Raw genomic sequence first — 264,338 nt, 5'->3', positions numbered from 1 at the left:
GAGACAGAGAGACAGACAGGAAAGAAAGAGGGATTGAGGGAGGGAGGGAAAAAGGGAAGCAGAGAGAAAGAGATACAGAGATAGAGACAGAGACAGAGACAGAGAGAGAAACTAAATACATACACTTAAGACTTTGGCACAGGAACCGTCTATCCATGTGGCCTCTCTGTGGAGATGACTGAGCATGTTTCCTTCTCTCCCTTCCTCTGTCTTCTGGCTCCTCGCAGACACTTCCCTGGGGAGAACCAGGAACCTGCTTGCTCCCCATCATGACTAGAGCACTCTGTGACTCAGAAAGCTAGACATCAGATGCCTTTTAATGCTTTTAAATCACCGATTAATTAATTACATCGCAAGCTTTATAAGACGACAAATCAATGCCACTGTTAGTGGAATACATAAAGTGTCTTTTTCAGAATAAAAGGCATGGTTCTGTCTTGACAGTTTTAAAATGAAATTTGGAGTCTCTAAACTTTTTCATCATTTAAAAAAAATTTTGGCGTCCCCACCCTAAGGGGATAATTTTTTTTTAATGAATAGATTGGGAGTAGGGTGAAGCTTCCAGGCTGTTGCTGGAAGCCCTGCTGACCACACCTACTTCCTCTTAGTTTTACCCCTTGAAACCTGTGTGACCAACAGTCCTGTAAGGCAGCCATCTTTAGTATAACCTCCACTCCTGAGGCCAGTGACAGGAACATTTCAGTAGCGGGAGGGAGAGAAGACCCGGAAGAGACCCTTGGACACTCTGGGGCTAAATACTTCTGTGGACACATCTCCCAGACAAATTAACCACAGGAAGTGATACACAAATCTTTCTCCTTCAGACACTGACCTACAACAGATGCCTTCGTAGATGATTAGATGTTTCAGGAAGGCACATCTCAGGCGATAGCATGCATGCTTTTGTGGATGCCAACTTTCCAGAAAAAAAAACACACCAGCTAGCCAGATCCAGGTAAAAGACAAGAAAATGCTAACAGGTGTCTAATAGGGGGCATAGAGAGAGAGCCTTCAGGTGGGCACAGGGGATAGCCTAAAGAGCACGGGGATGGCCTTCCAGGAACAGAGGGGCAGGAGCACGGGAATGGCCTTCCAGGAGCATGGGGATGGCCTTCCAGGAGCACAGGGATGGCATTCCAGGATCATGGGGATGGCCTTCCAGGAGCAGAGGGGCAGGAGCACGGGGATGGCTTTCCAGGAGCATGGGGATGGCCTTCCAGGAGCACAGGGCATAGCCTTCCAGAAGCACAGGGGATGGCCTTCCAGGAGCACAGGAGATGGCCTTCCAGGAGCACAGGGGATGGCCTTCCAGGAGCACAGGGGATGGCCTTCCAGGAGCACAGGGGATGGCCTTCCAGGAGCACAGGGGATGGCCTTCCAGGAGCACAGGGGATGGCCTTCCAGGAGCACAGGGGATGGCCTTCCAGAGCACAGGGGATGGCCTTCCAGGAGCACAGGGGATGGCCTTCCAGAAGCACAGGGGATGGCCTTCCAGGAGCACAGGGGATGGCCTTCCAGGAGCACAGGGGATGACCTTCCAGGAGCACAGGGGATAGTCTTCCAGGAGCATGGGGCATGGCCTTCCTGAATCGAACATTTAAGAGAGAGGAACATGAGCTGGCGGTGCAGCCAGGTGCTCTCAGCCTGCTGTACGGTAGTGTCCTGAGTCACAGGAAGCAGATCAGGGACCTTCTCCATGTGAGCTCACATTCTGGAGCTACAGAGGCTGGGTGGCAGCCAGCTGACAGCATCAAGCTCATCTAAGAAAATGGGCCGAACAGCCATGCCATGCTGCCTAGTGAGCATGAAGAGTGAGGTGTCCAGTCTCTGGGTACAGCCATCATTCACCTCCAGTGTCACTGTTGCTCTCCAGGAGGAGACAGAGCTGGAGATATTAATCTTCTGGCTCTTTCCGGGTTTCTATTTTATCTCTCTTCCTTTATTTCTGGTACTGAAGATTGAAGCCAGGACCTCCCACAAAACACAGTGCTATCTGAAAAACAAACACATCCATGGCCAACAGTAGGACAGTCCTCTACTACTTGCTCAAGACTGCTGCAGATGTGCCTTTGGTCTGGCCATCATTTTCGCAATAAATTCCATGGCCATCCTTCCCAGGAGACCCATGGCCTTCTGGTCTACCGTGTGGCTGTATGTAAATGACTCTGTTACACTGAAACATTTGACCCAATCATTTGCATATGCAAATAAAACAGCAGACTGTTCACAGCTCTCTGAAATGACACTGAAGAAGCTGAGTTACTAAAAGACGCGCACACACACACGCGTGAAAAAACCACCCGCTTCCGGATGGAGGATTACCTCTTGAGAGGTACTAGACTGCATCCAACTGCATAGTCAGAGACCTTTGTGAAGATGATGCTCCCATCTGAGTGGCCCTTCAGAGGAGGTCAAGAGCAGACGCCCAGAAGCTGAGAAAGAATGCTAGCGTATACCAGTTAACAAGCTAGAGGGAACATATTCCAGACTGTACCAGTGATATTCCCAAAATACAACAGGAAGAGCCAACTTCCTGGCTGTAAGAACACACTGATTTGTGGTCTCCTGTAGGCAGTCTTAAACTCCGTCTTACCTGATGGTTGAAGGGTCTGGGGTAGGATTGAGAAGCCTGCATTTGTGACCTGTGCTCTATCCGCTGGTTCTGATATAGATAGTAGGTAGATAATCCGCATTCTGAGAGGGTTAACATCAGATATTGGGAAGACCCTGTGCTGTAGGTAGGGGTGGGCACGTCAGTCCGTGTGCGCATGCGCACAAGAACACACCAGGGAAACAGTTGCTTCTGTCAATCATCCTAGGAAAGGCAGGAAAGGAGATGAGAGGAGAGGATATTGGAAACTAGGTGGGGGGAAGGGAAGGAAATGCGGCCACATATCTTGGCACTGTGTCCAGGTTAAATTGACTCCTAAAGTTAACCCCCACAACGTGGCCACTAATGACCAGTTTCAGTCATGTTGTTTAGATGTTTGTTCAACGGGCTGCTAACTTTGACAACTCCTCTAGAACACAAGGACAGAAAAATGAGATAGTTCCACTGCTGAGTTTATTATGCTGAGATGTAAGGGAGACCACCAAGCCCCATAGTTCTCAGAATGTGATGCCACAAGTGTCCACAATGTTGTGCCTGGTACTGTGGGGATGGAGTGGGGGAAGGGAAGGCTCAAAGAGGCCGTATGACAGGTGAGCAGAGTCCTAAAGGTTAACAAGTTCTGCCAGCCCAAAAGCACAGGGTAAGAATTTGAAGAAGAGGGAGGGAAGGAGGCAGAGAAGAGGGAAGGGCTGCACCTTATTTTGAGGAACCATGAGTAATGTAGGGTATCCTGAGAGTATGTGTGGCAGTTTGAGTGACAATGACCCCATAGGTTCATAGGTCTGAATGCTTAGTCCCCAGTTGGTGGGACTATTTGGAAAGAATTAGGAGGTGTGGCCTGGTTGGAGGGTATGTACCATTGGGGTGCCCCCTCTCTGCCCACCCCCACCCCGCACCTCTTTTTTCCCTCTACCTTGTGCTTGTGGAACAGATGTGAGCTCTCAGCTACTGCTCCAGCTCCATGTCTGTCTGCCTCCATACTCCCCACCATGACAGTCATGGACTCTAACCCTCCCAACGAGCCCTCAAATTAATTTTTTTTTCCTTTTAGAAGTTGCTTTGGCTGTGCTGTTCTGTCACGAAAATAGGAAAGTAACTAAGATAGAATGTAAATACAATTAAAGATAGGTAGGCCAGTGGCAGGACTTGGGGCCCAGTCTGCAGTACAATGGTTAGAGCTGTTCAGGGGTCTGACACAAAGCCCACAGGGAGAGAAGAAAAGTGCAGAATTTGGAACTGGTTCTCTCTCTTTAATAATAATTTATTTTTATTTTATGGGCATTAATGTTTTTGCTTGCATGTATGTCAGTGTTAAAGTTTGAAGTTACAGACGTATGTGAGCTTCCAAGTGGATGCTGGGGATTGAACCCTGGTCCTCTTGAAGAGCATTCAGTGCTCTTAACCACTGAGCCATCTCTCCAGCCCCGTTGGGACTGGTTCTCAACTCAGCTGCTCTCATTCTTCACATGGTCACATTGGCATTAAGGGCTCAACAAGCTGTTCATTCACAATCTGGGTGCCATACTAGTCTCCATTGGGACTTCAAATGAGGGAGTTGTAAATCTAACATGTCCTGGGGGAAGGTTTCAGCCCCACCTCTTCCTGTAAGAATCACAGCTCTGCAGCCTCCTTTCATTGCAATACAGGTATCTACTGCTTCTTACCCAAAGCAGAAGACTTACAAATGAAAAATGTGCATTTTAATACAACAGATCCTGGAGAAAGGAGAGCAGTTTTCAAGTATGCCAACCGGATTCTGGGGGAGGGGGTTTTTTCCTGGTTTGTGGGCTTGTGTAAAAGATTAGCAGTAAAACCCACACATTGGGGCTAGAGAGATGGCTCAGTGGTTAGGAGCACTGACTGCTCTTCCAGAGGTCCTGAGTTCAATTCCCAGCAACCACATGGTGGCTTAGAACCTTCTGTAATGTGAGCTGATCATACTGAATTCATAATAAATAAATCTTTGGCAGGACAAGCCCACACCTCCAAGCCAGATTGTCTCTAGACAGGAGTGCTAAGGATTTTAGACACCATGGTCTCCATGTACGGGAGACCTTACTTCCTGCCTGTTTCACCCACAACAGCTTCCACGGGCTTTGACATTTGAGGCCACTGCTGCTACCCTGCTCCCTCTACACACCAAGAGTAGATACAGACCTTGTGGAAGACCAGACCTGTCCACATCTCAGCTCACGCATACTGCTGCTGTTAGCAAGAGCTGGCTGGAGGCCCAGGGAGAACTGGTGGTGTTCAGTAAGTACCAGCCTCAAGAATCTCTCCAGCCTAGCCATGAACCTGGATCCAAGCCCAGGAAAGCAGCTACTCTCACCCTGCAGGAATATTGCAAGCTCTTCCAAGCTCTTTGGAACCTGGCCACCAGCATGCCAGGTGCTCATGGGATGTCCCCTACGTGTGAATCAGAGGGAAACTGGTCATCGTTTAGGGCTTCTGGCTTGAGGGAATATTGCAACATAGTTCTCTCCTTCTTCATCCTGCCAAGTGCTTCAGGCAGATTCATCACAGAAAACCAACAATCCCTAAGTAGAGCTATGAATCTAACGTGATGCCAATAACAATGCCAGCTGGGCTGTTTGAAAACAGAATAAACTAATTACAATGTCTATATTGACATATTATCAAGCAGTGGTGACCCCCAATGTGGAGTAGAACTGGAATTTGACCCTCTGGGGAATGTAGCATATGGTAAAAGTCTTTCAGACCACTTGAGAGAAGGGGTTTGTTCTAAACACGTTAAGAAAATTGGATGGCAGTCCTGAAGACAGACTCAAACCTAGTCTTCTCTGGAATAAATCCTAGCGACTTAAATGTAATAAATAAAACCACAAATCTGCAATTTTGTAAACTTGAAATGAGAGCTTTCCTTTTTAAAAGAATTTATATTTGCTTGTTTTCTGTGGGGGAGGGGATGTGCATGCCACAACACACATGTGGAGGTCAGAGGACAACCTCCTTGGTTCTTTCCTTCCAAGTTCTGGGCATTGAAGTCAGGTCATTGCAAGCTCCTTTACCCACTGACCCACCTCAATGCCTCCTGAAAAAAGGCCATTTAAATCCAGGTGTTGGTGACACATGCCTTTAATTCCACAACTCAAGAGGCAGAGGCAGTGGATCTCTGATTTCAAGGCCAGGCTGGTCTACAGAACAATTTCCAGGACAGCTAGAGCTACACAGAAAAACCCTGTCTTGGAAAGAAAGAAAGAAAGAAAGAAAGAAAGAAAGAAAGAAAGAAAGAAAGAAAGAAAGAAAGAAAAAGAAGAAGAAGGAAGAAGCCCTTTTAAAGTCTGACTCAAACCCCCCCAAGCATAAAAGAATAAATTAATATCTTCAATTCCATAAGAAATAAAATTTCCCAATCTTTTTACAAAATAGTAAATCACATCAGAAGTTTAAAATATATGTGGAACAGGGCCTTTCCAACTCATATTTTTAATCAATACAGACTGCCACAAATCAATAAAAAAAAAAAATCCTAGCAGCTCACGCAGAAGAAAAACAAAAGAAATGGAGAGAACATCCACAGAAAAGGATGCCTGATGGTCCTTCAACACAGGAAAAGATGTTTTAAGCTTACTCAAAGTAAGATCATTGCAAATTAAACAGATGCTAAGTCAGAGGCGGCACAGTCTTTGAGGAGGATGTGGAAGAGCACTTATTCCCGGCCAGCAGCAGCCTGAGTTAGTAAAATGTTCGTGTGACAAGGGCATTATTTGTCAGACAATTAGAGCACATGGCCTTTAGTTCAGTATTAGTCCCCTTAGGAATTTAACCTAATGGCATCTACATGCAAATGTACACAGGAATGAAGACACTGGTCAAAGATCGTTTGTGGTGCTTTGGAGAGGCTCAGTGGTTAAGAGCACTTAGTTGTTCCTGCAGAGGATTGGGGTCGGGGTCCCAGCACCACCTGCTGACTCACAGCCATCCATAACTCAGCTCCGGCAGATCCAATGGCCTCTTCTGACCTCTGAGAGCACCAGGCATGCACACAGCACACATACACACATGCAGGCAAACACACACGTAAAATAAAAGTGTATCACTTTTAACAGACCAGGAGTCATACAAGTGTATTTGTATGAAAAAAGTCAAGCCAGATGAATATGTAGGGACAGGGAAGGTGGCAGCTAAAATTAAAGGACTTATTTTTTATATAATGAAAATATCCTATAATTGATTGTGGTGAAACTGTTCAACGAACATGAAAAATCAATAGAATTGTGCAAATGGGCAAATTCCATGGTCTGTGAAGTGTGTGTGTGTGTGTGTGTGTGTGTGTGTGTGTGTGTATAATCTTTTGTTTGTTTGTTTGTTTGATTTTTTTCAAGGCAGGGTTTCTCTGTGTAGCCCTGGTTGTCCTGAACTCACTTTGTAGACCAGGCTGACCTCAAACTCAGAGATCCACTTGCTTCTGCCTTCCAAGTGCTAGGATTCAAGCTGTGTGCTACTACTTTCTGGCTAATCATATATAATCCTAACAAAGCTGTTAGCAAAACAAAACAAAACAAAAAAAAAAACCCCAAGAAACAAAAAGCAATCAGTTATACATCCACCCCCCCCCCCCCCGCTTTGAACAACTTAAAAATGAAATTGTTTCTTATATTTGCCAGTGTCACAAATATGTCACTAATGTCCTGGTACGTGTGGTAGGTGTGAAAGGATGAATGCAGAGGTGTAGGGCATTGGTTGTGTGCTGTATATACACACATTCCCACAGGTAAAAGCACACTTGAAAGAGTAGTCTTTCCTGGAGAACTCAAGAGCAAGGTGAAGAGGTAGGACAAAACAGACGGCCCCTTTTACTTTGTGGAAGTCTACACTGACTGCCTCGATGCTATGCTACACTGGGAGCACATGCAGTTCAGGTTGTATATAATAATAATCATTATAATAATAATAATAATAATAATAACAAGAATAACACTAATAAGGTAGAAAGGCAAAAAAAAAAAAAAAAAAAACTCCTTTGGAGCTGGAGAAATGGTTCCACAGGTCAGAAGGCATACCACTGTGGAGGACCTAAGGTGGGTGGGTCCCCAGCACTCAGGTCAGGTAGCCCATACAACGACCTGTAACTCCAGAGGGAGCCAACATCTCTGTCCTCCATGGGCATACCCCCTCTCACCACCATGTATTATTTTAAAAATAACTAACAAAAGTTAAGCTCCCTTACCTGTGCTTAGTGAGTAGTGAGCCCCAGCTATGTGCACCTAGTGCACCAGTGTCCTGAATGCAGCCAAGGTCACTGAATCCTCACACAGATCACAGTCCTGGCCAAGGTGAGGGGCTCAACCAAGCTGGCTCCCTCAGGTAAGAAGCGGCCAAGCCTTGGGCAGAACCAAGTTCCGGTTGTTCCCGTTCCCTCCTCCCCTATTGCTTTGTTCCCGTTCCCTGCTCCCCTATTGCTGGAACTGAACCCAAGCTGTTCCTGTAACTCACCCCCCAACTGACCCCTTAGTGACAAAGAATGACAAGCACAGCCCAGCTCCAGCACTGATGTGAGATACATCAGTCCTGCGCAACGAATGTCAAATGTCACCAGAGCTCAGGCAAAAAGACTGAAGCGCTGCAAAGGGGCCTCAGAGCAGTAGATGAGGCTCCAAGACCTGACTGATCCTAGTCCCTAAATGTCCGTCACTTAACTCTTCCCTGGTGAGTTGGCAGCATTGGAAAAAGGCATTTAACACCTCAAGTCCTAGCAGAGAAATATCCGAACTGCGTTTTACTTGATACACTTCTACAGAGCCCCCTGTGAGGAACCTCTATTTCCCCTTTCTCTCACATTGCTTCCAAAATGTCTGATTATATCTTCCTTATTAGGAAAAAAAAAACCCTGGTCTTATTGCATTGTGTGTGCACGCATGTGTGTGCATGCATGTGTATGGTGCATGTGTGTGCCTGTGTAGGTGAAGGTGCATGTGGAGATCAGAGCTTGACACTGGTTGTTTTCTTCTATTGCTCATCATTTTACTGGTTTCTGAGACAGTGTTTCTTACTGAACTTGGAACTTGCCAGTCAGCTAGACTAGCTGACCCACAAAGCCCCAAGGATCTTCCACTCTCTGCCTCCCCGCTGCTGCCATTACAGGTGCCCGCACTCTGCCACAGTTGCTTTTAACATGGATGCTGTGGGCCGGAACCCAGGTCCTGACACAAGGCAAGCACTTCACTAACTGAGCTATCTCCCCAACCCCCTTATTGTATTTGTGTCTTAAGGTGTCTTCTCAATATGTCACAAACATTAGTGCTTTGTAAGAGCATCTTACTGTTAGTGTTTTGCAGTTACAAGTGTGTCTCTGAGCTCATCTCTAGACCAGCTCCCAAATCACAGCTAGTCTCACGTCACACTCATCTCCTCCCCTGCAACTCTGAGGTCTCACCCACAGCTCCACTCTAGCACCCCAATGTCTTCCTCAAACCCCATTTTCCTTGCTATGACCAGATTCCAAATCCCAGTGGCTGAGCCAAGTGGCTTAAATCAACCGCAACTGATACATGGAAAGAGAAGTATGTCAGTTTATGTAACCGAGAAAGTCAGCTTCAGTCATGGCTGGCCATGGATGCTCCATTGGTGACATCAGGCCTCTCTCTGCACTGTTTGGTCATGCTTTCTCAGGCAGGTTTACCCAAAATAATGACAAGATGGCCACCAGCAGCTCCAGGCTGGCTGGAATTCCCCAGCTAGGAAGCCCCTAGTGAAAAGAAAAATTTTCCTTCCCAATTATTTCCAGAAAAAGTTCTATAACCTAACTTTGATTTGCCCTGATTGGGTCATATACTCATTTCAGATTGAGCTTGTGACCTGGGTTGGCCATGCCTGGGTCACACACATACTTCTAGGGTAGAGGGGTGGAGAATTCAATTCTATTAGAACAGACTTAGTGGGGGAAAAGAGATGAGTTTCCAAAAGAAAAGCAGTGACTGCTTCCCAGGTAGAGTAACCAAAGCGCGATTGCTCCGTACATCCTGGACATCTCCAGCTGGCTATGCCAGACTCAGAGAGCCACACCTGCTCCTCATCACTACCCCCAACTACATCCATCCTCAGGAGGACTAGAGTCACAATCAGCAGCTTGCTTTGGAAAGCAGGGAGTGTCACAATCACTCCCTTGCCATCTTAACATTTTCCTGAAATATCACCAATTCGCCTTTCCCCTAGTGTGTGACTCATCCCCCATCACCATAACAAACAGCTAGGACCATCAGTTTAGAAAGAGAACACGCTTGCTTTGGCTCACAGCTCTGGAGTTTCCAGGCCCCCAATCAATCTGCTCCATTGTTTTCAGTTCTGTAGTGAGGCAACACCCCACAACAGGCATGGGCAGCAGAGCCAATTACTCACACTGTGTCTGGGGATACAAAGGAAAGGCCCTGTGAGGGTCTGCTTCCTCCGTGACAGGAAGAACAGCTCTTGGGCTCTACCTTCCAACAGTGCCTTTCTGGGTACCACTCCTTTAACACATGGGTTTTGCAGAGACAGCTAAGATCCAGGCTGTGGTGCCTGACAACGCGATCACATCTGCTTTGGGTGGTGACGACATCCCCCTCTTGAACTGTTTCACTGAATTCCTGTCTCGTCAATCAGTCCCCAGGATCACACACCTACAAACCACATTCTGTACGTCTACCAAGAGTCTCTCTCCACCCCTGATCACCCATTCCCTTCCTGCCCTAATGTTATTTGGGGGAACCTGCCATTATCATGGGTCTTGAGTGACATAAACAAATAGCCCATGCTTGGTCAATTTCTTCCCCGCACCTTGACTCTAGATGCTGGAGTCTAGAGCAATGGTTCTCAATCTTCCTAATGCTGTGACCCTTTAATACAGTTCCTCATGCTGTGGTGACCCCCAACCATAAAATTATTCTCATTGTTACTTCATTATAACTGTAATTTCTCTACTGTTGAATTGCCATGTAAATATCTGATATGCAGGACATCTGATATGCAACCCCTGTGAAAGGGTCATCTGACCCCCAAATGAGTCGCAATCCACCTCTTGACAACTGCTGGCTGTTCTAGAGCTTGTGACAAGGATAGTGAAAGAAAGAAAGAAAGATGTGGGCTCCTCCTATGGTCTCCTCCTATGGCCTGCCTGCTCCACAGCCTCTGAGAAAATATCTGACACACTTTAGCTGTCTGTGTCTGTCTCCTGAGAAGGTCAAGGGCACGGAACAGCAGCAGCCATGTTATCTTTTCTTTGTGCCTCTTACCCAAGTGTAAAACAGGTAGGTGTCACCTCATCAACTCTCCACTGTTGCATGGAGAACACCTGAAGGCATGATGGTCCATCTCTAATGTCAGCTTCACTAGATTTAGAATCTCCTAGGAGACACATCAGTGGGCATCACTAGGAGGGAGGCTCCAGGGGGAAGTAAGTGAAGAGGGCAGATCAACCCTGAAAGTAGGTGGCACCATCACAGACAGTAAAAAGTGAGTGAGCACCAGCATTCATCTGCCTTGGCTTTCTGACTATAGACACAATGTAACTGACTCCATTGCCTGGTCCCTGGACCTCTGCTGCCCCATTCACTGTAGCCCTCAGCCAAAATAAGCTTCCCTTAAGTTGCTTATTGTCCGATATTTGGTTACAGTAACAAAAAATAGAAACTAATGGTCGCAATGACAAGCGACTAAGAAAAAAAAAAACAACCATCTGTTGAAACCTGCTAAAACTGAACAGGCACCATTCATCCCCCAAGGGGGCAGTGTGGCATTCTTGCATCAGAAAGCATGTTGGGGACTCTGGAGAAGTGCATAATATAAATTGTTCTTGACAGTTAGTAGGCATCTCCTTTGTGGGAACAGTTGGCTCCTTGGGGAAACTTTTCCCTTGGGTCCTAGTGTCTGGCAGAGCTCCAACTACGGGACAGGGAGGTTTGACTCTCAAGATGCAGCACTGGTAGACAGTGGCTTTTCCCTTTGACCTTGTCATAGCAACAGTCTTACCGTTTTAAGAATCCACTTTTTGGTCTATGGGACTCCATGCCATGCTGCTAATGCTGCTACTGACTCATGCCAGGCCAATCAGAGTAGGACATCTCCCAGGACACAGATTCTCTTAGGCCAGCTTGAATTAATTAGAGCCTGTCACTTGGAACCAATATGATTTTCCCTAGAACCACTGCCAAACATAACACAGCAGGTACTCAGCAAGCCACTGAGCAGCTAGGGGGCCAGTGCATCTCTCACACAGGAGCCAGGAAGCTTCCTACAGCTCCTAGCATTCTCCACTCAGGTGTGAATCACCCACACACTCCTGGAGGAACCGGCTGTTGATGCTCCCCTACCTGTGACATCTTCCAATCAGCCCACCCACCCAAAGACCCCAAGAACTAAGCAGAATTTCTGATTCCCTGGAGAAAAAAAGACGGGGCTTCTCTGCTATATCCACAGCAAGTGTTTTAAAGATTTATTTATTTTAACTTTCTGTGTTTCAGTGTTTTACCTGTGCACGCGCATGCACGCGCGCGCGCGCGCGTGTGTGTGTGTGTGTGTGTGTGTGTGTGTGTGTGTGTGTGTGTGTGTACCATGTGCATGCAGTGCCCACAGATGCCAGAAGAGGGCATCAGATCCTCTGGAACTGCAGTTACAGACAGTCTTTAGCTGCCACGTGGGTGCTAGGAACAGAACCCAGGTCCTCTGCAAGAAGAGCAAGTGTTCTGAACTGCTGAGCCATCTCTCCAGCCTTTCAAGCCATACTATATGGATACTGTTGGTTAATAGATAACAATTATGTGTCTATCTGGGGTAGAGTAAAATGTTGCACTACATTTACTTATTGACTGCATTTACTTACTGATCAACTCAGGACATGGATTAGTCTTTTCCTTGTGAGGACAACATTCAGAATCCAATCTTCTGCTTATGCTAAATTATGGTACAAATGGTATTTCAGAGAATGACACTTCTCACACCCTCACAGCCTTCTAGAGGGAGGGCCAAGACTCAAACTCAGGTCTGTGTAACCTAGAGGGAGCTAGGAAGATAGCTTGGCTGAGCAGGGTGCTGATGAGTGAGGGAGAACACAAGCAGGGTGCTGAAAGCACTTGGACTCTACACATGCTGTGGAGGTGTTGGGGTTTATTAAGGCAATGGAGCAAACGAGTACTGAGGAGCTTTCCCAAGAGAAACAATTTGTGGCTGTGACATGTTTGGGGGAGTAGTTTCCTTTCCCAGTACCTGGTTCAGTTTGTCACGGTGATTGTTGACCGTCCATGAGTTCTGGCCCCACCCTTCAAGGATGACCACCATCTTGTTCAAACACATTTGTCAACAGGCTACATGATAGTCCCAAAATCCCTTCTTAGTGCAAGACAGTGTCCACATGTGTGTCTGGGTAACATTTCAGTGGTTGCTCATGTATGTATGTATGTATGTATGTATGTATGTATGTATGTATGTATGTTGTATGATGAGGTGAACCAGAAAAAAGAGAAGTTCACAACCTTTATTGCTGATCACCTGATCTGCAGGGCTCAGGAAATGGAGGCGAAGCATAGTCTGCCTAGATGCCTGCAACAGCAGATTCTTTGAGCCTCTGGACCTAAAAGCAGTCTTAGACAAAGAACTCAAGACAACCGAAGCCCTTCAAGGCACCTGGCCTAGGCTTTGCACCTCTCCTGTGCCACCATAGAATAGAGTCCATAACCTCTATTGCACTGAGTCCCCTATTCTTAGGCCATGTTCCAAAATCCTCAGAGGACGTCTGAAAGCAGAAACAGTGCTGAACCCCATCTACACTTGGTTTGGTGGTCAGCTGCTATCAGAAAAATATTAAATGGGCAATTCCAGAAATATATAATCTACTTGTAGCGTAATTCCCGGTAACGTGGTGAAGTCTCCCACTTTGTGCTCCATCACGGTGGCTATGGCTCATACCTTGGTCTAGCAAGTGTGCATCATGTACACACTGCCTCCCAGTCTCTTGTAAGCCATCCTTGAGATCAGGCTGCCTGAGCAGTCAGTGTCTGCATCCTAACTCTTATTGCTCTTAATCATGGCTCCAAGGTTCAAGGCTGGTGAAGACTGAAAAATCAGATCTTCCAAAGAGAAATACAAAGGCTTCCTTTAAACAGCAAGACAAAAGTCCTCAATAAGAAGAAGAACCACAGCAATCCTATGTCGGGCTTGCTATGGCCTATGGGCGGCTATTGTTGCTAATTTATTACTAATTTACTAATACTAGTACTAGTAATTACTCATTGCTAATTTACTACTGTAAATGTACACAGTTATGTGTGGATAGGGAAAAACACAGTATACTTAGGGCTTGGTGCCATCCAAGTTTCCAGGCATCTACTGGAGGTTTTCAAATGCATCCCACAGGAAAAAGAGGGTGTGTTGTAGAGTTTTATGTCAACTTAACACAAGCTAAAGTCATCTGAAAGGAGGGAGCCTCAATTGAGAAGATACTTCCATAAGATAAGGCTGTGGGCAAGCCTGTAGGGCATTTTTCTTAAATAGTGATTAATGGGGTTGGACCCAGCCCATTGTGAGTGGGATGCTGGTGAGCTGGCATCTTGGGTTAGATAAGAAAGCAAGCTGAACAAGCCATGAGGAGGAAACCAGTAAGCAGCACTCCTCTGTGGCCTCTGCATCAGCCCCTGCCTCCAGGTTCCTGCCCTGTGTGAATTCCTGCCCCTCACTGCTTTTGATTATTAACTGCTAAATGAACTGTGAATAAAAAAACACCCCTTCCCCCAGTAGGCTTTTATATTGGTGTTTCATTACAGCAATATTAATCCTAACTAAAACAGGGGCTACCACATAATAATTAGTCCTACAGAGATCATACAACCATTAAAGTGGAAACCAAAGGACTAGGCAGGAGAGAGAGAGAGAGAGAGAGAGAGAGAGAGAGAGAGAGAGAGAGAGAGAGAGAGAGAGAGAGAGAGAAGAGAGAATGAACTAAAACACCCACCTAAAACAAGGCACAACATTCCAAAATACAAGGAAAATGAAAATGCAGGGGGAAAGTTAAAAATAAAACAATTTAAAGATGAACTCATTTCAGGTAAAATTAAGTTTATAAGACAATATGCCTTAGTTTGCTTCTCTGTTGAGTGATAAAACACCATGATTAAAATCAGTGGGGAGGGGATTTAGTTCAGTTTACAGTGTAGTTCATCATGAAGGGAATGAATTCGAGGCAGGAACCTGAAGGCGGAGACTGCAGCAGTGGCCATGGAGGACTGCTGCTTACTGGTTTGCTCTCTATGGCTTGCTCAATTTGCTTTCTTATAGAACCCAGGATCCTCTGCCCAGAATGTGATCTGGACTCTTCCACATCAATCATTAATCAAGGAAATGTCCCACAGACGTGCCCACAGGTCATTCTGATGGAAGCATTTTCTCAGCTGAGGTCCCTTCTTCCCAGATGACCCTCAGTTTGTGTTACGTTGACAAAAACTAAGCAGCACAGGTAACTGACAGTTGCTTAAATCAAGCTCGGTAAGACAGATACAGAAATGACTGTCACAAGAAGGATGTCTGTTATCCTGTCAGATCTTTATAAGCAGGAGGCAGGCCAGACCAGACCTTCTGACATTGGGAAGCACTGTGCATAGGGTCTGAGGGCATGCAGTGAGCAGAGGCCTGTGGGGTTTCAACAAGAAGGCTTAGGCAGGCTCTGGTGCATAGTTGCAGTGGGCACGAGATACTTATGGGCACAGAGGTTGTTCTCATTGTCTGGTGCTTGGCAGAGGGGCCTTAGAGGAGGTGGCTGGGGGCATATGTGACTGGTTTACATGCAGAAAGCCAGCCCTCTGGTTGTATTTATTTAACTAAAGATTGGATAAATACAGTAGAAAGATGACTTTTCAGGTCCCAAAATTTACAAAAAAACCTCTTAAAACTCAATATAAAAATAACAGAATTTCAACTTTATTTGTTATACTTTATATTCTTAAAATAAATGTAAACATGTGTATACATGGGCAACACTCAAGTAGAATGTGTGTGTGTGTGTGTGTGTGTGTGATATAGAAGAAGGGGGTCATGAATTTGAGGGTAGGACAGAGGAAAAGTTGGAGGGCTTGGTTTGGTTTTGTTCTATTTTGTTTTGTTTTTGGTTATTCGAGACAAGGTTTCTCTATGTAGCCTTGGCTGTCCTAACTCCCTTTGTAGACCAGGATGTCCTGGAACTCACAGACATCACCTGCCTCTGCCTCCCTGAGTGCTGGCATTAAAGGTGTGCGCCATCACACCTGGCCCTAGTTAGAGGGTTTTAAAGGATGTAAATACAGTGTTTTCTTGTATGAAACTCTCAAAGCATTAAAAATGGGAAAAAATAAAACAAGAAATGAAGGATTTGAACAAGAGAAGTGGTCCATGGGTTTACTGGTGTCTGTTCCTGTGGCGTCCTTTCTGTATATTCAAAATATTTTTTTCCTAAAAGTTAGAATGAGTCCTAAGTGGTGCAGCAGAATCAAATGAGTACCTGTTTAACTGCTGTCTTTCCCTTGACCATCACTATAGAGAGAAAACATCCACTCTCCCCTTCCCGTCATGGGTTGAGTCCTGAGACCCAACAGGCATGGATGATGAAAGAAGGATGCCCTGTGAACCTGGCCCCACCCATCAGAGAGCTTTGCCTTCCTACTGCAAGGAGTCCCTTCCTTGCCAGAGTTCAGAAGCACTGATGCCTCCCCGTGGGTGGCAGATGCAGTCCTGAAGCTGGCTTCACTCTGGGGAACCCAGACACGCTTGGTGTGCTTTACTCCCATGTAGTGCATGGCAGCAGGAAACCACAGGCTGCTGCACGAGGCTCACAGGGCATGGAGGACAGCCTAGGCTATCATTTCTACAGCAGAAGTCCTATTACCACAGCCTCCAGTACTGATCACATCTCGTCTCAATACAAGAAAACCCTGTTCTGTAGTCAGCTAGAAGCTCCTATCCTATACTTTCAGGACATTTAAATACCAAAGATGTAACATTTACAAGACAACTAAGGAGCAGACTAGTGTATTGGCTCATTTGATGTCAACTTGATACAAGCTAGACTCATTTAGGAGGAAGGACTCTCAACTGAGAAAATGCCTCCATAAGACCGGCTCGTAGTTAAACCTGCAGTGTATTTTCTTAATTAGTGATGGATGTGGGAAGGCCCAACGCGCAGTAGGAGGGGTCATTCCTAGGCTGCTGGTCCTGGGTGCTGTAAGAAAGCAGGCTGAACAAGCCATGGAGAGCAAACAATGCTCCTCATGGCGTCTACATCAGTTCCTGCCTCCAGGTCGCTGCCTTGCGTTCCTGCCCTGATGTCCATCAGTGAGGGACTTTGACTTGAGAACTGTAAGATGAAATAATGCTCCCAAGTTGCTTTTGGTCATGGTGGTATTTTGTTTGGTTGGGTTTTGGTTTTGGTTGGTTTGTTTGTTTCGAGACAGGGTTTCTCTGTATAGCCATGCCTGTCCTGGAACTCACTCCGTAGACCAGCCTGGCCCCAAACTCAGAGATCTGCCTGCCTCTGCCACCCAAGTACTGGGATTAAAGGTGTGTGCTACCATGCCCGGCCTGATCATGGTGTTTTACTACAGTAATAAAGTCCCTAAGACAACCAGTAGCCCCAATTTAAAGCAAAACAAAAACCAAAAACATTTCCATACAATCAGTGTTCAGCACAGCCCTTAGCTTCACTGTTTCAGTGACCTTATCCTCTGGAGATGAAGTACCTCTTAAAGGAAAGGGCATTTTTCTGAGTGGGGGGCAGGTGATCTGAAAAGGTGGCATAAGGGATGATTCCATTGATAAGACAAAAAGACAAGCCCGTGTGGCTGGAAATGGATTAGCGGTTGCTGGGGTCACAGGTGGTGGGTAGTGAGTAGGCTTAATGGTGTTGAGTGCAGGGAGATCTTTGGGGTGATGTACAGTTCTGCCTTTTTTGTGTGGCAGTAGTGTCACACAAGTCAAGGTATGTGGGAGTGGAGTGTTAAAGTCATCTGTTGTTGTTGTTGTTGTGGTTGGCTATTAGCTACCATGTGCTGGGAATTGAAGCTGGGTCCTCTGGAAGAACAGCCAGTGCTCTTAACTGTTGAGCTATAGCTCTAGCCCTAGACCCTGTTTTTTAATCCTATCTGCCAATTTCTGTCCTTGGGTTGGGAAATTGAGACCATTAATAATCATTACTGAAAGGTGTTTTTTTTTTTCCCTCCCAACCCCAAGCTTCTGGAATAATGACTCATGAGACTCAAAATATGTTTACAAATACCTAGTTCATTTAGCTAGGCTCTTCTCTGACTAGCTCATAACTTAAAATAACCCATTTATTCTAGTGTGCATTCTGCCACATAGCTGGTGACCTCTGCTTCCTGGGGGGATCTCTTATGCCTGCTCTATCCCAGGATCCTTTCTGCCTGTTGGATATTCCATCATCTATTTCCTGCCTCACCTGTAGGCCATTAGCTTTTTACTAACAGGTGATGCTTCCATGCAGACACAAGAGATTCCTTCTACAGAAAGGTTTGGTTGACTTCTGTCCTTTTGATGATTTTGTAGTTTTTTTCCTAATTGTTCATTTGCTTAGTTACTGTCCTAGCATGTAAGCAAAATGAAGAATACCTGCTTCACTGTATCAGGTTGAGGGAGAGAACAGGGAGAGAAAGTAGTTAACCAAACATAACCAGCAGCAGATTGTTTGGGCACAGGGGCAGGCAGGGAGGGGGGAGACTGTTAGGCAGCAGAGAGAAAGAGCAAAGGAAAGAGAGAGAGAAAGAGAGAGAGAGAGAGAGAGAGGGGAAAGGAGAGCAAGGGGTGGGGGATGGGGATGGGAGACACACAAAGAGAGTAAAAAAGCAGAAGGCCAAAAGGAACAGAGGGAACCAATGAAGCGAAAGAGATCACATGGCCAAAAGGGCAGAGTTACATAGGAACAAGGAGCTGGGGAAGGGAAGGAAAGCTGAAGAGGTTTAGGGAAAGGGGTGGGGGCGGGGCTTAAGAAGAGCTGAGAGGAGCCACAGGTGCTGAATGAGTCTAGAGGCCAGCATACACTTTAATATGCTAATAGGTACCTCAGCCATTTGTTCTGAGTTTCATTTGGACCTGACAGCATGGTTTGGTTTTTTTCTGTAACATATATATATGTAATGTGTGTTATATATAATATACATATATATTATATATGCTACAGAGAAGAATATATGTTTAATATATGTATATTACAAATATGTTATATTTTATTTATATAAATTATTTATATTATATATTATTATACTTATATATAATATATTATCAATATTTATATTCCTATTTATATAAATCATATATGTATTATTTATATTATATATTTAATATATAAATATATTTATGATTCTAATTTTAAACCAGGCATGGTGGTGCATGCTTTTAATCCTAAAACTTGGGAGGCAGAGGCAAGATCTGTGAGTTTGAGGCTGGTCTGGTCTACAGAGAAAATTCCAGGACAGCCAAGGCTACACAGAAAAGCTCTGTCTCAAAAAAAAGAAATTATTTTGTGACTTGTTAAACGTACTATATACATATGCATATATATGTCATATATATACACATATACATATATGTATCTGTAGAACTGTCACTGGAATGGCACTGAACTTAAAAGCCAATTTACATAAGTTATTTAATTGTAATACTACTTATGTTTTTATTTTACATTTTTAAAATGACAGATATAGTAACATCATTTCCTATTCCACCTCTTCTTTCTCCAATCCCTCTCATATAAAGGGAGAAATGAAAAAGGGGGTGGATTTAATTAGAGAGGGAAGTCAATATGGAAGGAGACTGATGGAATAAATAATTCTAAGGATGATTTGAAAAACTCCATAAGGAGCTGGGCATGGTGGCACATGCCTTTAATCCCAGCACAGGCAGAAGCTGGCAGATCAAGGCCAGCCTGGTTTACAAAGAGAATCCAGAACAGCCAGGGCTACACATAGAAACCCTGTCTTAAAAAAAAAAAAAAAAGGAAAAAGAAAAACTCCATAAGGAAGCATATTATTTTATATTTATCCAAAGCTACATATAATGCATGTGTTTCTGTATACATACATATATAGTTTAAATGAAGTTATGCCATTGGGGGTAATAATATTCCCTCTAGATCCATTTAGTATCTAATAAGCCCAGTACGAAGCATGAGACACTTTCTTTTGAGTTTTGGCCAAAGGTGTCCAAGAGAGTCCCAGAACACTAGAGGCCTCTCAGAAGCTGAAGGTAAGTCCCCAATGCTGAAGAACCTCGAATTCAGGCACAAGATTTGGAGAAAACCAGGTGGATCTGCCCCAAAAGCGTCTTCTCAGAGGACTAGCTTCCAAGATACCAGACGATGCTATGCCAGCTTCCACCAGAGTAGGACAAAGCTGGCTTGCAAAGTTGGCACTGGGATTGAATAAAGAAAGAATCAATATGGACGAATGAGAGGTAGCTTGTTGGGCTTATAGGACATGCATGCATTCTGGCCTGATTCCAGTCTTGACTCTCTCGGCACTCCGTCTTCAGCTCTTAGATGCTTGCTACCCCCTTGCTGGGCTGGCCCTTTGCCAGGTCTGGTCACATATGCTCATCTCACCAGAGGGCCATCTTCTACAGGCCAGGTGCTGACGCTGCTCATTCTGCTAGGTGGTCCTTCAGTGATGAGCTTGCCAATGTAGCTCCTGCCTCTCTATTCAAACCTGAGTCACATATTTGGCTCCATCAATGGGCATGGCTTCATAGGTCCTGTCACGGATGCTGGCCGCACCTCTAGTTGGTCCTTCATGAGTGTGGCTGTAAGGGCTGGCTCCAATCCTGAGTGGTTTGTTGGGAGTTAAGTGATGTCCTGAGTCAGTGATTACTGTTGATGTGGACACCCCTATGCTTAAACACTCCTTTGCCTCCGCCCCATGGGAGTGGCAAAGCCTTCTCCCTGAGATGAGGTTCACATAGCAATGGCAAAGCCTTCCGTCCTGGGCCAAGTGTGAATACCAATAGCTGTGTGTGGAAAATGTCCACCATAGCTTTCTCTCCCTGGCATCTTTACATCCTAAAGACTGCTCTCGGGTAGAGGCTGCCCCATGGAGATTAGCTAAGCCTGCTTCCTTGACTTAGCCGTATACCACAAGCCCTGTGACTTTGATTTAACTGTGTGGACTAACTCCCTCCTTCCTGCTCAACTGTACATAATAGATATGCTGAGCCTCCAGGGTGCTGGCGCAGCCCCATCACAGACCCACGCCCGCCTTATTCTAGCTTTTCTCTGCGTGCTTGCCATTTCTTCATTCTCTCACTGTCCCAATCAAATCAGTCCCCAGAGCTGTGCAACGATGTGGCAGTGGTTCTTTGTGGAGCTGGGTCACAGATGCTGGTGTCAACACCAGAGGTCAGGATTTGTGTCATGAAGCGATGTGGGCTTTAGTCAAAGGCCCTTTCTGCATCTATTGAGATGCTTATGTGATTTCCTGTCCTTGAGATCTGTCTTAGTCAAGGCTCTCAAGAGGAACGGAACTGACAGAATGAACATGAAGGTATGAATGTGTATATATATGACTTACACACACACACACACACACACACACACACACACACACAATTTATTAGAGTGGCTTACAGTCTGTGGTCTGGCTACTCCAACAGTGTCTGTCTCCTGACAGAAAGGCCAAGTATCTGGTGGTTGGAGATCCTGGGGCCAGATGTCTCATCTGGTCTTTGGTCTATGTTAAAATCCTGAAGAGGTAGGCTCTACCACAGCAAAGGCACACCTCAGCAACAGGACAGATGAACTTGCAGTGAGAGGGAGGACAAGCAGGCAAAAAGAAAACCGCTTCCATCTTTTGTTTCCTTCTATGTGGGCTGCCCCATAGAAGGCATGGCCCAGATTGAGGGTGGGTCTCGCGGCCACAGGCACGCCCAGATGCTTGGGTTTTAGTTGACTCCAGATGTGGCCAAGCTTTCACCACGAGACCATTTACGTGATAAATTATATTTACCTACTAAGCTATGTTGAACATCCTTTATGTCTGGGATGAAAACATCATGATGAATGACCTTTGTGATGTGTTCTTGAATTTGGTTTGCAAATATTTGGTTGAGAATTTTTCTATCTATGTCCATTTGGGGAGATCAGCCTATAATTCTTGTTTGCCTGGGTAGTGGGGCAATAAGGGTTTCATAAGGAGGACTTGGAAGTGGTCACTTTCAACGTACAGAATAACCCAAGAAGTACTGTGATCTTTAAAAATCTCGTAGAATTTTGCACTCAGCTCCCAGATGACCTATGTGGAGGAGAGGAGGAAGCTCTGAGTCTATGTATATTGTTGACATGGCATGGCCATATCAAAGACCCCAATGATTCTGACCATGGGAATGGCAAAGCCTTCCCCAGGTGAGGCTCAGAGGCATAGCAAAGCCTTCCTCTGGTCCAAGTACAAATGTTGACATTGTGTATAGAAACTGTCAACCACAGCTTCCTCCTCCAGGATGATTGCAACCTGAAACTGCTCCTCTACCTCTTCCTTCAGCTGCTTACCATAACCCCGCCTCCTCTTTTAGCTGTTCACTGTAACCCCACCTCCCCTTCAGCTGCTTACCATAACCCCACCTCCCCTTCAGCTGTTTACCATAACCCCACCTCCCCTTCAGCTGTTTACCATAACCCCACCTCCTTCATTCAGATGTATAAAATAAATGCTGTGTTTCTGGATTGCTCCTGCAGTTGGTGCCCTCTGTAAGAGTGAGCACAAACTGGACACAGTGATGCACACCTGTAATCCCAGCACTCAGGGAGCCAGAGCCAAGAGGATCTCTGTGAGTTCGAGGCCAGCTGGTCTACAAAGTGAGTTCAGGACAGCCAAGGCTACACAGAGAAACCCTGTCCCCCCCAAACAAACAACAACAAAAGTAACTCAAAAAAAAAAAAGAAAAAAAAGGAAAAAGAAAAAGAGTGAGCACAGCACACAAATCCATCCCAGCTTTCCTGTGTCCTAGCTAGGATAAATCACTGAACCAGTGTAGAGTGTGGCAGAACTAGACATTTTATTTGGCAATAATTTTTCCTTTTACCCGATTGCTTGTTATAGATATTTTAACAATGTGCTTCATATTGCTTTAGTAGATCACAGCCATCTAGAAATTCATGTTTCTCTTGGTTTTCTAGTTTAGTTGGTGGAACCTAAAACTTTAAGGTATGCCTTCACAAGTCTCTGTGTTCCCTTAATGTCTCGCTTTTCACCTCTGATTGTATTAATTTGGGTCTTGTTTATCTTGTTTATCTAAGAACCAATTGCTTGCTTTGTTGGTTCACTGTATCTTTTCATTCCTATTGCATTAATTTATGACCTGGTCTTCATTTTATCCACCTCAATTACTCTGGAAACAGTTCTTGCTTTTCCAGGGCCTTAAGGTGTATCATGAGGCTTTGTTGTTTTAGTTTTTCAAGACAGAGTTTCTCCTTGTAGCCCAGGTTGTCCTGGACTCACTTTGTAGAGCAGGCTGGCCTCAAATTCAAAAGATGACCTGCCCCGCTGCCTCCCAAATGCCGGAATCAAAAGTGTACGCTCCTAACACCTGTGTTTTGGTTTCTGTTATGTACTTAAGAGTTATAACCTTCCCCTGGCATTGCTTCACTGCAACCCACAGATTTTATACACTGTTCCTTTCCGTTCAGCTCGAGGGCTTTCATTTCCCTTTTTCAATGATTTATGCATCGTGTAATAGTATATTGTTAAATCTCCACGAGTCTGTAATTTTCTGTAGTTTCTCTGGCTGTTGTTTTATAACTTTACCCCACTATGCCCAAACAGACTGCAGGGCATCAATTTTCCTACATTTGTTGAGATTTGCTTTGTGTCCGAATATGTAATCTATTTTTAGATGGTTCCATATGCTGGTGAGAAGGTACATTCTTTGGTGACTGGGTAGAATACTCCGTAGATGTCTGTTAAGTCCATTTGATCTGTATGATCGCAATATTTCTATATTCATTTTCTGTCCATCTATCTAGTAAATGAGGTATTGTATTATTGTTAGGATTAATTTGTGACTTTAAATCTCACAGCACTTGTTTTTTTAAGGGGTGGGGTGGGGTTTCAAGACAGGGTTTCTCTGTGTAATAGCTCTGGCTCGGCTGGACTCACTTTGTAGACCAAGCTGGCCTCAAACTCACAAAGATCCACATGCCTCTGCCTCCCTAGTGCTAGGATTAAAGGTGTGCACCACCGCCCCCAGCTACAGCACTTGTTTTATGAAACTAGATGAGCCTGTGTTTGGAGAGTATATATTTAGAATTCTAATTTCCTCTGGATGGATTGTTTCTTTGATCAGTATGAAGTGTCTCTATCTCTTCCGACAAGTCTATTTTGTAAGAAATTGGAACAGCAATGCTGCCTCTTCCTGGTTCCATGTGCATGGACTATCTCTCTCCATCATTTTATACTATGATAGTGCTGGTCTTTGATAGTAAGACGTATTTGTTGGAAGCACAAATTTTTTCAAAGTCCAGGAGAAAATAGAGAGAACCACATGTATATCTCCCAAACAGGACCCCAGGTCTGAGGAACTGGCATGAGGTTGCAACCTTGCACCTGGAGGCCCTGCTCTGGGAAGGGGATGCACGTGTCACAGCTCCCCCAGCATCTTAGAGGTGCAAAGTCAGCAAGGGAGAAGGATGGAGAAGCCAAAGAGAAGTAGAAAACCTCTGCCTGTGGCTCAAATGAAAATCTGTTCTGGGCACCGACTCTTTCTCCTTTCCTTGCCCCTCCTCCAGCCATCTCTTCCCCAGCTTTAGTGTGAACGGAGAACCACACATCTTTCTCAAGTGTGTCTTTATTCCTCTGCTCTTTGGTTTCCTACTTTGGTTCACACATGTGTGCTGCATCTCACTGCATCTTGCAGTGTCGGTGAGCCTTGTCCACTGTTACTGCTGAAAGCTCTACTTCCAAGAACACAAAAGAGATCATCTCTTTGAATCTACAGATGAAGACAAGGGGGGTAAATGGCAACTAAGTCTGTCAGGATGGGAGCAATAGTACACAGCTCCAGTGGCTGTCTAGGGACAAGACCAATACAGCTAGAGAACTCCCCCCCCCCAACCCCCCAAAAAGATCCAGAAAGGTCAGCAGGGCTGGTGTGACAGGGTACATCTACATCCCTCTATCTAAGGAGTGCTAAGTCTTGGTCCTGACCAATTCTGAAATAACAGAGACCAAAGCTGGCAATGTTACTCTTTGGTCCCAGTTGCTACATGAATGGAGTTTATCTGGGCCCCCCAGAGTTTTCAGAAACCTCCTTCTGCAAGACTCCTTCTGCAAGACCTGAGCACGTTTGGCCTCATTTTAAAATGTCTTGCCCTCGAAGGCCTTCAGATTGAAGGCAGTATCCAGAAACTTCCTCAGTGACACCAAGTGAGTGTTCTTGTTTCCAGTGGCTGGTGCAGCTGCTGGGTCCCGGCCAACATACCTAGAAGAGGAAAGTCAGCTAAGGGAAGGGCTGGGTCTAGCTGCACACTCATTCTAGAACTGTAGGGTCACACATGAGAAAGACTGCCTGCCTGGGCAGTCCTCTCAGTGCACTGTGGCCTTACAAGCTCAGCGACCCAGCCACAGGACAGGGAGAAGTTGCAGCCTCCATGACCATGAAGACAACAATCATGCCAAACCCCAGAGACTTTGGGAGCAAACACACTTTTTGTTTTCCACATTTCTCACCCCTGACCCTATCTTCACAAGAGACAAAGACGCCCACACTGAGCACTAGCGGTTGCCACCTGCTAGACACTTCAGGAGGCTGGCCTGCACACACAGCTAATCTTATCTTTTGGGGGGAGAGGACAGAGAGGAGGCAGTACCAAGGCTAGGGCTAAGATTAAAGGGAGGAGATTTGAGTCACACAAGAGGGTCTAAAGTTTGATCCTAGACGCAGAATACTTAGGCTTACGATCCTTGAAGGCTACCCTAGTACCACCACCCGACCCCACCACCATCGATGCTGATACGCTAACCTGTAGACAGAGAGCTCAGAGCCTGTAGGGATTTATATACTTGCCAGAGAAGGGCAGAGGCTAGTTCTGAGTGGCACCGCCAATGAGGCAGGAAAAGCCAATACGGGACTGCCAGGCTCAAGAACAAAAGGCAGGCTAGCAGAGGTGGGAGGCAGATAGTGAACTGTCTAGCCCAGTACCATATGGGCCGGGAGCGGCCAAGGAGAGTCATGAAGCGCGGACTGATGTAGTCGTAATAGCCCATGTTCTTATGTTCTTCCTGGCACCACACCAGCTCAGCACCCGAGTACTTCTCTGCCTCCCGCATGATCAGGTCAAAAGGGAATGGAGAGATCTGGGGCAGTGGAGACACAAAGGCACAGTAAAGGAAGGACAACACATGCAGCGTCTGCACTGTGCCTCACCAGTCACACCCACACACTGCCTAGAGCCTGGAGCTGGTGAGTTGACCTCATCACCACCAGCGTGCAAAGATTCAGCCAACCTGCTCCAGGCGTGTGATGGCCACTTGCTGCTCCAGGCCCTGGCTGCTGCGCTCCTTCACCAGGTCGTAGTACACCTTTCCTGTGCAGAAGATGAGCCGCTGTACCTTCTCAGGAGACCCTGCCGCAGGGCCATCTTCTGGAATTATCCGCTGGAAGCTAGTTCCTAAGAGATGGACCAGGTACCTCAGGGGCAGCAGCATCCAGAAGGGCAATGAGACACTGAGCACCCCAACCAACCCTGGACTCTTCCTGGCTACTGGGTTGATTCAAGTTAGGCTGTTCACATTAGACAGCTTTTGGACTAAAGGACGAAGGACACCCCAAGTTCTCACAGGGAGAGAGCAGAGACGGGTCTACAGACAAGAGCAGAGCCCTGGGAGCCAAAACATTCAAGGTGTTGGATACAGGAATGGAAAAGGCCCCTGAAGGTCAGAGAAGATAACACGGTGGACCCATGATAGCACCATCCTGCTGTAGATCTACACCCCCCCACCCCCCCACCCCCGTTACACATGGCACCCAGCTCCCATGTGCCAAGGTGAGAAGAAGCCATTGGAGGCCACTGTACATTCCTCTTCCCTCCTCTCTGTAGCAGGGCCTCTATCCCCCAGCGTTGTCCACATGCTGCGAAATTCCCCAGGGCACTACTGTGATGTCCTGCCAGGTGTGGGGACAACACTGCTGCCAGGTGTGGGGACAGCACTGCCAGTCCACCGTGAGGTCCAGCAGCACTGGTGGAGCTCTGATGGCCCACTACAGCTGCCTTCCCACAGTGGACAGATGAAAACAAAACAAAAACAACTATCCATGCTGCTGAGGCCCTGACTGGCTAAACCCTGTCTCTACCACTACTCAGGACTCTGCCAAGCCAGAGCCACTCTGTTGGCCACAGGGCTTCCTTCTTGTGCTTCCCTGACTCCCTAGCAGGGCATACCTCAAGCCTTCATGTACGTTACCTGCCCCCGATTCTCAGGTCAATGAAGCTGAGTGCTTTGGGAGAGGGCAACCCGGTTCCCAGAAATGTCTATTTGGTTCCTGACTGAGATAGACACTAGATAGATAGATAGATGGATGGATGGATGGATGGATGGACGGACGGACGGACGGACGGACGGACGGACGGACGGACGATGGGTGGATGGATGGATAGAGATGGTAGATAGATGATAGATGATAAACAGACGGTGACTAACACTCAGTACTTAGCAAACCAGATACTGCTCTACCAGTGTCTGGCCTCTTGGCAGTCCTTATTGATGGTTAAGAGAGCCCGTCAACTCCCTGGACCCTGGAGCTTATTCCTAGCAATCTGATCTAGCCAAGGTGCCAATCTCCCAATGCTGTGACAGGTGAGAACCAGGACAGGAGCCGATGAGGGGCCAGTGAACACAGAGTTGGGAAGACAACAGAGCTCCAGAGGCAAAAAACCACACATCAGTCACTAGGCCTCACAGGTCACCACCCCAGTGAAAGAGACCCAAGAGGCTCAGATCAGGCACATACCAGACACCATCTGGTCAAAGCTGGACTTGGCATCAGGGTGCCTCAGCAGGGACTTGGGTGTGAAGACAATGAGCTGGAAGGTAAAAAAAAAAAAAAAAAAAAAAAAAAAGCCAGTTGCCAGTAGCCCCTACCTATCTACAGCTCCCCACACCCAACCCTTGCACTGCCATGGTGCTAACAGGCCCGGGGCAGCTCACGGGCTTGCGGAAGGGTAGCAGGATCTGTCGGCGCAGCACGTGGAAGTAGCTGGCTGGTGTTGAGCAGTTCACCACAATCCAATTGCAGTCGTAGAGCTGACTCACCTCGAAGTCCTCAGTGAACACCTGCAGTGCACACTGGTGGCTAGGAGGGGCGCTCTACACCAGGGCTCTACTCCCCTCCTGGGGAGAGCAGGCAGCACTCACTGGGTAGGCATCTGAGTCCTCATTGCTCATCTGCAGGAACCTCTCTGGCCTTGCTGAGGAGTGCTCCGGACCCTGAAAGTACATATGTGACCTAGACTCAGCCTACACAGACCTCAGGCCTGGGGTGCCTAGATGGATGGCTTCAAGGGGCAGACTAACCCTGCCTGTGCTTGTTCCCACCTTGCCACAAGTCTGCCTTACCATGCCCTCCATGCCATGGGGCAGCAGGAGGACGATGCCGTTGTGCCGCACCCACTTGGCCTGGCCAGTGCTGATGAACTGGTCGATGATGCACTGGGCCGTGTTGTGGAAGTCACCAAACTGAGCTTCCCAGAGGACCAGGGCGTTGGGGCTGGCCATGGCGTAGCCCAGCTCAAAGCCTAGGCAAAGGATACCAAGACAGAGCTCAGTGCAAAGTCACCAAGTGGCTGAACCCAGCCTTTTCTCACTATATGCTGCCAGTCCCAGCCCGTCCTTCCCAATGGGCCAGAAAGAGTCAGGGTCTCACTGTGCCACAGAGGCCTGGATGTGACTACCTGGGTGTGGAACCATGCTTTTTGTATACTATATGTTGCCGTGTTAGACCATATGTATCCCAGGAACCAAGGCCACAGACAACCTGGGAACACGACACAGACCATCAACCAAAAAGACCCCTGAAAATATGTGCAAAGCTCCTGAGAAAGGGCAGACACATGTGGGGCTGAGCCCCAGGAAGAAGTGAAGGGGAAGTATGCTGACTTCAGGCAAGCTAAGGGGAAGCATGTCCCTGTGGAGTCACAGCCGGACCTCAGCACACAGTACCTGGGGGTACAGGATAGAGAAGATGGGCTTAAGGCCACCTAAACCCAGGGCCAAGCTTTAGTGGCAGCTGGTCAGTAGCTGTGTACTGCTATGGACTCCGCTGGGATTTTTGTCTGGACTGCCTGTGGCTGGTATTCAGGGAAAGAGTTTAGGTAGGTGTCTTGTAGAAAACAAAGCAAATGTCCATTCACTGAGATGCCTGTCGGACCATGTGGGACATGACCTCATCTCCCAAATGTCTCTAGAAAGAAACGGTCCCACGGCAGTTCCTCAGGACCATCCTAGCACCTCTGTCCTTCCCAATTTCTGAGATCGCCTGCCCTTCCAGACCCCGGGGAATCCCAGTGAACATCCCGCCCACCTAGAACGCCATACTCCGAGAGGGAGCTGTTGCACACAGTGTAGGGGGCTTGGTCAGGCCACAGGTGATTCATCGGGACACATGTCCTCCGGTCAACCTCTTGGTCATGAAGAACATGGTGCCGGTGGCTGGGGAGAGAGATCAGGAGAGGGACAAGAGCGGGCAGGCTGACATCTACTCCAGACCTGAGTGGCAGCAAGTAGGCGGGTCTCATTATTATCCCAAAAACTTGTAAGGTCTAATGGAATGGTCACACCAAGAAGGTTGCCTGCCAGCCACCCATACAATACACTGAAGGTGCCAGACCTAGGTCTGCAAGTTAGATCATCTCAGCTTCATGGAGGGAACCAGTGAGACCTGCCTTGCAGCATCCCAGAAGCAGAGTAGCGCCTGAGACCCCAGTGGGCCACATCCTCAAGGGGCCATCTCCTACCTATCCTGCCATCTCTTCATCCACCACACCTGCCCCGCCCATGCTCAGAGGGAGCTGGGAAGCACTGTGAAGCACCCACGATGGAATAGTAAGGGGGCTACCTGGCGGAGGACCAAGCCTAGCAAAGAGTGGCATGTAGCCCAAGGCGCAGGTGATGGCTGCTTGGCTCCCAAGCTGAAATTAGGCGGGCCAATGAACATGACACTGAGTCAAGACCCAAGATTTCGGGCCCCAACCTAGAAGAAATATGAGTCCTCACTCGGATCCCAAAGCTCAAGAACCAAGGTGGAAAGCGTGGTCTGGCGCAGGCCACCAAATTAGAAATAAGGGCTCCCGAGGGCCATAGATGACCACTAGCTTGCTACTGGCAGGGGGAGGGGGGCGACGGTCAGGAAAGGGTCTCAGCAGCTGTCTGAAAACTTGGCCCTGCCTGGCTGTGGATTTAGCCAGACAAGTGTCCTCCCAAGGAGTTTCCTTAATAAGGGGAGGCAGGTCTACCTCAAATCTCTAATGCTAACCCTGCGAAGCCTGTGTTTTGCTGAGTTATGAGACGCATGGGTTCAGTGAAGACAAGGCCCAGCCTGCCACAGCCTCACCTGAATGTCCCCCTCTCCACATCTTGGCCGCTGAGGCGCACATGGATGCCCTCCTTCAGCAGCGAACCGAAGGCCATGTACTCTGCCAACGCCCAGTCCACTGTGCGTTTCCTGGTCATGTCTGCGCGGCCACGCAGGATGCGAGAGAGGCCTGTGGGAAGGGGACCCGAGGAACAGGGTTCAGCCACAGGGGCGGACGGCTGAGGGCAAATGCTCAGTGACTAAGGTGTAAGTGGTCCCCTGCAGACATTCCTCCCCTACCCTGCAGCCAGACCAGGGCTCGTCTAGGCTGCTTCTCCAAAGGAGGAAGCAGAAATGTCCTGGGTCAGGATGCCCTGTGACAATCTCATGCAGGACGGTCCCTGCTCTCCAGAAGAGGAGACTAAACTAATAAATATCGCACAGCCAGGAAGACCCCTGCAGTACACACAAACTGCAACATGAAGCCTGGATGCCATCGGTGGGTGCCTCATGCACACTGTGAGAGAACTGTGTCCTCAGAGCTACCTAGGGACACAGACTCTAGCCAGGAGGCCCTAAGCCTCACAGACAGAAACTACCGTGGCCACGGCTAAGTGACCACCTACTAGCCCGGCTCAAAAGCCAGAAACTCATGGGGCTACCCTCTGGCCTAAGCCTCAGCTAGCGGCACACCCATGTCTCCTTGCTAGCAGAATTCCTGCAACTTTCCAGGTTCTCTCCTATCCCTCCAGAGCTCCCTACTTCCCTGTTTTCCTACATGGCCCAGGGGCACCCTAGGGACTGTCTTTGGCAGATTCAAGCTACTAATCTAAGACCTTGCCTTGGCACCCAGCTGGACTATGATGTCCACAAATGCCTAACTGCCCACATCCACTGGTAGAGGAGCTAGAAACATAGGAAGGGGCCCACATGAAGCTTTGAGAGCCAAACCAGGACACCAAGAGGCTAAGCAGGGAGATGCCACAAGCTTTGTCTCCCTTGGTATCCCAAACAAGCCTCTCTGCAGGACACAGTGTTGGCTCCGAAAGTGGCCATACTGGAGCTTGGACAGCAGCCTCACCTGTGTGGATCTTAAAGTCCTCCAGGGGCACAGAGCTGGCCACGTTGCCAATGTGGGTTAGCATGTCCTCGGGGATGCCCGTGGTAGGGCAGGTCATGCTCTTGGGTTCCCCATCCATATTGAAGAAGCCTGAGGGAAAAGACTCCATTCATTCCCTGGTGGTGATGGGACTCTGACACCCTGGTCAGTTTTCTGTCCCGGGATAGAAGGGTTGCAATTCCTTATGCCCAGAGGCATCAGTATATGCCCTTGGGGCCTGCCACAGTAGTAGCACCTACCCCTACCCCGACACTCCCCTCGACCCTAGCATCATAGCTTGGCCCCACCAGAGGGGCCCTCTTAGTATACTCCCCCAGTACCTCCCACCCTTGTCCCTGGCAAGGCACAGGTGGCCCACACTGGCTCTAATGCCACTTCCTCCACATTAGTCTGCCTCCTCCTGCAGGCAACAGCTCCTAGCTCTGCAGTGGCTGCTCTCCGGAGCCATTGCAGTCCTGCTCCTCCACCAATGCTCACAGGAGGCTTGAGGGGATCCCTGAGGCGCATGTGCCGCACTCACCAGGCCAGGGGGAGTCCAGCCAGTGCTTTATATGCAGGATCTTTTTATCCTTGGACCTGCCATATGCCTCCTCACAGATCCGGTCATACTTGGCAATTTCTTCCTGGTATTGAGAGGAAGGTATGCACAGACAGTGATAGATTGGGCATCCGGGAGGGGTCAGTCAGCCCAGACTCAAAAACCCTGTTCCCCATCACCACGTTCTGGAACTCTCTGCTTCTTGGTTCGTAAGTCAGATGCATGGTCAGATGCCCAGACCTCAGACTGCAGAGTGGCCCTGGGCCCAGGTACTGCAAAGCCTGGGTGAGCCTGGAGTGGGCTCCGGAAGGGATCCAAGGAGACAGAGCAGTGACTTGGGCCTTGTTTTCAGAGGCAGAGGGACTAACATGTCCAGAGACAATTCCGGGCACGATGCCAAACAAGGACACCTCTTCGAGGAACCACACAGGGAATCCCCTTTCCTGTCTGAAACCCGGCTTGTCCCAAATCACAGCGCACACTCAGCTATGACCACTGTGCCCTGTTAAAACCAGGGACTTTTGGAGACAACGAACATGAGCCACCTCCTTTAACTCTTCGATGTCTGGCACTGGGCCGATGACATCTGCAGCCCTCCCACGGTCCCATCCTGTCCATCCGAGGTTCGTCCCCCCACGCCCACAAGTCCCGCCTGCCCACCTCAAACTCCTGGAGGGTGACGGCGCCCTCGGCGATGAGCTTGTCTGCGTACTTCTTCAGCACAGGCACCTGTCTGTGGATCTGCTTGTACATAAGTGGCTGCGTGAACATGGGCTCATCCATCTCATTGTGGCCGCGCCGGCGGTAACAGACCTGGACGGGGCGGCCAGGGGTTCAAGTCCGTCCCACACACAGGCTGTGTGCTAGGCACACACGCAGGCGAGGCCCCAATCTGAGGAGTCCCGGAAGGACTCGCTCTCACCTGTCGCTGAATGAACGCTCCATGCCCAGGCCACTGTACAGGAGGGTTGCGTCTTGGTGACACTAACCCTCTACCTAAACGCACTTGTAGCCCTCAGTGCTTAAGATGGGACTGCACTCTAACAGGCTGGCATGCCAGCATTGCTCCAGCCCCAGTACCCTCAAATAGTCCAAGCTTGACCCGCAAAGCACAGACAGCCCCCATCCCTGCTCTAGCCCAAATCGCCTGGTTTGTTTGAACCACCAAGAATCAGCTACTAAGCCTGTTCTGGCACCAGCATCCGCAAACACACCTGACTTTCTTGACAAGGCAGGAATGGGCTATTCACCCCATCTTTGGCTCTAGCGCCCCCTACTATGCCCAGCATAGCAGGAATGAGTCTACCCCCACCCTTGCCTTGGTCTCAGTCCATACCCCAGACCCACCAGGTCTACCACAACATCTTTGTTGAAGGTGTTCCTCCACTCGGCTGCCACACTGCACACATACATCACAGCCTCTGGGTCATCTGCGTTCACATGGAAGATGGGTGCATTGACCACCCGTGCCACGTCAGTTGGGTAAGGTGAGGAGCGAGCCATTCGGGGATCTGTGGTAAAGCCAATCTGCAAGGGCAGGAGAAGCCAGATTTGTGTTTTTGTTTGTTTGTTTTTTGTTTTTGTTTTTGTTTTGTTTTTTGTACTCTACTCTGTGTCCCTCTGTGTATTTCTTTTGGGGACAGGGTTTCATTAGGCCTGGGCTCCAGCAATCCTACTATCTTAGCCTCTAGGGTGGCTGGAACTAGTGGCATGAGCCCACAGTTTGCTTACTTTGGGCTAGAATAAATAAGGTCAAGGAGCTGGGGGGTGGGTCTACCAGGGTACCTAGGACACACAGGGGACACTAAGGGATACTAGTGAGTGGGTCCTTGACCAGATATGAGGGGCGACAGTGACAGCGGCAACTACAAGGAAGCTGCACTGCTTTTCTACTAGACACTTTGCTACATGGGTACATAGGCCTTGGGGGGGGGGGCGGGGCGGGGCGAGGAGGGGATCTGATCCACCCGAGTGACTGCGGAGCTCTGGGCAAGATGTTTTGGTTCCCAGCCTCAGTGTCTTCATCTATAAGGAAGTCTTATTAAAGTCCTGCCTCTGAGAAAAACTCAAGAAAGATTAAACGGCCACCGCAAATGAGGCAGCAAACACAGGGTTTCTAACTGGTATTAACCTTAGCTGCTTGGAAGGAAAGGAATGTGACTGCCAGCTGAGACCAATGTGCTCAGGGGAGCTCGAGGTCACCTACAGCTACATGGCCAGGCCCTGGTCCGTGTCCCTCCCATCCTTGCCACATCCTCTCTGCTGCTACACATGGGTGTCTCCAGGTGCCTGTGAGAGGATGTCTCAGGACCCCACCCCTGCCAAGATGCAAAACCTTGCAGTATTTGCATAGAATCTCTATCTGTCACTATACCATTAATCATATGCCTAATATAATGTCACTATACTATAAACTTTAAAGAACAAGAAAAACAAAAGCCTGTTCATGCATTCATGTTTTGTACAGGATTCGTGTCTCTTTTTTGTTTGTTTTGTTTTGTTTTGTTTTTCAAAACAGGGTCTCTCCGTGTAGCCCTTGCTGTCCTGGACTTGCTTTGTAGACCAGGCTGGCCTCAAACTCACAGCAATCCACCTGCCTCTACCTCCCAAGTGCTAGGATCAAAGGCATGCACCACCATCGCCCAGCTCAGGATTAGTGTCTTTTTTTTTTTTTTTCCTGAGCACTTTTGTATGTTTGATTTTGGAGTTCAAACCCAAGGCCTGCATATGCTAGGCAAGGATTCCCTTGGATTTTCCGAGATGGGCCTCACTATACATACATGCATACATATATACACATACATATCTTAAACTGTCCATGAACTTTCTATGAAGCCTGGTGCTGGGATGCCACAGGCAGGTAGCACTACACCTGGTCTGAATATTTTGGGTCCACAGTCAATTGAGCCTATGGATGTGTAACCTCTAAGTACAGTGGTTCTAACACTGTCTATAAACGTATATAGATGGGTATGCAATACATATGTATACATTACATACCTACCACCTTCTCAGACCAGGACACAGGACTGGGCAGCGGGCTCCCTGTCTGAGGTTGCATGCTGGGATCAGGTCCTCTACCCACAGTCACGTATGTTGCGGGACAGTGGGGTGAACACCAGGGCTAGCTTGCTTTTCCCACAAACCCACAGCCCAGACTTCTAGGAATGGGCACGCAACCCGGTATGGAGCCCATATCCTTACCTGGTTGTTGACCACAACATGCACTGTGCCGTTGGTGGTATAGGAAGGCAGGTCACTCAGATGGAAGGTCTCATAGACGACACCCTGGCCAGCGAAGGCGGCATCCCCGTGGACCAGGATGGACATGACCTGAATGGCAGGGGGTAAGGCAGCAGGATCCTGTACCCCAGCCTATGAAGCCCACCCTACTTCCTCTGCTACCAAGATCCAGGACCCATGTCCTCAGTGTCTAGAATCTCAGAGCCCTACTCTCAAAGGATGGCCTTCAGGTGCCACCCTAGGGACCCTGACAAGCTCACCTTCCTACCCTGGGCATCCCCGCGGTAGAACTGCTCTGCCTTCGTCTTCCCCTGTACTACAGGGTCCACAGCCTCCAGATGGGAAGGGTTGGCTACCAGCGACAGTGTGATGTTCCTGTTGGTGACTCGGTTGATCCTCTCATGGTACATGCCCAGATGGTATTTGACATCACCAGAGCCCTGAGGGTAAAGGTAGGATGTGATGAACCTACCACTTCCGGCGGGGAACGAAGGGCACCTTATGATCACACCGAACCAACTTGCCAGGTTTCTTGGAACACACCAGAGCTCAGCAGCTCCCTTACCCCTCACACCAATGAAATCAAGTGCAGAGAAGTGTCGGAGGGCATCTTAGGAGCGAGGAGAAAGCTTACTTTCTAAACAATATATAAAGTCACTATGTAGTAAGACAGTTAAGCCAAGACAAATCTTCCACTAGCAAAGGGAAGAAAATCCAGACAAAGCAAGGAGAAAAAGCAAGCTAATATATCAAATGCAGGGAAAGAGCTGGCTGTTCTCAATACACAAAGCGGCTTTGGAAATTAGTAAAGCCAAGTGAGAGAAAAATGAACAAAAGACATAAAGGGGACTTTACAGAACACGAACCACTGAGATTCAAATACTCAGTTGATTCATATAAAAAAATGTATTAAAAACAAATCATTTTGCAGCTATCCTATTGGCAAAGGAAAAACAGAGATGGGAACGGCTGTGGGAGGCGCGTGCTGCGGGTGGGCCCAGGGGAGGCTCCGTGGTGTCCGCTTCTTGCCCAGGCTCACACACTTCTCAGATGCCATCTAGCAGCTAGTCATGTGCTCACATGTGCTCATTACAACAAGCAGAGCCCTGACCCAGAACACTGCAGAACACTGGGAGAAGCCAACACACCAAGCTTCCTCCGTGCTGGCACAGAGCAACAACAACTTGGGTGAGTGAAGCAGCCAGGTACCCACAGTGCCCCAAGCTGTTCTCATGGCTCCCAGACAGATGCATGTGCCTACGGGGAACACACCTCACCACAAACGCAGGCGAGCGCACACGAACACACCACAGGAATGATGTATCATGGGGAAAATGTTTTCACTGAATCAAATTTTCTTTAAATAATGTTCAATTTCTTTTTCAATGTATATTTTTTCCTTTCAACAATATTTACATTTTAGTTATTTAAAAAAAGATAAATTTTTAAAAGTGCTCCTTAGCCAAAATAATAATAATAATAATAATAATAATAATAATAATAATAATAATAATAATAATAATAATAATAATTCTGTTTTCTTCCTCCAAATCCTCTAATTCCTCACAGCATTCTGGAGCAGGTGCCTTTGTGACTAATCTACTGAGGAGCAAATAGAGGCTTACAGGTGTGAAGGTGGCCAAGCGGCATGAACAAGATGCAGGAAGTTCCTGGGCTAGAAGGCAGCCATGTGGGCCCTGGGCCTACTCCAGCACCATGTGTCAGGTACTCTTGGACCAACCAAGCACCTGCGTAGGCGCTAAGGCTTTAGAGAGACAAAGTTCCTCCCTCGCTCTTGAAAGGAAAAGAGATGTGCATGTATACATGGATGAATACATGGGGTTACACAGACACGACACACACACACACAGGGGTAGGGGGTGTGGAAAAAGGCCAAAGAGGAGGCAAAGCAAAGGGACACAGAAGAAGGAAGGACATTCAGATAGAGCCTTGGACAAGAAGAAATAATGCAGTCGGGCTGAGGACTTGGCATGGCCAAGAGCCCCAGTGACATCCAAACCACAGAGTAGGACCAAGAAAGCATGCCCTTGGCTAGTGGGCCAAGGGCACAGGAAGCCATCAGCACACCCATGCCTCTCTGGCTGATAAAAGGACTGTGCACAAAGGCTCAGCAACCAAATCTCAGGGGAGAAACTGCTGGGAAGGCCCTGCAGGGCTCTGCACCACAGTTCCTCTAGCTGGGAATAGTAAGGTTGGCCTGGATTCTCCAACGCAGCACCGGCTCTCCAAAGCCTGAGGGACCTTCTGCAAACATCCCAGCCCCTTGAGTCTTGACTCTTTCCACATCTGTCAGCCCGATAGCTCCAGTCCCAAACTCCCCCAGGCCACCCCATACACACCAGCCCCCTTGGGGTATGCCAGAACCAGCGTGTGGCACCCACCTCATCTGCAGCTTCCAGCTTGGGGTCAAACTGACAGAAGATCTGCTCCAGGTCCTTGCGGATCACGTTGGCCAGCACATTCAGCCTGCCCCTAAGACCAAAATGTCCTGGGCTGTCACCTGTCACCATGGTCACCTTCCTACAATGGCCAAATCCAGCCATTCGCCCTACCTGCCATGGGACCTATCAGAACCCTTCCTTCTGGAACCCAAGTAAGGCCCAACCTTCCCATCCTGCCTCAATACACCAGGGGCATGAGTGGTTCTGGTCGGCCAGCTTCCTTCAGGCAGACTCCCGGCACATCAGTGACTTAGAAAGCCTTCTGGGGAGGGGCAGGAAGCCACCAAGCCACCTATAGCACATCCTCACTCATTCTCCCACAAAAACCTAACCCAAGCTATTACTTTGGCACCTCTTCACATTGAACTTAGTATGCTAAGGTTCCAGGGCTGCTCGCATGCTCCTCTAAGCTCAGCCAGCAGCAGCTTTGAGCAGGATGGGGCAGCGGGGACTCAGATCAGGCACCCCTGCACCAGATTCTTCAGCGCAGCCTCAACTTCCCACTCGTGGTAGTTAGTGCAGGGCGGGCGCCAGCCTGGTAGGAACACACAAGTGACTCAAAAATTACCCTCAGAGCCCATTGACTTCAGGGCAACGGTGGCACCAAGCCTGACTCCCAGCTCCACCCAGGAAGGAAGAGCCTCCTCCTGGTCAGTTCCCTCACTGATCCCCAATATCCCCGCCCTCTCCAACCCACCCAACCCCCACAACACATATACAGTTCAGGTACAAAGAACATTGCTCAGGTGCTCTGGGTAAAACCCTCCACAGCCCCCATGTTAGTTAGCATTCACACCGTGGAGCACTGAGCAGAGAGCCCTCCAAGCAAATGCTCACCTAACAGCTATCTGAGCCACCTCTGTCTTCCAGGTGCTACCTTCTCCTGCTCTCCTAACAGCCTGAGGCATGGAGTCATGTGTCCCATGCCACCGTGGCTACTGAGACAGCTCCACCAGACACCTGGGCACTTCCAGGCCCATCAAAGGACCACATCAGACAAACCTCAGACTCCTGACAGGCCTGCCGAGGCAGAAACCATCTACACCGTGCATCTACAGTCCCTTAGGCAATGCAGCCCTGCGCTAGCCCAACCACAAGCACCTGTCTAGATCACGGCAGAGCTCTGCCCCACAGACTGCTGCTGGCCAAGGAAACTTCAAAGTCTTCATCAAGGGAAACACAGAGTCACCCGTCTCCTCAGACCCATGTCCAAGCGATGCCGACTCAGGGCCATCTACTCTCACACCCCTAAGCACAAGCCCTTGACATGTTTTTATCCACAGGGTCGCCCAGTACAATGTGTCCCACCAGCCTGAGGCCCCGCCTCTCCTGGGAAAAGCAGCAAGAGGACCAGAGAGAGTCTGACTGGGCCCTGGCTGCACGTGGCTTTGGCCAACCACCTGGCTCTCGTTGTAAAGAACAGGCCAGACCTGGGGCCCTTGAGAACCTACCAAGTTGCCTGCTTTTTTGCCTCAAGTCCCACCAATGCCCCTCAGCCCGACTTCCCCCTCCTCTCCTCCTTCCAAGCAAGCACGGATGGAGCGGAGCCCAGCACCCCACCTGTGCGGCATCCCCAGAATCACATTTTCGATGCCCATCTCGCTAGATTTGTCAATAATGGTCTTGAGTGCAGGGATCATGACCTCACAGCCTTCCAGGCCAAACCGCTTCTCCGAAGACCACTTCCTGGCCAGGAAGTCTTCAAACCTGCTGAGGCAAAAGGGAAGTGGAAGGAAGAGGTAGAAGGGGATGACGCCAGGGTTCTGGGAGTGGGGGTGTTTGCAGCACCGGAAGCTGAATGCCCAGGACACAGAAAGGACCAACTCACCTCTCTCCTGTATAGCCCAGGACACACACAGAGAGCTTGGAGGGCTCTCTGCTCAGAGGGGCCCTTCTGGGCCAGTTTAGGCCTCCACGGTGTGAATGCTAACTAGCCTGGGGGCTGTGGAGGGTTTTACCCAGAGCACCTGAGCAATGTTCTTTGTACCTGACCTGTATATGTGTTGTGGGGGGTGGGTATGTTGGGGAGGATGGGGATATCGGGGATCAGTGAGGGAACTGACGAGGAGGAGGCTCTTCCTTCCTGGGGGGAGCTGGGAGTCAGCTCCTGCAAGCCCAGATAGCGCTACTGTGATAACTGTCTAAGTTGAGCTTAGAAAGTCACTCAGCACCCAGTAGCCGAGCCAGGTGCACTTCCAGGCCAGGCCCCTATGGCCCTGGAAGGTGCCTTCTTCCGAGGCACCAGTAGGTAGCACTTCAGTGCCCATTGCCTGGGGTGCCATCACACTCACCCATGCCAGGGACAGTACTCTGTCATGTCATCCCCACGGCCACACCCTGTTACTTCTGCCCATGCTCAGTATGACCTCCGCTGCAATGCTTCTCGGCAGTCCCATCCATGCCCACCTATGTGGCTCTGATGGTCAAATTAACTGAGCATATGGTCCTGATGTTTTGCCTAAGGGCTTCTGCAGGCCTCCAGCAGAAGGAGCAAGCCAGCCTGCCTTCCCTTGCTGGGCCCTGCTAGTCTCCCAGCCAGGGGTACCAAGCATGGCCCTTCATCCATGCAGGAAGTCCATCAAATTGTGCTGACCTCATGGAGCGCACCAGCCTGGCCAGCAGGGTCCGCTTCTCCTCGCTGGAAAACTGCATCACACCAGGGGTTTCAAATTTCTGTCGGATCCACTGGCATTGCTCCACGTCATTAATAAACATGAACTCCAGGCCGATGTGCTGGCAGTAGGTGCTCTGAGAGGAACAGGTGGAAAGTCTATGAGCCGGCCAGAGGGCTGACAGTCCTAGAGTCTGAGACAAAAAAGGAAGCACCCTCCCTCCCTCCCTCTCTCCTTCCCTCCCCAAACGCTCAAGAGCTGCAGAGCTAAGGCAGACAGGACTTCCTGGGCTTACCTCCAGGCGACGAATGATCTCTCGAAGAGAGAGTGTGTTCTCCGAGCCCCCAATGAAAGTCGTGGTGGGCAGCTGAAACTCCTTATCCAGATCAGCCTCCTGCAGGTCATAGAAGGCTGGAAAGGAGCCCAAGGCAGCAGGGGGAGCAAGAATGAGGTTAGGCTGGGGTGTGGACAGCATCCCGGCAATGCCCGCTGTAAACCCCCCCCCCCCCACAGACCTAGCTGGAAGTCCCGAGCATTCATCAGTGGAGAGAGGAGTGGAGGATCCGCTCCCACCTGCTGCCATGAGAGTGGTTTGGACAAGTGGTGAACCCCAGTGCAGGGAGGAACACATCCCTCTTGGGGACGCTGTGTAGTAGTAACTGGACCCAGGCAGGAAAGAGTCACGTAGACCCAGAGATATGCTGGGCTCAGGCTAGGTTCCAGACCCCACAAGCTCCTCACTGGGCCACAGGCACCAGCTAGCATGACAGGGGAGGATCTCAACTCTTGGGGACGCTGTGTAGTAGTAACTGGACCCAGGCAGGAAAGAGTCACGTAGACCCAGAGATATGCTGGGCTCAGGCTAGGTTCCAGACCCCACAAGCTCCTCACTGGGCCACAGGCACCAGCTAGCATGACAGGGGAGGATCTCAACTCTTACCCAATTTGTCAATGGTTGTGATCAAGTCTGAGGGCACAAAGGAGTCCAGGTCTGCATCCAGGATGCCCAGGGGGTCCAGCTGGGCTACATGGTGGCCTCGGATCTAGGAAAAGGGAAAATAACAAGGCTGGACAGATCTTTATTCCAAGTGAGGCTCAGAGCCCCATCCTGCTCCCAGCTTCTGAGTTTCAAGCTGTCACACATCCTACTGTGTTGTCACCTGTGAATCTCCTGGTGGCAGATGGTGGAAGCTCTAGTTCAAAGGTACAACACAAGGCTGCCAAGAATAAGCAAAGACAGATACATGAGGTTACGCACTACACACCACCGGTAAGTGTGAATTTCCAGAAACTTCCAAAGTGTCCGGCATAACCAGGAAAATACACGTAAGAGTGAGGAAAATTCCTCTTTGCTATTGTGAAACCACTTCCACAGTCTCCCATGCATGCCCTTGCGCATGTGCATACACAATACATTTTTTAATTTAAAAGATTGAGTGGAGGGTTTAAAAATTAATACATATAGGCATTAGAAAAACCATAAACTAAAGAGAGATCATGAAGTAAGAAAAATTACTGTACACAGAGATAGGGCAATATAGGAACTGTAAAAATTGGGTTGAAAGGGTAAGATTTCAAAGAATCAGGCTTTTAAAATATCTTATTTTGGAGATTTGACTTTGGAACCTTATAAACATTTTAATTATAAGGTAGATTAAGATTTAACACTAATAGTAAGCTCTACCAAATAGCAATATGTCCACAGCAGCACGGCCATGCCGAGAAGAATGATTCCACTTGGCCAATGGAATATTCTCTAAAGACAACAGAACTATGGGGGGAGGGGAGACTCCTAAGCTCTCCTCCTGCCAATCAGGAACAACAGTGGAGAATTGTTATTCCAAGCCTGGTGTGTGTAGGCTAAGGAAACATCACATAAGCCATGGCACTGGCACCGCTGAGAACGTCTACTGCTGGCATCTTTGAAAGGAGACGGTGCTATAAGACGGATGAGGTCAAACCCTTAGTCCTGCATCTGAAGTATAAAGCATCAGAATAAATCCATAATGCATGTTATCCTTCTAAAAAACACACACTTCCCAGCACTGATCGCTGCAATTGACGAGACCGAGAGACAGCAGTCTCAGAACTCCTGGGAAGCCTAAGATGGTTCTGGAAGGGGGGAAATATGCAAGGCTATTCTACTTATTTTTCTGTTGTTATAATAAAACACTGGACCAAAACCACTTTGGTGAGGAAAAGGCCTGTTTGGCTTATAGGTCCTTCATGAAAGGAGGTGAAGACAGGAATTCAAGGCAGGACCCTGGAGGCAGGACCCAAAGCAGAGACCAAGGAGGGGCTCACGGGATAGGAGGAGCGCTGCTCACTGGCCAACTCAGCTTCTTTGCTTAACAGACCCACTGCTCGCTGTAGGCTGGGCCCTCTTACATCAATTAGCAATTAAGACATGGCCACAGGCCATCCTGAGCAAGGCAATTCCTCAACGAGGTTCTCTCTTCCCAGGTGTCTCCAGTGACAAGTGAAGCTAACTATGACAAAGATTGACTTAGAGCATATTGGACCAGAGAGGAGAGGGCTGCTAAGCACTGCCAGGTCTGGGAATAAGGACACGGTGTAAGGGGTGTGTGTGCGTGTGCGTGCGCGTGTGTATGTGTGTACATAATTTACCACAGACTGGAATTCATCTAATATGCTTAAGTATGTTTAGTCATATGAAGCTATAAAGAGAAGAAAGTTGGGTATGGTGATACAGGCCTCTAATGCTAGTAATCGGAAGGCTAAGGCAGGAGGACCATGAACTCAAAGCCAGCCCAGTCAGTATAGACTATTAATGGAGCGGGGGGGGGGGGGGGGGGGGGGGGGAGGAGGAAGAAGGGGAGGAGGAGGAGAAAAGCGACAACCTTCACTGGTTACTTATGAAGGATACACAAAACACATGATGTTTTTTGAAGATCAGTCAATAAAAGGAAAAACAAAATGCCTCCCCTGGCCATGCCTTTGCCGTACACTGTGCACCTCAGTGGACAAAGGGAGCCATCCTATGACAAGCACCTCAGGGAAAAGGGAAATATTTAGCATGCTTGGCTGCTCACTGCATCCCATGCCCACCAAGAGGCTGACTGGGGGAAATCAAGTCTACACGGGGTAAAGCCTCCAGAGATCAGAATTCATGTGCATGGACAATGGGATGGAAGCAGAGAAACTCTGACTCAGAAAACCTCTACAGGGAAACCACCAAGGTTCATTTCACAAAGGTAGCAAGAAATACACAAAACAGAGACGGAGCTGCAGCGTGCAGGAGACACGTCAGCCACTGAAGCAGGCAGCTTTACTGTGATCTTGCTTCAAACAGGCCATGCCGGAATCCACAGGACCCTGAGCTTGGTACTGGCTAATTAAAAACAAAAAACAACAACAAAGAACAAGCCAGTTATGGTGGCACATGGCTGCAAACTCAGCACTTAGAAGATGGAAGCCAAAGGATGAGGAGTTCAAGGTCATCCTAAACTACATAGCTTGTTTGAAAGGAGACCTCTGGGCTACATGACAATATGGACTGAAAAGATGGCTCAGTGGGTGAGACATGAGGACTGAGTTCAAATCCCCAGCACCACATGAACAAACAACTAGGCACGATTTTGTGCACTTGTAACCTCCATTAACGCTAACAAAATCAGCCAGGCATGGTGGTGTACACTTTTAATCCCAGCACTCTGGAGGCAGAGGCAGGAGGATCTCTGTGAGGCCAGCCTGGTCTACAAAGTGAGTCCAGGACAGCCAAGGCTACACAGAGAAACCCTGACTTGAAAAAAGAAAAATAGCTAAGCCAGATGGATCCAGAGAGCTTACTGGCTAACCATCCTTGCCACAACAGTGAACCTCTGACTCAATGAGACACCGTCTCAGGACAGTGAGGCAGAGATGAAGAGAACAGCCTGCTCTGACCTCTATACACACACACACACACACACACACACACACCTGCACACTCATATGCACGTACCACACACAAGCACTATGCTGGGATAAGGCCAGAAAAAGGCCCCCAAGCGGCATCCTGGATGTGAATCTCAGTGCTATATAGTTACAGTTCAACTTTCCTTGTTCTTGTCAAGGTCAATAATGAGGTTTCTCTGTGTCTTTCACCCAGTCAAGAAAACACAATGAACATTTCACACTCTTCTTGATTTGGGGATATTTCCAGACATAGTGAGATCTGTTGGAGATAGGACCCAAGTCTAAACGTGAAATTCACTTACATTTCACCAGCTCCTTGTAGTCAGAGCTGAAATGTGCTTTTGTACAAATGTTTTTAGGATGCCTGTGCCCAGACTACAACCAATCACACAAGGGGAGGTGTGGAAGTTTCCCCTTGTGGTGTGACATTGATCCTCAAAAAGTCTTAGATTTTGGAGTTCTTAGGGGTTTGTTTTGTTTTTTAGATGCTCAACTGGCTAGGCCTCAGGCCAGTGAGAGCCCCCTGGCACCCTTGAGCACCAGGTGGCCAGGGAACTCTCTTTCACTCCACACTCCCACACAGAGGGTGCCGGGTGGAAGACAGCTAGCTCATTGTTTCCGTTTGCTAATGCCCTGGTGTTCCCTCCCAGTCCCATGTAGCAGCTTGCTGCTCCCTCCCTCTCTTCAAGGGCCCAGGACCCCTAGAATTACCGCCACTTCCCACAGAGATCCTCAATGGTTGCACCTGTAACCGACCCAATTGATCCTGTTCAGCTGAGAGCATGGACCGTCACCAAAACACACTGCCAAAGACTGGGCCCAGCCTAGGGACCCCATGTGAGAGAGCCCAAGCCTCCAGAACAAGCAGCTGGTGGGGGAGCCGCGCTTGGTAAATTATAAATTCATGCCATCTTCACTAATGGAGCTACTGCTATTATAAACCGTCCCGTTTCTTGGAATGCCCAGGCTAGAGACTGGTTATCAAGTGTCAGAGTGCTCCGTAGTCACTTACTGCTAAATGGGATTGCTCACCTATTAAGTGTTCCTCTGAGTACTTAGGGCATCGTGTGCAAGATGAACAACAGCACGGAGAAAAAGACAAGCCAGAAAAACAACACACTCAAAAGCTCTAAGTGGTATATGACAAAGACTGGTTCTCAGTGGAAGTGACAACAGAGCTCAGACTCCCTGCACCCTCCCCACATCCTCTTCACCCCTGCCTTGGTCACTCTCACCTGGTAGGCACGGATCAAAGACTGTACTGCCAGGTGGTCCTCTACCAGCTTGCTGGTCTTGGTGCAACTTGAGACTGATGGCCTGCTCTCTTGGATGACAGCAGGGGGCTGTGGCTGAGCAGGACCCAGAGAGGCCTCCTTACTTGCTTTCTGGAAGAAGCTGTCCCAGGACTGGGTAGGGGAGAAAGAACCCAACACATTCAGTGTTCTTGGGAACCATGGTGCTCAGGGACTTTCTCTACTAGCCCAGACCCCTTACACATTGGCCAGCTCTCCTCAGGATGTGGGTTCAGTTATGACAGGGACATCTGCCCTAGGGGAAAAAATCTCTTCTTGCACACTGGGTTGTAGAGGTCTCAGTAAAGAACAGAACGGCAGGCACAGATCACAAGATCTATGTATAGATTTGTGTGTGTGTGTTTGTGTATGTGTGTGTGTGTGTGTGTGTGTGTGTGTGTGTGTGAGACAACAATCCCACTACTGGTAATTTATCCACAAATGTCCTTATACAACTGTGTCCAGATGTTTCCTTTAGGGTTGTTTATAAAAACAGTGATGTCCAAACATCCTAAATGACTACCATCAGGCAACTGGCTAAATAAATAAATGTAGACCCTGGAAAGCTGTGCAGTCTTCTGTGAAAAAATACATTTGTTGGGGGTGGATGTAGGATGCTACCAACACATGCTGCAAGGAGGACAGGGCTGGAGAGATGTGTGGGCCTGCTGCTTCACAGAGAAGCAAGACCAGGCATGTATACACACAGATATATCTGTTTGTTCTAGGAGAGCAGAGAAACAGTGCTGTCCTGAGGTGGAGCTGCTGGCCAGGTTCCTGGGAGAAGCCTGTCCCCATGTGTGAGGGCCCAGGACCTCATGGCCTGGGTCCTATTCTCAGCACCACAGTCAGGGAAAAATACTGCTTCCTTCTGCTCACTCCCATGTGGGACTGCTAGGAACATTAGCTGCCAGGACTCAAGGAAAGCAATTTGACAAAACATCAAAAGTGCGCACACATCTACTCTTAGAAAAACCTTCCTACAGTCAGCTGTGCCCATGCACAAGTAGATTCTGCAGCAGCGCTCACAGCAATCAAGACAGGAGTAGACCAGAAGTCCACTACTAGGAACAAGATGACATCCATGTGACAAACTACACAAAAACAAATACTCAGTGGAGCTCTCCATGTATGAACATGGAAAGAGTTAAAAGCCAACAATAACAACACGGGATTGTTACCTGTCAGCCTGATAGAAAAGAGGGGAAATTCTGTTGTTTATAAAAGTTTACAGAAACAAAAATCTCAGAATGAGGAAAAAAACTAAACTTAAATCCTGTGGTGGGCTGAGAGGGATCTCTTGACTTTTCATACTTCTTGAGTCTGGACCATGTGACCATTTACTTCTCTTCCATTTCACTTTTAGTTACCAAGAGGTTAAATTAGTTTATCAGATGACACATCTATAGCCATCCATTTTCTTAATTTCATCCCGGGAGCCATCTGGAAAGAGTGTGGCAGCATAACTAGGCAGGGCATCTTCATGGCCCAACCAGCACTTCATCAGCAAGAAAGCAAGAAAGCAAGAAGCCTCTTCCTTTCTCTCCCCGAGAGACACAGGAACTGAGATCATGGCCGCTCCTGGACAATCCGTCATCCCGCCCTCCAACCCCGCCACTTCCCCTCCCACGGAACGCAAAACACAGGTGCTAACCTTGTGAACACTCTGTGGGTTTTCCAACCAGGCAAAGTACATCTCCTCCACATAACTGGGGCTGACTCCACTTCTGCTCCTTGGGATGGTAGTCGGTGGCCCAGAGGACCTCCTGCGCCCACTGAACACTGGGAGATCCCGTGTGGCCAGGAGCTTTGTGGCCTGTGGCCCCAACCTGCATGGCAGCAGCCTCAGCTGACTCATTCTGAGCCTGTGATGAAGAAGCATAAATCACAGTCGGGAGGAAGCTCAGACGCATACGTGTGAGTTCACTCCGAGCATCTATGCTCCTTCTGAAAGGTGGCCCCAGACTAAGCCAAGGTTGTCGGTGGCTGAGAGCACCTCCTGCGCCCACAGAACACTGGGAAATCCCAGGTGGGTAGGAGTTTTGTGGCCTGTGGCCCCAACCTGAATGGCAGCATGGTCCTAGCATCCATGCTAGACATCTATCAGCTAGAGAGATACTAGACAAGTGACAAACTCCCATTTCTTCCAGCTTCATTTCATAGACCTTCTCCAACGGACTCTGAAACACAGTGCTCTTGGGCCCTCCCCTCCAGCCCAGGCTCCCTGTCTGCTGGCCCCAGGACCCTGCTACCTCCACACACAACCCTGCTTCAGAGGGCACCTGGCTCAGGCCCTGGAGCCCACGCAGATCACAGGACATGTGTGGGCAGTAACCCCCCCCCCCAAAAAGGATGGTCACATAGCCTACCACCTGGGAAATAGGACAGGGGTCCTCCAAGCACTGGGTTGGCTGTGAGCAGTCAGAAAAAGGCAGGGAGAGGGCCCTGGGAGCAAAGGCTCAGAAAGAAGAGAGGAGACAAGACACACCCTCTCTGGAGTCTCTACTCAGCGGTCAGAAGTGACCAGTGACTCCCTTGTGAGTGCAACACCAGGTCAGGGTAGACTTCCTCCTGGTCAAAGCCAAAACGTCAGGAACCCAGGCCTCAACAACAGCCCCACTTCACAGAAGTGAGGTCTGAGGGTCCCTCTGATGGAGGCGGAATGAAAGACCACCCAATGGCAGATCCTTACTGCAGCTGCCTTCTCTGGCTCCCAAATGCTGCCTGGGACTCACACTCTGGACGAAGGCCACCTGAGGCAGCTGTCAGCCCAGGGTACTGAGAGGCCGGAGGCCACTCGGGTCACGGAAACACAAGACTGGGCTCCCTTCACTTGTCAAACTACCTGCCCTTTCCCGAGAAAGAGGCCTGAAATGATGGGCAGGCTTTCGATGGACACATCCTCAGCCACTTCTCCCCAGAGGACCAGGAGTTTCAAAGGTCTCCTTGCTCAGACCTGATGAGACCCCTGCTGCCCCTGGGTCCTGCCACCACATGTAAAGTGGGACCTCTGTTGTCCTGCCTCCCCCCATGGCTTTGACCAGGAGGTCCTCTCCTGCCCTGCCCAGCCACGGCCTGGACACGGAGTAGATCCTTCCTACTGAATACTGGCTAATGCTTTTCTGCCTAGGGAGCCCAAGCTTCAAAGCAGAGTGCACCCATCAGAATCCAGACGCCCACAGCCCCTTATACAGCTCATTAGCCCAGAACATGTATATTCTAGCGTATAACTGGCTCTTGGTCCTGCTTAGGAACTGGCCCTGAGTCATTGCCAACTGCACCCCTCCATTCTACCCCTACCACCAGCTAAACCAAGTCAGGACACCAGTGGCTGGAGTTCCTCCAAAGGCCACGTATGGCTCTCCTGGGCTGCCTCCCTGCATCCTTGCAGACTCACTTGAGGTGGAGGGACAGGTGAGGTATACAGTCAAGGAAGGGTGGCCTCCTGAGGTGACCTGCAGTGAGTCTGAATAGAGGAAAATTAATAGCTAGGAAATATACCCTACTGCAAGGGGAAAGGGTAGCAGAACTCTCATCCTCAGGTGCTCCAGGATCCCCTCCCACACATTTCAACCCCTGAGCTAGTGTAGCCAGACCCCACAGTGAGCCACCTGAGGCTGGACCTCCTCGGGTAGCAGCTTTCCAAAAGCTAAACGTGGGCTCTAGGGTCAGAGAGCTGGGGTCATGGTGCTCAACGTCCTCAAAGGGGCACAGAGGCGAAAGCTAGGCTGGAGAGTAACCAGAGGTCTGCTCCAGTGCCTGTGTCTTTATCACGACCACGTCAAGATGTTGGCCCACTACCTCCTGGGGGCAATGACCCAACTGCTCTTTCTCCCAGCTTTACCCCGACAGGGGGATGGGACAATTTGGGCCAGATAGGGACAATGCCTGGCTGTACCCAGCCTGGCCCAGGGTAGGAACACTGTGTTTTACAAACACAGAACAATCTGGGCAGCCACACATTGCTATGGCCTTGACCCAAGCCAGCAGGGGATGCCAGCCATTCCCACCCCCATGCCAGCTGGGCTTGAGGACCCCAGAGCTTTGCTGATCACTAAATCCACAGCCAGGGCCCTAGTTAGCACTGCTACATACTGCCCAAACAGGGCAAGGTAGCAGCAAGGACCCCCAAAACGTGCCTTGTGTACGTTTCTAGTGGGCAGATCTTGGGGACATCCTCTCTGGAACAATGTGTCATCCAGTAGTCCCAACCCAAGCCCAGAACCAGGGCAGGCAATCTGCCACTAACCCTCCCATAGTGGGGCTCAGGGGAGGGCTTGGCATCTTGGATGCCTTGGGAAAATCAGTTTTGGAGGTCAAGGGCAAGGAAGCCCCCTCCCAAGACTTCAAGCAGCGGCAGCCGCAGAGCTGTATATCTATTCTGTTTTGCACTGCAAATTGGACTCTGCCTGACTGGAGAATACACGACTCCAAAGAGCTAGGCAGGAGGGTGGGGTGCGGGTGGGGGTACAGCTTATATTCTTGGCAGGGAGGAAGGAAAGGACAGACTAAAGGCCAGGATTGGGAAAACTACAAGGATGAGTGAGGCCTGGTTATACAGTGGATGTGTGGAAAAGATCGACACACTGGTTTTAGGCTTGGATCCTCTGAGGCTAGGGGTTTCAGAGCTGGGTCTCTGCAGAGCAAGGCCCTTGAGGTCAGTCAGGTAAGGCCTCTTACGGCCTCAGGGTTACTCATCAATGGAAGTGGGGAAAGCACCTTCTGTGAAGGCTGAGACCCCAGACTACTTGAGCAAGGAATCTGGCCAGCCCCGGGTTTGTTCGAGTGGGAGCAGAAACCACAGCTAAAATCATGTATAGGGCCTGTCCTAGGACTTCGAAGCCGCTTGCGTGTCTGGCCAGGTGCAAGCTGGAATCTCTTCTCAACCTCAGTGCTGTACTGGGCAGCCCCCTCTCCCTGGAAGAGTACTAGGTAGGCTCCTCCCCAGGTCACTGACGGTGGAGGTGGGGGGGGGGGGTTGGGGGGGTCTGCTGCCTTCCGGGTAGAAGCCTCACTGTTGGCAAGTCACTCCTTCCCACGCAATCTGCACTCGCCTACTGAAACGAGCAAAGGGCTAAGGGTTCTAAGAAACGCCTGGGTGAAACCAAGGTCACGTTCCCCCTCACTCCCCATCCCCACTCCACCCCCTCCCCAAGGGCCCCGGCTGCGGGCAGCGGGCAGCGTTGCCCCGGGACCTAGGACAGAGGAGCAAAGGACCCGGCTCGCAGGAACGGGGGTCGCGCCGCCGCGCTCACCGGCTGGCGGAGATTCCGGGCCACGCGGTCCGGGAGGGGCTGAAGGTCCGACGGCTGCGCGGAGGGGCGCGAGCAGCGTACAGTACCAATTACCTGGGTCACGTGATTCGGCCGCTGTGAGCGCGCACCCCCGGGACTCCGCGCGTCGTGACGTCTCAGACGCCCCGCCCTGTCTGCGGCCCGCGCTGTCCGAGGTGCTGACCTCCCAGGTCCAAGACCACATGAGACACGTCCCCCACACCCCCAAAGAGCCAGGCTCCTCCGCATAACAAACAGGAGCCCACGCCTGCATGCCTGAGTGACTGGGAACACTGCTGGGCCCATGAACCCCAGTGTACTGGACTTGAAACTAAGGAGAATGTACCAGAATAAAGCAGATGTGTATGTGTGTTTGTGGGGGAAGATAGATTCCTCTCTAAAGCCTATGAAAAGTTCTGCTGTCTTCAGGCTGTTTTGAAAAGAGGACGAGGTAACTTGTGAAAGCGGTTACCATACTACCCACTCACTTCCCAAGGGACTGTGGCCTGGCCTTCCCTCCACTCAGAGCGCCATTGCCACAAACAATGGTACAATGAACATATAGACAGATCAAGTGGAAATTTTCACTGTAATATATATATATATATATTCCAGGTGGGTGGCTCACCTGGTTAGTAGTGCAAGTATGTGCTTTCTCAAGCCAACAAAATGGCATCACCTTTGATAGGATTTTTTTTACTCCCGCTGACCACACTAGAGGGTTCTTAAGTCCTTGTATCTTGGTGTTAGGGTCGTAATTTTGCCAGATTAGCAAATGTGATGTTTAATTATTGTTTTAATCTGCACTTTTATTAGTAGTAGTTTGTAGCTCATGTTGTTTGACTGGAGTTTTTCTGTTGTATTTCTGCCTGTTGTTGTTGTTGTTTTGTATTGGGTTTGTCTCATTTGTAAGCAAGGAGTCCTAATACAGAATATACAGTATATACTCTAATATAGTACACCTGTGACTGAAAGTGCCTGTCCTTTACAGGTTGCTGTAACACCCCTAACTGGCTTCTGTGTTTGCATCCCTGATCCTAATTCATCGTAGCATCCAGAGATTTCCTTGTAGCACACAACTTCATGTCAATGACTCTATGCACTCATCTTCCTACTCAGCTGTTTGAGAGTCGCTGATCCTAAGCAAACTATGGATAGTTGACCCTGTGTTTTGGGGTGTTCAATCTGAAGGCTGCTATAGCAAATCCATAACCAAATGAGATTTCTATGTTTTTCTCTTGCTGACCTGTTCTTGGCGATAGGGGTCTTGGCCAACATCATTTGTCAGGAGCAGGAAGGGGCTCATCTATTTTTCTTCCTTATAAGGTAATAAACATCTGTAATTACAGCATTGTGGAGACTTAGGAAAGATAATTAAGAGGTCAAGGCCAGCCTGAAATACATACTGAGAACCTGTCTCAAAACAACACCCAGTTTCTGCCCAGGAGGCTCTGGGCAGTTATGAATGTTCAAGTTTGTATCTTTGAAATCTTTCTCTGGAAACTTGGGGAAGGTGGAGGGTAAAATGTAAAAATGAGCATTGCCTCCATGGGAGGCAATCACACACTGCTAGGGACGAAGCAGGGACATTTGGGAGCCACTCTGGGAGATTGGTGACTGGCAGGGTGGGTGGCAGATTGTGAATAACATGGATTTCCAGCTTTATTGACTGGAGCTCATTGAGCAGGGAAGACAGGTTGGCACAGGTTGAGAGATACATCAGTGAAGTTTACAAGTGAGAGCCCATAATGACTGATGACCTGAGGTGCAAAGCTAACCAGCAGCAGCAGACAAGAACAACACTCTAGCAAGTCCAAAGGCTTCAGAGCTCCTTGTTTGCTCATAGGCCTCTGCAAAGTTATAAGTGGGACAAAGAGAGAGATCCACGTGCTGGAGGGAAGGTGAGTCACTCACAGAACAGGATGGAGAAGGGCTACCAGAGACGGGAACTACTCCCGGGGAAGCCTGCTGGTAGACCAGCCTTCCAGCCTAATTGTTGCTCTGCTAATTACAGCACTTGAAGCAATTATTTGGAAGCAATCAAGGCTCCCATGAAGGTGGCTGCCATTCTTAGGAGCCTGAGAGGACTTGAGGCAGGGGCTAGAGCCCTGCAAAACTCGTGGCAGCAGATACCTGTCTTTTCCTCCTCAGGTGTGGGGTACAGACACCCACATTTCCTTATTCTGGTGGTGTGGACTAGTTAATTCAGAACAATGAAGCACAAGACGTGAAAGCTTTCCTTTCCTGGTCCTGATCTCCGTCTCCCCTCCAGAGATACCACTGGCTGGTTTGGTGGACATCTTCACTAAATGTTTCATATATTTGCATACATGTGCATATAGACATATACATATAAACAATTATGAAACCATGCAACTATCACACTAGAACATAGCTCAGCAAAAAAAATCTTAGTTTCTTTTGCTGTGACAAAACACCAAGACCAAAAATCAAGTTGAAGAGGAAAGGGCTTATTTGGCTTATACACCTCCACATTCCTGTTGTTGCTGAAGGAAGTCAGGACAGGAACTCAAACAAGGTAGGAACCCGGAGGCAGGAACTGATGCAGAGGCCATGGAGGGGTGCTGCTTACTGGCTTCCTCACCATGAATTACTTTGCCTGTTTTCTTATAGAACTCAGGATCACCAGTCTAGGGGTGTTACCACCCACAATGGACTGGACCCTTCTCCATTGATCACTAACTGAAAAAAATGTCTTGCCGCCTGATCTCATGGAGGCATTTCCTCAACGGAAGCACCTGTCTCTCTGATGGCTCTAGCTTGTGTGAAGTTGACACACAAAACCAGCCAGTACCTGTCCCCTTTGTCCTTTGGGGGAGATTCTTTATTTTAATACAGGTAGGACCACCCTTTATTTTTAGTGGGTATCAGACACTTTGTATGATAAATGCATTTCACTTCTCATTGACTGAACATTTCCTTTTGCTATTTATTTTTACACTTATGGCAGGAGAAAAGATAGCAGAAGGCCCCTGTATGTTCATATGCAATTTTGGTAAGACTGACTGCTGGATGGGCACAGGATGTGCATTTTGCGATTTAATCTGTTCAGTCTTTAGTAAGATTGGTACTTCTCTGTAGTGATCCTGAATTCTCACTTCCTCACATCCTTGCCTAAACTGCTTATAAGTAATCTACTGATTTGTTTAGCTGGTTCGTTTCTTTTTTAGACAAGTTGTTCCTCTGTGGCCCAAGCTGGCTTGGAACTAACTATTCTCAAACTTGTCCAGGTTATTCTCAAACTTGCAGCTATCCTCCTGACTCAATCTCCCAAACGCCTACTTAAAAAAAAAAAAAAAAAAAAAAAAAAAAAAAAAAAAAAAACCAATATGAGGGTTAAGAAAAAAAGGACACATTTTACTTTGGTTTACATAAAATGATGAAGTTAAGAATCTTTTTACGTGTGTTGTTTTGATCTGGTTCTGTTTTTTTTTTTTTTTTTTTTTCTGGAGTTTTGTTTTGTTTTGTTTGGGTCTGAAGGTTTCTCTGTGCAACCCCAGCCATCCTGGGACTCACTCTGTAGGCCAGGTTAGCCAGTTCTAACTCACAGCGATCCACCTGCCTCTGCTTCCTCAGTGCTGGGATTAAAGGCGTGCACCACCACTGCCTGCGGTTTGGATTTTTTTTAATTGCCTACTGATCTTCTGCCATTGCTCTAGCAGACTTTTCTATTCCGTGCTTCTTATGCTTCAGTATGAGCTGCACATGTTCTGGATAACAACACCTTGCATTGCTGCATCCATTATTCGCAGATGTCACTCATCTCTAACTTGGTTTGTGGATGTTCTGACCAAGTAGTAATTTATGCTTGTGTCCTAGTTTTCTTTCTGTTGCTATAATAAAACACTGACCAAAAGCAACTTGGGGTAGGAAAGGTTTATTTGGCTTTACACTTCCACATCATTTACACTTCTGAGTCACAGTTTATCACTGAGTGGAGAAACCAAAGCAGAAACTTGAAGACAGAAACTGGACCGGAGACGGTGGAGGAGTGCTTCTTACTGCCTTACTCTCCGCGTTTGCTCAGCTACCTTTCTTATACAACCCAGGCCCACCTGCCCAGGGGTGACAGTGCCCCAATGGGCTAGTCCTACATCAACTAGCATCCAAGAAAATGCCCCACAGATATGCCCACAGGCCTATGTGATGAAGGCAATTTCTCGATGGAGGGTCCCACTTCACAGATGACTCTAGTTTGTATTAAGTTGGCAATCACAACTCCTTAAGGGTTACACTGGGTCCTTGCCTCCAATTCTATAAGATGAAATCCTAAGCCCAGATAACTCGGAATGTCCCTACCTTTAGAGATCAGTATTAAAAGAGCAAACGAGTTAAAATGAAGACATTGGGGTGACCTTAATCAAATAGAATTTGTATCCTTTTTAAAAAAGATTTATTCATTTATTATTATGTATACAGTATTCTGTCTGCATGTACACATGCACACCAGAAGAGGGCATTAGACTACGTTATAGATGGTTGTGAATGTGATGTGGTTGCTGGGAATTGAACCCAGGACCTTTGGAAGAACAGGCAGTGTTCCTAACCACTGAGCAATCTCTCTAGCCCAGGACTAGTAGCCTTATAGGTAAAGGAAATTTGGGCACAGACACAGAGAGGGGAGACCATGTGAGAGGCAGGAAACAGATAACACCTGCCAGCCAAGAAGAGAGGCTGTGGAAGAACACCCTCATCGCCCTAGGATGGTGAGGGAAAGAGTGTGTGCTGCTGCTCATACAACTTGCCCGAGGCTATCATCTCCCCTCCTCCCTGCTTCCCTGTTCTTCCTAGTTCCTGTGTCTGCTACAGGCTGGGGCATTTCCAAAAAGCGCAGGGCAGGCCCATCCCACCCTCTTAGAAGGCTTATGTGCACTTTCTCTTCAGTTCTTCCACCAGCTCATTATCATTTTGAAGAGGAACTTCATGGGACATATCCCTTGGGCTAGCGTGCAGATATAAGTGAGTATATACCATTTGTCTCTTTTTGCTTCTGGGTTAACTCACTCATTATGATCATTTATAGTTCAATCCATTTGTCCACGAATTTTGGAAATTCCTTGTTTTTAATAGCTAAGTAGTATTCCATAGTGTAAATGTACCACAGTTTCTTTATCCATTCTTCTACTGAGGGACACTTAGGCTGTTTCCATGTTCTAGCTATTATGAATAAGGCTGCTATGAACATGGTTGAGCAAATGTTCTTGTTGTGTGCTGGAACATCTTCTGGGTATATTCCAAGGAGTGGAACAGCTGGGTCTTGAGGAAGCCCTATTTCCAATTTTATGAGATAGCACCAGATAGATTTCCAAAGTGCTTGTACAAGTTTGCATTCCCACCAGCAGTTAAGGAGTGTTCCTCTTTCTCCACATCCTCGCCAGCATGTGGTGTAACATGAATTTTCAAAGGGGCAGGTCACCACTCAGAAGCAAGTACTATCTGCTCCTTTCTTGGATTGATTTCTATCTCCATTTCTGTTTTTCTAAACTCAAGAACGATTCCATTAGAATTTAGAAAAGCAAACAAACAAAACACCTGTGGCTCTCAGCAGCTTCCCCAGGGAGGAGACTAGAATATAGAAGTGGGCATGGGAGTGGAGCGAAGTCTGGCGTGGAGGTCAGACACAAGGTCTACAAGCAGACAAATGGCAGGGAGGGGGCTTTGGAGATTAAAGATCTGGCCAGCAACTGAAAGAAAGAGAAAAAAGAAAATGAAAAGAAAAAGGAAGGGAGGGAGAGAGAGAGAGAGAGAGAGAGAGAGAGAGAGAGAGAGAGGGAGAAGAAAGGAAAGTTGTGCCTTCCTGAGTCAGGACTGGGAATCTTGATCTCATGGCAGTTGTGCTCTCAGGGCCAGTGCTGGGGGAGGATTCTGGAAAGGAAAAGTACAGCTTCTCACTAAAGACAAAAATATCCCACCTACGTCTTTATCATGGCTTAATGTGAGCTCACTTTCCTAGGGGTGGCCCCTTTGTCAGGTGATTGTCCTAGCCTAACTAGGTCTCCACTCAGGCCAGAGAGTCTATTCTATCACCAGATAGAGTTTTCCCACAAAAGCCATTTATTGCTTCTCTAGCATTCCCTCATCGGAAGAGTAACCTTTAAGTCTTTCAGGGTCCAGATCATGGATCAGAGCCCCAAACACTTCTGGCATCTCTGGCTTAAGTATCATTTACATAAAGAACAGAAATGCTGCCAGGCACAGTGGTGCATGCCAGTAATCCCAGCACTCAGGGAGGCAGAGTAACACTAACAAAACAGATTTACCATCTTATAGGGAAAAAGTTAAATCCAAATTACACACATAACATAATGTAATAAAATTATGTCATATATATACATATATATGTACACACACACACACACACACACACACACACACACACACACACACACATCTGTGAAGCTTAATACATTCCCAAGCAAACCTTTTAAAAAACAAAAGATAGACAAAAGTCTCCTTATATTCAGTACAGTCCAGAAAATGATTTACCATAGACATGCCTTTGGCTTTGAAAGAATGAGTTTATTAAGTATATAGAAAACAAGTAACAGGTAGCTAGTAAAACTTCTTTGAATCGATGCATAACAGTCAGCAGAAATCAATTAAGAAAGCCCTTTCAGGAAGATCTCTGAGAGTTCAAGGCCAGCCTGGTCTATAAAAGTAGTCCTGGGCAGCCAAGGCTACACAGAAGCCCTGTCTTGAAAAACTGGGGGGGGGGGGGTGGGGGGGGGGGGGGGGAGAAAAAGCACACCCTGCTAAACTGGCAGCTGGAGTTACAGGCAAGTGACCATTGCCCACTGACTGCCCTGTGTAGTGGGAATGAGGGCAAAGTAGTGGCAAGAAGTAAAGAATAGTCTCTTTCACCTGAGTGTGAAAAGGGAGGGAGCACTTGATTTTGAAGCCTCTCCTCAGCTATCTTTACTTTAGTATTTATTTATTTTTAGTTTTTCAAGACAGTTTCTCTGTGTAGCCTTGCTGTCCTGGACTCACTTTGTAGACCAGGTTGGCCTCGAACTCACTGAGATCCACTTGCTTCTGCCTCCCGAGTGCTAGGATTAAAGGCTTTCACCACCGCACCCGGTTTATCTTTAATTTTATAGGGTCGTGGCAGCTAGCACCCAGAATCAAGAAAGATCAGATTGACGGAAGTGTTTGTCATTCCCCACAACTAACTTGAGCTCCTCCCTGGCTGGACTTGGGAGTGACCAAGTACTTAAAAGCTTGCATGTGCCTGCAAGTGGAGGCAAGTAACCTGCAAACTGTGGTCAGGGCCCTCGTTCCTACAGTGCGATCAAGTTGTAAGATGGTATAAAACTACGGTTGATATTTTCCTGCAGAGTCCATTGTTTTTAATCCTCCAGCCTAAATTTAGGCCAGTGTGTGTGTGTGTGTGTGTGTGTGTGTGTGTGTGTGTGTGTGTGTACGTACATGCTATCCATCCTGATGAGGATGTCATAATGTTTTATTGTGGCTCTAATTTGACTTTCCTGAATGGCTAATGAGTATCTTTTTATATGCTGGGTTGTCATCTGTGTGACCTCTTCAAAGGAATGCCTCTTTGTATCTTCTAGCCCTTTTCTAATCAAATTGCTGTTGTTCCTTGTTTTTCTTCCTGTTGGATTTGAGAGGCTTATGGGTAGCCCAGATACTGGTCCCTGTCAGACACACTTTTTCTCTTTGTCTATGGGTCGTTTATTCATCATCCTCTTAAAGCGTCTACTGGGCCAACATGGTTAATGCTAATGTGTCTGGCTTCTCATTTATTTCATGGTTGGCATTTCTGATGCCTGAGTAAAGTTTCTTTGTTCATTTGGGGGATTATCAGTGCAACTTATGTGCCTGGGGAAAATAAAAATATTCCAAAGAGACTTGTGTCTCTCACTCAAGTATATGGCCTACTGAAACAAGGTACACCTGCCCCCTCTCTCCCCAGTAATTAGGAACTGGGATTTCCCCTAGGAACTTCTTGCAGGGGTTCCAGGCTTCTGAGAAGACAATGATGAGTGGGACCACACATGACTCGACTGCCTAATTATGCATCTATATGCCTTCTATTTAGACATAATCCTCACACGATGACCCAAAAGATGAACTAGAGTGTCAGCCTGCATGCATGTCACTGCATCTCTTTTGACCTCTTACCACCAATATAAAGATGTTTTACTAGCTACCTGCTATTTGGTTTCTATATACTTAATAAACTCACTCACTTAAAGTGTATTTAAAGAACTGGACTGTATTGAACATCAGGAAACTTCTGGCTATCTTTTGTTTTGTATGAGGTTTTCTTGGGAACTTATTAACCTCACACTTGGGTCCCTCAGTCACATTGCCAACTCAGGGTTAGGGTTGTTCTGTCAGGGAAGACTGCAGATCCCCTCTCAGTCCTCTTCATATGCAGGGCAGCAGGCCTTAAGCCTCACTCCTAGAGCTGCTACTGTCAGGTCTAGATACAGTTTATCTTGTTTCCAGACTTGAAAAGCAGTCTCACCTGTGATTCACGGTAAATAGGAGAAAGGCCTAAGTATACAGAAGCTTAAGGTCTAAGGACCTAAGAAAGTATCTAACTCTGACAAAACATCCCACTATACGATCCACTACCATGGGCCCCCAAGCTCAAGATTCTAAGTTTCTTTTGACTTCTCTTTCAAGCATAGACTTAAAATGTTTCTCGTTGGGCTTGACTTAGATACATCCAGTCTTCGGAAGCCCCTTTCTCATGATGTGTGCTCATGCTGAAAACTAAGGGCAAGTGAGCTTTTGCCCTACTACTCTAAGGAGTTTGCTGTCCTCCCTGAGGACACCCATGTCACAGCTTCACAGATGTCAAAAGGATTCCTAAGGCTTCTGCCTCTCCTAAGCTCACCATAAAGAGTATTCATGCTTTTAACCCAAGGTTTTTTTCCCCCCAGCTTCTGCTATGCTATAACACAAAAATGTATGTCTACTACCTTTTTATACAATGTGTATTTCTTTTTTTGGTGTTTTTTTTGGGGGGGGCGGTTGTTTTGTTTTTGTTTGGTTGGTTGGTTTTTCAAGACAGGGTTTCTCTGTGTAGCCTTGGCTGTCCTGGACTCCCTTTGTAGACCAGGCTGGCCTCAAACTCACAGTGCTCTGCTTGCCTCTGCTTCCCTAAGTATTGGAATTACAGGTACACATGACCACGCCAGGCTTACAATGTATATTTTACTGCAGATTGCTAATATGTCTAAAGTTTATCTCCTTTGTAAACTTAAAGAAAGATTCTTGTAAGCTTCAGGAGATCCAGTTGAAGCCACAGTTCACAGCCCAGATAAGAACCATTGTCTGTCAACAGCCTAAGTTTCTATTGCCTATTCAGAGGATGGGATTCATCCCCTTCCCCTGGTTTTGGACCCCTGCATGACAGTCCTTGTCCATGTGCAGCTAATCCTCCACACACGGAGCAGGCAACAGTCATGCCCAGGGGTGGTAGACCGTTGTGTGATAGTGGGTGCTGAAAGGGCAGCCCTCCCACCTGCACTCCCAGAGTTAGAAAACTTTCCAGAGTGAAGGCCTACCTACAGTGTGAGTAAATGAACTGGACTTTGTAGAGGTATCTTAATTCAGAACATGGCTGTTCCGGCAAGAGATCACATCCGAAGACCGTCTAGATCTATGTGACCCAGCTGGCAAGAGCTCTCATCCAAAATCTTCTAGGTGGATGTGATCTGGCTGGGATACAAACATGCCTTTAGTCAAGGAGACAGAGTGGAGCAGATCTGAGTTCAAGGCCAGCCTGGCATAAAGCAAGTATCAGATAAAGAAAAGTTTAGGTCTAGGTGTGGTGATACACACCTTTAATCCCAAAGGAAGGTAAAGTTAGTTTGTAGAAGGAAGTATCCATGTTTGAAAGTGATGTCTAATTGAGTGCCAGAAAAGGTGATGAATCAGAGATTTGACAAAATAGGATACGCTCAACTCTCATGAGAAAAGAGAGGAAAGGGAAGCTGCTTAAGAAGCAGTTTTAGAGAGAGAGGAGGCAGTTTCCAGGACAATAAGAGAGATGGGTTGCAGAGAGAAAACTCAGGTGAAGATGGAACAGGCCAGAAAATGAGAAGAGGCCAGAAGATTAGAGCAGGTTGCTGAGGTAGTTGAGGCCAAGCAGAGAAATTTAGAAGAGAGAAGCCAGATTAAATTAGTCAGCTGGGAGAGGAGTTTGAGCCAGAACAGCTGAGTTGAGCCAGCCAACCCAGAGCTCAGAAAGAACAAATAAAGGTGAGTTTATTCAGCAGTAAGTCTCAGAGGCTGAAACATTCTAGGCCTAGGTTAGATTGTACAGAGACTAGAAGCTTCCGGACTAGGCTTAGGTTAGCAGAAGGAGGTGGGAAGTCTCCGAGACAACAACTGAGCCAAGAGAATAAACGTTTCTTTTACCTGACTTACCCAGGACTCGGGGTTCTGGAAAAATGGAGAGAAGCCAGGAGTCCCATACTGCACAATGTGGCTGGGTATTCAGCCTAGCATCCTCACCCCTTTATTTGATCTCCTGGGGGTGCAAATAAACCAGGCTGGGGCTTCCTGGACCAGAGGGAGTGTTGCTCACAAAGGTTTGCAGGCAACAAGAGTCTGACTGACATATTTTAGAGTTGTCTGCCTGGGCATCAGATGCTCCATAGGAGGGCTATAGTTAACCAGGCCTACCCAGGGGCCTTTGGCGTGCCCAGAGCCCCGCAGAGACCCTTTAGGCTTCAAGTGAAGGACTAGTCAGTCTATTATGGAAAAATCATTCTGCAAGTTGCCCAGAGACCAGTAGGAGGCCTGATGAAAGCCAGGAAGGGGCTTCCCTAATGAAGGACTCAAAAGGGCCCTACCAGTAGGGTAGGGGAGGAGGAACGGAAAAGGTGTTACAACGCTGGGGATGGTGAGACTGGGAGCATGTAGGTAGTGAGTATTGAAAGGGTAAGAGTCAGCATGTCTTCCTGGGGCCTAGAGTTGCATCCAACCGTGCCATCCCCTGTGTGGGTGCAGGGTTGAGCTCTATCTTGTATTTGAGAACTATTTGCTCAGGACCCTTGCAGTGCAATTCAAGGGCTTAGCCAGGAGCCTTTGCTCTGGGGACAGGTTCAGCATGTAGCTCACTCACTTCTAGCTAATTCCAGAAGAGCCTTAGGCCCCAGGACAGACACTAGAGAAGAGAACTTAAGAAATGCTGAGGTGACTGGCAGAGCAGGCAGAAGCAGGAACTGTTTAATAAACTGGTTCTAGTGTCAAGATCTTTTCTTCCTCCTCTTCTTCTTCTTTCGTGTGTGTGTGTGTGTGTGTGTGTGTGTGTGTGTGTGTGTGTGTGTGGTTTTTCAAGACAGGGTTTCTCTGTGTAGTAAGCCTGGATGTCCTGGAATTCTCTTTCTCTTTGTTAAACCAGGCTGGCCTCGAACTCACAGTGATCTGCCTGTCTCTGCCTCCCAATTGCTGGGATTAAAGGTGTGAGCCACCACGCATGGCTGAAATGTTCTTTTTCATTGCAACATCAAGACTTGCTTGTTATAGACAAAGAAAAATAGAAAAAAAAAAGATTTATATTCAAACTCAATCAGTTGAGTTTATAATGTAACATTTTCTATTCTCCTTGTTATGGTTTTCCAATGTTTGACAAAGCTGTTTTGTTTTTCTCACAATTTCAGTCTCTCTTTATTTAAAATGACCAGAAGACAAGGCAGGTATGGTGCCATACACCTGTAATCCCAACACTCAGGAGGCAGAGGCAAGTGGATGTCTGTGAGTTCGAGGCCAGCCTGGTCTACAAAGCAAGTCCAGGACAACCAGGGCTATACAGAGACACCCTGTCTTGAAAAATCAAACCAAACCAAAAATAAATAAATAAATAAATAAATAAATAAATAAATAAATAAAATGACCAGAAGGCATTCCCATCATGTAATGGATACCTGGGTCAGCTAAACATCAACATTGTACATGTCACACAAGACCTGACCTGCCAGGTTTGAGATATAGGTCCTGAGCTCCAAATTCCTTCCAATCTACAGACTATAAATGCAAGTGTCGTCTGACTCACTTGCTGCATCAGAGGTTAGTGCTGGCTGCCTCACACGTAATAGCCTTATTCTTTCCTGCAAACTCTTTAGGCAGTTGTAAGCAGAGTAACTTAGAAACCCCAGCAGTATAATTAACTTCCAGTGGAAGCAAGGAGGAAGTGTGGGCTGCTAGTTAATAAGACTGGGCGAGGCTCCCGTATTCTATGAAGTGTGTGGGCTAGCGATGAGAGCTTTAGGGAATAATCAATGCCACTGTTGCTTGTGCTTTGATTGATTTCATAAACAAGGACTGAGCTACTGGAACATCAGACAGAGACACCACCTTGCTACTTAAACTAAAAGATTGCAATGTATTCTCTCTGTTCCAGGAGAGGTAAGGATGTATCTGTTGTCACCCACATCATGATGACTGTAAGATAGAAGGTGTTTGTGGACCCCTCAGGAAACAGTTCTCCTGGTTCTACCCCAGGGATTTAGGAGCAGATTGCTCAGCATCCAGAAGCCTGGTACCCCAGCATCACTTGGGATCCTGCCAGTAACACAGGATCTCAGTCTAGACTTACCTAAGTAGAATCCACATTTCTCTAGCATTCCCATTAATATACACATTTTAGTAGATGCCAGAGGCACTGCTCTCAATTATCCAAGGATCCTGAATTCCTGTACAAAAAAATTAAGCCTGGCAGCAGAAAGGAGGCTTCAAGGGAATCAGCTTGGTGGCTTAACAGTCAGTGGGCTTATTTTGAAATTCAGGAATTCCAGATGAGGGACATCTTCCCTTCTGACCCTCCTGGCAGGGCATTACTTCTCTCCCACTTACTCTGATGCAACATTTTCCATTATGGCTATTTATGGGCAATCACAGGACTATGGGCTGCGAAGGTCTTGCCTATGTGTGATTCTCAGAAAAGCCATTTCTTCTTTCAAGTGTTTATTAAAAACGATTATACATTTTAATTTAAAACGAAGCTCTATACATAGCTACGCGCATGTGTACGAGCCATCCTGAGAGCCATGGAGTTTTGGAGTCCTGAAGCCTTTACAAATTACACGGCAACTCACCTAGAGATTAAATGTGAGTAAGCGCATCTGCTCACTTGGCATCCACAGTGGGGAGAGGACAGTAAAACCAGGAACAAGAGTTTCACACTCAGAGAAGAGTAGTGGCAAAAACACAATGCTGCGATTTAAAAAAATAAATGCAACTGAGAAAGGATGAGAAGGAAATCTCTAGAATTCTACCAATTCCAGGTTCTTCAGATAGGTACAACTGGCTGGCAGCAATCTCAAGATCACCCGTCATCAGGTCCACCTGGGCCCACTGGTCAACGGCACAGTGGCTGGTGCTAATGACTGTTTCAGTGACATGAGTGTAGGGACTCTTAAGCATCTAACTCCCTGTCACCTGCAGCCGGAGGAGTTCCGACTGCTCAGTGATTCTCAGAAGTCTCTGGACGCAGGTCTCCACAACACAATCTAGTGTGCGCTATCCTCAGGGCTGGAAAACCACATTTCCTGAAGGTGAGAAGCCTGCCCCTGTACCGAGGACTGACTACTTACTCGCTCTGTTGTGGCCATTGAGGACAAACCCTTGGTAGTGGCCGTTTTCGTCCACAAACTCCCTTTACCCTTAAAAAAAAAAAAAGTGTTGCCCATTTTGCTTTCATGTTTGTAGTTGGCATATATTCACTGTACTAGTGGTGGGTTTCCTAAAGACCCTTGCATTCAAGCTTGCATGCATTCTGATTGTATGCACCCTATGTCACCCCTCCCTTCTCCTCCTCCACCCCGAGTCTCCCTTCTACTTTTGTGTATTTCATAGATTTGGGATCTCTACATTTAAAGGCACAGTTTAAAAGATTTTTAATCTATAGCTAGCCATTCTTTCTTTTTGGCTTTTTGACATCTTTCCATGGTCATAGTATGGACAAGACCTTGACTCAGAGAAAGGGGCCGGGCTGGGCTCCGAGATGGGCAAGCCATGTTTGAGGACACTGCCAAAGAGCGAAACTCCTGTGGGGGTGGGCTGACTGGTGTGGTCCTATTTTCTAAAAGTAGCTTCCAGCATGGTTGCCGAAGGAAGTAGGACCTAGAAAGAAGAAAAAAGAAGAAAGGCTAGTACACTTGTCTAGAGTAGGGTGATGGGCAACCAGAGGGCATCTGGGCTTTGGGTCCTTGGCCAGCTGGGTGACCTGGAAGCTTCTTCCACTACAGGCACAACTCCTGTCTTTTGATTTATAGATTTCTGCCACCCCACGTTACCGATTATGGCCTGAATATGCTTTATCCTGTCTGACTCACGTTGGACACTGGTCACCACTGTGGGCATGCTAGGGGCGGGGCTTTAAAACAGAGATGAGTAATTAATGGGTAATGCAATGTTTCTTTGTGTAACAGCCCTGGCTGTGCTGGAGCTCAGTTTCCGGCTGGAGTGGGTTTATCCACACCAGAACAGGTTCCTGTAAGCAAGGCTGCCTCCTGTGTGTTACCCTTTGACCTGTGCCAATTTGCCCTTCTGCTTTCCACCATGACTTGGAGGGGTGTGGGCTCTCCCCAGAAGCTGCTGTCATGCCCCCTGGACTTCCCCGGCTTCAGAATTTTGAGTCAAAATAAATTTTTTCCATTTACAAGTTACCTAGTCTTAGGGATTCTGTTACAGCAACAGAAAACAGACCAATGGGGTGACAGAGATTTTAGTTATTTTAAAAGAACTTAACTGGGCAGTGGCGGTACACACCTTTAATCCCAGCACTCAGGAGGCAAAGGAGGGTAGATCTCTGTGAGTTGAAGGCTAGCTTGATCTACAGAGAGTTCCAGGACAGCCAGGGAGGGTTACACAGAGAAATCCTGTCTTGGGGAAAAAATAAGTATATGAAGGAAGGAAGGAGGGAGGGAGGGAGGGAAGGAGGGAGGGAGGGAGAGAGAGAGAGAGAGGGAGAGAGAGAGAGAGAGAGAGAGAGAGAGAGAGAGAGAGAGAGAGAGAGAGAGAGAGAGAACTGACATATAGCTAGTATTGAGGGTGCTAAGGAGTCAAATTAACATAACCTAACAGGGACCCCAGGGACCCCCTTAGGACATTCACATTACAGGAACACCTGTCACAACTAGTAGGTATGAGAAAACTCAAAATGGTCACCATGATACAGAGGCCTCAGGAAATCTATCCCAAAGAACCAAGTTTTAGAGACACGTACTGCAGCTCCAACCTGGAAATAACCTAAAAGTCTAGTGGCAGGACATTAAGAGTACCTTATTATCTCACCAATGAGGAATCTATTCACAGATCCAGGAGCACTAGAACTCCACTCTTCAAAATCAGAGTTGCTTGGAAATGTTAACTGATGTGAGAAAGCACTTGTGGCGGGGTGTGGTGGTGCACATCTCAGCATTCAGGGAGGCAGAGGCAGGCAGATCTCTGAGTTCAAAGCCAAGGGTGGTCTACGAAGTGACTCCAGCACAGCCAGGGCTGTTATACAAAGAAATTTTGCTTTGAACCCCCCACCCACCCACCAAAGAAGACAGTGCTTTTAACAGAATGTAATTATTGTCAGTGACCGCTAAGCACACACAGCACATGCCAGGCACTCTAGGAAGTACCCTGTAACATATTTGATTCTCTTGGAAACTTGCAATGGTTTGGCTGGCCAATGTGTTTAAAGGCCTGATCCAACTCTTGGCATATGGGGAGGTGGACTCTTGAGGAAGTGCAGTCGTCTGGAAGGAAGTGAGGTCATTTGAGGGCATGCCTTTGAAGGGAATAGTGAAGGCTTGGCCTGCCTCTCTTCCTTCTCCCTCTCTCCATCAGGTGAGTTTTTTCTCTGTGTGTTCCCACTGTGGTGTTCCGCTTTACCACAGGCCCTACCACAAGGAAGCCAAACAACCATTAGCTGAAGACGACATACCTATGAGCTCAAACAGACTTTCCTCTAAACTGATTATCCCAAGTATTTTGCTGCAATAATGGAAAGATGACAGAACCACAGGTCTGAGAGAAGTATCATTATTGCTATTATCCTCTTTAAATGAAATCAGGACACTCAGATGTCAAGTAAGAATGCCTAAGCCAGGCGTGGTGGTGCACACCTTTAATCCCACCACTCAGGACGCAGAGACAGGAGATCTCTGAGTTTGAGGCCAGCCTGTTCTACAAAGTGAGTCCAGGACAGCCAAGGCTACACAGAGAAACCCTGTCTCAAAAAACAAACAAACAAACAAACACAATGAAACATTTTCATATATACATAGAAAGTTTCACATATGCATAGAAAAACACAATTTAAGAAATCTTATTGAGTTATAATTTATATTCAACTAAGTACATAAGTCCTACAAAGGCAGGTTAAAGTTCTTCATGGCATACACCCATGTAACCAACACCAGACCAGCATGTAAATAGTTCTCAGCACCCTGGAGAGCTTGCATGGGCATGTGCTGCCTCCCCATCAACGCTCCTCAGAGGCAACCACCATCACCAAACTGCAGAAATGGAACAACACAGGAGAGCTCCGCCCACGGACACCCAACCCCTCAGGTGCTCAAGTCCCTTATATACAAGGGACATTATTTACATATAGCTCTGGGAATGTAGCTCAGTGGTCAAGCACTTGCCTAGCATGCACAAGCTCCAGTATGTGGAGCCCCTCAGCCCCATGGACATATTGTTTATACATAGCCTTCTACACACTTTGAAGTCGTTTCCAGACTACTTATGATGTTTAATGTAAATGTTACACGAATAGCTATTATATTATACCTAGGGAATAATGACAAAAAAATCTGTATTATTAACACAACACAATATCTTCTTTCTTTAAAAGAAGATTTATTAGCTGGGTGGTGCTGGCACATGCCTTTAGTCCCAGTAGTCAGGAGGCAAAGGCAGGTGGATCTCTGTGAGTTTGAGGCTAGGCTGGTCTACAAAGTGAGCTCAGGACAGCCAGGGCTACACAGAGAAACCCTATTTTTAAAAAAAGATTTATTTTTTATTTATTTTATGTGTATGAGTATATATATATATATATATATGTGTGTGTGTGTGTGTAATATACGTGTAATGCCCATGAAGGCCAGACAGAGTGTTGGATCTCCTGGAAATAAGAGTAAGAGATGACTGTGAGCCACCATGTGGATACCTCACTATGGAGAGGAAGAAAGCTGTGTAATTGTTCCATAAGCCACTGTTTTCAATCACTAAGATCTGATCACTTCTGCTATGAGCGGGTGGCAGATGTGCCATATGGGTGCTGGAAATCAGACTCAGGTCCTCTGCAAGAACTTATAAGCATAAATCCATCTCTCCAGGCTCCATCATCATTTCTTTAATGATTACTTTCTAACTGACTTTCGTTGAAACCAGCAATGTGGAGCCCATGGGCAAAGACACTCTCTTGTGTTTGGCTCCTCGCAGGCAGTGGTATGTCTGTAAACATGCACTGTTACTCATCGGCAGCAGCTGCTCACTGTATGTAGTAATGCCTTATAGGAGTGTACAACGTTGTGGCTGCCATTTCTAGTCTAGTCGGAATTCTGGCTCTTTTATATTATAAATAATGGGCCTAGAACATTATAGTGCATATGTCTTACACTGCGGTGAGTCATATCTATTAAATACATGCCCACGAGATAGGTCTTAGAGCATGGTACATACTGCCAAAAAGCTTTCTGAAAGTGGTTGTACTAATTTGCAATTTTTATTCTGCTTTGTTTCTTTGTATAAATTTCCTGTTCATTTCTTTAAGTGTGTGTGGTGTGTGGTGGTGGTGGTGGTGGTGGTGGTGGGGGTGGGGGTGTGTGTAAATGCTTATGCACAAAGGAGTGAAAAGCAGAACAAAATGTTAGCCTTGCCACGGCACTAGCCATGCGTTATCTAGAAAAGGTCCCTGGATTTGCTCATTTGTCTCACAAAGGAAGGATGGAGGAGGCTGGTGGCCACATGTCACTCTACTACATAAAGCTGTCCCCTTTGTAGTGAGACTATACTGAGTTTGTCACCTTTAAACCACTGGAATCCCACAACCAATCAGTGCCACACTCTTTATTACAGAAAAGGAACCAGGATACAAGAGATGGCTGAGGACTTAACTCTAAACCTCAGATTTGTCACCTAACCACTCTTCCTGTGTGCAAATCCTCGAGTAAGCCCCATTGGAAATACCTGCTGTGCCTGTGGAGAGGGATAAAGGTGAGTGACAGTCCCACCAGCCACTGTTTTCAGTCGCTAAGGTCTGATCGCTTCTGCTATGAGTGGGTGGCAGATGCACATTGGCTTTTGCGCTGATGACTTGTGCTTTGCTTCGCCATTTCTGAGACTAGGATAGTGTCACTGACACTGAACACCAGCAACAATTTATGAGATGTATGAGTCATCCTGGAAGAGACACAGGGGAAGAGCAAGGTCCAATAAAGTCACCCCTGGGTCACAGTCCAATAGCATTCAAAGGGATGAGCTAAGCCTGCAGTGACTGCAAAGCAGTCTGGATGCAAATGTGTACGCCACTAAAATATCAAAGCTCTCTTTGTCCTGGCTGGCTGATTCTGACTTGACTGAGACTGTGTGCCACACACTCTGCTAAGGACATTGTGCCTGCTATTAAGAGTCTCGTGGTCTGCATAATAGAGACAGGTAGGTAAATGGGAAAGGAAGACTCAAGTTGATGTCAGGTCTGATGGCAAGTGCAGGGTGCAGGGCCTGAGCAGCGCGAATTTCACCATCTGTAATTAAAACCCACAGAATATCAGTCAAGAGAAACAAGAAGAGCAATTGGACTTCAGAGAAATTGATAATGATGCACTTGGAACAATAAAATGACCCAAGGGCTTCAGGCTGGAGTTGTTTTGGGTGTCTGTTGTTTGTTTGTTTTGCTTTTGTTTTTTTTTTTTTTTTTTTTTTTTTTTTTTTTTTTTTGAGGCTAGGTTTCTCTGTGTAGCCCTGGCTGTCCTGGACTCACTTTTTAGATCAGGCTAGTCTCAAACTCACAGAGATCCACCTGTCTTCACTTCCCAGAGTGCTGGGATTACAGGCTTGTGCCACAGAGCCCAGCTTTAGGCTGGAGTTATAAATCAGTGGTAGATCAGCTATCTAGCATATGCAAGGACCTGCGCCCCATCCCCTGCAGTAGAAAAAAAGAAATAAAGTTAGTTTTCACAAGCCAAAGACATCAGAAGCTTACTGGGACTAGTCCTTAAACTGTAAATTGAGAAGCCTTTCCACAAGCAAGAACCGGTTTCCCATCCTAGCTTACTTGCTATCTCTCCTTGTGTGGTCCCAGCAGGCCAGGTGGCTTCTTTGAGATCTATTTCCCTATCTAAAGATAGAGGCGGAGCTTGTGGAACGATGCTTGCTGTTCTTGGAGACAGGACTAGAGTTAGATTCCCAGCACCCACAGCAGATGGCTGACAACTGCCTGTAACCCCAGCTCCAGGGCATCTGACTCCCTCTTCGGGCCTCCATGAGCACACACACACACACACTTGTACATGCATACACACATGCACACAATTTTTTAAAAATCCTTAAAAACAAAAATATGTTAGGATTTCTGCAAGCTTTTTAGAAACATCTCAAGTGGGTTTGAGTTAAATCCTGTCAAATGCTCACACAGGTCATCTCTGCTGCATGAGGTTTATCAACTTCTTTGTTATTTTGTTGTTTTGTTTTAGTTTGTTTTGAGACAGGGTTTCTCTGTGTAGCCCTGGCTGTGCTGGTCTCCCTCTGTGGACCAGCTGGCCTCGAACTCAGAGATCCACCTGCCTCTGCCTCCTGAGTGCTGGGATCCCAAGCATGTGCCATCGCCCTAGGCTGCTTTATCGCCTTCTAATGTTCAGTCCGCTCTCTGTATCCCAGGTTCTGCATCTGCAGATTTACTGTCGATCAAAAGCATTCAGAAAACTGGTATTGTTGGTTCTGTGATCAGTGCTGGGAATCAGAGATTAAAATTGGTCACTGTTCCTGTAGAAGCACAGAGGCAAGAAGAGAAGCCCCCATCACCTCGCCACCCTATATACAGCAGCAGCAGAAGCACACAGTGCGGGAGATTTTTAGCAATGCAGCTGTAGAACACAGAGAGCAGAGCTGACTTTTGAAGCCATCTATCTGCTATATTAAGAAACTTAAGTTTTCTTTCCTTCCCTGAGCACAGGGTGGGCAGTGCGTGACAGACGAAGGCAAACACATACATACACAAATTCCCACAGAAGGCAAGGAAAATGACAAAGGTCCAAATATTATGACAAAATGTGGTAGTAATTTTTCTTGGAGGCAAAGCAGCAACTTCTTGCAGACTGTGAAAGGCAAAGCAGACAGAGAAGGCCTGCCTTCAGCTCTGATGTGAGACTTGAGGTCTGCTCTGGCCTCTGTCAGGCAGATGGCCTGACCCTGGATCTTGTCTGGGTGTCAGTTCCCTCCCTGTGCAGGCCCAGGCTTTCCTTTGTTCCCTCGCTGGGCAAACCCTCTCACTGTTGAGCTAGAGGAAGCCAGGGGCTTTTAAAGAAGGGCAGAGGACATTAGTCATGGTCTGCTATTACAGCATTATTGATTTCCTAAAGGTGGGTGTATGTGGTGGAATGGTACAGCCATCCAGTCCAGCATGAGGAAGCCAGAGACTCATACCCTGAGATTTAATGTCTAGTATCTTAATGTGCCTGTCCACAGCACAGCCTGCTCAGGCTGAGGAAAGCCCGGACAAGTCCTCAAGACTTATTGCCTTCATCTGCTCTTGGCTGCTTGCATTTAGTTGATGTTTTAAGCCATCCATTTACGGGCAGACTAATACCTCTGAGCTGTGAGCATTGTGATGGTGAAGACTTCCCAGTCACCTTTCCCACACCTCAGCCCGTGATAATCCCCAAACCCTAGAATTCAGACTTCTCCTACCTTCACATGAAACCACCTTGTTTAAAAAAAAAAAATCTGCTCTTCAAAACTGTTCATGTCAGTGATCTGCGGATGCTACATAGCAGGAAAAATGCAGGTTTCTCAGTAACACTTCAGCCATTGGGAGTGTTAACTAGGAGCAGTGTATATATGGACTGGTATGAGGTGAAAGGACATTGCAGTGTACACAAGAGGGCAAAAAGAGAAAAGGGGAAGAAAAACTGGTGAGAAAACAGGGGCCTTTAATGTTGGCCCCTCCGGGCCCTCTTCAATGTTAGTACCTGCTAGATGCTGCCCCCTCTCCCCCCCCCCCCCCCCCCCCCCCCCTGCCCCAGGCTCTCATTATGTCAGTACAGGTAGATGCAGGCCCTTTAAGGTCCTCTTTGTCCGGGGCACAGGGCAGGCTTGCATGGTGCTCGCTTTCTTCTTGATATGAGGGCTGAGCGATGCTATCTCATCTTATGGAAGGGATGTATGGGTCGGCAGGGCGCTAGAGGGCTGTGCAGCTGTGTATGGCTGTGAACCAAACGGCAAGAACAACGCTCCTTCAGTATACATTTAAAACAATCAACTAAGAGAAATAGAGGTCAGAGTGACATCTAAAACCTCCAGAGTCCCAGGAAGAGAACATTCTGGTGCAGATAAGTTAGTAAAGCATCGGGGGCAGAAAACCTAAGGCATACCAAACAGAACGCACTAGAAGGAAGCCAAAGAAACTGCTGGGAGCAAAAGCAGGCCTTAGCAGCAGAGAGGCCGGCTTCTCAAGAACAGGAAAGACCATTGCTGCTATAGCCAGAAGTTTGACGTCTGAAGTATTTACTCTTGTAAAAACTTAATTTTCTGGGCCCAGATGATACATTGTTTCCCCACTCACCCTACCCCCTGCCCCGTTTCCTTTCTATTATTAACTCCTTGTTTTAGTGTGGCACATTTGTAACTGATGAGCCAGCCTTGATATATTATTATTTGACAAGTTCGTATGTCATGTATCTGTTATATAAACTTACATAGAATCATAGTCTCATCAATTGAAAAGCCCCATAGTGCAGATTTTTAAAACTTTACCCTTGCCTCTCTTTACCCTAACCCTCTAATGTATATCTATAATCTATTATAAGTCATCTATCAGCTTTTTCATCTCTATATTTTGCCATTTCCAGAAGCCACATAATTTTTGGATTGTACAGTATGAGCCTTCTCAGACCTATTTCTTTCACTTAGCGATATGCATTTTAGATTCTTTCATGGCTTTTAGTGAGATGATAACTTTTTAAATGGCTGGAGTAACCCTCCCATCTGTGGCTATATTACAATTCATTTGTCATTCACCTGGCAAATGATGACACTTACTGTATTTCCAGTACAAAAAGGATAGCATCATGCCTAGTGAATGGGGTGGTGAGATGGGATGTTTGTTGCCTCTGTTTAGTCTATAGGTCAAAATGGGGAAAATAGTATAACAATGTTGAGCCATCCTATTCCTGAGAATAGGATAACTCAATACTGCTCCCTCCCCCACACAACAGGGTTTCTCTGTATAGCCTGTCCTGGAACTTACTTTGTAGACCAGGCTATCCTCAAACTCAGAGATTTAGCTGCTTTTGCCTCCTAAGTGCTGTGATTAAAGGCACTTGTATAATGTTATACTCAGCATTAGCTCTCATTTATTATTTGCATTTTTGAGACAGGTCTCTCTGTGTAGCCTTGGTTGTTCTAGACTTGCTTTGTAGACTAGGCTGGCCTTGAACTCACAGCGATCCGCTCGCCTCTGCTTCCCAAGTGCTGGGATTAAAGGTGTGTGCCACGATGCCTGGCTTTCATATCACTTCAACTGTGTGTGGTTTCTCATGCCAGTCTTAATATTTTGTTAGACTTACATCTGATTCATTTTGTGAGGCGGGAACACAATGTTCTAATTTAAAATTCTACTTGTTCAGTGTTGATATGGAGGAGAATATGATTTGGGAGTGGGTCACTAGCCTTGCATTCTGCAACCTTAGGTAACGGCTCAGTAGTTACAGGTTTTGTAAATAAATGTATTTCTATAGGATTTATTTATTTATGGGTGCACATGCCATAGCATGCCTGTAGAATTCAGAGGACAACTGTAGGACTTGGTTTTCTTTCTCCATCATGTGGGTTCTGGGGATTAAACTCAGGTTATGGGACAAGTGCTTTTAACCCACTGAGCCATCTTCCCAGCCCATAAACATGTTATTTTTTTTAAATTTTAGATTCATTTATATGTATGAATGTTTTGCTTGAACGTGGACCACGTGTGTGCCTGGTGCTGAAGAATTCAGAATAGGGCATCATCTGCACGAGCAGCATGTGCTTTTAACTGCTGAGCCATCTCTCCAATCCCCTAAATATGCTACTTTAGTAGAGCTGCTGCTTCTTCTTCTTCTTCTTCTTCTTCTTCTTCTTCTTCTTCTTCTTCTTCTTCTTCTTCTTCTTCTTCTTCTTCTTCGTTTTTGTTTTTTCGAGACAGGGTCTCTCTGTGTAGCCTTGGCTGCCCTGGACTTGCTTTGTAGACCAGACTGGCCTTGAACTCACAGCAATCCGTCTGCCTCTGCTTCCGGAGTGCTGGGATTAAAGGCGTGCGCCACCATGCCTGGCTATTTTCTCTATTCTTATGCAGAAGCTACCAGTGTTGAAATGGACATACATGTTTTATCACAGTAGAAAGTCTTTTAGTCTCTCCTACCAAATATGATGTAACTTTTTGTAAATGCCACCAAGGTAGGAAGTTCCCTGTGCAGTCCTAGATTCCCGAAGGTTTTGAATTGTGAATAGAAGCTGAACCTTACCGCACGCCTATTGATGTGACTATGTTCCTTTCCTTCTTCCTGGCAGTGCTGAGGACTAAACCAGGGCCTTGAAATATGAGAGGTGAGTCTTTCCCATGAGGCTATACTCCAACCCCTGCCTTATTTAGCCTGTTAATATGATGGCTTGATTATGAGTTATACTGTTGGATCCAAGTAGCTAATACCCTGTTCAAGATTCTTACATCTAAGGCAGGAGATACCGGTCTGTAGTTTGTTTGCTTTAAAGGCTTTGCCTGGTTTTGTTGTTGAGGGTAATGTTTACCTTATAGCATGAGTTAGGTAGCTGCACCCCCTTTCCTTCTGCCCCCTGAAACAGGCTGTATATAAATTGCTGTAAGTCCTTCTGGTCAATTTCTAGGATTCAATAGGAACCATATGGGGTGGGAACTTTCTGTTTGGAAGGTCGTTATCTACTGATTTCTTTATTAAAGGTAGGCCTATTTAGATTCTTCCTATAATTTGTGGCAGATGTTTTAAAAAAATAATTGGTCTATTTCTTTTAGTATACAAATTTTGTGAGCACTACATTCATGATGTTTAATTATTATCTGTTATGTCCTAGGATATGCAGTGATACCCTTTTCATTCCTATTAGGAACATACAAATTTATTATTTTTTTCTTAGCTGGAATAAAGGCTTACTTGTTCTATTGTACATTTTGAACACTGACTTTTGTTTATTTTCTGACGTGACCATTTTTTTTTTCCTGCCTTCTTATAGGTTAATGCAGCACTTCTCAGAGTTTGTTGTCATAGACACATAGCACTTGCAGGTGTATCTTTCCTAGTGGCTGCTCTATGTATGTCACCATATGCTACCCACAGCTTGCCACAGTGTACCAGTGCTGCATTTTACCAGTCTGTGTGATGTGGGAACTTTACATCTCTTCACGCTTTCTACCCCCTGAATATTTATATCTGAGTCACTGCTTCATTTCCTCTACATACAATAACTGCCCCGCCTTTTGGTTTTTAGAGACAGGATTTCTCTGTTTAGCCCTGGCTGTCATGGAACTTGCTCTGTAGACTAGGCTGGCCTTGAACTTGTAGAGATCCATCTGCCTCTGCCTACCAAGAGCTGAGATTAAAGGTATGCACCACCACTGCCGGCCTCAATAAAACCACTTTTAACTTCAATAAACACTTGGAAATCTTGAGGTTTGTGATACTTACCCATATTTCAACTTTCTATCCTTCCTTTCTGATGTTTCAATCTTTTTGTTTTGTTTTGTTTTTTGAGACAGGGTTTCTCTGCGTAGCCTTGGCTGTCCTGGACTCACTTTGTAGACCAGGCTGGCCTCAAACTCATAGCAATCTGCCTGCCTCTGCCTCCCAGAGTGCTGGGATTAAAAGTGTGTGCCACCTCACCCGGCCTTATTTAACAATTTCATTTCTTTTGAGAACTTCAGCCAGGCTATTAAGTTGCTGGCAGCAAATTCTCTTGGCTTTCTTACATCTGAGACTGTTATAATGCCCTCTATCTCTGCACTATGTTTTTCCTGGATTCCTTTGGCAACTGTGCAGGACATAGCACTCCCTTCCAACCTTCATGAATCCTGATAGCAAATCCAGTCATTTGAACTGTTTGTCTTAGAACACATCCTTGCTCTTAACTTTCAAGACTTTTCCCTGAGTTCTCAGAAGTTTGGCTATATTAGTTATATATTCCAGGTTATTTTGTTTGAGTGTTTCATAAGCTTATGTCATTCATCAATTTGGGAAACTTGTAGAAATTATTTATCTAAATACTTTTTTTCTTTTGCTGTTGTTTCGGTATTCAAGACAGGGTTTCTTTGTGTAGCCTTGGGTATCCTGGAATTCTCTTTGTAGGCCAGGCTGGCCTTGAACTCAGAGATCAGCCTGCCTCTGCCTCCTGAGTACTGGGATTAAAAGCATGTGCCACCACTGCCCAGCTCTCGAACAGCTTTGGCTGTCCTGGACTTGCTTTGTAGACCAGGCTGGCCTCAAACTCACAGTGATCCGCCTGCCTCTGCCTCCCAAGTACTTTTAAAACTGCATCTTCTTTCTTACTCAGCATTCAGCATTTCCATGTTGTTGGCTTTTTCAGTGAGAACGTAAGATTTATAAAGCAACAAGAAAATCTACAGGAACCCTTGTGTTGTTGAGTCCCAGGGTCCCTAGCAGTCTGTCCTTCTTCCACCTTTCAGTCTTCCAATATATACATTCATTCCACGGGTTTTTAATGTACTCAACAGGAATATTGAAAAGTATGTGTACTACTCTTTTGAATCAGAAGTTCTCCTGTATTATTTTGATGTGTATATGTGTGTGTGCTATTGTGGGCATACATTTTTAAGATATACTGATTACAGATGAAGCATCTTAGATGAATTTCATAACTATAGGTAATGGGTAGGAATATAGCGAAGCTAAATTGAAGTGTAATTAATTGTTGAAAATGGGGTGGACATACTCAAGTTCATCTTTCTAGCTCTTTGTGTATGTGGAAAATTCTTTAAACAGACAAAATTTCACCGCTACCTATTCTAAGTAATACAACAGGTCTTTATGAGACCAGTGAGCATCTGTATTCCTGTACAGCATAACCTTGATAACATTTGTTAGTTATTATTATAGTACCAGAGCTTACATAGTTGCCACTAAGATACCACAGTTCCTCAAGTTTAAGATTCCTTGGATTATTAAATGTGCTTTAATGTTACGCACCATTAGGAAAAAGTACTGTAAACTATTAGAAGTTTTCTGGTGTTACAGATGCTAGAATGTGGGAAAGGCTCACTGGTTCCCATGGAACAAATTCTGAAGAACAAAAGGCCAAGGTTATGGTGCTGTCTTCACACACACCCAGGCCCACACCAGAGTATACTTCTCAAGTTACCGACTCTAGGAAACAGGCTCGATGAGCACACTGAAAATTTACACCCCAGTTTATGGTGTCTCTACAAATCTTAACAGAAAATAATCCGCTTCCCAGGGCTACCTTTTCTTTTCTTTTGGTTTTTCAAGACAGGGTTTCTGTGTAACCTTGGCTGTCCTCGAACTCAGAGATCCACCTGCCTCTGCCTCCCAAATGCTGGGATTAAAGGCGTGTGCCACCACACCAGCTTCAGGTCTACATTTTCTTTCTTTCTCCTTTCTCTCTCTCTCTCTCTTTCTCTCTGTTTTTTTAGACAGGGTTTCTCTGTGTAGCCTTAACTATCCTGGACTCACTTTGTAGACCAGGCTGGCCTTGAACTCACAGTGATCCAGATGCCTCTGCCTCCCAAGTGCTAGGATTAAAGGTGTGCGCCACCACCGGCTGGCCCAGGTCTACCTTTTCATCAAGTATTCCCTCATATTTCCTTCCCTCCATTCCCTGACATACACAATTTAAATACTGTGCCAATAAATGAAATTCATCTGTTAATTTTCACCATTTATTTATTTATTTATTTATTTATTTATTTATTCATTTTAGTTTTTCGAGAAAGGGTTTCTCTATGTAGCCTTGGCTGTCCTGGACTTTCTTTGTAGACCAGACTGGCCTCGAATTCAGTGATCCACCTGCCTCTGCCTCCCGAGTGCTGGGATTAAAGGTGTGTGCCACCACACCCAGCTCACCTTTTATTTATTAAATTTGTACTGTTTAGACGAAGGTGGTATAAGTTTAGCTAAAGCAAAAGAAACTTATCTTTCTCCTGGCTGCATGGACTCACGCTAGGGAAACGAACATTTCCAATAGGAAACCACACTTAAATTAGTTTTCGAATTACCATACAAAGTTTTAGGCTTTATTATGGTGTTTTTAAAAACAAAACTTGATGAGCACCAAAGAACTTCCTTATGGAAATGGCTTCAAAGGTGGCAAACAAGCCACTGGACAAAATGTCCTCATTTCTACCACAGACAGAATTCTGCCTAAAAAAGGGCAAGCCTGGATGCAGGCAGAGTTGACAGCCAAACTCTGGCAAGACAGGGTAAGCAAGTCCTCAATAGTTCCTGCCTCACAAATATGTCTGTCATGTATTTTGGGCCAGAAGGCTGAAGAAGATGCTCCAATGTTACAGTTTTGGGTGACTATTCAGGTAGAAAAGTGTCTCTGTCATCTTATTTGGAGAGCTACTAACCCGCATTCCTGGCATACTCAGGTAATCAAGTTTATTTCTTCTCAAGTTTCTGATGAAGTTGAAGACCAGGTAGCTTAGTTTTACAATGAAGCTTAATTGTTTAGGGGTTAAGATGTTTTTAGGTCTAGATAGATGTTTTAAGTTGATAATGACAGTATGTGATGGAGACTGATTTACATTCAGAATTTTAGATGCACCAAGATAGGAAGGATGTTTTCTTCAAGGCTGTCAAATACAAATAGCCCAAACACTAAGAATGTAACATTAATATAATTCCTGATTGTGTCATGGTTCTTCTTGCTATGGGTAGTTTATTGTATATACGTGTAGTAACATAAATGTATATGTAAAAAAAAAATGTTTAATTACTAAAAAAACCACCTTGGTTTTGTTCCCTTTCCTCCCCTATTCTTGTACATTTTCCTGACTTCCACTCCCAGTAGACAACTTGCCACCTTCATGTCATAAGTGCTCCGTTGTCCTCAATACCTTTCTTAGCTGCTTCCTTGGAGTTCAAGGCCCACCGACACCAGAGTGTGAGCACTGTTAATGAATTTATATAGTATGTGTGAGGCCACCTGCTATACAACTCTTCCAATTAGTGTTGTCTATAAAATTCAGCTCTCGTAAATGGACAGAACGTGGACTCCTATTTAGTTTTCAGACCGATAGATAGCAAAGAGATTCAACTGGTTTCTCTGGGTTAAGCTGGCCCAAGGCAGGTCATTCCACCTCAGCATGCCTCAGTTACAGACGAGTACAGGGACAAGCCACTCATCTCTGCTTTGCCTGAGCAGAGTGCAATGGCTGACCTCGAGAAAGTTCTTAGAACCTATGAATTTGCGAATGACCCAGATCATAGCCCTCAGAATGGTCACCCTATCTACTTTGTCCCTGACTCAAGTTCTCTTGTAGGTATGAAAATTAAGAGAAGGGATTAAATGCCACGCAATGTGACTTCAAAAGCCTAGCATGGAAGAAAAACAAATGCACCCAGAAGGCTGGCCATGTTTGAAAGCTCCTTGAGCTGGTGGCTACCTATGTTCCTAACACACATAGAATGACAAATCTACAAGCAAGATGCTCACCAAACTCTGAACACACACACACACACACACACACACACACACACACACACACACACACAGTCTTACATGAAACATGCACATAAAATCTCAAACAAACAGTAAATTAATTATATGATGGGAAAAGAGGGCTGTGATTTAGAATTTCTTACTCTGTCCCTATAAAACTCCTAAGACCTCTCCTAATCCCGAAATTTAGAATCTTCATAGCACATTAATCACATGTAAAATGAACAAGCAGAAAAAGAAAACCAGTTATTGGATAAAAATACGCAGTTCTTCTGACCAGTTTCAGAAACCTGCCACTGAGGGCTCCATAGATTCCCGCGGTACCTAGGGAACCGGGATGGGGCACCCTGCATCTGGGAGTGGACAGTGGCGGGCAATGGCACTGAGCAGCTGGGTCTGTTGAGTCTCATGCTGGGATCCCTCTTCCCTCCAAGAAGCATGGAAGGACTGTGAGCTCCTGTTGCAGCAATGACTGGCCTGGGACTGTCTCTCCCTTCCTGCAAGTACAGAAGCAGGTGGTGTCTACAGACTTTTGAGCTTTCTCTTTAAACTGGATACCCATCAGAGAAAAGCCACAGGGGTTAAGTTACAGATACTGCAGGAGGGCGGAGGAGGCAGCAGAGCATCTACACGGCACCTCACTTCAAGTTAAGGTTTTAAGATGCTCTCAGCTCTGCCGCAGGCCAGCCTTTAAGGTGTGTTCTACAGTGGGCCTAGACATTTGGCTTCCCGAACAATACCTATTAGAAAGACGTATCTGGTACTGTAAACACAGGGTTTATTTACAACTCATTTTCAAGCTTACCTTTGAACGTAGGTGTCACTGCAGGCAGCAAGAACAGAGAAAATCCTCTGAGCCTAGCCCCGTGTAAAGATCCAGCCATGGCAATGCAGAACTACTCAGCTTCAGAGTCCTTTATGAGAGAACTCCAAATGTGAGCTGCTCCCAAATCAAAACTTTAGGGGCACAAACATGATGGTATAAGTGAAAAAATCCTACATCTGAAGTCACGTAATATGCCCCCATCAAAACAAAGCCATGCTGAAACTACTTCATAAAAAGAGCCATGGGCATGTGGGCGGGGATAGAATGAAACACAAATGAGCTTTGCTGTTTGACCTGGATTGCATCAATAGAGCTCAGGGTTGCAGGATATTTGATCCCATTGTGAACTCTTGAGGTTCTGAACTGTAAAAACTTGTTTCTGATTGTGGTACAGATCAGTCTTTGGTCCTAGAACTTTCTGTTTACTATAGACAAAGACTTGTGGTGTGGCTCAGCTTTACCACACACCTTTAATCCAGGAGCTAAAGTTAACCCTAGGTCAAGAGGTGGAGCAAGTAACAAGCTGACAGGAAATGAACATAGGAAAAAACCATAGAGAGTGAGAGGAAGTCTGGAGGATGGATAGAGAGATACAAAGGAAGCAGTTATGGAAGGACACTGAATTAAAGGAAATTTAAGACAGCATGGAGAAAGAAAAAGGGCTTTTCCCTTCTGGGATGTGCGCTGAGTAGGAAGGTCAGCTGGGTGCTTTCTCTGCCTCTCTGTGCTAGCACATTTTTACCCCAGCATCTGGCTCCTGAGTCTTCATTGGTAAAATCAAACTACTGGGACTTTCTTCCATAATAACAATAGCTCAGGGCACACAGTTCAGTGCTAGAACACACATAATGCCCCGAGTTCCATGCTCAGTAGGGGTGATGGAGTAGGTCCTCGCTGTAAGAAAGGAGTGGAGGAAAAATGCAAGAATAGACTTAGTTCAACCTCAAAATGACAAGAGCAAACCGTTATTGGTTTGAGAGGCTGACGCTTCCAAATCTTGCGATCTGGTATTGGAGGCTGCAGGAGAACAAGTTGCATGGAGGGTGAGAACAGTCTCTGCAGTGCTGAGGGAGGGGCAGGGTGTGGCTTTCTTAGACCCAGAAACTGTTTTATGAAACCTGCAGGATGGGAAAAAGTCAGACTGCCTGTTCTTGCCACCTCTGGGCTCCAGAGCATGAGGTAAGGTTGGCTAGTTTCTGGAATTCTATGGGTGTCAGATTTCTTGGAAGCATTGGGTCTGTTTTGGGGCTCTGGTTTGTGTGTGTGTGTGTGTGTGTGTGTGTGTGTGTGTGTGTGTGTGTGTGTGTGTAGTCCTTTACCCTTTCATAATGAGCTCCTAGAGGTAGAGGTGGTATCATACATGCTAGCCTCTGGCATCCACTAGCTCACTAGAATGGGCTATTCTGTGGAGAGCAACTAGCAGACAGGACAGTAGATACTCAACTGCTGGTTTCGTTTTATTTTTTGAGACAGGGTTTCTCTGTGTAGCCTCGGCTATCTTAGACTCACTTTGTAGATCAGGCTGGCCTCTGCCTCCTGAGTGCTGGGATTACAGACGTGCACCACTGCGCCCAGCTATCCACTGCGCCCAGCTATCCACTGCTAGTTTTATGCTTATTTCCCAGGAGGCGCCACTCGTTATTTACTAGCTCAGTGAGATAAGAGAGTCAGAGACAAGTTTAAAACAGAATTAATTAGAATACAGCTAGTATTTAAACTCAATTTCTCTGATTCAATGCCTTATCTGTTACTGTACATTTCTCCTGTAAGCGGGTGAGCTAGATAGAAATGAAAATGACCCTTATTAAAAACAAGATTTGGGCTGGAGAGATGGCTCAGCCGTAAAAGGCTAGGCTCACAACCAAAAATAAAAACTCAAGATTCTTAAATTTGGTAAATTAAAGGAGCAAGATGCAAACATGAAATAAAAAAAATGCTACATGAAAGACAATACATGGTGCTGATCAACAGAACGGATGTGAATGCTAACCCCCCACCCCAACTGCTTCATGGAGAGGCTCTTCAAGGACAGAGTAATAGTGCTCTCTGCGCGAGCCTCCCTCCTCAGGCTGCTCAGCGTCATTAGCTTGTGCTCATCAGGACACACTGACAGACACTCCTCAGGCTTCATTCTCAGCAGCCAGGAGACGGCCACGTCACGAACCCTGCACAGCACCAAGGGCTGGGTCCACTGCGCTCTGGAATGTCAGGCTAGGGAGTCTTTTAGCCTGATCTACAGTGTCTGTCAGAATCGTTGCTTCATCATTTGCCTAAGGGAGAGAGAGGTGTGAGAATGGAAAAGGAAGGAAATAAAACATATCCACAAATCCCTCAGCAAAGCATGGAACAACAGTTGGCAGAGAAAGAGATTTTAGTATCAGTAGGGATAAGGCCAGATCCCTCTAGATTTGGGATCTGATCAAAAAAGTCTTAGTGGTTGCAGTAAGACCTTCATCAATGACAAGTAGTGGCCTTCATGTCAAAGCCCATTATCCTCCTGATGTCTACACAAAAGGGCCCCTGCTTTGCTGCCAGTGATGGTCAAGGAGCTTAGACTGTCTAACAAATGCCTCTTGGTAACTGAATGGCTTTTACTGGTGTTTTCTGACATCTAGACTGCAAACCAGAACTTTAACACCTTAGACTATTTTGCAGATCTGAGAAAGTGTTTTGGTGACTAGATCCTAATCACTTAATTTAAGATTGGCCTTGGTTTCCAGATTAACCTCACAAAGACATCGATTACCATTTATCTTGTTGGTAGCTTTAAAAATACAAATGTGAGCCAGGTGTGGTGCGCACGCCTTTAATAACAGAGCTCAGAAGGCAGAGGAAGGGGATCATTGTGAGTTCAAGGCCAGCCTGGTCTACAAAGTGAGTCCAGGGCAGTCATGGCTGTTATACATAGAAACCCTGTCCCGAAAAAACAAAACCAACCAACCAACCAACCAACCAACCAAACAAACAACAAACCAACTGTGAATGACAGATTTTAAACAGAGCTCTGATAAAGTCCAAACCTAATTGTTCCCCCACTTCAGTTGGATTTTATGTGCTCCTGCAGACACAATTAAAGAGCACATGTTTATATGTACAAATAAAATATAATATGGGAAATTTCTGACAAATGATTTATTAATGAAAATTTATTAACTCTAAGATTTGCTGCCAGAGAAACTTCACTGTGTAAAATCAGCATGAAGTTTCCAGTCCCCAACCTTTGGTTACATGAATATGCCTTAAGCACCGCAGAATAAACATCAATCCTAACTGCAAAAGGAAAACAAGTCTCAATAAACAAACAAAAATCCCCAACTCCCTTGAACCTGGTTTCTTTATACCATATGCGGAAACTCCTTCTAGTCTACATTTTCTTTCCTCTTGGCCAGCTTCTAAAATGTGCCAATAGAAATGGAGCTGTGGAAAAGGATGAAAAAAAAAAAACAAAAAACAAAACAAAAGAGTAACCAGAAACCAGCCTGTCTTAAATAGAAAATAGTTTTAGCCTAAGGTACTGGCATTAAGTAACAGAAGAAAGAAAGAAAGAAAGAAAGAAAGAAAAAAAAAAAAAAAAAAAAAAAAAAAAAAAAAAAAAAAAAAAAAAAAAAGTAAGTAACAGAAGAAAAACTTCAACTCTTAACTATTAAAATTCAAAATGTAGACAACACAAGCCTAACAAGGGTTGGGAGTGACAGGATCACAGGGACACCTGTAGCAAACTCCACTTGAGAGTTCTGGCTTTTAATTTCCTCCAGGCGCAATGACATCTGCTAGCCACCAAGGCAGCCTGGGATAATACACAGACAGGAAGAAGGCGACCTAAAAGCTGAGTGCAACTTTCATGGGGCTTCCCAAGAAATCTGACTGGCAAAATAAAGAAGAGAAAAATCAAAGAATAAACACTGAAGGAGAAGAAAAGTGGAAGAAAACATGCCACGTCAATCAGGACGAAGGGAGCTCAGATGTACAAATGACAGCTGCATATATAGAAGAGACTGCATCTCGATTACAAATGTGGATTATATACACATTTATATCAGATTAAGTCAGTCCATACATCACGCCCACATTCAGACAGGACGTCTCTCAGAGGGGAGAGGAAGTCCTAGTCACTTGGCTCCTCAGGTCCCTGTCTTTGGTCCTGGCGGGTCAGTAGTCTCTGCACTCGACTCAACAGCATGGTATATGAATGGATAAAGCTTGATGTCTGGTCCAGGAGTGGAACAGTTTCTGCATTCTTCGTTGTAGTATCGTAGCAACAACTTAAACACTTTTCCTAGAGAGTGAAAGGCCAAAGCAATTTGCACATTAAGTTATGTTGAGGGGGAAAAAAATCCCAACAAACCAAACTGTTATTTTAACTTATTTTATATAGTGTAAGCTCAGGTTTGGCTTCTGAATATATAGTATGACTTTCTAATGCCTAGAAGGCTTTCCTGACATAAACTCTAACATTCAAAAGATACTTTAATGTAGGCTATGACTGCGGTGGGCTGTCCATGTTTTCTCTATTGAGTTCACTGCAGCCCAGCTATACACCGAGCTTCCCAGGGGAGCAGCACACATGATGAGCACACTGCATTCTCATAAATTTAACACATCGAGTACTTGAGGACTGACTATAGCTTCCACTCCCCGCTCTCTATGCCTTCCTTCCTCTCACATGTATTTTAAATATACACTCTGTATGCCCCACACCCCCTTTAGATTTTCATAAAGAAAAGTAAAAACGGACATTAATTCTAGCTTTCTACCTTTCCTCCCTATCCCTCACCCCCTTTTTGAGACTGGGTTCACTATTATGCCAGGCTGGCCTGAAACTAATGACCCTCCCAACTGGCTGGGATTATAGGTACACACCACCATGCCTGGCCAGAGACCTCACTCTGGGATGACAAGGTTACGTCAATATCATGACTGAAATTCTGCCAGAAAACAAAGAGCAACCTCTGCAGAACTTGCCTGCTGAAGAGCGCTGTCACTCTCCTAGCCCAGCTAAGCCCTTCTTACAATGATCCGTCCAGACTTAGCAAGTGCTCCCTCTCTCTGGACGGTACACAAGTGTCAAGACTATCTCCTACTCACCAACATTGAGTTTCCTCTCAGTAAGGAAAGTGTGCATGCTGTAAATGTCTCTCATCAACTCAGAGTCCCCAAAGGTGAAATAAACCACATCACGTTCAGCTGCGGCAGCTGCCAGTATCTGTATTAAGGCTGCAACAAAGAGAGCAGGCTGTTATGTCAGGGCACTCCCTGTCAACACACCCTTAGCGCCTTCACCCAGCTACAGAAGCTGACATGCTACAGCTTTCTGCTAGATCAAGGATTGGCAAACTCAATGCGTATGTTACTAGGTATGGTGAACATAAGATGACAGAAATTGTCCAACTTGTGGCTCATGCTTTGGAGAGTAACATTCAACTGCAGCTACAAAGAAAGGAAAGTTCACTTGAAGCAGCCAAACCAAGGGATGGAGGTAGTATATATAATTATTTTTATTAATCTTGAACTATTTTTCTGTTTGCTCAATTAAATAATTTTGTCTCATTACACACTCACTGGTCTTTTGTATCTCAGCCCTATCTGGAGATTCTGAGGCTGTCTATCACTGATTTCAACCAGCATTCCCCCACAGAAGCTACTACTAAGCACACCTGCAGGCCTCCAGCACTCACACCTCTCTGTCCCTGCCATGTGGAGTCAGGGTTACTGAGGATGAGTAAGCCCTTGGTATTCTGGAACCACTGTCTCCAACCAGAGCCACAGAGCTCTGAACCTGAAGTGTTTCTAGAAAGTAAGTTTCTTTTCAATTCTTATCTCAACAGATAGATTTATTTTGAATATGAACGAAACTGAAGTTGGAAACAACAAATGTCCTTATGGTTTACCTTGTAAAAGAGAAGGCGGGAAAATAATAAAACATTGTGAAGGATATTCTTCTATAGTTATGATTTTTAAGAGTATACTGGTATTTTACACTCCAAACCAACAATTTTAACATTACTGAGAGTAGAGAGGGATCTCTAGGGGAAGTTCTGCTTTGCAGTGTCTTCTCACAGATCCATTAGGAGCTAACAAAGGGTGGGAGAGACCTCAGTAACTATCCACTGGAACCACTGTGCAACACCTGACCTGGGTAGTCATAATGGAGGCCATCATGGTGTCCAAAGCCACCAAGAGCCTCCAGGCAGTCCCACTGCTGCAGTCATCTGAGAAGGTGTAACCCCAATCCCAGACTCGAGAAACACCGTATACTTCAAGCATGTTGTAAAACACTTTCGGAAATATTCCAGCCTAAAATAGGTTAAAACACATAACTAAATGCTGCATCCGGTCCTGGACTCTAGCTGGAGAGAAAAGGCTAGCTTTATTATCTATTAGGTCATCTGGCATAGTGAGGGTACAGAAGAAAGGAAAGAGAAATACAATCATGTATGTTCAGGCTTGCCTTGAACTCACAACCCTTCTGCCTCAGTGACGTGCTTGAATGCTGGGATTAGAAGAGTACAGTATCATGCCTACCTGTTATTAGTTTTGACGATGCATGTGAGGTTCTAGAATACTGTAAGTGCTTCCCTGCTGTTTAAACCGTGTTTACTGATATCAACAACTGGGGAGATACCATGACTAGGCCTCATTAATCTTAGAATGTTGAAAGTAATTAATTTGAAAACAAAGGTAAGTTTTAATTAAAATTGTTCAACCAACTTATGCATACATTAAGGCTTCAGAACACCAGTTTTAAAAGGTTTCTAATTAACCTTAAAGTGCATATAAAAAATGGAAACTAATGAACTGTCATCTTCCTCTACCAAAACTTAGGATATTTTACCTTTTAGAGAGAATGAGAAGCTCTGATTATCCTACTGCACAGGCATGTGCGGACCAGTAAGGATACAGAGACGGGGATCCACGTCAGTCCCTGGGCTCTGCTAGCTGTACTCAGCCACTTGCTTAGCTCTCTTGGTCTCAATTTTTTTCTCAGTTACAAAATAGAATTGAACCAGATGATCCTTTGAAACTCTGTTGTTAGGATTCCCTAATTACTGTTAAAATTTTTCTACCTCTATCAGATGCTAAGACTGTACCTACACAAATGAAATTTCCAGGAAAATAAATTAATCTTGACATTAAATACATTGTTAAGTCATTGGCAAAGTTTTTTTTTTTTTTATGTGCATTGGTGTTGTGTCTGCATGTGTATCTGTGTGAGGGTGTTGGATCCCCTGAAACTAAAGTTAACAGACAGCTGTGAACTGCTATGTGGGCGCTGGGACTTAAACCCAGGTCCCTTCAGTGCTCCTAACCATAAGTTACGTCTCCCGTATTTTAAATGGCACTATCTGCAGGATCCACTGTCTACAGCATCTCCACGGTCTTTGAAAACTATAGAATCAAACCTCATGTTTTAAGTGAACTCTCTTGCATCAGAAGTTAGACCAGAATAAATTTAATGGGATGTGTGGACAGATGCCAAATCTAATATAAAAGCACACAGTTCTAGCTCGAGCATGCATAGGTGCCAAAGTAATCACTTAAATTAACCTGTAGGGAGCTTGGTTTTAATTTTCTTTTTGGCAACCATGTTACACTATGAGGAAAACACAAACAAATATGAATAACCTGAAAACACAATTTACTATGTCCTGTTACAGAAAATGAACCAAGCAAATATGGTTAAGATGGCACTGGGTGTGGTGGCACATGCCATTAATCCCAGCACTAGGGAGGGAGAACTAGTTTGGTCTACATATTGAGTTCCTAGAGAGCCAGTGCTACACAGAGACCCTGTCTCACTAAAAGAGCTGTCAGAGAATGAAATATCATGCCACCAGTGGTGTCTGAGGCCATCCACATGTAATATTAGCAGTGCCTGCTAACACGGACCTTGAACTCTAAGGATAAGCTCATTTAATTTTACAGAACCAGGATAAGGTCATTAGCATTACTGCTATTTTGAGATGGGCTAGGTAACTATCCAAGGACACCTCATAAGAGCACAGTGGAGCTGAGAGTTGATGCAAAGCCCTACACTCTTGGCCGTTCCACTGCTTCAAAGCTGCAGGTAAAATAATTCTGCATGAGGCCAAGGAGACTTTATCAAATGCCAGACACAGGGTTTCCATACACTGTTTATTCACATCACTGGAGTGTATTCTGGCAAGAAGGTTCAAATAGGATAGATGTGAAATAGTGAACTCAACCTTCTAAGTGCTCACTGACCCTTGGTTGCTCTGACAGTCTCCAGTTCTGCTTATAAACCCCAAGGTATACAATGGTGTTTACACCGAAAAGCACTCTTCTAGGCCAACTCTTACATTAGCGAGCATTCCTGTCTCCTGGCTTCTACTCTTAAGTCTTGAGTGGCCCCACCTGTACTACGGGCATCACTAAGTTCCACCTTTATAGTCTTGTCATTTACTTTAAATAGTCTTTCTTCAAGCCCAGAACTCTACCAGCAATGCTGCATCTCTTTCCTCACTGTTGTGATGACACACCTAACAAAAGCAACGTAAGGACAGAAAGGTTCCTTTGGCTCGCAGTTTGAGAGTGCAGTGGTCCATCACCGTTGGGAAGGTGTGGCAGCTAAAGCATGGAGCAGCTGCTCGCTCTGGATCCTCAGGCAGGAAGCAGAAAGAGGTGAATGCTGGTGCTCAGCTGCTTTCCCTTTTTTTCAGCCTAGCATGTAGCCCACTGAACAGTACTGCCACATTTAGGGTGAGTCCTCCCATCTTAACTAACCTAACTAGAAACCCCATCACAGACATGCCCGGATCCCATCAAGCTGACCATCTCCAGGCACTACCGTACGTGTCAGCTTTCATGTCTACACCCAGACCCAGTGCAGATTAAATGAATCAGAAGGATGAGTGTTTTGTTGACAGAATCTTTCAGGCATGGAGTAAGTTCTACACTCTTCAGAAGGTACCTTTTCAAGACCAAAATATCTGCAATAATTAAGTCACACAGAGAAGCTTACGCAGAAATAATCTTTATTCTCTGATTCTAATGCAGTAATCCTAGAAAACAAGGAACTTGCCTTTACTTAGAAACAGCTCAGGGAGCCCAGGACTTGTGAACATATCACACTCTGCATTCTCTCCCAGCCTCCCCTGAGTAAGACTATCCCAACATTCTTGCAGTGGACTCTTTGTGGCCCTCATGCTCAGATGATAATGTATGTTCAGGGATGCCCGGGGTATTTGTTATCAGAAGCCTACCTCATAGTCTGTTCTGGTGGGCTGCTAAAAACAGCAACAACAAAACAAGCAAAAAAGAGTTCTTTGTGGTAGCACACACCTCTGATCCCAGCAGAGGCAGGGGGGGTCTCTGAGTTCCGGGCTAGCTGTTCTACATAGGGAGTTCCAGGTCAGCTAGGGCTATATAGTGAGACTCTACCTCAAAACAAAATAGCAATAACAGCAGCAGCAATAACAACAACAACAACAAAACCATAAAAAAGGTTTATAAAGCAAATACATAAAGCTGCTTCCACACAAAGAGAAAAGACAAAATAATCTACAAAATTATAAAGTGTGACTAGATATACTGAGGAGAGAAAACACATGAACTGTTTTATCGTTGAAAAGGCATTGGTGAAAGACAGGGACACCATACAAGCGAGGACAAATAAATCACCTAAGCCCTTAACAAGAGTCTAAAAACGCTAAGTGGGAACTCTAGCTGTGAGCCTTTCTGCTCATGACAGCAAGGTCCTGGCAGCTGTAGCTTACAGCTATTGCCCAGTATAACGTGAGTACTGTATCACAAATCACCTGTTTGGGAAAAGATAAAATTCAAGACTTGAAGCAAGTTTTCTACCAAATGCTTAAAGAAACACCATGAGAATTCAGATTCAAAGGCACTTTCCCATGTCTTCCAGAAAAACAGGGCCCAGCCAGGTAGGAGGGCATAAGCCTCACGGGGTCCAGCACAAAGCCCCCTCTGTCCTTCTAGTTCTAAGGCCACCGGTTGCCTGAGCAGTAGTTGGAATAAATGACAGTGGATGAATTAAGAGATAAAAATATTCTCTTTATATTTTTTTCACAATAGTTCAGGTGTGGCGGCACATGCCTAAAAGACCAGCACTTGGGAAGTGAGGCAAGATCATGAGTTCAACACCGGCCTGGGCTACATAGTGAGTTCAAGTCCTGCCACTAGGATATGTAGGGAAACCCTGTCTCAAAACAAACAAAAAAACTAAAACTCTCAACTGATTAAACAAAAATTGATTAGATTATACTAATGTACAACTAGAGAAGCTAACATTAAATCATTTTAAACTGTGAAACTTGTGTACCATTAGACAACACACACCCCAAAACACTCTATTCTATTTTTAATTAAGAATATACAGGGTTAAGGATTTGTAAATGCCTGTGTTCTCTATGAAATGTTTGAGAAGTTTCTGTTGTTGTTGCTGTTACAAAAATAATACATAAAATAAAAAGAAAGTGTTTTGTCTCTATGACCCACTTAGAGGAAATTTTGGTTACTTTTTGAACTTATACAGATAAACATAAAAAACTGTTTTACATGTTTAATTTAATATTGAAAATGATTCACATGGTATGTTAGTTCATTTTCCCTGAAAGCAGGAATATTTCAAAGACATCTTTCCATTTCAACAGATTTCTATAACAGTTTAATGTATAATACTTTATTTCATAAATGCCCTACATCTTCTGTATTAAAAATCAAGCAGTGGTATAGTACTTGCCTAACACTCAAAAGGCCCTAGGTATGATGCTCACCACAGTAAGAAAACAACACTAAACAAAATCATGGCGTGGGTAACCAACACCTCACTGAAGGACACGACTAGTAATTGACTGACTATTCAGACATCATGGTGTGGGTAACCAACACCTCACTGAAGGACACGACTAGTAATTGACTGACTATTCAGACAAGTGCATGGGGGGGGGAGTTGGAGTAACTGAGGAAATGATTCACACAGGACGAGCTTTTGAACACTATCCTGATGGTGCAAGCAAGGCTGCAGTGGGAAAGGAGTTTTAAGGCACAAAGAAAAGGAAACAAATGAACACATTTATAAAGCTTTCCCATTGTCCAGCACAAAAGACCACAGTCTGTGGCAGACCAGCTTTCTGGATTGATGACATGAATCTAGTCATTTGTTTTACTTAAGAGAAAAAAAGAAGTATCTATCATAAGGTCAATAAGTCTAGAGTGAAAAACAGGTTTCCTCAAACAAATTCAAGACAATAAAGAATTTCATAAAATAAATCTCACAAATTCTTTTATTGACTTTCAAACGTAAAAAAAAAAAAAAGTACCAGGCAATTTTTGGTTTTGGACTTAAAGGAAATACAGTGGTCTTTAAAATGAGAGGACAAGAAAGGTTATTCTAAAGATGTCACAAAAATATGGATGCATAAAAATGTAACTCAATATGGCATTTAACATAAAAAACCTGAAATAAATGAAAAAAAAAAAAAAAAACAAAAAACAAAAAGAAAACACCCCCCGCCCCCTGCCAAACAAAACAAAAACAAAACAAAAAAACAAACAAACAAACAAACAAAAAACACCCCACCAAACCTGGGAAAAATACCTGTCACACAGGCAGGCTAATGAACACTAGTATTTTTAATGTACCAGTGTTGGGGGTTGGTCTGGTGCTCTGTGTACTCAAATGCTGTCATCATACCAGGAACTACCACTGACCGGAGAAAGAACAACTATCTCAAGAAGGGGAGGAGGCATGAAAAAGAAATTCACAAACAAAAATGTGCAAAGACATGAAAACTGAATGTCAGAATGGCTGGAGGCTGATACATTCACCGTCCTGAGCTCAGCCTACAGACCTCCAGCAAACAATCTACATCAAGCTCCAAAATATAAAGGACACATATTCTAGGAGTTAATCTTACTTAACGACATTTATACTAAGAAGGTAATTGTATGCAACTTAAGGCAAAATAACAAGCAAACCGAATGTACTGAGCAGAGAATCTCTGAACTGTGATGTGTAGACACACAGAGCAGAACAGTATGCAGTAGCCACTAAAACAACTGGCAATAAGCTTATGGTTTTGGTTTTAAAAGGGGCTGTGGGATGGAATTATGGTATGAATGCACTTATGTCAAATGGCTCTACAGAATTTTTTCACAAAGCTATTCAAATGGACGGCCACGAAAATGTTGACAGTGAATATAGGTGATGTTTATATACATGATGGTATTTTCCTGGGTTTCAGAATAGTGACTGTGGCACTTAATACAAACAACAAGCTTTTCACTGTTGGGGTACTGTGACTGACTCACCTGTTGGATTCTAATAAGCTGGGTATGTGTGCTGTTCCTGCACTTCCTGTTCCCTGCTAACTCCCAGGTAGTTCTTAGTGCCATGTTCCGGAGGGACCACTGAGACACCGAGAACTGCTTTGGTCTTATTCTTCATTGTACTAATGAGGTGATTCAGATAACCTCAACTGTCTTGATTAGTTTGATGGGAACTTGACATAAGTCCAAGTCAAGAGAAGAGGGAACCCCTTCTTTGAGAAAATGCCCCCACCAAATGGGTCCTATGGGCACGTCTGTAGGCTTTTTGTTGTTGTCTTAGATTTATTTATTTGTTTACTTATTTATTTATTTAGTATATAGTGCTCTGCCTGCATGTACACCTGCAGGCCAGAAGAGGGCATCAGATCTCATTATAGATGGTGGTGAGCTACCACCTGGGAATTGAACTTAGGACCTTTGGAAGAGCAGACAGTGCTCTTAACCTCTGAGCCATCTCTCCAGTCCCGTTGTTGTTTTTTAAATGACTGGTGTGGAAGGACCCAGTTCACTGTGGGCAGTACCACTGATGGACACCTGGGTGCTATAAGCAATTAGGCTGAGCAAACTATCAACAGCAAGTCAGGAAGTGGCACTCCTCCAGGTTCTTGCCTTGGGTTTCGACCCTGACTTCCTTCACCAATGGATTGTAATGTGGATGTATAAGTTGAAATAAACCTTTTCCTCCCCAAGTTACTTTTAGTCACAGTGTTTTGTCACAGCAATAGAAACCCTAACTAAGACAACAACCTCTAGGCAGACTGAGTTCAGTCATACAGGGAATGATTGAATCAGTGTGCCAATGTCATGAAAACCCAATCTGAGCACCAAAATAAGCAGAATTTTCTGGTTGAACATACAGACATGTAAGGACAGAGGTGACCTGACATTATTGGGAGAGGTTGTCAAAGGTCCCAGTTGTCTTCCAGACTTTACCCTAAGTGTAGCCTGTGTGCTCAAAGTATGGAACTTAAGAATTCTGGGAGTTATTTTAGTGAATTTTCAAGCTTGAAGGAACCATGAGGCAAAATGCAGGTGGCCTGGGGACCCCTGAGCCTTGTGGCTAATAGCCTGAAGCAAAGGCAGTCATGTCGGGGACTGTCCCCTAACCTGTACTCATTCCAGGAGGTTAAGCGTCAAAACTGTACCATGATACTTCTAGTTTGTGTCAGAGCAGTTGGGCTGAAATGGAGCAGTGGTTAGTCATCCTTAGTTAAGGATAGTGCTATTTTCTACATTTGCTGCTTTCAAAGCAAGCAGATGCTATAATGGTAAAGGACCGGTAGCTTTGCCAATAGGCTTGGTCCTGTTTCACCCTTCTTGAGTATCCAATTGCCTCCTGGTCTGTCACCCCGCAGCTTCCCCAGGCCATGCTCCACAGCACTGTATTTATCAGAGCATCAGCCACCGTATGCTCATTTGCCTACTACACTTTTCTTTCATATGCCGGGCTGCGACTGTCAAGCGAGGGACCACATCTTAGTTACCTTGTATTCTCAGTGCCCATAGCATGGCAGATGGTCCATCTGTTTAGTGAGTGAGTGAAGAGTTCAGTGAATAGCACTGCCCATAAACCACACTGCAGTGAGCAATGTGCTGGAGTGGGCACTTTGCTGTGAAACATCAGAGTTGGTTTTACAGTTTTCTTTGCCCCTGACCTTTCTATACTTGGCTAAATACCGTGGGAACTAGTTAATCAAAGAGAGAACCAACATCTGCATAGAAATAGTAACTGAAGCCAAGGATTCCTGCAAACCTAGCAAGGAGAAAAAAAAAAAAAGTCAGCGTAAAGTCCTTTTTTATCCTTAGATTCTTATAGTCTCTTATGACAGAACACTAGAAATTGGGCTGTAAGGACTAACTCTTCAAACTCTCCCACCCCCGCCAGCAGGCTACTGCCTTTCCCTACAGTGACTAACTTACCTTTTAATCTAGCATCACCCCCAAAGGCACCACAGCCCCAGTTCCCTGTGGCCACTGCTGACAGGTTCTCGGAAGGAACTCCAGGACGGAAAAAGCCACAGTAAGCCTGCAGGATAAGAGAAAGCACAGCACAGCAGTGAGACACTAACAGCACCACTGGCTGATGGTCTGAGAACAGCATCCATTGTCAAGTTTCTGTCCTCATTCTTATTTTTCTTAGAGCCAAGACAGAAGAGAAAACAGAGAAAAGGAGTCAGATATGGGAGAGAGTTAAAAATGAAAAACTCTAGTATTTGGATGTAACTGCTTTGGTGTTGGGCAAATCAAATCCCTCAAACCAATATAAATAACTGTTTCTCTATCCAGGTGAAATGGGACCACTAGGTAGATTTTAGGAACACTGTGACAAAGTACCAGAAATTAAAACTATCATCGGTATACTTCTGATCAGGGTCTCCTGCTTTCGTGGAGTCAGTTTTGCAGTCCCCTCCCCCTGGCCTCACTACACTCAGCTACATGAGACCCTGGGGTTAGTCTAAGAGCCACAGCTTTAAGAGGGACTTTTCTATTCTGTAACAAAGTCTTAGTACAGACTGCCACTGAAGCCACACCCAACCCCCAGCCCTCCTGCTATCTGGCTCCTGAGTACAGAGAACAAAATGGCCTTAAAGACCTCTCAGGCCTAGTCTCCAATTTCACAGCTCTGTTCTAAGCCAGAATATTTAAACATTTGCTAGTAACCCCAGAAAAGTACCATATATCCTAAGAATATGCTGATTTTTATTTCTTTGCTATCAGCCCAGTCAGTCTTCCTGCCTTTTAAGGGTTCTTAGCTTTGTGAAACCATCAGATGAGTTACACAGGCTTAATGTAACAGCAAAGTAAATCTCTTTTATGTTGTCTCAGGCATCAAAAAAGACAAAAATAAAGTCTACAAGGCGGGGCATGGTGGTGCACAGCTATAATCCCTGCACTTGGGAAGACAGAGGCAGGTGAATCTCTCTGAGTTTGAGGCTAGCCTGGTGTACAAAGCAAGTCCAAGAACACCAAGGCTACACAGAGAAACCCTAAATACAATACTATGCCAAACTAAAATGATGATCTGTGACAAATGTCCCTAGGAAAGAAGCAAAGACAAAGGAAGATGCTTCTGTCAAGCCCCACATGCAGAAATAGAGTAAGCTGGTTCTCTCAAGTCTCCATAAATGTATAAAAATATATTTTATACACTCTCTGGATGGACTAATGAAGCTATTTCTTCTACCCACTCCTAGGCTGTAAATCCTGATAGATATTAATTATAAATTGTTGCTAAACCATTATTCAATACCAAGGTACAAAGCTTATACAAGAACTGACAAATTACCTGCATAATCAGATGCACTGAGCTTGTGAAAATCCCTTTCAGGTCAACAATATGAGGGAGCTCCATTTATTTTTTGGCAGGTTCTTGAAAGTTGAAGGTTCTGACAGTCATTATAAGAACACGAAGGAGAGCAACCCTCTGTCAGAATAAACACAGCTCTTCCACTCTGTTTCCTGTCACTTTTTCCTAACATGCCTAAACAAAGAGGAGTTCTCGGCCTCCCAAGTTTATGATTTTGCCTTAGTTCTCAGAATGGCCCCAGTCTCCTCTCCACTGCTGTAGTCATCTTAGTGGGAGAGCCAACACTCTAAAGACAGACACCTGTGTTTCTCCTTTTGGTCGTTAGAATACTGGAACAAGGGACCCCAAAGACTTAAAACTTCCCCAAGAATCTCACGCTGGAGGAAGAGAAAGGCTGAAGCTCTGCTACCCCTTAAGATGAACTTGCCTGCCAAAGGAGACTCACACAGTTCTGACAGCCTGCTGGACAGCTCTGCAGGACTGCTGTGGCAGGACGATAATAGGTCAACGATGGGTGGGTGAGACTGGGACCCTTACTTATAGCACACCACCCCCATGTTAAGACCCGCATTTGTTCCCTTTCCCAACATGGCCGTATTGAACACATCTCTCTTTTTCTGTGTTTGTCCATGACCTGTCTCTTTAGAGTACTGAAGATGGATGGTTGAATCTAGCAGGTCTGGACTAGCAGACAGTCCAGATCTTAGAAGCTCTAACATTGTCTCCAAATAACCAGGAGTTAAGTCACTGCAATGAGCAAAAAGAGCTTAGCTTAGTGATCAGGCTTAATAATGGAGAGTTTAAAACACTTAAATTATTAGAAGTAACATTTAGCATAAAAGTTCAGATTTTCTTCAAAAGTGATCTTGAAAAAAAAAAAAAAGCCACAACAAAAAGTCTGAAACAGAAACTATGTGTTTACTGGTTTATCAAATATTATTAGATAAAACTTCTAAAGATGAAATGATTTAGAATAGAATTACATAGTTAGTATATACAAAGGACTGGTTAGAATGATTAAATATAAAATGCTTTCATTCTGGTAAAGCCAAACATTTATAAGTTGAGAAGTACAGCAGATTCCTTTAGGGGAGTGTTCCTGGGTACCCCTATGGATGCCCATTTATAAGTTGAGAAGTACAGCAGATTCCTTTAGGGCAGTGTTCCTGGGTACCACTGTGGATGCCCAAATCTACCGGCGTTCATATCACCTCCACAGACAGCATACAGACAGACAGCATATGGCTTACACAGCCCTGCTGTATGCTTTAGAGTTTAAGTCATGTTCAGCTTTGTAAATAGTTGCTACATGTATTAATTATCAAGTAATAGGGAAAAAATCTATACATGTTCAGAATGGATGAAGTAAAACGTGTTTTCAAGGTGCATTTCATTGAATCTATGGATGCAAAACCTAAAAGATAAAGAGGGCCAACTGAAGAAAGATGCCTGAACCCCCTAGAGAGCCTGTCCAGGGACAGCGGTTCCTTAGGAGGTTAGCAGATCCTGCACTTGCTCAGTCTTTCTTCCTTCACAGTAGGAACTGAGCAATCTCAGCTGTCCTGTCAAGTCCTTACTGCGGTTAGTTCTAGAGTGGGATATCGCTCAATACTTTTCTTTCCCTCCAACTGAAGCTAGAGGGTTTGAGGAGACCGGCAGGGAAAAGGAAAACCAACTTGACATCTGGCCAGGCACTGACTGTTTGGCTCCAGAAATGCTACAACATAGCAATTTATTCACCCTAATAAGTCAAAAAGAAGAAAACACTCACACCCCCAGGAGAATAAGTAAACCAATGAACACTATATGCCAGAATGAGACCCGAAGAAAGGGAAGAAAAACAGAGGGGAAGAGAAAGGTAACCTTGGATTCCTGAAAGCCGCAAAGAGGAGTGTTAAAAACAAACAAACAAACAAAAAACCAGCACCTAGAATAAAAAAACTATAGACCAGCCAGAAAATAGTAAAGACAGGGATGTAAGCAAGAAACAAAGAAAGTGAAGAAGAAATGAACAAAAGCAATTTCTAGAAGACAGTTGGCCATGGAGTGAACTGGCAGAAACATGTACATGCAGACACGTAAGTACTTTGACCGCCAGGTCACTGGTAACCCACTCAAGAAGATACATTTCAGCGATGTCTCACTATCATGTAAACATATACTTTGCCCCAGATGAATAATTATTGTTCCTGGAGAACTGCTTATCATATGAGTCAACCTATCATACTTGCTTAAACTAATACCCAGCTGATACAGAGCTTTCGGTATTTTGTGATTTCTTAAAAAGACATTTGTTTTTTCTTTTTGGAAAAGAGAATAACGTTTTACTACTAAAGAGCCTTAAAATGACCCGATGCTCAGTCATAATACATTCTATAAATTCCTAACTATCCAGGTGTCTTATGCCTCACAGAGAAGACTGTGGAACCAGTAAACATTCATAACCAGGGCAGTCATTAAGTGAGGGCTTATCAACACAAGAGAGTCCAACATAGTCTGATGAAACAGATGATAAAATGTGAGATTATAGGTTATTTTTAGGTACATTTACATGACTACATTTTATGTGGAAAGACCTACAAAAACAACCATTTGAAAGGGGGTCTTTGAAGTATGTATTAGCACACAGTTTATCCTATTTCTTATTTGTTGTGTCTATGCGTGCATGCCAAAAAGCATCAAGTTACGCTGCAGAGGCCAGAGGACAACTGGAGAACATTCAGCTCTCTTGTTCAACTACGTGGACTCTAGGGATTCAGCCAGGCCCCTGGGGCTGTGGCAAGTGTCTCTCCCTCTTGAGCCACCTCAGCAGTCCAATTTGTAGAAGAATGCAAAATGAAAAAAGTCAGTTGAATTCAGCTTTCTTATTTTATTTATTTATTTATTTATTTATTTATTTATTTATTTATTTATTTATTATTTTGGTTTTTCAAGACAAGAGTATCTCTGGGTAACCTTGGCTGTCCTGGACTTGAACTCATGAAGATCTACCTGCCTCTGCCTCCCCAAGTGCTGGGGTTAAAGGCATGTGCCACCACGCCCAGCCCAGTTTTCTTATTTGTGAAATTAAAAACAAAAACAAAAACAAGCAAACAAACAAAAAACCCAGATCAGATATCTTCATGGCTTTCTGGTTCTATGTATTGAGAAAGTTTAAGGAAAACTTCTTAGAAATGAGACATTTTGAACTAATATTCCAGCAAAGGAATGTGACACATACTTTAAGATTATAAATGATCAGATATATTGAACTTCTTAAAATTAACAGCAGAAGGCACTAATTGGTTTTGCTATTAAGCTTTGATTTAGTAATAACCCTACTCCAAATTTGGATCCCAACAAAACTCAATAGAAAAGCTAACAGCTGCGATCAACTTTGCTCCTTTCTATGCCAAAAGGCTCCAAGAAATGTGTTCATAGTGTGACCTCACCTAGACAATCCTAAGAGGACACACAGAATTTCACTGGCATCTCACTCTTTCTTTGCAGAGGTACCTGCCACATTTACAAGCTGGAGTCACAAATCTTTCCAACACCAGTGTCTAAAATGTCAGCCAGCTGATCTCTCCCAGAATTAAAAATAGCTTTCCAGCATCCACTGGATCAAGTGAGTCTGATTCCTGCTCTTGACAGATCAGCTCTACTTCCGGGTCCTGATGTAGGTCTAAGGATAGGTGGAGCCTACATAGCATGACCTCTTCTAGAGGATTTCTACTTCAGCTCTCATCTTCTTGGCAATGCCTAGCGGCAAAGAGGACACTGGAGCTAAGATGCACACATTGCGTTATGGTTTTAGGCTTTGTTATTTCATTTAGAAAAAAATCTATCACTCTCCTACTTATCTTCCATATGATATGTAAAAAAATTTATGCACATTATCACTAAAATGATCTAACATGTTTTGTTTTAAACATGTTTATAAAACATAATGAAATATAATACATTATTTCCTCCAACTGGTACTTCCCTTTTATGTGACTACTGGTGTTTGTCCTAAAATTTATAAATCTGTTTAATAGATAAGTGCAATTAATAAGGAACAGAAGTTAATTTAGGAAGCCCCAAGTTATCTGAACTAGTGTTTTGTTTTTATTGAGAGAGAGTGTGTGTGTGTGTGTGTGTGTGTGTGTGTGTGTGAGAGAGAGAGAGAGAGAGAGAGAGAGAGAGAGAGAGAGAGAGAGAGAGAGAGAGTGAGTCTGTATGGAGGTCTGAGGTGCTGCTAGGGGAATTACTCTATTGTTCCACTTTGGTTTTTGAGACAAGGGTGTCTCACTGGCCGTAGAACTTGCTGCTTCAGCTGCAGTGGTTGGCCAGTCAGCTCCAGGAACTCACTTTCCCTGCCTCCCCATTGCTAAAGTTACAGGCTTGCTATCAAGCCTGATGACTGGAGCTCAACCCCTGGGATCTATATGGTGGGAGAAGAGAATTGACCTTTTTTTTTTTTTTTTTTTCTTATTTTGCTTTTCTGAGAACTGACTTGTAAACTCTCCTATGACCTCTGCAAGTATACTGTAGCATACATGTCCTAATATATATATATAGAAAATGAATACAAATGTTAAAAAAACTCAATTAAGATGGCGATGACATTTGACAAAATTATTTGCTGCTTTTTTTCTCTTTTTCAGCAAGAGTTAGAAAACAATTCTTTGCTGAAATAATACATTTTGTGAGTATAGCAGTGAATGAAAGAACATGCATCTAACTCAGGAATGGTGGCAGAAGCCTGTAATTCCAGCAGTCAGAAAGCAAAGGCAGAAGAGTTATGAGTTCAAGGCCAGCCTGAGCTGTATAATAAAACCCTGTCTCAAATGAGGAGGGGAAACACACAGTGATCAGTTGGCTTCCCATAGGACAGGCCCTAAACCAGGTGCCTTCTCAATTTTAGTTTACATGCCCATCAGCTGTATTAAATCTGCAGTGTATTATTTGTCTCATGAGAATTTGATATATATGTTGGAGACAACCTTAAATTTCCTTTAAAAATAAATCAGACAGAAAGGAACACTGGGAAGACTTGCCAAGCACACTGACACAGTCAGAGTTTCTGAGAACAACAAAGAGGTGACTGTGGTGTACACTTGCTAGACATCAAGGCAGGGAAGATCCTGAGTCACTGCGACCAAATGAGGCAAACAGTCTACAAGGTCAGACCGAGTAACTAAGTGTTATGTGGGGAAAAAAATCTACATTTTAAAAAATGTGATCTGAGGGCCTGAGGTCCAGGTCAGTAATAGGATACTTGTCTAGCACAGGCAAAGCTCTGTGCTCTCCCTAGCACCAAGAGACAAAAAAAAAAAAAAAAAAAAAAAAGAGTCGGAGAGAGGAAAAAAAGAAGAGAGAAGAAACAAAAACAAGCAGAAATCAGAAGAAACTAGATTTAAGCCCTGACAGAATGAGTTACCCAGTGTCCAAAGACTTAGTCCATCTCTAAGTAGAGGTAAGGACAGCATCTCTCGTCTTTTGGAGTGGTTAAGACTAAAGCAGGCCATACAGCAGTAAATGGAAGGCCAGTGGAGCCAGGGAGTTCAAGGCAGCCTGTGTGGCATAGTAATAGATGTCTCATGAAGAAGAAAATCTCTGACACTGCATTTAAAGCCTATGTGGAGTGCCTAGTACATGATATGTAATTATTTTATTACTTTTCCTACTGTTAGCTATATTAATCGAAAAACAATTCTACTTGCAATTGACTAAAAAGAACCTTTTATAAGTCAAATGTAAGCCTTAACTGCATATTGACATAAATATTGGCAAGTGGAAAACAAATACAAAAAGGAAATAACACATTTTGTGAATATAGCAGTAAGTGAAAGAATATGAATCTAACTCAGGAATGGTGGTACAAGCCTGCAATTCCAGCAGTCAGAAGGCCAACGGCAGAAGAGTTATGAGTTCAAGGCCAGCCTGAGCTATATAATAAAACCCTGTCTGGGTCACTGTATTAGAAGGTACCATATGTTTTATCTGTTGTCTTCTTTGCTCTGATGCTGGACTAACTTAGATTTATTTAGTATTGAAAAGTATCTAGGAAGTAGTTTATTTGTAATGGTCTGATACAATGTACTTAAATCATTTCTAAAATATTTAATTTATGTTAATTAATTAAAATTAATATGTTACTTTAATCATTAACCAAGTCATCTGGAAAATTCTTTTGATGATACTTCCATAAGGCAGGTAGTGTACCCGCCATGACTGACCTGAGTGAAATAAATGCTCCCCTCTTGCCAGGTTATTTCAAGACTCACTGCTGGGAATATGTATCACCAGCCTATTCATCTATACTAATATATACATATTTACATATATGCATATGTGTACACATATATAGACCAGATATATTTAACATTCTGGGGACAAAAAAACTAAAGGTTAGTGATGTACATTTATGTACAGAGCATCAATCAACCATAAGGAATTTTAGAGACTTGTTTATACCCAAGGATTGCATGAAAATATCATAATTATGGATCAATTTCTTTTTTTAAAAATGACATTTATTTCGCTCTCCCCCCACTTTTGTGTGTGTGTGTGTGTGTGTGTGTGTGTGTGTGTGCGCGCGCGCGCACTCACATGAGTACAATGCTGTGTATGCAGAGGGTGGAGGAGTAGTTTTTCTCTTCCCACCATGTAGGTCCTAGGCCCTGGAGATCAAATTTAGGTGGTCAGGAGGCTTGGTGGTGAGCGCTTTACTCACTGAGCCACCTTGCTGGCCCCAATAACTTCTTTTAAAAGTGAATGTTGCAGCTCCCTGCAGGAAGGTGCATATAAGAACATAAGCTGTTGGGCGGTGTTAGTGTGCACCTTTAATCCCAGCACTTGGAAGGCAGAGGCAGCTGGATCTCTGTGAGTTCAAGGGCAGCCTGGTCTACAAAACGAGTCCAGGCCAGCCAAGGTTATACAGAGAGATCCTGTCTTGAAACAAACAAACAAAGAATATATGCTTCAGCCATAAGATGTAAGTCTTTCCATTTATGCTAATATGTTATACAACTATGACAAAGCACATTTATTTTTATCTTTCTTTCACATATTATTTTAAAACACCTGCTTAAACAAATATCTTTCAGTTTCAAAAACCATGTAACAAGGCCCAATAGACATACTTACTCAAGGAACACCCGACCAGAGTTTGAAGATAAATCTTACTCATCTTAATAATTCTATCATAAAACATCTTGGACTTGAATGCAGCTACTTCAAGTTGAAATTTTAGAGCAGTGAAAACAAGTTATATTTATCAGATTTTTGGGGGTGGGAGGGGGTGGGGGAGTATTGGGGATGTAACCGAGGGCCTCATGTACGCTAGGCAAGAACACTTACATCACCAGCCCAGAGCATTTAAATTGTCCACGCTACTTATAAGGTAAACTCATCAGTGTGAGGAGTGAGTGATGGAGAGGGCTAACACACAGTGGGACAGGCTTTGCAGACAGCTGTGCTGAGGAACTGCTGTAAACAAATCTCAAAAAGGACATCTGTTACACAGGTCCAACTTTGGTGACAGCAGATTATTGAAACACCTGATGAGAATCATTTAAGAACACTAAGCATTCAAAGAACCTAATAAATTATATATTAGAGACAAGTTTCTCAGTGAATTAGTTGCTCAGATGGTCCAGGGAATAATGACATCATTATGTTTAAATACCTACTAAACTCTAAGGGCTGGAAAAGCCTCTGCGGTTTGCTTGTCTCTATTTGGGCTGCTGTCACTGTGAGAGGTTTCTGTGCAGGTACCTGCAGACGTAGCCAGGCAAAACCACAAAACTTGTTACCTTAATAAATAATATCCGAGCCAAATCCTACACTGGCAGGAATTAAACAACAGTTTGCAGAACTGAGTTAATTTTCCTGGCTATGAGAGCGATTTGGAGAACTAAAGATCACCTTAGCTGCTGTGCTAAGGCTTCAAATACACAGAATAGAATCAGCACTCCACTTCATGAAGGAGTATATTCATTATAGCCCATAATAGTGAGGATTGGATAAACAAGAGGTGTATCACTTTTTATTTCTGAGAGAGCAAAAGAAAGAAAACAATGAAGTACAACTATACATCATCAACTATCAGAGTTTTCATCATAAATACGCCAGATTACTAAATCAATAAATAGCATGTTTCCTGTTAAATATTGGTACATAATTTCTGGGTTTTAGAAAATATTTTCAAACCTGATATCTGGACACCTTATAGAGAAGATGTCATGTGATAGATCTACCCCACTCCAATGTCCACAGCTCATTCTTTTCTATATAGTTTTATGAAGCCGCTAAAATACCTGACGAGATAAATGCATGTGTGGATTTAACATTAAGCAATAGTCTATCTGGCAACAGTGGCCAGTAATCAAACAATTACAAAATGGAAAGTACATCTTGTACAAGCTGACAGAACCATTAAATCAGGGGAGCTCTGAGCAGATGTACTGACACTGTAAGAATTACCAGAAAGCATTAATTTCAGCATTAATAAAATGGCAGTAAGTAGATGACAGCTGCCAGATGAACCCAGAAATAAGGTTACTGGCCTTGTTAAGTTCACGCCTCACTTTCTCAGGCACAAACTGATCGAGGTAGCGTCTGAAGTGAAGTGCATCAACGGCAACAATCTCCGTGCAGCGTCGCTGCCAGTCATCTCTGTGATGGGACAAAAGGGAAGAAAGATGTGGAACAGGTAGCAGCCTTAAAATAAGACCCTTGCGGGAGACAGGCTGTTGACACTTGGTAGTGTTAATATATTAAAAACAAACAAACCAGAACCACAGGGCTAGCAAAGCAGGAGGGCAGGAAACCCTTATAGTTTTAGATTCAGAGGTGTGCATATTGCAGGCTGCTGAGCAGTAGAATGAGAAATCAAGAGACAGTGTGGGATGATATATGGTATACAAGTACATCACGCACAGAGAGCCTCAGAGGTTGACGCATTTGAGGGTAAGCGAAAGTAATACTGGTCTTTGTTTTTCTCTAATACCACAGACATGGTATTTACTCTGTCTTTGTTTCAGAGATCTGTTTTAAATCATTGGTATATAACTCTACCCCATATTGTACAGGAAATAATCCTGAGGATCAAGTGTTACAAAAATATGTAACATTTAGTTCAACCTTCTACTTACTGTGCAACTGTTAGCTACAAAAACTGTCTTTAAAATGACCCAGACAAGAGAGCAGACAAGACATATTGCCTACAGAAATATGAGGTACTATCCAAGGTGATGAGCTTGGAAACTCTTAAAATTCCACACAGATCATTTGTTAATAAGCTTGCATGTATTGGTGCCAAGCAAACTTTTACACTAAAGATAAGAACCCTCCGTGCTAGTCTAGAGAATTATGGGGAATAAGCATCCACATAGATAATGGTTTCATTCCAGGCTCACAGCTAGTGTCAGTTGTCAACTTGACCCACTGCGCAGAGGGAACTTCCCCAATAGACTGGCCGGTGGGCATGTCTGTGGGACATTTCCTTAATTGCCTGGCCCACCATGGGCAATGCCATCCCTGAGCAGGTAGTCCTGAATTATATAAGGGAGGTAGTTGAGCAAGCCAGAAAACAAAAGTGCTCTATGGTCTTTAGCTACTGTTGCTTCCCATGAAGATGGACTGTAAACTGTAAGCCAAATAAATAAATAATTCCTTCCCAAGCTTGTTTGCTCACGGTTTTTTAACCACACCAACAGAATCCAAACACGAATAATGTATTTTATAAAATAAAAAGAAATCATAACCTGGACTTGACATTACAAATAGTAAGACTGTAATATAGGTACATTTGACTCCTTTTGCCAGAATGCTTTTTTCATTAAAACATGAAACACAAAGTGATTTCCCTCCCCATCTGGCAAAATAAGGTTTGTCTATCATTTAGTGAGTAAGCACGGATGCTAACACATGAAGTCTATTTCAAGAAGAAAGGGGACAGAAGCAACAATATTCACTTCAGGCTTTGCTGTCAACTTTTATGTGGCACTACGCAAATTGTCCCAACATACATTCCCCCATGTATCTGATAACATGGAAAAGTTAAGAATAGCTAAACAAGCTGGTCAAAGACTCTAAACTCTAATTAGAACTCAGTCTAAGTTTGGGCTTGGAAGTTACTCTCTATAGGTTAGAGATAAAGAGCTGCAGAATTATGCCCTGATGGTTTTTGCCTCAAACTTTGAATTTTTATTCTTCTATTTGGTGTGTGGGACATGACAATACTGTTTTATCTTGCAAAAATCTGAGATACTGGATTTTAAAATAATTTAAATAGAGTTACCACATAATGGGGGAGGCAATGCCTCAACTAGAGACATCTTATGTCACCAAGTAAAACCTCCAGTGTAAGGAATGGGTTAGAGCTTGGGAAGCTGTTGGCCAAAAGGGTCCCATGGATCCCCCCAAACATACAGGCTATTCCTGAGGGTTAGGTTCATCTCCACAACCTGATGGTAAGACCCTAGTGCTGAAGACAACACTTACTTATGTCATCGAACATGGAGAAATGGAGCTGGTGCCCAACTAGAAGCTTCCCCTTACTGACTAGTGGTCATGGTGCTGGAAGGTACTCTGCACACTACCGGAGGAGAAAAGTCATCATCAATATCACCCAGCTGCAAACCCTGTGACCTGTAACAGCAACTTGCCTGCAAGATATATTGGTATAACAGTGGCACAAATGTTATGGGAGCAACCAAGCACTTTCTGACTGGCTTTAGGCCTACTCCATGAGATGGTGTCTATACTGACATTGGTAAGGTGGCCAAGAACCTGAGACTAGATAGGTCACAGGCCCAGGATAAAACCATCTATTACTATTCTGCTAAAGGAACGTAGCAATAAAATGGCTCCTAATGGCATATTATTATACACATAGACCAGTGCATTGTTTAACCCTTATCAGAGAAGCTGCTTCTTGCAGCGGTTGGTAATTAACACAGGAATCCCTAACTGGTCAATGTGCAGTGAGTAAGAAACTTTGGAACACTCAGTTTCAAATGGGATATCTTTATTAAATCTCTGTCAAATCTCATGGATCTATATGGAAGAGGAGAAGAAAAATTCTGAGAGCCAGAGGTGATGAATAATTCCAAGGAAACAGTGTTTTCCAGACACAAAAGGATGGATATACATAGGAACTCACAGACAGTGTGACAACACGCACAAGACTTGCCCAAGGTCAAACCAGACAAAGACCCAGCAGTGAGGAGGGAAGGTGGACACAAAGCTCCAGCCCTAGACAAGATGTTCTCTGCACCTGATGTCTACTGGGAAAGGGTAAATCATTTTTTTCCAATGGAGCATTGCCAGGTATGTCAGCCATACTCCAAGACAAGCGCCATGGTCCTATGCCCAGTAATAGCTGACAAACAGAAAATGGACTTCACTAGTTTTTTCTTGTTTTTGTGGTTTTTTTGTTGTGGGGAGGGTGCTGAACATGAAGTTGGATGGGTATGGAGGTAGGGAGGATCTAGGATATTGGGAAAGGGAAAAGAATATGATCAAAATATATTGTATGAAAATAGTATTCTAAATGAAAAATAATACATTTCTGGAAGGGGCAGAGTGCAGAGTCAAGCACATACTCCTTTAGTTTCAGGCACACAATACTAAAATCAGAAACACTCACTTTTCACTGCTGTCTTCATGGCTCCGGGCCCAACGGTAAGTTTCAGCATAGCCGGTATATTCACTGTACTGTTCAGTACCTGAAACAAAAAGCCTATTATTAACATCACTTACTTCAGACTCAATGGTGAGAGCATTCTAACTAAGATGACCAATAAGGTGAGAGTATCATTCTTTTTCTTTTCTTTTCTTTTCGGTCTCTCTACATAGCCTTGGCTGTCCTGGAACTCACTGCATAAACCAGGCTGGAGACTATTATTCTTATTACTTCTATTCAGCACTGTACCTGAAGGATAGGTAGGTCCACCCACTCACCACCCCCAATCCCTGCTGCCACTGGCCCAACAACCCAAGAAAAGAAATAAAACACAAAGAATGGAAAAAGATAAGAAGGGCTGGGGAAGTAGCTCCATGGCAGAGCATGAACAGGGCCCTGAGCTTGACCCCAACACAAAATAACATAAAAACAAAATAAAATGTAAAACGTCTTGCAGATGCCATCATTGTGTATACTACAAATCCCAAAGAATTGCTAAGAGTGGAGCGAGGGCAAGAAAAAAAATCATAAATAATAAAGTCAAAGATGTCTCTGTAAATTTGCAGCAGACAAGAAAACAAAATACCAAGCATCCATTAAACACAGTAACAAAAACATAAATTACCATAAAACTTAGCAACAGATGTGTAAGACTCAAAGATGACAAAAATACCCAAGCAGAGAAATAGAGCATTCCTTTGAAGTAGAGAACTCAGTGTTATTACAGGGTTAATTCTTGATCTATATACCCATCTCAATGCCAACAACAATGCCAACTCCACAGTCCCCACCCTCCACCCCCATTCCTGACCCAGAGTAGTGTTGTACTGCTCAGAATGACTTAACTCATGGGGCTACAGGTACAGCAGCGTGTGTTTAAAAAATAGTAATTAAACTGGGGATGTTTGTGTTGTGACTTCACTGCCAGCAAAGAGGGAAGGAGAACAAAACGAAACAAAACAAAACAAAACCTGGGGCGCTCAACTATTGTACTTCAACAGTCCCTGGACCTAGACCTAAAAAAGGATGTGGGAAGGACCTACGAAACAAAATAGAGGCCAGGACCTATGAAACAAAATAGAGGCCACCGGCTGGCTAACTGTTCATAAAGGGGACTACAGTAAGACATACAGGAGAGGATAGTTTCCCCCAAATATTGGAACAGTAAGATAATTCATATAAAAATACAGATTTCAAAAGCTACCTCATGAATAAACATTTTGACAGAATACACATAAACATAAAGTTATAAAATCCCCAGAGAGAACAGGGGAGTACAATCCCAATTTCAGCACTGGGAAGGTGGGGGCTAGAGCATCAGGAGGACAAACTGGGCAATGAGAGATCCTATCTCAAAAAACAAAAGCAAACCTACACAGGAGAACAGCTTCATTCTGCTTAGCCAGAGATTTCTTGAACTGGACAGAAAGAAAGAAAAGAAAGGCTGTGACCACAAAACTTATAAATGAAAGAAAACTAGATCAAAATTCAAGTTGCTGTCGATAAAACACCTTTAGGGAAAGCAGACAGTGACGAGTATTTGACGAAGGATTTGTACTCAGAGCATCTGAAGAAGCCTCATGCACTAACAGTAAGACCCAAGCAGGGCTACGGAAGCAGCGTTTGGGGTGGAGCCCTTTCCAGCATGTGTAAGCCCAGTGCTTAGACCCCAGCTCAGCAAAACAAATACAAAATGAGGAGAAACACAACTCAACTTACAAAAGTGGACAGAAATCATGAACATACACTCATATAGGAAGTACACAGTTGGCTAACAGCCTTATAAAATAATGCTTAAAATTATTAATCATTAGCAATCACATTAAAACTACAGTGAGTTGCTATAAAATTCTCAATGTACAGCTAAAATAAAAACGGCCACAATAAGGGCTAGTTGTGGTGCACACACTGTTCCTCTCTGTGCTCGAGGCTGAGGGTGGGTGGATCTTTGTGAGTTTCAGGCCAGCCAGGGTTACAGGGTAATACCCTGTTTCAATCAACACAAAAAATGAGCAAATAACAAAAAAGTCATACTAAAAGCTGACAAGGAAACAGAACAAGTAGAAATATCATATAGTGCTGGTAAAACAACATGGCATAATAATTTTGAAAAATAGTATGACAAATTTTTTCCAAGTCACAAGAAAAGAATGAGTGTTTTTATTTTCAGATAATGTATCTGGGAGTAAAGGACAAGTTTTATATCAAGTTTTATATAAAGAAGAACATGAGCTAACTGAAAGTGCCACTTTCAATTGTGTGATGGAAATATAAAAAAGATTTGTAAACTCAAGATTTCAATGTAATGAAATTCCTCTGATGAGTAGATGTGAGCACCCTTACCATTACCATGGCAGACACTGTATCTACCATGATGACTTCTAAAATCATTTAATAAGCATTGTAGTTATTGTTCTGAATTAGCTATATGTATGGAGGCCAGTCTAAATTTCGTAATGGCTCTATGGGTTTGAAACATACTGAAAGGCATTTGGTAGCTTTCTTTCTACCAACACACCTATAATTTATAGCATTTCATTTGAAATATGGTTGAAACATCTAGGAAAGAAATCCTCAATATATCCTTGAGATATTTCAGTGTAGTATAATACTAAACTACTAGGGAAGATTTTTATTTATATATGCATATATTTTTAAAATAATTTTTCTTTTACCGATTTCTGTTCTCTCCTAGTCCCCTCCCTACCTCACTGTAGCTCTTCTTATACCTGAATCCCAACCCCCTCTCCCATCCAGTTCCTTCCCAGTTTGACAATTTCTTATAAAATTAAATATGAACAGTTTGATCTGGAAAGTAATTTGTAGGTGTTTACCAATAGAAAACAAAAATGTGTACAATAAAAAACTGTACAGAAAGGAGATAGTTCTTCAGTGGTTCAGAGCACTGGCTGTTCTTCCAGGGAACTCAAATTTAATTCCTAACACCTACATCTCAAAACCAGCTGTAACTCCAGCTCCAGCGATCCAATGCCCTCTCCTGGCCTCTTCCGGCATCAGGAATACAAGTGATGCACAGATAGAGATGCCAGCAAAACACTCAAATATGTGAAATAAAAATAAGATTAGGAAAAAATTGCAGCTGGGTGGTGGTGGTGTACACCTTTAATCCCAGCACTCAAGGAGGCAGAGGCAGCCAGATCTCTGTGAGTTCAAAGCCAGCCTGGTCTACAAAGTGAATACAGGATAGCTGGAGCTACACAGAGAAATCCTGTCTTGGGGTGGGGGGTGGGGGGTGGAGGGGGGAAGGCAGAAGAAAGAAAGAAAAGAAAAATTGCTCAGAAAAATATTTGTAGCAGGTTTACTCACAATAGCTGCATATCAGTCAAGGCCAGCCACAGAAACAGAAGCAATGAGATTCATTTGAAGAGATTTACTGCAAGGACTTGGCTCACACAACTGTGGGAACTAAATAAGCAGGGTTAACAAGCAGGCTGGGACTCTGAGACATGGGCAGCAGCTGCTGTCCACAAGAGGATTTCTTCTGGGAAGTCTATCTTTTAACTGACTGAACTAGACCCTCACAGATTAAGGCAAATAATCTCCCTTAAGTGGTAACTACTGTGGACTTTTAATCACATTTACAAATTATCTTTACAACAACACATGAATTCAGTGTTTGACTGAATACACAGAGGCTGTAGCTGAGCTAACACAAACCCATAATAACCTTACAAACAAGTCTGGCACAGTGTCTTATACAGAGGTTGGGAGATCACCTCAAGATTGAGGATACCTAGACCACAGAATGAGACTCTTCCTGAAAACAAACAGAGAAAGAAAGGGGGGTGGTCCCAAAGTAAATTAAGAGGGAGAAACAAACCCAGTGGGGCTTACACAGAGCAGTGGATCTTACTAGGTAAAAAGTACAGAGGCAGGGAGCTCACCCAGAGGGAGGGATGCACAGAGCCACTACACACCTCAACACAAGACAAGCCTAGGTAGGTGGACTCACTAAGCTTTAGAAATATAGATGAAATATTTAGGAGTAAAACGGTGCATAGTGATTGGATGTCTCCAACATACTCTTAAATATTTGAGGAAAAGAAAATTGACAAGAACAGAGGTAAGCTGGTACAGTCTAACGAAGTGTATGGAAAGCTGGGTGTGGCAACATGAATTCAGGAAGCTGAGGCAGGAAGATCCTGAATTCAAGGAAAGCCTGAGTTCCAAATAAGATCCCCCAAAATGAAATTTCAATATATTTTTCTTGTGACTACTGAATAAGTTTGAAGTTTCTTCTAAATATATCATATACTTGTAAGGAAGAGATTTATATTTATGTAACATTACGAAAAGACTGGTACATGACATAATTTCTCATAATAAAGGTTAAACACCACAGTTTCTAACTTACTGTTTAGCATACCACCTCTTAAAATAATTTTAAAGTATTTAATACCATTAATTTACATATATATATTATGCTACAAACCAAGAAAACAACTCTAATGTCTTTGCTATTTGTTGTTCAGGATCTTTCTGGATCTATAAGTAGAACTGAATGCCCCTGTGTATACAACAGCCACAGTGCCACCTCTGTAATCCCAGCACTCAGGAGGCAGAGGCAGGTGGATCACTGTGAGTTTAAGACCAGCCTGGTCTACAAAGCAATTCCAGGACAGCCAGGGCTACACAGAGAAACCCTGTGTCAAAATTAAAATAACCACATCACAGAGCGTACGTGTAACAAGTGAGCAGCACATGAGCTGACGTTACACGAGTAAGGTCAGGTATACCCTATGGGACTACACACTGGGCTCTCAAGCAGCTCACTTTCACAGCCAGCAGCAGTGCAGGAGGCAGAGGCAGAGGCAGAGGCACTGCTGGGACGCCGAGTGCAGCCTGCACAACCCCACGAGACAACACCTGAGAAAAGAGAACCACATCCTCAAAGACACACAGTGTGGGGAGAGAGCACCACACTGACACTAGGAAACATGGGACTCTGGGGTGAAGCGACACTGGTCATGTGACCTTGGTCAACCATACCATCTGAAGCTCACTCTTCCACCTCACCAGATCGCTTAGAAAACTAAGTAAGACAAATTAAAACCCCTTCAAAACAATGTCAATGAGCTTAACTGTGCAAAGAGTAAACAAAAGTGACTCTCCTATGCAGCACTCTTTCTTTTAAACTCTACTTTATTTGGGGTGCTTAGGCTTCAACCTCCCAAACCTATGTAGAGAGAAGGTTAGTGGGGAGAGGGAACCCGATTACTTCTCCCGGCAGTTTAAAGTCACTTGGGTTCTATACTCTGTCAACAGCAGACACAGCCACCTCCGAGCCGCTGAGAACCTGAAGGTTCTCTGAGTCTGTCATTCTCTGGTCTCCTCAAACTGCTACACATCACCCTTAGCGCTGCTGCTCGCTCCTTGCTCTCACTCACCTCCTCAGAGTCCTAGACCACGCCCCTCAGTACAGTAGGAGGAAGGCCTCACCAGTTGGCAAAAGCCACACCCCTCACAAGACAAAAAACAGGTGCGGACAAGCTAAAACTCAAACTAAAATCCCAGACGTGGGGTTAGAACAAAAACATATTTACACAAGACAGCTGAGTTTACAAAGAACCCAAAACTTCCCTTACACTCTTCTCTGGGTGTTTGCCTTCTTCTAGTGTATTGGCCTAACGGCATCTAAGGGCCAACCAGGAGCACTCATTTATGCTGTCTATTTTCTGCCTACTAGTAGACAAGTTTCACTTTTCCTGTTCATAACAACAAAAGCTGCCTACTTTGATCTTGTAATTATGCAAACACCTGGTTTGTCTTTTAAAAGCGAAATAGTTGAAAAACTATAAAATAGCAATTGTTATGTTTCTACCTCCAGTGAGGACAATGCCAGCCTTCTTTTCAAGGAGCAATAAGTGTAGATATAATTCCTTTGCATGGGTGGGAAGGTGGGGGTGAGAGATTAATGCATCCTTCTGCTCTGAGCAAATTGAACCTTGGGTTTTATAAGTAGACAAGTTTTATATTTAATATCACTCTTGAAAAACGAATGCTTTTAATGTATTTCAAATTCAAATTTATTAATAAGCCATGATGGATGTATAAAAGCAAAGTAGGAAGAGCCATGAAGACAGAAGCTTCTGAATTAGTGAGGCTGTCTGCCTCATGACAGACTACTGTTGAGATCTGCTTCGGCCTTTTGCCTAGACTGTAGCCACAGTTATTTTGCTCCCAGTCTCCATCTTGATTATATGGTAAAATTAACGTCAAATTCTCAGGCTATGCGCGCTTGCTCAATACTGCTGACAATGAATAATCTAAAGGGTCAAGAATAATGTCTTCCTGTGACACAATGATGTTACTACTCACGCTTTGTTTTATCTATGCACTTGGTTACACCCTGGATGCATATGAAAGACCTTAACTACCACCTCACTTTAAAAATGGCGCACGCCTTTAATCCCAGCACTCAGGAGGCGGAGGCAGAGGCAGGCAGATCGCTGTGAGTTTGAGGCCAGCCTAGTCTACAAAGTGAGTCCAGGAGTCCAGGATGGCCAAGGCTACACAGAGAAACCCTGTCTCGAAAAATCAAAAAAAAAAAAAAAAAGTTAACTAGCCAGGCATGGTGACACATGCCTTTAATCCCAGCACTCAGGAGGCAGAGGCAGAGGCAGGCAGATCTCTTTGAGTTTGAAGCCAGCCTGGTCTACAAAGCAAGTCTAGGACAGCCAGGACTACAAGAGAAACCCTGTCTTGAAAAACCGGGAAAAAAAAAAGTTAACAGATAATACTTTGTTGGCCAAAATGTAACACCGCTCACTCCTTGCCCTCTACTCTTATAAAAAGCTTGCTGGAAAGACAAACCGAGTCACAGTTTGGCTCCCGAGCCCTTTCTGTGGCCCTTGGGGGTCTGCGTGGAATTGGTGCTCAATAAATCATCAATATCAAACTGAGATTGGTGTTTGAGTGGTTTGTGGCTATTCTTAGACGACAACACTATTAGGCCAAATTGACCTTAACTTAAGGGAAAATCTTATCAAAAGTTCATTATGAGGTTTTTTTTTTTTGGATTTTTTGGTTGGTTTTTGTTTTGTTTTGTTTGCTTTTTTGAAGCAGGGTTTCTCTGTGTAGCCTTGGCTGTCCTAGACTTGCTTTGTAGACCAGGCTGGCCTCTAACTTGCAGAGATCCACCTGCCTCTGCCTCCTGAGTGCTGGGATTAAAGGTGTGTACCCCGCCACCCGGCCGTGAGTTTTAAATTTAGTTTCTCTTACTATAATAAAAGCTTATGGTGAACTGGGGAAAATATTAGGAAATTAACGAATTCTACTTGTCAGTGGGTTGTGCCCTGGGGCAGGCAGTTTATATGAATGCCATCTACTCTATGGAGTAGAGTTATTATTTTGTAAAGATATGCAGCATAGAAACATTTGATCTCAGCTGGAATCACATCTTTAATCCCAGCACTCAGGGAGGCAGAGGCAGGTGGGTCTCTGTGAGTTTGAGGCCAGCCTGGTCTACAGAGTAAGTCCAGGACAGCTGACACTACACAGAGAAACCCTGTCTCGAAACACAAAGCAAAATCAAAACATTTGATCTCTAAACACTCTGGAAAACTCCAATTGAACTCAGATCTCTCCCAAAAGTCTAGAGTCAGGGAGCAAAGGGCTGTTTCTATAATGATGATGCCCCTCACAAAGATGGCACAGAATCATAAGCAATGGTTTACTTCTGGTTAGTCCAGACAGTCTGATGCTCTGACACACTGCTGGGCAGCTGTTATGTAAACTAACTATTCTGCTCATGAAGTTTCATCTCTAGTAAGTGCAGGCATTTGCTTTATGTGCTCACCAGACAGAAGCAAGAGGAGAACCCTGCAGAGCCTCCTAAGAACTGATACTGAAGCTACATTCCAGATGTTTCATTCTTTCACTCCATTCATACTTCAACTCATAGCTACTATAGGGTGAATCACAGCAAATAGAAATAACACGGTCTGAACAGAAGTATTTGTCTGTTTGCATGACCTGTTTCATAATCATTTAAAAGTCTGATAGCAACCAGATGTCCCACAATGATGACAAATTTAATATAATTCCAATTTTTCCAAACTCTTCTACAGATTCAGGCAGCACAGTCACAGCCATTAGGTCACTGAGCTTGGCTGCATCATTGAAGGAATGGGATTGATCAGGCAGATAAATTGCAGTGCATGGTTAAGAGTCTCCTAAGAAGGGAGATGGCAGAAATCCAGATACCAAATAGATGATGAAATGGTCATTTCCATTAAGGGAACATCACATCACAGATATTAATTAGGAAGCACTGTAATAAAGTTAAGTGCATGTGGGGAAAATGCTGAGTTAAAAGTCACCCAAATGTCCTTAGCTTAAGGTAATCACAGATCTGAAAGACAGCCACAAACCTACAATTCATTCGTTTTACAATAGCTGTGGGCAAGTCAGAGATCACTGATAATCCCGAGTGGTCCTTTCTTAGGCTGGAGACAAGATACCTTAAGTAGGAGAGGGATGGAGGTAAGAGGGAGAGAGACAGAGAGGGACACATTGGTGTTTTCCTTCTACTATCCCAGGGAAAGAGACATCCCTTACTTACTGTAGCATTAACAGCCAATAAGATTCTTTTCCTACCATAAGAGAATTAAAGCAAATGAAACAAACTAGCTTTGAATTTAAGTGCCCAGCACTTTACCAAAGTTTATTAACCCATTTTTTTAAGGATGTAAATTCTTCTTGAAAATAATGGAATATTTTGTTGTTAGTCTTTAATTCAAATCCTCTAAAAATTAAAAAAATTATCATCACATACATGGGTGATAGGAATAGCAAGTGCCGACTTCCACAGCTCATGAAAAGAACACAGGCAAATGCTCAGTGTTCAGCTGCCAACAGCGGGCATTCAGCTGCCCTTCCCTCACTTTCCTTCTCCTCCCCCCAGTAACTTCCCAATCTATCTTATGTACCTACATGGTAATAAACAACTATAGACAGAAACAATAAGGTGCTGAGACCATGTTGTGAATATAGGGGTGTATCTTTCCAATTCAATACAATTTGGAAACAACGTTAGAATTCCAGAAGAAATTCTTCATGTTATTAACTTGAAGTAACAAACTAAGGTTCTAAGAAGAAATTCCTTTGCTGAGGTTCTAATCTTATTTTTCCACATAAGCAAAATACATTTTGTTGTTTGCCTTACCTCACCAAACCATCAGATCACATGGGTACAAATGTCTAACTGATATGAGGTCATTCTCGAAGCAGCATGATAACTTTACTTTCAGTTTTTATTTTATTAATTATTACCTCCTCCTCCAGGTCCCATCCCCGCTCCCTGTTTCCCCATCTCTCCTCCCCTACTCCTCAGAGAAGGGGAGACCCCGCCCACTCACCCCAGCATATCCAGTTGCATCAGGACTGAGTGCATCCTCTTCCCCTATGGCCTGGCAAGGCAGCCCCACCAGAGGAAAGTGATTAAAAGGCAGGCAACAGAGTCCATGTTAGAGTCATCCCCCAGTCGCCTTACTAGAGGACTCATAAGAAGACCAAGCTGCCTATCAGTTACAGAAGACAGCCAGCCCCTGAGACTATTAATGATACTCTGCCATGCTTGCAGACTGCAGCCTAGCGCAGCTGTCCTCTGAGTGGTTCCACCTAGCAGTTGATGGAAACAGATGCAGAGACCCACAGCAAAACATGGGGTGGAGCGCAGGGAGTCTTGTGGAAGAATAGGAGAAGGATAGAAACACTTAGCAAGGACCGGAGCCTCACAAGAAGACCGAAAGAGCCAACTAACCAGGGGGGCTTGTGGAGACTGAAGCAAGAGAACTTTAAAGCCAAAGCTATTGAGGAAATCAGCAGCCCAGAAGTTGCCAGAGAAGATGGAAGAATGTTGAAGTTTCTTCAAAGTCCCATTTTCTGAGAACGGTCATTAGACCTTTTTCCTGAGGAGATCTCATGCAGAAGGCTGTTTTGACTTCACAAACCTGGAGCTTGCCCAGTGTGAAAAGCTCAGTCTTCAAGAGCTAGATGAAGACAGCACAGGTCCCTACTTACCAAGGACACTACAGAGGGCAAAAAATAGACTAACCAAAACGTCCAAGGAAAGCTGATAGCAACGTGTCAACAAGGAGCTTAGGGAAGCTCTAGCACATTCCTGGGAAAGCAGAAGTCCATGTGATACAAATGCCCAGGAAAACCTGAGAAAGCCTTTAGCTTTCCCCACTGCCCAATCTTGAAGCTTTCTGGAAGCAAAACACTTAGGCTGCGCAGTGTCGTCAGCACCCTGGTGGAAGGCTGATGGTGTCAGCAGGCACACATAGAGCACTGCAACAAAGCAAAACCTTACTGATTCCAGTCACTTAGGAAACCTGCACAACCATTCCTTACCCACTAATAAACCCAACAGAAACCTCAGTGATGACACTCACACAGAGTATAGACACCACAGAATTTGTGTAGAGAAGAAATGAAGTCAACAATACAAGCTAGTAACAGTAATTCTGATAGGGGAATCTAATCTATACTATTTAAAATGTTCAGAGCTCATCATCAACTACAACACAGACACATATAAAGAATAAGATAGGATGCCCCACTTCAAGGAATAAAGTAGTCAATAGTAAATCAGTCAGTTATTTTAAATCTGTTGGAAGAACTGAAAACAAAACAAAGCCTATGTCTTAGCCCTAAAGGAAAGTGTTAGACTGATAATCCTCACCTGGCTATCTTAGGGCCACGAGATGGGTCAATGGGTAAGGGCACCTGCCATCAGCCTGACAACTTGAGTTTGATCTCCACAACCCACAGAGTGGAAGAGGAAAAGTGACTCCTGGAAGATGTCCTCTGATGTCCAACTACCGTGGCATGTACACATGCATGCATGCAGGCATGCACAAACACAACACATAAGTAAAACTATAATGAAAATAAAACAATGAAACCTTCTTTAATATACAGACAAATTATGGGTCAGATTCTAGAATTTTAAAGTACAATAAGGAAATGAAAAATCCACTGGAAGAAATTAAGAGTAGATTACAGCAGGTAAATGAATCAGTGAACCGACGAAAAATTAATTGAGTCTGAGGAAAAGAAATAACGAAAAAAATGAACCAAGATCCAGAGATTAGCACAACATCAAATGTACCAACATGTACACTACTTGGAAAAGAAAGAAAGGGGGCAGAAAGAATATTTTCAGACATAAGGGCCCAAGAGCTGGGGTTCGGCTCAGATGACAAAGAACTTGCTAGAAAGAAATTGAGTCTGATCCCCAGCACCCAAGTAGAAATGGAGGTATGGTGGCACATGCCTGCAATCCCAGAGCTGAGAAGGCACAGCCAAGTGGGTCTCGGAGGCTTACAGGCAGGCAGTACAGCCTAATGAGAGATCCCAGTGTTGGAAAGACATAAACACTGTTCCTGACGACAGTATCCGAAGTTGTCCTCCAGCCTCCACAGGCATATGAGCACACATGCAATTGTACCCTCTTACAGCTATACGTGCACATACACAAACACACACATACAAACATTAAATCAAAGATGCAGTGGCCACAAACTTAATAAACTTGATGACAAAAATAAATCTAAGCATTCCAGAAGCTCCAATGAATTTCAAGTAAAGTAAAATCAAAGAGATCCATACCCAGAGAAATTGTCAAAAGACAAAGACTGAGCAAAACAAAGTGAAAAATTAGATACTCTCCTAAAGGTTGCCTGCAAATTATCAGAGGTCAAGAGTGTGACACTTGACTTTATCATGCACCTCTTTGCATGGAATTTAGTTTTATACACATCTGATATAAGTCATAGGAGACTTTTTTTATAATAATAATCCAAATTCTCACATTCCAGGAACTTCAGTTTCCTATACTAATCTCAAAGCAACCACAAAAAACACAATTCAGTTCTCTAGGCTTAAAAAAGGTTATCTGTAACTGATGGAATGTTTTGGCTTCCTGTAGGCATGTTCTTCTAGTTACTCACATGAAAGGTGTCACTTAGATACGCCAATAAAAAAGTGGCGGGGGGAGGGAAATAAAAAGTATTACTACTCAAGATATTTTAAAGAAAATAAGATAACAACAATAAAAAAAGAATCCAAGCATAAATAATAAATTTAAACTATCGGGAATAGGGCCAGCAAGACGGCTCAATGAATAAAGAGAAGTGTTTGTCATCAAGTCTGATAACCTGAATTCAATCCCTGGAGCCCATATGGTAGGAGGAGAGAACCAACACTCCCAAGTTGTCCTCTGATCTCCTCATGATCTGTGGCATACAAGCCAATGCCCTCCCCAATAAAAATAAATGCAATAAAAATAAAATACTGGGTCTAACGGTCACAGAAGAGAAACGCCTTGAATGGGCAGCTTTTAATCTTTGAGGCAGGGATTCAAGATGAGGATCCTATGCAGACACAGACAGACAGATAGACAGACAGACAGACAGACACACACACACACACAGACACACACACACACTAACCTGTGATAATAAGACATTCATTGTGATCCAGCACCTCAGTAAAGAGCCGTGAAACGATCAACTCAGGATTGATTAAAAAGCGGATTTCTTCCTGGACAAGTCCTGCACCAGTCACACCACCTCCGACAAAACGGTTTGCAAAATCCACCTATTGGAAAAAAAATGCAGTGTCTCAATAGTGTCTAAATCACCTACAGCCATGACAGAGAAACACATACACTACAGGACCAAGTCTTTCTCTTTCCTGTGAAAAGCAGTGTCCAGATCTTCCTAAGCAGTGACTACAGTTAGGACAGCTAACACCTCTGCATATTTCTGTAGGTCCCAAAACTTCCTAAGGAACCTGGAAAATGGAACTTTTAGATAAAACAAAAACCTTGTCTGTGACCCTGGGGTCATAAATCAAAATTAGTCTTGCTCTGAGGCTTCAACACCATTTGCCTACATCTACTATTCAACCCCCTTTTGTCTATTTCAAGTGACTTTCAACAATTAAATCTTTATATTTAGCGCTTATTTTTCCTCAAAAACAGATTTTTATTTTTTATTTTTTCAAAAAAAGGTTTTTTGAGATAGGGTTTTCTTCGTGTAGCCCTGACTGTCCTAGCTGGCCTCTGACTCAGAGATCCACCTGCTTCTGCCTCCTAAGTGATGGGATTAAAAGTGTGTGCCACCATGGTCCAGCAAGAGATAAAATTATTGTTCCAAATTAAATCCCATGCCAAGTTACATGAATACTACCAACTATTTTTTAAAAATATATTCAATGAAGGGGGAAGTAAAATCAAGCAAAATCAAGCATAAGAACAAAGATTTAACTGCATTAATATTTGTAATTCAATCTGTATGTCTACGTTGGCATGTTTGTTCCTCTTTCACGATGTAGGCAAGTGATTCCCTACAGAAGATTCATGATCCTCAAAGGAGTGCAAATCAACCTGCCACATTACTTCAGCTCTAGAGTGGTTATTTAGATCATTAACTAGATTGTTTGGATTATTCTAAAGAGTTAGATCACACAACACAAATGTAGACAACTTAAATATATATAATCAGACACATAAGTAAAACAATTTATCATGGGCTGGAAAGATGGCTCAGTGGTTAAGAGTGGTTAAGTGACTGTTCTTCCAGCGGTCCTGAGTTCAATTTCCAGCAACCATATGGTGGCTCATGCCCATCTATAATGGGATCTGATGTCTTCTTTAGTCATGCAGGCATACATGCAAATAGAGCACTCATATACATAAATTATATAAGTTAATAAACCTTTAAAAAAAACAGTTTATCATGAATTGTAAGAAAAATTTCAACTATTTTATGAGGCCTCAAAACTGTTCATATTTTTCTAAAGCAACAGAATGAAAATACCAAGCCAGTTTTATATAAGAGTAAAGCAGGAATGCAAATCTTACATTCAGTAAAAAATATGAAAAGTCAAAAATTAATAAAGGGATATATATATATATATATATGATCTTAGGAAATCCTGACAAATTATTAAAATGAATATATAGAAAACCACATATTTGGCTTTGTGCTCTAGAGTACTAAAATTGATAATAAAATTCCAGAATAGTTATTTATCTTATATAGAAAGAAAAAGATTTTGGTGACACTAGCTAGTATTGACTAATTACATATATACATGAGTTTTCTGGAACTAGGTGATGTGTCTTAACAAACTTTTACTAAGCATTATGCTGGGGACCTATGGGATACATAAGAAGTTATGTAGGTGCTAGGACTGGAGTTGTAGCTCCCAGTGAAACAGGACTTGTCTGGCATGTGCAAGGATCTGGGTTTGATGCCCATTGCCACAAAAATCTATCTGAAAGTATGTGGTCCCTGGCCTCCAAGGATTTGCCATCTGGATGTGGTTTAAGCACAGAGATTATGTATCATTGCTAATGAAGCTCTGAGTATGTGCGCTGTGCCTTCTCAATGGTGGAATGAAGTTCCATGTGAGCACAAGGAGGACAGTGCAGCTCTACGGAAGGAAGCAGCACTCAGCCCCGAGTCGGCCTGCAGACAGAGGGGAGAGGGGCACAGTGTGAGCAGCTGCTGGGGAGCACTGCACACAGCTCTCCCGTCATCCCTGCGATGTGGAGGACACCACACAAGGGGTTACAGATGATGATACGGCGGTCTGGGGTATACAGAAGTTTTTACTCAAATTTTGAGATTTTGGGAAGGATTTGTTTAGCAACTTAGATCAGTGTTTTATTTAGATAACTCAAGGCACAGTTTTAGTTTCAAAAATAAACTGAAAGGATGTAAACTTAATAGCAAAGAGCTTAACCAGATAATTACTGAGTAACTGCTAGGGCATCAAATAGGGCCATGGTAGAGTACAGCAAAGAAACAAAACCTAGCAATTTCAGATGAATTGGACAGCATTTGAGAAATGAAAAACTAATCAACTACATGTCTGTCATTGTAGGGTATCCGTGAATATAAACGGAATATAAACGGAATTTGAGATCAACATAACTTGATTTTTACTGGAATCAGGTACATAACGGAATAAAGATATGATCTATTAAACTTATGCATTGCTTGGTAATAATTATGGAAACATACCATGTGCTATTATTGTTCACTCTTTTGACAAAAAGACCAAAGACAGTCATTACTTGAAAGGTGGACACAGAAATACTGTTAAAGCAGGAGCTTAAAAAAGAAAAGAAAACAAAACAAAAACTCCTAAAGTATCTAGCACTTACAAACGTTCCTAATAAGCGTCTCTCTGTAACAGGTGAGAAACCTGCTCCAGCACACGAACACAAAAGCACATGAGTGTTTCTTAATGTTCAGCCAGTCATTTCCTAAGTCTCTTACTTTAAAGGTACTTGTTCAGATTACTCAGTTTCTGCATTGTGCCTTGATGAAAAGAGAGAAATGATAACACTCCTACAGAGGTTTTGTTGTTGCCATTCTACATAATGTAATTTATATGCTGCATAACAAGCTTTTGGAGCACTGCAATACAATATCCCCTGGTCTCCTGGGGAGCTGTAGCTGGGGTAGAAAGAGCAATTAATAGTGCTAGGAGCCTTTCTAGTACTCTTTTCACCTTCCAGGGCTCCACATTTCATCTTTAATATTTTGCAGGCAAGTGGGGAGAATCTCAACCCTGATTGTTGGTAAATGATTCCTTGTTGAATTGTTCTATAATGAGAGGTCAGCCTTCCTGTGGTGATAACTAGCATTGCCATTGCTTAGGCTTTAGGTACATTATGCCTCTTCCATTTTATCCAAGACTTAATGTAGGAAAGCACCGCATAAAGGAAACACAGCAGAAAGTGATACTCATTTGGAACAATTTTTAAGGACACTGAAAAATTATTTAGAAGAAAAATTTTATGATTAAAATGTTTCAACTACATAGAATGGGGGTGGGTGGGGGTGGGTGTGCATGTGCACGCACATGTGGTATTTGCTTGAGACAGGGTCCTGCTATAGCTTAGGCAGATCTTGAACACGCTATGTTTTGAACTTGCAGCAATCCTCCTAAATACTGGCATTATAGGCATTAGTCACCACATGAATATGAAAAAGTGATGTAAAACAAAACTTAAATGGATAATGTAGAGCATGCCTATAATCCTGGAACTCAGAAGGCAAAGGCAGGAGGCTCACAGGGTTAAGAGCACCTTGGATTACAGAGCAAGTCCAATATTAGTCTGAGCAACACAGTAAGAGCCTGTCATACAAAACTCAAAATAAACAGAAAACAGAGTGTGCTTCTTTTCAGATGTTACGTATAAATATGCCTACATGAAGGATTGTTCTAGAAAGAATATGATTCTTTAGCTATTTTGGAACATATGTCCTTGACTCCATTAAACTTCTGTCTTGGACTCTCAAGTGTTAGGATTACAGGACTAGCTTCTTAGTCACTTCTGTCAGGGTTTGGAAAAAAGTGATGATAGTAACAACTTCCCAGCAAAGGTTAAGGAGCAGATGGGACTGCCTGGTTTTCAACAGGGCAAAGACAGTACAAATAGCTACATCGTGTGCTTTGAAAAAACTCTATATGGGAAAGAAATCTGTTTTATCAATCAGTTTTAGATGTCTGCCTCCCACACCCATATAAGGCTTTTGGTGGCATAAAAATACCTCTAACTAGTCATGATTTAGGACAAACACAAGCCCTTAAACAAAAAGAACAAAATTGCCTGCTGACAGGTTGTCAAGACTATACCCTGGGAACGTCATCTTTTGTCACTCCACAATCAATGTCCGAACCAAGAGGACTGATGTTGTCCAGATCTTGGAATTTCCTGTCAAAAGCTTTTATATGAGGCACATGAGCACACATGGGCAAATAGCAGCTGTCAAAGTGATCTGTTTTTTTCCATACCTTTTGCATTAAATCAATTTGAGACAAACAGGTTTTCAAATTTCCTTTACTGGCAAGAATGTGGCCAGAGGAGTCTTTTTTTGTTTTGTTTTTGTTTTTCAAGACAGGGTTTCTCTGTGTAGCCTTGGCTGTCCTAGACTCGCTTTGTAGACCAGGCTGGCCTCAAACTCACAGCGATCCACCTGCCTCTGCCTCCTGAGTGCTGGGATTAAAGGCGTGCGCCACCACACCTGGCGCAAGTAGTCTTAAATGCACACGTTATTCTGATGTTCACCTACCTGTAGCATGCCTCGGCCATTGCCTTCTATGGTACCCTCGTAAGTGACATGTAATCGCGTCAGGGGCTTCTCACATCTACAATGTAGAAGGTATTTTCTTAGAAAAGTAATTCACAACATATAACTCTGAAAATATAAGTGACTATGAACAAACAAAGGAAACAACCCAGAATCTAAAGCCAGAAATAAATGTTAACACTCCTGGTATTGATACTTCATTTTTTCTCACTAAAATATGCATATTTGCATTAAAATGGGACAGAATATTATTTCCCCTACAGGATATTAAGAGTTAAAAATTTGGGGCTGGAGAGATGGCTCAGTGGTTAAGAGCGCCGCCTGCTCTTCCAAAGGTCCTGAGTTTAATTCCCAGCAACCACATGGTGTGGCTCACAACCATCTATAATGTGATCTGATGCCCTCTTCTGGCCTGCAGGTGTACATGCAGGAAGAGTACTGTATACATAATAATAAATAAATCTTTTTTTTAAAAGTTTAAAATTTTCTCAATATACAAAAATGAAAGTATATGAAAATTCATTATTATGCTAGGGTTTGCAATCTACTACAGAAAATTTGACAATTACCTGCATGGTTCTTAGATGGGCCCTATTTTCACTAGGTTGATAACTAGTGCATAGAGAGGGGTGCCAGTGGAATTCTGAGCTATAGAATCTTTATATTAACACTCTTAACAGATAAACCTAGCATATGTAAGTAAGAACTCAGAAAGCACAATTATTTCCTGTTTCTTTCATAAGCTATAGTTACCGAGATATTGGCCTGTATTATATCAAGTTGATAATTTCATTGCATTAACAACATTTTAAGATGTTATTTTTTTCTTAGTAGATTCCAATTGTTCTTCCAACTGCTTATTGAATAAAAAAAAAAAAAACTTAAGCTATATTACATAACAGAGATGAGACCCAAGCTAACTTAAACAGTACTCTTATGTCCTTGGAGTAGGTAATGAATAAGCACGCGCACACACACACAGAATAACACACACCCGCACCCACAATTTAGAAATACTATTTATTGCTGAGATTTACTAATGTCCTAATTTTGAGCCCACAGATATTTGTGGCCAAACTCTAGACTAGATGACAGGTAAGTTTAACATAAGATTATTTCATACAACTTCTATTCTAAAAGCTTTATTTGGATTAACTCATTTAATTATCAGAATAACCTAAGTTTATAGACAGAAAAGAAAAATACAAAAAGCATTTAACTGATTTACTCAAGCTAGTAAGTAAAAAGCAATACAGATTTGAACCCAAGTAGCCTCTCATTAATTAAAACTCTTAGCAGTATATCATGCTTTTAGAAAGGATTATGTAATCTTCTGTAGAAAGTAGTAAATTTGGTTTTATAATAACACTTTATTGTATTTTTGTTTATTTATTTTGTGTGCCACAATAGTTGTGCACAGATCAGAGGACAACTTGTGGGCGTAGGTTCTGGGAATGGAACTCAATTGGATTTTTTTTTTTAAACTTCTCTTTCATGGTCCTAGTTTCCTAGTCATTTTATTCAAAGGGAAGCCTACCTATGAGGACACAATTGAAAAGACAAAGAGGCATGATCCAGAAACCTGTGAGCTGTCTCTCAGGAGTACTATGACTGGCAATGACAATGACGTGTACCAGTTCTCACTGTAATTAGGGAATGGCTACTCAGTTTGATAATTCCTTCCTAGTAGCTCTCCACTTTTGGTCTCTGCAAATACTCTGCACCTTGCTCCAAGAATCAAAGACATAGACTATGGTCCTCTGTGATTAACTAAGCCTGGGTAAAGTACCTGCTAATAATCAATGGGCTAACTGGAGCACGGCAGGATCAGATCAGGGAGGCACCCATCAATCCTATACTCTCAGCAGTACCACAGTTCTTATCTCTCCTTCATATGCATGCCCTCTGTAAATGCATGCCCTTTCCTGGTTCCATGCAGTCTGGGAGACTGATTTTAATCACACACCCCCAACTCATTCATGAAGCAGCTAAAACAAGACATCAATAAAGGAAAATTATGCTTAAAAGGTACCAAGTTAGGATCTGCCTCTCAGAGTTAAGGGGAGAACTGTTCTCATAGGGGCAAGTACTGTATTCCTTTCACAAAGCAGCCATGCCAGCGTCTACCACACGATGGTGTTGGGTGCCCTTTACACTGGTGCCAAGTTAGTGAGTACTGTGAAGTGCCTAGATAGACTGCTGCATGAGTAAAACACACTGTGTTCCTCGACTCCTGTATCTCAGAATAGTAGAAGAGAAAAGAAAAGCAATGCTCTCTACTTAGTAGGGACAGGGAGGTGTGCAGTTCTAGGCACCACATTTTAAGAGAATCAATGAATTCAAGGTATGTCAAAGGCAAGTTTATGATCCGAAACAAGTTAGTATAGACTTGTATTAATGTTAGAAGTAGAGGTCAAGAAAGCACCTTTTTTAAAAATGTACATTAGTATGAAGGTATCAGATTCCTTGGAACTGGAGTTAAAGACAGTTGTTAGCTGCCATGTGGGTGCTGGGACTTGAACCCGGGTCCTTCGGAAGAGCACAGAGTGCTCTTAACCACTGAGCCATCTCTCCAGGCCCAAAAGCACTTTTAAGGTATGAGAAAAGGTCAAGTGTTGAAGAACTTTACAAATCAGACTCATTCATTGTAGTGTCAAAAACAAAAAGAAAAACAAACAAACAAAACAACAACAAAAAAGAAGAGTGGGGGGCTGGAGAGATGGCTCAGCAGTTAAGAGCACTTGTCTGCTCATCCAAAGATCCTGAGTTCAATTCCCAGCAACAACATGGTGGTTCACAACCATCTATAATGAGATCTGGTGCCCGCTCCTGGCGTGCAGGTGTACATGCAGGTAGAACACTGTATACATAATAAATAAATAATTTTTTTAATTAAAAAAATCATTTCTATCATGCATTCAGCCTTCTGAAGTTTTCACCTCACTAATAAACATCTCTGGTGACCAAAGTATTACCTAAACAGACAGGTCCTTTCAAATTAACTACCATAAGAGATATTCTCCCTCATCACTAATTCTGAACAAAACTACAAACTATGAAAATAATTAAAAATGACAGGCATTTCTCCTTGCCTTTTGTTTTGGTTTTTTCAAGACAGGGTTTCTCTGTGTAGCCCTGGCTGTCCTGGATCTGCTTTGTAGACCAGGTTGGCCTCTAACACACAGAGATCAGCCTTTGCTTCCTGGGTGCTGGGATTACAGGTGTGTACCGACCACTAGACAAAGAGACATTCCTTAACATGAAATACATGCCTAAAATGTACATTTTATCATATCTTTCTCTGTCTTTAAAAAGCTGGCGCATTTTCTTTAGCCACTGGAGGTTTGCTCTAGATTAGAAGTGTCTTAATTGAGACTGCCTGTTATTCTGCTCAGAATTTCGAGATAAAACATATGAAATAAACTGCTGTGAGGAATCCATAAAAATCTCTCAATTGCCCACATAGATCAAATAGATCTTATAATTCTAAGGTTGATGATTATTTTTATTATTACCTTTCCCATTCTGGAAAATCCTCAAGACTCTGTCGTGTAAATGTCACCAGTCCAGTGGGTTCTACAGAAGTAACAAAAGAAAAAACACATACATACACACAAAGTATTAAATTTTAATTTACATATACTCAGCAAAAGAGTATGCTTAGCAACCCCTATAAACTAAGTAGAAGCAGGCGCAGCGGCGTGTGTCATGACCACAGCACTGGTGTAGAGGGTGGAAGCAGGAGGATCCAGAGTGCGTACTCGTTTTCAGATGATCCTCATGCTGTGACCTACTGAAGCTGCAGATGCTGAGTCCTTGGATACACAGGGTCCACTGTGCATCAAAATAACGATGAAAAACATTTAAGATTCAGAAACTAATTCCTGGTCATGTCCTTTAGACCACATTACTGGCTTAGATGCTAGGCAATAGCACTGCTCAGACAGATAGGTACTTTACCAGAAGGAGGAACTACTGTGTTCTAAGAATTTAGGGAAAAGATAATCTGTTTTTAAGAAAACAATAGACTTAAAAAAGAATCAAAATTACATATTAATAATATAGTCAATAATTTTGGAGAAAAAAAATTGGCTAGATTTACTAGTTTTGTTTTGTTTTCTAGTCATAAGCAAAAAATAAGTCAACTGGCCAGAAGTAATTTGTCTGCCTCAGACCCAAGAAGAACAAACTGAAAGGCTGATGCCAGGTTTGCTTTCTTCTGGGGAAAAAGGCTCTTAAGCGTAAGAAAGAGATGTCAGAAGCTATTAGCGGTTTTGGTGTTGAGTCCAGTGAAAGCTCAGCAGTAATTTCGTTCCTGTGGAATCTCTTTCATTCCTGTGGACAATTCTGTATTGTTTTGTACTTGCAGAACAACAGGAATATTACAGGGGGCAGTGATATTAGAACCAGGATTTTTTGTTAACACAGATCTTAAAATAGCCTTTAGATTATGTAAGATACATGCATAGCATACTTAAAACTCAGAAGAAACCAAGTAATGCACACACTGGAAAAGGAATGTACGTACATATGAAACCAGCGTCTAACTTATCATTCAACTACTTAGCAGAGAAATGAGATCATCAAACACAGTTCACACGTAAGAGAGACTAAGAGAAGCTGATAAATAAACACTGCAGGAAAAGCAAGGGAAGGAGAGACTACTTAACCAATAAGAGTCTTCTTCTTCTTCTTCTTTTTTTTTGAGACAGGGTTTCTCTGTGCAATAGTGTTGCCTGTCCTGGACTCACTCAGTAAACCTGGCTAGCCACAAACTCACAGAGATCTGCCTGCCTCTACCTCCCGAGTGCTGGGACTAAAGGCATGTGCCACCATGCCTAGTTAAGAATCTTTATTTCTAAACTATATAAAATAATTTAATTCAGAAGACTATTACATCGTATAGTCCTGAAGTCTTCATCACGAATATTAAGTGCATCATGTTTAACAAAACTGTGAAGTAGGTCCTGCAAGAATCATGTCTTATCCATTCTAAAACTATGTGTTGTTTTTTCTTTCATATATTAAGTTTCTGAAAGTAGCATACTATTTTACAGTGGAACTGCCGAGGCCTGGGTCTGGAATAAAGTAAAATTTCCCCCCAAAAGATTGGCATGTGCTTTTATATTCCACTTTAACTGGATTAAATCCTGTTGCAGGCCTTTCCAGCCCACATGGCACTTGTAATTTATGGTTCAAATTCTCAGAGATTCTCCCCTCCTCCATCCAGAGCCACGGTTGAGATGTGTAAGTCTCTACTGTGTCCTTTCTGCACAGCCAGGCTGGTTTCTCATTCATCCTTGACTAAGAGCACAGATGTGCCAGCTCTGTGTGTCAGCTCACCTATGACAGTCCCCCATTTCTGAGTGTCTTCTCCTTCTTAGAGATATACAATGTGATGAGACTTCCTCCATCGATGGTGTTGGAGCTTAATGCATCACGGTACTTTAAACCGACTTCAGAAGTCTCTGTGCAGTAGACTCCAGACTCTACTACAAGCCTTTCATTCCCCTACAGCCACTGGAGTCACATCAAGACCTAGAGTAATGCAACTGTATTTCTGCAAAGAAGTAAATTACTATGCACAGAGGGGAAGGGGCAGAAAGGAAGCAAATTTATTGATATAAATTTATAATTATTTATATATAATTTATTTCTTCAATCCAAATTCCAAGGCTTATGAGAGTTTATATATTTCTAGTTAAACAAACAAAAACTTTTAGATTTTTCCTAAAATTAAATGAAGTCTTAAAACTTGGTAAAGTAAATTAGCTTTTAGAAAAGTAATATATGGTTAGATCCTCAAAATAGGAAAGGCAGCTTTCAATTACTTATTTATATCTAAAACATGTTAGTAAAAATAACTAGTAGCATGACACTGCTTTGAATTACATAATTGTAAATCTTGCACTTAAAGGTGGTGATAGGAGGCCTCTGAATTCAAGGCCAGCCTGAAATACACAGAGAGACTTCTGAGTCTGTGTATGTACACATGTGTGTATGTACGTATGTGCGTGCGTGCGTGTAAGCCAAAGAACTTTAGGGTATTCCTCAGGCAATTCATTCACTCGTTATATTTGTTTCAGACAGGGTCTCTCAATGGACTAGTAGGCTAGACTGGCCGGCCAGAGAACATAGGGACTACCCTGTCTCTGTCATTCCAAAGCACGATTACAAGTGCCCACCAATACTCTGGCTTTTTTTTCCCACATAGGCACTAGGGAACCAAGCTAAGATCCTTTACCAGCACTTTACAAAACCCCAGCTCAAAGGTCACATTTTTAACAAATCATCACAAATTCTAATTTATTTGTTTGGTGTTTTTGTTTGTTTGTTTGTTTTTTCTTTGTTTTGGAGACAGGGTTTCTCTGTGTAGCCTTTGCTGTCCTGGACTCACTTTGTAGACCAGGCTGGCCTCAAGCTCACAGAGATCCACCTGCCTCTGCCTCCCAGAGTGCTGTGATTATAGGTGTGTGCCACCATGCCTGGCTTAATTGTGTTTTTTATAAGCCTGAACAATTCTGCATCCTTTCTTAAGATATCTTTCAGTACAGAGTGCAAAACTAAGTAAGCTATAAATACTATTAACAAAGCATATGGTTTCTCCTTAAATATCAAAATCTTCTCCACCAGACTTCTTTCTAAAAATCTAACCAATATTTACCAACACCATATTTAAAGGGGGGAAATGACCTTAGAATGATTTCAAGATGTGACTTAAGACAGTCCTACAAGCTGGAGGGCTAGAAAGGAAGAAAGCTCACTTCACCTGACCAGAACAGACCTGACTTACTCAACAAATCTGGTTTTCTTGTACCTTGTAAGAAAGTCTACCTACTGGTAATAGTTAACATAGTAAGCATGTATCTTCTTGCTTAATATCTGCAATTACCCTATGACGTAATTATAATTCTATCTCACAGATGAGAACCTGCTACTGGGAAAGTCAAACAGTAAGGTGCCAAGAAGAAGACAGACATGTGTACACTAAGTGTAACTCGGTCTCATAAACATGCCAGGAAGGGCTTAGGGGACATCCTGGAGAAGGAATCTCAGTTGGGTCATTGTCCGGATCAAACTGGTCTGTGGCCATGTCTGTGATGACTGACTGGGAGGGCCTGGCCTATATACGAAGCTGAGCCAGTAAACAGCGATCCACGTGGCTCCTGTTTCAGTTCCTGCCTGAGTTCCCTTAGTGATGACCTGTGACCTGCAATGTAAGCTAAAGTAACCCTCCTCCCCAGGCTGCTTCTTGTAATGGTATTTATCATAGTTCTAGAAGTCAAACTAGGACAGCAGGGCCGGAAAGAGAGGAAAAATGAAGGACCTGATCCATGAAGATTAAGCTGGCTAACACTTCTTTAGATAAAAAACATCTGAAAGACTTCCTTTGAAAGTCATTTCGAGTCCCTACAACCCTTGGGTATGTATCTCAAAGTACCCAGGTCTAATTTCAGATATTACAGTATACAATTATGTCTATACATAAACAGTATAAAATCAAGGACATTGCTTTAAATCATCAATGTCTAAATATGCTTCAGCAAGCCACTGTACTTCAAAATACAAAATATTTCTCAGGTTGTTTGATTTGACTTCTCACCATGAGCAAGAAAAAGTATAGTAATGAATAAAAGAAATTTACTTTTCTCTGTGACTCTTCGAAAGTAGCAGAAGAGTGTTTTCAGTTTCTCTGGTTTCCGTGATGAGCGTCCTTCAAACAACCTGAAAGAGGCCACAAGTAAAAGGGTTAAAACACCTTTGTGACTCCTAAACACCAAATCTCTATTTTCAATTTTTTGTTTATTTGTTTGCTTCTTTGGTTTTTTTATTGTGGTGGTGGTTGTTGTTGTTTGTTTGCTTTTTCAAGACAAGGGTTCTCTGTGTAGCCTTGGCTGTCCTGAACTCACTTTGTAGACCAGGCTGGCCTCAAACTCAAAAGATCCTCCTGCCTCTGCCTCCTGAGTGCTGGGATCACAGGCATGCGCCACTATGCCTGGCTCCAAATCTCTATTTTCAATCAAAAACTGAAAACAAATTCCTCTAGAAGGCAGTCCTGGAGCTTAGGAGAGCCAGAAAAAGGATGCGGATTTGAAAGGCACCTAGAAAGAATTCAACCTGGCTGCATACAAGCTCCTTCACAGCAGCTGAGCCAGCACCTATTCCTCCAGGAACAAGGCACTGTCTTAACCTCAGTGTCAATTAGGGCCAGGCAGCGATTATCTTCATGGCAAGTACAATTTACAGTATACAATATTATTAAGTAGTTATATAACTAAACAAATGGCATCTCAGAAAAATCCTCATCCTCAGTATTTGCAATTAAGTGGGGGAACTATGAGAGTCAAGACACAGCTAGGACAAGACTGGGAACTGAATGGGCAATCTCAGGTAATTAAGCAGATTCTGTTCTGGACTGGATGTGTCTGTCTTCCTAATACTCCCATGTTGAATACAAAACCCCCAACAAGGTTCTAGTTGGCGATAACACCTGTGAGGCAGTGGAAAGGCTGAGGAGATATGCCAAGAGTCCAAATCCTCAAGGAGAGACAGCGGGTGAGAGAGGGAGAAGGCACGGTCTACAAGACATGAAGACCCCCCACCTCAGACTCAATCAGCAGCATCTTGATCTGGGACGTCTAGCCCCGAAAGTGTCAAAAAATAAACTCTGTTGTTTGAGCCAAGAGCTTGCGATACTTTATTATAGCATTCTGAGGTAATGCAGATCCTTTGCTTGGTAGCAAAACCCAAGCCTTCTCTGTGCTGCCCAAGACCCAGCAACCCCGATTTGTACTGTTTAATTCTGTTTCCTTTGTAATGGCACGGCATTGTTATTGTTAACATGTAATTCAATTTATCCGGAGGAAAGAAACAGAGGGCTTTAGAAGCATATGACCTGACTAAGTAGTTCATTATAAGACTTCACACAAAAGCACACTTTTAGACATAAGACCTAGCTTTCCAAAGGCATTTAAAAAGCATGTGAAGATTCAGTGGCTGTAAATAATGAAAAGTCTCTGCCCCTAGTCATATATTCTGCCATTAAATCTAGAAAGCCTTCAAGTAAAAGTCATCTTTAGTAAGTGGTAAAATGGGCACCATTTTTCATGATTAGAAGAACAATCTTATGTAAGAATATAGAAAGGAGCAAGGCAATTCACAGAAAATCCAACAACAACAACCAAAAAAACAGGAAAGGAAATACAGCAAAGGATTCTGTATAGAAGGACCTGAATTCAGAGTCACCTTCTGGAGAATCAATGTGCTGAATAAAAGGATTGCCAATGCTGTACAGCATTTTAACCTAACATATGCTCTGCTTTAAAAAAGTTTAATAGTACCTATATGATAACTTACTCATTTCAGATTTGTTATTCTAAAATACTTAATACAAACATGCTTACATCTAGCTGGCAGCTAGAAGAGATGTAAAAGTGAAGGTTTTACCTTGATCTCGTCTGTAGTATGCCAACTAGAATACAGTCTGTTTAAATAAACACGACAGTGACGTCACATGGCAGTTTAGTTAAACATCCTACATAAATAAATATGATCTACTAAATGAACACCTTGGCCTCTATACAAAATCCCTTTCTAAAATTAGTGTGTAATAGAAGAAAGGAGTATGAATATCTTTTTTTAATGGACGAATAGATGTACTATACAATTCAACTAAGGGGAGACATTCTTTAATATGACTATTACAGAAAGAGGAGAAAATGACTATTGCCCTTAATGACTAACTTCCCCCAAAAAGAAAAATGTCCCATATATGGCTAGTTACTTGTAAAATCACATAAAAGTTCTCATATTTCATAACCATAATCGCAAATTATTAACCTTAGGAGCTCCATGGGATCACAGACTTATTATCCTAGGAATATGGACTTTTTTCTAGAACATTATATGGCTACTATTATTACAGAAATGAATGTAATATTTTATTTTACAAACTTAAGTCTTAAAGGTAGATTGCATGAAGCTCTCGCGTTCAACCTCAGCCAGTGAGCTCAAGGCTAGCTTGAGCTACACGACACTGTCTCAAAAGAACCAGCCACCAGTCAACCACTAAAGCAAGATATTCCCAAAGTCTAAATGCTAGCGGTATAAATCAAGCAGTACCTGAATGGGTTGCTTTTATTCACTTTTCCAAGCCCAATTCAAATTACTATGTAATCAAATAAGCATTCTCAGATTATTTTCTTTATGTAAATGTTAGTTTACTTTTTAAAAAATTATTTTTATGTGTGCACACATGTGTACAACTGCACAAATGTCATGGTGCGTGTGGAGAGGTCAGAGGACAACTTTTACTTTTGGAAGCCAGTTCTTCCCTTCCACTATCGGATGAGGAGATCTAATTCAGACATCAAGATTGTGTGACAAACACCCTTCTTGCTGAGCCATCCCACCAGCTTTTTCTCACTGCCGTCATGGTCCTCCTCCTTCATATATAGCCCTGGCTGTCCTGGACTTGCTATGTAGACCAGGCTGGCCTCAAAATCAGAGGTCCACCTGCCTCTGCCTCAGAATGCTGAGATTAAAAATTAAAAGTGTGCACCGTAATGTCCTGCACTTCTCTTTTTCTCACAGAGCCAAGAAGGATCTCTCTCTCCCTCCCTCCACCCTCCCCCACCCGTGTGTGTGTGTGTGTGTGTGTGTGTGTGTGTGTGTGTGTGTAAAAGTGCAGTCAATCAGGAGAAATAGGTTTAAAATCTTTGTGACAAATCTCCAGTTTGGTTTCATTATGCATAACCACCCAAATAAAAGAATTATTCTATTTTTTGTATCATTGAAAAACAGCAGAATTCATAGGAAATGGACATGAAAATGTTACCATGAAAATGATATTCAATCTGAGGACAGAACCTTGGGGGCAAGAAAGAAAAAAGGCAAAGGGGCTGAGAATGGCGCAGAGACGGAAGAGTGAGGCTGACAGACATGGGCCTGGGACCTAAGAGGATATGAGAAAGACACAGAACAGACAGACAGACGTTCAAGGAGAGAGAAAGATGTGGTGACTAACAGTTACCAAATGTCATCCAATTTTAAACTTCCCATATTCATTCAGCAATATGTATACAAATTTGTACATAAGCCAGGCCATAATAATCCTTGCCCATGTTGGGAAGACATTTATATATTTTACTGCATGATAATTACAGACTATTTTTTAAAAAGCCAACAGGAAAAAACCTAGTCAGGCAACAAACTTTGTTCTAAACAAAGCATTTTGTATTGTCAAGGGGAAAAGTCAGTAAAGGGTCAGATAGTTATTAATGTGTTTTTCCTTCCATACTTTTAGAGAAACATGGTTAAATAAAATAACCTTGCCATGCATGAATGGAAACACTGAAAAACATTACTGGAATTAAATTTTGTGCACACACCCTTAAATTAAGAATCAATCCCACTGGTATATAGTAAATCAAGTCCAAAGCACTATAACCTCCAGCTTAAAACAGAAGCAAATGATAGTATGGGATCTAGCCAGAAAGTTGTTCCTAGCTCCTTTGTGAGGCACTCTGCCATATGGCCCCAGCAGCATTCTCAATTCAGGGAAGTGGCAGATGTAAAAGCCTCCTGGGCTGCCCACTGCTGAGACCCACAATTTATCTCTGACCATCTAGTTTCCATGTGATTTCAGAAGCATCAATGCTAATCACATTGGAAGCCTTTATATAAATGTTCAGGCTGAGAAAGGCAAGCAGGGGAAAAGGTCAGAGGTATTTAACATAACTAAGCAGGCCTGGAAGAGCACAGCAATAAATAAAAGAAGGGAGGCTGATTCAATTTAGTGACGTCAGCCACCCACCACATACTTTTACCATTTTTCTTATTCAATCAAGTAGTAGCCATATCTCACTTGAGACTGAATAACACACAAACTCTTCTGACTTGCCAGAAGTTATAATGTAAATACAAACTAAGAAGGGAAAGAGGGAGGGAAGGAGGGAAAATACTACATATTTGGTTTAACAAATGGCTTATCAAGAGAACTTTGTTTTGTCTTCCATTTCTTGAGCATTCTCAGAACACTCTGCTTTTGCAAGGTAGTCAGACAGGAAAAGCACCAAGCTTGAGCAGAAGACAGTGTTCAAGTCTCATTTCTCTAGGTAAGCCACGCCCTCTCCAAAACCTCATCCATATACAAACTCTCCTGCCTAGAAACTCCCACAGAGAGGACAGTGAGCCATAACAGACACGTGAGTGGTTCTGAGCGGCCGTCATTTTTGTTGTTAGTTATGGTCATTATAAGACACACCGCTTCCCAAGAGAAGGCAGGTATACACTGTGAAGAATCCTAACCTGGGCAGGATCAGAGATAGCTGAAAACTTGGATCTGTGAACTGAATCTTGAAAAAGGAATAAAAGCCACATGGAGAGAAGGGAAGTCCAGTAAGTTACAAGCTTTAAAAGCAAGACAATTCCTACTAAGAATAAGAACAAAGAATCCAGCCGGTCCCGTCTCTGTAACCTGGGTGCACTTAACACACAGTGAGGAACACAGTGGCTGCTCACACCAGCCACTGTCTACTTGGCTACACATAGCACCCTCATAAGCTCAGCTACTGTTATAACTTGGAATCACTCCTCATGACAAGACATTTATACAGCCAAAGAGCATGCGGATACAGCATGGATACCCTAATGTCTGCCAACAATGGGATTTTAAGAAAATTCTCTTACACTGATAACATTGTTTTTGATTGCTAATGCTCCTCTTTAGCGTTGCTAGTACAGAGTGATTGTACAAGAGAAACTTTCATTCATGTTTTAATGTTTGAGAGCCCTTAATATAACTTGAGAATTAAGGTAGCCTGAATATATTCTTTTTATTGATTCTTTGTGAGTTTCACATCATGCATGCCAGTCCCACTCATCTCCTGTCCCCTCATATTCACCTTTTACCCTTAAAGCCTCCCTCCCAGAATAAAACACCACACACAAACAACAACGAAAACAAAGCATACAAAACATCTCATCGTGGAGGTAGTATGTCACAGTGTGTCCCACAGTATACCCCTCTGTCCACACATCTTCACTTGCACATGTTCACTGTAATGAGTCGTTGGTCTGGCTTGAAATCTCTGACTTCTGTGACACCATCAATATTGGGTCCTCCTCCTGGTTATGCTGTTGTTGCCCTGTGTCATGGAGATCCTACAGCTTTGGGACAGCATAACTGGCCCCTTCACATGTCCCAGTTGTTTGTAGATGATATAGGCTTTGGGGTGGGCCAACTCAGGCCATGCTAGCTGTCCCTTATCAGCACCACCAGGGCAGAGCATTGCTCTGGCTAGGCTACCCAATGCTGCCATTAGCCAGATGAATGGTGGGGCCAGCCCTCCCATGCTCTCACTCTCAGGGCTGGCTCAGCTGCACTCCCTCTATCAGGGCCAGCCTTACTCTGATGCCCAGCCCAGGTGCAGGGCCAGGACACTTGTTCTCATGACCCCAGGGTCAGCTCTTTGACTGCCTCAGGTGGCAAGGGGTGAAGGGGTGGAGGGCATCATTCCCCATCCCCCAGCCTAGACACCTCATACCAGATGTGTGTTGGAACCAACTCTCCCACATTCTTGCCCTTGGGGCTGGCTCACCAACTCCCCATTGGCCAGAGCCACCACAACTGTGCTGCCTAGGTGAGGTGCAGCTGGTTAAGGGGCAGGGTCAGCTCTTCTGACTGCCACAGGTAGTGAGGGGTAAGGGGGGAAGGCATCACCATCACATCTCCAACCCACCCATGCCACCTCAGAGCAGACAAGTAGCAGGGCCAGCTCTTACACTCAGGGCTGGCCCTGTCTTTCCCTTACCCTATCCTGTTGTGCTCTGCTGCGTGGATTTGCTTGGATTGGATTTTTGAGTCCTAGGCATAAGACAGCTCTGGCCACTAAGCGAGGCATCAAGCTAGATGAACAAAGGACAGTCAACTGCTGATATAAAACACCAACAACAACAAGGTGTCTCTTGCCCATTGCTGAGTGATGGGGAGTACTCTTGTATTTAAATAATTTAGTATCTGCCATTAATGGACTTGGATGGTGGTGATACATGCCTTTAATCCCAGCACTCAGGAGGCAGAGGCAGATGGATCTCTGAGTTCAAGGCCAGCCTGGTCTATAGATTGAGGTCCAGGACAGCCAGGACCATACAGAGAAATCTTGTCTCAAAAAAGCTAAACAAACAAACTAACTAAATATCCTATAAATGTACTGAAATGTCTTTTTTTTTTTTCTGAAATGTCTTAATTTAAGTTTTTAAATTAAACAATTTTATTAGCTACTAATCAGCTGAACTCTAGAATTCTTCTCATCTCGAGAGAGAGAAGCATTTTATAATTGTAAAAGATTTATTACAAGGTCTTTGGAATTAACATGATGGCACTAGAGAGAATGATGACTATACTTCTCCACTGTCAGACAGAGCTATCAGAAACGCTGCCTGCATGCAATGAGCACATCCACCACCCAGAGCCTAGTCTCTGAATAAAAGGAATCAAGGACCCTTAGATAATAGTTGGTTCCAGGCCTGGGGAAAGGATAATATAAGCCTAGAATATTTTATGATTCTAAGTGGAAGAAAATGGGAAAAAATAAAAAGATGGAACCTTCTCAAAAGTGTACAAAAGCCCATATTTTTAATAACCCTAATGATCCAAAAAATACAAATAACAAAATGATTAGTCTGTTATACTATTTTTTAAAAATAGGAGTTAAGGAATAGATCTTCCTTACAATGAATTTCAGTTAAGAAACATAGAAAATAAAATAGAAAAATTACAATAGACACTCCTTATGGAGATGGCTTCAAATGTGGCAAACAAGCCACCGAGCAAAATATCCTCATTTCTACCACAGACAGAATTCTGCCTTAAAAAAAGGGCAAGCTTGGATGCAGGCAGAGTCAATAGTCAAACTCTGCCAAAACAGGGTAATCAAGTCCTTAATAGTTCCTGTCTCACAAGTATGTCTGTCAGATATATTGGGCCAGAAGGCTGAAGATGATGCTTCAACGTTATATAGAGTTTTGGGTGACTGCTCTGTCATCTTCTCATTTGGGAAGTTGCTAACCTGTACCTCCTATACATTCAGGTAATTAATTTTATTCCTTCTCAAGTCTCTGATGAGGTTGAAGACCAGATAGTTTAGTTTTACAATCAAGATTAGTTGTTTAGGTCTACAAAGAAAGTCCAGACAGCCAAGGCTACACAGAGAAACCCTGTCTCCAAACCCACCCCCCAAAATAGAAACTACATTACTACAAAAAGGTAAATTAAGTGGTCCACTGTAGCAATCTACTCTGAAGATAGACTGTGTGAGCTATGGTTTTTGTGCTCACTACGGCCATCCTAACTGTACACTGCTTGTAGTAGCACACCCTCAGAACCAAACCACAGGTGACTGAAGATGGTACAGCCGAGCATCACACTCAACCAAGTGTGAAAGAGAAGCATGTAAGGGTTTTCTGAAGGCTGGCCCTTCACTAGGAAAAATTTAATATTCTATTCAAAGTCCGTAAAGACATGCTCAGATAAAGCAAGAAAACGAAGCAAGAGCATTAATTAGGAGTGGGAATAAAAGGGAAAGCATGGGCGTTATCTGCTAAAGTGCCTATAATGCTTTCTTCTGGGCAGATGTTAGATAAGATTTGGAAAGTAGCTAAAGTCTAAAATATTATTGGTGGTTTCACAATGTATTAATCTGACAAATAATTTGAATACTCCCTTGTCTTCCTTACAAATTATACTGATGAATCAATAGTATCTATTAAAAAATACTAAATCACTTCCTGTTTTTTTCTTTGAAATTGTTTAACTGTGTTGCCCTGGCTAGCCTGAAACTTGGCTATGTATATCAGGTTGGCCTTGAACTGACAAGAGATCCACCTGTCTTTGATGCCTCCAAAGTGCTGGGACTAAAGGCATGTGCTACCAATGACTTTAAAAGTGCCCAGTGACTTTATATTTTTATGTAAGATCTTTACAGAAATGAGAGCTTTTGTTCCCATTTTAAAAACTGTTTGAGCATAGGATTATAATACACAATAAATGTCCCTAAAAATAATCAAACCAAGCAAAGGATGGAATTCAAGCATTCAGAAGAGGGCAGTGTAAGAGCACAAAGAGAGCACAGGCTCTGGAGTAACCAAGACGAAGCCTGGTTGTGATTTATTGGTTCCAGGATTCCAATCATGCTCTTGGCCTCTGTGAACTTGAATTATGATGCCTAAAAACTGGTCAAAACATCATCTGAAGAAAGACATCACCCAATGATAAATCACTCAAAAACATTCATTTCATCCACCCTTCACGAAATTCTCTCTGAAAACATACCGATTAAAGTTAATGTCTGGGTAACTAGAATACTCCGATTTCATCTTGGCATTCCGTCGGGGAAATGTGCAGAAGAAAGCATTAGCTAAGAGACTGGCAATCTGTTCCTGCGACACTGTGATAGAATGATTCATCTTCTGTTTCAGAAGTGGTATTGGCTGATGGAAGAAGACGAAAATACAGATGAGAAAAGCAATAATTAGTTTAGCAATTTTGAAGACAGAGGTATCAAATTGCATTTTCAAAATTAAGGCAGGAATAATTTCAAGCTACTCTTGAGTCCCTAAATCAGCAAATCTGTTAAAGTCAAGGGCTGATTATCAGATGATTGAAAAAAGTACTCAATTGACAAGTTACAGATTTCTAATCAATAACAACACAGAAGAGAACATAAAGCATCAGTTACCAGTGAAAACTGAGACCGCCTTGGCAAATACACATTAACACATTACTCTTGTAATGAAAACGAAAACAAGATAGAATAAAAATCCAACACTGAGTTTAACTATTATTGTATATGTTACATTCTTACATTAAAAATAAGGGATAAAGTACTTTTTTTAGTCCTAGATAAAATAATTAATATGATTGAATAAATAAGTCATGTCCCTCCTACTCTAAATCAAACTGCCTATTATTAACTTCTTTATGAGAACTAAATCTAATTTTACTAAAGCACTTAACAGAACATGTGAAATCTGCCACACAGAACTATATGTAACTTATAAAATAAAGGCATTTTCTATGTAATAGAACACCAAAGAAGATGCAGGACATTTTCCTTCAGTCTTTTGAATCTAAAATGTCTTCTTGTGGCAGCTCAAACATCATGACTTGTAAGTACAATGCATACGACCTGAGCATTGTGCTCACTGTGTTTTGTTCTAATTTAAATGCTTAAACTGTGGTTTTAAAGACATGCTGGTAGAATAAAAGGCCATTATCTACCAGTTTTCCATGAGTTGTTAAATTTAGAATAGTCCCCTTTTCCTTCTCCCTCTCAGCAGTACTCACAGAACCAAGAGTACTGGTGTCCACACAAATCTCAAGCCAGCTGCCTCAAGTGAGCCATCATGATCACACCTCAGGCACCACCCAAAATACAGTTAAGATAGCAGAAAACACATGCTGCTCAAGAATAACAGTTGATGGCAAGAAGGAAAAGTTAAATTTACAATGTATTTCTCCTAAAAAAAAAAATTCAAAGGTAAGCAAACAAGGGAAAGATAAAGAAATTCTTCCAAGGCAGAGGAATCAGAAAGCTCACACTGATCTGTTTTCTCTCCAAAATATTTACCAAATTAGCCATAAAAATGATTTCAAAAATTAGTAAATATTTTTGGTTTAATTGATTTGATACACAAATATTTCATATGCTATGTCAAATAGAATATTTTTTTAAAGAAATGACTTTTGTTCTTTTGGTGAGAAGAATGCATAAAAGCTCACACTTACTGAAACAAGAGAGCAGAATCTTACTGGCAAGTCCCTAGCTAGAAAAACTATAAACCAAGATATTTCAAAAGCTTCAAATTTTAATTTATTTGATTTTCTTTTAAGGGCCTAAGAATTATTTTATAGATTTGGCCTGCATATGTTAATGTGGCAAATCATTAAATACAAGCATATGCAATTTAACTTGTCAAAAACATATTTCTACCTCAAGCTGAAATGTTAATTTTTCATAATAGAGAATGACTTTTCCGTAAAGAACAGAGCACAGAATTAAGACTTTCTCCCCATCAGTGTAGTAATGAAAGAACAAGGTATTCTAAGACAGGGTAAACACCTAAACAGACATAATTTGATGTGACTCTACTTAGCAACTTATTATAGCTTATTAATTTAAATTAAAGCGTAAATTTTTCATGAAATAAGATATGGAAACCTCTCCTAAGTGCAAAAAAGTGCACCATCTGTGTCTAAAGAGTAGGCATGGTCTTTATGAGCCAAACATTGGATTAAAAGAACATTTAACTAAATAAGCTTCACTTAAAACCCAGAGACACAAAGAGGATCTCCCTTCCAGGAGAATATAACCTAGTGGGAGAAAAGAGGCCAAGTCGTGAGTCAAAGCAATGAGGGAGATATGAGTTGAATGCTACAAGATGATTCCATTTTACTGGGAAAAGCAAGGAAGGCTTTGCAGCAGAAGTGGCAAGAGACAGTTGGGAAATAGGAAGAGCTTCACGAGACAAGGAGAGTAAAGGAAAAGAACGGAGAAGGAACATTAGCAAGCAGCTTTCAAGACAAATAACAAGAACTGTTTTAAAATACACTTCTCTAACAACAGTAAACGTAATCTCAGACACACTATGTTGCTGAGGTGATACTACAGTTAGGGAGCCTTACAAACATCACAGTGAAATGCTAATAAGCATGGCATAATGAAGGACAGTCATTGGGTTTTGTTTTTTGTTTTTTTAAGATTTTTTATTTATTATTATGTACACAGTGCTCTGCCTACATGCCAGAAGAGGGCATCAGATCACATTATAGATGGCTGTGTGCCCTTAACCTCTGAGCCACCTCTCCAGCCTCACTCGTTGGTTCTTGACTGAAGAGAATATGGCCTAAACACTGGACATGTTTAGGATATTTGGGGCTATCCCCAAGGACTGTGCTTATAGTTTTAGGAGTACAATGATTGATATCATCTCGTATGTCCCCAAATGTTTTGGCCTATAATATCCACAGGCCCCTGTGGAGCAAGTGTTAGCAGAGTCCTAGCTAGCACTGAAGCATGAGAGAGCTAGCCCTAGAAATACAAGACCACTGTGGTGGAGAAAACACACAAACAATTATGAAGAGCAAAACCGCAACCTTCTCTAGAGATTAAAATTTTCTTCTCCTTTAAGAAGTGGGGTCTCGCGGGCTGGAGAGATGGCTCAGTGGTTAAGAGCACTGACTGCTCTTCCAGAGGTCCTAAGTTCAACTCCCAGCAACCACATGGTGGCTCACAACCATCTACAATGTGATCTGATGCCTTCTTCTGGCCTGCAGGTGTACATGCAGACAGAGCACTGTATACATAAAAATAAACCTTAAAGAAAAAAAAAGAGGAGGAAGAGGAGGAAGAGAAGGAGGAGAAGAGGAGGAAGAGAAGGAGGAGAAGAGGAGGAGAAGGAGGAGGAGGGGGCTTAGGGCTGGAGAGATGGCTTAGAGGTTAAGAGCATTGTCTGCTCTTCCGAAGGTTCTGCGTTCAATTCCCAACAACCACATGATAGGTCATAATCATCCATAATGAGATCTGGTGCCTTCTTCTGGCATGGAGGCCTACTTGTAAGCAGAAGACTGTATCCATAATAAGTAAATAAATCTTTAAAAAAAGAAGAAGAGGAGGAGGAGAAGGGATCTCCAGTGGATGCTCCACACCCATGCACACACAGGCAGCACTAATTACACTCAGTGAACTATTAAAAAAATAATAATTATATGATGTTGGGAGGGCAGCAGAGAGGGTATCAGAGAGGAGGCTGCTGGGGGAATAAGGGTGACTATGATCAAAAACATCTATCAACTTTTCAAAAAAAAAAAGATTACATTAAAAAAAAAAAAAACCGGAGGAGTCTAATTTCTTTCCCCTTGGGTGTAACCTAGACTAAGTGACTACCTGCCATTAAGCAGAAAAATAGCAGAAGTGACACTGGATGGGATTTGGCCCTAAAAGGTATAACAGTTTCCCTACACGCTCATGTACACTGAGGACGCCAGCTACAAAGCCTTGAGGACAGCTAAGCTGCACATGGAAAGGCCCAAGTGAGGTATAAGGGTGTAAAGGATCCAACTAAGTGGGTCCTGAAGCCCCAGCCAAGCCCTTAGATGGCCACAGTCCTTGCTGACAACCACACTGCAAGCACAAGAGAGACTATGAGCCACAACTTACTCAACAAGTTGTTCTCAACTTCATGACCAACAGAGACTAAGATAGTGCATAGTGCATGCCTGCTATTTTAAGTCGCTACACTTTGAGGTTATATGTTAGGGAGCAATGTGTAATTAATGCATTACAAATAAAATGATGTAATACAGTATTTTTTTTATAGTTTTAAAAGTTAAAAAAAAAGTGCCATGAGTTCAACTGTTATAGTCATATGTCACTATGGAGGAAAGTGAGGGAGATGAAGGTAGTATTAAATCATCTTGAAAAAAACATGCCAAACCAGTAGTTTGTTTAAAATGATGATTTTTTAAAAAGACATTGTTTAAACAAATAAATGGAGGAAAAGGAGTCTGAGTAAACAAACTGCAACAATGGAAAAGGAAGCTCTAAATCGAATGCTGCATCTTTAATGCTCTTAGGCAGTGTCCTCTCTAGCCTCTAACCTTTCCATGACAGCAAAGCTGCGTGTCCTTTCGCAGAATCCTTTCCCACCTCAGCCATTTGAGCTCAAGGAAAGCACTGAGATGTTACATTTACTAACCTGAGTACAAATATTTGGCAGACAGAGCGCAATTTTCACCATGTCAGGTAAAATGGATTGATACAAATGCTGAGCCTCTGCTTCTTCAAGTACCTGAAAACCAGTGAAATATATTGCATGTATTAATAGTAGTGAACAGTAATCAATGAATATAGATTTATGTTAATCTTAAACTCCCACTGTAAGGTACAGTGTCCTCACCAAAAAAAAACACATGCAGAAATATACCAACAGAGCTGGGCACTTAGGAGGCAGAGGCAGGCAGACTGCTGTGAGTTCAAGGCCAGACTGGTCTACAAAGCATGTCTAGGACTGCTAAGGCTACACAGAGAAACCCTGTCTCAAATAACTTAAAAAAAAAAGAAAAAAGAAAAAAGAAAAATACAAACAGGTCCATCAATAAATTAACAAATTCATATCATTTACCTAAATGTCTTCCAAAACCAAAGTATACCCAAATCAAGTCTCTCATAACAACAACATTCACCAATAAATGTAATATTTATAAAATCAGCAAGTTGTTCAGTAAAGAAAGGCACCTGCTATCAAGCTTAATGACCTACGTTCAATTCCCAGGCTCTATATTGGTAGGAGAGAACCCACCTCCACAAGACATCCTCTGACCTCCATATGCACATACATATAAAATATACATACATACACACACATACAAATGAATAAATAAATGTAATATTTAAATGTAATACTCGTAAATAGAAAATAGCACACTCAACCTTGTTATTTCAGCTGAAAACTGAGCACCAAGAGCTCTTTCAGAAACCCTAAAGGACCCATTTAATTTCAACAGTCATTAACATAATAGGGCCATAATTACTCCAAAGCATATTGTCTGTGTCCAAACTAACCCACTAACCAAGAAACAATGAGGTTCCTTATGATCTTAGAATTCTCCCATGTTAGGTACATTTGGGAAGATAAAACCACATTTCCTGTATCCACCCGAAATACACCAAGATGGCATGTATGGTCCATGTTCATCTGTTTTTTTAACTCTACAACAAGTGAACACAAGATGATTATTAAGTAATTCTGGCGGAAACAAGTTGCAAAAAAAAAAAAAAAAATGTAAGCAATATTTATTAACACCCACTATAATGATGAAGCTAAAATGAATTTGACAGCTATGGCAGGACAATGAGGACACAATAAGGCTTCTACTAGTGGTGATGGGGGAATCTGAACAAAAGTCAAGTCCTAAGCCCCTACAGAAGAGAAAGTCAATACACTAAAAAGGCTAGATAGAGTAGTGGGCTGCCTGCAACCCTAGCACTCTAGAGGTTGAGGCGGGAGGATCATTACAAGTGTTAGGCCAGTCTGGGCTACAGAGTTAAATTTTGTCTAGTTAAGAACAGTTAGGTGGCTACATCCTTACAATAAACCTCTTTTAAGTCCAAGAAAAATAAAAACTAAAATTAAAAGGTATACATCCTTTATTGCTTCATAGCTACAAAGTAAACTGTTTTCCTACATCTGTAACTATACATTGAATACTCAAATACATACTGTTTAGTTTCTATAGCAATCTTGTATTATATTTGCTTCTGTCACTTATCTATTTGTTTGTACATCCAAGAATCTACTTTAAAATGCATTTTAAAGTTACACCATTACATTTCTGTCTGTTCATCTATAAATTTAGTTCTTGAAGAATTACAAGATTTTCAACAAATAACAGGCAGGATTATGATGATGCATTATGTTACTCCCTGCTTTGTTTAACATTTTACATATAATGCCACTAATTAAACTCTAGGAATGGGTTCTATCTCTCTGTGACATTTTCTCCCACTTGTTTAATGGGTCCTTCCTCCATCACTGTATAGCTGAACATGCATACCAATAAGAACAGTTATTGTAGTTTATAAATATTTTATTAGTTTTTCTCCTCTTGCCCCACATTACAAAACACTAAACATATAAGGGCTGTGTTGTAAATATTCATATCCCCACTACCAAGCACAGTATATAATAATGTTCATCATTTGATGAGGAAGAATTGTCTGGCAATGAAAAACCTGGGGTTGTAGCTCAGTGGTTGAGTCCTTGCTTGGCATATACAAGGCCACTCATGTGTCCTCCAGTACCAATACACAGAGTAAAACAATGTCAGTGGAGCTTGGGAGTTACTATAGCCCAGTGAGTAAAGTACACACTGTACTCCTGAGGAATTGAGGTGGATCCCCAGCAACTATGCTGTTTTTAAAAGGGGCAGCAAGGGCTGGGGAGATGGCTCAGTAGTCAAGAATGCTGGCTTCGCTTCCAGAGGACCTGAGATCAATTCCCAGCACCCACATAGCAGCTCATAACTGCCTGTGACTCCAGTTTCACAGGATCTCACACCTTCACATAAACATACATGCAGGCAAAACACCAATGCACATGAAATAAAAGTAATAAATTAATTTTCTAAAAAAGGCAGCAAAAGTAGTACAGGAGAGACAAAAGAGACAGGCGCCAAGTGACCCCCTGGAGTTTGCTAGCCAACCAGACAAGCCTAGCTAGTAAGTCCCAGGACCCTGTGAGAGACCCTATCTCAACAAAACAGAACAAAACAACAAAAGAAAGCAACTAAAGCGGATTGCTCCTGAGGAATGGCACCTACGTTTGACCTCTGGCCCCATGTGCACACGTGCACATACAGGTGCACAGGCATAGAAACCTCAAACCAAACAGAAGCCCATATCCAGTTGGTGGTAATGAAAGCACAGTTTGCCCTGAAAGAGCCTCCAAGATAAGAATATACAAGATACTCAGAGGAACTAAAACTCAGAGGGAAAGCAGTTGTCTTAAACTCAAGCACTGAGTGGCAGGCTAAGACTGGACGCCAGGGTTTTCTCCCAGGTAACAAGGAAGGGCATTTTAGAGAAGGGTATGCTGGGCAAGAAATGGGAAACCAGTTATAGAGCCAGATGTGCATATGTGCTCCAACGCTTCCTTTCCTTATCTGTAACAAGGGCAATGCTCCGACTCTGCTGAAGGTTCTGAAGGTTCTAATATAACAGTGTTTGATGGAGACTAGAACACCATACACAAATGCAAATTAGGTAAAGGGCTAGTAATTCACAGCTTCAGTCAATCTCCGAGTCCTCCACCTGAATTCATTACCCTCTTTTAACCACTAAGCAACACTGCCTCAGGCCCTCATCCTCTCCCATCAGGAATTCGACATGATCTAACTGTGTTCCACTGCTCAGTCCCCTTTGGTTTCTGCCCAAGTACATCCTAAGGGCTCCTGCTCTGCTTGAAAGCTTCCAATGCCACAGTTGAGTGGAGAGTGGGGACTGACTTTCACAGGAACTCTGGTGCCCTATATTTGGCCATGTCCCCTGGATGGGGAGGCCTGGTGGCACTCAGAGGAAGGATAGCAGGTTACCAAGAAGAGACTTGATAACCTATGAGCATATACAGGGGGAGGAGGTCCCCCTCAGTCACAGTCATAGGGGAGGGAATAGGGGGAGAATGGGAGGGAGGGAGGACTGGGAGGATACAAGGGATGGGATAACAATTGAGATGTAATATGAATAAATTAATAAAATATTTTTTTAAAAAAAACCTTCCAATGCCTTTTCAATACAGTACAAACTCCATTAATTAAGATATTTGTGTATCTACATATTAAATATTGATATTAGATAATTAAGCTTTAGATGTCTTCCTAAATATTAAGATATTTATCCTATCTTGAGTTAGATGCTTATCTGGTCTTATTTAGCGTATCATAAAAACTGATATCCATACAGCCACACACACACCCTCCAGTCTACTTTACATACTTGGCAGCTCTACTAATCAGCCTTCTACAACACTGCCTTATCCACCCACAGACCCCATTTGTTTCATGACTGTGATGTCTTTCCTTAATTCCGAAACATATGTAATTTTCTTGCTATTTTATTCAAATAATAATTGTTTCAAAGTCCATCCATTTTTTCCTTTCTAGTTCTCTTGCAATTTAAAAAAAAAATAAGATCCTTAAAATTTTCTGCTTTCTGCTGTTATTTATGGACATGCTTTCTATCACTTACTAGAAGTTCCTTCAAAACAAGATTAATAGCTGGTTCCCCATGTCTAGAACAGTGACGTTCATGTGTAACAGTGTTAATAAAAATACTTTACCAGCCATCTATCTCACTTAGCTTATTACACAAAGTTCATCCTCCTTTCCATTGCCTTCCAGAGTCTTTACTGCTTAGCAAAATTATTACAGGAGGCTCTAAATGGTGACTGAACTGTATAGGGGCTCAGTTTTATATAATATATCTTAAGCTTACTGGAAATTTCACTAGTATATCACAAGTCCCTTAAGGAGGCAAGTTCTTATTTCAAAAATTAAAAGTAAGTCAAAATTACTAAGATCTTTCACATCAACTTATTCTTTAGGCATGTTTCAGATTACAGAAAAATTAAGCATTAGAGGAAAAAGAAAAATTATATCACTAAATTATGTAAGAGCAAAAAAATCAGCTAGAGAAAGCTTATGTTTCTAACATTTATCTGTGTACAACTCAGGCTGACACTTTGAAGAGAGGAATGTGACAGCTTACAAGAAAACAAACTCACTCATTCTCCTTAATTTCTGAAGGCTCATGAAAGTCTGACAGGCCAGCCACAGGGTGATCTCTCATGTGTATCACCCATCACAATTATGGCTTCAATAACAACGGTCTCTAAATTTTAATACAGTACAACTGGTTTTCAGGAAATACCCAGTCTAATATTTTCATATTTAAGAAGGCACGCTTCACAAATTAGCAGCTAACTAATCTTCAGCTCTAAACACTGTCCAAAAATTTTATTTCACAGCATCAAAAAAGGTGTAAATAAGTGCAAAGGCAGAGCAGACGATGTGAAGCCCTCAGGGATCTGCAGGAGAGACGAAGCAAATGCTGTCTACCGAGTCACTCCGACGCTGTGCTTGCTTCCTTCCTTCCGTTCTTTTTAAAACCAGGTATTCAGGGGTTCCCTAGAACTTGTGAGAGTACCATAACTCAAATCTCAGAAATACTGATAAAAATAATAACTCATTAAAGCATCTGAAATTATATGGTCTAAAGATAAAAGAGATATTCTACGTGTTAAAGTATTTGTCTTTTAGCTTGTATGAGGTAGAATCTACATTTGCCCTCAGATTGACTTGACAGGTATCTGCTTTGACCCTGCTTTCTTCCTCACTGGGAAGTGGGAGATGAGCGGTGGGGCGGGCATGGCAGGCAATACAATCTTTCTATTTTTAATTGGCAAACTACTTTTTTCTTAGTACAATTAAATTCATTACTATCATTTGACTTACTATGTAGCTTACGACAGTTATCTACTAGATATTGTGTATGTTGGAAAACACTGAACACTAGGCAAAGATAGGTCTTTGTGCTGGCTAGTTTCCACGTGACATAAGCTAAAGTTATCTGAAAGAAGGGAACCTAAATTGAGAAAATGCTTCCATTTTCTGGCTCCAGGGTATTTTCTTAATTATTGGTTGATGGGGAGGGCCCAGCCCATGGTGCGCCATGCCATCCCTGGGCTGGCGGTGCTGGCTCCTATAAGGAAGCAAGCTGAGGAAGGTATAAGGAGCAAGGCAGAAAGCAGCACACCTTCACAGCCTGTGCATCGGCCTCCAGGTTCCTACATTGTTTGCATTCCTACCCTGGTTTCCTTCAGTGATGACTAAGATGTGGAATAGCAAGCCAAAGAAGCCCTTTCCTCCCCAAGGTGCTTTTGTCATGGTTTTTCATCGTAGCAAAAGAAATCCTAATTAAGACAAGTTTATATAAAGAGAAGAGAAGGGGGCACTGGGAGAGCATGGAATCTTGGCAACCCCATTAGCAAAGAAACAATAACCACAGGAAATCAGCAGCCCAACCAGACACAGCCCACGTAGCAGCCTCCCCAAAAAGGCTTCAAAACACACATTCCATCGTAACTATATGCTGGATTTAAAAAAAGGGGGGGGGGACAAAAAGCACGGGGGGGGGGGGGGGCTGGAGAGATGGTTCAGCAGTTAGGAGCACTGGCTGTCCTTCCAGAGGATTCAGGTTCACTTCCCAGCACCCACATGGTGCCTCACACCTGTCTGTAGCTCCAGTTCCAGGGGATCTGACACCCTAACACAGACATACATGGGGGCTAAACAGCAATGAACATAAAATAAAAATAAATTATATTATTTTTTTAAAAAGCACGAAAGACTCAAAACACAGTATAAAAAACACAGATGGGGGTCAAATAAAGCATCATTTGGACACTGCCACCCTTAAGGACAAGCTCATACTTAGATGGCTGTGTTGTTCTGGGACATAAAAACATAAGCAGTTCTTCCACAAATTTCATCAGAAGGGGGCTTCTTACTACTTGGCTCAAGCAATCCCTTACTTATAAGAATACTACTCGATTTCATTTCATAGTCCTAGAGGAAATGAAATGTAGGCAGAATATCAGGGATTTTCTTTCCTTGAGTAAGATTCAGCTGACTAACAAAGTTTTGTTCATAGTCCCTAAAAATCTTTTCAAACACAAAAAAGTAATCCCAGCCTTTGGGCCGGTGTTTCAGAGAGGGCAGGTGATAAGCAGGCCCAGCAGGTCCAGGGTCCTCTCCATCCATGCCAAACTGGGTTCTTACCTTCAGGTGGTTTCTACTACACAGTGGAGAATGCTTTGGGTCTTTAATAACTAACTTTAACTGTCAATTTCAACTATGTGTTTTTTGTCACAGCAGGCAGCTATCCACCTACAAGTGTTGCTCCTATTTCTTTGCTTCCAAAGAGACTTCATGAAACTATTTGACTGGCATCTAATACCTACCTCATGGATTCCATCTAGCCTCTTCTGGATGGAAATTCAGATGGTTGAGCTTGGGCCTTATAGCCACAATGGCGTTTTCTGAGTTTTTGGCATCTACTCAGAGGGCCAATGTTGTATAAAATTTCCTACGAGATGATGCATTTTGCAGGGAAGCTCATTAAACTCAGGAAGTAAACATCTCAATAACTTCAGCAAGTCCCTGAAACTGGTGAGAGTGACTAGGCCCTGCTCTCCCCAAACTTACATAAACAGAAGGGACTGCGGAGAGAGTATTCTCTCAGAGAAGCCCAGTTGCCTAGAGTTGACAGATCATCTCAGTCACTAGAAGAGACCCTTAGCAACCTGTTCAGCTGCCTGTAAGCTGTGTAGTGTGCTCCAGGCTTCCAACTTTTGTGAATGATCACCCATGCTTTTGGTGATGTATCTTTTTTTTAATCACTCCTGTTCCTATAAGTAACTCCAATAAACCCATTGGTTAGACTTTGATGGTAGTTTACTTTTGGGTCCCTAACGGGGGTGAGTAGATGTTTATACAAGTCTCACCAAGAATACTGTCACGCAACAAGGTTTGGACTAACTTCCATTCATACCAACAAGTCCTCACTGGCCAAGACAAAGAGGAACGGGAAATAAGAGGAGAAAGATTTGCTTCCAGACCTCACTAAAGCCCCATTTACAACTGCTCCCAAACACAGATGCTTCTAATGAGTTCTTCATTGGCATTAATTTCTTGCTTTAGGAAATAAGGCATCAAGGCCCCACAATTCTTAAAATTCAAGACTTCTGTGGATAGGACAAATTTAACCATTATGTATTCTAATCACAATAATTAACAACCAATTTGGGAACATTTTTAGTGAGAAAAAAATACCTGCACCTCAGTTCTTAAGACAAAATACGATTCTAATAAAAAAAAGCCTCACTGTTTCAAAGACTCAATTCATTAAACATAAAGGTCTTCCCTACATAGTATTTACTGTATAATCACTATTTTTCATATTAATAGTAAATTGCATAGTTTTTACTTTTAAATATTTTGCACTCTTTTGAGAATACGTTTTAAAACTTAATTTTCAAAAGCATTCAATGACAGCTTACCAAAATTATAATACAATAAATAATTCCATATAAACCAAGTACTGTACATACACATTTAGAGTGCTTCATTACTGATAACCTAATATTAATAAACAAAACTACAATATGAATATCACATTAATTAAAGCTAAAACAAATCTAATTCTCAAAAGGGTTGAGGGCACCCCCTGGTGGCAGATTCTTTAAAGAAAAAGCAAAAACAAAAATTTACTAGCAATTAAGACAAGCACCACTACAATGATTTTTTGTAGGGGAGGTTGTTTTTGTTTTTGGAGACAGGGTTTCTCTGTGTAGCCTTGGCTGTCCTGGACTCACTTTGTAGACTAGGCTGGCCTCGAATTCACAGAGATCAGCCTGTCTCTGGTCCCTGAGCACTGGGCCAAAAGGCATGCGCCATCACGCCCTGCTCAGTGAAAGTATTTTTAATTCACCAAATTCTACTTAGAAATGCAATTGTTTCAATTAATATATAATATACAAAAATATTCACGCTACAATTTTTAAAATGCTATGACGTTACAGTGTGGAAGGACTTACCCAAGCAGCACCCTCATATGAGGATGGTATCAACTACAGGAAGTAAGCAGGACCTAACCAGATCTAATGCAAATAGCCTATTCCAAAGGTTTCCTAAACTATGTCCTATAGCAACTATTCAAATGCCAAGGAAACGTAGAGATAACTTAGTGCAGTACTTTCTAATGAAACTGTACTGATAAAAGTGATTTGTACCTGCCATCCACACATATAGTAATCCAGCATTGGAAATTTGGATTTAAATGTAAGTGAGAACTTTAAATTTTTACCTCATTTTAATTGCTTGCAAGTGGCCGCTGGTTACTGGTTGGACAGCATGGATTTGTTCCACTTGCTAAGCAACTTTAAAGAAATAGTTGCCTGAGTACCCAGGGATGACTTAGAGGTTCTCAGCCAAACGTGTAGTTATGTATAAACCATACAAACTAAATCATAGCTTTGTGCTTAAGTTTTTAAAATTCAATTGCATCAGGCTTAATTCATTTTTGAGTTGAAAATAGTCAAATGTTCCTCCTAAAAACAATTTTGACTCTATAGCTTATATAAGACTAAAGATGAGAAGACTGGGGTAATATTTCAATGTTCAGGTAAACCAGATTAAGAGCCTCTCATCTTGGGCATTTATTCTTTTTCTGCATGTTGCAAATTAAAGAAGTAAATAAGCCCTACGTGGGTTTGCTGTGCTCAGGCATCTAAGGGAACAAAAGACTTAAGTCTAGCCAGAAGTTGCTAATGTGCATTGTTCACCTACCATGTCTAAACCATAAAGTTGAGCTCCTGAAGAATAAACATTGCCAAATCCTTTCCTCTAGAAGTATACCACTTTTAGCATAAAATGTGTATTCAATACTCATAAGAGTCTGTCTACTGACTCCCTCTTCTCCAAGTTGTCAATCTGAGGTTAACTGTCACATGACTGTTCTGCAATATCTCAAAGATTGTGGCTCAAAGCTCACACATTCCATTGCTGGAGCCATGAACTAGAAAACACCGAGAAGTTCAGTCCGGGAGAAGTTTAGCTTCAGGGAAAGTATAGACATTTCACACCGAACATGAGAAATAAACAAATGCAGGGAGGGGAAGACAGGACTGTGAGCACACGGAACTTTCAGAAGAGGCTGCCAAGATAGAAGAGACCAAGCCTGAGCTAAGCTTTAAGGAAGCAAAGAGGGAAGCAAATACCTTTCCAGAGAACCAAGTGAGGATTTAGACTGTGACGTGAGGAATAGGAAATGATACCACAGAGGTGCTCAGAGGCAACACAAAAAGATTTCACAAATATCAACCAAGAGAACTGAAAATAGAGGAATGCCATGGAAGTTTTTAAGTGTTGATTCAGATAGCTTCCTGTGTAACGGCAGAAGTGTAACGGCACAGTGACTGCAGTCCACCAGCTGAGCCATGGTAACAGTATGGATGAGACAATGCAGTAAAAACAAAGATGAGCCTCAGAAAGCTCAGGAAGGAATATCACAGTATCTAATGAGGGGTTTAACAGTTGACAGGAAGTAGTGGCTGAGGACGGCTAAAATGATTAACAAATTCTAATTCTGTGTAGTTTCAACTCTCTAAACCAGGCATGGTGGTGCACACTTTTAACTCCAGTGCTTGGGAGGCAGAAGTAGATGGATCTCTGTGAGTTTAAGGTCAGTCTGGTCTACATTGTGAGTTCTAGGACAGTAAGGGCTACACAGTGTGACCTTGCTTCTAAAAACAAAACAAGACCACTACCACTAACAACAAAACCATTCTGTGCCTTGGTCTTCACTTGTAAAACAGAAATGCTTTAACAACATCTAGCAATGGGGTGGTTGTGAGAATTAGAAGAGGAAAAGGATACTGCTTACGTTGTACAAAGTAAAGCTCTCAAAAGTAAGGACCACCACTGTCTCCATCAGATAGTGATGGAGGATGTCCCAGCAAAGAAAGAAAATATAAGGAATATCTTGCAGTAGAAGCAAATATTGGAAGAGACTGAGCTAAGACTGAAGCTGGAATGTTCTGTGATTCATATGCAATAGGCATGAAAGAAAGAAAAGCTCTCTTACAGAAAGACAGGGCTGTATGAGACAGGGCTGTATGTGACAGAGACTAGGCAGTTTCAAAGCTCCATGCCAGAGGAAGGTGCCTTTTGCTTATCTTTAAGCTGCCCTTCTCACAGCTCTGAAAATATTCCAAATTATACTATGCTGGAAATGGTTCTTGCTTAAGAAATGTCTTTTTTAAATACAATTCTTGTACTCAAAAAAACATTACAACCAGATAGCACGACATTCCACTTACAAAAATGAAATATGAGCTGGGTGTGATGGCGCACACCTGTAATCCCAGCACTCTGGGAGGCAGAAACAGGCAGATTGCTGTAAGTTTGAGACCAGCCTGGTCTACAAAGTGAGTTCAGGACAGCCAAGGCCACACAGAGAAACCCTGTCTCAAAAAACAAACAAACAAAAAACAAAAACAAAAACAAAAAAAAGGAATATGCAAGATTTATTCCTAATGGGTTGCAACATATATTAAATGCAAACTAATTTGATAAAATGCCAAAAGCTAAAAGAAAATTAGCATAGTTTATGAACAGAGATATAAGTGAAGGGGGAGATTAAAGCACGGAATTATCACCTTTCTAAGAGAGAAAGCAACTGAATAATGAAGTCAAAACCAAAACCATATTTAAAATGAATAACTTCTTACTATGTAATTCAAAAAAATAAATGAAAGGCTGGCAGCTAGAAGAAATTAATGCACTAGATTAATTTCATTGTTAGAATACAGAACAAACTCTACTGAATCGATTTCCATTTTGAGTACCCCTAACATCTGACACCCTTGTGTGCCAAGGATGATGGCGCACAGCTCATAATCACAAGGATGATGGCGCACAGCTCACAATCACAAGGATGATGGCGCACAGCTCATAATCACAAGGATGATGGCGCACAGCTCATAATCACAAGGATGATGGCGCACAGCTCATAATCACAAGGATGATGGCGCACAGCTCATAATCACAAGGATGATGGCGCACAGCTCACAATCACAAGGATGATGGCGCACAGCTCATAATCACAAGGATGATGGCGCACAGCTCACAATCACAAGGATGATGGCGCACAGCTCATAATCACAAGGATGATGGCGCACAGCTCATAATCACAAGGATGATGGCGCACAGCTCATAATCACAAGGATGATGGCGCACAGCTCATAATCACAAGGATGATGGCGCACAGCTCATAATCACAAGGATGATGGCGCACAGCTCATAATCACAAGGATGATGGCGCACAGCTCATAATCACAAGGATGATGGCGCACAGCTCATAATCACAAGGATGATGGCGCACAGCTCACAATCACAAGGATGATGGCGCACAGCTCACAATCACAAGGATGATGGCGCACAGCTCATAATCACAAGGATGATGGCGCACAGCTCATAATCAATCACAAGACAACTCTAACTTCACCAATGACACAGCGCATGGAGGGCTCCACTAAGAAAGAGCTGCAAAATAGCTTGCTAAGTCTTTCAAAGCTTCATTCCAATTGTAGCAATGTGTCGTGTGGGGTATGAACAACATTTAGAAGAAACATGAATATAAAGCTCAAACATACAACCCAATATAATAATGCACATAAACCCAATGTGGAAGTGATGATGGACCATAACATATTTCATGTAAACCTAAGTACAATTTATCTGTTTTAATATTTTAGTGACTCTGATTAGATGCCTTTTGGCTTCTACAGTTCTCATGAATTAAATTAGCTTGTGCTGTAAAGCAATGCAGACCTTATTGATTCCAGAGACTCTGAGTCACCAAGGGAAGAAGTCCAAAAAGGTTAAACTTCCACTGAACTCCAAGTCAGAGGCCTGAAAGCTACAGAGATAAAGGCATTAGCTGTAGTCTTATGAAACATCCAAGGCTGCTTTCATTTGATTAAGGATTTGCTACAGGCTCTTCATGACAAATACAACAATTTACAATTTCTAAGTGTTCAAGACAGATCCAGAAAACAGATTATCTACTAATAATTCTAAATTAGAAGCTACAAAGTATGTGTCCATTAGCAAAAATATACTTTTAGGTACCAAAAAGGAGGAAGAAAAGGCAGAGGAGAAGGAGGAAGAGGAGGGGAGGAAGGAGAAGAGGAATAAAAAGAAGACCCACAATACCAAAGGGCTACACCGAACTGGGCGTGGTGGCACACACCTTTAATCTCAGCACTCAGGAGGTAGAGGCAAAAGGATCTCTCTGAGTTCAAGGCCAGTCTGGTCTACAAAGCAAGTTCAGGGCAGCCAGGACTACAAGAGAAACCCTGTCTCAAAAAAAGGCAAAGCCAAACCAAACCAAAAAACCCAAAGGGCTACACTGGAGGAAGAAAGCCAACATCCTTATTGATTATTGGATACAGAAGCCTGTTTAGGGTTGAAATGGTGGTCACCACAACTACTTGCGTTAGATTAGTTTTTCTCAAACTATTCTTAAGAATATAACATTCAGTAAAAAACATTTGTAGAAAAATCAACCAGGCCAAGTGGTGATGGCACATGCCTTTCATGCCAGTACTCAGGAGGCAGAGGCAGGTGATCTCAGTTTGAGGCCAGCCGGGTCTACAGAGTGAGTTCCAGGACAGCAAGGCTACACAGAGAAATCCTGTCTTGAAAAACCAAAACAACCAACAAGAAAAAGAAAATCAGCTGAGAGGAAGGGCAAAATGTTTTCAATACATAAAAGTTACCAAGCATTTTTATATAGTTACAATCACGATACAACATACCCACAATAGAATGTTATATCTGGAAGGCTAGACAGTCCACAATACATGCCTGTGATCCTTATGTGCACTGATACTCAAGTGATACATATGCTCACACTATTGTCTTTTATGCTATTTAATGATGACTGATTTATATTAAGTTTTGCCAAATCATATCACATAATATAAATGTTAACCAAAAACTTAAGGCCAGTGGAAGACACCCAGAGGCTTAACTGCCACATGGTCTACCCACAGCCATTGAGAGCCACTACTATGTGCAAGAGCGTGGGTGACAAAGAGAAGCTGAGTGGTTTGAGGACTATGAAGAGAGGTGGAGCTGGAAACATAGGGTGGAGAGATATGAATAGCCTGCCCTGCTACCTGAGGCCATGATAAACTCCTAGCCCATGTTGCCACTAAGAGCTATGTCTGGGTTTGTGGCCATGTTACCAACAAAGGTCATATGAATGTCTCTGGTCTGGGCTGCTGCCTGGTTGACGTCCAAGGATTGTATAAAACTGGACTTGCCCCTCACTGGCTGTGGCACAGGGGAGAGCAGGCTATCTAGAGGAGCTGACCCTAGTTGTAGCTGTGCCTCGAGGCCAGGAGAGCAGGAGAACTGGCCCTGCTCCTTGCCAGCTATGGCATGGGGTGAGCTAACAGAAGCAGTGTTGGAGAGCTGACCCTGGTGGTGTGGGTGTAGAGAGAGAGCTGGCGGGCTGACCACCCAGGCCCACATCGAGGGCATGGAGTTGGCCCATCCCAACATCTATCCCATCTATGAACAGCTGGAGCACATGAAGGGACTGGCACTGAAGATCCAAACCTGTGGGATCTCCATGACACAAGTCAACAATCGGATATCCGAGAGGAGTCCTGGTAATGATTCAGTATTGATGGTGTAACAGAAGCCAGAGGCCTCAAAACAAACCAAGGACTCATTACCATGAACGTTTGCAAGCAAAGATGTGTGGACAAAAGGGTGTGCTGTGGGACACACTAAAGCTTCCATGATGAGAATGTTTTTTAAATTTAAATTTTAACTTTAATTTTCTTTTGTGGAGAAGGCTGCAAGGGTGGCGGGAAGATACGAAGGGGCAGGGAGATGAGTAGGATTGGGGTAAATGACACGAAATTCACAAAGAATCGAAAACAATTTTTTTAAACTTAAGGCCATTAATTTCCCCATGTGAGAATGTTGTTAAGGCACTTTAATACAAATTATGTTGCTTTTCTGGGTTTATACTTATGCTCTTCCAGTACATGATAATTTTAAGCTTCTCATAATCACAAAACTTTTTAAAAATCTTAATTAAGTATTGGTACAACAATACATACTTCATCCTGTGAGACAATAAAGTATGCTGGCCTGCTTTGGAATTTTAAAATAACACACCAAGAACTCTGAAGAAATGGATAAACTAAGCATAAAATTTATTCCATTAATTTGCATAAGTGCAACCCTTGTCTACTTTTGTAATAACCTGCATATAAAGAAGAATGCCAGTTCATTGTTGACAGAGTTGCAGTCTTTCTTACAGGAAAGGGGCTTTAAGTAGCCCTTCGCTAACAACCCACAGGACAGCGGGCAACTGTAGGACAAATCCTTAGTATTTTTAGAACTATAGCAAAAGCAAAAGATGTGCAGCTTTTTTTATTTTTAAAAGATGTACTTCGTGTGTGTGTGTGCACACGCGTCTGTGTGTGTACATGCATGCAGGCGCTTAGAGGCCAGAGAAGAATGTCAGAGTTCCTTGCATCTACAGTTGCAGGCAGCTGTGAACTGCTGGCAATGGAGCTTTGATCTTCTGAAAGAGTAGCAAACGCTGGATAGCTGAAGCCAGTTATCCAGTCCTCCAAATACTACAATTTCTTAGTTGTAATAAAGATAATTTTATATTCAATCTGAGGTACAGACTTTGCTATATTTACTAAAGAAAAAAAATACAGTTTCAAAAAGAGAATATATCATAAGTCTACACACACAGCAAACAAAAGTTGTCTGCTTTAGAGGTTTTCTTTCTTTTCTTAAATGTCCTCTTATTGCTCTATGCCTATCTCTCATTGCCTACTTTAGCTGCCACAGATGCAAAAACTCAAACTAAACAACAGCATCTGCTGCTTATTACAGCTTTTATTGGTAAATTAACAACATGAAAAACTGAGAAAAATGCAAATACATACATCTTTTTATCTCAAGCATTAAAAAAAAAAAGGTGGAGTGGAAAATAAACTACTTACTAAAATGAACAACTAATCAGGTTGCTGAAAAAAATGTTTGCTATGTAAATCAATTTTAAGTTCTTTATCAAATATTTTGCACATATCATGAAATATAAAATTTATGTGTAACAAGAAAAACTCTTTTTTTTTAATTAAAGGATTTTGTTTCATTTTGTCTTTTTTGTTAGCTTTTTGCTTGTTTTGATTTTTGTGTTTGCTTTTGCGAAAAAGAGAAAAAAAACATCAAGTTGGATAAGTACTGGTGGGGAGATTGTAGGATATTTAAATTAAATTTTATGTGTACCAGGCATGATGGTGCACAATTTTTATCCCAGCACTCGGAGGCAGAGGTAAATGGATCTCTGTGAGCTTGAGGCCAGCCTGGTCTACATAGCAAGTCCAGGGCAGCAAAAAATACACAGAGAAATCTTGTCTCAAACAAAACAAAACAAAGTATGTGTACCGGTTAGTGAATACCCGTAAAGCAAACATCCACTCTATACCTACCATCCACTCTCCTCAAACATACAACCCATGCTCCTCCTCAGTCTCTGGCTTTAATGTATAACATAAACCTCAAGTTCACTCATTAATAATGAAATGAAATAATGTCACAGGTGCTAAATGATGGAAATGTTTAAGGCTCTTTTATAATGCATTAAAATAAGAGAACCTTCACTAACATACAGGACATTTCATTAAGATCTCCAGTGAAAAATGCCAAGAGTAAGAATATCGATCCATTTGGAATATAAATTATTGAAATGCTTAGATTTAATTTTGTGGGATGCCCCACAGGAGGACCATAAAAAACCATGATTTGTTCCCAACACTTTTAACAGCTGGCAATAAGGAAGGCCAACACTAGCACTCAAGATGCAAAACCATCAAATAACTGCAATTCCAACATGGTGTATTTAATATAAGTAACTATAAATTACAGATTAATAGATTGATCTCTGTGATTTTTTTGGGGGGGGGGGCTGGCTCTTGACAAAATAATGATGGCTTCAGCAATACTTCTACTCCCACCCCCAAACAGGATGCTCATAAGTCACAACTGGAACTAAGAGTCCCACGACTCTTACAAAGACACCCCTCTGCAGGTAATAGCAGTAATGTGGAATCATGCTTTCTCGTTACTGTTAATATGATGTTAAATTTCACTGGATATTGTCTCTTTAATGAAGCATGACACTCAGAACTCAGTGTGATACTTAAGTGAAGCAAGTTTTGTGTAGCAACGTGACCAAAATGTAACAATAATATACTATGTACTTTTAAGTTGCAAGTAAGGATCTTCAATCTTCTCTATAAAGAAATGATAAATGTTTTAGGAAATCAATATGTTTTTTTTTTTTTTTTTTTTTTTTTGGTTTTTCGAGACAGGGTTTCTCTGTGTAGCCTTGGTTGTCCTGGACTCACTTTGTAGACCAGGCTGGCCTCGAACTCACAGCGATCCTCCTGCCTCTGCCTCCCGAGTGCTGGGATTAAAGGCGTGCGCCACCACGCCCGGCTGAAATCAATATGTTTAACTTGATTTAATTATATAGAATAAACAATGTATTAAAATATTACATTGGTGCCTATAAATACACAGTTTTACATTTTTATCAGTTAAAAATTAAAAACAAGCCAGGCGCAGTGGCGCAAGCCTATAAGTCCAGCACTCAGGAAGAGGCAGGCAGGATCTCTGAATTTGAGACCAGCCTGGTCTACAAAGTGAGTTCAGGACTGCCAAGGCTACACAGAAAAACCCTGTCTACAAACAAACAAATAAAAGAAATTGTAAATCCTTTCAGTAAACAATATTTAAGAATTCTTTAGATTGAGACGCAACCCTACTCCAGAAAGTAAACAGTTAACACAAAACCACAAAACAAACATAATGCACTCATCATTTTAAACCTAGCGCTCCTTTTCCGTTGCCATTGCCATTTGTAGTGTTTGACATTCACTTCTCACTAACTACTGAAGACTTGGGAGGCACCGTCCTTGTGGGTTATAACTTGATAAAGTTATGCGTTAATCTTCCAAGATGTGACAGACAAGAAAACACACAAACGTATTAAACATCTAAATTTTTGGGTTAACTACAAGAACAATGACAGAATAGCCATTCTATCAGAGAAAAAAAAATAAACAAAAAACCCCACAAGTTTCTAGACATGCTTTATACCAATATTCTCTAATCTCCTACACTTTAATGGCTGAGAAAATAATGTCAGTTTGATAGACTACTATGCAATTATGAAGTCTAAAAACTATAAAGCTGTAATAGAAAATTTTATAACATACAATAACACATTCAAAGCATATCTTTAGATTGAGATATAACTATATAAGATAAATATAAATATTTAAGACATTATACACACAAGCAAAGACTTGAAGAATGTAGTAAGAAAGTATCTGATCTGTTTTTAAATTCCTTTAACCCTCCACATGTTGAGAAAGTAAATTAAAACAGAAATAAGCCCTTTCCCTAGAGAACTATAAAACTATCACCAGCACCTTGGAAATAACCTTGTATTTATGATCTACACTAAACCCATACAAACTTGCCATAATATATATATATGTGTGTGTATACGCGCGCGCATGCGCACGCGCGCGCATGCGCACGCGCACACACACACACACACACACACACACACACACACACACACACACATCACCCTGACCTCTTTGTGCATATTAGGAGTAAGGTCTCCAGATAAAGAAGGAAGTCCTAGCCAAGCATTCTGATTAGGAGAGGAAGGGGGGAAAAGAATAAAGGATGAAATAATTAGTACTCAGCAAGGCCAAAGAAGTGCCAATGGAATTTCTTACTGCTATGTCAAAGTATCAAATTTAATATTAGTTTAAGGAAGTGAAACATTATATCCACTTAAAGCCAAGAAAATTACAAAATACAAACATTACTGTCAATAAATGATAAAATACTGTATCGCTATGACTAACTTTTCAATGCTTCAGAAATTAAATCTCTCTAAGAACCAGGCTCATTAAGATTCAAGGATACTGAGATATCTCCAATTACCTGTCAGAGGGATAGATAAGGAATCTATTACTTTATGGCTGTCATGGGTCAAAAGCTCAATAAAGTAACCCTAAAATTACTGGCACTAACCAAAAGACACAATTAATTTGGATTCTAACATGATTATAAAAGCTTGCTTTTGCATAAATTAACAAACTAATCCTAAAATTCATGTCCAAATGTATAAGATTCAACAAAAGAAAGAACCAAGTTAGAAACTTACTGCAAAGGTACAGTAATCAAGACTGAAGCCTAGGATAAACCTACACACACACAACTAGGAGCACGGTGTTTGGACAACTGACTAATAATGAAAATAATGAAACTGGACCCCTATATCTTATAATAAATACAGAAAAATTAACCTGAAATTGGTGTTCACATAGAAAAATAATAAACTGAGGGCTAGCAAGGCAGCTTAGCACATAGGGAAACTTTTCAAAAGCTTGATGATCTGGGCTCCATTCCTGGAGCCACAAGGTGGAGAAGAGCACTGAGTCTGAAAAGCTGCTCTCTGACCTCCACATTTGTGTGTGTCCCTACATAGCTCAGACTCAACTAGACCTCTGAATGTACAGACTGGGCCAACCTTGCAATCCTCCAGCATCAGTCTCTTTAGTGCTAGGATGATAAACATGCACCACCACACCTCACTCTAAAATCTGATGTTAAAAGAAGTTTCCTGCCATTTTTTACAAAGAGAAGTGCTGCTGCTCAGCCTGCTGCTGGTGGTTCTGACGTGGTGCTCTCACCACACTGAGTGCATAGTAAGTGACTGCAGCTGTGGAAAATTACAGCATAAATGCAGAGTAGGAAGAGCTATGCACTTTTGTGTCTTTTCATCTAAACATCTAATTCTGGAGTTATCTAAAGAAACAACCTCAACTATGGGAATATATACATAGACATGTACACATAACATGTTAGTACTGTAATGACACATACACACACGTTATACAGTATAGATGATAAGGTGAAATTTAGCAACCCACACATTTGCACAGTAGTGATTTTATACATCAAATCATAATGCCTGTGTGGCAGCTCATATTTGTAATCCCAGCACTCAGGAGACTAGGCAGAGCTGTGGGGGAGTTTGAGAGTAGCCAAGACTAAAAAGTGTGACCCTGGCTGGGCGAGGTAGCACATGCCTTTAATTCCAGCACTTGGGAGGCAGAGGCAGGTGAATCTCTGTGAGTTAAAGGCCAGCCTGGTCTACAAAGTGAGTCTAGGACATGCAAGGCTACACAGAGAAACCCTATCTCCAAAAACCAAAAAAAAAAAAAAAAAGAGAGAGAGAGAGAGAGAGACCCTGTATAAAAATCCAAAAGGGAAGGCAAAAATCTAATCATGGAATAGATACACCCACTGATAATGATAATAGTATGAACAATATGAGAAAAAAATTACTACACCAAGGGAATAAAACAAAATTCAGGTGGGGGCCTGGTGGCACTCAGAGAAAGAATAAGCAGGCTACCAAGATGAGGGGGAGACAGTCCGCCTGGGTCATAGACCTGGGGGAGGGGACAGGGTGAAAGCAGCAGGGAGGGGGAACTGGGAGGACACAGGGATGGGATAACAATTGAGATGTAATCTGAATAAATTAATTTTAAAAAACCAAAAAAACAAAAGCCAAAATTCAGTTTCAGTCTCAAATTATCTACCTAAAATAAGCATTTGAAAAACCATTAAAATAAAGTAAAATTTGAAGAACTATATGTACTTTTCTCAAACCTTTTTGAATTATATGTACTTTTCTCAAACCTTTTTAAAAAGTAGTATCATTTTATAGCAGAAGAAATAAGCACACTTTTACCTTATCCCAGAAATCAACCAAAGCCGTAAAGTCCCATTTCTTCGAATATGCCACATTGTACTTCAGAATAGCATCCTATAGGAAAAAGACACAAATCTCATGATATAGTCATATACGTTATTGTTTGTAAATTACTTCCAGTAAATTACTTAATGCTAAGCAAGCTTCCTTCTGACATTAGCTATTCCACACTAGCAGCTATGGACAAACAAAATGCACACTATTATTCACGTAAGAAAAATGAGATTAAAAATGTTAAGCAACAGGAGGAAAACATATTTACCCCAAAGCATGCATTCTAAAAGGGGACAATGTACTCCAACTGGGCGAAAATCAGACCTTACGGGATTAAAAAAAAATAAAGAAATTACAATAGTTTGTGGGTGACATATGTTATGTGTATATGTTGTGTTGTCTGTTTCTCCCTGTGTGCGCATATGCACACATGTATTTAAGATCACTATACACACAGTTATATGTACTTTATATGTTTAGGTATTCTCACACACAAGAGACACGTAGCTACTTGTAGTACTAAAATACCACTGGGGAAAGAATAAGAAAAAAATGTTTAAAAGAGAAAAAGATTGAAGAACAGTATCTTTTTAATTTAGTTTTAATTTATGTGCATTGGTGTGAGAGTGTATCAGATCTTGGAGTTACAGACAGTCGCCAGCTGCCATGTGGGTGCTGGGAATTGAACCCAAGTCCTTTGGAAGAGCAGACAGTGCTCTTAACCACTGAGCCATCTCTCCAGCCCAAAGAATAATACCTTAAAGTGCAAAATGGTTCCCCCCTCAGTTCCAGCTCGCGCTCGCGCTCTCTCTCTGTGGATGTGGGTGTGTTTGTATGTATTCATATGTTCCTATGGATGAGTGTCTAAGTATGTGCATATGAGTGTAGAGGCCAGAGGTCTATATTTAGTGTTGTTTTTTTTTTTTTTCAATTATTCTTAACCTTGTTTTTTGATCCTGGGCCTCTAGTCACTGACTGAGAAAAGCTGGCGAGAGAGCTCCAGGAATCCACCTGTCTCCATCTCCCTAGTATTGAAGTAACAGACACAAACTCAGGTCCTCATGCTTTCATGGCAAGTAGTTTACTGACTGATCCATCTCTCTAGGCCCTACTATCAACTATTTTATAAACTATAAAATATAACTTTGTTAGTACAAAAAGGTATATATACTTTTCTTAAACCCCCCTACAGAATTAAATTATTTTATAGCCAAAGAAGTAAGACACTTTTACTTTACTCCCATAATTAACCACAGCTAAAAAAAAAACCCTTTGGTTGTACAAAGCCTAGAGGTTCACACCAATTATATATTTATATAGAATGGTTAAGTCAAACTATGCCACCTACTGGTGTAAGTTGTAAATAACACTATATATACTGGGTTTCCACAGTTAGCTATGCATAAAGCATATTATTTATAATTAGTTCTTATTTAATTCTTTAAAATATCTGATTTGCTCATTTTTCATATCATTAATAAATTAATAGAATTTATAAGCAATGATATTGATTATTTACTTTTTTCTGAAGGAATATATAAGTCTAAAAATCACTGTGTTAAAGTATTACTATGAAGGGTCTAAACTTTATCACTAAAAACAACAACAACAACAACAAAAAAAACTTATAAAAGCTTCCTAGAAAATACTTCATATCACATAATGAACAAGTATCTACATTAAAGCCTGAACCTACAAAAATATAATGTATTTACTTAGAATCTTCTTTCAGAAGAGACAAAACATTAACCATAGAATAAGAAGTAAACGCTTTTATCTTTCTCTCAGAAGCCATAAAAAAACATTTTTGGTAGCTTGCTTCAAAATGTTACATGATCTAGTAAATAGCAATGTCTGCAAACAAATAATGGCCAAATGATACATGCATATACTTAATCACATAGGCAAATCTCAAAAATATTAATTTAAATCAAACACTATAGCATACATATTATTAGACTCCTCTCATGTAAATTATAAATGAATCTGTAGTGAAAAAAAAGAGCAAATTTTTTAGCTAAGGTGAAAGCAATTATAAAGGGGCAAGGAGAATCTTTGGAGATTTCATAAATGCCAAGTATCTTGACTGTGGTGGAGACTCCAACAGTAGACATATTGTCAAAGTCCATCGTATTAAACACATCAAAAGTGTGTGCTTTTATATACTTCCTCAAAGTTGATAAAGAAAAACATTTTAAATACTGCTTATTTTCTAATCCTTTATCACATTTTATAATTATATTGACCCCAATAAAGTTACTGCATGACATTTGTGCAAGATTAGTTCAAGTCCCCCTCAGGATACCAAAATCTGAGTATGCTCAACTTTCTTATATAATGGCATAGTATTTGTATATAATTAGGCACACTCTCCTTTATACTTAGGTTACTTATAATCACTAAATCAATATAAATGATATATAGATAGTTACACTCTATTGTTTAAGGAATAACTGCAAAAAAAAAAAAGCTGAGCGTCTTTAATTATTGCCAGAATTTCTTTCTTTCTTTCTTACTTTTTTTTTTTTTTTTTTTTTTGAGGTCGGGTCTCATACTGTAGTTCAAGAGAGCCTCAAAATCTTTATGCAGCTCACGCTAGTCTCAAACTCACAGCAAAGTTCCTATCAATCATGCTGGGATTAGAGCCACAGCAAGTACCGCCATGCCTGACTTACAGATTTGTTATTCTAGGCTGGTCAGATCCAAATACGAGGAACTTAGATACGTGGTTCTCTTCCCTCTGGAATGCTAATAAGTGGGCTGACTGGATTTACTTTTCCTCTAGTCTTCAAATCTCAACAGTGGTTTATCATGAGTTCTTTATTAGGAAAGCTGGATGTTAGTTTGCAGCTAGCCATCAACTACCCAAGTTCTCTTTAGCTCACAATATTAACCCAAGGACCTTTCTGTACAAATTATCCAACTATTAACAGAAATAGTACCAAGGATACTGTTTCTCTTTTAAGCTTTGAATATCTGATCTTCCCAAATCTACCCATGAATGAATAAATAACAAAAAGATTATAGCAATCACAAGACTTAATATTTACTTCTTTCTTTCACATCATTCTTTGAACAAAGAAATTACTATAAGAAGATATAAGAAATCTTGACAGACTACCTTATTCTGTTGATAACAAAACGGAATTTCACATTAAAGCAATTGCCCCTTCCTAAAGTAATCAAGGAACTGCCAAGAGGCAAGCAGACTAACTCAGAATGCTATGATTATTCTGTGTGCTAAAGAAAACATTATGAAAATTCTACAAAATAGGCCAACTAGAAGGACAAAAAGAACCTAAGAAGGCTTTTCAAAGGGCACTTGGATAGTGTCATCAGAAAGTATATGAGTCTGGGTTGTGAAGACAAAGGCCCAAACACAACGGGGTGAAAGTTAGTGGTGCTCTAAACAGATAAAAACAATCTTAACTAGTGACTACAGGAGGACATGTGTGGAACACTAAATGACATGGATTAAAGTGGTCACTATCATGTCTATTTGCAAGTTAATCAGCAAATATACATATTTTAGGCCTGGCACACCTTTAATCCCAGCACTCAGGAGGCACAGGAGGATGAGGCCAGCCTGGTCTATAGGAGTCCAGTACAGCCAAGGCTACACGGTGGAGGCGGTGGAGTGGGGGGGGGGGGACAGCGGCATCTCTGCACCCATCAATTTCCATCTACTATTTATGATTGTAAAAGAAAGATTAAAAACAAAGTAGTTATTCTTTATACATAGTATTTAAAAAAATATTCAGTATCCAATTGGGGGCTTGGATACTTTTGAATGCAAAAAAGAACATTAACTATACATTGTTTTCACCATGATCACAAATACAAATCAAATGCTGATTTATTATACTTAAAATGGAACAAAACCCAAACTGATATGCATACCTAAATGAAAACTGTATGAGCTTGTACATTTGTATGTAATTTTATGTTTGCACAAACAAAATTAACATCCTTTTTCATTTAGAAGGAACCAATTTAAAGAGCTCACTACAAGATTTAAAAAATGCCAAGGCTACTAATCCCCCTCAGCTTTCCATACGACTTTAAAATATAACTTTATAAGTTTATCATTGAAAAGATAGATACACAGGGCATGGTGTGCACACTTTAATCCCAGAAGTCAAATTTCTCTGAGTTTGAGGCCAGCCTGGTCTACAAAGTGAGCTCCAGGACAGCCAAGAGCTATTATACAGAGAACCCCTGTCTCAAAACCAAAAACAAAAACAACACAAAGCAAAAAAAAAAAAAAAAAAATGCTGTTTGAAAGGAATAAAATGTCCAAAATACACACATGTACACATACATATCAATGTTTTTCATGTAAAGAAAAATAGGTAAAAACTACCACAGAAACAAGCTTAAAATTAACTTGGTAGAAAACATGAAGCCCAAGAACGTGGCCATAACAAACCAAGCCACTGAGGGGAAGTAAGCACCATCTCCATAACACACAGGCGCCTGCGCCAATGTTTACATAAGCATTCGGCTCTTTGGCTATAACTCTCTAACAAAATATGCATGTTCATGCAAATTGTAGACATTAGGGGAAAATAGAATGATTACTCTATGCTCTTAAGTAAAAAATTAAATTACTGCTCATATGTAAGATTAATAAATAATTAAACTCCTAAAGTAATAAGAGCAATAAAAATAGAATATTTAATATGCACTCTAATCATTGGCAAGCTCAATTTCCCTTCAGGCAAAAAGTGCCGAGGTCATAATTCTTTCTTGATTTCCTATTAAACACCCTGCAAAAGCATAATTTTAAAACAAACAAACAAACAAACAAAAAAAAAAAAAAAAAAAAAAAAAAGAGGCTTAACCTGAAGGAAATTGGACAGAGAACCAAGAAACTGAAGTCTTATTGCTATTTCAACAAATTATTCTATATGGCTCTGGGCAAATCATTTACAATTCTCAATTCTTCTACTGTTTTACTAGTGACACTATGGAAACCAAGAATTTTTCTAAACAGCCTTCATAAGTGACTGGAAACAAACACTGCATATGAGATTGTTTTCATCCAGGTCTGGCCTATTATGATTTTTTTAAAAAAATGCCTTTGAGGGAGAAAACCAAAGGCCTACCTCTCAGAGCTACACAGGGGACAGGATTGAAAAGAACATACCTTCAGGTTCTGGGGTCGGGTGAATTTGTTGAGAAGTGCAGTCTGAATGAGCTCCCACCTACTCCCTGCAGTTCGCTCACCATTCTTACAGGGGGGGAAAAAGGCCAGATCAAAACATTTTAAGTTGTTTTGCATCACAAATTCAAAAAGCCAAACGTGTTAAAGTATGACCCAGAGACTAAATGACTTCCAGCTTTATATTTACCTCATCTTCCACAGGGTACAAGTTTTGTTCGGAACAAGGCATTTTAACATGTTTGTTGTCCCACAAATCTTTATAATGTGTTGGAAAAGGTTTTGGAACATCCCCTGTTCGCAGAAGGTCTACCTGAAATACAATGTAAATAGAAAAACTGTAAGTGCATAAAAACAGCAATAATGGGCCGGGCATGGTGGCGCACGCCTTTAATCCTAGCACTTGGGAGGCAGAGGCAGGCAGACCGCTGTGAGTTCAAGGCCAGCCTGGTCTACAAAGCAAGTCCAGGACAGCCAAGGCTACACAGAGAGATCCTGTCTCGAAAAACCAAAACAAACAAACAAAAAGAAAAAAAAACAAACCAGCAATCCTACAAAACAATACAAACAAAGCAGCCCAAGCAAATGCTATGAAGTGGAGACCAGCTTCCAGGCAAGAAAGCTCCCGAATCCCTCTGAAGCTGTGGCCACACTTCACTTCGAGCAATCACCATGTCTTGATAATTTTTACCTGCATTCTGAGACTCTGACACTTCCTCACTGATTGCCCAACTTCCACCGACAGCTTCCTATCTCCCTCTTCCTAACTCCACTCTATAAAATCTCTCCACATTCTGGAATAACATCATCTCTAAGCTCCAATTAGCCTGCGCAGTGGTGCACGCCTGTAATCCCAGCACTTGGGAAGGTAGAAGCAGGCAGATCTCTGAGTTCAAGGCCAGCCTAGTTTACGAAGCTAGTCCAGGACAGCCAAGGCTACACAGAGAAACCCTGTCTCGAAAAACAAAAACAAACAGAAAGCCCGGTTTTAGAATCTTCGCCCAAGCTCTTACCAAAATGTCACTCATTTTATACGAATCAGAAAACTCATAAGTCCAGACACAGCAAATTCTTTCATGTCATAGCTATATGCTGTGTATATACTATGTCCTCTCTTGTAACATAGTTAATAGGAACTATCATCTTCTTACTTTACCAACTTAAACCTGAATTCTCATCTTTACAGCTAGGCTTTGTTTTCTTCATCAGTGTGAAGTCTTTAGAAACTTTTAAATAAGCAGTTAGCATCGCTCTTTATTTTATTAAACCACTATCATACTGGGCAACACTTGTTTTTCTCTGGTGTGTATTTGTATGTGTTCACATGGGTACAGATTGCATGTTGAGGTAGGTATGTGCACATGCATCTAAAAGCCAGGCCATTGGTCAATGTTAAGTGTCTTCCTCTATAGCTACCCACCTTACTTAAAAATTATTAATTATTGTGTGTATATGATATATGATATGGGCACAGATGTGCCACAAAGGGAGTGTAGAATGCTGAGTTTTGAGGATCAAAATCAAGTCGTCAGGCCTGCATGGCAAGCACAGTTACCTGCTGAGCCAACTCGCAGGCCATCCACCTTAACCACCTTAATGTTCTGAGACAGAGAGGTCTCTCGCTGAACCTAGAGCTCGCTGATTTGGCTAACCTGGCTGGCTGGCCAATGAAGCCCAGGGGTCTTCCTGTAACCACCCCCTGCAGATAAGCACTGTCCCACCCATTTTACTTTTACATTTATTTATGTGTACATGTCCCATATGCATAAGAGTGCCCCTGGAGGTCAGAAGGATGTCAGATGCCCCAGAACTAGAGTTATAAGTAGTTGTAAGCTGTCCAATGGTGCTGGGAACCAAAGTGAGGTCTTTTCTAAGAGCAGCAAGTGTTCTTCCTCGCTGAGCCACTCACCTGGTTTCTATGAGTGTTGGAGATTCAAACACAGGTCCTCCTGCTTATGTGTCAAGCACTTTACCAACTGTGCCATCTCCTTAGCCCCGATACAGACTTTACTTTTCTTCACTAAAGTTAAATTTCTTGAGGAATAACTATTTACATTTTTTCACAAGAGCAATTAAGATAGAACCTGGTCTGCACATATATGTGTATGTATGTGCCAATGTAAACACACACAAAGCTATAACAATAAGCATTAAGCCAATCTTTGAGAAAAGCATAAGGTTTTCATTTTACCTATTCTAGGTATTTCAAATAAATAGAATCACAGAACATGTCAGGTTTTGGGTATGTCACCTTCGCTTATCAGGTTCACCCAATTGGTGTCACTTTATCATAGTCCACTGCAAAGAATAATCACATAATATTTTTTTCATGTAATATGCTATGAATGAGATGTATGTGGTATTATACAGAACTATTTTAGAAATATTCAATTAGGTAAGCCAAGAAAGACTTCCTTATGGTTGTGACAGCATAGCTGGACTCCAAGGAAGAAAGAGAAGCTAACTGGGGTGAAGGACAGTAGTCACGTAGTATTATTTCTGTTCATTAGGATCTGGAGCAAACGAAGGACCGTGTATTAGAGGCTTAGTTCCCAGGCGCTGGGTCTATGGAAGGTGGTGGACCCTTTAAGACTAGTCCCAGTAGGGGTTTCTGACCTCTTTCTCTCTCTCTTCTTCGGTTCCAGGATGCCAAGAGAGGAATTGCCAGCACACTCTCTTGCTGTGGTACGCTATATAGCTATAGGCCAGGAGCAACAGACAAGAGCAATCACGGCCTCCGAACCCTGGCCAAAATAAACCCTACTGTTTATGAGTATATTTCCTCAAGTATTTGTCATAGGCACAGAAATCTGATCACAGAAGAAAACTAGTACCAAGAAGTAGACTGTGCAGTATCTCATGATGTGGTTCAGAAACGTTTGGGATTGGCTTATGGGCAAGGTTTGAAGAAGCAAGCTAGGGAAAACTTAGAATACTATAAACAGGGCTTGTGGGTGATGCTGGTAGTTCAGAAGAACAGAACGCTGACAAAAACGTGGACAGGAAAGGCTGTGTGGATGAAGTTTCAGATAGAAACAAGGACTCTACTGAGAATCAGACTAGAAGTGATTTGTGTTTCATTCTGGCAAATGACTTTATATTTTATCCATCTCCTAAGCCTCTGAGGCTGAGTTTTAAATGGCAAGATTGATTTATCAAATGATAAATTTTTAGACAGCAGAACAATGAGACTGTGGCATGAGTAATGCTGGTTTCTTTTAACTGGATTTATAGTAAGGCTAGAGGAAAAAAAAAAAAAGACCTGAAAAGCTAATAATTTAGGGGAAAGCACATGTAAAGTTGGGGAAAGGAAAGTATTGTTGATAAAGTAGGTATCACCACTAAAAAAAATACCTGAAGGCTTATCAGAATCCTCTCCTAGCCAAAATCTTACCTACTACAGCTTAAGGATTAAAAATTAAAATAAAATAAAATAAAATAAAACAAAAAATGGATAGCTCATTTCAAAGACTTTCCAAGACAATCACTGGAGAAGAGACCTGGAGTTCTTGCCTGCACAAGGGTTACCAGGGGACGGTTTTCCCATGTTAAGTCAGAGAATTCAAAGCTGATATAATTCAGAGCAATCCCATACAGTTCTCACTAGCAATGGACCTTGGCACTGTCCATGATTTTGATTTTACATGCACGCACCATGCAAGTTAGAGTCATGGTGGAGGTTTCTCCTGAGATTCCAAAGCAGAGTCTAGAAAGTCAAGCAATGGGTGATAAGATCAGAGACCTGCAAACTTCCTCTGACAGCTGGTGCATGAAGACAGTGAAGCCAAAGCCGTAAAGGAGACCCAGGAAGCCAAAGTGAGGGCAGGGGTAGGGAAGGTGGAAGGTGGGGAACTAGAAAGTGCGGAAACAGTTAATGAGCTATGGAAAGCAGGGAATGAGCAGTTACTGCTTTATAGACATAGAATTTCCATTTAGGAAGATAAAAATCTGGAAATGGATATAGGTGAAGGTTATTCAATGCTGAAAATACACTTAATGTCACTGAATCACATAATTTAAAATGGTTACAGTGGTAAACATTATATGATGTATATTTTACCACAACTTAACAAAAAGTGAGATTGGAGTCGGGAATGGTGGCACACGCCTTTAATCCCAGCCCTGGGAGGCAGAGGCAGGCGGATCTCTTTGAGTTTACGGCCAGGCTGGTCTACAGAGTGAGTTCCAGGACAAGCAGCGCTACATAGAGAAACCCTGTCTCAAAACACACAAAACAGTGCATTGGCTTTGGTGTGCTGGGTCCGAGCGCCTGTGAGGTGTGGTGGAGAGTAACCTGAAGGATCTAGGAAAAGAGCGAAGATGGAGAATGGATGGAACCGTGAACAACTTTGAACTCTTCTTATTTTACAAAATAACAATAGCTATCATGTAGTGGGTAGTTACAAAATACAATCAACTGGAAGGAAAGGAAAAGAAAAACCATTTTTCCTGGTAATAGGCTATACTCACCCGTACAGTTACTGTGTGATTTGCAGATGGTCTTAAGAGAGGCAAACGGATCCCACACCAAGGCATTTTCCTCATTTCCTCAATAGGAGTTCCTAGCCACTTCCTATCTGGAGGAAGGTTAGGTGGGACGTATTTAGGAATCTTCCTTTCTGTTCTTTGGTGTCTGGCTTCACACTGTTCTTTTCTAGAGTCAAGACAAATATATTGAGTCTCAAGCTATTTATTGTTTTTCTTAGACACATATGTACAAAACTTACAAAGAATCTCACTGTCTAAAGTACGCCAAGCTTGCTTTGCAGGAAGAACTGAAGAGGCCTAGGTTAAAACTCCAGAGCTGGTTTCGAACAGCCTAGAGAAGAAACGTCCAAACATACAAATCACCTTTGAAAACAGAAGCAGTTACTTCTCTGCTCTTCATGGAATCATGTCGACAAAGTAAACTTAGGATCACAAACTACAAAACACATCTTAGAAAATTGAGCAGGGTTTAAAATTACTTACAGAACAACAGCAAAAATACAAGGGTTATACTCAAATACACATGAAAAAGATTGCAGTAGTTTTGGTGAAATTTCTAACCCAGATCTCACTTTTCTCATTTACAAGACACAGCATTACTTGTTGTCTGTCAGAACATTAGAGACAGTGTTGTATAAAAAAGCCTAGATACAGAGTAAATATCAGCTACAGTCAACCAAATATTTTCATCTTCTAATAATGTTCATAAATTCTGTAAGAAATTCCATGAAACTAAAACTGACCACCAATACACATCACTCCTTGTTTTCTGCTTTCAACCTTTTAGAATTTATACTTTGAAATCTAGACTTAAATTTAGTCTAGCTTAAATAGTTAATAAAATACAACTAATTTACTATAAATAATTACTGTCTTAATTTCCCCCTACAAAATTTAAGAATATTTCATGCTATGGAGGAATATTCCTAATTAGGAGGGAGGGAGGGGGTTACCTTCTGTCCTCTGATTTGGGAATTCTCATGAAATGATCTGTGATTTTAGAGTCCTTTTTTCCATGTTGCTTGGAACTTCTACATTCTACATTAAGGCTACAAGTGCGTCCAGATGGCTTGGCATTTAAATCACAGGTCCCAGCATTGCTCTCTCCTTCAAATTGGAAATGCAATCTAAGATCACTGCCCTTAGTCAGACACCGTTTCCTAGCATCGCTGTCGCCTTCTCTTGTTTGGCAACTTGAACGTTTATTTGCTGTTTGAGAAGAACTATCTTCTTGCTCATCAAAGCCTGGACTTGTTTCTTCATCTGCTTCTGAATCTTGACAGCTATTTTTCGAATTGTCTACATCCATTGGTGACTCGGGCTCACTTTCTTTCTCAAATGGAGGTGAATCACCTAGGCTACTTTCTTGTCTAGTCAATTTGTCGTCGTTTTTTGGTCCAGTTCCAGTATCCTCGGCACCAACATCTGACAAAGGACTCTCTGGTACCACATCCACCTCCCCCTGCTGACAGCCTGTACAGTCTTTCATGGCGTGGCAAGACCCGCTGCACTTACAGTAGCTTCCGGCTTGCTCCTCTCCTACTGTGCGCTTTGTGTTTGCAAGCTTTATAGGTGTAAGAAACTGTTGATTGTCTCTGTCGTCTTCATTGTCTGTGTCACTGTGGTCATCAGTTTCAGGTGACTGACCAATGTTAGCGTTACTCAGCTGCTTTGGTACCTGAGTCTCTGTTGAAGGCTCACTTGCCAAAAGCTGTTCTGTACGCTTCCCTTCATTTCGCCACTTGCACGTACTTGCAGTCTGCTGTTGGTTCAAATACTCTGTGCTCTTTTCAGTGGGCGATTTATCAAGATTTAGCTGAGGAACATTTTCCAATTTTTCCACCTTACGTTGGTAAAAGTCATCTTTTTGCACAGAACTCATCGTGGAGTCTATCCTTGTGTTGTTGTTTTCTTTACTGCAAGAGAACAGAAAGAACTAAAATCAACTTATTACAAAACAAAAATTAAAGTGATTAAACTATTGAACACCACAGTGAAAAGTTCACTCTTGTGATGACCTAAGCAGAAGCATATATACTGCTCTGCATGTCTGCATTCACCCATGATGCCCTTCCCAGTGGTGTGCCTGGTAAACACCTTCCTTTCCTTCAAATGCTAAGGTTCTCCCTGCTTCCCACTTTCTTCCCTCAAGGCCCAGGCAAAGCTGGTGACTTTTCTCCACATGTACTAGCCGCCAGCTGTACCTTTACATGCTCACAGCTTCACTGATGCTTTACCTCGTGAAACAGTAAGTGTGTGGTTTGTGTCTGTAACCACTACTGCACATGAGCTTTTTACAGTCAGAAACTATTTCTCTTTCATCTTTTTATCTCACATGTAAATGAGGATCTCTCTGTAAAACAGACTAAAACATATATACTTTAGAAAATTCATGAAGGTAGATGAAGAAAAACAAAAAGAAATTAAAAACAAAAAGAAACAAGATAAAACAACCCATCAATGCACTATTTGTTTCTCCATATAGAAATGTCTTTATACCTTTCTGATTCCGCTGTCTTGGTTCCTTTAGTGTCCATCCAAGTAGTAATAGTCTTTTGTTTAAAAACTATAAAAAATTAAAATTAAAAATTAAATATATATACATAAATTCTTTCAAATAGAAAACATATAGCCTAGATCTGTGGGTTAAGCAAAGAATAGTTACTCTTTCCAACTTCAAGTACTAAAAGATAAGCCAGGAGCAGTGAGTATGTACAGTATAGAGGTGAAAGTGGCCCCCTAAGAGCTCTAAGATGACAGGCTCCAGACTCAGAACGTCTGGACTGAAATCCTGCCCCGCTCACTGGCTTCCTTTGTGACTGTGTAAAAGAACACTTCTCTCCAACTCAGACTACCTCTTGTAAAGTATGCCTACTGCCAGCATCTTTCATGGGGCTAATGTGAAGTTTAAATGGTTAATAACTGATGTAAGAGATTAGGACACTCTGTGGTATATGCTCACAAAAATCTTAGTCCTTAAAATCATTAAATCATTAATTTAAAATAAAAAAATCATTAAAACAGGTTTTGATCAGGAACTAAGGTATTTCCAGGGGGAAAAATACTTTAAGACAAGAAAAAGTGGGAATAATCAATTAGATTTCTCAAAAGAGGTAATGATGGAATTGTCCCTTGAAAAATTAACAGGCACTGACATAAAAGAAAAATTCTAAGCAAATGTACCAATGGCAAAAGAATATAAAGAACTGAGAAACAAATAAAAAATTTTAATTCAAAGGTCATCTAAGATCATATCATAGAGAGCATCTTGAAAGACCCATGGAAGTAAAAAAAGAGGGCCAGAAGTCACACTTAGAGGCATGATTCCACAGTCACCCATGATGGATACCTGAAGGCAAGAGGACAACCAACAGAAACTGGTGAGAAAGCTACTGGTCTAGGTCAGTAGTTCTCAATCACCTGGGTCATGAGAAAGCTAGCAATAAATGAATGCCAGGACCATGCCCATACCTAATAACTCAGAATCTTTATGTGAGTGTGAGGAACAAATGTAAGGAGCTGAAAGTCCATCTATACATCTACCTACCTACCTACCTATCTACCTATCTACCTGTCCACTCATCCATCTATATCCATCCATCCATCCATCCACCATCCATCCATCATCTATCTTTCTTTCTTCTCTCTCTCTCTCTCTCTCTAAGAATTACTCCTTATGAGATGAGTAAAATTGAGTATAGTCATTACAGACTTGAAGCTTAAAGCTTGAAAGACCTGAATGATCATAACACTAAGTAGAAATATGAAAGATAAAAAAAGAAACATGAAAGATTAGATTGATTCTGCAGATACTAAATTTGAGATGTCAAGGAAACGACTAAATGGATATGACCAGCAGCAAACATGAAAATGATTAGCTCAGGAATGGGTGAGACAATGCAAATAAAAGGGGGACTGGAGAGATGGCTCAGAGGTTAGGAGCACTGTCTGTTCTTCCAAAGCTCCTGAGTTCCATTCCTAGCAACCACATGGTAGCTCACAACCATCTATAATGAATTCTGGTACCCTCTTCTCAAGAGCAGACATACATGTAGACAGAATACTGTATAAATAATAAATAATGCAAATAAAAGCATAACCATTAAAATATATACACTTTCAATTTTTAATTATACTGGACATGAATTAAATGTATCTACTTTAGTATTACATTTTAAACAATGTAAACAATCTCAGCTGTTCTCTAAGTAGCAATATTGAGACTAAACACTTAAGTCATAGATCAATTCTTGTTTTTCTATTTTAACTTAAGTAATATAATACGAACATAACAGATGCAGGCCTAAATAGTTCATTTATCTATCACTAGGACAAGAACATAAGTGAAAGACATTTCAGGTGTGAGAACTTGAGATGCAAGTATTTGAGTTTCAGATCATTTCTAGATTCCACAAAATATTGAATTGTCATATACTTTCATTAAAACAGTAAAAGTCTGAACAAAAAAACTGGTTAGTATTCTTTAAATAGTTTCTATTACAACAAGTAATTTGCATAGACCTTTTTTGTTGTCAAGTACCACTTTGTGACTTATTTTGTATGTCTTCTATAAACTAGGCTTTAAATAAACAAATAGCACCAGTCTACAAGAGGATAAATGATTCGATGATGAAAGTTTTTTCTATAGCTCTATCTTTTTCTATTTAATTCCATTATACAAATTTAATATTCAAAATCCAACTCTGTGAACTTTAGTACTAATTTTGGAGCATTTCAGATTTAAAAGTTTTCAGATTAGAGGTGCTTAACCAGTTTGGTCTATGCAAAGTTCCAAAATCTGAAAAACTCCAAAACTTTAATCATTTCTTACCTCGAGCATTCCAGGTATGGGACACTAAGCCTATATCAACTATAGGAAGTATAGTTTAGAAAATCCTCAGTCTTCAAACCAGAAAACTGCCAAAACACTATTTTCTGAATCAGTCTAGAATTTAAAACTTCTTCTGTAATACTAGGATTAGATATAACGCTGCAATGGTGGTGGTTTGAATAAAAATGGTCACCATAGTCTCATATAGAAAATGCTTAGTTATCAGAGTGACTGTTCGGGAAGGATTGGAAGGATTAGGGGGCGTGGCCCTGTTGAAGTAGGTGTGGCGTGGTAATGTGTGAGGTTTCAAAAGCTCACACCAGGCCCAGAGTCTCTTTCTGCCTGTGATTAAGATGTAACTCTCAGCTACTGCTCCTTGCCATGCTCCTGACATAATGATAATGACAAGCCTCTGAAACTATAAACAAGCCCCCAACCAAACTCTTTCTTTTGTAAAAATTGTTTTGGCCATGGTGTTTCTTCACAGCAACAGAACACTGACTAATCCAGTCTTATAAGACACATGAAGTGAACCACAGAACCTGCACTTAGTGATGAAAACCAAGGAGGCCTGTTCCAAAGAAGCTAAAAAGGGGGTGGGGTGGGGCAATCTGTCTCCCAAAGCCCCGACATGGAAAGTGTATCCTTCTAGCTTCAGACTTCCAATTACGATTCCTAGAGCCTGATAAAAGGATTATGAATGAGGAAAGGCAAGCGGTAAATTAACAAAATATCCTGCTAATCAAATACTCCCCGGTCCATGTTTGAACCTCAGAGAAAGAACTGCCTTCTCTTTCCAATACCACAACTTCTGATTTCTAAAAGTTTCTTTTCCAATACTTATCACAGGACTATTCAGAGTTTAATCTATCTTACTACTTGACCAAGTATAAAATGTTGCTTACTAAGATTCCAGGGAAATTCTTTAACTTAACTAGAAATAATCATAGCAATCAAGAGGCAATTTTTAAAAAAATGATATGTACTGGCTTTTATGTCAACTCGACACAAGCTAGAGTCACCTGAGAAAGGGACCTACAATTGAGTAACTGCCTCCATAAGATCAGGCTGCAGGCAAGCCTGTAAGCCTTTTTTAATTGTTTGTTGTTTTTTGTTTTTCCGAGATAGGGTTTCTTTGTGTAGCCTTGGCTATTCTGGTCTCGATTTATAGAACGGGCTGGCATGGAACTCACAGGAGCACTAGGATTAGAGGCATGTGCCACCACAGGCCTGTAGGGCATTTTTTAAATTATTGATTGATGTGGGAGGGCCCAGCCCATTGGGGGTAGGGACACCCCTGCACTGGTGGTCCTAGGTTCTATAAGATAGCAAGCTGAGCAAGCCATAGTTAGCAAAGCTGTAAGGAGTACCCTTACTTCCATGGCCTCTGAGTCAGTTTCTGCCTCCAGGTGTTTCATCATAGCTAACAGTAAACCTAAGCAGGACAGCAAAGATACACAATGAGCCCTTTCTGTTCTGAACTGAGGCTTCTCTGTCCAGGTACCAGTATTATCATGGTCAAGTGATTTCAGACTTTGAAACACTGGTAAACTGCACCCTGTCCCCTGTGCTACATTTTCCATCCCACAACTCTCTGCTTTCCCGGTAAGACCCCACCCCAAGCCTTTGCTCTCCAAGTACCCTTAAAACACATCCAACAACCTTAAACTGCACACAACACCCCTGGATTCCATTTTTCTGGCCCACACCCCCTCCTGTTTTCCCAGAGGGCACTCTGGCACCAGGGGCTGCAAGCCACAATGGTACTAAAGACCCCAGAAGCAAGGTTAGCATCCAAAACACTGAGGCCATACAGGGAGAGACCCTACTGGGCCCGAAGACTCCCTAATCACCAGAACCCCAGGCTGCTCATGTCGAAGACAGAGAAAAACAGAAGCCAGGGTATGTGAGGGGGTGGAATAAAAAAACAAAACAAAACCATCCAACAAAGATAAGCTTAGAAATTAGCATCTAAACCTATAAAACCCCCAAACCCAACCGGCTAAAGGCCAGGATAGGAATACAATCAAGAAGCGCCAGTCCAATATGACAGCACCAGAGCTCATCTATTCTACTATAACACACACTAGGTATCCTAACACAGCTAAAGCACATGAAAATGACCTTGAATCCAATCTCATGAAGAGGATAGAGGCCTTTAAAGAGGAAGTTAATAAAACCCTTAAAGAAATACAGGAAAATACAATCAAACAGGTGAAAGAAATGAATTAGACTGCTCACGACCAAAAAATGGAAATAGAAGCAATAAAGAAAACACAAACGGAGAGAATCCTAGAGATGGAAAGCCTATGTAAGAAAAAAGAAACCAGAGATGCATTTATCACAGAATACAAGCGATACAAGAGAGAATCTCAGGCACAGAATATACATTACAAGAAAGTGATACATCAAAGAAAATGCTAAATCTAAAAAGTTTCTGACATAAAACATCCAAGAAATTTCTGGCCCTTGAAAAGAATAAACCTAAGAATAATAGGAATAAAAGAAGATACCCATCTCAAAGGCCCAGATATCTAACCTAGAAAGAGAAATATACACATGCAAAAAGCTTACAGTATACCAAATAGATTTTACCAATAAATAAATAAAAGAAATCCTGCCATCACATAATAATCAAAACACTAAAAGTAAAGAACAAAGAAAGAATATTAAAAGCTGCAGGGGGGAAAGACCAAGAAACATATAAAGGTAGACATATTAAAATTACATCTGAATTCTCAACAGAGACTCTAAAAGCTAGAAGGGCCTGGCCAGATGTTTTGCAGTCTCTAAAAGACTACAGAGGCCATGCCAGACTACTCTACGCAGCAAAATTTTCAATCAAGAAAACAAGATATTCCATGACAAAACTAAATGCAAACAACACTATCTATCCACAAATCCAGCCCTACAGAAGATACTAGAAGAAAAATTCCAACCTAAAGAGGTTAACTGCACCCAAGAAAACACAGGAAATGAATAATTTCACACCACCAAAACCAAAAAAGACACACACACACACACACACACACACACACACACACACTCACCACCATTAAGAATCATTGGTCTTTAATATCTTTCAACATCAATGGACTCAATTCCCCAATAAAAAGGCACAGATTAACAGAATGGATGCCAAAACAGGATCCATCATTCTGCTGTGTACAAGAAACACACCTCAGTAATAAAGATAGACATTATCTCAATGTAAAGAGCTGAAAAAAGATTTTCCAAGTAAATGGACCCAAGAAGCAAACTGGAGTATTCATTCTAATATCTAATATCTAATAAAATAAATTTCTAAACAACATTAATCCAAGAAGATAGGACAGTTTATACTCATGAAAGGAAGGAAAAGCCACAAAGATGACATCTCAATACTGAAAATTTATGTCCCAAATGCAAGAGAACCCACATTCATAAAAAGAAACATTAGTAAAGCTTAAATCATACACTGAACTCCACACATTAATAGTAGGAGACTTCAAAAACCCTCTCTCACCAATGGACAGGTCATTTAAACAGAAACTAAACAGAGAAATAATAGAACTAACAGACATTATGACTCAAATCAACATAACAGATATCTACTGAACATTTCACCCAAACCCAAAAGAAAACACCATCTTCTCAGCACCTCACAGAATCTTCTCCAAAACTGACCATATACTCAGTCACAAAGCAAGTCTAAACAGATGCAAGAAAACTAAAATACTCCCTGTATTATCAGATCATTATAGATTAAAGCTGGCTTTCAACAAAACAGAAACAACAGAAAACCTACAAACTCATGAAAATTGAACAACTCTCAACTCAATGAGAGTTGAGTCAAGGAAGAAATAAAGAAATTAGACTTTGTAGAATTAATTGAAAATGAATGCACAACATACCCAAACTTACAGGACACAACGAAAGGTATGAGGAAGGTTCATAGCACTAAGTGCCTTCATAAAGAAATTGGAGAAATCCTATACTATAGCAACTTAACAGCACACCTGAAAGCACTAGAACAAAAAGAAGCAAACATACCCAAGAGCAGTAGACAGCAGGAAATAAGCAAACTCAGGGCTGAAATCAATACAATAGAAACAAGAGAACAATACAAAGAATCAAAACCAATAGCTGGCTCTTTGAGAAAATCAACAAGATAGACTAAGCTAGCCAAAGTAACTAAAAGGCAGAGAAGCAGTATACAAACTAACAAAATCAGAAAAGAAAAAGGGGACATAACATCACACACTGGGGGAATCCAAAGAATCATTGGATCTTACTTCAAAAACCTATACTCCACAAATTGGAAAACCTAAATGAAATGGATGATTTTCTTTATAGATACCACTTACCAAAGCTAAATCAAGATCAACAACGATCTAAATAGACCTATAGCCCTAAGGAAATAGAAACAGTCATTAAAAGCCCAGGACCTCAGGGTTTTAGTGCAGAATTCTACCAGACCTTCAAAGACGAGCAAATTATTCCACAAAATAGATACAGAAGGAACACTGCCAAATGCATTTTATGATTCACCCTGATACCTAAAACACACAAAGACTCAACCAAAAAAGATAATTTCAGACCAATGACCCTTATGAACATTGATGCAAAAATAATACTCGCAAACCAAATCCAAGAACACATCAAAAACATCATCCACCATGATCAAGTAGGCTTCATCCTAAAGATGCACGGATGGTCCAACATATGAAATTTGTCAATGTAATCCACCATATAAACAAACTGAAAGAAAGAAAGAAAGAAACAAACAAACAAACAAACAAACAAAAACACCAACACATGATCATCTAATTAGATGCCGAAAAAGCCTTTGGCAAAATCTAACACCCCTTCATGCTAAGTCTTGGAAAGATCTGGGACACAAGGCACATACCAATAAAGGCAATATTCAGGAAGCTGATAGCCAACATCAAATTAAATGGAGAGAAACTCAAAGCAATTCCACTAAAATCAGGGACAAGACAAGGCTGTCCACTGTCTCTGTATCTATTCAACATAGTACGTGAAGTTCTAACTAGAGCAGTCAGACAACTAAAGGAGATCAAGGGGATGCGAAGTGTGAAGGAAGAAGTCAAAGTACAGCTTTTTGCAAATGATATGATAATAAGCTACCCCAAAAATTCTACTAAGTAACTCCTACTGCTGATAAGTGCCTTCAACAAAGTGTCTGGATACGAAATTAACTTATGAAAATTAGTAGCCTTCTTACATAGAAATGACAAATGGGCTGAGGAAGAAATCAGGGAAACAATACCCTTCACAATAGCCATAAATAATATAAAATATCTTGGTGTAACTCTAACCAAACAAGAGAAAAACCTATTAACAACACATAAAAGTTAGAAAGACCACAGATTATGTAGTGACAGAAGTCAGAGACACTATCTGCAGTTCTTAAGGTCTTACTCCTTTATAACAAGTCCTCTGAAATCTACATCCTAAATTTAAAAACCATTCCTTCCTTATATCTTTAAGTACTTTACTTAATGGGCAACTGTTTTCCATTTCCTGAAAATGGTCTCTGTGTTTATAGTCTGGACTTTCTTTTTTGTTGTTTTGTTGTTGTTGTTGTTAAAGATTAATTTACTTATTAGGTATACAGTGCTCTGCCTGCATGCCAGAAGAGGGCATTAGATCACATTATAGGTGGTTGTGAGCCACCATGTGGTTGCTGGGAATTGAACTCCGGTCCTTTGGAAGAGCAGTCAATGCTCTTAACCTCTGAGCCATCTCTCCAACCTAAGACTGGACTTTATTTAATCCAAAGTTTTACAAACTAAAAATGACAAGCATCAGCCAGGCAGAGGTGGCACATGCCTTTACTCCCAGCACTCGGGAGGCAGAGGCAGGCAAATCTCTGAATTCAAGGTCACCCTGGTCTAAGAAGGGAGATCTATGACAGCTAAGGCTACACAGAGAAATCCTATCTCAAAAATCCAAAACAAAACAAACAAAAAAAAAAAAAAAAAAGAAAAAAAAGAAAAAAAACATGACAAGCATTTTTTAAATGAAATAAGAGAAGAATTTATTAACATATTACACATAGTAAGGATGTTATTTCATGAAATATTTCAGTCATATATATGGCATATATAAAATTACAGATATTACTACCAGAAAAATATGTAGACAGTGGCCTGAAGTTTAAAAAGTCCAAAAGCTACTGCTTAACCTGTCCTTCTAAAACATTAACAAAATGGTATTCTTTTTCTTTGCTTAAAAACTTCTAGGAGGCACACAAAATACAGAATAAAATTTAAATTACTATCATTTGAAGACTTGGGTCAAGCCAAAGGCAGAAATGTTCCTGATTAAGTACCTCTGATTTATGTACTTATGAGGCAGAGTCAGGCAGATCTCCTTGAGCTCCAGACCAGCCAGGACTACACAGACTTTGTCACAAAACAAAACAAAACAAAACAAAACAAAACAAAAACAAAACCCAAAAAGCCTTGCTTCAAGTCTGCACCTAGCAGTCCCAAGACAGGCAAGCATACACTATTTGCCCTGATCTCTCTGCCCAGCCTCTTAGACCATGAACCAAATGCATCAACCAACAATACAGACAGTTCAGGAAACAAGTTTAAACTGGGTGTGGTGGCGCACGCCTTTAATCCCAACATTTGGGAGGCAGAGACAGGCGGATTGCTGTGAGTTCGAGGCCAGCCTGTTCTACAAAGTAAGTCTAGGACAGCCAAGGCTACACAGAGAAACCCTGTCTCAAAAAACCAAACCAAACCAAACCAAAAAAAGAAACAAGTGTAACCAAGTCATGTCATTCCCCAACAGAAACACTGACACCCTTTAATGGCCTATTACTACCCTGAAAAACCTAAAGTTCAAAATCCTTAGGAATGTCCACGGCATTGTCTACACGCCAATATAATAGGATCAATTTTTTCCCATTTCTCTGCAGTCCACCTCTCACTATACCACCAGCTGCACTTCTGAAATACCCCTTCACTCTTTCTTCTCCAGTACCATAATAAATATCCAATCTTCTGGACCACTATCTCTATTTCCTAACTACGTTAACCACACTTAACTCCTACCGAAACAATGGCTCTCCCACCAACAAGAAAATCCATTGCTCTTTGTTACACATATTTGACTTGTGCTACTGTTTATTTCTCCTTATAGATTTCAAGGTATGAAGGCAGAAACCAAGTTCCTCGTTTTCCACGTCGGGTGCCGGGGACAAATACAATGCCAGCAAAGTAAGCCTAACAGGTCTGCACTCTGGGAAGTCAGCACCTGACTGAATTCCAACAGCTTCTAGAGACTGAAGCGCCCTTCTGCTTCATATATACAACTAGACTTCCTTACTGAGGCAATTTCGCTATACAGACTGAGGAAAGCAGACAGGTGAGGTCCGCCGGTTAGCAACTGTCCATCAAAGTTTTCCACATCACACGTGCCGCTAGAAAAACTGCAGCCCCTCTCCCCTAAGAGTGGCATCTAGTGACTGATTGAACCAGGGGGCATCAGAGAGGTGATCAGATAGGAGTGACTGGGGTCCCATGGTCCTCAGACCGAAACAAGGTCAAAGATTTTTTATTTTCCCACGTACCAAATGAGGTGGCGCTGCCTCTGTGCGGTCCCGCCCGCCCCAGGACGCAGGCTGGCGAGGACGATGGGACCCTGAACTGTACGGGTGCGTCCTTAGGGTCGAGAACGCGCCTCTGCCTGCCGGGGAAGCTCCGCGAGTCCGAGGCAGCCTGCGCAGAAGTTCCAGCGGCACCCCAGCGGGGCCGCTTGCTGCAGGGCTCACAGCCGGGGCCCGCACTCATGCTGGGACCCGCAGGGCACAGTCCCCGGGCCGGCCCGGGCGGAGAGCCTCATTCACTAACCCTGACAGGGACGGACGGCGCCTCCTTCTCGGCGCCCCCCGCACCATTCCCTCTCTGCGGCGGCCCGCTCTGGAGGCTGCTGTTCCTCGGGACTCCGAGGCAGACCCTCCCGGCGCAGCCGCTTGCCTCCGCTCGGCCTCAGGGAGCCCACCTGCCCCTGCTGCGCCGCTTCCACTCGGGCTCAGGCTCCGACTCCGGCTCACTTTCCCACCACCGGAAAGCAGCCGTCCCGCGCTTCCGACTTCCGGGCCGTACGCAGCCGCAAAGCGGAAGTGTGGTGCTTAACGGGAGCCGGCGCCCGGAAGGTCAGCGTGTGAAGGTGGCAGTAGCAACGCGGGTCTTCCCGCTGTTGCTGGTCGTTGGGGGCGAACCACGGCCGAGCACACGATCCCGGCCTGAGGTGGCGGTGGGAAGCCCACCGCAGTTTGCTGCGACGTCATGGAGGGTGGCGGAGGAAGTGGCAACAAAACCACCGGCGGGTTAGCTGGCTTCTTCGGAGCGGGAGGAGCGGGTTATTCGCACGCTGATTTGGCCGGCGTCCCGCGTGAGTATTGAGCCTCGCTTCCTACCCTTTCTGACTGCTTCCTGGGACAACTAGAAATTTATAGCGTCCCCTGTCCCCTTTTCTGCTCCGGTTCACAAGGTTCACCGCCGGTGATGGGTTTTCATGACTGAATGAACTTGAGGGGGGGGAGGGCCCGTAAATCCCCGGGAAGCTTTTATTCGTTTGTTTGTTGGTCTGTGTAACAGAGCCCTGTCCTGGACTCCCTTTGTAGATCAGGCTGGCCTGAAACTCACAGAGATCAGCCAGCCTCTGCCTCCCAGAGTGCTGGTGTTAAAGACTAGCCCCACCACGCCCGGCCCCTGGAAGTTTTTCATTGACCTACTTTCAGGAAAAAACAAAATGTCTTCCTTTAGCACCCCATCCCTTCTTTTCTCTCACATGCTTTCCTGTGTGCTTGACCCTGGATTAAGAGACCCTAGTTCTGGAAATGAATATATCCCAAATAACAAGCCGGTAGTTGATTTTTTTTTTTTTCACACCGTCTTTTAATACCTCTAAATTCTAAATATCGGTTAGCTAAGAACTTTTTATTTGAGACAGTCCAGGAAACCAGAAGGAGCTGGGAAGTGAGCTGTTTCAGAGATTTATAAGCAAGAAAAAAGCCAAACAATTTTTGAAAGAGAAATAAGCAAATTCAAAGATACGGAGGCATGAATATCCTGCCTGTTGGCCCTCAGTCACATAAATGCATATTTCAGGCTTTTAAGGTTTGGTGCTTATATGGATCCTGGGTCGGATAAGTAGACCTTGGGCCTAAAGATAGTGGGAGTTGATGGTGAGTAGCCCTAGCTAAAACAGTGTTTCTTCTTCCTAATCCTTGTGGTATTTTCCTAAAACCTTTATACTTGGAAACATAAAAAAGCCCTTTGATGGCCCTAATTGTCTCCTGTCAAAACTGAGTCCAGAACACAGTTTGTGCGTGTTTTAGGGTTTCCCGGTTGCATAGAATTAAGGGCACAACTTACTGTGACAAAGTAATTATTGTTTTTATGTTGTATACATACTACTGAGGTGAGCCAAATGACAGAAAATCATTGCAGCTAGTGATAGATGTCACGAAGGAAATAAAACAGGATCCTGAGATGTGGTTGGGGTGAAGGCTATTGGAACACAGATCAGGGAAAACAATTTGGGAGTTGACATTTGAGCTGTGACCTGAATTTAGCAACAAATTTGAAGGAACTACTTTGATTTACTTTTTCACAATCAGGGACCCAGCCCAAATACTATTCTCCCTGAGAGACTGAGTACTCTTGGCAATTTGCTTACTTGTTACGCTAGTTGAAGAAACTGCTTCTATTCATGGTCTGGGAGAGTTAGTGAGTACGAACACGCTCTGCCAAGCCTGCTGACCTTTGTTGGATCCCTAAAATGAGACTGGTAGATGGAAGGGACTCCAGTGGGACCTCCATATGCACACTAGCACACACACAGACACACAAACTCATAAGTAAATAAATAAATGTAAAATATATAATATATATATAATAAACCAAAGCAGTAATAACTAGCCTAAGCTAATTTTTGGGAGTTTAATGATTTGACCTGTAGTGCCAATCTCTTATAAAAATATAGAGCATCAGTGCAAGCCCTAGCTCCTAAAGAAAATTGACATTATGGAGTTTCAAGACATGTAACAGCAGAGTCAATCCTGTATGGAATTCGTTAAGGAATTTTGTTGCAACGTAACTGGTTTGTTTTTTGTTTTTTTTTCCTGTCTAGTAACTGGAATGAACCCCCTGTCTCCTTATTTAAATGTGGATCCACGCTATCTGGTTCAGGTAAGATAGACTCTTGACTAGTTTGGTTTGGTGCCTTACTGTACTACCAAGTTCAAGTGCTTAGTGCTGATGTGAGCCGTGAAGTACTCCTGGAGAGACTGATCTGGTCTCCGTTAGCTCTTTGCTCTACACAAACCCCATGGGTTTGGCTTGCACTGCTTCTTGGAACCATTGTTTCTTCTAAGATGTGCTTTGTGTTTTAAAGTCACAAAGTATAGTAAAAAGAATCACGGTAAAGGTAACCTTTGCTTTTAAAGCTTGGTTTATAGTATCAAGGTCCTGAACTAATGGGAAAATTTTGAAAGATCACTGTTGGGATGTTTCAAGGAAATGAAGCTGACTTAACATCTAAAGATTAAAAAAAGATTCTATAGCATTCCCATATATAACAAAGCAATAAAAGCTAGAAGCCATATGATTACCTCAATAGATGGAGAAAAAAAGTATTTGGTTAACTCTTAATAGAATTCCTCAAGCTATTAAATGACGTTTACAGAATATCCATGGCTAATGTCATATTTAACAATAAAAGACTGAGTACACTCCTCAAGATCAGGAGCAATAAAAACATTTCCACCTTCTTCTCAGAATTGTCTAGCCAGCATAGCAAAAGAATGAAGCTTGGTAGTCTGTGCCTTTAAGTTCAGTATTTGAGAGGCAGGCAGAGCTCTGAGTTTTGAAGCTGTATACTGAGGCTCTGTCTTAGAAAGGGGAAGAGAAAGTGGTGGCCCACACCTTTAATCCCAGCACTGGGAGGCAGAGACAGATCTCTGAGTTGGAAGCCAGCCTGGTTTAGTTTCAAGACAACCAGGGCAATACAAAGAAACCCTATCTAGAAAGAAAGAAAGGTTATTTAGCCTGAAAAAGAATTAAAACTGTTTGCAAATGATGTTATACTTTTAACTACAATAATTGAAGAAAAACAAGCAAACCCATTTGTCTAGGTGGAGTCCCCAGGTCCTCTTCCTGAATTCCAGACCCAGGATGGCTCCACCCAGTGTATCTCAAGGTTAATCTCAGGGAGTATCCATGGTGTGTACAAGGGTAAAGCCCACCAAGACTGCTTTCACCTGTAACAAAGCTTACACTCCTTCCCACACCCATTAAGAGGAAATGAATTTAGCAGAGTTGTAGAATGTAAGATCTAAAGGCATAAATTAGTCTTGTTTCTTTATAGTAGAGGTGAACGCTCTAAAAATAAAGTTGGGGCTGGGCAGTGGTGGTGGTGGTGCACGACTTTAATCCAACACTTGGGAGGCAGAGGCAGGTGGATCTCCCTGAGTTCCAGGTCAACCTGGACTAAAGAGCGAGTTCCAGGATAGCCAGAGCTGTTACACAGAGACACCCTGTCTCAAAAAGCCTAAAATAAAATTGGGGATTTTTTTTTTTTTTTACAGTTAACATAAACAGTTCAAGGGCAGCCAGAGCTGTTAATGACCCTGTCTCAAAAAAACAAAAAAGAATTAAATAATGGAAAGGTATTCCATTGTTTTGGAAAGTTTAACCTTGGTAAAGTGACAGTCCTCTCCAAATTGACCTGCAGATCCAGTGTGGTTCCTATCAAAATCCTAAGGGTATTGGGAACAGGGAGTTGGAAGTGGTGATTAGATCCCAAATTCATATGATACTTCAAAACACAAAGAAGTGATGATTTTGAAAAGAAAATTAATCAGATGATTTATCAGCATAGTTACTGAGACATGTTATGGAATAGTGCAATAGAATTGAGATCAGAAATAAACCCTTGCTTTAGTTATGGTCAGTTTTTTCAACAAGGGAGCCAAGGCAATTAAGACAACTAGAATGAATATGCAAAAGAGTTAAATTGGACCCCAATTTCACACCTTATGCAGTGTTAACTCAGATCAGACAGGTAAAGTAGATAAGCCTCTTAGAATAAACCATAGGTATCAGCAGTTGTGATTAAATTAGAAAACAAGATCGTAGATCTGCCCCTAAAACTATAAGTAATAAAAGGAAAAATCGACAGTTGAATTTAGTCAGAATTTAACTTTTTTCTGTATGTGCTTAAGACAAGAAAGCCAGGCATGGTGGTGCAGGCCTTTAATCCCAGCACTCCGGAGGCAGAGGCAGGTGGGTCGCTGTGAGTTTGAGACCAGCCTGGTTTACAGAGTGAGTCCAGGGCAGCCAAGGCTACACAGAGAAACCCTGTCTTGAAAAACCAAAGAAACACGAGCTAACCAGGCGTGTCAACACAAGCCTGTAATTCCAGGGCTACGTAGATGTACCTTGTCTCAAAAACAAAAGAAAAGGAAAAGAAAGACAGGATAGCCTGAAAACCGGAGGAAAAAACACTTAATGATTTAACCTTTTTACCTTTAAGAGGAAAAAGTCAGTTAAAAAATTGCATTGGGTCTGAATAGACATGTCTTCATGAAATCATACAACTGTCCAATAATATTAATTAACTAGAAGCACAAAGGAGATACCAGTTCACATAAACAAAGAACAGATACTGCATTGGTCTACTAGCCAGTAAACTAGTAGAAATATCACATGATACGGATGCTAAGCCAGGCATGGTGGTGCACACCTATAGTCCTAGCACTCAGAAGGACTCAGGCTATCCTTGGCTGCACTGTAATTTGAGAGTGTTGAGCTTGAGATTTCCTTGGGGGAGGAGAGGTGGAGTTTTCTCTAGCCAGGTCTCACTGTGTGTATCTGGCTATCCTTGAGTTCACTGTAGATCAGGCTGGCCTTTGAACTCATAGAGATCTTCCTGCTTCTGACTCCAAGTGCTGGGATTAATGATGTGTACCACCACACTGGGTTGGGCTTTAGATTCTTGAGAATTGTCCTGACCCAGGAAAGAAAGAAAAGAGAAAAAGGGGAAAGAAAAAAAAAAAGAACTGCTTTGGAAAGGTCTGGCATTGTCTGACAGTATGAGAAATAGTTATGGCCTTGTAGTTTTACTCTTAGATACAAATCCCACTTGAAGAGTATAGACACTTAAGTAATACCCATCTTTTTTGTTTTTGTTTTTGTTTTTCGAGACAGGGTTTCTCTGTGTAGCCTTGGCCATCCTGGACTCACTTTGTAGACCAGGCTGGCCTCGAACTCACAGCGATCCGCCTGCCTCTGCCTCCCAAGTGCTGGGATTAAAGACGTGTGCCACCACGCCCGGCTTAATAATGCCCATCTTTATATGAGGCCTTATTTGTCGTTTCTCTTACTGGTTAACTTTTTGTTTTCACTCTTTGATTCACATTGAGATGGTTTGTTAAATTTACCTTAAGTAACAAATCTTCCTGAATCCCAGGAATACCTGATGTTAAAACAAAATTTAGTTTTTTCAACATAGTGCCATCAGCTTTAAATTATAAAGGTTTCACACAACCTCAGCCTTGTAACTATTTCAAGTACAATGTCTCCTAAGTTTCATTTCTCTTCTGTAGTTACAATGCTTGTGTTTAATAGTGTTTTAGTACCATTGTGTCCTCGAATGCCATCAGTACAAGCTCAAGAACATCTCAAGATCTCCCTTGTACGCAGTTTGCCAACCTTGCTTGTGTATGAATTGCTGTACACTTGTCTCCAACCTGTGTGGTGTTTACTATGGTTGATACTGCTGAAGAGTGAGCTGGTGCTCCTGCCTGTCTGTTTTACTTCCAGTTTTTAATTAGTTACCTATTTCTGAATTAAAGGGTAATTATTTGCCTTTTCTGGTAAGTAGAGCATTTCTAAAATCAAGAGGTTAAGAGTAATTTAAAATTAGGTCATTAGTTGAAAAGTCAGGAAGCCTCTCTGATATACAAAACTGTTGTGTTTTTTTGTTTTTTGTTTGTTTGTTTGTTTTTTTTTCATTGTCTACCAGACCATTTTTTTGTAATGAGACTATGTGGTAGTTTGAAAGAAAATGGCCCCGTAAGGAGTGACACTATTAGGAGATACGGCCTTCTTGGAAGAAGTGTGTCACTAGGGGTGGGCTTTGAGGTCTCAAATGTTCAAGCCAGACCCAGTGCGCTTTCCTCCTGCTGCCTGCCAAACCAGATGTAGAACTCTGAGCTCCCTCTCTAGCACCGTGTCTGCTATGCTTCCTGTCGTGGTAAGAAAGGACTAAACCTCTGAACTGTAAGCCAGCCCCACTTGAATGTCTCAGCCATGGTGTCTCTTCACAGCAATAAAACCTAAGACATTAGTTGCTATGCTGTGATAGGCCTGAACATGTACCACATTTTCCAGTGTGTAAGACGACTGGGCATATAAGATGACCCCCAACTTTTCCAGTTAAAATATAGTTTGGAATATACCTGCCAAATAAAACTACCCCTCTTCTAACACACACCCTGTGTAGCAGACTCGGGCATGTGTCTGTTTGCAGGCAGGGCACAGACAGCCAGGCGCTTTGTTAAATGCTGGCAGTCAGTGCCAGCCTACACTGCCCCTTTAAGGCATGCTCCACACTCAACCAGAAGACACAGCCCTCCTGAGTCGCATAGGCGGGTTCTGCTGGAGAGCCATCCATGCTCACGGTCCCCTCAAGGTACAGGAAGATGTGTGCAGCTTTCCCCTCCCTGCTTCAGACTCCCTTGGGCAGAGCAGGGGAATCAGCTGCTGCCCCTCCCACTGTATGCACTGGACTATGAAGCCAGGGGAGGCAAGCTACAGGTAAATACCCAGCGTATAAGACAACCTCTGACTTTGGCACCGAATTTTGGGGGGTTAAAAAGTTGTCTTATATGCTGGAATTTGTTTGGAGGAATGTGGACCTTAGGACTTTGGGCTAGGAAAACAGTGCACTACTTTAAGCATGGTTTAATACACCATGCTAGTAGGAGCATGGGAGACAGTAATGCTGAGGGTAATTTAAATAGTGGAGGTCCAGCTCCTAGAGGCTGTTCTTGTGCTATTTTAGCAAATAATGTAATTACTTTCTGCCATTGTCCAAAAAGTCTGCCCAAAGCTAGGTTGAAGAGTTATGCAACAGCTTTGGCAGAGGAAGTTTCTAGAAAACCTAGTATTGACTATTGCTTGATTATTAGTGACCGTGCTTTTGCAGATTTTTAAAAGAGATTTATTTATCATATATACAGTGCTCTGCCTGCATGTGCACCTGCAGGCCAGAAGAGGATGTCAGATCACATTATAGATGGCTATGAGCCACCATGTGGTTCGTGGGAATTGAACTCTGGGAACTTTGGAAGTGCAGTCAGTGCTCTTAAACTCTGAACCATCTCTCCAGCCCTACTTATGCAGATTTATAATGAAAAGAAGCAAAGAAAGTTACAAAATGTGCAATTTGAGAAGGGCCACCAGGATGCTGGAATGGAGCTAAGTCTTGTGTTCGTGGAGATAAACAGATTAAAGAAAATCCTGATGTTAAATTGAATAAAGAGAGTGGTGACCTCAGGGCAAGATCCCACACATAGATGTTTCCAATTTGTGAAAAGGAATTGAAAAGTTTAGAGCCCCTGTAGTGGTGCACGCCTTTAATCCCAGCACTCGGGAGACAGAGGCAAGTGGACCACTGAGTTCAAGGCCATCCTGGTCTACAGAGGAAGCTCCAGGATAGTCAAGTTTAGGCAGTGAAAAAAACTATCAAAAACAGAAAGCTGGTGAAGGTGTAATAAAGCTGGTGAAGGTGTAATTGAATGAGGGGCCATGTCCAGCCCCAGCAGCAGCAGAAAGGATAGAAGGAAGGGGTTATGGACTCTCCCTTGACTAAAGGAAGCTGCTGAGGCCAGGCATGCCATATGTCAGCGGGTGTTTGCGTAGAGGCCTAGTGAAGCTGTGAAGGTGAAGCCTAGATTGCCTCGAAGATTCCAGGAGAGCTGCTGACTAGGAATGGAGAGCCAGCCCAAGAGAGAGACGTGTGTTACAGTCAACAAAGCTGAAAGGAGTTGGAGATCTGAAGAGCATTTTTTACATCAGACATGGAGATGTAGAATTTGAAATTTGCTCAGCCAGTTTTTATCTTCATTTAGTCCAGAATTTTCCTCACTGTGTTCCTTTTTTGGAATTGTAATGTGAATTTTGTTTTATGGTATATTGAAAATATGTGATCTGCTTTTTCATTTTGAATCTCAGACTTTGGATTTTGAACTTTTAAGCAATATTGAGACTTATAGGCTATAAGGACTTCTAAAGTGGGACTAAATACATTTTGTATTATGATAAGCTTCTGGGGGTCAGGGAATGGAATGTGGTGGTTTGAATGAAAATGTCCCCATAGGCTCATAGGGAGTGACACTATTAGGAGGTGTGGCCTTGTTGGAGGAGGTTTGTCACTGGGGCAGGCTTTGAGGTCTCAAGTGCTCAAACCAGACCTAGTGTGACTTTTCTCTTCCTGCTGCCTTCCAATCTGGATGTAGAACTCTTAGCTACTTCTCCAGCACCGTGTCTGCCTGTGCATTTAATTGGAAACTTTCCTACAGTTTCAGAGGGATTTTCAGTTTATTATCATGGCAGGAAGCATAGAGGCACAGTATTGGAGACGAAGCTGAGGGTTTTACATCCTGATTCATAATCTGCAGGCACAGAGAAAGGCATTGGGTCCGATATGAACTTTTTGAACCCTCAAAGCCAACCCCAGCTATGAATCTCTTCCAACAAGGCTACACCTCCTAATCCTTCCAAACAGTTCAACTAGAGGCCAAGCATGTAAATCTATCTGCTTATGGGGTGATTTTCATTAAAATCACTACAAGAGGCTTGGTAAAAATGAAAATATTCTTCATAAAAGTATATTGGTTTCAGTATTTGCTTCCTAGAACTGTTAGGGTTTTTTAGGTACTGGAGAGATGGCTTAGCAGTTAGAGTGCTGACTGCTATTGCAGAGGATTTGGGTCCTGCTCCCAGCACCCACACATCTCACAACCATCCTTAACTCCCGTCTCAGGGAAATCAAAACTGTCTTCTGACGTCCTTGACCACCAGGCATGCATGTGCTTCACATACGTACATGTAGACAAAGCACTCATACATGTAAATAAATCTCAGGGTTGGGGGCGTAGAGGCAGGACAATCAAGAAGAGTTCAAGGTCGCCCCCCTCCAGCTACATAGCAACTCGATGACTACTTGAGGTCCTGTCTATAAAAGAGAGAAGAGGTAAAGGGGTAATTAATACTTGTATAATCTAAGATGTTTTTTATTTCCTTCCAGACGAATAGTCAACTAGTTCATCTTACAGTTTTGAGTATTTCTTTCTTTGGGGCCATTGTTTCTAAATAATTTTACTGTTGCTTAAAGTTATCATTAAAGCACATTACAACCCTGTCAGGTTTACACTGTTAAAGAATATATGGAGTAAAGTTCTGAATGAGAATCACTCCAAAGAATTCAGTGTGTTAACTTCATGTCACTTCTTATTAGTCAAGCTTCTCTAGAGGAACAGAATTTATAGAATGGACATGCATCTATAAAGGGAATTTATGAGAATGGCTTACAGGCAGCGGTCTAGCTAATCCAGCAATGGCTGTCTACCAATAGAAAGTACCAGAATCCAGGAGTTGTTCAGTCCACAAGGCTGGGTGTCTTAGCTGGTCTTCAGTATATGCCAGGATAGCAAAGAATGCTCTAATGCCAGTGAAAGAATGGACTGGTTAAGGAGAGTAAGTTTCTTTCTTCTGTGTCCCTTATGTTTCCTATTAGCAACTCAACACCTAGAAGGTGTGGCCCAGATTAAAGGTGAATCTTCTCACCTCTAAAATCTAGGTTAAAAGTGGCTTTCCCACTTCAAATGATTTAATGAAGGAGGAAAAGGAGAAAGACAGACAGGCAGGCAGACAGACAGACAGACAGATCCCTCATAGGGGTAGCCAGCCCCTGGGGTCTTAGTTAGTTCCACATGCAGTCAAGCTGACACCAAGAATAGCCATGACATCACTTTTGATTTATGGGCTGACTATTATTGCAGGTAATATTCTTTTACTTGAGTATGATAGCTGAGTTTGCATTAGATTGTTTTCTTGTTTAAAAACAACTTTGAAAAGTTGAAGACTCTAATCCTGAATCTCTTGGGAGACTGAGGCAGGATAATTGTGAATTCTAGGCCAGCTTAGACTACCTAATGAGACCCTGTCTCATAAATTAAAATAGGAAAAAAGTTACAGCTGTCTAAGTACTGTGTCTTCGGGGAACATTCACCTTGCTTTTCCTTTTTGCTCCTTAGGATACTGATGAGTTTATTTTGCCAACTGGAGCTAATAAGACCCGAGGCCGATTTGAACTGGCTTTCTTTACCATTGGAGGATGTTGCATGACAGGTGGGCAGTATTATTATTATTATTATTATTATTTTTTTTTTTTAATGTCCTTAAATCCAAGTAGTTAATGGTGCTTAAAGTGAAAAATACCAGTGGCACACGCTTTTAATCCCAGCAGAGGCAGGTGAATCACTTGAGTTCGAGGCCAGACTGGTCTACAAAGTGAGTCCAGGACAGCCAAGGCTACATAGAGAAACCCTGTCTCAAAAAAAGCAAAAGGGGGGAGGTATTGCCTAGACTATTATTTTCAATTTTTAAAGCATGCATCACATTTTTTTTATTATATTAAAAAAAGCAAACCAGAAATATATTTAACATAAAGCTGCTTTGTGTGTGTGAATTGTTATGATTCAGGGGCAGCGTTTGGGGCAATGAACGGTCTTCGTCTAGGATTGAAGGAAACCCAGAGCATGGCCTGGTCCAAACCAAGAAATGTACAGTAAGTCTATGAAATCTTCTGATGAAATGATGCTTACATATTAAACTCAGCTTTGGTTTTTGGTGATTACCATCCTATATTAGTAAAAATGTTTAAATAATTAACATTGTCCCTCCCGTCTTTTGGGGGGAGCGGGGGTTAGGTTGGGTATGGGTTGGGTTCGGTTGTCTTTCCACACCATATGGAACCAGGTTACTGGCGTGAATTTTGAGTGAGTTGGTGTTTTCATTCAGCTGGTATTACTGGCCTGATTTCTTGGCTTACACCTGTTCTGTTCTTCATACTTACTTACATGGCATACTTACTAAATTGTTGAGTTGCTAATAGGGAATTCTGATTCTTCAGGGACCTGTATGAGAGAGTACTTGGTGATGAGAGTTATACTTATTTATTATGCTTCTTGCTGACGTGTTTCAATTAAATGGGGAGTGACAGAAAGTCTTACTGCTTCTAGAACTCCAAGATCCGGTGTGTGTGTGTGTGTGTGTGTGTGTGTGTGTGTGCGCGCGCGCGCGCGCGCGCGCGTGTGCGTGCGTGCGCGCGTGTAGGTGTACATGTGTGCAGGTGTACACATGTGTGGGGGTGGGTGCATATGAAGGCCAAAGGTCAGCCCTAAGGCATCTCTGAGGAGCTGTCTGCCTTATTCATTGAGGCATCTGTCCGCTCAGCCGCTGGTACTGAGTGAGCTCGCTAAGCTCTGAATTGTGAGTGTATTGTTTTGCCAAAAGGTGGCAGCAGACATGCTGGAATTAGACTAAGGAGTGCTTAGAAGCTTGCCAGTTTTTTTCCTGTTCCTGTTACTGCATGAATTCCTGCACTACGATTAATTCTGTAGCATGAGAAGCTAAACTAGTGTAATAAATACCTGTGAACCCTAATTCTTCTCCAGCAGCCATCAGCCATTGCCGGTCATACCCAGTTTCTTCTCTTGTAGTATTTTGAAGCAAATCCCCAACCAATATTAAATATGAATTTAGAAGTAGGAAGTCTCTTAGAAAAGATACTATACTTCATTTTTTAAAGCAATAGCAATATAATCTTTCTCATCTTTCCATATTGGAAAGCAGCGTATTTATTTATTTGCTTGTTTTTGGTTTTTTGGAGACAGGGTTACTCTGTTTAGCCTTGGCTGTCCTGGATTCACGTTGTAGACCAGGATGGCCTTGAACTCACAGATATCTACCTGCCTCTACCTCGCATCTGTGGGATCACAGGCATGTGCTGCCAAGCCTGGTGGAAAGCAGCATTTATTAATGGGAAAAAAGTAGAATTTATAGCCAAACACACTGTATAGCTTCATAATCCTACTTTCTCTACTTTTCTGCCTTGCAGATTTGTGGAAAGGTGTGGAAAGGGTTCAGTTACCATTCACAAAATGAAAGTGTGCTGCTTGATTGTGTCCCAAAGAGTTTTACCAATTTTTAGTTGAACCAGCAATATAATAATGAAAATTATAACAAGTTTTAAAGTGTGTTATAGATTTAAAAATCAATGTGCTAAATGTATGTGTTAGTAAATATTTAACAACTAATTAGAAAATACATTTCTCCATAGCTATTACTAGGTTTTTAAACAACATTTTAAAAACAGACACATTTTTTTTTGCTATGGATCTTTGAGTTCTTACTGCTTGCAATTGTATTTTGTTATTTCCAGTAGTAGTCAACCATCCCAGACACATTCCTGTGATGGTGTTACACTGCTGGGAGAGTAACATGTGATCTTCACCTGGTTGCTGTGTCACTGTTCTGGTGGCCTGTGGCTCTGGTGTAAGATGGAACTTTGCTTCCTTGAGAGTGTGCTAAGCATTCTCTCTGACTGCTTAGTTATAGTGTGGAAGCAGACAGTGCCTTCTCTGTGGGCTCTAGTAGCAAAGGGGTTCCTTTCTACTCCTAGGTCTTTCCCATAGTTTCTACTTAATGGTCTGAAAATATACTTCCTTTCTCAAAAAAAAAAAAAAAAAAAATCAAACTGCTTTGCCACAGTTACGGTGACATTGGTTTACACAGATCAGTCTGTAAAATACATTCTAGGCTGTTCTTCAAGGCCTTTGTGTCATTAATCTGTCTTGAATTATTTTTTATCTTTACTAAAGAACTTTTATTCAGTCATTGCCCACAGTGTTGGAAAATTTTATCATAACCCTCACTTATATGAAGTAACAGCCATATTTATTAAAAATCTGGGTGGTATTAAAGTGTACCTTAAAGTTCTAAGAACACTGAGGCTCGAGTGTAGGTGTTTGAAATAGCTACTATTATGACTTAGAAAGTTGCTAGAGAAACAGTGATCCTAAAGACTTTTTTTTCTCATTCTTTCCTGATAGGGTTTTGAATATGGTGACCAGGCAAGGGGCGCTTTGGGCTAACACTCTGGGCTCTCTGGGTGAGTATAACTCTGGTTCCATGAATCTTTTGTTTTGAGACATGCTCTCTGTAGCCCCATCTGGCCTCAAACTTGTTGTGTGGTTGAGGAGAAACTTGGAATTCTGATCCTCCTGGTCCAACTTTCCAAGTTCTGAAATTACATGTGTGCATTAGGAAACAAGCCTAGGGCTCCAGGCATGCTAAGCAAACATTCCTTCACTGGGCCACCTTCCCAACTGGTAAGTCATTTGTGCAAAGAAAGAATGTGAAGTTATGATGAACAATTTGTCAACCAAGATTCTGAATCTAAGCTAAACAGTTCACATTTAAACCCATTCTGGTAAGTATTGTAGCTATCATCTGTGAAAAGACTTGTAAATGCTGCCTTACTTGTCCTATTAATATGCCATGTAAAATCCTGTTTTAAACTAAATGATGTCCGAGGCTTAGGGCTCTAGGCATTAAGAAAGGTTCAAAGTCCTGTAGTGAGACGTGACAGCTGAGGGCTGACCTTTTGCTTTGTTTTCCTAATAGCCTGTTGAGTAGTCAGTTCATCTGTCGATTTCCTGAACCTAAATGACAGGGTTGCAATAAGTCTTTTGTAGATAAGGAAAGCATTCAGTTATAGACAAGGGGTGCTTTAATGGTGCTTAGTCAGAACCCGGTGCTTTCATCACATACTGTTCATGAATAGTTTGTTCTTTTGATTGCTAGGGATTTATAACCACTTGGAGCATATGTACCTTACCATCTGAGGTTTCATAATTTATAGACAAGCTGAACTTATGGTTCTCTTTCTACTTGTAGCAGATTGAGTAAGGGAAAATGGAGACAAACTCAAAAAGACATACAGAAAGCCAAATTTCCATTCTGTATTGTGACAAATGGCAGCTTTGATGTTCTGCTTATGTCTACAACCTTGAAACAGTCCCCTACACACACAAGCCATGCTTCTCTGGTCTTTTGTTAATTGCTTACAAACCTAAGCCTACAGTCCTAGGCAGAGTGGACTAGATGGTCACTCAGGTGGTTACCATGTTTTTCCATTGTAGTGCTACATGAGGGGGTCACAATAATTTGTACATGATCATTTTCAGTTAACTATGTCTAGTAGAAACACTAGCTGTCATAAAAGTATAGAAGTTCTACAACAGACATAGTGTGAGCCTGAGCTTGATGGATGTTGGAAAGGTAAGTGTAGCTATGCTTGTTGTTGTTGCTGTTGTTGTGAGCCAGGGTCTCCCTTTAGTTTTGACTGACCTGCAACTTGCTGTGTTAACCGCAATGGCCTGGAACTTAACAGATATCCTCCTGCCTCTGCCCATTTAAGGATTTGGCTGAAGGTTCTGTAACACTAAAGGGTTTTGTAACAAGTGAAAGTCAAACCTCAAATTCTTTTATTGATACTGTGTGTGGGTTTTTGTTGTTTTGGAAAGAAGGTTTCAGGACCTTTTTCTTTATAGCCCTTCATGGACTGGATCTTGCCATGTAGACTAGGTTGTCCTAACAAAGATCTGCCTTTCTCTGCCTCGTGAGTGCTGAGATTTAAAATGTTTGTCACCCTTGGCTATATTGGTTTACTGTAGTAGAAATATAGATGTTTTTTAAAAACGGTACAGGTAGCATAAGTAGACATTTGATTTTTTTTTTCTTGGACTCTGCAGTAATATGTTCTAGTAATAACATTTATTCTGCATTTTTGAGATCCCCTCCTTAGCATAACCAGTCAGATTTATGCTATTGTACGCATGTACCTAGTTTATTAGCAGTGAATTTAGGTCTTCCCACAGAGTTCCTCTGTTAGTCCTTTCTATCCTGGAACTCACAGAGACTTGTGCCTCCATAGTGCTGAGATTAAAGGTGTGTGCTACTATCACCTACTATGTGCTCACCTACCTTTTATGTGGCCATGGTGTTCTGTATCCTGAAAGTCCCTTTCTGGATCACTGCAGTGCCGCAGTGGTGGACATGTTGTCTATTGCTAGATTTTTCCTTAATAGAAAATAACAGTGCTCCAGAGATGGTTCTGTCTGTGTTTGGGTGTGCTTGCTGTCCCAACTTTCATCACTGATCTTTGTTCCTGCTTTAGCTTTGCTCTATAGTGCATTTGGTGTTATCATCGAGAAAACACGGGGTGCAGAAGATGACCTCAACACAATAGCAGCTGGAACCATGACAGGAATGTTGTATAAATGTACAGGTAAGCAGTTCTGAGTGGAGACGTGAAACATGGTTTTTATCTGTAATATATTTGTAATATTCAGAGGAACTGACACAGAGAGAGACAGACAGACACCAGAGTTTCATGCTGTAGACCTTGAACTCACGATCCTGCCTCACCGTCCTGAGTACTGAGACTACAGGCATGAGCCACACTGTCTCCAGCTGTATTTGTCCCCAGCTCCTGGCAGTCCCACTCTCGCTGCCTTTGCTGCCTCATACAAGTGGAACAAAACAGTATTTGTCCTTCTGTAGCTGGCGTAGCATTTGCAAGCATTTCTTCAAGGCCTGTCTATGTTACGCCATGCTTCAGAATCTCCTCCTCTTCAGAGGTGTGAATAAAAACATTCTCTTTTGTTTATGCCTTCATTTGTGAATCTGTTCCTCTATCAGACGGTGAAATGTCTTCATTGTAAGTCATCTCATTTACAAACCTGAAGGGAGTAAAATCACAGGACCTTTCTTCACAAACAAGGCAAGATAAGCTATCTTTACAAAACTGCTATACCTTTTGTGACCCAGGCCAAACACATCCTAGTCCAACTCAAAAGTCCCGTTATCTTTTTTTTTTTTTTTAATGTCCATAACCACATTGCCTCTAGGATGGAGAAAGGAAATTTTAGAAAAGGGAATGGAGAGTGGTTGAGCTGGGCTGAACAGTGGACTGAATATCAAGTCTAACTAGTCATCTGATACCATGAGAAAGGCGTGGGGCACAAATCTGGAAGAGTTTTCGTTTTGAAACATAGGAAGCCGTAGTGAGAAGTTTAATTTTAGGTTAAAAGTCATCAAAGATATTTGAATAAAGAATTGCTAGAAGTGGGCTGGAGAGATGGTTCAGCAGTTAAGAGTACTTGGCTTTTCTTCCAAAGGACCTGGGTTTGAATCTCAGCACCCCCAAGGTAACTCACATCTCCAACTCCAGTCCAAGGGGATGCAGTGCCCTCTTCTGGCCTCTGCATCCCTTTTGTAAAGTGATGTTTTCTTTTGTTTTATGTCTCCCAGTGATTCTTAGTCATTTGGACAACTTTTCTGTAGGCATTGCTTTTATATAGTGATGTGGGTTGTCGTAGAACTCTGTCTAGATCTTGTGAAATTTTTTGAAAAGAGAACTATCAACTCAGACCCCCAAGACTATGATCTCAGCACAAAGATTTATTTGCCTCAGAGGGACAGGGGTATCGAGTAAGAGACACAGACAGGAAATAGAGAGTGAGGGCAAAGGGAAAGGGGGAATGGCTATTTGTCCTGGAAGGCAAAGGACTGCCTCTCAATAGAGAGGAGACAGGCATGGCAGATGAGCAAAAAGTAGTTTATAGAGGTGAAAGGATGAGGGGCTTAGTTTTAATTGGGCATGTTAATTAGGTGAGCCAAAGGAGGCTTCTTATTGCTGCACTTAGATATTTCAATAGCTGGACCTTGGTAGTCAGCCTCAGGAGGAGGAAGTGGCCAAATAAGGGAATAGGCCTTGGTGGCTATTTTTATGAATGTAATCTAATGGGTTTTATTAGCAAGACAGAGGGAATTGGGGAGAAGGGCAATGCTGGCCATGTTCGCCATGCTTGAGCTGGCTGGAGTACCTTCAATTTTTACAAATCTTAATGTAATATCTGTTATAGACTACTTAGGAGAAAGGTAAACACTTAATTCTCAATAGGCATATTCAAGTTTATGATTCAATGAGAATACCATTTAGAAAATAAGACTTAATCAAAAGTCCAGTTACTTCCTGGCCTTTCCACTGGCTCGCTCTTCTGTGTGATTTGGTCCCTTCATCCACTGAACGCTCCAGAGTAGATCGTTCTTTCCATTGGCTTTTACTTCTCATTTAAGAGTCTTTATTTTTTATGTTTATTTTCCTTATAATGCTTTTTCCAAATGTGTTTTTATAAATTCTCATCTGCTGGTCTTTGTTTATATATGGCATTCTTGAGACCTCCCTTAAATACTGTAGCATATAAACTTTTGTGCCACAGAGTAAATTACTGAAAGCCAGATTCCTTAAGCACAAAAATCTGTGTATTAAAAATGATGGTAAGTATTGCAAAGTGACCTTTGAAGACTGTATCATTATCAGTTTGAAGTATCATCTACCCTATTCTTTCAACTTTATTATTTTTAATTACATGTGCTGGTGCCTTCATGTGAGCATGCGCACATGAAGGACAGAGGTGTTGGAACCCCCGAAGCTGAAGTTACAGGAGGTTGTTGGCAGCCTGGTGTAGGTGCTAGGAATGAGAGTGTTCTTAATCACTGAGCCATGTCTCCAGCCCTACAGTGCTTGGACATGCATGCCAATTGATGGAAGCTAGTTTTTATTGTTGTTATGGTTTGATTTAATTTTTGAAATAATGCCTCACTCTGTGGATCAGGCTGGCTTCCAACTTGTGAGGACTGCCCACAACCCCTTCCTGACTGCTGAGACCTTGAAGCCAAATGTAGTGTCTTGTATCTCCTTTGTCTTCCCCCAACTGGTAGTAAGATTGAGCAACTTCTCATATTTGTATTGCCGTTGAGTTCTCTGAAGCCCTGCCTCCTTTCCTACTGCGTGTGACCTCAGTTACTTTATTGAAACATTGTCAACATTGGGGCCTTTTAGATATTACATCTGTTTTGTGAAATTTTACTTAATTTGAAACTGAGCTTATGACACTAATACATTTTTTACTCAACTACTATCTAAGGATAATGAAATAGGATTACAAGTTCAAGGCCAGCCTGGACAATAATTATTGAGACGCCCCTTTAAAAAGTAAAGTTAAGATCGGGGTAGAATGCTTGCCTATCATTAATGAAACTGTAAGTTCAATTTCCAGTGCTGTAGGTTCAATTCCCAGTTTATGTGCTGGGGGAAAAGAAAAAAAAATTATATTTAAAATGGCAGTAGTAGAAAGGGTAATCAAGAGGTCCTTTGGAATGTGCATTTGACATTCAGTTTTGACTTTTGCAAAGAGAACCATTAACTAATTGTAACACTGATGGTACTTGCTAAATTTGAAATGCTAACTTTGAATATCCCTTTTACTAACATTACTTACTATAAACTGACATTGTTGTGGAAAGCTAAGACTAACAGAAGACATTAGCAGAGAAAAAGGGATTACTCTGTTGGCTACTTTGGCCTTATTTCCTAAATACATGGTATTCGCCCACTCTAAGATGCTTGCTTGTTGTTAGCAAAACTGCAGCTGTTCTTATTATGGTAGAGCACAATCCTAATTGAATGCGTTCAAGTGGACTCGAACTCACATTCTTTGGGGGAAAAAATACATAAACATTGAACTGAATTAAAATGATAAAATTCCCTTTTAAAAAACGAAAAAAAAAACATGGTCTCATGTAGCCAAGGCTGGACCCCTACTAGCTCTGTATCTAAAGATAGCCTCTTCACCTCCTTGGCCCCTCTAGCCTCTGACTCTCAGGTGCTCGTTAGGGTTACCACCATGCTCAGCTCCAGTTTTTCCTTCCTCGGGGACTCTGTAATAGCTTACACACTACACTAAGTGTCCAAACTCTTCCAAATCCTTCAATGTAGAAGTTGGAGTTATGTCCTGCTCGGCCACACCAAGTTTGTCTCTGGTTTGTCTATCCTCTTGAGTTCTGCTTTAAATCAGAAATTAAGAAAAGGAACTAGTTTGCTGTTATTGGAGTGGCTTCCTTACGAACAGTGTTGCTATTGTGGGTCAGCTGTGCCACAATTGCAGTTGCTTAGTTTCAGAATTGGCAGCGTCACTTGACAGAATGTTATTGTCTTAAAGAAGCAGATTCAGTACATTTTTAGGCTCTAGGCTACCAGCAAACAGGAACTAGCATGGTGCCCTCCCTTGTTTGCAATGAGGACTAGATGGCAGTAGGTTAGAGTTCCCACAACCCTCCCCTGTGCGAGGGGCAACTCCTCACTTCCAGCTATTTGCATCATGCATAGTAGCATTGGTCTGCATTTTGTATGAAGGCTCTTGTGTTTAAATTTAAAGCCTAGTATGGTGTTTCATGCACGTGATTCCAACACTGGAGACCCAGGCATTGGTGTAATGCTGGGATTAAAGGCTTGGAGTAGAGTCTTGTGCTACTATACCCAGTTTATGGGGTGCTAAGGCTAGAACTCCAGCATTCATACATTCTGGGCAACTGCTGTACCAACTGAGCTATGTCCTAGGTCCCCTGGGAGCTCCATTTTTGTATATGTACACTTTATAAAAAATAAAAGTGCAAGTATAGTCCATTTTCAATATAGAAAACTGCTCTTATTCTTACATGTCTCAGGAAAAAGTATATGTTATAGTTCTTTTGAAGCTTAACATGTCTGTATATAAAAGTAAAACTGCTATTTGGAATGGATGAACTGCTAGAACCTAGAATAATGCATAATGCACAATAAAGTAGTCAAACATAGGTACCTTTCAGAGGCATAAATGTAGGATATATATGGTTAATTAAGCTTTTTAAACCAAAAATGCATTAATAGTGAATTCATCTACTGAATTTGGATGTGATAATTAACTACTTTAAAGATTATGACGCAACATCGCGGAATGGGTAAAGGCACTTTACTGCTAACCCCGGTGGCCTGAACTCAATCTCTGGGATGTACGTGCTGAAGGAGAACAACTCCTACAAGGTGCCCTCTGACCTCCACACAAGCCATGGCCCGCGTACACACAGGGAGTAAGGACAGTTTTTAATTAAGGATTATGATACATCTTAATGAAAGAAGTTATAGTAAGGTCTTATTTATAACAGAATATATTGCTCAGTGAATATTCCTTTTCTGTGTCCCAGTAGACTTTGTTAGTCTTTACCCAGACAATTTTGATCCAGACCTTGGGGCTTTGATTTGTGAGTTCTCCCTGTCATTTTCTCCCTGTGTGTTTACACATCTGCATTCGTGCCTGAGCACTTAGAGGTCAGAAAATGATTTTAGGAAGTTTGTTTTCTCTTTCTGTCATTTGAGTCCTAAGAATTAGTCTCCAGTTGTCAGGCTTGGAAGCAAGCACATCTACCAGCCCTGATTTGTGTTTGAATGTTGTTTAGTATACCCATGTTTATAACATTTATTCATAATTCCCAAAGATAAAAGGAACCCAGGTATCTATTAATTGGTGAATGGATACACACAATGAACTATTTTATTAAGCCTTTACAAGGCAAGGCAAGGCTGACATACAGACAGAGCACTGAGTATGGTAAGACAATCCCAGACAAATAAATACTGGGAGACTACTTATGTGAGGTATATAGACTAGTCAACGTCATTAAGATAAAACAGTAAAGGGACAGGAACAAGGAGTTACTGTTTAATAGTTTCAGTTTGCAAGACGAAAATTTTTCCAGATGTATTGTTGAATAACAAGATATAGGGCTAGCTAGGAAAATGGCTCAGCAGTTAAGAACACTGTTGCAGCCTCAATTCAATTCCTAACACCAACATGGGGTGTCTTACAGCTACCTGTAATTCTAGCTCTCTGGGGACCTGATACCTCTGGCCTCTGAGGGTACCTACACGGGGTAGAATACTGTACTGAGTGTGTGCATGTGCATACACAACAATAAAATAATAGAAATAGACTTCCTGTTTTAAAAAAAGAACATGCAAGTATATTTCTCATCCTTGAGCTGCATGTTCCACACATGTTCCACAGGTTATCGCTGGCATTTGTGCTAGGCATGGACTTTACCACTGAGCAAAGCCCTTACCCGCTGCATCATTTTTTAAGGGAGGGAAGTAAAGGCAAGATCTCCTGTAGACCTGGCTGGCCCCAAACTTCCTCTGTGGCCAAGGATGGCTTTAAGCAGCGGTCTTCCTCAACTACTGGAATGCTGGGATTCTAGGGATGCACCGCCATACCAGCTGCATGCTGAACTGGATATGGAGCCATGGCTTCACTGATGGCTGCTGCTTGGCACTCTGCCAGCTAAACTATACCCCCGGCATCCTTTACCACAGTTTTTAAAATAGTTTTAAACAAAAACTTCCCAAAGCCTGAAAATTATTGTAATTAATTTTTCCCTCTAAAGCAGGAGCCATAGTACTACTGACAGCTAAAATTTTTATTTTTTGAAAAATAATAACATTTTAAGTGGAGGTGAAAGTACCTATACAATGGCCTTTGACCTTCAGAGCCTAAAATGTTTACTGTCTGGATCTTTTAAAGAAATTTTACTATTCTCTATTCCAAATTGACGTTTTAATGAATTGGTTCTGCTATTAACCAGATTCTATATCCAGAAACAAGGCACTTAAGTATCCTGACCCTGTTTCCCATGCTTGGAAATGTAATACTCAGCCTGTCTCTTTAGAAGAACTGTGTAAGCAACCAGAAGATAGGAAGTAAAACAAACACATCTGACGTTTGCTTTACTTCGTGTGGATGGAACATTGGCCCTATTTACTCTGTTAGCAAGTGTATTTGCTGACCAATGTCCTGTTCTTAGCGAGATGGTTGCTGAGTTTTAAGAGATCTAAATCAGGAGGCCCTGAGTTTTCGTTGTTTTGTTTTGGGTTTTTTGAGACAGGGTTTCTCTGTGTAGCTTTGGCTGTCCTGGACTCACTCTGTAGACCAGGCTGACCTCGAACTCAGACATCCACTTGCTTCTGCCTCCCTGAGTGCTTGGTATTATAGGCCAGTGCCACTGCACCTGGCTGGCTCTTAGTTTTTCATTGTTGTTGTTGGGGGGGGGGTTGTTTTTGTTTTGTTGTTGTTTTGGTTTTGTTTTTTTGTTGTTGTTGTTTTGTTTTGTTTTTGAGCCAGTTGGTAAAACCAGAATGAAAGTGTACAAAATTAGAACTTAGGGAACTGGATGTGGTAGTGTATGGTTTTAGCCCCAGCATTTGGGAGGCATAGGCTGCCAATTTAAGGCCCACCTGGTCTACAATAGTGAGTTCCCAGTGTCTTGAAAAAGGAAAAAGAAAAGAAGAAAAAACTGAGAACTTGGCTGACGTGTATGATAAAAGACCGCTCTTAAGCTAGAATCCGATGTGTGGGTCATACATGCTGCCTGTGTTTGCTGCCTTCCTAAAGATAGTTTTTTGGGTTTTTTTCTCTACCTTTAAAGAATAAATGTGATTGGTTTGTAAATGAATGCTTTCTGGAGACTTTTTTTTTTTAAGACACACTTAATGTGTATTGCTATCCAGATGATAGCAATTATAGGTCCCATTGAAGGTTGTTTGGTTTGGTTTGGGGGTTTGGTTTTGTTTTTCGGTCTGCATGTCAGATCTTGGAATTCCAGACAGTTGTGAGCTGTCATGTGGGTGCTGGGAATTGAACCCAGGTCCTTTGGAAGAGCAGTCAGTACTCTTATCCACTGAGCCATCTCCCCAGCTGCCCCTATTGAAGTTTTGTAATCCCTAATACATATACTAACGTCACAGGGTAGATTGTTACTTGAAATCTGAGAAATAGTTTGGAATTTCTTGCACAAAGGCTAAACAGAAACCATGTTCTTAGAGCACAGGGTCGTTTGGCAGAAACGATTTGTAGCAGTTCCTCCCAGACCAGTGGCTGGCTGTCCATGTGGTTACACCTCAGCGCTGAGTGACTAGGCAGCCTTTTGGATCCACAAGGCCCTAGGGCTGTGGTTGAGAGGCAATTGTGATGAAATTAAATGTTTGGTCAATGCTGTAGTTACTGTCTATTACCTGCCCTCTGTTCATTTCTCTACGAACTGCCAGGAGCGCCTTAGCCTTCCCTTTGTTTTGTCTTGGTTCTCAGTAGGGCTTACAGGGATGATATTTTGGTTGCCTGCTTGAAAGAGCGTTCATTATATCCAGTTGAGGGCTAATAACTAATTTTTATCTTGTAGATCCCTTCATTTTTGTTTATTTTCATCATATGACTTTGTTGTAATTAAAGTTCATGACCAGCTCTACCACTTTTCTTTGAGTTACTACTCAGAGTCACAAGATTGATCTTTATTAAACTAATCAGATCAAGATGGCAGAACTAGGCACTTAGAAATGCCCCCATTTATTTAAAGATTTTATTATTTATGTCTATGGATCTTGTGCCTGCATGTGGGTGTATGTGCCATGTATGTGCCTGGTGCCTGAGAAGATTGTGAGCCACCACCTTGTAGGTGCTGGGAATTGAACCCAGGTCCTCTGAAAAAACAATTATGACCTTTTCTTAACTGATAAGTCATCTTTCCAGCCTGCTCCATTTATATGTGTGTGTGTGTGTGTGTGTGTGTGTGTGTGTGTGTCTTAATGTTTTTAATCCCTCTCCCACATATTTCACAGCTGCTTGAGGTGTCTGCAGTTTCTGAGAGAGATAATTATGGCATTTCACAGTGGAAGCCTAAGAACCTAAGTAGGCCAGCTCTCAGAAGGCTTCGGCCTAGAGACTCTAGAGGGGAGCAGCCCTCTATCAGCTGCCGCCATCTGGTAGCCACTCGTTGCAGAAACGGGTTAGGTGTGGTGCTGTAGTAGAAGACTGAATAGAAATGATAGAGCTGACTGGCATCAAGCTCAGACTCTCAAAACAGCCTCTTTGCTACACACTCAGCACACAGTTGTCCTTTTCTTTTTCTTTTCTTTTTTTTTTAACCAAGGCACATGTTGAGGTCAGAAAACAGTTTTCAGGAGTTGGTTTGCTCCTTCCACCATGTGAGCTCTGAAAAAAAAATCAAGCTCAAGGCAGGTGCCTGAATCCTTGAGCCATCTTCCTGGGCCCCTTACCTTTGTCTTTTGTTTGGTTGATTGGTTTTTCAGAGTCAGAGTTACTGTGTAGCCTTGGCTGTCCTGGACTTACTTTTGTAGAGCAGGCTGGCTTCGAACTCAGATCTGTCTGTCTCTTCCCCTAGTGCTGACATTACAGGGGTGCGCCAATGCACTCAGCTACCTTTGCCTTTTTAAAGCATGATTCAGACAACTCTGTAAATTCCCTGAAACTTGTGGTGCCAATTTATTTGTCAAGCTGCAAGGCAGTACCCTCAGCCCCGCGAGTTTCTTTGGGAAACCCCATCCTGGTGGAGTTTCTTACTTTTCTTTCTCTACTATGTGAAAGTTAGTAAACAATTATAATCATGAATTATTGGACCAGTTTCTATTTTAAATTTCTGGGTCACTTAATAGACTTGGGGGCTCTTTTCAAACATTTCAGATTATTTTTCCACATGAAAACGTGTTTAGTTGACAAGTACAAATAGTTCCAAGTCTAATAATCCTGAATTCGTTTTCAACTTGTCTGTTTATGCCAGGTAGTGCTTCCTCGGTTGTGTGAGACTGACATGATAGTGCAAAGGGGGCGGGGCCGTGCTAGTGTCTCCTCAGTGCTGGCTCAAAGGCTTGGCTGCCTTTATCCCCGTTGCTGCTTGAGACCGCCAACATTTGAAGGACCTGTCCAGAGCCTCAATGCTGACAGTAATGTTTCCACATAGAATGTTCACTTCGTTACAGCCTTAAATCCATTGACATTGCTAGTGAGAGTCTAAACTCTTCCAACAAGCATGGAATGACCAATCTGTTTGAATGTCAATATTTTAACCATAATTACTATGGTTACAGGTTGGATTTGGGGAAACCACAGTATCAATCTTTGTTTGTTTTTCGAGACAAGGTCTCTCTGTGTAGCCTCGGCTGTCCTGGACTCACTCTGTAGACCAGGCTGGCCTCAAACAGCAATCCTCCTGCCCCTGCCTCCTGAGTGCTGGTATTACTGGCATGTGTCACTCCACGCAGCTCTCACATTGTCAATCTTGAGGATCTTAGGTACAAGTCATGATAAGTACAAAGAAGTCACCAATTTTAAAATACAAAAATATGTATTATGTTATTTGGGAAGTTATCTCCTGATTTAATAATGGTTTAAAACTTTCCTCCTGCTTGGGGTAAAGTAAGTTTCTTAGCAATATCTGTATTTCATAGCACTTTTGTCCCATTTTTATTACATTTTTCTGCCCTTTAATGCTAGGTCATGATATATAAGGTTCTTTCATTTGTTTTCCTTCTCTCCTCAGGTGGTCTTCGAGGAATAGCACGTGGTGGCCTGGCAGGACTGACACTCACCAGTGTCTATGCACTGTATAACAACTGGGAACACATGAAAGGTTCCCTGCTCCAACAGTCACTCTGAAGAGTTTTGCCACTTCAGGAATGGGGGACACCACATAGTCATCCAGATCGATTAATAAGTCAGTCTGGAGTTGCTTTCTCTCTTGAACCTACAGTAACTTTGAACAATTGGAGACTCTGATTTGCTGAGACAAAGATCATGGATGTTTAACCTGGACTGCACTGCTTGCCCTTAAGTGAGTGGAAGCCACACCTTTTGGTGGCTCACTGAGTGTGTTTCTTTCTCCTTTGGAGATGATCTTGCACCTGGTTTCTTCTACCCTCAAAATTGGAAAAGCATTTACTCTCCAAATTCAGGCCCTACTTGTTTTCAACACTTTTATCACCATGTTTATTCATTTAAAACTCCAAAACTTATGTTGCCCTGTACTCCAATAAAGGGTAAAAATAGAACCGAAGTCATAATTCCAGCATAAAACACATTATCTCCATTTAATAACATCTGGGTGGATAGGGAGATGGCTGATCAGGTAAATCACTTACTATACACGTGCGGAGACTGAGTTTGAATCCCCAACAAGTGTGGCAGACAGCCCACCTCTAGCCCCAGTGCTCAGCAGGCAGAGACAGAGTCCTTGGAGCAAGCTGACTAGCTCTAGTGTTACTGCATGAGGAAGATGCCATGGTTGGCCTCTGGCAAGGACACACACACCCCACCCCCCCACACCACCCCCCCTCTGCCTGAGTATAAAGTGATAGCTTTCCCACCCTGCCAGGCTTAGGCTAAAACAATGTTTTCATGTTTATGGTGAAATGAAAAGAAACTGGTAGCATAAACAGCCATCCTACAATTTTCCTCCAACACAGATAACATAAAACAATTTCAGAATATTTCAAGTTAATCATTAGAGTAGTGTGCTAGAACAGAACACTCTGTACAGAACACTCAACCTTCATTCTGTACAGTAACTCTGGGAATAAGTAAAGGCTGGAAGTTTTCTAAGAAGCCTGGGGAAAACTAAAGGAAAAGTGATAACCATGTAACTGCCCTATAGGTGGGTACATAACATGCTAAGTACTAAGCAACCTCTGGTGTATGGGTGGGAAAATACACTAGGACCTTTTTAAATATATCTAGTAAAAGGAAATCTGGCAGAAAAGTACTAAATAAGTGGCCAAATCACTTGGGGTATATGTGAGTTTTTTTGGTTGGTTGGTTGGTTGGTTGATTGTTTTGGTTTTGGGGTTTTTTGTTTGGGTTTTGAAACAGTTTCCTCTTGGTAGCTTTGGCTATGCTGGACTCACTTTGTAGACCAGGCTGACCTGGAATTCAAGAGATCTGCCTGCCTGTGCTGGGATTTCAGGCGTGTGCCACTGCACCGAGCCTGTGTGTGTTTTTTAAAGAAAAATATATGTAGAGGCTTTTTTTTTTTTTTTAAAGGAAAGGCTGAAAGTAATAAGATTCATAAAACTATACATTCTTTGTGTATTCATCTTGTCTATTGCACCCCTAACCAACGTTAGCATTTTGAGTTTTACAGATAACACAAACAACTGTGATGTGGCTATTATGCTTTTAATGGAGATAGAAAACATCAATGCAAAAGAATGCTTTATGTATCATTAGCATAATGATTAACTTGTGTTTTAATAATGTGAAATACAGTGTGTTAGACCTCAAAAAAGAAACTACAAAGTTCCTTGCAACCCAAAATGTTGGAAAGGCTCCTTAAATTGTTTTTACCCCCCAACTTTATAATACTCAGTGGCATCTGGGGGACATAAGAAAATATGAGGCTCTTTTTAGCTGTGATTCAGAGCTTTAGTAAAGCTGTATGGTATGTCATCACTATGGAACCATATAGTCTTCTCCAAAGTACTTCCAATAGCATAGGCAGTTCAGAGGCTTAATAGTTCCAAGCATAGAAAGCTAAGTTATCTTGGAGAATTGTAAAACATAAATCCTGTTACTCTCCTACTTCAGAAAAACTTTCTAAATGTAGGCATCACTCAAGGACATCAGTTCTATGAAGTTTCAATAAACGCTCCAAGGCACAAGTGTTGAGCACAGCCTGTTAGTCAAGATGTCACTGCGCCATACTTTGGAGGTTCAGGATGCTGTGCTTGAAGTGACAGGACATTGACTTTATCCCTAGTTGAGAGCACCAGGTGTCAAGCTCAGCTTCCATTCACACAGGATGCACCAATAAATCCTTAGGGTGATGAGTGGCTCAGGTACTACACTCCTAACATTTGCCTTTCTGCTTTAGTTGGTCTAGGGGCTCTGGCTGCTCTAAGAATGGTCTTGAAACTATTAGTTCTTTTCAAAGAGCTTACTGGATACTCAGAAAGGCAACAATTGTAGTAGCTTAATTTCTTTCAAATGAAAAATGTTAGAAATGCCATGTAGGCTAAATATTTGATGGTTAATATCAAAATTTGCAATATAACTAATAGACATTTAGTGGGGCGGGGGAGTATACTGTATTGGCAAGGTTAATTCTTTGTGTGAAATATTCTGTATATCAACTGAACAAAAAAAAAATCATTTCAAACCACTAGAAGCTCATAGCAAAAGAAACAGCTAAAACACAATCAAAAGTTAGAAGTTTACTAACCTTTAGAACACATTAGCACACTTGATACAGAAATACCTCACTTTTAAAACTATTGTTTGTCATGGAAGCATGTAAAGGCGTGTGCACTGGGATGCTGTTTCTAGTACGGGAGCCGATCAAGGTAGTGCTTCTGTAAGAAGGAATGAATCGCCTTACCATCAAGCCTCTTTCACAGACTAACTCATAATTTATGATTTCACTAGTTCAAAACTAAGCAGGAAAGGAACTAAGCTGACTAGTCAGGCCTGGAATACACAATGGTTGGCAAGTCGCAGTCACTCAGCTCAAAGGTGTGCGGTAATCTGCAGGAGAGCTGCTAGTTCTAGTAGTCCATCCTTTCACATCTGTAAAGAAAAGCCCACACACGTGTCAGTTTATGGCTGACAGCAAAATTCTTCCCACCTTGAAATGGACTCAGGTCTTAAGCCACCACAATTCATGAGGGGATAAGAAAATTGTGGGCAGATAAGGTTCAATTTTTTTTTAAGTTTATTGTGTGTGTGTCGCATATGGGGGCATATGTGCTATGATGTGGTTCTATCTGGGGGTCAAGAGTCCTTGAACTCAAAAGCCTGTCAGGCATCTTTATTTTGCTAGCATGTAATGATACCTTAAATTTAAGGTACTTGTATTCTTGTACAGATTAACAGGGATGTGGTTCGGGGGGAAGCATAAGTTGGTAAGAAGAAAACATTATGAGCCACTTTAATAACAACACTGGTGCAGGTACTTGCTGTAGAGGAGTTTGTACAGCCTGAGTCTGTCCGCTGGGGCAGGCACTCACCTGTAGAGGAGTTCTATACAGCCATTTATCTTTATCAACTTGCAGCTGCATACAGGCAAAGAGATCACAAACTGTCGGGAGGCCATAGCAGTCTGCGCGAAAGTTCCGTTCTTCTTGTAGGGGTGAATTAAGAAATACTTCCTACAAGATAAAAAAGAAGATGACTACCAGGGGATATGGGACTAAACTCCCAATCAGATGTAAAGAACAAAGTATTGTCTTTTTCAAGAACAAAGGCAGCAACTGTTCTAACAAAATAGGCTGGATTTTCTTCCTTATTGCAGCATGAAGGCCAAGGACCTGAGAACTTCACAAAGTGTGACTTGGGAAAATTACTACCTCAGCCAACTTTAGTAGAAATTAAAGTAGATTCAAACAGGGCAAATTTTGTTGTCTGCTCACCTGTGCCTTCTTTCGGAGTAGCCACTTATCTTCTCCAGAGGAGAAATGGCTGGGGTTTCCAACTTTCTTTCTTGGTAAGACCCAGTCAGCAGTGTTAAAAGAACACCAGGAAGAGGCCACAGAGCTTTTAGGCGGTTCTTTGACAGCTCTCTCCTCAGAGCTAGGCACTACCTTAGGACCTCCTTTGCATGTGGGCCCAATAAGCCACTCTGACAGGGAAGTGTTCTTTATGACTTGGAAAGTATCAGCAATTCTAGCAGGAGCCATTGCCTTAGGTGCCTCAGCTGGTTCTGTTAGCTCATTTCTGGAGGGGCAGAGCCACTGATTCAGGGACTCTTTGTGTTTCTCAGGCTCAGCCTTGGGTTCCATAGGCATTCCATTCTTGTCCTTTCCTTCTTTCTTCAGAAGCCATTTATACACAGCTTCCTTCTCACAGTTGTCATCACATACACACTCTGCAAAGCTTGTGCAGGGCTCGTTGGCTTTGCATACTTCCTGTACTTTACATGAGTCCTGATGGTTCTGGACAAGCCAAGCTTCAGTGCTTACACTGGGGACTGCTGGTGGTTTTTTGGCTTCCAAGTGGTCATTCAGGCATTTCAGATTGCCCAGGTTCTCAATCTCCACACCTCTGGGCTGGTTGCCCTGACAGTTGGTACAGGAGTCAGGCTTGACAAGCCAATCATTCACATTGTAGGGCTCTTTGAACACCTGGAATAAGAGTTTAAACTTCTCACTGGTGTCGCAGCTGCCATTTTCAGGCTTCTCCAGATCACAGGGGTCCTGGGGAGTCACCAGCCAATCAGACAGATCCAGCTCATCTTGACCAAGGAGCTCTACATCTTCAACCTTTTCAACTTCAGTAGAGAAAGAGCTGGTGCTACAGTGGCTGTTACACTTTGAGGAACTTGGTTTTTCAGGAATTTCTTGTTGATGACTATTGAGGAGCCAGTTTTCTAAGCCTTTTAGATTGCCCCAGGCATTGCTGAAGAAACTGCAGGCTCTGGTAGAAGTCTAAACATACAAGAAGTACCCAAAATTAATGTTTTATTGGGGGGAAATGCTAAAATAAACATTTACATGAAAATTCCATTTTCTGTTATAAGTATGAAATGGAAACTAAAGTATTTGTAGCATTGTACTAAATTGTAGAAAAGAGAACTAGTATTCTTAATATAATGCCTGTGTGATGCATAGGTCAGAAAAATCTAACAAACATAAAAATATTCAACTACTTCAAAAGCAAGATTGATACTCCTTGAAAATCAAAAGAACAACTACCACTAGGCTGGTGGCTGAGGCAGTGTGACTGAGAATGGCCACGCTGGGGTAGATAGCTGAGTGTCTGGTTTCCAGGTGGCGGGCAGTTGAGGTGCATCAGTGGGTGTAGGCACTGATGTTTCAGAAGCTCATGCCAGCCAGGTCCAGTGTTCATCTGTCTCTGCCTCCAACTGGCAAGTAAGATGCAAACTCAGCTACTGCCTGCCTGCTGCCACACTCCCTGCCATGACAGGTCATGAACTTAAGAACTCCCTTCTGAGATTGTAAGCAATTGCCCAATTAAATGTTTTCTTTTACGAGTTGCGTTGGACCTGGTCTCCAAGGCATGTACAGGTCCACGGCATATAGAAAAAGTAAGTTGGTGGTGAATAGCCCACTGATAAGAGTATCAATCATTAACTTCCTAAAAAGCTATATTGGCACAATGTATCAAAAGTCTTTAAAAGAGCAGGTAGACAGAACAGTAACCTAGGGATTTACTCTCAGGAAACAATAGCTCCTAAATATTTAGGGAACAGAATCTTAAGTTTTAGTCAGTTGAATTGTTTGTAATCAAACATTATATACTTACCAAAACAAATTACAGAATGACTTTTTGGTTTTTTTGAGACAGAATCTCTCTCTGCAAGCCTTGGCTATCCTGGAACTCACTCTGTAAACTAGACTAGCCTCAAACTCAACAGAGTATACACCTGCCTCCGCCTCCCAAGTACTGGGATTAAAGGCATGCACTGCCACCGCTCAGCACAGAATGATTTTTTACTTACATGTATGTACAGAAAATACTGTTAACAAAGTTGTCTTGATGTCATTTCACTTGGGACTATTGACATGTATTTTGCAAGATTTTCTTTCTAAACTTCCTATAGTGAAGTACTTTCACTATTGTAGTATTAAAGGTTAAAGGCATGCACATCTAGATAACACTGAAATATAAACTACTGTTAACCCAGTGTACCTCAGAAACAATAAAAGCAGCCACACACCTGACTGTTCTCCAAGGTCTGCTTTGGGGTGAGCCAGTCCTGTGGGTTGGTACTGGGTACATAAGGAGCCTGATGACCAATAGCAGGTTTGCTTACAAGAAGCCATTCACTTAGAGAAACAGCTGTGCCGCTCGATGCTGGCTTCTACAAACCATAAAAAATAAAAAAATAAAAAAAAAGAAACACCTAGCTGCTTAACAAGGCAGTATCAAATGCAAGAGAAAATTTACCAGAAACAGGAGGCCCGAGCACTCTAATATTACTACTAACCTTAAAAGTTACATGCTTTCTCCAGCCTCAATAATTTTTATGTTTTTCTTACTGGGCTGCTGAGATGGATCAGCAGGTAAGGACACTTGCCACCAAGCATGACTGACCTGAGTTTAATCCCCTGGATCCACATGGTCCTCTGACCTCCACACAGGCACTGTGGCCTGTCCATCCCTGCCATACATACACAAATACAATATTTAAAATGTATTGTGTGTGACAGTGCACGCATGCTATGGCATGTGTATGGAGGTCAAAGAGAAACTTTGTGGAGGTACATCTCTCCTTCCATCATTACACAGGTTCCACAAGTTACTCAGGTAACTTGAGCCATTTTGGTTTTTTTTTTTTTTCTTTTTTTTTTTCTTCCCTGAGACAGGGTTTCTCTGTGTAGCCTTGGCTGTCCTGGACTCACTTTGTAGACCAGGCTGGCCTCGGAACTTGCAGAGATCCACCTATCTCTGCCTACCTAAGTGCTGGGATTACAGACGTGTGTCACCACACCCAGCTCTTTCTTAAATTTGTTTTTGTTGTTGTTAGTTTGTTCTTTTTAAGGGGGGGAACTTGAGCCATCTTAACAATCCCAATTTTCACAATTATAAAACAAGACGAGGATGGTGGTGCACACCTACAATCTCAGCACTCTGGGAGGCCAAGGCAGGAGGTTTCCAAGTTGAAGCCAGCTTGGGCTACATAACTAGTTGTAAGTCAGACTGGTAGAGCCTGTCTCAAAACAACACAGCTGACTGCTAGAGTATTTTTAAACTCAGATGTCTTCAATCTTTTATTCATTTGCTTTTACAAATACATCTCTGAATTAGAGACTCTCCATGGAAGAACCAACGTCAGTAGCAATGTTTTTCTCATTAAATCTATAAAACAACCAAACTATTTGAAATTCAGTGCTTCAAGAAAGGGACAGAAGTGGATGCTTTTCACAGATAAACAGTGAGATATAGATAGATAGATAGACAGACAGACAGATAAAGATATAGATATAGTGACAAAAAAGAAGTAATAAAGTAATGACTCAATTACCAGAAACAAAACTGTACTTTACCTGCTCTGGCACCTGATTATAACCTCTTTTTTCTAGGAAAGGCCCAATATTGGAAGAGCTACCATGGGCCATCAGGTGCTCCGGAATTTGCTATAAAAAGAGAATTGTGTTATTTGTGCTATACTTTCCTATCAAAAAAAAGAAGAAGAAGAAAGTGATAGATAGATAGAAGAAGATAATTCTAAATTTCAAAATTATTGAGGAAAGCATTCTATTTTCATTGAAGTACTGGTCACCATAAATCCAACCACCTATGGGGTAATGATCAGTTTGCATTATCCATGTCATCATAAGAAATCTTCCCTATTTGGCAAGACCCACATAAAGCTATACTCAGCTCTTTATTAAAAGTCATTCAAACCATAACATTTATTTTTAAGTGTGTCAAAATATGTTTGAAGACAGGAGAGCTCTAAGTATTCTCAATGAGTCAATGACAATCCCCAAACTGCCAACCTACTGCTCTGACTTAGTCAGCCACTGCCTCTAGCAAGCCCCCATCCATGAGCTACAGACTTGAAAAGAGCCCTATGAAATAGTTGAAATTAACATTACTTACAATGGTCTTGAGGGATCCAAATGTGGTGATGGTCTGGCGCAAAGCAGATGTGTCTGCTTCGAAGAGTAGGACAGTTGAATCTTCAGGCTTAAGAGCCAAACTGCCCAGTCTACGAAAATGATAAAGTTTAGGTATTTTCCAAGGAATACCAGTATCAGCAAGTGTAACATTATATACAAAAAAGTAGGATGGTTTTACATAAGAATAGAAAGTTGAGTTAAATCCAACACATGCAATGCATTACAAATCTGACTTGCTTTATGCCTACTAGTGTAGACCAAAGTCAAAATAAGTGAAAAGTCTTTACCTCTCCAAGCACAGAGAGACTTGATTGGCAAGATCTTTGTTCTGCGTATACTCCAGTTGATGAATAAGACAATTGAATTGGCCCATTAACTACAAGAAAAATGAAGCTATCTCATCACAAAGATATTAAAGTACTGGGTATATCCAAAATAATATATAACATTTTAGATTGAACTTTTATCTGCCATATTAGTAATTCAAGGCAAAGAAAACATTCTCTGGAATCTCCAAAGCATACTCAAGTCAATTCTAGCCACCACCTTACCCAATAAAGCTGATGAGCCTGTTGCTGCAACGTCTCCTCTTTCAGCTGATAGATAAGATCTACCTGTTCGTTGAGCCACACCTCACGGCTCCGAAGGCATTCCAGGTGGCGACTTATGCAACTGTGAATTTGAGCTTTTACCTAGGAAATGCATAGTAACATAAACTAGTGTTAGAAGCCAAAGAATGACTCCATACAATGCTTATGTTCTTAAACTTTTCAGGGTCTTTTACTATGACAACTATGAAGGGTCTCCCCATTTCAGCATATACTCAAAACCTTGCCTACAATTTCAGTGATCCCATGAAGTCCTATAAATCCTAGTTAAAGAATCCGAGCCAAAAAGGTATAGCTAACTTCAAAACTCCTTCACTCCTCCTTCTGAGAGATCAGGCTTATTTTGGGTATCAGCAATAAAAAGAAAGAGATATGTCAGGGCTACTAATCCCCCTCAGCTTTCCATACAACTTTAATATACAGCCTTACAAGTTTATCACTGATAGACCTGGTGGCACACACCATTAATCCCGGCACTAGGAAGGCAGAGGCAGTCCATCTCTATAAGCTGGAGGCCAGCCTGGTCTACAGATAGAGTTCCAGGACAGCCAAGGCTACACAGAGAAACTTGTCTTGAAAAACAAAGAGAAAGGAAGAGAGGCAGAGCAGACAGACAATGAGGCTGGTCTATGTCCTTTTTCCCACATCCATGGAATAAGTAGTCTTTTATAGTAAACCAGAAGGCGAGGAGACCATTAGGGTGGATAGTATAATGGCTCACACTTTATCTGTATGCAAACATTTTGAGGGAAAACTTCAAAACTATAAATCACACAGGCATCCACATAAGTATATCCTACAAGTTCCCCTTTAGAAGAAGCTGTTTTCTAAGCAGAATGCTATTGGAAGTAACAGTTTTTATTTTGACATCCAGAATGACAAAATCATTTAGAAGCTACCATTTAAATCATGCTACCAACAAGCTAAATGGAGACATAATGAAATGCCATTTTTTATGTATCAAAAAAGTGCAGCTATGCTGGGCATTGAGGCACATGCTTTTAATCCCAGCACTGGGGAGACAGATGCAGGCAGACCTCTGTGAATTCAAGGCTAATCTGGTCTATACAGAGACAGTCAGAGCTATGTAGAGACCCTGTCTCAAAAACAAACAAAACAACATAAAACACATCTAAGCAGAATACTGCTCACTCTGTCTTTGTTACTCTGCATGACTGGGTACAAGAACCACACAAAGGAGCAATCTAAACACATGCTGAATGGCATTTTCCAAGTAGAGTCTCAGATTCTTCCAGCATGACTTATTTCCCTGTGGGATCAAAAGCTCCAACACATCAGGCAGAGGATTAGAGTTAAGACCATGCAGGACATGGGCTCAAACTCTGGGAGACACTGACAAATTAAGTCCTTTGCTGTGCTCCAGCCAGCCTTGTGATACAACGAGATCAAGGAAGAGAAAAGCGCAATAGCACACCTCTCGTAAGTTATCCTTAATTTGCTGTTCAGCCCGGAGTACTCCACCAATAGCAAGCTCCAGCTCCCGCCGTGCATCACTGCACCTCAAAAGTGTTTCTCTATTACTGTAGCAGCCACTCTGTTCCAGGGACATATTCATTCTTCTCAGTGTTCCTTTAAAAGAAAGAAATCCAAACACCATAATTACAATCCTAAATCATCTTTCAATCATGGCTCAAAAGGTTACTGCAACCAGTTCTCATTACTAACAACTCGGTGGTTTCCTACACATGTACTCTTAATACATAATGCCTTCCTTCCCTTCCCAGCCTCTTTCTACTAGAAAATTCTAGCCTGGCAGTAATGCACGTCTTTAATCACAGCACTCAAGAGGCAGAGGCAAGTGGATCTCTGTGAGTTCGGAGCCAGCCTGATCTATAGAGAAGAGTTCCAGGTCAGCCAAAGCTACAGGGAGAAACTCTATCTCAAAATAAGCAGAGAGAGAGAAAGCACACATGCTCTCTAACTATTTTGGGGACAATCTACACGTGAACACATGTATCTGATAAAACCCACCAGTGGTCCTGAATTAACAGAACACATACACGCTGGTGAATATGTTAAAAGAACATTAAGCCATGTTTGATACTACTTGGCTGTAATTCCAGCACTGGGTGAGGGAGGAGATCACAGCAAGCAGGGATACATAGCACTGGTTTTGAGTCTGTGTCTCAAAAACAACAAAACTAAAACAAAAGCACCAAAGATTAGTTTCCGGACTACAGATGTGGCACAATGTACAAGTGACTCTCCTACCACATGTGACTCCTTGGGCTTTATCCTACCACTGTAAGAGAATAATGGTGACAACAAAAATGGACTTGCTAACTGTTCTTCTGGTTCTAATTCTGTCATGGATTTTTGTTTGTTTTGGTGATAACATGAATAAAAAAAATGTGATAGTGAAAGTATAAAATCCAATGTGATGCTCCATTGCTTCAGAATTGCTATTCAAACTGTTCATTAAAAATAATGTAGATGAGAGCCGGACGTGGTGGCGCACGCCTTTAATCCCAGCACTCGGGAGGCAGAGGTAGGCGGATCGCTGTGAGTTCGAGGCCAGCCTGGTCTACAAAGTGAGTCCAGGATGGCCAAGGGTACACAGAGAAACCCTGTCTTGAAAAACCAAAAAAAAAAAAAAAATAATAATGTAGATGAGCTGGAGAGATGGCTCAGAGGTTAAGAGCACTGGCTGCTCTTCCAGAGCAGTCAATTCCCAGCATCCACATGGTAGCTCCCAACCATCTTAACACAATCTAATGCCCTCTTCTGTCATGCATGCGCACATGCAAGCAGAGTACTGTATATACATATTGATAAATAAGTCTTTTCAAAAAATAATGTAGACTTTGGGTATGATTAATTTTGATGTGTAATTTTGGATATTTGCAAGTATTTTATAGTAAAGTTTATAAAGATTTTTTTTTTTCAGCGCTGAGGACCTAACCCAACGGCTTGTGCTTGCTAGGCAAGTGCTCCACTACTACGCTAAATCCCCAACCCCAAAGATACTTTTAAAAGACTGAAAAGTTCTGTTCGTAACACACATGAAGTCATGAGGCATTTATTGATCTAAGGTTTAGACTGAGAGGTACTAGAGGACCCATGATTATGCTGAACAGCAGCTGCTGACCAATACTTTGGTAGAGCTTTAGTTGAAACCCTACTCAGAGCTGCATGTACCTGAATGTGTAAAGGAGATATTGAGGTGGGGAGGTTAAAAATGTTATCATAGGAGCTACAGACTTCTCTGTAGTTAAGAGTTCCCAGCACCCACCTAGGTGGCTTACAACAACCTGACTACAGTTCCAGGGGATCTAACGCCTTGGATATCCATATAACTGGACAGGCTGACACACATACAAAAAAAACTTTTTTTCAACAGATAGTTAGAAAACTTTTCTGAGAATAAATATGACAAAATAGTTTCATGTAATTTAGGTATAAAAGAGATTTCTAAAAAAGAATTTGGTGTGGGTAAGTACTGAGGGTTCCCTAATAGGACTAGGAGACAAGCACAAGTGGAAAGAAAAGCAAGCGCTATAATGAGATAAACAAAAGAAGGGTGTCAGTAAAGTGATGAAGCGGGTTTGACAAAGCTCACGGCAAGAACAATCTGGTGTTTATCTTGGAGAGATTTAGAATTAAGGTAAGGTTTATAAACACAGAAAAATCAAGCACAGAGTGTTTGCCTGGCATGCACGAAGCCCTCGGTTTGATGCTCAGCACTATATAAGCCTGATGTGGAGGCCCGTGCCTGTGACCCTGCACTCCTGAGGTAGAGGCAGAAGACCAGACACCCAAGGTCGTCTGATTGCCCATCCTCAGCTACACAGCAAGTAAAGCCAAGGATAGTCACAGCCCAAAAGAGGTAACCAGACCTGTTCGAGGTGGCTCTGGTTTTGTTTGTTTTAAACAAATGCCTGTTTTCTCTATTACTGGGATTGAAACATAAAAGGCAGATGTTAGAAACAAGATGATAGACCTGTCACAGAAACAAACTCCGAAACTATTTCCATGTACTTTAAACCTAATAAAGCAAATAGAAATTGTCTGCACTTGAAGGATGAAGACAGCTTGAAGAGAATTATCTGAGAGAGAGAGAGAGAGAGAGAGAGAGAGAGAGAGAGAGAGAGAGAGAGAATGCTTGTTGAAAGCAAATTCTATACTCTATTGGGTATTCAGTAAATTTAATTGAATGCATTTGTCACAAGGCTACTCGGTCCTATGATTATTAGGCTAGAAATTATTTCTGAGTAACATCTGGAGACATTTAGAAAAAGGAAGGAGGCCTCAAAACCATGGGGTGGGGGGGTGGGGGAATCTCCAAACAGGAAGGCTGTTTCGCCTAGATAAGCAACTCTGCAAGGACATGATTACTACCTTCCAACATTTGGAGACCTGTCTAATAGAATTTAGACTTCAGAAGAACCCCAAAAGTCCTAAAAGTCCTGAAGGCAATTACTTCAAAGAAGCCTGCTTTAGGCTCAGTAGCAGCATCCGGCTCAGTGGAGTCACAGTGGCTGGCTGCTCATTTGAGGCAAAGGGGCATTTTGGACTGGCACAGCATCCCCAAGACTAGGTTTCACATCAGGCTGAAAGCTGGACAGGGCCAATAACCTCAGAACTAAACTGTTAGGGAGGGGGAGGTGCTGGAGAGTAGCTTGATAGTTAAAGGACCTGCTGCTCTTCCAGAGGACCAGGGTACATTTTCCAGCATCCACATGGTGGTTCACAATGGTCTGTAACTATTGTCTCAGGGGGTCCTTAGACACTAGCCATGCAAGTGGTACAGAGACATAAATGCAGAAAAAAATACCCATACACATAAAATAATTTTTTTAAAAATTAAGAAGAAACTTATAGGAAGATAAAGCTCAGGAGGCTTTCTTACCCACTTCAGCAAGGACTCAGATGGAGGAACTTCTGAGTTCCTACCAAAAGCTCAAAGTTCAGGAAGTTTTCTAACTTCCCACTTGCTAAGTCTGTTACCTCAGTGTGTTTATCCACAATGACTTACAGAAAAAGGGTTTCCTCAATTGCATTTGTCAGAAGCCCTTGTGGAATTTTGCCTAACCCTGGAAACATCAGCTGTATGAATCTGTTTACATCTTATCTTGTAAGTGGGCTTCAAGTGTATTGGGCACACACTGTAGGGTCTTTGAAAAAAGCCTGCCAGCAAAGTAATATTAGAAGGTTTGGGATACCGAGTGTCACCCATTACCATGAGGTATTCCACACTGCACTAAAAGTTAGCCATGCAAGACCCCTGTAGCTCTCTTCCCAAATGACCTTACCTGGGCCAAACTTCTCAACTAAGTCCTCACTTGTATAGAATGCTACAATGCCTGGCTCTATGAAATTTTTAATTAAAATACTGCTTCCCAGTGTGGAAACCCCACAACTCTAGACAAGCCAAAAACACTCAAATACAAGTAGAGCAGACGATCCTACTAGATCCTTAACAGGAATCTTTGAAATCCGACCACAAGCATCTTCAACTGACCAGGAGTGGACATGGACAAAACACACAGGGGCTCATGACTGCTCTCAGTAGTCAGGAAGCTGAGGCAAGATTGCAGAGAGTTCAAGGCCAGTCTGAGTTACATGGTGAATTCCAAGACATCCTGGGCTACAATATGAGACTGTCTCAACAAGATTTAAAAGAAAAAAGAAAAAAGAAAAAAAATCCCCAGTTGGTTTTTCCTGTCAGCAATGAGAAGTTATAAGATTTGAGTTTACCACAGTTACAGTTTTACTATCTTTCAAAAAAAAATCATCTTGTTAAAATTCACAACCCTATCTCAGCCTCCCATCTTGGGTTATAGGCATGTCCCCCAGCTGCTGGCTGCCTACTCACAATTTCTTATAAGGCCGTCATAAACAACTCCACATAGAAGGCTGCACTGAGGAGCAGGGTATCTGTACATGAGAACTGACCTCTGCCCTACACACTATGTTACTGTTTGTGGGTTTGGGGACAGGATCTCTACATTGCCCTTGCTGGCCTGGAACTCTATACCAGACCAGGTTGGCCGATAACTCACAGCAATTCACCTGCCTCTGCTTCTCAAGTGCTGGGATTAGAGGAGCTCAATAGGCACTCTTTTACTGATTGCTACTGCAGTTAGGAGGTTTTGCTGAGTGACTGAGACCTTAAAAACTTCACCTGCTGAATGCAGAAAACAGTACCGAAACTGACAATCACTTTCCAGTGAGGAGACCTTGACTGAGAAACCGTTAGCCACTTAGCACTATGACCTTGAGCCACCGTTTCCAGTTCTTCCACATGATGTCCTCGTTAGGTGAAGACAATGCTATGTATGGAGACACGGGTGGTACTTCTTTAATAAATAGTTCCCCACTTATAGCTGTACAGTCTAAACCTTCTAATCCAGGTTTGCACATTTAACTGTTTTCTTCTCACTTTTAATTTGAATGTGTGTCTCATGTATTCATAAGTGTAAAGTGTGGTGGTGGGGGTAGGGGTGTGTAGGAGTGTTTGGTTTGCATAGAATTTGTGCACTACATATGTGCCTGGTACCTTAGAGTCCAAAAAGATTCCTGGAACTGGAGTTACAGGTGGTTGGGTCACATGAGTGCTGAGAAATAACCTGGTCCTCTACAAGACAATCAAGTGTCTGACCCATCTCCCCAGCCCCTAAATGACCCTTTTAAAGGGTCACAACCACAAGAGATGAGACTTAGATTTAGAATGAGAGTTCTCAGTCTATTCCTGTGTTAGCTCCTCCACCTTTAGAGTATTATAACCCATGAATTATGTTTACCAAAATTAGAGTTTACACCGAGCACAGTGGCACACACCTGTAATCCCAGCACTTGGGAGGCAGAGGCAGGAGGATCTCTATGAGTTCAAGGCCAGCCTGGTCTACAAAGTGAGTCCAGAACAGCTAAGTCTATACAAAGAAACTCTGTCTTGAAAATGAAGAAGGAGGAGGAGGAAGAAGAGTAGAGAAGAAGAAGAAGAAGAAGAAGAAGAAGAAGAAGAAGAAGAAGAAGAAGAAGAAGAAGAAAGATTAACATTTTAAGGGGTTACTATTATTCTCCATTGAGAGTCTCAATACATTTTAGTCTTGAATAAATTATTCGCAGTGTTCCAGAACTGTCTACCTTAGATGACAACTACAAAATTACATAGTACTGTCATGATAGGCTCAGAATAATCAAAATACTACCAAGTACAAGTGCCAAGCAGGATGGAAGAAGAAAGCCTTTAGTTCCAACCTTTGAATACAATCATAACCACTTCAGGTTTCATTTGTTGAGTGAATCAAGGTTTAATATAGATTAGATTAGATTAGATTAGATTAGATTAAACACAAGAACTTATTAAGTAGACCAAGCCTGCCTCTGCTTCCAGAGTGCGGGGATTAAAGGTCAGTGCCACCCACCTGGCTAGAGATAATCTTTTTTTAAAGATTTATTTATTTATTATAAGTATACAGTGTTCTGCCTGCATGAACACCGGTGGAGCACGACATCTCTTATAGATGGTTGTAGGACACCATGTGGTTGCTGAGAATTGAACTCGGGACCTTTGGAAGAGCAGCCAGTGCTCTTAACCTCTGAGCCATCTCTCCAGCCCCGACACTACCCTCCAGCTCTCATTCTGTGTCAGCTTGCTCTCTGCCTCCAAGAAAGCTGATTTTCCTGACAGTTTAGTCAATAAAGCCAAGAAAGTCCTAATAGACCCACAGGAGACACATACACACACGTGTGTGTATGTATGTAACAAATTTGAAATACTGTCAACTGAGTTGTTGAACAGACACCTACATGAGACCGTTTGTACAAACTTGCAGTGAAAAAGTTACCAATTTAGTAATAGTAAGTGGTATTGTGCAATTTTACCTTGAGCCATTTCTTGTCTTCACTTGTTCTTCTGTCAGTGAAAACTGGTTGTTGAATCACAACACACTATCTCAAAGATTATAAAGATCTTAAGCTGAGCCCACTTCAAATTCTTTACCTTCGGCAGCGCTCTAATCTGCTTTCACAAGTAGACCCCAGCACATAAACTCTAAGCAGTAACCGAAAAACGGCCGCACAATTCTGCCACCTAATGGCAAAACTAAGTAAGGTTTTTCTGGTTCAAAAACTAAAAAACTAACGGCAAAATTAAGCTAGAGTAACAGTGACTCAAACAGCTTTCTAAGCTTCCCGTTGCCCTTTCTAGGAGCGGCAGTAAGGCCGGTCTCCTAGGGCTCCTGCACGCAGGCGCGCTCTCCAGGCCCCGGAAGCGAACTTACCTGGCAGTCTGGCCCCGCGACAAAAACAACTGCGTGAACGAGCGACGACGGCCTTTATACTCTACCGGCCAGTCCGGCGCCGGGTGAGGTCACGCCCGCCCCGCATGCGTCACGCCTCCCTTCCCCCTCCACAAACACACCTGCTACCCCGCCCACTACTCCGCCACCGCAGCCGTAGGCTCCAGCCCTCAGCAGCCTCTCCAGCTGGCTCCGCCACAGTAAAGAATCTCTGCTGCAAATCACCAGCTACAGAGAATAAGACGGATTGCACTACCTTTTGCCGGCTGAGGGTTCACGCCAGAGCTATTTTGATTTGGCTGGTTTGAAGGGTTTGGTTTGGTTTCGTTTGGGGTTTTTGTTTTTTGTTTTTTGTTTTTATTTTCGTTTTTGGGGTTGTGGTGATGCACGCTATTAATCCCAGTCCTCAGCAGGCAGAGGCAAGCTCTTGTGAATTCGAGGCCAGCCTGGTCTATAGGGAGCGTTCCAGGACAGCCAGAGCTACACAATGAAACCCTGTCTCGAAATAAAAGAAAAAGAAACAGAAAGGCTCTTGCTGTGTAGTTAAGGCTGGCCTCCCCAAGTGCCCGAGGCCCCAGGAAAAAAATGAGCCAGGACATAGAAAGGGAAATGCCCCTCACCCTGGAATCTACTTTACATTTCCTGTCTGAGAGTAAAAAAAAAAACCTCCACGTAACTGATAATACCAAAATTGCCTACAGAGATAGAGCTTGTTTTCCTAAATGCATTTAAGAAAGGGGGTATCAGAAACAACCAATTGCAGGCGGTGTAGTGCTCAAACCTGTCATCTCAACACTTAGAATGAAACAGAATCAAGAGATAAAGGGAAGCCTCAAGCACAGAAGAATTCAAGGTCAGCCCAGGACACCTAAGACAGTTTCACCAAATACAAATTTAACAAAACCCCTATGCTTACTTAAGGCCAAAGTGTCCTGGCCTTGAGTTGAACTGTATTAACTATTCTCATCCCTAGCCCTGAACAACACACCATAGTTTCATTCACAAACACTAATTCTTTAGACCAGCTTATTCTCTTTTTCACTTCATGTTTGAACTTTGCTTACACTTTCGGCTTTGTTGTAAATTGCAACTTTTGAGCAATGCAACATAAAAAGTCATGGTAAACACGCGTGACACAAAACTCTGAAGAAGCCTTTACCCATGTCTTAGATGTCTACTGCTTGAACAAAAAGGCGTTTATCTCTTATCCCTACTTAATGAACTCATTAACTTTGCTTTGCTCAGACTAGTTCAGACATTCTTTCCTGAGGTGTGGTCAGGATCCAGCCTTAAGAGTGGAGGGAAGGGCAGCGTGAGCTGACTCAGGACACTGGAGGCAGTGCAGAGGCTAGGAGCCACAGGCACGGATTTTCTCTTTTCTAGGCATATAAAGTGACTTTTGTGAACATCAAGAGTAAAGCAAGAGATGAGTGTGGTGGTCCAGGGAAGTCAAAGCTACACAGAGAAACCTTATCTCGAAACACCCCACCCCATCCCCCAAAAAATAGTAAAGCAAAATCGTGAGAAAAGACTGAAACATCTCAGGCTGGAGAGATGGCTCAGTGGTTAAGGGCACTGACTGCTCGTCCAGAGGTCCTGAGTTCAGTTCCCAGCACCCAGGAACCACATGGTGGCTCAGAACCATCTATAATGTGATCTGATGCCCTCTGGTATACATGTAGATCGAGGACTCATATGTAAAATAAATAAATAAATCTTTAAAAAAAAAAAAAAAGACTGAAACATCTCTAGACAACAAATCCAGACACAGAGTCAGCACATTTTGAGATCCCAGTGCAAAAGAACGAAAACAACCAATTCCAAATAGCCGCTGTGAATAACACACTTAGTAAAGATACAAACACTGGATGAATGAGCAGCTCAGTGACAAATTCTTAATTTGTTAATGTAAATCTGCTGTCAAGCAAGGTAATCCCAGCACTCAAGACGCCCCAGCAGGGGAATCATGCTTGTCATCCAGGGCTACATTATGAGTTCAAAGCCAACACAAGACGCTGTCCAAATATTAGGTAGCAGGGAGCACAGCTATTCAGTGTGGGGACTGCTGTGATTCTTGACATCTCCATTTTAGTGAACTAAGAAGTCCCTCTTTCCACCGTTGTCTCTGTCTTGTCCAGCTTGGTTCTCCGGTTTGTTCTGCCAGCAATGTTAGTCCCTTTGAGCTGTTTGCTTTGCAAGTCACCAGCACTAGAAACCTTCCCTGAGCAAATACAGCATTCTTCACTATTTCCAGCCAATAGAACTGTCATGCTGCCTTCTTGTGCCTACTGACATCTGTCGAACTTATTTTTATAAAAATGTGTTTTCGTTTTTCTTAGCTTATTTCTTAGCCCTGCTATCACACCCATAACTGAGACTCTTTTTTATAATACAAGGATTCACAACCCATCTTGAGCAGTTTAAGTCTGTTCTTAACCCTCTATGCTATTTTGTCTTACTCCCAGCATTATGGGAATCAGCATTTAAACTAAACAATAACCTTATGCCTACAGACATCTATATAGGTTTCCAGTATGAACCCTTTAACACAGTGGCTCTCACCTTTCCTAACACTGTCATCTTTTAAAACAGTTCCTCATATTGTAGTGACCTCCAACTATAAAATTATTTTCACTGCTATTTCATAACTATAATTTTCCTACTGTTATAAATTATATAAATCTCTCTTTCTCTGTTTTCTGATGGTCTTAGGTGACCTCTTTGAAAGAGTCATTCAACTCCTGGGGGGGGGGGGTGTCAAGACCCACAAACTGAGGACCACTTGGCTCAGCACATGATGCCCTTGTTAGATCTGCTTTCTTAGCCTCAGGGCTCTTCCAGCTTTGAACATCCCAGCACTGTGCACACAGGTTGGTATCATCTGCACCTTGGCATTAAGAACCCTCTGCATGTGGCAGAGACAGTTGGATCTCTGTGAGTTTGAGGCCAGCCTGATACACAAGCAAGTCCAGTACAGCCAAGGCTACACAGAAAAACCTTGTCTTGGGGAAAAAAAAAAAAAAAGAGGGGGCAGGTGGCGGAGCACAGGGGCTGGGAGCAGTGGAGCACACCTGTAACCTCAGCACTGTGGAAGGCAGAGACAGGTGGAGCTCTGTGTTTGAGGCCAGCCTAGTCTACAAAGTGAGTCGAGGACAGCCAGAGAAACCCTGTCTCGAAAAAAACAAAAAACAAACAAAGAACCCTTTCCACATGCTCTATGTGGGACACAGTTAGCAGAATGAGAAAGGTGCCCATAGCATTGTACCAATGCTTGCTTGAACTCACCAGTGGTTTAATACATCTGTATCCATAGATGAATAAACAACATATTAGTGATCAAATTCACAGCAACCACTACAGTAAATATTTCTGATATAAACATAATTAACTTGGTGTTGTCCCAAAAAGACTGTAGTATTAATTTAGGAGAATAATTTAGAAGACGACAGTGTTTCTAAGACAATTATTCTTTTTCACTCAGTACTGGGGGTTAATGCCCAGCCTGGAATATGCTATACAATGCTTTAACTCAGCCACACCCTAGCCCTTGGTGTCTAAGAGCTCCACGTAGTTCAAGCTGCTCTTGAACTCAGCACTCCACCTCTTGTCTGGACTCCCAGAACCCTGGCAACAACACCCAGATTAACTTAATTCCTTTTTTTCAAACAAAACAGAACTGGTGAGGGTGTCACCACAGAAATCATAATCCCAGGGTGAGTGCTGAGGAAGGCTGTTTTTAAAACTGAAAGACTCAAAAATCTTAGTTCCATAAACTCAAAACAACAATGAGTTTGTGAGTTAAAATGTGTGCTGTATTTACAGCCAGCTCAATATTTCCCCTCAGGCTTTGCAGTAAGTACCAATTCCAAGGGACAGGAACAAAAGCAAGGGAGGCTTTCAGTCCTGGGTCTTCAACTTGAACCTCTTGCCCCAAGAGAGACAAACATAGGAAAACAGGCTGCCTATCTACATCACATGAGAATCCCATAAATCTCTGGCTTTAGATGATAACTATCTTGCGGGTTTTCTCTGCAGAAGCAAACAAGAGATAAAACATGTTTCCTCGCTAAAGCCAGAGGGACGAGCAATAACGCCAAAATAAAACTCCAAACACACCAGACGAATTATTTTGGACGCTGTAATTGCCCACGCATTAAGACTGCACTACTTACTGGCAAACAAGCAAACCCCATTTAACCTATTTTGTCAGCTACTCATCAAACACTGAACCAAACTGCTAGGTCTGTAGGGCCATCGAGGTAATGCCAAACGGGGGGTGGGAGGGACGGGGGGACCCGAAGCTCAAAGCCCCGAGCCGATCCTAGTCCCCAAGAAAAGCATCTTGATTCCACCGCACAATCAAGCCAACCTGGAGTAAGCCGGGCATGAGCACTGGGCAGTCACTCATGCTACAGAGCACTTACACAAGGGTTACTTAGCTCACTTGCCTGTGATGCTGTCTAGCTCAGGAACTACATAAGCCATGCTAGAGTCTGGGGTATATAAACTCTAAGTTTACAAACAATGACTGATAGGTCAGATCTACCAGTCACAGAGGACAAGCTGAGAAGGACAATATGACGGCTCCTCTGACAGACAAGCATGCAAGGCACTTCTGGTGATACTCCCCAGAACAAGAGTGCTCAGCTTGGCAGCTAGTATAGACTTGACAAGATTAAATATGATACCTACAGTCACAAGCTCCCAAGTCCAAAAGTCTGAGTCTAGTTGCGTCTTAACCTTTTGGCTAAGATCCAGAGTGAGCCTAAACCCCTCAGCTGCACCAGGTATTTTGAAGGGGCCATTTAAGGTTTATGCAGTCACTCAAGTATTTAAGGTCTTGAACTGCAAGGCATTGTTGTCCCTGAGAACACAATGTTGAGTCTGCCATCTAGTGGAGACTTTGTGCTACTGGTTCATAGACAACTTCTGAAATGAGAGGCACAGTTAAAAGGTGACTAACAGGATCAGTGACTGTCTATAAGTGCCTATTGTTATGTTAACCCTGTGTGGGCAAAGCACCAGAATATGATAGCCAAGAGAGAGTCCTAAATGGAAAAGGAATATGTGCCAGAACACCCAGAGTTTTATAAGACCCTTATACGCGATCCATGAGATTCCCAGTAATCTATGCTGGTTTAATAAACTGGAAATGGGAGTACGTCCTGAATACTTCTAAACTCAGATACAATGTCCTCTTTAAGAAGCACATTCTCCTTTCTGTAGCGCAATGACTTTTCCACTTTTGAAAATATTTCCTCAAAGGAATAATGCAGCTGCAGAGACTTAGACATAAGTCATCATCAGACTTTAATCACAAGACCTTACATGCCTAGGTTATTTTCCTAGAGACTGAAGGACTAAGACCCGACAGAAGAGGCAAAGAAAAGAAGCAAACGTAAGGGCTGTTAACGGGGCCAGAGGCTATACATTATCTCACTCGTCATCACAATCCTGCAGGCTAGCAAGTCTTCGCAACAGCAAATCAGCTGGGTGTGGTGGCATGCACCTATGTAATCCTAGCAGAGCCACGAGGACTCCAGCAGCTTGACTCAAACAAGCAAACAAACCAGGCTGGAAAGACGGACGGCTCAGCGGTTAAGAGCACCTGCTGCTCTACCAGAGGACCAAGGTTCAGTTCTCAGGACCTTCATCAGGCGGCTCACAATGGCTTGCAGTGGGATCTGAGTCGAGCTTTTTAAACAAACAAAAAAAATCCAAAGAGCAAATCAAGTATCTTGCTGAGCAGTACACAGTGAATAAATCTTGCCACACCAGGGTGAATTGTTTTCCAAGGTTCTGATGTACTTTACAGTTCAGAAATGTCACAGTGGGATCCTAACAGAAACAAGAGATTGCCTGCCCCATACACAGTTGGGGAAGTATATTCCAAATAATCTAGTGGGTGGTAGAAAGTCAAGTCCTTCCAAAAGGAAATCACGATGGTGAGCCTTACCTAGTAAACAACACTAGTAAGAGAGCGGTATGTGCTGAGGGTCAGAAAACTCCAGCCCATCCTCCCAAGTTCCAGCCTGTAGCACTTAAGACTGTACAGTTCCCACCAAAAGGACTTAGTTGTCTGAGCCAGGAGCATGCCCACTTCTTACATTACTATATATATCCTCAATAACCTGAGTTTACAGCATTTTATAAACGAGTGCCCAGGCAATGAATCAATGACCCTGAAAGCTCTCTCTTCTTATCAACAGAAGAAAGAAGGAACGCTACTTCGAGGGACTGTCAGGAGAATTACATGTGATGTTAAGTAATACTGTGTCCAGGACGTAGCCGGCCTCCTGAAAGCATTCCACCTTGCCAAACCATTAGGAATAGGAGCAAATGTGCCCCGGATCAGTAATGGAAAACAGGCCCACCTGGGACCAGAGTCCCAGGCAAGAGACAGAGAAACGGGACTGTCACCATGGAAAACCCAGAAAAGGAGAACGTAGGGAAAGGGATGGAAAAGAAGCATTCAGGCTGCAACGGTGGCCTAGGGACAGGAGGGAGGAGAAGGGGCAGGCCCGGCGCGTAGGCGAGAAGGAAGAGGTGACGGACCCGGGACGAAGGGAAAGATAGGAAGTCGGGCATTGCATGACAAGGGGAAGGAGACGTGTTCAGCTCCAACGGGAACTGGAACGGGAAAGGGAGAGGTGATTGGGCCCCGCGCGCAGGCAGGTAGGGTAAGTGGCCCCGGACCCCGCGTGTCGGGGAGAATGGAAGGCAGGACAGGCCACAGGCCGGAGACAGGCAGCAAGACGAAGCGTGCCCGCCGGCCGCTCACGTCCTTACCAGCTGGTAGCGCTTCTTCCGGGGATCCGAGCGGACCTTGGACCGACCCAGACACTTAGCCGGGAAGGATCGGGACCTTGAAGGCAGCGTTCTCGCGATAAGTATGGTCTTCCTATCTCGCCTCTCGTTAGGGTTCTGACAGTTTCGCGAGATTTCCTTCCGCGCCTGCGCAAAGCGCTTCACGGGTTCAACGTGGAGCCGGGCTGTAACTTTCCCTGCCCACTAAATCTGCGTCCTTTTCATGCCTATCAGTAAGTCAATTTAGTATTTTGAAGATGTGCTATGCTGGAGAGAGAAATATGCCAGGTAGGCCTCTCAGACAAAATGTTCTCACAAGTTAGATTTTATTTAACTGTAACGTTCATGTGCAAGAGTACATGGCAAGATACAAAAGGCCTTATATCTCATGGCTCCGTTATTACACAAGTCAAGGCAAACCTTTTTTTCCCCCAAAACGTTTTGAATTGACACATACTAATTGTACATATCTATGAGGTACAATGTTAACTTTCGAAGTATATAAACAATGGGGTGGGGCAGGTGTGGGTAATTGCACTATTCATCATGTCTTTGTATTGATAATACAGAAGCTCCTCTCAACTAATTATTTCTTAAATAGCTAATCTGGGGGTGGTAGCACCTGGCTGCAATCCTAGCACTTGAGAGGAGGGAACAGGAGTTCGAGGCCAGCCTCCACTGCTGAGAGTTTGAGAGAAGAGGGAGACAGAGATAGCAGATGATTACTATAATCAGCGTAGTTGTCCCACTGTGCTGAGAATATGAGCTACTATTTTCCTACCTAAGAGGAAGGAAGGATAAGCTTGAGTACCAAGGGCAGAAAAGAAGTCCAGTTTTATTGTGAACACGTATGCTTTTTTTCCCGTTGTAAACCAGAAACAACACAGGAAGAAAAATCCAACATAGCAGAAGTGGTGGAAATGGACATAGACCCCATAGGGAAACACACAATGCATGAAACCCATTTGAGCATGGGATGATACTGTTAACCTGTACCACGTCTTGTTGGGTTAATTTGTTTGGTTTTCTTTTCTTTTTTTTTTTTTTTTTTTTTTGTCTCCTTTAAAATTTGCTTGCTTTATAACATGCATTAAGTCAACACAAACATAATTGACGCATGTATTTATTTATTTATTTGCATTTTTGAGACAGTGTTTCATTGACAGATTTATTTATTTATTATTTATTTGAGTTTCTTGAGACACAGTTTCTCTGTGTAGCCCTGGCCATTCTGGAATTCCCTCTGTAAACCAGGCTAGCCTTGATATCTGCCTGCCTCTGCTTTCCCAGTAATTGGTAAATTTAAATCATACAAAATATTCAAATGTTGCTCAACTCTTGGCCCACTAGAAGCACATTTACATTACCCAGCTACGGACAATACAGGCCTTTTGAGGGTTCTCCCGTTCCACCACACTATAGCTGCAGTTTTCTGGGTGGAATATTTTGTGACACTTCTTTTTGTCATAAGACGTCGGCATTTGAATTCTGTCAATGAGACAAGAAGTGGCCCATCAGAAGGGGGAAGACATTTATTCACAGTCCTGCTGCTCAGACATGCTCTGTGCAAAAAGCAGACCACACACTTTTCCAGATGTCTGGGGGCTCCCCTCCCCAATGTAAGGGCATTACTTGACTGGAAGGCACAAAGTATAGACTGAAGGGTTCTGTTTCTGCCTGTGTGGAGCCAGAGAGACCATCCCTAACATGAGTCCTACGTTCTACCTTGCATGCACTGAAGGACACTGGGATGGCCTGACAAGCTCAGGGGAAGGCTGGGTTACTCTGGGACAGGGTCCTCACCTTGCCTTTCCCACCCTCCCTGTTCAGGGAGTAGACTGTGAGAGGGGAAGGGTTGTCCCAGCCCTGTGTGGTATCTGATTAGAAGAGGAGCTCACCCAACCAACAGGAGCCAGGGAAAAGCTACGGAAACAAACCTTCCTGGAAAACCCACCTGCACATGGACAGGCACACACAATTTTAGGAGTCATTGCCGTCCAAGCACAAGTATAGGCTTGGGATTAAATTGTCCTGCCAAGCCCAGCATGGCGGCACATATAGTCCTGTCACTCACAAAGTAGAAGCAGGGAGATATGAAAACCAGCCTCAGCCGGGCGTGGTGGCGCACGCCTTTAATCCCAGCACTCGGGAGGCAGAGGCAGGCGGATCGCTGTGAGTTCGAAGCCAGCCTGGTCTACAAAGTGAGTCCAGGATGGCCAAGGCTACACAGAGAAACCCTGTCACGAAAAACAAAAAAACCAAACAAACAAAAAAAGAAAACCAGCCTCAGCTATGTAGTGATTTTGAGGCCAGCCTAGGCTACAGGAGACCTTGCCTCAGAAGACAAAGATATGGGCTAAAGAAATGTGGTCAGTGGCCAAAAACAATTTCTACCCTCTCAGCACCAATGTCCGTTAACTCCCAAATGCCTCCAGCTGCAGCTCCAGGGAGTCAACACTTTCTTTTGGCTTTCATGGGAATTACACATACATACATACATACACACACATAACTAACTAAATAAATAAATAAATAAATTTTAAAAATAAGTCTTTTTTAAAAACCAAAAAATAAACTGCTCTGCCCAGAGTGTATAAAAGCAGCCATTTCAGTGTCCCTTGTAACAGTTTCTCCTTACTAAAGAAAACACGGAAGCCGGCGTGGAGGTGCATGCCTGTAATCCCAGTACTCGGGAGGTAGAGGCAGGCGGATCGCTGTGAGATCGAGGCCAGCCGGGTCTACAAAGTGAGTCCAGGATGGCCAAGGGTAACACAGAGAGACCTTGTCTCAGAAAAAAAAAGAAAAGAAAGAAAGAAAGAAAGAAAACACGGAATTGTGTCCTAAAGAAAAAAGACATTTCAGTCCTCTCCCCCAAGTTACTTAAAACCATTCATTGATCGCAATTGGTTCTTAGGACATCTGAATTTGCAGCCCTCCATGAGGACAGATGCAGAGGCGATGGCAGGAAGTTGTATCACAGCTGACCAGGGCACCGGGCATTCAACCCAAGCCCACGTAGCCCAAAACCATAGAAACATTGCCCTGTGAGTAGAAGCCCCCCATGGCATCATGCCTTTGGCTATAAGAGTCTGGTTTGATTCTTTTTAAGCCTCACAGTGGGTTACTTGTAGTGTATAGCATTTTGAAGACATTTGATGAGATAGATGGTACTAATGCAGAAATATTAAGTAAAAAAAAAAATAGAGCAGCAAATTGTAATATAGCCAGTAATGTTGGTGCATACTTTAATCCCAATCCTTGAGAGGAGGAAACAGGAGGTTTGAAGTCTGAATATACAGTATATATCGTGAGATATGTTGCAAAAAAAAAAAAATGTTTTAAAGTCTGATTTAATTTGTAAAGTAAGTTTTGAAGTTTAGTTGTAAAAATGTATAAAGAGAAATAAATTACTGTCTGCGGTTTGAGTGTGTTTACTTGATTTTTCTTCCTTTCTTCCTTCTTTCCTTCCTTCCTTCCTTTCTTTCTGAGACAGAGTCTATATAGCCCTGACTGTCCTGGAGTTCACTATGTAGGACAGAGATCTGCCAGACTCAGCCTCCCAACTGCTGGGATTAAAGGCATGTACCACAGGCTTTTAGCTCCTGCCTTAAAAAAAAAAAAAAGATGGAGGTCTCAGTATGTTACCAAATCTGACTTAAAATTCCTGAACTCAAAGCTGGGTGTGGTAGTGTACAACTTTAATCCTAGCATTTGGTAGGTAGACACGTAGGCAGATCTCTGAGTTCAAGGTCATCCAGGTCTGCACAGTATGTTCCAGGCCAGCCAGAGCTACACTTTGAGTTGCTGTCAAAACCAAACATCAAATGTCTGAGCTCTAGTGACACAAGTATCTTAGCTTCACAGGTAGCTGGAACTACAGTCAGGCACCAGCTCAAGATGAACTGTCATGTCACTAGAGGTAGTAATGTTTACGCAACACTGTAAAAGTATTTAATGTAAGTCAAATGTATACTTAAAGTGGTAAAATCTATATTATGTATCTTTTACCATGAGAAGCAGGACTGAAAACTAACCCTACTCTTCACCAAGATCCAAAGTAGAACATACACACGCGAAAAAGAAAGAGTGAAATGAGTAACACGGCTCTAAAAACAAACAATAAGGAGGCCCTGAGCTAGTTCAGTAGGTAAAAGCGCATGCCATGCAAACCTGAGTTCAGTTGCTGGAATAGAGGAAGGTGGAAGGAGAGAATCACTACTGAAACTGCCCTCTGACCTCGACACACACACACACACACACACACACACACACACACACACACACACACCAACAACAACAACAATAAAACCATTGGCACAGTGGTACTGCCTTTTGTCCCAGTGTTGATCAAGCTGTGCCCACTCAAAGTTACTCCATGCTGTGCAACACAGTGCACTTCAGGCCATGCCTTGCTGTGGAAGAACCCATTTTATAAGCTGCATTTCATTTCGTTTGTGTTCAGAGGAGGAGGCAGGATGCCTTTGCACTTGCCGTGCGTGTAAAAATCATCCACCTAGCACCACCCACAAGACACACATCACTGAACAACTCAAAAGTGAAAAGGATTCTATCCCAAGGACTCACAGAAGCGTGGGAAGAGAGGACTGACTTCCCAAAGTTGTCCTCCAACTCCACCACTCCATCTGTATCCCGGTGCTGAAAGAGAACTCCGGACTGTCCTGGGAGCTTCCGTCCCTGCTGCTAAAGCCCCTGGCTGCCCATTCACCTGCTGGTCCATCTAGACCAGCTCAGCATTTAGCCTGCATGCCTTCAGTAGCCCAACACCTCAGCTGGGAAGCTCAACTTGATCCCGAGGCTCCACTCTAGCTGAACCTCCAACAGGTTCTCTCTGCCTCTCTATCACCCTTCTGCCTGCCTCCAGCTCTTTTCAACACTTGCAACTCTGCTGCACTCTGTCAGCTTCATATAGCCATTTTGTAATATACATACATACGTACGTACGTACATACATACACTTATTGTGTGATGTGTAAGTATGATCAGAGAGTTAACGGTAGTAACTGAAGTTGGAATTTTAAAAAAAAAGGTAGGGGCTGGAGAGATGGGCTCAGTGGTTAAGAGTGCTGCCTGCACTTCCAGAGTCCTGAGTTCAATTCCCAGCAACCACATGGTGACTCACAACCATCTATAATGTGATCTGATGTCCTCTTCTGCAGATAAAGCACTGCTATACAATAAATAGGTATGTTCTAGTGATTAGCTATCATGGGACTGCTTGGCAAAGTGTAGCCCCCAAACCACACACACACACATGCACACTCACAAACACGTAAGTAAATGTAATTTTTGTTAAAAATGAATTTGCTGTTATTCAATAAATTCTTATAAATAAGATACAAACATGTCTGTCTATGCTTTTTACACAGTACATACTGACTGAAATATTGGAATGAGCCAATGGCAAGATGAAGTTATAGTATATAAAAACAGGTTTAAAAAAAAAATAAAAGCAGGCTTATTGGAAGTGGCTCTTTGTTGCCATGCAGGAGGAAGGAGGGAGGAAGGGAAAGACAGAGAGATGTGGGAGAGAATAGGAGGAGAGATAAAGAGAGAGGAAAGCTGGGGGTGGGCCTTTAATCCCAGCACTTGGGAGGCAGAGGCCAGCCTGGTCTACAAAGCGAGTCTAGGACAGAGAAACCCTGTCTCAAAAAAACCAAAAAACAAAACAGAGAGAGGGAGGGAGGGGGGAGGGAGGGAGGGGAGAGGAGAGGAGATCAGGAGGGGGAGAACCAAAATTTCTGGATTATAAAGGCCTCTGGAAGAGGGGAAGGCCCCCCTGGGCTAGAGAATTCAGGGTAGAGGGCAGGTATGCCAGCCATCCCCAGCAGCAGCCCTGCAGCAGGTAAAGACCAGCGGTTGCCTGAGATCACACACACATTACATCCAGCTCACACAAGAGAGCCCTTGCGCCCTGGAGCCTGAAGGCAGGGCCAGCTAAGGAGACTTGGTCTCAAAACCAAAGCAAGCAGACCCCCATGAGGAGCGCCTGCCTGGGACAGTCCAGACCAGCGGCTGAGACTTACATACTGCAGCAGGTAAGTAAATCTTCTTGACAGAGACACTCAGTACAGTCCTTCTTCCAGGTAGAGTTGATGGCGTGTTTTTCACCTTCAGTATCCACACATTCTAAAACAATGCAAATCCCGGAGTCATGCAACAGGAAGAAAGTCTGTCAGTCACAGCCACTGGTATGTGACTGTAGGCAACTGTAAAGGTGTCAGAAACAAAGCTTTTGCCATCAAAATGGCTAAAGTCCAGCGCACTACAGTCCTGTAGTCCTTGCCTCTGATAATACTTTTTGGTTGGTTGGTTGGGGTTTTATTTTTTCCCCCTTTGGTTGGTTTTTATTTTTGCTTTGGTTCTGTTTTTGTCATTCTTTAGACAAGGTATTTCTGTGTAGCCTTGGCTAGCCTGGAAATCACTATGTAGACCAGGCTGGCCTCAGACTCATAGATTCAACTGGCTCTGCTGGGCTTAGAGGCCTGAACTACCATAGGCAACATGCCCAGCACTCTGGTGTTTCTTAAGCAAGTTTAAATCCTCCTAGATTTTATTTCAGAACAAACATCAGGGAGTAAATAAGACATTATTTTCTAATCTAGTAGCTATTAGGGGTTGCTGGCAACAGAGGCCCAGTTTGTCTCTCACGATGCTTCCCCTGTGCACCTAGCATTGAGAATGACTGACACAAAGCAATACCAGTAGAGAGAAGTGATTCTCTATGCTAGGAGCATAGATGAAATCAGAGCCTCTGGGTGGAGCCCAGCCTGTCTTGTTTACCTTGGGTTGGGGCAGGAGCTGGCAAAGCATGTATTCCAGACAGATATCGGACTTCCTATGTGCTTTTTAAAAGATTGATTATTTTATATATATGAGTGTTTCTCTTATACGTACGCAAGGCTGCTACATCATAGCTACAGGACCAGAAGAGGGCACAAGATACCCTGAAACTAGAACTACCAGCAGTTGTAAAACTGCCAGTGCATGCTGGGAACCGAACCTGGGCCCTCTATAAGAACAGCCAGTGTTCTTTACCACTAAGCCGTCTCGCCAGGCCCTGCATTGGACTCTTAATCTTCCTGTCTCTGCCTCTTGAGTGCACGGATTACAAGGATGCGCCATCACATTTCCTTTACGCAGTGCTGGGATTGCGCACAATACCTCAAGCCCTGTACCAAGAGAGCTGCATCCTAGCCCTCTGCCTTGTTTTAAAATGTTCATCCCAGATGAGAACTGCGGCCTTAGGTCTAGGTGATGGACGTGTTCCTGAAGGACAACAGCATGCACATTACCCGGAGCTTTCAGACCTGCAGTGAATCACACCTGTCTTGGGCTAAGGGATACGACTTAGTTTTTAATTGTCAACTTGATACAGCCTAATGTCATCTGAGGAATACCTTCAAGTTCTTGCTTTCTCCCTCCCACCCCCCACCCCACCCCACCCCCCACCCCGACTTCTCTCAAAAATAAACTGTGATCTAGAAGTGAAAAGCAAATAAATTCTTTCTTCCCCTAAATTTGTTTTGATTATGGTGTTTCATCACAGCAGCAGAATAAAGCAGTACAGTATTAAAGTGCTTGCTTGGTATATATAAGACTCTCAGGCACCATTCACACCAAACACCCGAAAGCACGCACGCACGCACGCATGCATGCATGCACTCGCTCTCTGCGTTTAAACAAAACTACAGGCATGATCGTGCACATTAACTTTTGAATGCTGCTTCTTAGCCCTGACTGCATGGGAAAGTGAGAGAGTGTTACTGTTCAGCCCTGGCCCCCAGAGATTCCTACTCAGCTGTTCTTACAGGGGGCCAGATTGTGGTCAGTTTTGAAGTTCTCTAGGCAATGTCAACTAGCAAGACTTGGGAGCAGCCTTACTGTGTCTGTGTCTGCCAGGCACATTCCTTCCTCCAGAGTGTACTCCAAGACTTCCCCACCTGCCGTATGTACCAGGTCATATCTACAGGTTGTATCTACCAGGCTGGAATGGCATTAAACATGCTGGGAAAACAGGCTTTACCTTTAGATGGCTGCTTTGGAGTTCCCTGCTCTTTGTCAAAAGAGCATTGTGCGTTGGATGCTGTCACCAAGGTGGCAAGGAACAGAAGAAGGCTCCCCAGCCAAGCTTTCTGCGATGCAGGGAAAGGGAGAGCGCAGAATGAGTGATTCCTGGAGGTCATCCTTGACTGACCAGTCAATAAGAGCCCGGCTAAACGCTGGCAGGAAAGGCAGAGTGTAGAACAGCTGCTAGGCACCCCAGCCTCGCAGTCAGAGACTAAGACATAAATTAGTCATGTAAAAAGAGAAATCATAGGGAGATTTATCATGAGGCAAAATTAAAAGATAAAACAATAACATGAAACCAGATGGTGGTGGTGCATGCCTCTAGTCCCAGCAGTTGGGAGGCAGAGGCAGGCAGATCTCTGAGTTCGAGGTTAGCCTGTGCTTCAGAGTTAGTTCCAGGACAGCCAGGGCTACACAGAGAACCCCTGTCTCAAAAAAACCAAACCAAATAACAACAACAAAAACAAAACAAAGCAAAAACAACAACAAATTGGGGCTGCAGAGATGGCTCAAAGGTTAAGAGCACTGACTGCTCTTCCAGAGGTCCTGAGTTTAGTATTCCCAGCAACCACATAGGGGCTCACAACCATCTATAATGAGATCTGGTGCCCTCTTCTGGCCTGAAGGCGTACATGCAGGCAGAGTACTGGATATGTAATACTCTTCTTTTTTTTTTTTTTTAATAATCTTTTTAAAAAAAATAAAATTAACATGTACCCAGATGCAAGTAAAATACAGCAGGAGGTCTGCTGGAGGTGAGCTTGCAGGAGATATGGCTGCGAACGTAGTTTAGCATCAGAGTGAAACCATGGCCATGAAACCAGGAACTTCAGGTGTAGACACTGAGGTATAGAACTGCCAGGACCAGCCAGCACTCTGGTTTAAAGAGGGTCTGGATTCCACAGTCCCAAAGTACCAAATTGCCCATGTCTCTTTTTTCCCCCTTTTGTTTTTCAGCATAGTGATTCTCTATGTAGTCTTGGCTGTCCTCTCTGTGAGTCTGAGGCCAGCCTCTGCCTCCTGCGTGCTGGGATTAAAGGTGTGCACCTGTGCACCACCACTGCGCTGTACATGTCATCTTTTTTGAGAGGAGTTAAATGAACAGACACCATTTAGTGTGGTATTCTTGGGTTCTTTTTAAAAAGGAAGATGGGGTGAGGATTAATGACACCAAATGCCTAGAGGTTGAGGAAATAGCTCAGTTGGTAGAGTACCTGCCTAGCAAGCACAAAGCCATGGATTCAACCCCTAGCAACGCATGAACCCAGAATTGGTGCCACACTATGAAAGCAAAACAAGAGCCACCTTGTTGGTAAGGAGCCACATTGTCATACATTGTTATAAAGTCTCTATACCTTACAAGAATACGTTTCTGTTCCTAAGCCTGATGTATGCTGCAAACCATTTCAGCCTAAACTGAGCTTGTGACCCCCATGGTGTGTGCCCACCCCTTTGCCTGGCTAACCTCCTGAACCCTGGGAGTGACCCCCATGGTGTATGCCCACCCCTTTGCCTGGCTAACCTCCTGAACCCTAGGATATATGATTGCCCTTTTGCCTTATGAAAATGTGTCTTCTCAGATAATTTGATGACTCCCCTTTCCACAAGACATATTTTTACACTCATTTACCCTGCAGGCGGCCTTGAGCCCTGAGTTCCCACTCTTCCGTCCAGGTGAAACAGCCAATTATCTCGACAGCTGTTTTCTATCAACCCTAGTCCTTCCCCATAAAAGGGACCACCTCAAAGGCCAGCCAGGAGCTGCTCTCTGAAATCCTGACTTTGAGAGAGACAGCCAGCTGCTCAGCTGCTTTAATCAAACAGTCATGGAATTGTCCCCGACCCTCCTCAGGTCTGGCAGCACGCGCCTCTAAGGCCGGAACCCCAGAGATGGAAGAGGACAAGTCGCTCAAGCTCATCCCAGACACACAGCCTGGGCTACATGGCCGTGTCTCAAAAAAGGTGCTAACATGTGCCAGGCGTGGTGGCGCATGCCTTTAATCCCAGCACTCGGGAGGCTGAGGCAGAGGCAGGCGGATCACTGTGAGTTTGAAGCCAGCCTGGTCTACAAAGCGAGTCCAGGACAGCCAAGGCTACACAGAGAAAGCCTGTCTCGGAAAAAAAAAAAAAGTGCTCACATTAATCATGAAGAGGTGATACCTAAAGTGGTTCCTTTCTGATAGAGTAAAGAGGCAAATGAGGAACAAAGGAGGAAACTGTAGAAGCACTGATGACAAAATATAGATGTGTTACCCTAAAATCAACATTGTCTTTGAGCTGAGCAGAGACTGTGAAGAATGGCTTTTAGGCAGACAGTATTGCAGTGCATTGTAAATAGTCAGCCACAGAGGAGGAAACAGCCTGTTGCCTGCTTGAGTCACACTTGCAATACATCTGAAGACTATTCTCTGCACTGGGAACAGCTCGCCTGCCATTTGACACGTCTACCTACCCCAGTGCAGTTTGGCATTCCCATGCCCCCTGACCATGCTTGTCTTTAGACAGAGCTTCTAAACCAGCACATGTCAAGGACACCAAGCCAGCAGAGGAGGGCACTGGGCTGAGCTGCCTGTGGGGGTGGCTGGCTGTGGGTCCGGCTATAGGAAGGATTATGCACTGCCCTGGCTTGTTCTGAGTGGCCTGGGGGCTCTTGTGCCAGGTGCTGGTCCTCCTGGCCCCCTTTGATGTGAGAAGGCCACCTCTACCTCCCATAGCTTCTCCCATGCCCCCTCCTGCCCTTCTTCCTCTTCCTAGACTTCTCAAATAGTCTTGGGAAAGTGGTTGCTTAAAGTTTGATGGGGGAAGCCATATTCTGTATTAAGATAATTTAAATGTTTTCTGAAAGGAATCACAGGTTAAATTTTACAATAGAAATTATGTCATTTTAAGGGTAAAACAGATTTGGGTGTTTAAATACCTAAATAAGTAAAGCTAAGAAGATATCCAATTTGGAAAATAACATGAAGTAATTTCAGTGTAACAATGAAAAACATAGAGTCATAGCAGAAAATTAGAAAGGGCAATGAAGGGACCACACACACACATGAAGACAGAGAAAGAATCAGTAACCACCAGGGAAATTCAACTTACCCAAAGGCCCAAAAAAAAAATGAATATAGATAGAAAGAAGATGAGAACGGCAGCCATTTAGAATTCACAGAAACAGGCCCATAGCACAAAGGGCATCTCCATGCAAATATTACCTATGGAGCAATCGGAAAGTGCAGCTTAAGACCACTCACACTTTGGAACTCACGCTTTAACTTCTAACAGGACCCTAAGAACAGCGCAGAGGTGAAGATAGGCTCCTGACAAGTCAGCTCAGCCCACTGAAGATGAAAACCACGCAACACTCAAGAAAGGAGCTGACTGAGGACACGGTGACTCACAATAAAAACAACAGCAAAGCCCCAAACAAAAAAAGAAGTGATGAACTAAAAGTGAGAGGAGAGAGGCAGGAGCACGGGAGGCGCTGTGCATCAGGAAGTGAACATCCGCAGGCTGCAGACCAGCCTGGGTGCTGTGTGACTGCTGTGACAGAGAGGCAGCCCATGCTGCCTTGGAACCCACTATGTAGCCCAGGCTAGCTTTGAACTCAGGGCAATCCTGCTGTCCCAGCCTCTCAACTGCTGGGATAATAGCTTGAGTCAGCACACCTGGTTAAGAAGAAGGCACTTTGTGACCGTGTGATTGTGACACCGGGCTCCTTCTCTTCTCTTCTATAGTGAAACCCATTGCACTTAAAACTCTAAAGAAATACATGAATCTTTTCAAAAGGAGGAAGTGAAAGAAAAAGAAAAAAAAAGAAAAAGAAAAGAAGCTTCGGGGGGCTGGAGAGATGGCTCAGAGGTTAAGAGCACTGACTGCTCTTCCGGAGGTCCTGAGTTCAATTCCCAGCAATCACATGGTGGCTCACAACCATCTATACTGTGATCTGGTGCCCTCTTCTGGCATGCAGGTGTGCCAGAATAATATATATAATATATAATAATAAATATATAATATATAAATATATTTGTATATAATAAATAATAATATTAATAATAAATAAATAATATAAGGTATTAAATAAATATAAAATAAATATTTATAATTTATATAATAATATATAACAATAAATAATTATATATAAATAATAATATATAAATATTATAATAATAATATTATATAATAATAATAAATAAATATACAAATAAATCTTTTTTTAAAAAAGAAAAAGAAAAAAGAGCTTGGTGTAGTGGCTCGCTTATTTCATTCCAACATTGGGGAAGTAGGGGCAGGGCAGTGACAGAAGGATCTTGAGTTTGAAGCCTGCCTGGTCTACATAGTGACTACAGGACTACATAGAGAGACACTCCCACCCCCCACCCCACTGGACCCTGCTACTAAGGCTGCAGTCCTTCATGACCAGAAAACCCTGAACTCAGTGAATTGAGGACTCCCTTTGTCAGCAGGGCTCCCTCTTCTCAGCCTGATCTGGGGAGCCTGAATCCCCTCACGGTCTACCTGAGGAAACCAGGGGGATGGATAGAGGGACGCACAGGAAGCAGAAGGAAGTGATATCAAGTTGAGGGTTTTTGAGATGGCATGGGGAAAGAGACACCCATTGAAGAGGAAGGTAAGCTAAGTGCTTTTTCTGCCTCTCTGAGGCAGCAGGCTTTCACCGTAGCTTTGAGATTTTGTTAAAAACTCAACAGGGTAAAGCAAATGATGCCTTTTAAAATTATCTACCGGTCTGCCAATGGCACAGGTCTCTCTCTCTCTCTCTCTCTCTCTCTCTCTCTCTCTCTCTCTCTCTCTCTCATCCCCCTCTCCTCTCTCTGCCCCCTCCCTCCCTCTCTTCCTCCCTCCCTCCCCCTTCCCTTCTCCCATTCCTACTTCCATCCCTTTCCCTCCCTCTCTTTGTCCTTTCTTTCCCTCACTCTGCCCTTCCACTCTCTCTTTGTAAAAGGAGTAGCTCTCCTTGAGGAAGCTGATGAAGTAGCCACAGTATCAAGTTCCCTGACAGGACTGCTGGGTCTCCTGCCCACCCAAGTGAGCTCCACAGGAAAAATGGCCCACACTGAGCGCTCACTGCTGCTTTCGTGAGCTCGGGGAGACCCGGATGAGGAACATGCATGAAGGTTCTGTACTGCTCAGTGGGTCTTCAGGTTATGATCAATGCTCCCAGGTGATGCTGAGACCCTAGTTTGAGGACCACGTCCTGAGTGGGAGGATCCAAAGTCCCCTCTCTTCCCTGCATTCTATTCCGCCCTGCCTGCCTTGCTGCGGACAGTAGCCATGTACGCTGATACCTGCAGACACTGGGGGGAAAGCTGGGGCTTCCTATGTGGTGTGCTTTCCTGACCAACTTGGGTGAAGCAGACTGGTGGTGTCCCCTGAACCGTGTCCACTTCCTTAGATATCTGTTCCTGGAAAGAAGGGTCCTGCTCTCTATAACTGAGGGTCAGGGGTCTCAGAGCCCTAGTCAGGGAAGAGCTATCCCTGCTCCCAAAGTTCACCCCCCCCCCGGACCTCATGGAAGGTGGGTGGGAGGAGGGTCTGCGCGGAGATAGAGAGGACACCCCACCCCCACTGTTCGACCCCCTCCTAGCTCTGTCGGAGGAAGTTTTCATAGAGTACATTTGTCCTGAGGTGAGGCTCTCTCCACCCTCACCCAGCTTCTGCGTCCTTTCTCGCCTGGTTCTTTCCTTAAATCTGGCTTACAGAAAAGATACTTTACGAAAAGACTTGCTTTCAGCTAAAGACAGAACACAGAGTGAACCCGGTGTATGAAATCAGTCGCCTACCATTGTGATGAGTGGGACCTCCTTACAGGCAAGTACCTCCAAGGACGCCTCAGCAAGCACGGGTGCTGGATCCCCATATATACAGGTGAGAATGACCACACCTGCATGTTCTTGGAAAGACACTGTTCCAAGAACAGATAGGATATTTACTGAGGGCTGGAAGGGAAGTTATGATTTCTGTTGATTCATGAATTTCTCACGTATTAACCTTCTGCCCTATTTATGTGTTCGCCATTTTCTTCGCCCTTGATGCGCTTCTGCCCTGGGTGTGAGAGAGCAGAGGGGGGAAGACTGCAAGGCACCCCCGTGCTCTCGCCTGGGTCCTGGACAAAGAAATGAGAGCTCAGGAATGTGACTCCCAGGCGCCTGGGCTGAGGCTGTGTGGGGAGGCATAAGGCTAACCCAATGGCCTGGCCATGGAGGAACTGGCCTTAGGGTCCAGTATGAGAAAATACTAGCACATGGAGCCAGGTTCCATGGTCTGGATGAGTTGCACCCGCCAGCTTGGCGTCTTTTGACAAGTCATGTGCTCAGATCTCTCCGACTTCCTCATGTTCTCCCAAATGTTTGGTCTTTAAGCAAGTCTTCCTTGTGTTCAGTAGTGATCTCTTGTATAGGAAACAGCATGGAGCTCCTCTGACAATGAACACTTGATGTGCCTTATAATCCAGCTGTCCCACTGGGAGGACTGTCTGTCTCACTGCCGCACTATGCACACTTGCCATGTGATGGAGCGTCCCTGTGTCCGTAGCTGATGAAAACCTAAGGAAAATTGCAGGCAGCAACAGGTGAGCTTTGGGGCTGGGATGTAGCTCAGTTTGCAGAGCATTTGTCTGGCATATGTGAAGTCCTGGTTTGATCCCCAGCACCGCATAAAAACAGACCTGGTGTAGGCTGAGGAGGTATCTCTGTCAGTAAAGCGCTTGGCTGGAACCCTGAGGACCTAACATCAAATGCTATTCATAGCAGGCACTGTGGGGCACGCCTGTAATCCTGGCACTCAGGAAGGCAAAGATAGGCAGATCTCTGAGTTCAAGGCCAGCCTGGTCTACAAAGCAAGTCCAGGACAGCCAAGGCTACACAGAGAAACCCTGTCCTGAAAAACCAAACCAAGGGGGCTAGAAAGATGGCTCAGTGGTTAAGAGCACTGACTGCTCTTCCAGAGGTCCTGAGTTCTGTTCCCAGAAACCACCAGTTTAGTGTTTTATCTGAGCCTAGTAATTAAATGAGCCAAAGATAGTAGAAATAAATTACAAATATATGTACTAAAATGAGTTTACATGGCAGGGATTCACAGGTAAAGGAATGACCAGTCAAAGAAGCAAAGTTTACATACACGCTGACTTAGAGAAAGGGTAAAATCTTAAGAAAAGGCTGAGCAGTGGGGAGGCCAGTTCTGTGGAAAAGCGGTGAGGATCACAAGGCTCAACCAGGTTATTTATATAGGTTTCTCTTTGCTTCTAATTCTGTCCTTGTTGGTAAGACTGTTATATTTACACACACACACGCAGGTAGAAGACATATATTGTATAAACAGCTGTCTTAGTTACTTTTCTCTTGCGGGTCTAAGACCCCATGACCAAGGCAATTTACAGAAGAAAGAGCTTATTAGAAGCTTACAGCTTCAGAGGGTGAGTCCATGTGACTACTCTGCAGGGGGCATGGTGACAGGGAGGCAGGCATGGTACTGGAACAGTAACTGAGAGTGTACATCTTGGTCCACAGGCACAAGGGAGAGAGGCAGCAAACTAGGAATGACGTGGGCTTTAGAAACCTCAAGCCCACCACTAGTGACAAACCCTCTCCCAAAGGCCACACCTCCTAGTGCCTTCCAAATAGTTCCACCAACTTGGTTCAGACCATCTCTGCAAACATAGGAGCCTAAGAGGCCCATTCTCATCCAAACTACCACAATCTTGGTTCTTTCTCACAGCAGTAGAAAAGTAACTTAAGACACAGGGTTTTAAAAGGAAGAGGCAGAGTGCCCTCATTTTGGGGGGGTTATGTTGGTGAACAAAGATAGGGCCTCCCTTATATATGCTAGGCAGGTCCTATACAACTTGCCCTAGATCTAACTTGCTATTTAAATTTTTTACTTCTGTTTAATACAATCTTTCAGCTAAAATGGCATATGGCTATACTGGGACAGTGTGGGGGACTCTTTTCAGTCACTGTATTATCAAGGAGTCCTGCTCCCTGGACTGGGAAACTATAACATGCCTGCAGTGATATCAATTAAGAGCTCCCCTTCCCAGCGCCCAGCGCCTCCACCTAGGAGCCCAAGAGATTTGTTCTCAGATTATAGGGAGTCTGTTCTCTGGCTCATTAGCACTTAGTGTTTCGTTTGTTTGTTGGTTGGTTGGTTTGGCCCCCACTTCCTGGTTCATGATCCCTTGACCTGTGATTTAAAGTCTGTCTGGTCGGCTTCAGAGCCCTATCTGTTAAAGGCCTGGCTCAGCTGCATTCCTGGAAACAGGCCTTTGGGGGCATGCCCTAACAAATTGCTCTGACTATGGTTATGATCCTTGAAAAAGAAGAGAAAAAGGCACGTTCTTCCAATACAGTTTGGCTGCTAATGTATTGAGTTGTGGGAGAAATGGCCACTAATAAGTCTCTCTGTTGTTCTAATTACAACTGGAGATGTTCTGCAAAGCCCCGGGAAACTAGGGATTTGCCTGACGTTTATGTCGTGGCTTTCATCTGCTGACCTGGTGCTTTCATTAAAGAAGCTCCAAGAGATACAGATTTTCCGCTCACTTCTGCTGAGACTGAACTCTGAACACAGTTGAATACACAGTAGAAAGGCAGAGAGATGGAAAGAGATTTCTGGTCTTGGCTCCGTATGCAATGTCCATGTATTCTGTTAGTGTGGAGCTGGGGCTATTTCAGGTGTTAGAAAGTAGGTCATCACGTAACCTGGCAACACATCCTTTTTATAACATTCAGATTAGATATCTTAATATCTGATTTGGTATGCATGCACATTATAAAATTATCAAGGTAAAATCAGTGTAGTTCGCCGTGTGATGGGGCAAAGCAGTGCAAAGTTTTCTCCATCTTGTATTCTTGTTGAGGCCTTTCAGGTCTAACTAGAATTTGATCTCCTTGGTGGAGAATCTTCTGGAAAGTTACCCAGCTCTGTTCTAGGAACCCAAGATCAGGATGTCCTGGTAATTTATCTTACTTAGTCTTTGTAAAAAATTGCTTGTTTGTAGGGAACCTCTTTTGGGTAACTGCTCATCTGAGCTGCTGTTTGTGTAGAATCCCCTGTGACTGGCCATCTGTCTGTCTCAGTTACGGGTTCTATTGCCATGATGAAACCCTAAGAGCAAAGAGCAAGTTGTGGGGGGCAAGGGCTTATTTGGCAGACACTTCCACATTGCTGTTCATCATGGAAGGAATCCAGGACAGGAACTCACACAGAGCAGGAACTTGGTGTTAGAAGCTGATGCAGAGGCCAAGGAGGGAGTGCTACTTACTGGCTTGCCCAGCTTGTTTTCTTTCTTTCTTTTTTGTTTGCTTTTGTTGTTGTTGTTGTTGTTAATTTTGTTTTTGAGACAGGGTTTCTCTGTGTAGCCTTGGCTGTCCTGGACTCACTTTGTAGACCAGGCTGGCCTCGAACTCACAGCAATCCACCTGCCTCTGCCTCCTGAGTGCTGGGATTAAAGGCGTGAACCACCACCACCTCGCATCCAGCTTGTTTTCTTTTCTTTCTTTCTTTCTTTCTTTTTTTTTTTTTTTTTTTGTTTTTTGAGACAGGGTTTCTCTGTGTAGCCTTGGCTGTCCCAGATTCGTTTTGTAGACCAGGCTGGCCTCAAACTCACAGCTATCCTCCTGCCTCTGCCTCCTGAGTGCTGGGATTAAAGGCGTGTGCCACCACCACCTGGCATCCAGCTTGTTTTCTTATGGAACCCAGGACCACCATCTCAGGAATAGCACCATCCACACCGGGCTGGACCCTCACCCTTTGATCACTAATTGGGAAAATGCCTTACAGATGGATCTCACAGAGACATTTCCTCAATGTAGACAACTTTCTCCCTGATGACTTCAGCTATATTGAGGTGACACACAAGCCCAGCCAGTCCACTGCCTATCTTAGCCTCTGATGCACCTGCTTACCTCGAACTGCTTATTCTTGGAAGTCCCCTCTGCATCTGCGGAGCCAGATGCCTCTACAAGGTCTCTGCCCTAAAGAACCCCATTATCTGGACACTCAAGGTCTGTGAACTCTTGGGTGTGGTCACAGCGGTCTGGAATAAAGCCTTTCAATTGTCTATACACTGAGTTGTCGTCTCTGTCCAACTCCTCTTAACAACAAGAAAGTAGGCGAAATTCCTATGATGACCCAAATTATTCAAATTGGCTCAGAAGTAGAATCTAAGTAGCCCTAAATAAGGAAAGGTTCTCTCACTAACTGGAGCTCGCTGATTGGCTACCCTGGCTCTGGGTCCACCTTCCCAGTGGATAACAGTGCTTCTAGTGCTGGAATTACAAGTGCACACTGCCACAGGAACTAGTCATTGTAGGTACTGGAGATCCAGGCTCAGCTTCCTGCCTGCGCAGGAAGCTACTGTCTAGCCAACATATTTTAATTTCTATGTCTGAGAGAAAAATGGATCTATTCTCTTTCTGTGTTTCTCTCACTTGACTTAACATGGAATCATCAGCTCCATCCATTTGGCAGCAAATGACAGGATTCCATTCTGCCTTACAGATGTACACTGTTACTTGTGCTTTTTAAAAAGCCTGGTGCTAGGTGGGACACACTGCTATGGCCCAGTTGAACACAGCCCACAAAGCCACAAGCAGTGTCTGTCTGGCCTTCTGCAGAAAGTCTACCCCCTTCTGATCTAAATAATCCCACCAAGGAGATGAAAAGGAGACAGAGCCTTAGCTGGGAAGGTTTGCTTGCTGTGTCTGGGCCATCTGTGTTTGAGAACTGATCTGCATCACTGTGAAAGTTCAGAGCCTTCTACACACTGGACACAGTGGCCCCCTTCCTGCTGATTACTGTTCGAAGGGAAGAAAGACAACCCTGGGGTGTAGATTTATTGAGCATTTGCAACTTCAAAATGTCTAAATAAATGTTCTAATACAAATGAAAGCTCAGGGGCCTACGGTCAGCATTTTCTGAGTGGCAACCACTGGCACCTACAGATCCCATGTCCGAGAACAGAGAATTGGAGCAGGGACTATATCTATGGCTAGAAGTAGAGGTGTTTATTAAGAAGGAGGAAAGCATTCCTGAGCATGGACGTGGCTAGAGCTGGGAAGTAGCTTGATGATCTTTGCTGTTGACCACGACCATTTCCACTGAGAGCACCCAGCTTTTCCTTACTCTGCTCCTGTCGGCCTTTCCAGACACTAAAAGCATTCTGACTTTTCTTGCTGAGATAAAATACACAACAGAAGCAACTTAAGGAACAAAGAGTTTATTCTGCCCCACAGGTTAAGGTCAGAGCCCTTCTTCTTTAGGGAGAGGAAACTCAGGAATGCAGATGTGCAGAACGTTTTCCTGTTTTATATGGTTCAGGATCTAAGCCCATAGCGTGGTGCCACCCACATGTGGGTGTCCCTTCTTGTCTCTGCTAACCCAATCTAGAAACTCTGTCACAGGTATGCCCAGAAGTTTGTTCCCGAGGTTCCTAAATCCCATCACGACTGAGCATCCTGTGGGGCCTGCTTGTGCTGACCCTCTCTGTGAGGCCCTATCGGTCCTCGCAGCTGTTCACAGACAACCATCTCTAACTCAAACACGCAGCCCTCTGTCTCATCCATCTCCCTCCTCCTGGCAGACGCTCAAATTCACAGCTTGCCTGCTCTGTTGTTTCCTCCAATAATCTCAAGAGGCTCAAGTTTCCTCTTGGCTCTGTTTCAAAAGTCTTTGATATTGAACACCGCGAACGTGCAAAAGGAAAACCCAATGCTATCAGAAGTCAAGCATGCTGCTCATTACGGGACCAACTAGATGGCCCATCTTAGTAATTCTTAGCTTTGTGAGGAGCACGTTTTGTTGGCTTGTTTTTGAGACAGTGTCTCACTATGTAGCTCTGGTTGGCTTGGAAGTCTCTGTTGATGTCAGGCTCATCTGAGAATCAGTGAGATTCACCTGCCTCTGCCGTTGGAGCTCTGGGATTGAAGGTGTGTCCCACCATGCCTTGCTCAAGGAGCACATTTTCCCGTAAGAGAATCATAGCAGAATACCCCAAATCCTTCAGTCTGCGTTTAGTTTTCCCATTCAGAGAATGTGGGGATACAGGTATGGGGGTGCAGGTATGCAAGTTCTGAAGGAAACTTGGGCAACAATGGCAAGTTCAGGTCTAGTCTGGATTATACAGTAACTCTCTATCACATATATATATATGCATACATAAATACATACACATGTTTATATACAACTGGGAGGAAATTAGATGAAATAATTTTTCTAAAATATAAGAAAGAGGGCCGGGCGTGGTGGCGCACGCCTTTAATCCCAGCACTCAGGAGGCAGAGGCAGGCGGATCGCTGTAAGTTCGAGGCCAGCCTGGTCTACAAAGCGAGTCCAGGACAGCCAAGGCTACACAGAGAAACCCTGTCTTGAAAAAAAAAATATATAAGAAAGAGAAGAGCCAGAAGAGCCAGCAGGAGACGCTCTGAAAGGATATTCCTAGGACCTTTTCTTAGAAGGTATAATTGTACACTAAGAGGTTCCCAAGCCAGTTTAGCTAGACCGAGCACTTGATTTCAATGCAGCAGGCCCTATGTCAGTAGAGGATTGTTACCATGTGTGATTTCGAATACTCCATGATGGTGGAATATTAAGCCAGAGACAACAGATATAAGCAAAACACAATACATGGGACTAGAGAGATGGCTCAGTGGTTAAGAGCACAGCCTGCATGAAAACTCATGTACATAAAATAAATAATTATTTTTTAAAAAGATGTATTTATTGATTAAATATACAGTGTTCTGCCTGCATATGTGTCTGCACACCAGAAGAGGGCACCAGATCTCATTATAAATGGTTGTGAGCCATGTGGTTGCTGAGAATTGAACTCAGGACCTTTGGAAGAGCAGACAATGTTCTTAACCTCTGAGCCATTTCTCCAGACCAAAATAAATAATTCTTTAAAAAATACAATACATGTATTTACATTTACATATATTGACAAAATGTATATGCTAGAATGAGTTCATTTAGGGAAAAGAGATCTAAATTTAAAGAAAGGATGTGAGAAGAGAGAATGTTATCCAAGTACCCACCTGCAAGAGTCAGATAAATTATGAGTTATCTAGTACTACTGAGATCGCCTATAAAACAACAATCTCTATGTTGTGATTTAAAAATAAAGCTCTACATAAATGTTTAGGTAAAGAGCAAAGTGCAAAACTGGCCAACTCTACTTCCTAGTGGTGGCCAAAGCCATGCCTGTTCTTCTGTAGTGTGGCCTTGTTTCTCCACCACCAGGAGCAAAGGTAATTCGCTTCCTCAGAGTCTGAGATGGTCTCCTAACACTCAGACAGTGGACCGTGACAGGGGGGAATGTTCTGGAGTTACAGACAAATGAGAATCCGGTGGCAACAGCCAGGATTTCTAGGTTCTAGTCAGATGGAACAAGAAACTGAACAGAGACATGTGGAAAGGAGTAGAAATAGAAACTTCCAAAGAAAGAAGTGGAGGAGAGCTTAGATGGCTTAATGGCAGCCCCAGGCCCTGAGGTAGGATCTTTGCAGGTCATTTATCATCTGTGCTCTTGTACATGCCAGCCTTGATGAAGAGAGGCTTCCGGCTTTGTTCCTTTTCACATTAATTTTTTTTCATCTCATTCCCGACTCTACACACCAAAAACACACACTGAGATTTGTCATCCCAGGAGACTTTCAAGGAAGCTGAAGAATGACAGCGCTCTTCTGTACCTCTTCCTTGCTTGGTCCCTCTCTGACTGGGACCACAAAACTCTCTAGTTCTACCTATCAGGGGGAGAAGGACATTCGGCAGTCAGTGGCATTCATAGCATTCTGAGCATGCGGCCTTACCTACATGTCTTCCAGCTTCCTCCCAGCGCTCCTTTTCCCCCTAGAGGTACAGCAAGTAACCCGGTACAACTCTCATAGCTAAAGTTTAGCTTGTGGTTTTAAGTACAGATGCCATACACCTGTATACCTAGAAATTGCCTGGAAGTGGGGATAGGTCCTTGTTTTACTTAGCTTTGGCTTTCCGCTTGATATAGCCTACAGTCTCTGAGATGGGAGTTTAACTAGAGGGGTTGTCCAGATCGGATGGACCTGTGGTCACGTTTCTAGGAGCCTATCTTGACTGCTAGGTGATGTAGGAGAACCTAGCACATTGTAGTCAGTACCATTCCCCTGGCAAGTGGCCCTAGAGTATGTAGGAGAACCTAGCACATTGTAGTCAGTACCATTCCACTGGCAAGTGGCCCTAGAGTATGTAGGAACCTAGCACATGGTAGTCAGTACCATTCCCCTGGCAAGTGGCCCTAGAGTATGTAGGAGAACCTAGCACATTGTAGTCAGTACCATTCCCCTGGCAAGTGGCCCTAGAGTATGTAGGAGAACCTAGCACATTGTAGTCAGTACCATTCCCCTGGCAAGTGGCCCTAGGGTATGTAGGAGAACCTAGCACATTGTAGTCAGTACCATTCCCCTGGCAGTGGCCCTAGGTATGTAGGAGAACCTAGCACATTGTAGTCAGTACCATTCCCCTGGCAAGTGGCCCTAGAGTATGTAGGAGAACCTAGCACATTGTAGTCAGTACCATTCTCCTGGCAAGTGGCCCTAGAGTATGTAGGAGAACCTAGCACATTGTAGTCAGTACCATTCCCCTGGCAAGTGGCCCTAGAGTATGTAGGAGAACCTAGCACATTGTAGTCAGTACCAATTCCCTGGCAAGTGGTCCTAGAGTATGTAGGAGAACCTAGCACATTGTAGTCAGTACCATTTCCTGGCAAGTGGTCCTAGAGTATGTAGGAGAACCTAGCACATTGTAATCAGTACCATTTCCCTGGCAAGTGGTCCTAGAGTATGTAGGAGAACCTAGCACATTGTAGTCAGTACCAATTCCCTGGCAAGTGGTCCTAGAGTATGTAGGAGAACCTAGCACATTGTAGTCAGTACCAATTCCCTGGCAAGTGGCCCTAGGGTATGTAGGAGAACCTAGCACATTGTAGTCAGTACCATTTCCCTGGCAAGTGGTCCTAGAGTATGTAGGAGAACCTAGCACATTGTAGTCAGTACCATTTCCCTGGCAAGTGGTCCTAGAGTATGTAGGAGAACCTAGCACATTGTAGTCAGTACCATTCCCCTGGCAAGTGGCCCTAGAGTATGTGAGAACCTAGCACATTGTAGTCAGTACCATTCCACTGGCAAGTGGCCCTAGAGTATGTAGGAGAACCTAGCACATTGTAGTCAGTACCATTCCCCTGGCAAGTGGCCCTAGAGTATGTAGGAGAACCTAGCACATTGTAGTCAGTACCATTCCCCTGGCAAGTGGCCCTAGAGTATGTAGGAGAACCTAGCACATGGTAGTCAGTACCATTCCCCTGGCAAGTGGCCCTAGAGTATGTAGGAAACCTAGCACATTGTAGTCAGTACCATTCCCCTGGCAGTGGTCCTAGAGTATGTAGGAGAACCTAGCACATTGTAGTCAGTACCATTCCCCTGGCAAGTGGTCCTAGAGTATGTAGGAGAACCTAGCACATTGTAGTCAGTACCAATTCCCTGGCAAGTGGTCCTAGAGTAGTAGGAGAACCTAGCACATTGTAGTCAGTACCAATTCCCTGGCAAGTGGTCCTAGAGTATGTAGGAGAACCTAGCACATGTAGTAGTCAGTACCATTCCCCTGGCAAGTGGCCCTAGAGTATGTAGGAGAACCTAGCACATTGTAGTCAGTACCAATTCCCTGGCAAGTGGTCCTAGAGTATGTAGGAGAACCTAGCACATTGTAGTCAGTACCATTCCCCTGGCAAGTGGTCCTAGAGTATGTAGGAGAACCTAGCACATTGTAGTCAGTACCATTCCCCTGGCAAGTGGCCCTAGAGTATGTAGGAGAACCTAGCACATCGTAGTCAGTACCAATTCCCTGGTAAGTGGCCCTAGAGTATGTAGGAGAACCTAGCACATTGTAGTCAGTACCATTCCCCTGGCAAGTGGCCCTAGAGTATGTAGGAGAACCTAGCACATTGTAGTCAGTACCATTCCCCTGGCAAGTGGCCCTAGAGTATGTAGGAGAACCTAGCACATCGTAGTCAGTACCAATTCCCTGGTAAGTGGCCCTAGAGTATGTAGGAGAACCTAGCACATCGTAGTCAGTACCAATTCCCTGGTAAGTGGCCCTAGAGTATGTAGGAAAGCTTCTTAAGCATCAGTCTACCTAAGGGAGCCAGCAACTAGCATTTCATGGTTTTGCTTCAAGTTCTTGCTTGAGTTCGCTTTTTTTTTTTTTTAATTTATTTTGGTTTTTTTTTTTTTTTTGGTTTTTTTTTTTTTTTTTTAGTTCTCTCTTGATTTTCCGGTTTGGGAGGTTTCAGAGGGGAGCAAGGAGTCCTATCAAGCTGTGCTAGGGATCATTTCCATCAGATTTTGGCTAGGAATCTGTGTGCTGTTGATCTGGGCCTGAAGGACCAACTGTGGTTAATAAGAGATCAGCACTAAGGAGTTGAAGTCATCTGTGCCCCATTGGATGACTGTGACAGCTTTTCCAGGGCCAGCACACAGCCCCTGTGGTCCAAGGGACCAGGGCTATATATGAAGTTACAAGGCAGGCTGCTGTGATTCGGGAGTACGGTGGCTTTGTCGTGTCCAAAAGGTCTCCAGTTAGCATGATGCTGTCTGTAGGTTTTTATATGTATCCTGTGTGGTATTGATGTAGGCTCTCTTCATTCCTAGTTTCAAACTTTTACTACGATGGTGTGTTGAGTATTGTCAAAAGCCCTTTCTGTATCCGTTACTACAACCATGTGATTTCCAGTCCTGAGCCTATTTGCGTGATGTAGAACTGGGAAGGTTCTGAAAGTGGTAAGTGGTTCAGGGGCACTGAGATGGAAATGGGCACTAAGGCCACACACATGACATCTAAGATGAGGTCTTCGAGACTATCCATAAGGTAAATGCTACTGGAAAGAAGACTGTCCCTGACAGAGGAACAGGCCCTGTTCATCATGTAGGGCGGACAAGAAATACCCCAACGATGAGATGAATTTTGAAGACGTGTGGACCTTTCTCATCAGTTAACTTCATGTCACATGTCATCTAGCCCCATTAGCAAGGCTCCTTCTTATCTCCTCTGGGCCCAGGGACATGGTTCTTCTCCACGTCCAACCCACCCCAGTGTTTAGCTATACCTTGTCTTCATATCCTTTCTTTGTATCTCTGTTGTGCTTAAAAAAAAAAAAAAAAAAAGAATGAAGATGCCCATAAAGATATATCCTAATCTGATTTGTCTTAAAACTCAGAAGGAACTTTGAGAGCTCTTAAATATTTAATAAATATTTAATTGGAGTACATTCAAAGGAAAAGTGATTATGATAACTAATGTTAATATTTGAAGTAGATAACATTTTAGGTAGATTAAATCATGATAATATTTAAGGTAGGGTAAACACTCTCTGTGTAACTAGCCAAACTCCACGGCATCACCAGCAGCACGTACTGAGATCTGTGCCCTTCTCCTTTATGTCCCAGGTTCTGGGCTCTGGAAGGTTGCTTCCTACAATCATTCAGAAAGATGGGACCAATGCTCAATGGTTTTGTTACACAATGATTTCTCCCGGTTTATAGCAGAGGAAACTCTTTAGCACAGAAAGGCTTTAGGGGCATCAGACAATCCACCTCTTGGCACTACAGACATATGAAGCCTTCTAAAGCTCACCCAGACTAGATGACGATGCAAGAGGCCAAGGGCTGGGGACCTAGATGTGGGATATTGATTTGATTTTTTGATTGTTTTGTTGTTTGAGATAGGGTTTCTGAATAGCTCTGACTGGCCTGGAACTTGGTATGTAGACCATGATGGCTGCAAACTCATAGAGACCTGCCCTCCTCAGCCTCCCAAGTGCTGGAATTAAAGGCCCATGATACTACCCCCTCCCAGCCTGATTTGGGACTCTTGATGTGAGTTAACTATGCTAGTTCCTGACAGGGAGCACAACGCCCTAGGGTGGGTGATCAAGGACACTGCAGGCAACGGAGTCTCAGATATGGGTGGGAAAAATGTTTTTAACCTCCTATGGGGCCTTGGGAACCCAAGAAATCTTGAGGCATCTACACACTGTCAAGCATAGTATCAACATGAGTCTGGAGCAGACACAGAACAGCTCAGACTCCTGAGCTCCCAGACTAGACACCTGCTATTGCCCTTGTTCCAGGAAGAGCCATGAGGCTATAGGGTCTGGACCTGAGGATGTGGACGGGAGCTGGTGATGATGTTGAAATGTGCGTAGATGGGTTTCATAGCAGGAGGACCTATGACCTTCTGCCTGTCTGACCTTGTGTGGTGAAGAAGACATGGCTGCCCTGAGTAAGTGCACAGACATGCATGTAGGCAAAACACTCATAAACATACAATAAACAAATACAATTCTTTAACAAAGCTTAAAAATATATAAGCAAGCAAACAAACTAATCCATTTCCATTCTGAGGAAGATATACTTAACTAGCATTTATATAAATCACATATATGTCAAAATACTAAACTTGACAGCTCAAACAGCTAAATTTCATTGTGTGTATCCTATTTTTTTTTTCATTTTTTGGTGTTTATGAGACAAGGTCTCACTATGTAGGGCTGGTTGTCCTTGAACACAGGGAGATCCACCTGCCTCTGCTTCCCAAGTGCTGGGAAGTAAAGGTGTGCTCCACCGGGCACAGCAGCTATTACATTTTAAAACTTACTTTTCAGTAGGGCACAGAACACTGGAACTAGCTGTTGGAAGTTTAGTTAGAAACACAAGATCAGCTTCTTTATTCATTGCTAAAGGGAGGGTGTACGATTTCCATGGTCACTAGTAGCCCCTGTA

The 264,338-nt window shown here is 42.9% G+C and overlaps 5 protein-coding genes and 1 non-coding gene across 8 annotated transcripts; 2 read left to right on the top strand and 4 right to left on the bottom strand.

Moving 5' to 3' along the window:
* Positions 1-24,369: 24,369 nt before the first annotated feature.
* Positions 24,370-50,688, bottom strand: Ogdhl (oxoglutarate dehydrogenase L). Its single transcript, XM_051141774.1, has 24 exons — positions 50,568-50,688; positions 46,967-47,177; positions 45,256-45,426; positions 41,043-41,145; positions 40,398-40,513; positions 40,084-40,238; positions 39,051-39,197; positions 37,431-37,521; positions 35,289-35,468; positions 34,990-35,118; positions 33,133-33,312; positions 32,446-32,598; positions 31,768-31,870; positions 31,209-31,337; positions 30,167-30,317; positions 29,138-29,265; positions 28,174-28,352; positions 27,973-28,044; positions 27,766-27,891; positions 27,569-27,641; positions 26,065-26,228; positions 25,760-25,914; positions 24,895-25,039; positions 24,370-24,550 (listed from the first exon to the last, which is right to left on the bottom strand). Exons 2-23 carry the CDS (start codon positions 47,168-47,170, stop codon positions 24,916-24,918), a joined length of 3,033 nt encoding a protein of 1,010 aa, XP_050997731.1. The 5' UTR covers positions 47,171-47,177; positions 50,568-50,688; the 3' UTR covers positions 24,370-24,550; positions 24,895-24,915.
* A 33,532-nt stretch (positions 50,689-84,220) lies between these two features.
* Parg (poly(ADP-ribose) glycohydrolase) lies at positions 84,221-188,372 on the bottom strand. Of its 3 annotated transcripts, none has more exons than XM_051141768.1 (18): positions 188,322-188,372; positions 177,971-178,037; positions 176,425-177,387; positions 175,454-175,637; positions 171,174-171,296; positions 170,969-171,052; positions 165,805-165,879; positions 145,499-145,591; positions 141,075-141,232; positions 132,387-132,466; positions 128,257-128,317; positions 124,724-124,799; positions 120,080-120,227; positions 107,565-107,643; positions 104,479-104,587; positions 94,558-94,663; positions 85,414-85,542; positions 84,221-84,604 (listed from the first exon to the last, which is right to left on the bottom strand). In XM_051141768.1, the coding sequence occupies exons 2-18, from the start codon at positions 178,006-178,008 to the stop codon at positions 84,450-84,452; spliced, it is 2,661 nt and encodes an 886-aa protein (XP_050997725.1). In that variant the 5' UTR covers positions 178,009-178,037; positions 188,322-188,372; the 3' UTR covers positions 84,221-84,449. The 3 variants fall into 3 exon arrangements, with proteins under 3 accessions (XP_050997725.1, XP_050997718.1, XP_050997723.1); XM_051141761.1 differs by having other exon boundaries at positions 187,891-188,358; XM_051141766.1 differs by having other exon boundaries at positions 188,171-188,357.
* An 84-nt stretch (positions 188,373-188,456) lies between these two features.
* Timm23b (translocase of inner mitochondrial membrane 23 homolog B) lies at positions 188,457-214,257 on the top strand. Its single transcript, XM_051141780.1, has 7 exons — positions 188,457-188,714; positions 190,458-190,516; positions 198,649-198,742; positions 199,097-199,181; positions 201,508-201,566; positions 203,637-203,747; positions 213,725-214,257. The coding sequence occupies exons 1-7, from the start codon at positions 188,609-188,611 to the stop codon at positions 213,838-213,840; spliced, it is 630 nt and encodes a 209-aa protein (XP_050997737.1). The 5' UTR covers positions 188,457-188,608; the 3' UTR covers positions 213,841-214,257.
* On the top strand, positions 200,833-201,029 carry LOC127187252 (small nucleolar RNA SNORA74). Its single transcript, XR_007830415.1, has one exon. It is a non-coding gene; the product is annotated as a small nucleolar RNA SNORA74 (small nucleolar RNA).
* Positions 214,258-216,735: 2,478 nt separating the features above from the next.
* Positions 216,736-230,709, bottom strand: Ncoa4 (nuclear receptor coactivator 4). The gene is made up of 10 exons (XM_051143328.1): positions 230,614-230,709; positions 223,803-223,957; positions 222,311-222,451; positions 222,047-222,135; positions 221,740-221,848; positions 221,181-221,270; positions 219,851-219,994; positions 217,584-218,597; positions 217,128-217,322; positions 216,736-216,741 (listed from the first exon to the last, which is right to left on the bottom strand). Exons 2-10 carry the CDS (start codon positions 223,941-223,943, stop codon positions 216,736-216,738), a joined length of 1,929 nt encoding a protein of 642 aa, XP_050999285.1. The 5' UTR covers positions 223,944-223,957; positions 230,614-230,709.
* An 8,042-nt stretch (positions 230,710-238,751) lies between these two features.
* Positions 238,752-245,642, bottom strand: Msmb (microseminoprotein beta). Its single transcript, XM_051143326.1, has 3 exons — positions 245,483-245,642; positions 243,483-243,585; positions 238,752-238,926 (listed from the first exon to the last, which is right to left on the bottom strand). The coding sequence occupies exons 1-3, from the start codon at positions 245,640-245,642 to the stop codon at positions 238,797-238,799; spliced, it is 393 nt and encodes a 130-aa protein (XP_050999283.1). The 3' UTR covers positions 238,752-238,796.
* Between the last annotated feature and the right edge of the window lie 18,696 nt (positions 245,643-264,338).

This window comes from Acomys russatus, chromosome 3 (assembly GCF_903995435.1).
Source record: "Acomys russatus chromosome 3, mAcoRus1.1, whole genome shotgun sequence".
NCBI lineage: Eukaryota > Metazoa > Chordata > Mammalia > Rodentia > Muridae > Acomys > Acomys russatus.
Note: the sequence above shows the minus strand (reverse complement) of the source record. Positions and strands in the feature narration are given on the sequence as shown.

Bases quoted from the DNA above. Each gene is read 5' to 3' on its own strand.
- Ogdhl (XM_051141774.1), bottom strand. From the start codon at position 47,170: ATGAGTCAGCTGAGGCTGCTGCCATGCAGGTTGGGGCCACAGGCCACA. The intron at 41,146-45,255 runs GTGAGAGTGACC...CCCTTTTCCTAG, and splicing joins CTTTGATCCGTGCCTACCAG to ATCCGAGGCCACCATGTAGC. The intron at 28,045-28,173 runs GTAAGGCAGACT...ATGTACTTTCAG, and splicing joins CCCATGGCATGGAGGGCATG to GGTCCGGAGCACTCCTCAGC.
- Parg (XM_051141761.1), bottom strand. From the start codon at position 188,110: ATGAGTGCGGGCCCCGGCTGTGAGCCCTGCAGCAAGCGGCCCCGCTGG. The intron at 165,880-170,968 runs GTATGTTCTTTT...TTTTTCCTATAG, and splicing joins CCCGACCCCAGAACCTGAAG to GATGCTATTCTGAAGTACAA. The intron at 124,800-128,256 runs GTAATAATAAAA...TCTACATTGTAG, and splicing joins GATTTTCCAGAATGGGAAAG to ATGTGAGAAGCCCCTGACGC.
- Timm23b (XM_051141780.1), top strand. From the start codon at position 188,609: ATGGAGGGTGGCGGAGGAAGTGGCAACAAAACCACCGGCGGGTTAGCT. The intron at 199,182-201,507 runs GTAAGTCTATGA...CTTTCCTGATAG, and splicing joins TCCAAACCAAGAAATGTACA to GGTTTTGAATATGGTGACCA. The intron at 201,567-203,636 runs GTGAGTATAACT...TTCCTGCTTTAG, and splicing joins TAACACTCTGGGCTCTCTGG to CTTTGCTCTATAGTGCATTT.
- Ncoa4 (XM_051143328.1), bottom strand. From the start codon at position 223,943: ATGAATATGTCCCTGGAACAGAGTGGCTGCTACAGTAATAGAGAAACA. The intron at 222,452-223,802 runs GTGTGCTATTGC...TGCATTTCCTAG, and splicing joins TTAAGGATAACTTACGAGAG to GTAAAAGCTCAAATTCACAG. The intron at 218,598-219,850 runs GTGTGTGGCTGC...TTGTATGTTTAG, and splicing joins AGACCTTGGAGAACAGTCAG to ACTTCTACCAGAGCCTGCAG.
- Msmb (XM_051143326.1), bottom strand. From the start codon at position 245,642: ATGACCTCCAGGAATCACTCATTCTGCGCTCTCCCTTTCCCTGCATCG. The intron at 243,586-245,482 runs GTAAAGCCTGTT...GCATTGTTTTAG, and splicing joins TCCAAAGCAGCCATCTAAAG to AATGTGTGGATACTGAAGGT. The intron at 238,927-243,482 runs GTAAGTCTCAGC...TCTCATTGACAG, and splicing joins TTACTTACCTGCTGCAGTAT to AATTCAAATGCCGACGTCTT.